Source organism: Oncorhynchus tshawytscha, linkage group LG23, assembly GCF_018296145.1.
Source record: "Oncorhynchus tshawytscha isolate Ot180627B linkage group LG23, Otsh_v2.0, whole genome shotgun sequence".
NCBI classification, from domain to species: domain Eukaryota; kingdom Metazoa; phylum Chordata; class Actinopteri; order Salmoniformes; family Salmonidae; genus Oncorhynchus; species Oncorhynchus tshawytscha.
In genome coordinates, this window is record NC_056451.1 from 13,492,946 (window position 1) to 13,779,037 (window position 286,092).

At 42.3% G+C, this 286,092-nt stretch overlaps 19 protein-coding genes and 2 non-coding genes across 35 annotated transcripts in view; 13 read left to right on the forward strand and 8 right to left on the reverse strand.

The window, feature by feature from the left end:
• The first annotated feature begins 6,273 nt into the window (after positions 1–6,273).
• On the forward strand, positions 6,274–28,800 carry bmper (BMP binding endothelial regulator). The gene is made up of 15 exons (XM_042304634.1): positions 6,274–7,476; positions 8,769–8,854; positions 15,097–15,196; positions 17,534–17,616; positions 19,391–19,481; positions 19,580–19,662; positions 20,322–20,421; positions 20,591–20,700; positions 20,818–20,952; positions 21,158–21,262; positions 25,907–25,952; positions 26,205–26,567; positions 26,671–27,007; positions 27,281–27,411; positions 27,567–28,800. Exons 1-15 carry the CDS (start codon positions 7,362–7,364, stop codon positions 27,746–27,748), a joined length of 2,067 nt encoding a protein of 688 aa, XP_042160568.1. The 5' UTR covers positions 6,274–7,361; the 3' UTR covers positions 27,749–28,800.
• On the reverse strand, positions 27,960–34,694 carry LOC112222913 (ELL associated factor 1). Of its 3 annotated transcripts, none has more exons than XM_024385780.2 (6): positions 34,452–34,694; positions 33,792–33,892; positions 33,519–33,655; positions 33,221–33,399; positions 32,878–33,123; positions 27,960–28,075 (listed from the first exon to the last, which is right to left on the reverse strand). In XM_024385780.2, the coding sequence occupies exons 1-6, from the start codon at positions 34,552–34,554 to the stop codon at positions 28,059–28,061; spliced, it is 783 nt and encodes a 260-aa protein (XP_024241548.1). In that variant the 5' UTR covers positions 34,555–34,694; the 3' UTR covers positions 27,960–28,058. The 3 variants fall into 3 exon arrangements, with proteins under 3 accessions (XP_024241548.1, XP_024241547.1, XP_024241546.1); XM_024385779.2 differs by lacking the exon at positions 27,960–28,075 and adding an exon at positions 28,864–32,756 and having other exon boundaries at positions 33,798–33,892; XM_024385778.2 differs by lacking the exon at positions 27,960–28,075 and adding an exon at positions 28,864–32,756.
• A 212-nt stretch (positions 34,695–34,906) lies between these two features.
• On the forward strand, positions 34,907–37,248 carry LOC112222548 (tRNA N(3)-methylcytidine methyltransferase METTL6-like). The gene is made up of 5 exons (XM_042304635.1): positions 34,907–35,431; positions 35,503–35,637; positions 35,728–35,898; positions 35,992–36,133; positions 36,929–37,248. Exons 1-5 carry the CDS (start codon positions 35,201–35,203, stop codon positions 37,081–37,083), a joined length of 834 nt encoding a protein of 277 aa, XP_042160569.1. The 5' UTR covers positions 34,907–35,200; the 3' UTR covers positions 37,084–37,248.
• A 3,171-nt stretch (positions 37,249–40,419) lies between these two features.
• On the forward strand, positions 40,420–78,041 carry LOC112222903 (SH3 domain-binding protein 5). Its single transcript, XM_042304636.1, has 10 exons — positions 40,420–40,608; positions 43,529–43,627; positions 44,246–44,308; positions 48,570–48,698; positions 71,541–71,705; positions 71,924–72,054; positions 73,042–73,084; positions 73,387–73,606; positions 75,207–75,491; positions 75,900–78,041. The coding sequence occupies exons 2-10, from the start codon at positions 43,550–43,552 to the stop codon at positions 76,115–76,117; spliced, it is 1,332 nt and encodes a 443-aa protein (XP_042160570.1). The 5' UTR covers positions 40,420–40,608; positions 43,529–43,549; the 3' UTR covers positions 76,118–78,041.
• A 920-nt stretch (positions 78,042–78,961) lies between these two features.
• Positions 78,962–97,580, reverse strand: LOC112222901 (calpain-7). Its single transcript, XM_024385766.2, has 19 exons — positions 97,158–97,580; positions 96,713–96,821; positions 95,479–95,636; positions 95,041–95,108; positions 91,485–91,712; positions 91,122–91,208; positions 90,820–90,946; positions 90,345–90,524; positions 90,021–90,167; positions 89,694–89,800; positions 89,228–89,348; positions 87,936–88,180; positions 86,301–86,436; positions 86,118–86,193; positions 85,899–86,044; positions 83,346–83,408; positions 83,113–83,243; positions 82,337–82,429; positions 78,962–80,206 (listed from the first exon to the last, which is right to left on the reverse strand). Exons 1-19 carry the CDS (start codon positions 97,257–97,259, stop codon positions 80,062–80,064), a joined length of 2,469 nt encoding a protein of 822 aa, XP_024241534.2. The 5' UTR covers positions 97,260–97,580; the 3' UTR covers positions 78,962–80,061.
• A 27-nt stretch (positions 97,581–97,607) lies between these two features.
• On the forward strand, positions 97,608–99,647 carry pkdc (protein kinase-like domain containing). The gene is made up of 2 exons (XM_024385767.2): positions 97,608–97,724; positions 98,024–99,647. The coding sequence occupies exon 2, from the start codon at positions 98,032–98,034 to the stop codon at positions 98,989–98,991; it is 960 nt and encodes a 319-aa protein (XP_024241535.1). The 5' UTR covers positions 97,608–97,724; positions 98,024–98,031; the 3' UTR covers positions 98,992–99,647.
• Positions 99,648–101,512: 1,865 nt separating this feature from the next.
• LOC112222900 (ribosome biogenesis protein BMS1 homolog) lies at positions 101,513–136,705 on the reverse strand. Its single transcript, XM_024385764.2, is given in 24 exon segments — positions 101,513–103,718; positions 104,465–104,626; positions 105,826–106,001; positions 108,216–108,363; positions 110,257–110,379; positions 115,649–115,707; positions 116,108–116,285; positions 121,660–121,848; positions 125,102–125,364; positions 125,680–125,761; positions 126,104–126,237; positions 126,477–126,578; positions 127,097–127,346; positions 127,349–127,500; positions 127,554–127,738; positions 128,095–128,255; positions 128,580–128,773; positions 129,064–129,185; positions 129,553–129,695; positions 130,869–131,057; positions 131,421–131,500; positions 131,809–131,999; positions 132,441–132,632; positions 136,556–136,705. Coding segments are annotated over 23 exon segments (3,693 nt in total). The 5' UTR covers positions 132,623–132,632; positions 136,556–136,705; the 3' UTR covers positions 101,513–103,490.
• A 256-nt stretch (positions 136,706–136,961) lies between these two features.
• On the reverse strand, positions 136,962–140,507 carry mxtx2 (mix-type homeobox gene 2). 2 transcript variants are annotated; one of them, XM_024385762.2, is made up of 4 exons: positions 139,065–140,504; positions 138,424–138,546; positions 138,161–138,336; positions 136,962–138,080 (listed from the first exon to the last, which is right to left on the reverse strand). In XM_024385762.2, the coding sequence occupies exons 3-4, from the start codon at positions 138,299–138,301 to the stop codon at positions 137,391–137,393; spliced, it is 831 nt and encodes a 276-aa protein (XP_024241530.1). In that variant the 5' UTR covers positions 138,302–138,336; positions 138,424–138,546; positions 139,065–140,504; the 3' UTR covers positions 136,962–137,390. The 2 variants fall into 2 exon arrangements, with proteins under 2 accessions (XP_024241530.1, XP_024241529.1); XM_024385761.2 differs by lacking the exon at positions 138,424–138,546 and having other exon boundaries at positions 139,065–140,507.
• An 18,446-nt stretch (positions 140,508–158,953) lies between these two features.
• Positions 158,954–173,984, forward strand: herpud2 (HERPUD family member 2). Of its 3 annotated transcripts, none has more exons than XM_024385757.2 (9): positions 158,954–159,067; positions 159,829–160,214; positions 167,328–167,405; positions 167,818–167,934; positions 168,601–168,758; positions 168,918–169,043; positions 169,183–169,503; positions 172,981–173,095; positions 173,324–173,984. In XM_024385757.2, the coding sequence occupies exons 2-9, from the start codon at positions 160,068–160,070 to the stop codon at positions 173,501–173,503; spliced, it is 1,242 nt and encodes a 413-aa protein (XP_024241525.1). In that variant the 5' UTR covers positions 158,954–159,067; positions 159,829–160,067; the 3' UTR covers positions 173,504–173,984. The 3 variants fall into 3 exon arrangements, with proteins under 3 accessions (XP_024241525.1, XP_024241526.1, XP_024241527.1); XM_024385758.2 differs by having other exon boundaries at positions 173,008–173,095; XM_024385759.2 differs by lacking the exon at positions 167,818–167,934.
• A 5,304-nt stretch (positions 173,985–179,288) lies between these two features.
• LOC112222896 (atrial natriuretic peptide-converting enzyme) lies at positions 179,289–190,042 on the reverse strand. 3 transcript variants are annotated; one of them, XM_024385754.2, is made up of 11 exons: positions 189,503–190,041; positions 189,201–189,290; positions 188,925–189,098; positions 185,298–185,660; positions 185,027–185,044; positions 184,775–184,838; positions 184,636–184,679; positions 184,262–184,412; positions 181,934–182,047; positions 179,938–180,014; positions 179,289–179,769 (listed from the first exon to the last, which is right to left on the reverse strand). In XM_024385754.2, exons 1-11 carry the CDS (start codon positions 189,878–189,880, stop codon positions 179,746–179,748), a joined length of 1,497 nt encoding a protein of 498 aa, XP_024241522.1. In that variant the 5' UTR covers positions 189,881–190,041; the 3' UTR covers positions 179,289–179,745. The 3 variants fall into 3 exon arrangements, with proteins under 3 accessions (XP_024241522.1, XP_024241521.1, XP_024241523.1); XM_024385753.2 differs by having other exon boundaries at positions 188,925–189,290; XM_024385755.2 differs by lacking the exons at positions 184,262–184,412; positions 184,636–184,679 and having other exon boundaries at positions 188,925–189,290; positions 189,503–190,042.
• Positions 190,043–195,667: 5,625 nt separating this feature from the next.
• On the reverse strand, positions 195,668–198,503 carry sri (sorcin). Its single transcript, XM_024385752.2, has 8 exons — positions 198,348–198,503; positions 197,430–197,540; positions 197,219–197,288; positions 197,033–197,076; positions 196,564–196,711; positions 196,358–196,471; positions 196,205–196,263; positions 195,668–196,089 (listed from the first exon to the last, which is right to left on the reverse strand). The coding sequence occupies exons 1-8, from the start codon at positions 198,393–198,395 to the stop codon at positions 196,063–196,065; spliced, it is 621 nt and encodes a 206-aa protein (XP_024241520.1). The 5' UTR covers positions 198,396–198,503; the 3' UTR covers positions 195,668–196,062.
• A 312-nt stretch (positions 198,504–198,815) lies between these two features.
• LOC112222621 lies at positions 198,816–201,125 on the forward strand. Of its 5 annotated transcripts, none has more exons than XM_042304638.1 (6): positions 198,816–198,913; positions 199,108–199,577; positions 199,691–199,744; positions 200,238–200,570; positions 200,669–200,750; positions 200,857–201,125. In XM_042304638.1, the coding sequence occupies exons 2-6, from the start codon at positions 199,400–199,402 to the stop codon at positions 200,924–200,926; spliced, it is 717 nt and encodes a 238-aa protein (XP_042160572.1). In that variant the 5' UTR covers positions 198,816–198,913; positions 199,108–199,399; the 3' UTR covers positions 200,927–201,125. The 5 variants fall into 5 exon arrangements, with proteins under 5 accessions (XP_042160572.1, XP_042160575.1, XP_042160573.1 ...); XM_042304641.1 differs by having other exon boundaries at positions 200,862–201,125; XM_042304639.1 differs by having other exon boundaries at positions 200,238–200,564.
• Positions 201,126–201,726: 601 nt separating this feature from the next.
• LOC112222894 (U11/U12 small nuclear ribonucleoprotein 48 kDa protein) lies at positions 201,727–205,168 on the forward strand. The gene is made up of 9 exons (XM_024385750.2): positions 201,727–202,009; positions 202,333–202,446; positions 202,722–202,782; positions 202,915–202,995; positions 203,662–203,847; positions 203,964–204,085; positions 204,181–204,284; positions 204,409–204,588; positions 204,760–205,168. Exons 1-9 carry the CDS (start codon positions 201,866–201,868, stop codon positions 204,818–204,820), a joined length of 1,053 nt encoding a protein of 350 aa, XP_024241518.1. The 5' UTR covers positions 201,727–201,865; the 3' UTR covers positions 204,821–205,168.
• Positions 205,169–206,391: 1,223 nt separating this feature from the next.
• On the forward strand, positions 206,392–218,102 carry zgc:113232 (collagen alpha-1(I) chain). Its single transcript, XM_042304394.1, has 26 exons — positions 206,392–206,412; positions 208,895–208,979; positions 209,295–209,360; positions 209,465–209,598; positions 209,706–209,843; positions 210,068–210,121; positions 210,221–210,274; positions 210,514–210,567; positions 210,860–210,913; positions 211,647–211,700; positions 211,988–212,041; positions 212,322–212,375; positions 212,509–212,562; positions 212,704–212,748; positions 213,075–213,128; positions 213,229–213,282; positions 213,473–213,526; positions 213,951–214,022; positions 214,122–214,157; positions 214,382–214,426; positions 214,547–214,579; positions 215,440–215,586; positions 215,734–215,910; positions 216,000–216,090; positions 216,244–216,321; positions 216,528–218,102. The coding sequence occupies exons 1-26, from the start codon at positions 206,392–206,394 to the stop codon at positions 216,737–216,739; spliced, it is 1,974 nt and encodes a 657-aa protein (XP_042160328.1). The 3' UTR covers positions 216,740–218,102.
• Positions 218,103–222,931: 4,829 nt separating this feature from the next.
• On the forward strand, positions 222,932–225,609 carry LOC112222893 (CD83 antigen). The gene is made up of 5 exons (XM_024385748.2): positions 222,932–223,123; positions 223,214–223,350; positions 223,500–223,737; positions 223,903–224,003; positions 224,141–225,609. Exons 1-5 carry the CDS (start codon positions 223,096–223,098, stop codon positions 224,291–224,293), a joined length of 657 nt encoding a protein of 218 aa, XP_024241516.1. The 5' UTR covers positions 222,932–223,095; the 3' UTR covers positions 224,294–225,609.
• A 22,212-nt stretch (positions 225,610–247,821) lies between these two features.
• Positions 247,822–250,097, forward strand: LOC112222891 (CD83 antigen). Its single transcript, XM_024385747.2, has 5 exons — positions 247,822–247,955; positions 248,050–248,186; positions 248,336–248,573; positions 248,724–248,824; positions 248,961–250,097. Exons 1-5 carry the CDS (start codon positions 247,826–247,828, stop codon positions 249,111–249,113), a joined length of 759 nt encoding a protein of 252 aa, XP_024241515.1. The 5' UTR covers positions 247,822–247,825; the 3' UTR covers positions 249,114–250,097.
• Positions 250,098–256,435: 6,338 nt separating this feature from the next.
• On the reverse strand, positions 256,436–274,625 carry LOC112222890. Of its 2 annotated transcripts, none has more exons than XM_024385746.2 (7): positions 274,354–274,625; positions 263,936–264,066; positions 263,587–263,709; positions 263,449–263,485; positions 263,276–263,341; positions 261,441–261,518; positions 256,436–258,720 (listed from the first exon to the last, which is right to left on the reverse strand). In XM_024385746.2, exons 1-7 carry the CDS (start codon positions 274,400–274,402, stop codon positions 258,605–258,607), a joined length of 600 nt encoding a protein of 199 aa, XP_024241514.1. In that variant the 5' UTR covers positions 274,403–274,625; the 3' UTR covers positions 256,436–258,604. The 2 variants fall into 2 exon arrangements, with proteins under 2 accessions (XP_024241514.1, XP_024241513.1); XM_024385745.2 differs by having other exon boundaries at positions 263,936–264,081.
• A 3,775-nt stretch (positions 274,626–278,400) lies between these two features.
• On the forward strand, positions 278,401–278,482 carry trnas-aga. Its single transcript has one exon. It is a non-coding gene; the product is annotated as a tRNA-Ser (tRNA).
• Positions 278,453–283,257, forward strand: cfap418 (cilia and flagella associated protein 418). The gene is made up of 8 exons (XM_042304645.1): positions 278,453–278,825; positions 279,112–279,208; positions 279,513–279,562; positions 280,051–280,116; positions 280,569–280,664; positions 281,683–281,836; positions 282,879–282,953; positions 283,117–283,257. The coding sequence occupies exons 1-7, from the start codon at positions 278,638–278,640 to the stop codon at positions 282,897–282,899; spliced, it is 672 nt and encodes a 223-aa protein (XP_042160579.1). The 5' UTR covers positions 278,453–278,637; the 3' UTR covers positions 282,900–282,953; positions 283,117–283,257.
• trnas-aga lies at positions 279,662–279,743 on the forward strand. Its single transcript has one exon. It is a non-coding gene; the product is annotated as a tRNA-Ser (tRNA).
• LOC112222888 (T-cell differentiation antigen CD6) overlaps positions 283,092–286,092 on the reverse strand; it is an 11,832-nt gene continuing 8,831 nt past the window's right edge. For all 3 annotated transcript variants that reach the window (XM_042304643.1, XM_024385743.2, XM_024385742.2), the window contains 3 exons: positions 286,031–286,092; positions 285,728–285,829; positions 283,092–283,234 (listed from right to left, as the gene is read on the reverse strand). The exon at positions 286,031–286,092 is cut by the window's right edge and continues 67 nt beyond it. In XM_042304643.1, the coding sequence (XP_042160577.1) occupies positions 283,092–283,234; positions 285,728–285,829; positions 286,031–286,092 (307 nt within the window). The remainder of the gene's footprint in view (positions 283,235–285,727; positions 285,830–286,030) is intronic.

The window sequence follows — 286,092 nt, forward strand, 5'->3', positions numbered from 1 at the left end:
GTACGTTGTCTGTACCTGTATGTCCTGTATCCTGTATGTGTGTGTTGTCTGTACCTGTATGTCCTGTATGTGTGTGTTGTCTGTCTGTACGTCCTGTCTGTACCTGTATGTCCTGTATGTATGTGTGTGTTGTCTGTACCTGTACGTCCTGTATGTGTGTGTTGTCTGTACCTGTATGTCCTGTATGTGTGTGTTGTCTGTACGTTGTCTGTACCTGTACGTCCTGTATGTGTGTGTTGTCTGTACCTGTATGTCCTGTATGTGTGTGTTGTCTGTACCTGTATGTCCTGTATGTGTGTGTTGTCTGTACCTGTACGTCCTGTATGTGTGTGTTGTCTGTACCTGTACGTCCTGTATGTGTGTGTTGTCTGTACGTTGTCTGTACCTGTATGTCCTGTATGTGTGTGTTGTCTGTACCTGTACGTCCTGTATGTGTGTGTTGTCTGTACGTTGTCTGTACCTGTACGTCCTGTATGTGTGTGTGTGTCTGTACCTGTACGTCCTGTATGTGTGTTGTCTGTCTGTACCTGTACGTCCTGTATGTGTGTGTTGTCTGTACCTGTACGTCCTGTATGTGTGTGTTGTCTGTACCTGTATGTCCTGTATGTGTGTGTTGTCTGTACCTGTATGTCCTGTATGTGTGTGTCTGTCTGTACCTGTATGTCCTGTATGTGTGTGTTGTCTGTACCTGTATGTCCTGTATGTGTGTGTTGTCTGTACCTGTATGTCCTGTATGTGTGTGTTGTCTGTACCTGTATGTCCTGTATGTGTGTGTTGTCTGTACCTGTATGTCCTGTATGTGTGTGTTGTCTGTACCTGTATGTCCTGTATGTGTGTGTCTGTGTCTGTGTGTGTTGTCTGTACCTGTCGTCCTGTGTATGTGTGTGTTGTCTGTGTTGTCTGTACCTGTATGTCCTGTATGTGTGTGTTGTCTGTACCTGTACGTCCTGTATGTGTGTGTTGTCTGTACCTGTACCCTGTATGTGTGTATGTCTGTGTGTCTGTACCTGTATGTCCTGTTGTCTGTACCTGTACGTCCTGTATGTGTGTGTTGTCTGTACCTGTATGTCCTGTATGTGTGTGTTGTCTGTACCTGTCTGTCCTGTATGTGTGTGTTGTCTGTCTGTACCTGTACGTCCTGTATGTGTGTGTCTGTCTGTACCTGTATGTGTGTGTTGTCTGTACCTGTATGTGTGTGTGTCTGTGTTGTCTGTACCTGTACGTCCTGTATGTGTGTGTTGTCTGTACCTGTACGTCCTGTATGTGTGTGTTGTCTGTACCTGTACCTGTCGTCCTGTATGTGTGTGTTGTCTGTACCTGTACGTCCTGTATGTGTGTGTTGTCTGTGTTGTCTGTACCTGTACGTCCTGTATGTGTGTGTTGTCTGTACCTGTACGTCCTGTATGTGTGTTGTCTGTACCTGTACGTCCTGTATGTGTGTGTTGTCTGTACCTGTACGTCCTGTATGTGTGTGTTGTCTGTACCTGTATGTCCTGTATGTGTGTGTTGTCTGTACGTACCTGTATGTCCTGTATGTGTGTGTTGTCTGTACGTTGTCTGTACCTGTACGTCCTGTATGTGTGTGTTGTCTGTGCGTTGTCTGTACATTGTCTGTACCTGTATGTCCTGTATGTGTGTGTTGTCTGTACGTTGTCTGTACCTGTATGTCCTGTATGTGTGTCCTGTTGTCTGTACCTGTACGTCCTGTATGTGTGTGTTGTCTGTACGTCCTGTATGTGTGTGTTGTCTGTCCTGTATGTGTGTGTTGTCTGTACCTGTACGTCCTGTATGTGTGTGTTGTCTGTACCTGTATGTCCTGTATGTGTGTGTTGTCTGTCCTGTACCCTGTATGTGTGTGTTGTCTGTACCTGTCCCTGTATGTGTGTGTTGTCTGTACGTTGTCTGTACCTGTATGTCCTGTATGTGTGTGTTGTCTGTACCTGTACGTCCTGTATGTGTGTGTTGTCTGTACCTGTACGTCCTGTATGTGTGTGTTGTCTGTACGTTGTCTGTACCTGTACGTCCTGTATGTGTGTGTTGTCTGTACCTGTACGTCCTGTATGTGTGTGTTGTCTGTCCTGTACGTTGTCTGTACCTGTACGTCCTGTATGTGTGTGTTGTCTGTACCTGTACGTCCTGTATGTGTGTGTTGTCTGTACCTGTACGTCCTGTATGTGTGTGTTGTCTGTACCTGTATGTCCTGTATGTGTGTGTTGTCTGTACCTGTACGTCCTGTATGTGTGTGTTGTCTGTACGTTGTCTGTACCTGTATGTCCTGTATGTGTGTGTTGTCTGTACCTGTATGTGTGTGTTGTCTGTACCCTGTCCCTGTATGTGTGTGTTGTCTGTACCTGTACGTCCTGTATGTGTGTGTTGTCGTTGTCTGTACCTGTACGTCCTGTATGTGTGTGTTGTCTGTACCTGTATGTCCTGTATGTGTGTGTTGTCTGTACCTGTACGTCCTGTATGTGTGTGTTGTCTGTACCTGTACGTCCTGTATGTGTGTGTTGTCTGTACCTGTACGTCCTGTATGTGTGTGTTGTCTGTACCTGTACGTCCTGTATGTGTGTGTTGTCTGTACCTGTACGTCCTGTATGTGTGTGTTGTCTGTACCTGTACGTCCTGTATGTGTGTGTTGTCTGTACCTGTACGTCCTGTATGTGTGTGTTGTCTGTGCCTGTACGTCCTGTATGTGTGTGTTGTCTGTACCTGTACGTCCTGTATGTGTGTGTTGTCTGTACCTGTACGTCCTGTATGTGTGTGTTGTCTGTACGTTGTCTGTACCTGTACGTCCTGTATGTGTGTGTTGTCTGTGCGTTGTCTGTACATTGTCTGTACGTTGTCTGGAGGAATTTAGACGTGTACCGTTGCCTAACTCAGCTTAATGAACATATTACAGCAAAGGTTTAGTACCACAATCAGCTAGTCTGATGCAGGTCCCTGTTCGCCACCTGTTTTTATAGACAACGCAGGGTGATTCAAGTTAGTGCTATGAAACTATTGTTTAAATGTACTGTATCTCCTTAATCTCCCTCCGTATGTATGTCTTTCTCTCTCCCTTTAGGTCTGTCTCTTTTCACTCCTTGCTTACTGAGTATGAGGGACAGTGTGTATGTTAGAGTATATAGGAATAGTCACTGTTAAAATGACTTTGTCCTTGGCCAGTGGCTTTAGGTTTGTTTTTTCCCTTACTGTTGTGTAAACGGTCTGTGCAAATTTTCCTGAGCTCGGCACAAGGTCAATTTAAGATTGAGTAACTGTGAGACTCACTGTTTAATTTGGCACGGGTGGTTTGTAGATGTTGCGTTTAAGTCACGTTGTGGAAGAAGATGGGAATGGATTCTGGCGGACTCTCCTCTCAGGTCTGTGTTATGTTATGTCTGTTTGACATCAGTGGGTTCTCTTTTTTTGTATTATTCTCCTCAATAACTTGTGTCTTTGACTAAACACTTTGTGGCACTCTGTGTTTCACAACATGAATGTTGTACAGGACAGGTTCAAGTGCAGAAAAATGATTGACATAGGACCAAACATTGTTACAAGCCCCACTGTGAAAAATGAACAGTGCCACACAGGTTTGAGAAAATGTAATAAAAAGCCCTTTGCATTAGCCTTTTACAAACAAATGGGTTGGTGTCATTTTATTGGAGAAGCTGCTTTGTGAGAGGCGTAGGAGAGAATGTATACCTGATGTATGTGCATGCTCTTGTCCAGGACAGTATGTAACGCGAATGTGTATCTGAGAGGAGATTAACTGTTATCCCTACTTCCCTGTGAAAAGCTTGTAAAAAGATGGAAAGTATTGAGTGTGATAGGTCCCAGCCCCAGACTAAATCTACAGCTCTCACAATGCTCTTTGATAAATGCCTCTTTTTTTCCTCTCCCCTGTCTTAAAGAGACACAATCGCTTTCTCTATGGATGTTTTTGTGCATGATAGTGTTTTCTGTGTCTGCGGTTCTATTCGAGTGTTCTGGTGTGTTTGGAGATGATGTGTGTCATTGTGTGTGTGTTTCTGTGAGCGAGTGTGTCGTCTCTGATCCGGGCCCAAATGAAGTCGCCTGTGAGTCGCCCGCTCGCACAGCTAAAGCTCACGGGTACACGGCCTCTCACCCTGCAGGGGTCAGAGTTCAGGCTCGTTTTAAGTTTGGATTGGAGCGAAGGTATCCCTGGGTCCACCGTGGTGCTGCTGGATGATCCAGGCTGGCTTGGGTCTGAGCCGGACGGAGGTCGCGCTCCAGTCTTGACACGACAGCTGAGTCTAACCCCTTCCCCTCTGCACCCAGACCCACCGTCTGCCCGCAGTCTTAACCCTGGGCAGCTGACTCCCAGGGCTCTCTTAACGTCTGTGCAACGTCTACACAACATCTGCCCCATGTCAATGAGATGTAGTAGTAGATACAATGCTCAAAAATGTTCTTCATACTGATTCCATACATATTGACTCAAGCAGGGACAGTGACATAAAAGCACAACACTCTATAATATCTGACATAATAATATTTAGCAGATGCTTTTATCCAAATCGACTTAGTCATATTTACAGAACAGCACAACACTATAACAGGGATGGACAACTCTTCCCCCCTTCTGTAGGCTCACGGACCAATTTCATCCCAAAATAAATATTATTATGATATTTAAAAAATAATAATAATAGAGTACACAAGGTGCATCTTCGAAATGTGGTTGTGCATCAGCAGCCACTCAATTAGCCGTTGTCAGCGAAACATGAGTGGTAAACTAGTCTTGTGGGCAGCTATCTAAACATGTAGTAAGCATGGTTGATAATCAGTTATCATATTAAAAACTGCAAAAATTTGCCTCCAGCTATGGCAAAATGTGTAGAATTGCAGGAAATTAGCTGAAAAACTGCTTTTTTTTCTCTGCCCCATGGCAAAATTAATAGAATTGCATGAAATGGGTTATACAATTGCTAAATCTTCTTTGTTCCCCATGGCAAAATATGTAGAATTGCATGAAACTTGTTTTAAATCTGCAACATTTTCTCTACACCCCATGGCAGAATTGCAGGAAATGTACTTTAAAACAAAAATAAATATATTCACTGTCACGTGGGAGCCGCCTAAATGTTTTGATTGCAAGGTGGTGGTATGGGTGTGGGTATGCAGACCCACGAGCTACTGTTGCCCCTCTAATGAGTTCCGTTTTTTGTGTCCCCCGCCACCATCAAAGTTGCCCATCCTTCCATGCTCTATAATATAATAATACATACCATTTAGCAGACGCTTTTATCCAAAGCGGCTTACAGTCATGTGTGAATACAATTTACTTATGAGTCGTCCCGTGATTCAAACCCACTACCCTAGCATTACAAGCACCATGCGCTACCAACTACGCTACAAATAACCATACAACGGAATCTGAATTACGACAGTTTATTAGGGCTCTTTCGTTTTAGAGTGGAAGAGGGTCATTTATGTCACAGTTAAATAAATAACTGTTCAAACTCGGCATCTGTAATAATCTTGCGGCGAATTTGGGAATAGACACCTCTACTTCAAAAGGGTGCTCTTTGGCGCCATCAAGCGTTGAATATTAACACAATGTTCATCTGTACTGCTGAATGCACACACGCTGTCGACACAAAGAAAGTGACACACACTCCCTTTCTAACACACACACATTCACTAAATTTACTCGTCACTCGTGGCATGTTTACAATGCGAAGTAACAAGAGCAATACAATTAGATAAAATAAAACATTGTTCCTTGACAGTTAAATGTTGTAAATACAGGGTTTGGTCATAATTGGTTCTTTGAAGAAATGCTTTTCCTTCCCATTTGAGGTTCTTCAGAAGCACAATTTTAAGGGTGCCAAACTGTTTTAAAAGTTGTAGGTTTCTAAATCTGTCTCAAACAACAGTAACAGACACTTCATGTCATGCAAGCTGGTTAATGTAGCCTTAACTAGCTATGTGCCCTTATTATAGGCTATTGAAATGTCATAGATTATATATTCTGAATTGACATCATGCCTTTGAAGTGGGGTCAAGCAAAGAAAATGCCTAATTTCTGAAATAAGTGTTGCATTGAGGATATGACTGGAAAATGTAAAATAGATGATGATGAACAGACAGACATTGTGGTGCGCCCCATCAATGCAGGTGGAGGGGGAGAGATCAACAATTGTGGGATGACGCTTGTTCCCCCAGCAGCTCGAGGGGCGCAGAAAACCCACCTTGATACAAAGTGGCCTGAATTAGGGATTTTTGTTGTTGTTTCATCCTGTTTTGCAGCGTGACAGTGTTGAGAGAGCGCAGCAGAGATTATCAGTAAGGACAGGTGGTACGCATGTTGTGTTCCAGGCTTGTTTGTAGTGAAACGAGATCCAGCCTCGAGATCCGATAGCAGTAGGTGGGTCTCTCTCTGCGCGGTATTATACGGAGTGTTTCATTACCACAGCGGCAGCCAGCCGGGAGCAGCGGGCAAGATTGTACGTCAAATCACTCGGATTATTAAAACCCCCGGCAACTATTTAAATATTGAGGGGCCGTTCTCGTTTTGTTTGGAGGAGGTTCCTGCACCCTGCGGGGATGTTTAACTGGAGTAGTAGGGTTTCTATTACGCTGGCATCGCCGTGCGCTTCAGTAGGAGCAGTTTACTATAACTTTGGGCTGGAGGTGGTTCGCTTTTCGCGGAGCTCCGAGTGAGAGACCAGTGCCGGCTCGTGTAGCCTAACCTAAAACCCGCTACTAATCCTGAGACAGTTGGACAGCATCTCGGCGCAAAACGGACCTAAAATTCCGAACGCAACCGGTTTCTTTTAGCGCTTGACAACATCTGTATATTTTTGGTATTGCCAAACATGAGGATTTTTGAAGACATTTAATTACGAGTACATCTTTAAGCTAAAAAATAAATAAATATATATATATATATCTTTAAGCTATTTGTGGAATTTATTTCCCAATAGTTTTATTTGTCATTTTTACTATACGCATCTGTTTTATTTTAATCTCTTATGAACTTTGTTTTTCACTTTTTTGGAAACATTGTCTTATCCTTGCACTTGTTTTGGGAACACAAGAGCGGTCCTGGACGCGACATGAGGACTGTCGCCTGGTTGTCCGCACGGCATTGTCATTGTAATTTTCATGTGTCATGTCGATTGTCGGATGCCGGAGGACACGCGATGTCGTTTAGCATTTTGACAAACTGAAGGTTATGGGCTGGAACAAAACTAACTGAGGGGGGCAATTATGCTGGAGTCCCATATATTCTAGTTTTCAGTCGGACACCAACCCATGGGGATATAAATATATATATATATATATTCTAGCATATCATTTTCTTTTTTTTTCGTTTTCCTTCTTCTTTTTTTTACTGGACCAATTTTAGGATGATGTTGTATTGCTGCTCGAGCGCCTTGGTACTTACTAATAAGTTCACCTGCAGCTTTTTATTCGTGTTTTTACTGTTCCAAATGCCACAGTCCTCCTCGCCTTTAATTACAGGTAAGATACATTGACTTGGCCTATTTAGCTTCAAAACATGTCCAGCAATTGTCAAAAACAAGAATATAGCCCAAAAACTAGCCTATAGGCCTACAGGTAGGCTATTCACTTTTCCCGTTACTTGCCACTGGGCACAGACGTCAGCTCAATGTCTAGTTTTGATTTACATTTGGTTGAACATAAATAAACAACCATGGTCACCATGCCATTGGATTGATCTTAAAAGTTGGGTGAAAAAAAAAAATTCTGTCGGGTAACTGGTACCCCCGGGCTCGTTTGAAACCTCATGACAGGCGCATTGGATCGCCAGTATAATTTCCCCATCTACTGTTGTTTTGGAAACTCGAGTTGGGTCGTGCTGTCGAGGTCAGTATCCAAGTCACCTGGCGCGTTATCATTGTGCAAACATGATCATTTCTTTCAGGGGAAGACAAACCTGCGTATCGGTATCAGCTGAGTAGGCTACCATTATAGTATAATCCCACCGGATCAAATTCCCATGGAGTGTCGCTACCTGGTATTCGAAATATGCGGTATATCATCTGTCTATTGTTTTCCCTGCAGGGCCGGGAGTTGAACACACCGTTTTCGTGAGAGAGGAAAGTTGTCTGATTGTATAAAGACAAATGCGCCCTGTCACTGTGCTCGGCTGCAAGAGGTGGATGAAGAGTAAACAACATTTATAGGGCTATTCATTCATCTCTGCTTTATAAAAGAAGAAACGTCTCATTGGATTGAGGCTAAAGTGTTGGGTTTCCCCACAATCACTTAAAGCTGTGCTGGTTTAATTACACGCGAAGGTTGTAGGGTACGCTACGGTCGGGGTAATTGCCCTGCTCCTGTAATTCTCACAGAAACCACTTTGTCACCAAATCCCCACCCCCCCCAAAAAAACTTTTCCTGACTGCCACTGCTCTGCTCAACTAAAAATGTTATGTCTCATCTAAATTTAAATCACTCTGACAAAAATATTCTGATAAACTGATCTAATATTTCGTAATTTAGAAAAAGTTATAGGCTATAGCCTATATCAACAAAATAAATTAGAAATATAACCTTATCGATAAAACTCAAGACTATTAGGCCTGCTCATTTTAACGTCTACGAAATATACCTCACAGTTATGGCATAGCCGGTGCAATTCCTGGTAGGCCTTAAGAAAAAGCACAATTGGAATATGGCGAGTCTGTCCATGACGTAATTTATCTGAGGCGTGTTGTTTCGCTGTTTTATCACGTCAATGAAGATGAAAAGGCGCGAATTTATTGCCTCTCTCATCGCGCCCTTCACAGGTACAGAAGCCATCTGCGAGAACGAAGGAGAGGTGCTCCACATACCCAACATAACGGACAACCCGTGCATCACCTGCGTCTGTCTGGTGAGAACAAATCCCAATTCTTGCTATATAACTTTCATATGGTGTTAGGGCAGATAATTGTTAGTTGACATTGAGATTCCCTATTTGTTGTTGGCACGTACAGTGGGGAGAACATGTATTTGATACACTGCCGATTTTGCAGGTTTTTGTACTTACAAAGCATGTAGAGGTCTGTAATTTTTAATCGAAAACAAAAATCCAGAAAATCACATTGTAAGATTTTTAAGTAATTAATTAGCATTTTATTGCATGACATAAGTATTTGATCACCTACCAACCAGTAAGAATTCCGGCTCTCACAGACCTGTTAGTTTTTCTTTAAGAAACCCTCCTGTTCTCCACTCATTACCTGTTTGAACTCCTTACCTGTATAAAAGACACCTGTCCACACACTCAATCAAACAGACTCCAACCTCTCCACAATGGCCAAGACCAGAAGAGCTGTGTAAGGACATCAGGGATAAAATGTATGTCCTGCACAAGGCTGGGATGGGCTACAGGACAATAGGCAAGCAGAAGGCAACAATTGTTGGCGCAATTATTAGAAAATGGAAGAAGGTCAAGATGACGGTCAATCACCCTTGGTCTGGGGCTCCATGCAAGATCTCACCTCGTGGGGCATCAATGATCATGAGGAAGGTGAGGGATCAGCCCAGAACTACACGGCAGGACCTGGTCAATGACCTGAAGAGAGCTGGGACCACAGTCTCAAAGAAAACCATTAGTAACACACTACGCTGTCATGGATTAAAATCCTGCAGCGCACGCAAGGTCCCCCTGATCAAGCCAGCGCATGTCCAGGCCCGTCTGAAGTTGGCCAATGACCATCTGGGTGATCCAGAGGAGGAATGGGAGAAGGTCATGTGGTCTGATGAGACAAAAAATAGAGCTTTTGGTCTAAACTCCACTCGCCGTGTTTGGAGGAAGAAGAATGGTGAGTACAACCCCAAGAACACCATCCCAACCGTGAAGCGTGGAGGTGGAAACATCATTCTTTGGGGATGCTTTTCTGCAAAAGGGACAGGACGACTGCACCGTATTGAGGGGAGGATGGATGGGGCCATGTATCGCGAGATCTTGGCCAACAACCTCCTTCCCTCAGTAAGAGCATTGAAGATGGGTCGTGGCTGGGTCTTCCAGCATGACAATGAAGCAGGGCAACTCTCAAGGTCTCAAGGTCCTGGAGTGGTCTAGCCAGTCTCCAGACCTGAACCCAATAGAAATCTTTGGGGGGAGCTGAAAGTCCTTATTGCCCTGCGACAGCCCCGAAACCTGAAGGATCTGGAGAAGGTCTGTATGGAGGTGTGGGCCAAAATCCCTGCTGCAGTGTGTGCAAACCTGGTCAAGAACTACAGGAAACGTATGATCTCTGTAATTGCAAACAAATGTTTCTGTACCAAATATGAAGTTCTGCTTTTCTGATGTATCAAATACTTATGTCATGAAATAAAATGCTACTTCATTACTTAAAAATCATACAATGTGATTTTCTGGATTTTTGTTTTAGATTCCGTCTCTCACAGTTGAAGTGTACCTATGATAAAAATTACAGACCTCTACATGCTTTGTAAGTAGGAAAACCTGCAAAATCAGCAGTGTATCAAATACTTGTTCTCCCCACTGTAGGTTCCATAGAGGAGGAACAAAATGCAATTGTTGTGCGTAATTATTGCCTCTGCGCTTGACTGAATATTCTTAATATTCATATTTTGGCCTAAATATGTATAGTCTATAGCGAGTTGTAGGTCTAACTGGGCAAATAGGCCTGTACTGTAATTATCACAAAGAATTATGAATACTGTTGCTACCATTTCAATAAGAGCAGTAGGCTAGCTATGTAATTATTTCCCTTCTAAGCCCACACTGGCTTTTAAACAAAATGGCATTGTTTGTTTAAAGACACCATTGTCTTCCTGCTGCCCGACTGACTGCCTGTTAAATCCAGGCTACAAATGTGAAAGGAGGTGTCTTTCCTGGAACATTTGCTCTTTGACCTCTGTCTCTTGTTTTAGGGGTTGAGAATGCAAGTGAGAGGCTTTTCTGTCACCAGAAGCCAGATTCAATAATGCTCTCCTCGTCTGTCTTTTTAGTCCCTATTTAAAAGTATCATGTGGTGAGGAAGCATCTACAAATGTCTTGTTTGACTTGCAGGGTATTTGCCCTATGTGAAACAGAGAAACAGTGTGCGTGTGCAAGGTTATATATTTCTGTGTGCACTGTGCACACTACTGTGGCCATGCTGCCTCGGCTGTCTCTAGCGGCTCTGATAGTCTCTTTGATATGTCTCCCTCTGCTAACCACCTCCTTATCAGGCTTCCATCACTAGGAGCCCTGCTGAATGCTATCAGTCATCAGAGGGCCACAGCTAGCCTTTCATCTTGTCCCGTCCGTCATGTCACTGGCCCCAGAGTGCCTCGCAGGGGAGGGGGGCCAGCGATGCTGTCTTTTAGGGGGGGTTAGCAGATTTTAAAGGGTGGGGGGAAGCTGTCAGGGCTCTAGTGTCACTCACAGGCTCTCAGTTGCAGCGGAGTACCTGTTAATGGCCCTTCACTGGCGGAAACTGAGGGACACAGAGAAGCCATTCTTTTCGCCAGCCGTCTCACAAGACGCAGGAATCTGCCTCCCGCTCGCTAAACATAATATACAGACAGCCAGGAGGCAGCTCTCGTTAACCTACTATCTACTACTCTCCCTCTCTTTTTGCCCCCTCTCCTCTTTCTCGGTAGCAATGATTGATGAGCTCAGTAGGCTGACCAGTGATCTGCAAACATTTGGGAAGCCAAAGGTCCTTTCCTGTTCCAACCGCTCCACAAACATGGAGATCAATACTCACCGTGTACCTTTACAATCGTTACCTCTGCCACTGGCGTTGTCAGCAAACCACTAAACCATCCAGCATGTCTGTCCAGGTACAGAGATGTAATAACATTGGATTTATGTGTGGAATTGGCATATGAACGTCATTTTATGAAAAGGAGCAATAACTTGTACACCATTCTGTCTAAAGGGACAAGCAAACCCCAAAAAGGAAAAGCATAAATGCTAGGATGAAATGAGAAACTTGATATCTCTACACTCTTAGAAGAAAATATGCTATCTAGAACCTTAATGGGTTCTTCAGCTGTCCCCATAGGATAACTTTTGAAGAAACCTTTTTGGTTCCAGGTAGAACACTTTTTTTTACAGAGGATTCTACATGGAACCCAAAAGGGTTTTTACCTGGAACCAGAAAGGGTTCTCCTATGGAGACAGCAGAAGAACCATTTTGGAACCCTTTTTTCTAAGAGTGTAGTCTAGAAGACTTAAAGAAGACAAAATCCTCCTTTATTTTCTGCTCTCTTTCTCCATCCCCTCTTCCCCCCTTTCTGTCAGTGCACTGTGAGGCTAGTGGTACAGTTCTCCCAGTGGTCTATAGAGCAAAGATGGTGTTAGAGAACCTTCAGGGCAGCATTGCTATTGGACCTCCCAGGATACTTCTCATGGAGGGGTAGAAACAAATATATATATATATATATATGGCCTCCCGAGTGGCGCAGCGGTCTAAGGCACTGTATCTCAGTGCTAGAGGTGTCACTACAGACCCTGGTTCGATCCCGGGCTGTATCGTAACCAGCTGTGATTGGGAGTCCCTTCGGGAGGCACACAATTGGCCCAACGTTGTCCGGGTTAGGGGAGGGTTTGGCCGGGGTAGGCCGTCATTGTAAAATAAGAATTTGATCTTAACTGACTTGCCTAGTTAAATAAAATAAATATACAGTACCAGTCAAAAGTTTGGACACACCTGTTAATTGAAATGCATTCCAGGTGACCTCCTCATGAAGCTGGATGAGAGAATGTCAACAGTGTGCAAAGCTGTCATCAAGGCAAAGGGTGGCTACTTTGAAGAATCTAAAATATTTTTAGATTTGTCTAACACTTTTTTTGGTTACTACATGATTCCATTTGTGTTATTTCATAGTTTTTACGTCGTCACTATTATTCTACAATGTAGAAAATTGTAAAAAATAAAGAAAAACCCTGTATAAGTAGGTGTGTCCAAACTTTTGACTGGTACTGTATATATGTTTTATTGTCACACACCAGATAGGTGCAGTGAAATGTGTTGTTTTACAGGGACAGCCATAGTAGTACAGCACAGGAGGTTGGTGGTACCTTAATTGGGGAGGACGGGCTCATGTTAATGTCTGGAGCGGAATCAGTGGAATGGTATCAAATACATCAAACACATGGTTTCTGTCCTCCCCTCAGCAGCCTCCACTGTAGTACAGAGCCCCTGGATTAAATTAGGGTTAAGTGCCTTGCTCAAGGGCACATCGACAGATTTTCACCTTATCGGATCATGTATTCCAACCGCTAGGCTACCTGCCAGGACATAAAGAAGGATAGGACAACAACCATCTTAATTCAGAGAAAAGTCATGGTCTACCTACACATCGGAGCCAAAAGTTACATTCAGTTCATTCAACACCATTCACTTTCTACTACTGGTGCAGGAATAGGCCTACTTCTTGGATAGGCTTGTGACTTCTCAGTGAAATGTAGATATTGTTGCCCTTTTTCATCCAGTTTTAAGCCACAACTGCTGCTCCTGTGAGGTAGCGACATGTTTGCTTTGGAGGGAGGTTAAGGGTCATGAGGGCAAGGAGTCCAGGTTTAAATAGGCCTTTGATTTGAGTGCTCCTCTGAAGAGCCTTTTAGTGATCTCTCCATCCTTCCATGAAAGACTGGCGGCACGGCGGCTGGCGGGTCTGTCAGCTTGTTTTGGCATGCCCTCTGGGGTCAGGCTGAGAGATAGATGGAGGAGAGAGAGTGATAGTGGAAAAGTTTGGGAGAGAGATTAGGAGGGAGGGAGGGAGAGAGAAATTATTCATAGACCATGGTTTGACTGAACACATTTTGATTCTCTGAATTTGGCAAATGGAGATGGTGAAACTGACTGTGCTGTCGCCATCTAGTGGTCATCTTTCCACAGCACATGTGGTCATCTTTCCACAGCACATGACCATCATGTCAGGGATCAATACATCTTACATACTCATTAACCTATCAACATGTTATTACCCTTCAGGTCAAATGTTTCTCTAGTTATTACACCAGAGACTAGCAGTAGTCCAATAACAATCCCCAGACCACCCGTTGGCCTATTAGAAGCCACGACATACCACCAGAAGACTAGTAAGAAGCCTCAGAAAGTGCACAGTATGTTGAGTGTTAATGAGGCATGGTGACCTGATTTGACCCCTGACCTTTGCTGAGAGAGGTCAAACCTCTTCACACCACTTATTGTTAATGGCTGCCGAGTGGAATGGCTCCAAAGCCCAACTAGGAAAGCACAGGTGTGGAGAGACATAAAGATTCAAGGACAAATACAGGACCTCTATGACACTACTGTAGATAACTGTGGTCGTCAGAAGACTAGACACACAACTTATCACCACTCTTTCTATTTCTCTCTCTCACCCTGTCATCCTCTTTGTGTCTACCTCTCTGTCTCTCTATCTCTCTCTCTCTCTCTCTCTCTCTCTCTCTCCACCTGTCAGACTTTCCAGTCATCATGTCTGATGGTATCTGTCTGCCCTTCTCTCATTCCCTCTATCTCTTTTTCTCTCACTTTCAATCCATCCCTTTATCTATCTGGCATCATATATCTCACTCTCAGACATATTTGTCTCAAACTGGCTGTTGAAAGTGCTCTGAAAATCTCTATGATTTAGGCCAGTGGTTTGGGGAGCGCTTTACAGAGACTATGTATGGATCCCATGTGCCTTCGCCTCTCGCCTTCACTGATGACATCACCCAAACCAGCCTGGTTAGGGAACCAGTGAAGGCTCTCCGTAAATAAAACCGCCCAGTTTTATTTTAGTTATGTGGGCCACAGTCCGGCTTTGAAGTTGACTCATTATACAGTCCAGTTAGGTTGCACTGAGTAAATGGGGACTATATATAAAGAGAGTGTATAAAGCTAGTGGCAAAGTGATAAGGTTAAGCTAGTATATAAAGTGAGGTTGTATATAAATTGAGAAGAGAGAAAGAGAATGTCTGCGTAAAGTACATGTGTAACTCGAGTTCATTTTAGCCTGTAAAAAGGGAGTGTCGACAAAGAATGTGTCAGAGACTTTATAGTGTGAATACACTGATGGCAGTCAAACAGCGTCTTCTCTTTCTCTCCGTCCATCTCTCCGTCTCCCTCTCCCCCTCTCTTTCTCTCTCCTCCCCCCTCTCTCTTTTGCTCTGTCTCTCAGGAGGGGAAGGCAGACTGTAAACAGGAGAGGTGTCCCCTGGTGTCTGAGGACTGTGCTCTGGTGGTCAAACAGACGGGAGCCTGCTGTGAGAGATGCAAAGGTGAGCAGCACACACTCTCTACTACTCTCATCACCATGAAAACATGAGGTCAAAGGTTAGCGGATGCATGTAATGTTCTGTAGTCTCAGCGAGACCAATAAACTTGGAATTTTGTCTCGTGGAGTGAGTTGGGTCTATCTCTGAATCTCTTTAGTGTTGATGTATAGACCTTGCTGCAGCATTGCAGTGATGTTGTTTGACGGTCATTGATGCTACCTGTAGGAGTGAGGGTGACGCGATAGCTTGAGTCCCACAGTAGAAGACAGTCAGTCCAGCTGCACTGGTCAACCTACTTATTTAACCACTACTGCCTCCTTGTGGGGGAATGATGAATCGTTTTTCTTCTAACAGCACAATAGTTACTGTGCGTGTGTATGTGTACTGTATCAGACCAATTGAAGATTCTGCTTGAGGGTAAATTGCTACATACACAAACACATATAGCTATTATTTTCCCGGCTTCCACTCACATACACCCACAAACATGTGACAGGCCTACAGCGGTTCGTATTTAAGTCTTAAGAACTATTCTTTCTCACACTGTTTGCCAGCATCTCTCTTTCTCTCTCTCACACACACACACACACACACACACACACACACACACACACACACACACACACACACACACACACACACACACACACACACACACACACACACACACACACACACACACACACACACACACACACACACACACACACACACACACAGCTGCAGTGGTGGACTTTTCCTCTCTGGGACGGGTTGGGACCCGTTGGCGTTTGGGTTCAGCGTTCGGTTTAAAGGGCACAGAAATAAACCTTGTTTACGAGCCACTGCGCCGCTCTGCCTCCCAGACTAGGACCGCTCGCATTCGCCTCCCGGCCGGAACACACAGGGTCAGGTAGTGTTGGGGTCACCATGGATACGGTCCACAGCATTGACCACCTCATGGTCAGGAACGTGGTCCTTTGTTTGCCGTCAAGATTATACGAGACTAGAGTTAATTCAAATGAGAAGAGGTGGAGCTCGCTTAAGTCGACCATGGAAAGCCCCATGTTGTCATGGTGAACGGTATTAGTGCCTATTGTTCCTCCATTGTGGTTGACTTTGGGTTTTATTCATGACCATGTCTACATTTAGAACAGGAACTTGCTCGTGTCAGCACGAAAACCTCCCACAACTACTTAATGCAGTGGTTTTATCATAGGAATGGTTTTGCTGTGTTTCCATAACCAGACAACCCTATATCTGTTGAAATTGAAGATCGTATTAATTTAGTCCCTTATTGACTGTGGGTGGTGTATCTGGAGCATTGTGATTACTCATAGTGGATCTCAGGCCCATTTTACATGGTGTTTTTATCATGCCCTTGGAATGGACCTGGACACTTCACAACAACATGTTCTGGTATCTTGATACATCTATATCATGGATTGGGTTTGTCAGAGAGTTTGTGCATGCCTGCCTGCCTGCCTGCCTGTCTGTCTGGCTGGCTGGCTGGCTGGCTGTCTGTCTGGCTGTCTCGAGTGTCTGAATTGCACATACACTATCGTTCAAAAGTTTAGAGTCACTTAGAAATGTCCTTGTTTTTGAAAGAAAAGCATATTTTTTTTTTGTCCATTAAAATAACATCAAATTGATCAGAATTACAGTGTAGACATTGTTAGTGTTGTAAATGGCTATTGTAGCTGGAAACGACAGATTTTTTATGGAATATCTACATAGGCCCATTATCAGCAACCATCACTCCTGTGTTCCAATGGCACGTTGTGTTAACTAATCCAAGTTTATCATTTTAAAAGGCTAATTGATCATTAGAAAACCCTTTCGCAATTATGTTAGCACAGCTGAAAACTGTTGTTCTGATTAAAGAAGCAATAAAAAATGCTTTTCTTTCAAAAACAAGGACATTTCTAAGTGACCCCAAACTTTTGAATGGTAGTGTATGTGGCAGTGTCGAGACTACTAAACTTTACCATCGCTATGCCAAATCAAGACAATCAAAGAAAGGCCTTCCCTAGCCATAGGGGACACTATAGCCAGCTGGATCTGACGGTGGTGGCACACAGACTCCCTCCAGGCATCGCTTACAATGGATTTGTAACCCTGTGTTCAATCTGTCTCAACACTTATGGTCTGGAGAGGCAAACAGCTCTATGTTCACACATGTAGTCCATTTAGTGCTCCCTGTAGACTTTTAGTTTCCACAAACTAGTAAACATTCACATCCAGGTTTGGAGTGCCAACTCTCTCTCTCGCTCTCCCTCTCTCTCTATGTCTCTCTCTCTACCCCACCCTCTCTCTCTATCCTCCCCTGTCTCTCTCTCATTCCCTCTCTCTCTCCTCTAGGTTGTCAGCTGGATGGAGAGTCCTATAATAGTTCTGTCTCCTGGACCAGCTCCATCAAGCCCTGCATCTCTCGCCGCTGTCAGGTGAGTGTCACACAGAGAAATGAAAGAGAGAAAGGGAGGGTAACAGAGAGAGAGAGAGATGATGATGAGAAAAGTAAGGAGAGGGAATGTAAAGTAAATGAAGGAGAGAAGGAGAGAGGGAGTACTAAGAGAGAGGCAGACAGGGAGAGGGAATGATAGTGGGGAGTGAGTGGAAAAGAGGCAAACCGACAGAGGAGTGAGTGAAAGAGAGATGGGTGGAGAGGGAGATTAATGAAGAAAGAGAGAGAGATAAATGAGGATCTAGGGAAAGATAGACATACTTTTAGAGTGGGAGGCTGAATGACGCAGACAGAGACTCAGAGTTGGGGAGGGAATGAGAGATGTGAGGGAGAGAAAGAATGAGACAGTGGACAGATAGCCAAGGGGTTGGAGGAAGAAGAGACATAAAGAGAAAGAAAAGCAGATGAAGTTGGAGGGATGAGAGAGAGAGATAGAAAGATGAAGAGGGAGGATATATGTCTCAATGTCTCTGAGAGGAGCAAGGTGAACTTGGCAGTACAGTCCACCCTTCTGGTTCCAAGCCTCCCCAACCCAGTGTCTACCTCACAAGACTAACCCCACACGTCTCCTCAAAACACATGTATATCCAACCTCACTTACTGTATACACACCACACACTCGCATACATGGTCCCACAATACTACTTAAAATACAAAACACATGCACAGATCTGAACACTATAAGTCATTGGCAGTGGACACAGCTGTGTGAGGGAGTGTCAGCTCCAGCGTTGGGGAGGTCCAGACAAACTAGTCTGTGTTAGTCTGCGTGTTGAAGGGTGGCGTGTGAAAAAAGCAGAGCTCTACACACCACTCATTTACTCCATCCCCAAGATACCCACGCAGCAGGAATGGGAGGGGGGGTCTGACTAGTATCCAGACCTCACACACAAACAACGTGTTGTGGTCCCTAGTTCTAGTTTTAAAACTCCTAGTTCTAACACTCCTAGTTCTAACACTCCTAGTTTTAACACTCCTAGTTCTAACACTCCTAGTTCTATCACTCCTAGTTCTAACACTCCTAGTTCTAACACTAATAGTTCTATCACTCCTAGTTCTAACACTAATAGTTATATCACTCCTAGTTCTAACACTAATAGTTCTATCACTCCTAGTTCTAACACTAATAGTTATATCACTCCTAGTTCTAACACTCCTAGTTCTAACACTAATAGTTCTATCACACCTAGTTCTAACACTCCTAGTTCTAACACTAATAGTTCTATCACTCCTAGTTCTAACACTCCTAGTTCTAACACTCCTAGTTCTAACACTAATAGTTCTATCACTCCTAGTTCTAACACTCCTAGTTCTAACACTAATAGTTCTATCACTCCTAGTTCTAACACTCCTAGTTCTAACACTCCTAGTTCTAACACTAGGGACCACATCTTTTTTTCAGGTACATTTTCTGTGAGTGATCAGGGGTGTCCCAGTATGTAGAATAGATGCATGCATGTGTGAGATGCAGAATGGAATGTTCCTATCTAATGGTATGTCCCTATCCAATGGTACGTCCCTATCTAATATTCTGCTTACGTAGTACATGCCTTACATAACTGAAACGGGATTCAAATTGCTAAGCAACCGAGAGACAAGTTTGTCTAATACAGGAATGAGAGGTATGCAGCAGAATATTCACTGATGTACGTAGCCTAGGACTGGACAGGGATGCTGCTGGGAATAAGTCGTAGGAAATTTGTTTGAACAATGATAAATAAATCACTGTTTTAATTGCTTCCTGGTTTTGACAGGAAGGGGTCGTAACTGAAGCGGAAGTACAATGTGTCATCCACTGCAGGAACCCCAAGATTCACCCTAAGAAGTGCTGTCCAACGTGCCCGAGTGAGTGATTGTGTGTGTGTGTGTGCGTGTGCGTGTGCGTGTGTGAAAGAAGGAATACATCGATAATAAAGCTAACCTGTGTGTCTCTTCTGTTCCAGGCTGTATCTTGGAGGGCCGTCTGTACAAAGAGAGGGAAGAGTTTCACCCTGAGGGAAAACCCTGCATTAAATGCACCTGCACTGTGAGTATACACTGTATAGACATGCATGTCTCCAGTCCCCACAGTACAGTGACTGGCCCTCTGTGGTCCAAATGAGTTTGTCTTGGCTCTCAGGGGACTCACAGTGGTAACACCCCCCTTCCCCTCCTCCTCCTCCCCTTAGTAAACAAGCAGGGGAGGTGAGTGAGTAAACACATTAATGTGAGTTGAGTCCGTTAACACGTTAATGCCTCAGAGGGACTAGTGTACACTGTGTCCTGTACCAGCCGTTAATGAGGGCACACTGCTACAAGGCCAGGGGGAACTGTGACAACCATCTGGCATCTAGAGTAGTTGTGTTTGTGAGCTGTTAAAGGTAGCAATCCGGGTTTCACAGGTGCAGACAAAGGTGCAAATGGTATTGTGTAATGGAAACAGTCATTAAGTGGAGATAAGTTGAGTAATGCATAAGAGAAGATGAATGCACAATTGTTCCAACGTCTATGTATATAGCTTCCTTATTCTTATTTTATTGTGGTATTTTGTTTAACTTTAGTTTATTTAGTAAATATTTTCTGAGCTCTATTTTCTTAAAACTGCATTCTTGGTTGATGGCTTGTAAAGTAAGCATTTCACCTGTTGTATTTGGTGCGTGTGAGAAATAACATTTGGATTTGATATGATATGCTGTGTTCTTTCAGGGAGGGCGGACGCTATGCGTCAGGGATGTGTGTCCTGTCCTCTCATGCCCCGCCCACCTGAGCCACACTCAGCCCGGACAGTGCTGTCCCAAGTGCCTCGGTAACACCCCACTCTCATCAAATACCTCATAGGACTCTCTGATAGAAGTCTGGAGAACATATTCATATTTCAGGAATTATTATTAAAACGTCACACATCATTAAAACATCATAACAGTCATAATAATTATCATCAAGCTGATCTCTTTCTTACTCTCTCCCTCCGTCAGGTCAGAGGAAAGTGTTTGACCTGTCGATGGGGAGTTGTCTGTTCCACAGTGAGGTCTATGAGAACGGCACCTCCTTCAAGCACGACAACTGCACCACCTGTACCTGCAAGGTAAGAACTGACCAGGGAACCAGACCCCAGAACTCTATTCAACTTACGTGCCAAATCACCAAGTTACCATCAATAACTGACCCCTTCTCCTTCCCTCGTATCCCTCCACCTTCCCAGAATTCCACTGTGGTGTGCAGGAAGCGCTGCTCTCGGCCAGGAAGTTGCCATGGTGACCAGTGCTGTGGGGAGTGTCTATCCTTCGTGGAGGTAGCAGAAGTGAAGTACTGCCGGGTCAGGAACAAGATCTACCGGGTGAGACAGTCTGGGACAAAAAGTCCTAATGCTGCATCCTTGATATCAACTGGGAAAATAGTACCTTACCATTCAACACTGATACTTATCCACCGCAGTTGTCCTTATTATTATATGCAGATTTATACAGACATTAATACTGGTTTGATAAGCTGATTGAAGTTGTGGTTGATTGGTTCTCTCTCTGCTTCTTCCTTTGCTCTAGGAGGGAGACATGTGGTCGTCTGTGAACTGCACCCTGTGTGCCTGTGTCAAGGGGGCCATCGAGTGCCAGCCAAAGCAGTGTGTGCCAATCACCAGCTGCCCCTCGGTGAGTGACAGGCTCAAGGCCTTGTGTTGCGCCTTTTCATTCCAGTAATCTTTCAATGAAGTGATGTGAATGACAACATCGATTAGAATAGGCTTTAAAAAGATGCTCACTCACTTTACCTTTCATCTTAAAGCTGGAATCTGTACTTGGTGAAACTGAAATCCGTTTGCAATGTTACAACAACAAAGAAGTTACTTCAAACCTTTTGTCTTCATTGGACCCGTGATAGAACAGCAGAATATATCCTGCAAATAATTTCTTACCACAATGCTGAATGCTCCTCTATTCCGTTTCATCAACAAAATAAAAACTAGAACAGATGCTCTGGGGCGGACAGTGGCGCTGTTTCACCATTTGCAGATTTCAGCTTTAAGCAATTTCCCATCTGCAACGTAAATGCACTTATGTTAGGAACACTGGCTATATCTATAGGACATAGCCCTGGGGTCCCTCTGTTCTCCCTGAATCATCAACATGAGACAGTCCCTTTCACACCTCACCACATCCCCATCCATCTGGTCCCACTCCCTCTGAGACAGACAGAGGCTGTCTACTGTCCAGAGTTACGGTCTGTGACTAACCGCCACATGTTAAATCCACAGCGGTGGAGGGGTAAGGAGGAGTCAAAAACGATTCACCTGGGCCAGAACAGTGTGAGTGGGCCAAGGCACAACCCTGGTATCTTACCACAGTAACCATACCTTCAGCTGTCAGGTTTTTTGGGGCTGAGTAACAGTCCCAGTTCACACGGTGGTCACCTGTCTTGGGGTGATGTAGTAGATTCTTTGCATTCCAGCGACCAAATGATCAGTTACTTATTCATGCTGCCAGTGACCAGTGTTCACAGGGTTACAATGGTTACCTAGCCGTCACCTGTTATGGTCACATAGCGGTTGCTTGTTGCGCGGTAATGTAGTGGTCATCTGTTCTTTCATACGTTCATATAGTCGACATTAAAGGCTCGTTGTCATTCTTTTTAAAGCATCCCACCACCATCACATATACTGCCTGTCTGGTTATGGAGCAGATCATGGTCACATAGTAGTATAATGAACTGTCATACGGTCATTAGTCAGACAGTACAATTACAGTCACATATGGCTGCCTTAGTCATGGATTCCTAGTTGTCACACAGCGGTCACCTGTTATACAGCCATGTAGTATATCCCCTATCCCCTTGGTCACTGAGTCATGGTCACCTGTTATACAGTCATGTAGTATATCCCCTATCCCCTTGGTCACTGAGTCATGGTCACCTGTTATACAGTCATGTAGTATATCCCCTATCCCCTTGGTCACTGAGTCATGGTCACCTGTTATACAGTCATGTAGTATATCCCCTATCCCCTTGGTCACTGAGTCATGGTCACCTGTTATACAGTCATGTAGTATATCCCCTATCCCCTTGGTCACTGAGTCATGGTCACCTGTTATACAGTCATGTAGTATATCCCCTATCCCCTTGGTCACTGAGTCATGGTCACCTGTTATACAGTCATGTAGTATATCCCCTATCCCCTTGGTCACTGAGTCATGGTCACCTGTTATACAGTCATGTAGTATATCCCCTATCCCCTTGGTCACTGAGTCATGGTCACCTGTTATACAGTCATGTAGTATATCCCCTATCCCCTTGGTCACTGAGTCATGGTCACCTGTTATACAGTCATGTAGTATATCCCCTATCCCCTTGGTCACTGAGTCATGGTCACCTGTTATACAGTCATGTAGTATATCCCCTATCCCCTTGGTCACTGAGTCATGGTCACCTGTTATACAGTCATGTAGTATATCCCCTATCCCCTTGGTCACTGAGTCATGGTCACCTGTTATACAGTCATGTAGTATATCCCCTATCCCCTTGGTCACTGAGTCATGGTCACCTGTCGTAATAGTCACATAACAGCCAACTGAGACACGGTCACCTAGCGGTCAATTGCAATATAGATACGGTCACATAGCGGTCACCTGTCATACAGTATCACAACATCCACTCATCATACCTTCCTGGTGGTCATGTAGCGTTCACCTGTCACGCGGTCACAGTGCGGTCACCTGTCATACAGTATCACAACATCCACTCATCATACCTTCCTGGTGGTCATGTAGCGTTCACCTGTCACGCGGTCACAGTGCGGTCACCTGTCATACAGTATCACAACATCCACTCATCATACCTTCCTGGTGGTCATGTAGCGTTCACCTGTCACGCGGTCACAGTGCGGTCACCCATGTGTCTGCCCCTCCGTCCCATAGGAGACACACAGTCTACAGTCAGGTCTCTGTCTGGGTGATGTTTGAGTGACAGTAAAGAAGAGCTTCCCTATATTTAGACCCTGAAAGCCAATCTCTCCATCTCTCAAAGAGCTTCAAAGAGGGAGAGCCCTTTGTGCACTGTGATGGGGGTCAGATGGGGGTGTGTGTGTGTGTGTGTGTGTGTGTGTGTGTGTGTGTGTGTGTGTGTGTGTGTGTGTGTGTGTGTGTGTGTGTGTGTGTGTGTGTGTGTGTGTGTGTGTGTGTGAGAGAGAGAGAGAAAGAGAGATGCTGGCAAACAGTGTGAGAAAGAATAGTTCTTAAGACTTAAATACGAACCGCTGTAGGCCTGTCACATGTTTGTGGGTGTATGTGAGTGGAAGCCGGGAAAATAATAGCTATATGTGTTTGTGTATGTAGCAATTTACCCTCAAGCAGAATCTTCAATTGGTCTGATACAGTACACATATACATGCACAGTAACTATTGTGCTGTTAGAAGAAAAACTATTCATCATTCCCCCACAAGGAGGCAGTAGTGGTTAAATAAGTAGGTTGACCAGTGCAGCTGGACTGACTGTCTTCTACTGTGGGACTCAAGCTATCGCGTCACCCTCACTCCTACAGGTAGCATCAATGACCGTCAAACAACATCACTGCAATGCTGCAGCAAGGTCTATACATCAACACTAAAGAGATTCAGAGATAGACCCAACTCACTCCACGAGAGTGAGTGAGAGAGAGAGAGAGAGAGAGAGAGAGGGAGTGTGCCTAGAGCACACAAAAAACTATACATACCTTGGCCTAAACATCAGCACCACAGGTAACTTCCACCACAAAGCTGTTAATGATCTGAGAGACAAGGCAAGAAGGGCATTATATGCCATTAAACAGAACATAAATTCCACAAACCAATTATGATCTGGCTAAAAATACTTGAATCAGTTATAGAACCCATTGCCCTTTATAGTTGTGAGGTCTGGGGTCCGCTCACCAACCAAGAATTCACAAAATGGGACAAACACCAAATTGAGACTCTGCATGCAGAATTCTGCAAAAATATCCTCTGTGTACAACATAAAACACCAAATAATGCATGCAGAGCAGAATTAGGCCGATACCCGCTAGTTATCAAAATCCAGAAAAGAGCCGTTAAATTCTACAACCACCTAAAGAAAGCGATTCCCAAACCTTCCATAACAAAGCCATCACCTACAGAGAGATGAACCTGGAGAAGAGTCCCCTAAGCAAGCTGGTCCTGGGGCTCTGTTCACAAACACATACAGACCCCACAGAGCCCCAGGTCAGCAACACAATTAGACCCAACCAAATCATGAGAAAATAAAAAGATAGTTTCTTGACACATTGGAAAGAATTAACAAAAACAAGTGTGCAAACTAGAATGCTATTTGGCCCTAAACAGAGAGTACACCGTAGCAGAATACCTGACCACTGTGACTGACCCAAACTTAAGGAAAGCTTTGACTATGTACAGACTCAGTGAGCATAGTCTAGCTATTGAGAAAGGCTGCCGCAGACAGCCCTGGCTCTCAAGAGAAGACAGGCTATGTGCACACCTCCCACAAAATGAGATGGAAACTAAGCAGCACTTCCTAACCTCCTGCCAAATGTATGACCATATTAGAGACACATATTTCCCTCAGATTACACAGAATTTGAAAACAAACCCGATTTTGATAAACTCCCATATCTACTGGGTGAAATACCACAGTGTGCCATCACAGCAGCAAGATTTGTGACCTGTTGCTACAAGAAAAGGGCAACCAGTGAAGAACAAACACCATTGTAAATACATTTATTTATTTTCCCTTTTGTACTTTAACTATTTGCACATCGTTACAACACTGTATGTATACATAATATGACATTTGTAATGTCTTTATTCTTTTGGAACTTCTGTGAGTGTAATGTTTACTGTTCATTTGTATTGTTTATTTCACTTCTGTATATTATCTACTTCACTTGCTTTGGCCATGTTAACATATGTTTCCCATGCCAATAAAGCCCCTTGAATTGAAAGGAATTGAAATTGAGAGAGAGAGTAAGGGGTGAGTGCCCTGGGGCAAAGGTAAGTGGGGGTTGAGAGGGATTGAGTTCTCAAATGTGCACCTCTGAAGGAAGTTGAAACGTACCCCCCCCCACCCTCTCTCTAGCAAACACACACATACACCAGGCAGAGAGTAACAGTTGTCTGTATCAATGTCTGGCTGTCCATGTTTGGCTGGTTGTATCTGTCTTTGTCTGTGTGTGTGGGTATTAATGTGTAATGTGTCCAACTGTCCAGTTTACTGTCTGTCTCTTGCACTCTGACTGGCTGCCTGCTGATCTCTCTCTATGTCTGTGTATCTAACGGTCTGTCTGTCTCTTCTAGAATAAGATCCTGAACAGGACAGGCTGCTGCCCGGTTTGCACTGAAAGTGAGTAAGTTACTCCCCTCTTCCTCAACTGGGTCCTCACACACCTTTGTGGGTTGCATTTTCCAGTTTTGTGGCGGTTGTTTCGTTCTTGGTCTTCTCTCAAATAGACATTTAGTCATGTTGTATTAAGCACAGATTTCTCATGCAAAATACAGGGGGAAAAAATTGATCAAATTGATGCCCATAATTAAACACACTCCCTCTTTCTCCTCCTTCCCTGCCTCTCTCTCTCTCTCCCATCACTCCTTCAAGAGCCAGGTGTGTGCACCGTATTCGGCGACCCTCACTACAACACCTTTGACGGGCGCACGTTTAACTTCCAAGGAACCTGCCAATATGTTCTGACTCGAGACTGTGGTGGCGCCCTCTCTAGCGGGGGTGGAAACAGCGCTGGCTCTGACTCTGGCTTCACGGTTGTGGTGAGGAACGATGCGAGGCGAACCCGCTCCTACTCCTGGACCCAGTCAGTGGAGCTGAGGATAGGAGGGCTGAGTCTCAGCCTGCACCAGCACCTGACGGTGAGGAGGAACGGCACTCGCATCGCCCTGCCCTACCATGGCCCTGGGGTCCACATCGACCTGGATGGATACCTGCTCAAACTCACCACCATCGCAGGTTAGACTGGCTTCATGTTAACTTAATTGGAACCTAAAGAACACTGCTAAAGTGCATTTTAGCTCCTTTTTGAAGCATAACTCTCTGTCTCTTTCTCCCTCAGGTCTGGAGATCACGTGGGACGGGGACAGCTTCGTGGAGGTGGTGGCTGCTCCTCACCTGCGCGGTCGTCTCTGTGGCCTCTGTGGGAACTACAACGGACACAAGCGGGATGACACCATGGGCAGCGACGGCCTCTTCAAGTTCGTGGTCGATGAGTTTGCAGAGTCGTGGCGCGTGGAGGGGAACGAGGTTTGTGCCCAGCCCCTCAGGAGGCCCACCTCGTACCTCTGTCCCGGGAGTGTAAAGGTCAAGTTCCGCGCTCACAGAGAGTGTCAGAAGCTCAAGTCCTGGGAGTTCCAGAAGTGTCACCGGGTGGTGGACTTTGCCTCCTTCTATAGGTCAGTGGTTCTTGGGGTGTCTCCGGAACTTTGGGGACCTTCATTTGTAATGAGATTTGTCCTAGAATCTACAACATTTGCAACACTCTTGTGATATTTTTTTCATATATCAAATGTGATATTTGATTGTCTCCGATGTGCATAGAATGTCCAATGTTGTTTTGGATATGGAACCCACTTAGTATGGAGATACATTCAATCCAGTCCATTCAATTTAATTCAACATTTATTTGTCATATATCTCTCTCTCTTTCTCCATCTGTCTCTCTTAAGGTCCTGTGTAACAGACATGTGCGAGTGTCCGGTGCATAAGAACTGTTACTGTGAGTCCTTCATCGCCTACAGCCGGGCCTGTGAGAGGGAGGGAGCCCCCGTCTACTGGAAGCCAGAGGCTGCCTGCATGGGTGAGTGACAGCACACACAGCCTATCACTAAACTTCATGGAACAGGGGACTCCCCCCCTACATTTAATTTGCTCAACAGAATTGATCAACGTATCTCTGAAACCCATTCATGTTAGGCGATTTGCAGTTCTGCCTAACCAACCCAATCTTCTCAGCAACCCAGTGTAAACACGGAGCGGTGTACGACACCTGTGGCCCGGGCTGCACCAAGACCTGTGACAACTGGAATGAGATCGGGCCCTGCCACAAGCCCTGCATTGCCGGCTGCCACTGCCCAGCCAACCTGGTGCTGTTCCAGGGCCGCTGCATCAAGCCCATAGCCTGCCCTGGCCGGTGACCCTAGTGCCCCAGGGGAAGGGGACTGAGAGAGGGCCAAACAACCAACACTGCCTAGCACTCAGGGTCCATACCTGGGGGAGTGAGGAGTGGGGGGGACATGGGGGTGAGTGTGGGGGGATGAATAGCTGTGCAGACAGGCAACGATGGACTGAAGGGGTTCTCAGAAGACAGGTAGGTCAGGTAGAGGCCTCGTCCACTCTGAGGGAGATACCGGCCATCACAGACTGGGGTTTGGAACTCCGCTGTCGGTTGATCTTACTCGTCCAGCACTACCTTGTGTTTCCACAGGATGGCGCCCATGTTGTCATTCAAATGGGATAGGAATCTGGAGGGAAACATCACCCTTATAGTTAAAAGAGGAAGAGACCCCTTGGGAAAGCCTTTGTGGCTATGCTTCTTTAGTTACTGGACACTCAAGGGACATTCATCCAGACTGTCATGGACCTTCAGGAAAAGGGTGGGGCTGGCTCTGTGTTGAGCCAATATGGCCTCAGTGTTTCACTCTGTTGCAGCACACAGACATTCAAAACCAGGAAACCAACCAATGCATCTTGAACAAGCATGTTCACCCTGCCAGCATAAGGGATAAACTGTACAATGAACATATTGAACCCCCAGGTCTCACTTGCATAGGATTATTTTATACTGTAAACTAACAAGATTTGTATAAAAACAGATAGCTTTTTGTATTATTATTATTGTTATGTTTGTTGTTGATATTGTTAATTTATATATCGATCAATTGATATGTTGTAACAAGAGCCAGAATCACAAATCTAATTTCGTTATAAATGATTTAAAGGGAAAAAAAAGCTATTTATGTATTTGTTGTTTAGTTTGTGTAATTGTGTCTTGTGTGAAGAGAAATGCCCGTATGTGACTCGGTTGTTGCATCATCGCAGGGAAGAAACGTACTGTATTTTTAAATGCTCAGTGTACAGGTTGCTGTGTGTTGATTCTCAAACTGAAGGTGTTCCTCGAGACGTACATTTCACTTGACCTTGTAAGTTATTATTTAAGACCAGCAATATATAATTTCCATGAAACTAATCTCTGACTGTTTTCTTCATTAATTTTGGTTGACTGATGTGAGGTGAACACATAAAAAGTTAATTCAATTTAAATACATGTGCACACTTTAATACACCTCAAAGCACAAAACCTAGAGATAAACGCAATAAGTCAAACACCTCGATAAATGTGGCAAGAGAGGTTGTACTGGGACAGTAACAGTATGGGTCAGAAATAACACTGGATGCCAGATTGACACACATTGGAAATAGCATCCAACTACATGGATCCAAACTGCTGTGAAAACAAAACATTATATTACATTTGTACACACATCGCTTGCTTGCTTTCCCAGACACACAACAGCACCAGTTAAATACCATGTAAGCACCTTATGAACACACATCCCACTGGGCATAAACTGGTTGAATCAACGTTGGTTCAACGTAAATTTGTCAATGTTTTGTGACATGGAATCTATGTGGAAAATATATTGGATTTTAAAAAAGTGATCAATGTCAACTTATTTTGAGGGTGGAATTTCAACCACGGGATTATGTCATTGTTGTAACCAATTTTCAACATAGACAAACCTTGTATAAAATATGTTGAATTTGTACCTTTGAAACATCAGATCTTCAACGACATATCCACTATCAGAAAAATAACAATAGGTTCAGCAGCACCTTCTGTTGGAGAGTTGATCTATATACAGCTATTCATTTGGTTTCCCATCCAGGGTTTTAACCAAGCCCAGCCCTACTTAGCTTTGATATTTGTCACTGACCAGACTAGGACTAAGTGAATGAATAGAACTACATCAAAGTTTATGTAAAGTGCATTTAAAGTTTGACTAGATTTAGTCCTATTCTTTAACTTAGATTTTTGGTTGAGATGGAGACGCAAATCCAACATATCAATTATTAATTTGTAGATAAACTGGATATTGAATAGTATTTGGTTGTCAACACAACCAAATATCAACATTTGAAGGAGATTTATCTTCTGATTGGATAGTTCCATCTGTGCCACTGACTTAGTCTGGCTTTAATTCCAGTTTATCTACAAATTAATTATTGATATGTGGGATTCATGTCTCCATCTCAACCAAAACTCTAAGTTAAAGAATAGGACTAAATCACATCTGACTTTAAATGCACTTAAACTTTGATTTGATTTAGTCACATCCTTTCATTTTGATTCTTGGTTGAGATGGAGACATTAATTCAACATATCAATTGTTAATTTGTAGACAAATTGGAATTAAAGCTATACTAAATCAGGGCAAAAAAGATACATCTCCTTCAAATGTTGATATTTGGTTGTGTTGACAACCAAACACAATTCAATATCACTTTTGCAATACAGTAAATAGCCTATTAACTTGACGACAAGTTAACAAATGATATGTTGGATTCACGTCTCCAATTTAACCAAAACTAAAAGTTAAAGAATAGGATTAAGAATAGGATGAAACCATCCAAGCATTAGATATCCTTTAAAATGTTGATATTTGACTTTTGGAATACAGTAAATAGCCTAAAGTTAAGGCTATCTTACAAACTAATGTAACAGTATTTATTCAATCTTAAAATGAGTAACACACATCCATGGTCACATTTTGAGGTTAGCCTACAGTAACTATATATGTCTTCTGTAATAATTGAAAGCGTGCATGTTCAAACACCGCAGGTCTGTGGAGATCTTCACAATTGCTATAATAATCTGCGCAGAATCTCAAACATTATTGATCACTTTGTACTATGTGATTTTAATGTAGTCTCAGCTGCAATCCAGGTCATTTGGTCGTGCTATTAAATTATACAGTGATAACACATAAAATTATTGTATAAATACAAATTATCTGACATTTTATTCCCATTTGAACCTTGTGGTTTAAAATGGTTGAAAGCGCAGTGATAACATTTAGATTATAACTAAACTAGAAATCACCGTTTTTCGAATTGGAATTTGGATGGTTGACTGCATAGTGATAACACACCGGAAATTCAACAAACTTCTGGCTGACTTTTTGAGTGGGTGAATAAAGGTTGAAATTTCATTGATCAACGTCTCAACCAAATATTACCCACATTTCCACGTTTAAATTACGTGGAGTGCCCACTGGGATACAATGACAGGGATACAGCCACAACGTCACATCAAGATATTTTGGATTGGGGATTGTTTTGTTACAGGGCACATGATATAGAGTATCAAATGATATTCACTGTCACAACAGTTGCTAAATTAAAATATGTGATCCAACGTGACTGCTATCACTCCAAATCAGTTGAATCTATGGAACTGATGAAAAAAACAAGTGGTCATTTTATATCAGCGTTTACATTTTATGAATAACTCAACATCTAGTGAAAATAGACGCATTTTTAAGTAAAAATAGAAGTTCGGTGTCTGTATTCTAAAAACGACTTGTTTTGCTTCTTTGGTCCTTCTGAAAATGTCTACACTGGTCTGAAACTAGGCCAGTGATATACGGTTGGGAATTTGGGACAGTGATATATGGTTGGGCCAGTAACCAGGTTTCCATCCAACCTTTTCATGCGAGTAAAGTACATGTCGGATAAAACAATGCCACGACAGGTCTGGTGGAAAAAGCCCATTTTGTCGGTAAACTTTCCAAATTTCGATAAAACAAAATACAGTAGACAGTGTGTCTGTAAAATTAATAATGCGAGAAATGGCAGTGGAAACGCCTTCATGTGCAAATATTGATATAACTATCATATCGAAATAAATTTGGAGTCATGTGATGATATTGTGTGGTCCTCCCACTACGACTACGGAAAGCATGCAGTTTATTAGGCTATATGAAATAAATGATGATAAACTTTACATGGTGGTGAAAGTGCACGGTGATGAGCCTTTCCAATAAATATCGAGGGTCTTATTCTGGTGACATGATGATCGATGCTAGGCTGCCGCTTGACAAATAAAAGATAATCACGCTTTATCCATAATAATCTCATCATGTAGACTAGCCTACCTGCGGGCTGTTGGCTAGAGCGCTCGTGCAAAGACCAGATTCGCAATATAACGCAACATTAGTAGTTTAAAATGCGATGGAAACCCATTAAACTTGTATTTATGTGCACTACGTCATCACACACTTACTGTTATCCGCAACACATCGATTTGATGGAAACATATCTGGTGGGAATATGCACATGTTGTTTTAATGCAGATTTTAGAATGTTCGCATGAAAATCTGTCACCAATTGGATGGCAATCTAGCTATTGAGTGAGACTGAATCAGAAAGTCAAATGATAGATGTGGAAATAGTAGAATATTAGCTATAAAGTGTATGATGAACTCGTAAGTACTGGTTGTTAGTTGCATTTAACTGTTAGGTCAGACAGGTGCTGTTAAAGCAATGCAAAATATTTTAGGTGGAAACTGCTGAAAGTTATGATATTACAATTAAACTAAAGTGCTTTGACAGGTAAAGGATTGACCCAGGCTCATTTACTACCATTTACCTGTTACTGATATTTACCTGTTCACCAGAACAGGTCAATATTCCAGCTAAACACTTTAGTAAGTGGTCAATTGAAACTGATTTTACATGAAAATTATGAGTATGTCCTTTAGTATCCTCTATAGCTTAAGATTGATGTGAGCTGCATCCTGGCCTCTTGAAAGACTGATTTTTGAAAGTGTCATGATTCTGATAAAAACATGGAATGGGTGAAATGCTTTCAGTGCCTTCTTTTGATTTCCAGATAAATAGGGAAGATGGGGGTGATATAGAAATACACTATTAAATCTCAAGGTTGGCCAGTTTCTCAAGAGATATAAAAAAATACAATAAAACCAGACTTTACAGTTGGGTCGGTTGCCACAGCAGCAAAACAACGGAACCAGGCAAAGAGAAGAAAGAGGAGAGCAAGATGGTGTGATAATGAGAGGTAGATGGGGGCAGTTCAGTCGTCGTCACTGTCGCTGCCTGACTCACTCAACTGGAGGTCGTTCCCTGTGGAAACACCAACACACACATTGCAACCACCACCTACAGACTTCAATCGAGAGATCAATTATTAGTAGTCCCCCCCAACGTAGAGTGCTACACTGGCCCTACCAGCCCTGGTACTCACTGAGCGTGTTCATCAGCTGGTTGCTGCCCTGTTGCCTGTCTGCTCCTCCGTTGGCCATGGGATTACGGTTGGGGGAGGGCTGGATGTGGGGGAGAGGGAGTGGGACAGGTTGGGGGTGAGGGGCGTCATGCTCCCCATCACTGCTGGAGCTGTCATCCCCACTACCAGAACCACTGGCAGAGTCAGATGAGCTGCTGCCGCTACTGCTGCTCATTTGTTCAATAACCTCCACCTCCGCTCGCAGCTCTGTGCCAGGACAGGACGGGATGACAGAGGCAACAGTCAATAGAGAAACAAGAAGGATCACTTGGTAAAAGTGGTGGCAACACATGAAGAGGCTCACCTCTCTTGATGTCATCTAGTTGGGGCTCAGGGGAGGGGTTGTCCTTGGAAGGGGAGGGGGAGGTCTTGGCCCCTGCACCAGGCTTAGTGGGGGCACGGAACTGCGCTGGAGGCTGGGTGGCAGTGGCACGCACCGACTGTTGCTCAATCCTGGCCTGGATCTTACTGCTGCCCTCCGCTCTGAAAAACAAAGTCAACAGCTGCACATCTACTGTCACAAATGATCTGCAAAACACATTTATCCTAAAGGTTCATTGTTACTATGCATTTTTGAGACAGTGTTTTGGTTAACCCCTCACCTGGTTTTCTTGACCTGGATACTGCTGCTCAACTTCTCCAGCATGTACTCCCCAGTGTCATGATTGATGATAAGAACACAGTCTTTCTGATATGGCCGCTTATTCCCTTTGAATACTGTCATGGGTGGTGTAGAGCCCTACGAACAACACAATAACAAGTATCATGATCAAGTACACTGTTTGCTTTCATCTTTCTGCAGTGGAGTTATCAGAAAAAACTTTTGTCATTGTACAGTACAGGCAAAAGACCACAGTTGACTAAAAAACACCCACTCTTACTGGAATGTGAGGTAATGTGATGGTGACTTCCTCTCCTTTACCGACTTGCAACTCTCCTTCGCAGCTTGTGTCAATTGAAGCTGGTTTGAAATCATCTACAAGTGTGAAAGAGTGGGAAAGATAATTATAAGGTCAGAAATACTAGTTACCTGTCCAAAATTGTAATCAGTAACATAACTTTAAAATTTCCCAAACTCAATAACGTAATCTGATTACTTTCCCCTTAAGAGGCATTAGAAGAAGTAAAAATAATACAAAAGGGCCCATCAAACAAATTTGGTGTGTCATCATAATAGTGGTATCTGACTCAGACTAGTTCAGGTGGAACAACCTTAAACTTGCACCTTTCTTCAGTACTGCATTGAATGTCATTGAGAAAACAGAAAGGTGTTAATGTATTTTTTTGCAAACATCCTTCCTGAATTTAAAAGTATTTGTAATCTGATTACAATATTTTTGCTGGTAACGTACCGTACCGGAGTACCGTTCGTTTTTTTGTACTCAAGCTAGCTAATAGTAACAAGCTACATTGTTAGGTAACGTTAACTAGCTGACCAACTTGTCAAAAGGCGTGACTAAAGTTGGGTATAGTAAAATAAACTTCACATATTTACACATTTATATTTAATCACTAAAAATAGTCTGGCTACTAACATCTGATGGTGTGAAATGACGATTTTGGCCTCTTCTCAAAGCTCTCTCCGAGCTTCAAAACATGTTCTTCTTTGTCCAAGAGCGGATTTGTACTCCCATTCATGACTCTGTTGGAAGTTTAATATTCACATTTATTTAAATTATGCTGCGTTAAAAAATGTAATGATGATTAGATACTTTAGCTAGCTGTGCAGCTAGCTAAGATTTTTAGCAAAACAATCCCTACGTCACATGACCACTCCTTTTCCTGTTTTGTTCCAGTGCTGAAATGTCACCGATAGGATCTGAACACCATAATTTGGTTGACCCCTAAATAAACACCCACAAATCAGCATATTTAGTACATTAGAGTTAGTAACAATGTATTATTATCTATTAGCATAATAATACGAATTTCCCTCATACGAATAAGTACAACGTTTTTACTGACTGATATAAACAAGCCGGAATCATCGTAACCAAACACTGTTCCCACACGGACAAAGAAAACTACATGCCACACGAGAAATCTTAGAACATTTCTGGACATAAACAATGTATGTGGAAATATTCCCTGCATTTTCATTAAGTCTATCACTATAATGTGTTAGTACCATCCATTAACATTAGCTGGATAATTAAATATGGATTGGTGAAATAATAGATTTGAGGATGTCAAGGACGTGCTGCTATAAGCTACTATCGTAAACTACAGTAGTGCAAGTTATGGCACTATCAAAGCAAGACGACACCTCCAATGTTGGGTTGCCATGTCTTATCCACCTGTCCAAAGAAAAACATGTACTGGCAGGAATTTGAATGAGAAAGAGATGGAGAAACTGACAGGTGACCAGACTTTGGTGTCTGACTTCAAGCAGATGAAGTTGGAAAAGGAGGCACAGAAAAACTGGGACTTGTTTTACAAAAGGAACACAACAAACTTTTTCAAGGATAGGCATTGGACCACCAGAGAGTTTGAAGAACTGAAAGTGTGCCTTGAGGTAAGAAGATGGCGTAGGAAGTTGTTAGGTTCCCTACTAGGGGTGCATCCCAATACATTTCTTTCTCTCAGTTTGAAGTCCAGAAGCTGGTCCTGCTTGAAGCTGGCTGTGGGGTTGGGAACTTCATCTTCCCACTACTGGAGGAAGACCTCAACATCTTTGTCTATGCCTGTGACTTCTCACCACGAGCTGTGGAGTTTGTGAAGGTAAGAAGATGTACCACTGATGATCCAGAGCCAGTGGGACTTTTAACAAAACAACACTGATATCCAGTGTCATTTTCATTTTGTCCTCAGGAACACTCCCTGTACTGCACTGAGCGCTGCAGTGTGTTTCAGTGTGACCTGACAAAGGATGACCTGAGGGGTAATGTCCCAGTGGGCAGTGTGGATGTGGCCACGCTCATATTTGTCCTCTCAGCTATCCACCCAAACAAGATGCAGCAGGCTCTGGACAACATTTACAGGGTGAGACAGGGCCGAGGAAAAGGATGAAACTGCAGTAAACACTTTAAACACCCTCAAAATAACTTATGACTGAATTGACGTTCTCTGTGTCAGGTTCTGAAGCCAGGGGGCATCCTACTGTTCAGGGACTATGGCCTGTATGACCACGCCATGATGAGGTTTAAGGCGGGAAACAAACTGGGAGAGAACTTCTACGTCAGACAGGATGGCACCAGGTCTTATTTCTTTTCCAAAGGTCAGTCCATTCCTCTTTCTCTTTCCTCTCCTACATTTTCCCTCATAGTAGTTATTTGATGTTTTTTGTCTTTCTTTATTGTCTTTTCGAATTACGCACAAGCAGTCTCTTCTATGGGACTTTCTCTGTTTATACATTTTTAATCTTGATTATTGTCTAATCTTGATTATTGTCCAGTGCTGCAAGGAAAGACCTAGTTAATCAGCAGCTGGCCAAGAACAGAGAGGTACATCTTGCTCTTCAGTTTAATCAGAGGGCTGATATAAATGCTATACATGCCAGTCTCTCTTGGCTAAGAGTTGAGGAGAGACTGACTGCATCACTTCTTCTTTTTATAAGAAATATTAATGTATTGAAAATGCCAAACTATTTGCATAGTCAACTTACACACAGCTCTGACACAAACACATTTACCCCACCAGACATGCGACCAGGGTTCTTTTCACAGTCCCCAAATCCAGAACAAATTCAAGAAAGCGTACAGTATTATATAGAGCCATTATTGCATGGAACTCCGTTTCTTCTCATATTGCTCAAATAAACAGCAAACCTGGTTTAAAAAACCGATAATGCAACCTTTCCCCTATTTGACTGAGTTTGTGTGTATGCATTGATATGTAGGCTATGTGTGCCTTTATTTATTTTTAATGTAGTTCTGCCCTTGAGCTGTTCTTGTCTATTAATGTTCTGTATTATTTCATGTTTTGTGTGGAGCCCAGGAAGAGTAGCTGCTGCTTTTGCAACCGCTAATGGGGATCCTAATAAAATACCAAATCTGAACTGTCTGTGTTTCAGAGCTCCTGGCAGACCTGTTCAGAGGGGTGGGGTTCGAGAGTGTAACCAAAGAGTACGTGCTACGAGAAACGGTCAATAAGAAGGAGGGGCTTTGTGTGCCCAGGGTGTTCCTTCAAAGCAAGTTCCGAAGGCCAGACCAATTACAGGGCTCCTGAAGTCCCTTTCCTCAACAAATGCTTGAAACCTTTAAAGGCACAAATGGACTGAGACCTTCATATATGAATGGACATCATTGGACAAAAGCCTACACTGCCGTATTGCTGATTAAGTGCTGTTTGTTTGATTATGCTTTTTTATTAATAAAACCGGTGGGAAAAGTACCCAATTGTCGTACTTGAGTAAAAGTAAAGATACCTTAATAGAAAATGACTCAGGTAAAAGTCACCCACTAAATTACTACTTGAGTAAAAGTAAAAAATGGTGTGGTTTTAAATAGTAAATCAAAAGTAAATGTAATTGCTAAAATATACTTAAGTATCAAAAGTAAATGCTATTCATCATTTCAAATACCTTATATTAAGCAAACCAGAAAGCACAATTGATGTTTTATTTACTGATAGCCAGGGGCACACTCCAACACAGACATCATTTACAAACAAAGCATTTGTGTTTAGTGAAGCCCGCCAGATCAGAGGCAGTAGTGATGACTGTGTTCTCTTGATAAGTATGTAAATTTGAAAACGTTCCTATCATGCTAAGCATTTGAAATGTAACGAGTACTTTTGTGTTTCAGGGACAATGTATAGGAGTAAAAAGTACACATTTTCTTTAGGGATGTAAAAGTTGTAAAAAAATTGAAGTTGGAAAGTACAAATACCCCAAAAAACTACTTAAGTATCAAATCAAATCATCAAATCAAATCAAATTTTATTTGTCACATACACATGGTTAGCAGATGTTAATGCGAGTGTAGCGAAATGCTTGTGCTTCTAGTTCCGACAATGCAGTAATAACGAGCAAGTAATCTAACTAACAATTCCAAAAAAACTACTGTCTTATACACAGTGTAAGGGGATAAAGAATATGTACATAAGGATATATGAATGAGTGATGGTACAAGCAGCATAGGCAAGATACAGTAGATGATATCTTACAGTATAAATATGAGATAAGTATGTAAACCAAGTGGCATAGTTAAAGTGGCTAGTGGTACATGTATTATATTTCCAGGATGCAGTCATGATATAGAGTACAGTACAACAATGCATATGAGATGAACAATGTAGGGTAAGTAACTTATAAAAGCATTGTTTAAAGTGGCTGTGATATATTTACATCATTTCCCATCAATTCCCTGATTAAAGATGGCTGGAGTAGAGTCAATGTCATTGACAGTGTGTTATGCAAGCCACTCAATGTTAGTGGTGGCTGTTTAACAGTCTGATGGCCTTGAGATAGAAGCTGTTTTTCAGTCTCTCGGTCCCAGCTTTGATGCACCACTACTGACCTCGCCTTTGGATGACTTTAGGCACTGAACAGGCAGTGGCTTAGATTTTTGATGTCCTTGATTTTCTTTATGGCCTTCCTGTAAATCGGGTGGTGTAGTGTCCTGGAGGGCAGGTAGTTTGCCCCGGTGATGCGTTGTGCAGACCTCACTGACCCTCTGTAGGTTGAGGGCAGTTGCCATACTGATTTTTAAGCCCGCCAGGATGCGGGCTGATTGTCCTGTCTGTAGAAGTTTGTGAGTGCTTTTGGTGACAAGCCGAATTTCTTCAGCCTCCTGAGGTTGAAGAGGCGCTGCTGCGCCTTCTTCACAACGCTGTCTGTGTGGGTGGACCAATTCAGTTTGTCTGTGATGTGTATGCCGAGGAACTTAAAACTTGCTACCCTCTCCACTACTGTTCCATCGATGTGGATGGGGGGGTGTTCAAAGTATTCAAAGTACTTCAAAGTATTTGTACTTAGTTACTTTACACCAGTGATACAACTATATGTGCATATGATGGAGAATTTCTTAGAGAGAATGGTTTGGTTGTGTAGTTTCAGAGTAGTTAAAGTTCCAATACTATTCTTTGCTGCCAACTTTTCCAATCATGTAACACATTTTTTTTACCACAAGGGGGCAACAAAACCTGTAAAAAAAATATGTGTAACATCAAATGCTCCTTGGTTAGTCGAAATAAATAATGTCTCATTTTTTATCCTCCTCAATTTGTTTTATATTTCCAGGTGATCATGTTTACCTAGCATTCATACACAATGTGCATAGTTGGCAAAACCATGTTGACTTGTAAAAATGTAAAAGTGATGTTTTAATGTAGATCTCTTGCACCTAACAATCTCTGATGGACAGATGCATGTAACATATCTGACACAATTATGCAAGATTTGAGTTATTGGTGTCTGAGATTAACCTAATGATTCTGAGTGGGCAGGATTTGTTTTAGTGCAACAGTAACAGATCCTGAGATGTTTAAGTTACCACTACGAGAATACCTCTGCTTTTATGTCTTTAGGCACTGAACAACGAGCATCTGGATTAGATTTTGAGACCACCTCTTTTTTTCTGTCCCCCCTCCAAATCCACCCTTCTGTGACACCACAAAGTAACCCCTGACCCTGTAGTAGGATGAGTCAGCAGCAAGCAACTGAATTTTTAATCACATGTAACCTTTTCAAAAACCTCTACAGGTGCTTATCCTGTCTGTGCGTGTGTGTGTGCGTATGTGCAGGTTTTTTGTGTGTATTTTTTCATGTGGAACTGACCCCACCATGCGTTTGCCCTTTCCAGCAGTGGACTGGGTCAGTGTGGGTTTGTGCCATGTCACCTTTGGGAGATGAGACAAGGGAACACCTTTCACTCCTCTCACATCATCAGGAACGTGAGGGAAGCTGGATCCACAGTACATGAGGAGTCTGACATTCAGTGAAATGCCACAACCCCACCAGACACTGTCTGCTGACACTTGGGGCTCAAAGGCTCCCTTCTGGCTTTTTATAGCCTGTTCTGGGTTTCCTGATTCAGTAGATGATGGCAAAGCACTGCCGTTTTAAAAGGGTTCTTTATATCACCAGGTAGGTTCCAATCACAGCCTGGAATCAAACCAGGGACTGTAGTGACAACCTTTAGCACTGAGGTGCAGTGCCATAGACTGCTGCGCCACTCGGGAGCCCATGTTAATATCTGTCCACAAGAGATTAGTCTGAGAAAGGCTTTGCACAGTTTCACTGACATTCATCTCTGACAGAGATCTATCATTTGTATAGAAATGGGGTTGATTTATAGATCAGATAATCAGTGCAGTGCCCAGGTCAGACCGACCCTACCCACTGGGTACAGAACTCAATGCAACGTCTATTCCACGTTCAATGAATATAGCACATATCTATCAGCGTTGTCCGTTCTACACAATCCATCTCCCTCCTCAATGTTCTGAACGTTCCGCACTACTAAACAGGACCAAGATCCGCCTCTCTTATATCGCTGTGTCTTTTCCTTTATAGAGAGGGCACTTCCTGTAGAAAAGACTCTCGCACAGGCACAGGCTCTGGCTGAGGTCAGCTCTGCTCCACAAGAGCTCATAGCCTTCTAGTACTCTATATCTGGAGGGGTTTGACATATCCTGTTATTCAGACTAATTCCATTGGGTGGACAACATGCTGACTGCTGTAGATGACCTTGTGCTTTTGATAGTAGTTACAGTGTTGTAATGTGGGAAGCTATAGGCTTGTGAGATAAGGTTAGTACACCGTTTCCTCTATAATTACCTAGGAAGGGATCTTAATGATATTGACTTATATTGATTTCAGTAAAATAAATAAATACATGTGTTCACAGTCTTAGATGTGACTTTTTGGGGATTATGGTTTTAAAAAAGTATTGGAGAAACACTGTTGTCTATGTAGTTATGAATGCCTATTGAAATACTAATCCTGATTTCACATTGGTTCTTGATATACTGCATATTCCCACTCCCCGCCTGATCACTGCCATCCTACTGGGCTGTATACAATATATGTGATCCTCCTAAATGAGGCATGTTATTCTCTGTCGGTGAATGGGTAGCAGATGTATTCCAAGACGGTTTTCCAAACGGGACACGACCCAATCAGATTGGAGCGCTGTGGGAAAAGTCATTGAGGTTTTCCTGACTGGTTGATCTGCTTCCTCCTGTCGTCGTGTCTCGTTATTAACACTGTCAGTGAACTGGAGTTCTAACAGGCCCGCTCTAGCTGGTCTGTTCGCTGGTTTTAAGGTGAGCAGCCAGACAGTCTGAGTTACATAACTGTCAAAACAATCACCCCCCTCAATCTGCCTGTCTGCTTGCCAGCCATCCTCTGCTTCTCTCTTTACCCCTCTAATGGGCATGGGGAATGAAAACAAGGGTGTCTGGATGTGGGTATGAGAGAGGGAGAGAAAGAGAGAGCGATAGAAGGAGTAAGTAGGCACCTGTGTTTGTGTTGACTGTACCTGTGTGTATACAGGTCCAAGAGGTGTGTGTTTGTGTTGACTGTACCTGTGTGTATACAGGTCCAAGAGGTGTGTGTTTGTGTTGACTGTACCTGTGTGAATACAGGTCCAAGTGGTGTGTGTTTGTGTTGACTGTACCTGTGTGAATACAGGTCCAAGAGGTGTGTGTTTGTGTTGACTGTACCTGTGGTGAATACAGGTCCAAGAGGTGTGTGTTTGTGTTGACTGTACCTGTGTGAATACAGGTCCAAGAGGTGTATGTTTGTGTTGACTGTATCTGTGTGAATACAGGTCCAAGAGGTGTATGTTTGTGTTGACTGTATCTGTGTGAATACAGGTCCAAGTGGTGTGTGTTTGTGTTGACTGTATCTGTGTGAATACAGGTCCAAGTGGTGTGTGTTTGTGTGTGTGGGAGAAAAATAGGGTGTAATCCCTGGATGTAGTCCCACACTGCAGAGATGCTATCCTCCTGTCCTAGCTATGGGAACAGCCCTGAAGGCAGCGCCATGTCTGAGTACCCTGTACTTACGTACTGTAGCTCACCTTACTATCAACGGCTGTCTAATCACGCACTGCAGCACCGATAAGGACCTCTTATATTCTGAGGTTAACAAACAAAATGGGCTGTTGAACAGAACTGTGTCTGAGGATAAGGGTCCTTCACTGATGATGTGAATGGGTGCTATTTGCCTATCTAATCATATTTACTATATCTGGGTCACATGGTGTCTGAATCAGGATGGGACAAACACAGCTAACAAGAAGTGAACCTGATTAGATTGTATGGGCTCAATAGCTTTGATTAGGTCTGTCTTGTCATCATAGTGCACTGCAGTAAAATAACTGGAAATCAAGCATTCTAATGGTAGTTGAATGATAACCGAGCCTTATGTTCTAATGTCAAGCAATAGCACTGATATGTGTCATTCAAAGCCTCTGTCGCTTCACAAGCTCTTTATAACATTACCACCTACACATTACATTTACATATCGGGCATTCCATTACCTTAGATTGAGAGAAAGTGAGATTTAAAAAGATTTAGATAAAAAAATGTCCATGAAAAAAGGGGACAGTTCCATTCAGATGTAAAACAATCCCAAATGAGTCCTGTCTAACATGATTGGTGTGGGTTTTTACACAACAGCATCTCAACTTCTGAAACACAGATCATGTTGCTTTATATAATGCATTTTAATATGATTTTAGAACATAAATGTGCCTTATTATGGGTATAATTTCAACGTGAGGGAATTGTTATAAAAAGCTGGAAGCTATAAATCAATATAACATAAGGTTTTGATTATATAGGCCATTTCCCATTCTGATATTACTTGGGGTGAGTATTTATCTACAACTGACGTGCATGATACCATATGAATATAATTCTAGATCTATGAATGATACCTCATCAGATTGTTCTTGAACTCTATTTCTTTGAATCCAGACCTAACAGACCAACATCGCATGTTTAATCTATAAGACATCCCCCCCATTCATTTACTGTATCATGCATTGCTTACGGTGTTACGCTGCTCAGCACTGGGCTACTTATGTTATGAGTACACAGTATATGGTATCTGAGAATTGGAAAAAGTGAGTCTAGAATAGAGAGTATCTGGTATTTTGGAGTTGACTAATACAAAGAGGGTATCTAGTTGGGTTTGGCTAACTGGCATTTGTGGAATGCAGGGGAACTGAATATCTGAGGGTATTCATTAAATACCAATACCATTCATTATTATCTGAAATCTGGAACATTTTATTGTGGGAATAAATATATATTAATGACATTTATAAAAAAGGTATTGAGCTTCCCAAATTGTATATTCAGCGTGTTATAACTGTTTTACCACACATTAAGTAGTCTCTGGTGGTACATACATCTATAAATGCATCGGTTTGGGACAGCAGAAGGGGCGTAACGTTACGCTGTAGATACTCGTACACAAGTCATTTCATCATCACTTGCTCAGTGTATTGGACGCAGACAGAGCGCTGCTCAGTCAATTGTCATACATGACGATTATCACTCTTTTGTCTTTCAATTACCTGTATATCGCCTTGATTATACATATTTCAAAAATCGTTTTTATCATTGCCAACGTTGCAGTGTGATTGAGAGTGTTCTGGAAATTCCTGTGTCGCTGTTAGAGCGTCTCTTGGAAATTGGCTTTGTTCGCTCCGACAGCACACAGCTTTATCATCCAGAATGGACCATTTGGAGAAGGAAAATAGGTCTGACGAAGATTCGGAATACGAAGAAGAGGAGGTGGACCCTAGAATTCAGGTACGTTATAATAACAATTGCTCTTTGTTTCAATTGAGACTAACTAATCAATTCATTTAACTGCATTTGATACGTTCACTATCCAATGGACATTTTAAGAGTATGTATTATCACTGGCAGAAAGTCTGCCTGATTTGGGGTCAAATTGTTTAAAAAAAAAATATTTTTTATTGATTTATCAAGAGTGTCTGTCTACCTTGAACAAAATGTCTGTATTGTACCTGACTTAGTTGCGATGTAGGCCTACTGGTTATGTTTATGATGGGCTATGTTTTAGCCAACCTTGTTTTTGATTTAGTGGAATGCATGGGAGTAAAGGCCTGACACTCAAATAGCATGTTCATCTGAATGTACCTTCTGCTGTGTATTAGGCTATTCATTGGTTGAAAAATAACACTGTTTAACCTTAAAAGCTATGTGCATTTAATATATCCATAAATCAAGATAGTAGCTGATTCTTGTGTTTGTTCAAACCATCACTCTGGCTAACTTCTATTGTTCAGTCTAGTATTTCACAGAAGTGTAACACATTCCAGATGTTGCAGACTTCCCAGATACTGTACTACATTCCTTTCTCTTGGTGTTGCTCAATATTGTCCTTTGCTCTCTTTCTTACAGGGAGAACTGGAGAAACTCAACCAGTCTACAGACGACATCAACAGATGTGAGACACAACTGGAGGTAAAACAGTACACACACACACACACACACACACACACACACTTTCAAGTTTGACATACATTTTCCCTCCAAAGTGCACCACATGACTGACACTGATCGACAATTACAAGGTGACCCACTATCAAAGAATTCCTTTCAACCATTAGACATTGACCTCTGCATATGAAAGATGATCTGTTCAGGTCATTGAGGTGGTTGATGTTGCAGAATGTTGATCTTTGGATGCTGTTAAATGTCAGTAAAGTGGTAGCACACGGCGCTGTCAGTCACATACCTTTTTGGAACTGTATTAAGGTAAAAGTGTCGTTAGGAAATCCGTTTGGGTGAAAGGAGCCATTCAGTCTATAAAATACCTGTCATTTCTAATGTTTACTGGATCCTCACCGCCTTGAGCAGCATAAAGTGTCAATAACTTCAAGTACAATGTTTCCATTGATCTTGAGGTTCAATGAGTGCTTGTGGAATATTTACTTGTTTTTCGAGTTCCGATTATACCCCCTCTGTGTTGTTGTTGAGTCAGAGGATCATGGTCGAATCTGTTTATTTGTAGACCCAGTTTGATGTTGGATTCAACGGTGCGCCAATCAGGGAAGCGTGTCTATTTGACATGGACGTGAGTCCTTACCGGTGGCTCCACCAATCTGTAAACAAAATGAATGTCTCAAAATATCAGATAAAGGCCTCTGTGAGAACCCTTTGCATCAGACACACAAACAAAATATTATCCAGGATGGTTTGTTTCTGAGAGCACGGATTGATGTCCAACCTTTTTTTAATGCATTTGACTTTAAAGGGGATAAACACACAGATGTACTGATTCACCATTTCTTAAACCACCTCTCAAGTACATACCCGAGGGAAGTAGGGGTACTGAGGGTGCTGCAGCACCCCCTAAAAAAATCAGAGTTAAATGTTAAAGGAAGAAATCTTAACTACTGCTCCGTGCAGATTTGGCAGAGCTTCTGGTGTTGGTGGAGTCAGGTGGATCGCCAGCAGCAGAGCCCAGTGGAGATAGGCCTGTCATCATGCCCTGGTAATGGACCATTGGCTGTAGGGTTTATTGATCAGGTCAAGCAGCACGTGTGACTGCTTTTGTGACAAGGGGAAAAGCAGAACAATGGCTGTAGTTCCATAACATCTGTGAGCATTTTTTTTATTGCATTCCGAGGCCTTTCATTAATATCAATATCAACATCCAAGTGGAATAAGCTGTAGCTGGGTAAAGGGCAATACAGTTACACAAATGGATTGGATTGAATTTGAGTATTTTTAGGTTTACCACTGTGTGTTTTAGATGGTGTTCAGTGTATGAGGAGGCTGTGACAGAGGAGATGAAATGCGTCACAAAAGCAACGCTCTGCTCAACCCTGATGTGTGAGGGACGGAGAGACTGCACTGTACTGTAACCTCTGAGGTGTGAGGGACGGAGAGACTGCACTGTACTGTAACCTCTGAGGTGTGAGGGACGGAGAGACTGCACTGTACTGTAACCTCTGAGGTGTGAGGGACAGAGAGACTGCACTGTACTGTAACCTCTGAGGTGTGAGGGACAGAGAGACTGCACTGTACTGTAACCTCTGAGGTGTGAGGGACAGAGAGACTGCACTGTACTGTAACCTCTGAGGTGTGAGGGACGGAGAGACTGCACTGTACTGTAACCTCTGAGGTGTGAGGGACGGAGAGACTGCACTGTACTGTAACCTCTGAGGTGTGAGGGACGGAGACACTGCACTGTACTGTAACCTCCGAGGTGTGAGAGACAGAGAGACTGCACTGTAACCTCTGATGTGTGAGGGACGGAGAGACTGCACTGTACTGTAACCTCTGAGGTGTGAGGGACAGAGAGACTGCACTGTACTGTAACCTCTGAGGTGTGAGGGACAGAGAGACTGCACTGTACTGTAACCTCTGAGGTGTGAGGGACAGAGACTGCACTGTACTGTAACCTCTGAGGTGTGAGGGACGGAGAGACTGCACTGTACTGTAACCTCTGAGGTGTGAGGGACGGAGAGACTGCACTGTACTGTAACCTCTGAGGTGTGAGGGACAGAGAGACTGCACTGTGCTGTAACCTCTGAGGTGTGAGGAACAGAGAGACTGTACTGTAACCTCTGAGGTGTGAGAGACAGAGAGACTGTACTGTAACCTCTGAGGTGTGAGGGACAGAGAGACTGCGCTGTACTGTAATCTCTGAGGTGTGAGGGACAGAGAGACTGTACTGTAACCTCTGAGGTGTGAGGGACAGAGAGACTGTACTGTAACCTCTGAGGTGTGAGGGACAGAGAGACTGCACTGTACTGTAACTTCTGAGGTGTGAGGGACAGAGAGACTGCACTGTACTGTAACCTCTGAGGTGTGAGGGACAGAGAGACTGCACTGTACTGTAACCTCTGAGGTTTAGGGACAGAGAGACTGTACTGTAACTTCTGAGGTGTGAGGGACAGAGAGACTGTACTGTAACCTCTGAGGTGTGAGGGACAGAGAGACTGCACTGTACTGTAACCTCTGAGGTGTGAGGGACAGAGAGACTGTACTGTAACCTCTGAGGTGTGAGGGACAGAGAGACTGCACTGTACTGTAACCTCTGAGGTGTGAGGGACAGAGAGACTGTACTGTAACCTCTGAGGTGTGAGGGACAGAGAGACTGCACTGTACTGTAACCTCTGAGGTGTGAGGGACAGAGAGACTGCACTGTAACCTCTGAGGTGTGAGGGACAGAGAGACTGCACTGTACTGTAACCTCTGCTGTATCAGCTATTGGAGAAAAAGAGGGAGATGGTGGAAATGAGAACAGAAAAAAAGGGGATGGAGTAGAGGGAGAGAGTGGGGGAGGAAATGCATTACGAGGAGAGATGGAGCATCCTCTGAATTTTCTCTATTGAGAAATAGATGGTTTACATGGCCTGTTCACACACATTGTACAGTTTTCATACCCAACAACTCCCCCTTGTTGTTCTGAGACTGAAATAATGCATGGTGCCTCCCCGGCAGTGGCCTCTTGCTATGCAGGAGGTTGGGTGGCTGTTTTTCTCTCAGGATGGCAGGTATCTGATAACCGCGGCAGAATTCCAGTCTGACAGAGTACAGTAAACAAACATGTTGGGCCAGCTGAACAGAAAGTACCAAGGTGTAGCAAATGGCAAACAGTGGTGGTGGAGCCATCACTGTATTTGGTTCCTTGATCTGCATACACACTGAATGGGAAGGAGCTAGGGTTCAGGGGCTAGGGTTCAGGGGCTAGGGTTCAGGGGCTAGGTTTCAGGGGCTTGGGGTTGTTTTCGGACATGGTGTTTGTCCTCAGATGCCAGCTTGTTGCAGGATGAGTGATGTCACAGGAAGTGTGTGTCCCTGCCCTGTTCTCACAATTGGCCTTCTATCCCTCAGATTTGAAATGGTAATAGGAAGGATATCTTAGTCCAGAACACTGGTGCAGATTCATATAAAGTCTCTTTACATATTTCAACTTTCAAAGAATTGAAAAAGGTCCAATAAACTTATTGCATAAGTGCAATATATTTTTTCCACACTGACATCTCCAGGAATCTGTTTTCATGCTTGTTTTTGTTTTCTGTCCACCATCATGTCTCCTTCTGGACGTCACACTTGAACCCACTTGTTTGTTCTCAGAAAAATCTCCTCTGCTTTATCTAAAACGGTTTCAAGGCGAGTTCATGTTTTGGACTAGATTAGATTAGGTTTGATATGATTGAATGGAGGCCTGTTATTGGCTTTATCAGCATGCTTTGCTGGGGGCTTTTACATCTGACCACCATGACAGATGAATAAACATTAACAGTAGCTGATGGTGTGTCGCATAAAAGGCTATTTCCTATGATCATTTCCATATGGCCATTTATTTGTTAATTACCTGTTTGCTTCTGTCTGAAGGTTACATTGACATCGCTGCCCCTGTTAACTTGATAACAGACTAATGCAATTTTAGGACACTGGCCTTTTCAATTCTTATAATCGAAGGAGGGGGAGCCCCGACTCGTACGTCAAAATGTATTTCATTACCTTAAGAGTCTGACTGAATACTCTGGTTTTGTGAAATCCTGTTGCGTCTAACTTAATATTTGCTGTCAATTGTTAACTGCGGTTGGTTAAACGGTTAAGAACAATGACGTAAGGATGTCATCGCCTAAACATCGAGATGAGTGTTGAGTCTTCTATGACCTTTGTGAACATTCATAGCAAACAAAGTGTTGGACGTTCACTAGAGTCCTAGTTAACCCTTTCTCCCTGTCTCCCTTCTCTCCAGGATGCCAGGCAGAAGTTCCGCACAGTGCTGGTTGAGGCCACGGTGAAGCTGGATGAGCTGGTCAAGAAGATTGGGAAGGCGGTGGAGGAGTCCAAACCCTACTGGGAGGCCCGGAGAGTGGCCAGACAGGTGAGATACCACTGGGTGGATAGGGGGACTACGGGCTGGGGGTCTCTGCTCATATTGTTCTAAGAAACAGTCCAAAATCTTTTATTTATTGGAAACGCTTTATTTGCCTAGTTCACATTCTATTTGCCTAGTTCACATTCTATTTGCCTAGTTCACATTCTATTTGCCTAGTTCACATTCTATTTGCCTAGTTCACATTCTATTTGCCTAGTTTAATTGAGATTCATTACAACCAGCACCATTGCATACTCTTTGATACCAGGTTGACTACCACATCATTTCTAAATACTGTGGGGAGGGGGGAGTGGCTCTGTGTGAAGCTGTGATCTTGGTTCTCTTTTCTGCAAAGCCGTAGTTATTGTTAGAGGAGAGCTGCTTCCACCTGCTCATCTAGATAAGAGCCCTGCAGCTGTAAACAGTCAGAGAGGAATCGCTGGGACCAAACCAGACGTGAAAAGGTTTTTAAAGGCCAACCGTTCTTCACTTCTTCTTTTACTTTGTTCCCTGTGGTGTTCTTGCCTCTGCTTTGTTCCTCTCATTCAGGCAACCTCTATATGGCTTCTTAATGAGAATGCAGCTTTGGGAGGTTGTGATTTACAGTGGGGCAAAAAAGTATTTAGTCAGCCACCAATTGTGCAAGTTCTCCCACTTAAAAAGGTGAGAGAGGCCTGTAATTTTCATCATAGATAAATTCATTAAAAATCCTACAATGTGATATTCTGGATTTTTTTTCTCATTTTGCCTGTCATTGTTGAAGTGTACCTATGATGAAAATTACAGGCCTCTCTCATCTTTTTAAGTGGGAGAACTTGCACAATTGGTGGCTGACTAAATACTTTTTTGCCGCACTGTATGTTAATGCCCCTGACGACACAAATTAAGTTCCCTTATGGAAAAAGGAAGTTATTCTAAGTTTGAGGATATTGGATTGTATGAGTTCCTCTGTCTACCTTTCGCACATCTACTCAGCGGCGCAACTTTCACTGGGGACGGGGGGGACATAACACCCCACACACACATTGAAATATTAAAAAAACACAGAAGGGGACATATTTGCATATGTTAGGATCTTGTGAAGGCTGGCTGAATTCTGGCAAAGAGTATGTTCTTTTATCTCAGCATGTCTACAGATTCTCCCTTCTCCCTGTTTCTGTTTGCTTGGAAATGTTGATACTGGAGACTGTTATCAGAAGAAACTGTAACCTAGCATTTGGCTAAGAAATGCATTGCTATTAATTGAAAGTAGGGTTGCAAAGGGTCGGAATCTTTCCATGGGAAGTTAAGCCGGGGAATTTTGCTTAAATTAATCAAAAAAGTTAGCTTATAACAGTGAACTTTTTTTGTGGGATACACATAAGGCAATTCTAGGTATTGTGACATATTTTGGTTAAACTATCCCCAATTAAATAGAATTGCAACCCCCTGCATGCACAGTGCATTCTTCCATCACATGTGCAGTGCACTCTTCCATCACATGTACAACTGATTCTCAAGATCTTGCACATTAATGAGATGCTATTGAGCCCACGCTACTGCACTGTCTGAGCCAAGGACTACATGCTTTCTGGTAAGTTTTGATTACAATACTGGGTGGGGTGAATATATTTTATATGACATACATTATTTTTTGTTAACTAGTAAGTAGTAGCCTACAGCAAAGTGTGTTTAAATCATTTCGAACTTGTTAACAATTTCTGCTAGTTAGTTTTTGCTACCATGTGGGTTTTAGCTTGCTTGAGCCTGCTAACTGAAGAGTGTTAATTCACCTGTTTCCATACATGTTTCATTTTAAAACGTTTATCTTACAAAGGAGTTGTTTAATCTAACTGCTTAACTATTTATCTGTACATGGAATTGTATTTGTTTTTTTAACCATTTTTATCTAATCTTTTCAAGATAATGTCACAGGCACTATCTGACGTGTGGAGACATTTCACTGCAGCTAATGTAGAAGGAAAAGCTGTGTACATTTGCAAATATTGCGGCAAATCATATGTGAAGAATGCAAAAAAGATACAGAATCATCTGGCCACGTGCATAAAGTTCCATCAGCACTCACAACAAGCAACCTCTGACAAAAGTCCCTCTACTTCTATTTGAGGTGAAAATGATGAATCAGACACCTTATCGATAGCAACACCTCATAGTCCTCCTCAAATGAGAAGTTTTTTTTTGACTCAATGGAGGAATGTAGTCAGAGAAATGCTGATGAATGTCTTGTTCAAGCTGGGTATGCAACTGGTTCACCTCTGATTCTCACAGGCAATGTGTATTGGAAGAGATTTCTGAATGTTCTTCACCCAGCATTCACCCCTCCTCCCAGACGTGCTTTATCTACTAATTTGCTGGATGCAGAGTTCAACAGAGTTCAATTGAAGGTCAAGCAAATCATAGAGAAAGCAGACTGAATTGCAATCATCTCTGATAGGTGGTCGGATTTGCGTGGGCAAGGAATAATTAACTACATCATCTCCACCCCACACCCAGTATTCTACAAGAGCACTGACACAAGGGACAACAGACACACCAGTCTCTACATTGCAGATGAGCTGAAGGCAGTCATCAATGACCTTGCACCACAGAAGGTATTTGCACTGGTGACAGACAATGCTGCGAACATGAAGGCTGCTTGGTCTAAAGTGGAGGAGTCCTACCCTCACATCACACCCATCCTGTCTGATGTTCAGACTCTGCTTGCAGAAGTAAGAGAAGAAATCCGTACTGCCCTGCCTACTTCAGTGTTGCTCCAAGCAGAGGAAACTGCAGTTCTGAAATACATCAAAAAGCGTGAAGACTTCTGCTTGAAGCTCATACATGCCGCAGCGTACATGTTGGACCCCAAGTATGCTGGCAAGAGCATCCTGTCTGGTGCAGAGATCAAAAAGGCCTATGGTGTCATCACTACCGTGTCTCGCCACCTTGGCCTGGATGAGGGCAATGTTCTTGGCAGTCTGGCGAAGTACACTTCCAAGGAAAATTTGAGGTTTTTTGAGCCTGACAACGAGCCATCCTCGACAAGGTTGGAAAGTGACAGTGAAGATGAGGCCTCAGAGTCATATGTTCAAGAGGTGGTCCAGGGAGAAGCCTGAGAGGAAGACAACCAAAGCTTTAGATTCTAGACTATCATTTTACAGATGTATGTTGAAAATGTTTTTGGGAGATGCAATGGATCATTGGGGATCATTCAATATTCCCTTTTGTTGTTCAGTGAAATCATCCCATGTGAAGAGTCAGCTCATTTAATTAAAGTTCAATTCGTAACTAAATTGTTTTTTATTTCTATTGGAAGGATTTAATAATTTGCAATTGTGTGTCACGGCCGTCGTCAGGGCGTGACAGTATCCCTGAACCTATAGGGGAGGGTCTGGGTGGGCATCTATCCACGGTGGCGGCTCTGGTGCGGGACGTAGACCCCGCTCCACTCTGGCTCACCCCAATTTGGTGGCACCACTGGTGCGGGGACCCCCGTTGCCGACCCCGGACTGGGGACCCTCATTGTGGGCCCCTGAATGGGAACCCTCGTTGCGGGCCCCGGACTGGGGATCCTCGTTGCGGGCCCCGGACTGGGAACCCTCGTTGCGGATCCCGGACTGTGGATCATCACTGATGGGAGGAGACGTATAGGCAGCCTGGTTCTGGGAGCAGGCACAGGATGAACCGGGCTGTGGGGGAGCACTGGAGATCTGGTGCTTATCCCTGGCACCAGTCTTTCAGGCTGAATGCCCACTTTAGCCCGGCACCTCCCGAGCGCAGGCACAGGTGAACCGGGCTGTGGGGGAGCACTGGAGATCTGGTGCTTAACACGTGCACCTCTCCTTTTGGCTGAATGCCCACTTTAGCCCGGCACGGGCAGAGCGCAGGCATAGGACGCACTGAGCAGTCGCAGCGCACCGGAGACACAGTGCGCAGAGCCGGCGCAGGATACACTGGGCCGAAACGGCGCACCGGAGACCAAGAGCGCTGAGCTGGCACAATCCGCCCTGGATGGATGCCCATTCTTGCAGGGCACTTGCGGAGAGCTGGCTCCGAGTGCACCAGGCTGTGCATGCGCACTGGAGACACCGTGCGCTTTCCTGCGTAACAAGGTGCCTGCCCTGTCACTCGCTCCCCACGGTAAGCACGGAGAGTTGGCTCAGGTCTATAACCCGACTACCAATCTCCCAGTGTGCCCCTCCCAAAAAAATTTGGGGGCTGCCTCTCGTGCCTGCTTCGATGGTTTGCCTCCTCATATCGCCACCGCTCCTCCTTCGCTGCCTTTACTTCCTCCTTTGGACGGCGATACTCCCCAGCCTGCCTCCAGGATCCCTTACCCTCCAGGATCTCCTCTTATGTCCAGGAGTCCCTTTCTCCACGCTGCTTGGTCCTTTGTTGGTGGGACGTTCTGTCACGGCCGTCGTTAAAGGAAGACCAACGCGCAGCGTGGTGAGCGTTCATTTCTTTTTATTTAAGATAAATGTCGCCAACAAAACAACAAATAACAAAAACGACCATGATGCTTAACAGGGATATAGTGCCCCGAACAAAGTCAACTTCCCACAAACACAAAAGGGAAAAAGGCTGCCTAAGTATGATTCCCAATCAGAGACAACGATAGACAGCTGTCCCTGATTGAGAACCATACCCGGCCAAAACAAAGAAATACAAAAACATAGAAAATAGAACATAGAATGCCCACCCAAATCACACACTGACCAAACCAAAATAGAGACATGAAAGCTTTCTAATGTCAGGGCTTGACACTATGTCTACTTATGATAATGTTAAAGGTTTATGTTTCTGTCTCCATATGATATGGTAAATATATCCAATGCAAAAAAATATATACATTTAAATGGTATTAATATTTATTTGCATATATTCCCGTAAATTCCCATATATTACCGTTAATTCCCACGGAAAGTTTCCACCCCTGAATATTCCCCAAAATGTGCAACCCTAATTCGAAGGTTGGTTATCCTCCCAGAATGTCACAATGGATGGCAGAAATGTCAAGTTATGCATCACTAGATTTGATTTATTACAAGATTAAGGGTATACTGTGCAAATTTCATAAGGTTTGGGTGCCTTATATGGAATACTTTATGACAAAATGGTTCTGTATTGAAAACCCAAGATATTTTTTAGTTGAGCAGTTGCAAATAGACTATGCTTTTCATTGGCACACGAGACACCGGTCTGATTTACGCCGGTCTTAGTGGAATAATCCATTGAGGAGGCCGCTGGGATGGCACGGTCCAAGAATATGGGGATTGTGGCTCAGATGCACAAGGCACGTCACTTTCCAGAATGCTCTCTCTCCAGCCATTTCATGGGTATTCATTGTTTCAGAACTTCATTGTATGCATTGTTTGCTGTGTCTGTCAATTCCCCATTACATATATTGCCAGTAGTAGTCTACATTTACCGTTAATTCATATAATTTCTAATCTGCAATTTTTGTTTGCAGTAATTTCTGTTAATGCATTGAATATATTTTAATTACAGTCATTTATTGTTCTGATTTTCGGAGTGAATGTGTGAACTCACAAACTATGCTACACTAGTGAGAAACAAGTTTTTATTTAATTCCATTTACGAGTTTTGTCAATGTATTAATCGTCTTTTGTTTGAAACGCTCCTGTCAACTAAGGATGCACACCTGATTACGCATATTGATAGAAGTAGGACTAATCTAATCCTGGTCGGCACACAAATATAGGCTCATAACTGTTCCTATAATGAGCTGTCAGTAATGTCAGTAATCTCCCAGTAATTATTCTTCACCTCAAACAGCAAGTAAACAGTCTATTTTTAGAATCAATTGAGAATGACAAAAGTTCCTCAAAGTATTTGAACAATATTTCCAGCTCTTTCCCTTTCGATAAACACTTGACATGAAAGTGAAAAATGTAAAGCTCTGATCCAGTGGAAATGTCATAAAATACTTGATTACTTCATATCACTTGCACAAAGGACCTACATCTGTGTCTGTCCTGAGCTCACTGGTGCGGGAAACTCTGCAGGCCCAGAATATTTTATACAATGTTTCAAGTTTGCTAGCATGAGTTTCTGGGTGACCCAGTTGATAGTTGATACAATGTTTCAAGTTTGTTGCAGACAGGGCATGAGTAGCCAATGTGATTTATAGGATATTTTTTTTTATCAGGATATTTTCTACCTGCAGGCTGCAATGTTTTTATGTGTTGGCTTTATGTATGCTATTTTTACATAGTTGGCAATGGCAATAAAAGTAACTTTTAGATTTTTATCATTTTCATTTAGATTTAGATAGAATGTAGATTAACCACAGACAATGATTTTGAGATTCAAAGACTTATAAATGAAATTAAACTGTTCCATGAAAATGTGCATATGAAAATCATGACTAGCACGCAGATTAGTAGAAAGGGTAAGATAAATTGGCCCTCCAAATGGAAAAGGTTGCAGAGTGCTGGTGTAGCCTATTACCGGTAACTTCAGGAGCTTCTGCGAAGCGGGCGCAGCAAGGAAAATAAATTGTCTCGTTTTTTTTTGGCTAGGCAATCTTGATCTCTGGCTCTCTCTTGAGTCATTTGTGTGTCTTAATTATTTAATCAAACAGTCTGCTTAAAGCATCAAACAAGTTCAGTACATATACAGTTGAAGTCAGAAGTTTACATACACGTAGTTGGAGTCATTAAAACTCGCTTTTCAACCACTCCACAAATTTCTTGTTAACAAACTATAGTTTTGGCATGTCAGTTAGTACATCTACTTTGTGGATGACACAAGTAATTTTTCCAACAATTGTTTACAGAAAGATTATTTCACTTATAATTCACTGTATCACAATTCCAGTGGGTCAGAAGTTTACATACACTAAGTTGACTGTGCCTTTAAACAGCTTGGAAAATTCCAGAAAATTATGTCATGGCTTTAGAAGCTTATGTTAGGCTAATTGACATCATTTGAGTCAATTGGAGGTGTACCTGTGGATGTATTTCAAGGCCTATCTTCAAACTCAGTGCCTCTTTGCTTGACCATCATGGGGAAACCTAATGAAATCAGCCAAGACCTTAGAAAAAAAATTGTAGACCTCCACAAGTCTGGTTCATCCTTGGGAGCAATTTCCAAATGCCTGAAGGTACCACTTTCATCTGTACATACAATAGTACGCAAGTATAAACACCATGGGACCACGCAGCCGTCATACCGCTCAGGAAGGAGACGCGTTGTGTTGCCTAGAGATGAATGTACTTTGGTGCGAAAAGTGCAAATAAATCTCAGAACAACAGCAAAGGACCTTGTGAAGATGCTGGAGGAAACAGGTACAAAAGTATCTGTATCCACAATAAAACAAGTCCTATATCGACATAACCTGAAAGGCCGCTCAGCAAGGACATACTCACTGCTCCAAAACTGCCATAAAAAAAGCCAGACTACGGTTTGCAACTGCACATGGTGACAAAGATCGTACTTTTTGGAGAAATGTCCTCTGGTCTGATGAAACAAAAATAGAACTGTTTGGCCATAATGACCATCGTTATGTTAGGAAGAAAAAGGGGGAAGCTTGCAAGCTGAAGAACACCATCCCAACCGTGAAGCACAGGGGTGGCAGCATCATCAGGGTTGCATTGCTGCAGGAGGGACTGGTGCACTTCACAGAATAGATGGCAGCATGTGGAAGGAAACGTATGTGTATATATTGAAGCAACATCTCAAGAAATCAGTCAGGAAGTTAAAGCTTGGTCGCAAATGGGTCTTCCAAATGGACAATGACCCCAAGCATACTTCCAAAGTTGTGACAATATAGCTTAAGGACAACTAAGTCAAAGTATTGGAGTGGCCATCACAATGCCCTGACCTCAATCCCATAGAGAATTTGTGGACAGAACTGAAAAAGCGTGTGCGAGCAAGAAGGCCTACAAACCTGACTCAGTTACACCAGCTCTGTCAGGAGCAATGGGCCAAATTTCACCCAACTTATTGTGGGAAGCTTGTGAAAGGCTACTCAAAACTTTTGACCCAAATTACACAATTTAAAGGCAATGCTACCAATACTAATTGAGTGTATGTAAACATCTGACCCACTGGGAATGTGATGAAAGAAATAAAAGCTGAAATAAATCATTCTCTCTATTATTATTCTGACATTTCACATTGCTAAAATAAAGTGGTAATCCTAACTGACCTATGACAGGGAATTTTTACTAGGATTAAATGTCAGGAATTGTGAAAAACTGAGTTTAAATGTATTTGGCTAAGGTGTATGTAAACTTAAGACTTCAACTGTAGTTGATTTTATTAAAACACATAGGGTGTGTGTATATATAGAACAATGCACGTTTTAACATTTCATCCAATCAATTGGTTGAAAGAAAAGACTAATCTTCGTTGACCAAGATTTTTTGTTGGTGACAGCCCTAGTAGAAATGCATAAAACTAGCTTTAGATGCCCAGGTTATGTCCCCCTCACTTCTAAAACCAAAGTTGCGCCCCTGCATCTACTGGCCCAGTTATTTCACTGAAAGCAATGGTATGAAGCCATGATGTGTTCAGGGGTTCAATAAGAGTTTGGCACATACTTGAGGGATTGAGACTTAACTCTGTGGCTCTTATTTCCAGACTAGGTTGGCAGGTATCTTAATTATGAACAACTGCAGGGCTCACTTGTCTGTTATACTATGCTGAGCTCTGCAACAAGAAGTCAGTGGGACCTGACTGCATAGGGCGATTCTAGGGCACTGGTCTCACATACGAACACACACACACACACACACACACACACACACACACACACACACACACACACACACACACACACACACACACACACACACACACACACACACACACACACACACACACACACACACACACACACACACACACACACACACACACATACCACACACACACATCACAGGTCTCATCGATCTATGGTGTGGTTGGGAGCATTACAAAGCGGTTGAGGTTGAAATTGGTTAGTGGTGCGGTAAATGGCTGCCTCTCTAACACGGTTGAGTTAATCAACCTCACAGTGGTGACTGGAGCAGAGCCCTTCTTAACACAGCAGTACTGAATCAATTATGCAACATAAACACTCTTCCTCTCTTTCCCTATCTTCCGATTCCTCTATACTCTATCTTCCTCTGTCTTCCTCTTCTATTGAAATGTATCTCCACCTCCGTCTCTCCATTCTCCTTCAGTGGGGGAGCATGTACACAATGTGGAACTTGAATCATTGTTTGCCCAGAGGGGTGGAAATTCTCTATCTCTCTGTTTTGTTGAAGTAGCCTACATGAACAATACATTATCATTTTGCTTTAGAAGGTTAATGATAAGGTACACAGGGAGTGGCAGCACTGTGGAAAAATGCTCTTGACCATATCTGTTTTGCATAACAAAACAATAGATGGTCACATACCTTAGATGTTGAGAAGACTTGCTAGTATATCCTGAGGTAGTAGGTGTCACAAGTAAAGGTTGACCGATTAATCGGAATATCCGATTAATTGGGGCCGATTTCAAGTTTTCATAACAATCGGAAATCTGTATTTTTGGACAAAGATTTGGCCGTTTTTTTTACACCTTTATTTAACTAGGCAAGTCAGTTAATTAAGAACACATTCTTACTTCCAATGACGGCCTAGGAACGGTGGGATAACTGCCTCGTTCAGGGGCAGAACGACAGATTTTTACCTTGTCAGCTTGGGGGATTCAATCTTGCAACCTTACAGTTATTGACTAGTCCAACGCACTAACCACCTGATTACATTGCACTCCACGAGGAGACTGCCTGTTACGCGAATGCAGTAAGCCAAGGTAAGTTGCTAGCTAGCATTGAACTTATCTTATAAAAAACAAACAATCAATCAATCATAATCACTGGTTAACTACACATGGTTGACGATATTACTAGTTTATCTAGCGTGTCCTGCGTTGCATATAATCGATGCGGTGTGTATCGTTGCTCCAATGTGTACCTAACCATAAACATCAATGCCTTCCTTAAAATCAATACACAGAAGTATATATTTTTAAACCTGCATATTTAGCTAAAAGAAATCCAGGTTAGCAGTCAATATTAACCAGGTGAAATTGTGTCACTCAGTGTATATGCAACAGTTTGGGCTGCCTAATTTGCCAGAATGTTACGTAATTATGACAAAACATTGAAGGTTGTGCAATGTAACAGGAATATTTAGACTGATGGATGCCACCCGTTAGATAAAATACGGAATGGTTCCGTATTTCACTGAAAAAATAAATGTCTTATTTTCGAGATGATAGTTTCCGGATTCGACCATATTAATGACCTAAGGCTCATATTTCTGTGCGTTATCATGTTATAACTAAGTCTATGATTTGATAGAGCAGTCTGACTGAGCGATGGTAGGTACCAGCAGGCTCGTAAGCATTCATTCAAACAGCACTTTTGTGCGTTTGCCAGTAGCTCTTTATGACTTCAAGCCTATCAACTCCCGAGATTAGGCTGGTGTAACCGATGTGAAATGGCTAGCTAATTAGCGGGGGGTGCGTGCTAATAGCGTTTCAAACATCACTCGCTCTGAGACTTGGATTGGTTGTTCCTGTTGCTCTGCATGGGTAATGCTGCTTCGAGGGTGGCTGTTGTCATTGTGTTCCTGGTTCGAGCCCAGGTAGGAGCGAGGAGAGGGACGGAAGCTATACTCTTACACTGGCAATACTAAAGTGCCTATAAGAACATCCAATAGTCAAAGTTTAATGAAATACAAATGGTATAGAGAGAAATAGTCATATAATTCATAAAATAACTACAACCGAAAACTTCTTAACTGGGAATATTGAAGTCTCATGTTAAAAGGAACCACCAGCTTTCATATGTTCTCATGTCCTGAGCAAGGAACTGAAAAGTTAGCTTTCTTACATGGCACATATTGCACTTTTACTTTCTTCTCCAACACTTTGTTTTTGCATTATTTAAACCAAATTGAACATGTTTCATTATTTATTTGAGGCTAAATTGATTTTATTGATGTATTATATTAAGTTAAAAAAGTGTTCATTCAGTATTGTTGTAATTGTCATTATAAAAATAAAAAATAAAAATGGCCGATTAATCGGTAGCGGATTTTATTGGTCCTCCAATAATCGGTATCGGCGTTGAAAAATCATAATCGGTCAAACTCTAGTCACAAGTTAATGGTTGACTGCGCTTGTAAGTGGATCAGAGACAGCTTGACTCGGCCAGAAAGCTTGGGTACCCTGCACTTTCTTTGACAGCTCCCATTTTTAAAGTGCCGAATCAGAGTGCCTCGATTGCTGCAGTCACCGGTAGGTGTAAAATGATGAAAAGTGCTTTTCTTATACCTCATGAAATATGTATCGTTTCCTTCTTGTTAACTTCAGCTTTTAAGAGTGTGAATTGACAAAAAGTAGACCAGTCTAAATTTAGAATTGGGATTGGAATTTGTTTTACTTTCTGATCTAACTGGAATTGAAACGGAATTGACCCCAACCCTGGTTAGCATTAAACATTGAAGTCCTATTGCCCTTCCCCCTCGGCTGCCCCATTTTGTCTAGAGAGTAGGTGCAGCTAGTGGGAGGAAAGGTGGAACAATAGAGAGAAGGAGAATGGTGATGGTGATGTGTTGTGGCTGGTGCAAGGTTTGGGCACAGTCTTACCTCCCCCCTCTATCTCACCCCCCTCCCTCTCTCTCGCTCCTGCATGGCCCGTTACCAACAGTGATTATTACCACATAGTGCACAGTCGAGATCGTCTCAGCCACTGGCTGCCTCTGTTATCTAACCGCAGTGTGTCTACAGTTGGGAAGAACGAAGGTGAGACGGATAATGAGGGAGAGGAGGGGAGATGCCTGAGGTCCAGAACAGAGGAGACAGACTGTGGAATGTCTGTGAGATTAGTTATGAACTGACCTCCGTGATGGCCGTAGATTGAACAGATGTGGGGCTTAGTGGTGTCTGGCTGGGGGAGGAAAGCAATGAAAATCCTTCAGGCCTGGAGGAGATCATCCAGTAGATTGGTTGGATTTGAAACAGCTGGAATAGATTCAGACTGGGGGAGAGAGCTGTCTCTAGCTGATGTATGGGATTGTTCTCTGGCTCTGAATCAAGGGCAGATGGATCACAGCTACAAATGAGACTCTATAGGTCCCTGCACATCTTTGTCAGAGGCTGGGGGCTCTAATAGATCAACCTGTCACCGTAGTGTCTGGGATAAAGAAAAAGGACTGGGAGAGAGTTTGCAGGAATTGATATGGTCTTGAGTTTTTGTCATACTGTAATCATTGCATTTTATTACAATCCCAACATGCATTCTTGCAGTGCAAGAAGAATGTTGTCATGTCTTGCCCTGGAAAGATACTGGCTCTGGTAGAATAGAGAACCTTGTCCCAGACAGTCTCCTTCACCACCACAGTAACTCAGTTTCATGTATTACAGAACAGCTAGTATATCCCTGAGGGTATGGAGATTGGGTTAAGACTGTTAGTGTCATTTTGTAATCCTGAAAAGTCAAGAGACCATCTGTGGCCTGTCTCTTTCTCTGTCTTTTTCTCTCCTGTGGAGAGAGGTTTTGGCAGGCTTATAGCACAGAGCGGATGAGGGTCATGGGTAGAGGTCGACAAATTATGATTTTTCAACGCCGATACCGATACAGATTATGGGAGGACCATAAAAAGCCGATACCGATTAATCGGCCGATTTTTATATACACTGCTCAAAAAAATAAAGGGAACACTAAAATAACACATCCTAGATCTGAATGAATGAAATATTCGTATTAAATACTTTTTTCTTTACATAGTTGAATGTGCTGACAACAAAATCAGACAAAAATTATCAATGGAAATCAAATTTATCAACCCATGGAGGTCTGGATTTGGAGTCACAATCAAAATTAAAGTGGAAAACCACACTACAGGCTGATCCAACTTTGATGTAATGTCCTTAAAACAAGTCAAAATGAGGCTCAGTAGTGTGTGTGGCCTCCACGTGCCTTTATGACCTCCCTACAACGCCTGGGCATGCTCCTGATGAGGTGGCGGATGGTCTCCTGAGGGATCTCCTCCCAGACCTGGACTAAAGCATCCGCCAACTCCTGGACAGTCTGTGGTGCAACGTGGCATTGGTGGATGGAGCGAGACATGATGTCCCAGATGTGCTCAATTGGATTCAGGTCTGGGGAACGGGCGAACCAGTCCATAGCATCAATGCCTTCCTCTTGCAGGAACTGCTGACACACTCCAGCCACATGAGGTCTAGCATTGTCTTGCATTAGGAGGAACCCAGGGCCAACCGCACCAGCATATGGTCTCACAAGGGGTCTGATGATCTCCTCTCGGTACCTAATGGCGAGCACATGGAGGGCTGTGCGGCACCCCAAAGAAATGCCACCCCACACCATGACTGACCCACCGCCAAACCAGTCATGCTGGAGGATGTTGCAGGCAGCAGAACGTTCTCCACGGTGTCTCCAGACTGTCACGTCTGTCACATGTGCTCAGTGTGAACCTGCTTCCATCTGTGAAGAGCACAGGGCGCCAGTGGCGAATTTGCCAATCTTGGTGTTCTCTGGCAAATGCCAAACGTCCTGCACGGTTGGGCTGTAAGCACAACCCCCACCTTTGGACGTGGGCCCTCATACCACCCTAATGGAGTCTGTTTCTGACCGTTTGAGCAGACACATGCACATTTGTGGCCTGCTGGAGGTCATTTTTCAGGGCTCTGGCAGTGCTCCTCCTGCTCCTCCTTGCACAACGGCGGAGGTAGCGGTCCTGCTGCTGGGTTGTTGCCCTCCTACGGCCTCCTCCACGTCTCCTGATGTACTGGCCTGTCTCCTGGTAGCGCCTCCATGCTCTGGACACTACGGTGACAGACACAGCAAACCTTCTTGCCACAGCTCGCATTGATGTTCCATCCTGGAAGAGCTGCACTACCTGAGCCACTCTGTCGGTTGTAGACTCCGTCTCATGCTACCACTAGAGTGAAAGCACCGCCAGCATTCAAAAGTGACCAAAACATCAGCCAGGAAGCATAGGAACTGAGAAGTGGTCTGTGGTCACCACCTGCAGAACCACTCCTTTATTGGGGGTGTCTTGCTAATTGCCTATAATTCCCACCTGTTGTCTATTCCATTTGCACAACAGCATGTGAAATTTATTGTCAATCAGTGTTGCTTCCTAAGTGGACAGTTTGATTTCACAGAAGTGTGATTGACTTGGAGTTACATTGTGTTGTTTAATTGTTCCCTTTATTTTTTTGAGCAGTGTATATATTTGTAATAATCACAATTACAACAATACTGAATGAACACTTTTGTTTTAACTTAATATAATACATAAATACAAATCAATTTAGTCTCAAATAATTAATGAAACCTGTTCAATTTGGTTTAAATAACGCAAAAACACAGTGTGGGAGAAAAAAGTAAAATATGTGCTGTGTAAAAAAGCTAACTTTCAGTTCCTTGCTCAGAACATGAAAACATATGAAAGCTGGTGGTTCCTGTCTTCAATATTCCCAGGTAAAACGTTTTAGGTTGTAGTTATTATAGGAATTATAGGATTATTTCTCTCTATACCATTTGTATTTCATATACCTTTGACTATTGGATGTTCTTATAGGCACTATGGTATTGCCAGCATCATCTCGGGAGTTGATAGGCTTGAAGTCATAAACAGGGCTGTGCTTCAAGCATTGGGAAGAGCTGCTGGCAAACGCAGGAAAGTGCTGTTTGAATGAATGCTTACGAACCTGCTGCTGCCTTCCACCGCTCAGTCAGACTGCTCTATCAAATATCAAATCATAGACTTAATTCTAATATAATAAAACACACAGAAATACAAGCCTTAGGTCATTAATGTGGTCAAATCCGGAAACCATCATTTCGAAAACAAAACGTTTATTCTTTCAGTGAAATACGGGACCATTCCTTATTTTATTGAACGGGTGGTATCCCAAGTCTAAATATTGCTGTTAAATTTTACAACATTCAATGTTATGTCATAATTATGTACAATTCTGGCAAATTAATTACGGTTTTTGTTAGGAAGAAATGGTCTTCACACAGTTCGCCCAAACTGCTGCATATACCCTGACTCTGTTGCACAGAACGCAAGAGAAGTGACACCCATTGGCTCCAGGTCATCTACAAGTCTGTGCTAGGTAAAGCCCCGCCTTATCTCAGCTCACTGGTCACCATAGCAGCACCCACCCGTAGCACACGCTCCAGCAGGTATATCTCACTGGTCACCCCCAAAGCCAACACCTACTTTGGCTGCCTTTCCTTCCAGTTCTCTGCTGCCAATGACTGGAACAAACTGCAAAAATCACTGAAGCTGGAGACAGAGCAGCTCACAGATCACTGCACCTGTACATAGCCCATCTGTAAACAGCCCATCCAACTACCTCATCCCCATACTGTATTTATTTATTTATCTTGCTCCTTTGCACCCCAGTATCTCTACTTGCACATTCATCTTCTGCACATCTACCATTCCAGTGTTTAATTTTTATATTGTAATTACTTCGCCACCTGGCCTATTTATTGCCTTTACCTCCCTTATCTTACCTCATTTGCACTGACTGTATATAGACGTTTCTTTGTTCTACTGTATTATTGACTGTATGTTTGTTTATTCCATGTGTAACTCTGTGTTGTTGTGTCGAACTGCTGTGCTTTAGCTTGGCCAGGTCGCAGTTGTAAATGAGAACTTGTTCTCAACTAGCCTACCTGGTTAAATAAAGGTGAAATAAAATAAAAATAATCGTTCGACCTCTAGACATGGGGATGGAGGGAAGGATGACGAGGGGGAGCAGAGACAAGGTTGTGGCCATGTGCTGGAGCCATGCTCTGTCCTCCTGGGAAGTGTGCGGCCAGCCTGTCCTGTGGTGTCCAGCCTGTGGTGCATGTTGATGCTGGTCAGCCCTGGTTAGATTACTGCTTCAGTAAGCAGGACTAGAGTTGCTTTAATAATGGCATCTCAGCTTGACAATGACTCAATACAGCTGTGTGTGCGTGTGTGTGTGCGTGCGTGCGTGCGTGCTCGTGCACGTGCGTGTGTCTCTCTCAGAAGGGGCAGACTGGAACCTGAAATTGGCCCATTTATTTTCTCAAGGCCCCCACACCAGCCCATTTCTTTCCCCATTATTAGCCAGATAATTATCATATTGCGCTAAAAACCCAAGTTAGACAGGCTCACTGTGCTAAAAATGGACCAGTCCATCTGGCATTTCAGGCAGCGGTCCTGGGTGTCAACGCTTGCTGTCCATGCCTGCAGCCATGGAACATCGTATGAGTGTGCTGAGGAATCCAAGAGGCAGCTGTTCATTACAAGTGGTGCTTCAGCACATTAGACGTGGACTGGAACACTGAAGTTAAGCAATGGTTAGGCAACCACTTGGAACAAGTGGCTTGCATCTCCATGTCTGTGTCTGAACACTGTTGCTCCTTCACTTTGCCTCAGAGGTAACATTCAGACTGGCCTGATCGATGTACAGCTTCTAGGTTGTTGTAGCATCAGACCGTGAAGCATGATGAAGACGAGCTCTCCCTGAGTCATGTGCGGTCTAACGACTTCTCCAGGATTAACTCTGTGGGTCTCTGACATATCTAGGCCAGTCACAATTTGTTTGTGTCTCACAGCAAAATGAACAGTCTCAATTGGGACACAATTAAGGCCAAGGCTAGCGAAGCGTGACTGACTGCAGAGATGCATGTTTACTATCTGACTGTAAATCATTGACCTCCAATTGAAAAGGCCCTTTTCACTCAATTTCACTCCTTTTACACCACGATGAATTGCCCTGCTTAACTGAGGAGATCGATTAAATCCGTTACTTCTCGTGGAACAGCTGTGGCTGTGTTCTCTTTGACGGCTGATACTTTTGTTGATAGTCTGCTGAGAAATGTTTAGCTGAAACTCTCTGGTCTTTGAAGTCTTGGCACGTCTTGTCAAATGTATGCCATGAAGATTATAGGAATGCTTTATATTTCAAAGCTTCTCTTAAATGCGTGCAGCCATGGAGGCAAGTGTGAATATGTAGCAAAGAGATGTTTATCTGAACATGTGCCGGTTAACCAAATGAATACTCTGTTAGGGCTCCGAAGAGCGCCAGCTCTGAATAATTTAAAGGCTGTGTAGAGCGGGATCCAATTTTCTTATGCACAAAGAGAAAGTGTGGTCTTATTATGAAGTTCTACTTTACTTACAGTTGAGTGTGCACGTGTTGGTGCTTGTTTAATTTAAAATACGCGTAGGGCTGTAATGGGAAATTATTTGATGAATTATTTTGGGGTATTTGAGTTACTGTGGATATGGATTGATATGTAATAACATGATTGTATGTGGAGGATGAGGGCTGCAGTAGATTGTATGTGGAGGATGAGGGCTGCAGTAGATTGTATCTGTGGGGAGATGCAGACAGAAGCATTCCCTTGGGGAAGGGAAAAAGGAGTTTACCATGAATGTTTAAGTACCATATTTAATGAAGCCGTTTGGCGCCTGTTACTCTATCATTATCTGATGTAACTATGTACTGATGATCTTACCTTTGACCTGTATCAAATGTCTGCCAAGTGTTGAATGTTGTGTAAAGTCCAGACAGGATTCGAGCACACACTGATAATGGATCTGTGACACTGTGTGATTCTGTAGCATCCGATGTTGTGACTTCCTACAAGCCCCCTGGTGTTTACAGAACATTGGGTGCTGTGTGATTCATATAGTTAGACATTTTCTCTGCTCCTATTCCGGAGGCGTCTCCCTAATGCAACTTGTAATAAACCGGATTGATTTGTAATTGATTTGATCAATGTCCGCTCTCCTTTTTGATCACCTGGAAATCCCTGTTACAAGGGCCTATGAAGTATCTGTGTGATGGAGAGAAGTAGTAGACCTTATGATCTATTTATATAGACAGAAACTGGAGTGGAAATGCAGAGCTGATGTGGTATTACCATCCTTATAGAGGCCAAATATACCCCGGTGGAAAGTTTGAAACCACAGTCCTTTACAGTCCTTGGAGAGGACAGTGAATAACAACACAACAATTCAATGGAATGTGCTGAATAAATAGACTAATGCCTCCTCTCCCCTCCACCTCTCATCCTCCCTAATAATCTGTCTATCTCTCCCTCTTCCCTCCGGTTATGAGTTTCCTGAGAGCCCAGCTTTGAAAGGTGTCTGAGAAATTATGCCCTAGTCTTGATGTTGGCTGGACAGTTTTTTAAATTTTTTATTTTTTATTTTTTACACCATCACTGGGCAGCTGAACATGAAGGGTAAAGATGGGATGAGTAAACTGAAAAGAATAGAATGATGGATCACGGTGGCAGCAGGACTGAACTGGTGATGGGGGAGAGGAGTAGGCAGAGGAGAGATGGATTAAGGAGAAGGGATGGGTTGCCAATCATTTATAGTGGAGCAGGTGTACAGCAGTAGGCCTGCTGTGAGAAGTCTCTCTGTTGGAATTCTGTTCATCTGCAGTCTACAGTAGGAACAGAACACTATTAAATACTAATACATGTACTTATATATTTATTGTCATGCCGTGTGTGTAGGTGGCAGGGAAGTCAGGCGCAGGAGAATCAAACTTGGTATAATGGAGTAGTTTAATAACGTAAAACAAAAACTCCAAAACCAAAGTACATAATAAAAATAAATGTGGGTATAAGAACCCGTCGCGCACCAATCCATAAACCACGAGCCTAACAATAAACAATCTCTGACAAGGGGAAACAGAGGGTTAAATACACAACAAGACAAAACCAATGGAAAATGAAACGTGGATCAATGATGGCTGGAAGACCGGTGAAGTCGACTGCCGAGCACCGCCCGAACAAGGAGAGGCATTGACTTCGGCAGAAGTCGTGACATTTATAGAGTGCATTTGAAAAGTATTCAGATCCCTTGACTTTTTCCACATTTTGTTACGTTACAGCCTTATTCTAATACACAATACCCATCCATCTATACACAATACCCGATAATGACAAAGCAAAAACAGATTTTTTGGAACATTGTGCAAATGTATTGAAAATAAAAAACTGATATCACATTTACATAAGTATTCAGACCCTTTACTCAGTACTTAGTTGAAGCACTTTGGGGATATATTTGGGGAGTTTCTCCCATTCTTCTCTGCAGATCCTCTCAAGCTCTGTCAGGTTGGATGGGGAGCGTTGCTGCACAGCCCTTTTCAGGTCTTTCCAGATATGTTCGATCAGGTTCATGTCCGGGCTCTGGCTGGGTCACTCAAGGACATTCAGAGACTTGTTCCGAAACCACTCCTGTGTTGTCTTGGCTGTGTGCTTAGGTTCATTGTCCTGTTGGAAGGTGAACCTTCGCCCCAGTCTGAGGTCCTGAGCACTCTGGAGCAGGTTTTCATCAAGGATCTCTCTGTACTTTGCTCCATTCGTCTTTCCCTCGATCCTGACTGGTCTTCCAGTCCCTGTCGCTGAAAAACAACCCCACAGCATAATGCTGCCACCACCATGCTTCACCGTAAGGAACCAGAACAAGGTACCATAAAGGCCTTGGTGGAGTGCTGCTGAGATGGTTGTCCTTCTGGAAGGTTCTCCAATCTCCACAGAGGAACTCTAGAGCTCTGTCAGAGTGACCATCAAGTTCTTGGTCACCTCCTTGACCAAGGCCCTTCTCCCCCGAATGCTCAGTTTGGCCGTGCAGCCACTCTAAGAAGAGTTTTGGTGGTTTCAAACATCTTCCATTTAAGAATGATGGAGGCCACTGTGTTCTTGGGGACCTTCAATGCTGCATACATGTTTTGGTACCCTTCCCCAGATCAGTGCCTCAACACAATCCTGTCTCGGAGCTCTACGGACAATTCCTTCGACCTCATGGGTTGGTTTTTGCTCTGACATGCACTGTCAACTGTGGGACCTTATATAGACAGGTGTGTGCCTTTCCAAATCAATTGAATTTACCACAGGTGGACTCCAATCAAGTTGTAGAAACATCTCAAGGATGATCAATGGAAACAGGATGCACCTGAGCTCAATTTCAAGTCTCATAGCAAAGGGTCTGAATACTTATGCAAATAAGGTATTTCTGTTTTTATTTTAAATACATTTGCAAACATCTCTAAAAAAACTTTTTTTGCTTTAACATGGGGTATTGTGTGTAGATTGATGAGGGAAAAATGTATTTAATCCATTTTAGAATAAGGCTGTAACGTAACATTTTTTAAATTCTTTACGAATGCACTGTTAGTGTGCCACTAAATAGCCTCTGTATCTGCCAGTCTGCAGACTAGTCCTGTTGCCTTCCTTATGAATAGCCTGCTATCTCGGAGTGATTCCTGCTGAAGTCAATTAAAGACAGCGATAGATGCACAAAGAACATTGTGCTGTACAGTATTATGCTTCACTGCAGTATTATTTCTATGAACTGAGTCAGCCATTGGACGGTATCGTCTGGTGAAAAGTCCTTTCTCCAGAGGTGATTCCTTCTGCATCAGACTAAGTGGACAACACTGGGAGTTCCTGGGAGTGGGGCATGTTTTCTCAGCATGGAGTCTGCTTGTTGGGGCTAGTGGGGAAACAATGATGCAGAGTGATTTTAAAGTAGATCACTGAATGTGCTTACAGAGCGAAAAGAGAGAGAGTTGTCTGAATGAGAGCATGCGTAGGTTGTAAGTCTTGTGAACAACATGCCAAACCATTTTGTGAAAGAGAGGCCCTGGTTTAATTCCTAGGCATTCAAACTCATGACTCGTCCATACAGTGAAGTGATAGACATAGGTTAACATGTGGTTGGACCCAACACTCTATGTGCACGACCTGCCCATCCATGTCATGAGAAGGTCTGTGAATGGGTTGTGTGATCACAAGGCAGAGGTTGTTTATTTTGTGCTGAGTTGGCATTTGGAAGGCTAATCAAATTACCATAGAAGGTAATGAGATGTTGTTGTCTAAAAAAATGGAATATCTTGGCTTGCAGATCCTTGTGTAGTAGGGTCTTGAGGTATACCACATACTGCTCCATAGGTCATGATCACTTCATTAAAGTTTGTTTCTTTGGGTTGACTCAATGTGTTCCTCACTTAAATTAGGTCAGAGGAATCTCTAGTCACATGAGATCCTGTTGGAATTCTTCTCTGCTGTGACTTATTCATAAGTTGCTTGCAGCCAAGGAGTCAGTGTATATCTACCTTCACTTCCTCCCAAACTAGTCAGACTACTTTAACTGAACAATAGTTCAGTTGGGATTTCGTTTTTGGCAGATCAGTAATGTTTTATCTTCCTTACTGTAAAACGTTGGAATGATATTTAACCTCTACAGGAAATGCACACACGTGCACACACACTCATGCACACACACACTCGTGCACACACACTCGTGCACACACACGTGCACACACACTCGTGCACACATACACACGTGCACACACACTCGTGCACACACACACTCGTGCACACACACACTCGTGCACACACACACACGTGCACACACACGCACGTGCACACACACACACATGCACACACACTCATGCACACACACACTCATGCACACACACACACACGTGCACACACACACGTGCACACACACACACACACACACACTCGTGCACACACACTCGTGCACACACACTCGTGCACACACAGATACAGTAAATCACCTTCCCTAGACACGCTATTGGTGGGTTTGGGGCAAAGTCTTGAGTTGATGCTTTACTAATACCCACAGAGCAGAGAGGGGCTTAGGGTATTAGCGCTAGCTACAGGGGGTTTCTGTCAATTGCTATGACTGACAGATTAGAGAGGAAAAGTGGATAAATAAGAAAAGGATTAGCTTTGCAGCTATGGCAACACAAACAAGAAGTCTAAGCTTCTGATTTGTACTGTACCTTATCGTAACAGAGGCCGGATGAGGGAACTGTTTTGGAGTTTATCTGTTACTAAGTGACCCGTTTGGGCTAAAATATGCACAGAGAGTAAAGGGGTAATACTTGTATGTTCTCTCTGGCAGCAGTCTACAATGTTTTGGTTGACCTCAGAACAGAACATTCAGAGTGGGTAGGGAGGGATGTTTTAAAACAAAGCTGGATGTTACTGAGAGAACCAATAGATACCAATAGGAAAACAAGAGGTGCAGCCTTGTTACCCACCCACACACAGACAGACCCACACACACAGACAGACCCACACACACAGACAGACCCACACACACACAGACACAACCATACGTCATGACCTTTCTGTGTTTTTGCCGAAATTAGTCCTTTTGATGTTAGGAACATCTTATCCACAAGACAGTTTGGCGAGTTTCCATCGTCAGTCACAAGGACCTTTGGTGGCCTTGTTTGTTATTACGCCTAGTTGCTATTTTCCATGCTGACTCAACAGCTGATTTGGTTTATTCCTGTCAATGTTTGAGCTGAAGGTTTTGTGTGTCTCTTGTTTTTAAAAACAGCATTTTATGAGAAGTGCTTACATTGTAGTTATATAGAGACACTGGATATAGTCATTTCTTGACTGAAGAGCCCATCGTTAATTTCCTGCAAGAGGAAAGAGTTCTCTTGAGGTGTACAGATCAAGGATTTGGCCTAGTATGGGCATTGGCCAGCTGCCAGTAGGGGCAGGGGTTCAACCCCTATGGCCAGACATGGCCCGCATAATATTTCATGGTGACAGATAACTTGGCTGGCGGCAGAGTGTCATGGCCTCTTCAGGTGCCCGTCTGGCAGGCTGTCACGCTACCCGTTGCCCAGGCCCAGCTAGAGACCCAGTCATGAAGTATGTCTGGTAGGGTCTCATCCCATCTGTTGTGCAGATGATTCTGGAGGAGACCCAGTGAAGGTCTGGTTCTGTGGCTGATCTCAGTGCATATCTGACATGTTGTCTCTCTACCCATTGCCCAGGCTCAGCTGGAGGCCCAGAGAGCCACTCAGGACTTCCAGAGGGCCACGGAGGTGCTGCGCGCGGCCAAAGAGACCATCGCCCTGGCAGAGCAGAGGCTCCTGGAGGAGGACACCAGGCAGTTTGACTCAGCCTGGCAGGAGATGCTCAACCATGCCACCCAGAGAGTGAGTACCGTACTGCATGGAGGGGGAGGAGGGAATGGGGTGCTGCGAATTGCATTAGTGCAACATGACTGTCTGTCAAACCTACATTTGACACCTGAATGTTACTATTCAAAGGTTAAAGGCATAATGTGGATGGAAATTGATGCTTCGCAAGTTAGGAAGTCACGTTGTCACATTTCTGTGTAGCTGCCAGACTGAGTTCTGATTGGCTGTTGCAGGTGATGGAGGCGGAGCATACAAAGACGCGGAGTGAGCTGGTGCACAAGGAGACAGCAGCCAAGTACACGGCAGCCATGGGCCGCATGAAACAGCTGGAGAAGAAACTAAAACGCACCATCAACAAGTCCAAGTGAGTCCCATATGACTGTGTTGCGACCCAAACTGAACCGCACCAGAGTTAAAAGACTGAGAAGTCAAAGTGAACCTGATACGACCACTGCGTCAATTACCAAATGGTCTGCGACTCACACATTCACACACCCATGTTAATTTGTCAACAGTGACCTTTTCCAAGACATTGATCTTTAATGACGTAAATTTTTCAGTAGCTTGAAAAAGGTCAATGAACAAAACAAATGAATATAAATCTGCAAAAGGTAAATGTGCGTGCAACAGTGGAGGCTGCTGAGGGGAGGACGGCTCATAATAATGTCTGGAGAGAAACTAATGGAATGGCACCATGCTTTTAATGTATTTTATACCATTCCACTGATTCTGCTCCAGACATTAACACGAGCCTGTCCTCCCCAATTAAGGTGCCACCAAACTCCTGTGGGTTGAGGGAGTCATTTTCGACCTTTGATGATGAAGTAGTGGCTGTTTTTATTCCGAGCACCACAAAGAGAGACAATGTGGCGGTGTGCTGGTTAGTATATGCTATCAGGTTTTTACAAAACTCTATAGACTGGAGGCCTGTTTTGGGGAGGGAGTGTAAGGTGTAGAGTAAGGGGGCTCTAATGTTTCCCCGCCTTAACTTGAGAGACTGAGGCTGTTGTGAATCCATACAGCCTTAAAAAGCTCCCTCGTCTCCTTTCCGTCATGACCACAGATCATGTACTTGATATGTGTAATCAGTATGGTTGAAACCTAGCCAGTCCTCTTACTTATTAAGTGTCATGAAGATGAGATGAGAAAATAGTCTGTTTTAGAGTGTTGGGACTGAGCCTATCAGTGTTGCCTCAGCTCTGTCTAATCCTTTCTCCACAGTCAGCTCATCTAATGTGATAGCTCTATATCACACCCCGTTGCCTTGGTGATATGCACAGAGGTATTCCGAGTTGTTGTCATTGCCTCTAATCTTTCTCCTTCCCTCTTTTTCCCCTCCTTCCTCCCACAGACCTTACTTTGAGTTGAAGGCAAAGTACTACCTACAGCTTGAGGTATGTGTGCACTACACTACACTGTAATTTGCCTGCCTTTATCAGCCTTTTTAAAGGTATTTTAGATTTAAGGAGTCTTACTGTCTTATTATTGTGGACTCTGCTCTGTGGTTAGATCTTTACTAATGTGACCTAGGTCAATAAACTTTGACCTTGAACATATTGCCATGTCATCTCAGGTCTGAACCATTTATGGCAATGATGGTTTCATCTTCTGCCTTTGTGTGTGTGTGTGTGTGTGTGTACTTAACTGTGTATACCAAGCTACTGCTAACAATGACTCCCTTTCTGTCTGTCTGTAGCACCTAAAGAAGAACGTGGATGAGTTGCAGGCCAAGCTGAGCCAGGCCAAAGAAGGGTACAAGACAGCTCTGAGAAACCTGGAGATGATCTCAGACGAGATCCACGAACGCCGACGCAACTCAGCCATGGGCCCCCGGGGGCGGGGCGTGGGCGCCGATGGCGACAGTGTCGCCGTGGATGACATTGCCAGCTTCAAGATAGAGTCGGATGGCATCTCCAGTGAGTACACTTACAGTGCATGATGTTCTGGTCATTTCATTTCTGCGCTTGAAAACTGCAGAAACTGTTCTTGGATCAGCTGTCCTAGATAGTGAGGCTAAACAGCCAGCCGCGCCTACTTTTCACTAGTAGTTGGGTATGGCACATAAACACCCTGTTGAGTCTCCTTCTGACTTGTTCTTCAAAACCTTCGTAGGAATTCCTAGAAAACGCTGTTATTGGCATTGTGCAGGGAGGTCTTGATGTTTTCTAAGAAAAGTCATGGAGATGGTGTCCGGCTCCTGAGAGGGTTGCCTGTTTTCTTGGAATGTTTTCCTATACTTTTTTCCTAGACTTGGAACCTTAAAGGCACAGACTGTATGGAGTTGACTTTATTGCCCTGCGGTGGTGTCTAAATACTGTACAATACATGCTAAATGTGTTCTTTGAAAGAAGTCTGTTCATTCAATTTTCTTTAATAAGAAATTCCAGATTTTTAAAATGCCTGTATTGACTTTGCAGAAGATCCCATGATATGACAACTTAACAACGGTCATTGGACACACAGTGCTTAATTTGCTTCATCCCGAATCAGTTAAGTGCTGAAGATACACACTGTGATGAGATTGAGGCTCAACTGTAGTCAGATGAAAAGAGTAGATGTTCAGAGCAGTGCGTGTCACTCACTGATCCACTTTCTAGTGTCCTGCATTATGGGCTGCGATGGGATGTTTCCATGGCAACCCCAGAGCCCTACTGCTGTCTGACCCACTCTGCCGCCATTTGCTAAGGTTATTGCTGTTGCGCGTTAACCCACATAAACAGCAATATGCTACAGTTGATGATTTGTCTTTTAGTAGATGTATTGTTTTATTTCACCTTTATTTAACCAGGTAGTCCAGTTGAGAACAAGTTCTCATTTACAACTGCGACCTGGCCAAGATAAAGCAAAGCAGTGTGACACAGACAACAACACAGAGTTACACATGGAGTAAACAATAAACAAGCCAATAACACAATAAACAAATCAATGACACAGTAGAAAAAAAGAGTCTATATACAGTGTGTGCAAAAGGCATGAGGAGGTAGGCAATAAATAGGCCATAGGAGCGAATAGTTACAATTTAGCAGATTAACACTAGAGTGACAAATGAGCAGTGTGTCTGTACTACCTACATATAAAGTGTGTCTGTACTACCTACATATAAAGTGTGTCTGTACTACCTACATATAAAGTGTGTCTATTTCAAACTGTCCGATGGCAGTAAACAAAGTTCAAGGTCATTAAAACATTCCTTCATTCGCCATCCATGTTGGAATTTGAGGACTTTGACCCCAACACAGAAAATGGATCTCATATTAGTCTTGAAGTACTGTGTCTTTACACTCTCTCTTTCAGTGTAAAGTATGGCTGCAGTATTTCAAGAAGTCTCTCTCCCCTTTCTGCCCACCGTCTGTCTCCCTCGTTTGCTTTTTCTTCCTACTCCCTTTGTCTCTCTATCTCTCGCGGTGTGTATTTTTTTATTTAGTGGATGCCACATTGATGCTCTGCATGTGCACTCCTCAGTTGTACAGTAAAGGCTTGTTACATCTCAACCACTCTTCCCCTCGGTCTCTGCAGTGACGTCCGAGTCGTTTGAGGATGAGACCTGCAGCAGTGCCATGTCAGAGGAGGACTCAGAGACCCACTCCACCTGCAGCCTGGTCTCCTCCTCCCACTCCCCAAACAGCCCCCAGGACCTGCCCTCGCCCTGCCCCTCCTCTTCCCCTGCTCCCTCCTCACGCCCCTGCAGTCTGGACCTTCCCAGCCCAGTCTCGCTGTCTGACTTTGGCCTTATCTCGCCTGTCCTGGGACCACGCAGCGAGTGTAGCGGGGCATCATCACCTGAGTGTGACCTGGAGAGAGGTGTGTGTGTGCGTGGCCAAAAAAGTAAAAAAGGAGAGCTGGGTTTAGAGTGTGTGTGCATACTGTATGAGGTAGTGTGTACATATGCAGACAAGTGAAAAAGAAGAGAGATTGATGGTGTGTGTTTATTTTCAGTAAGACATATCGTCTTCTGCTTCCTGTCTGACTTGCACCTGAGCCAGAGGAGAGACCTATTAGTCATAGTGACAGCTTGCCTAGTGCTTAGACCAGAGCAGGTGCAGAGGCACAGGTTAGCAGTACTGCTGGGGGATAAATCCTAATCTCCACTGGGTCCCTAAGAGCCTGCGGAAAGTTTTGGACCAGTGAGAAAGGGTAACAGAGTGGGGTGTGGGGGGCTCCCAATATAGATCACCAGGCTCACACAGCATACCTCTCTGTGTGTTTCAGGTGACCGAGCAGAGGGAGCGGAGGGTGAGCTGGACAATACTGTAAACAACAACAGCACCACCGTACCAAACACCAACAAGACCACGGGCTTGGAGGTCCGCCTCAGCTTCCTGTCTCTTCGATGCTCGCGCAACGTCAACTCCAAGAACACCAAGCGCGAACGTCAAAGCCGTTCCCAGACCACCACCCAAACTGTGGTCCTGATCAACGGGGTGTGAAGAGCTAATCCACAAGCTAACCCCATCACCGGCTTTGTGTGCCAACATGCTGTATTACCAGTAACACCACACACACACATTCCATTCTACCCCATTAACTAATTAACTAATGCTGGCTAAGTGAATAAAAAGTGGCTCAGTATGAGACACTATGAACTAAATGGTCAGTGTATATACAGTTCCTATGGATCATGATGATGAAGAGACTTAAGACCCAACCCAGGGTTGGTGATGTCATGAAACCACCACTTCCTATAGAAAGGACCTTTCAACTTTTGACATCCCACCCATAGCTTCCTCAGTCAGATTGGCTTCCCATAATTCCCTATTGAACTCCACACACATTAAGGACCGTGCTGGCTAATGCCCTATGGGTGGGGGCCCATGGTATATGAGGGGAAATGGGATAAACAGTGTTGTTGTTTTTACTGTGATATTCTCCCTGAGAGGGAGCTGCACTTCCAGACAAGATATGATTCTGTTGTTCGTAAATGAAAGAATGCACTCCTAGCTTCGACTATTAGAAATGGGGATTATTTATAAAAACTTGATGCCACCTGTTTTACCAATACAGAAAATAGTCAAATACACAACATTGACAGCAATCTGTGTTATGCTTTTGTAAACGAAGAGCATGCATGAGGCCAGGATTTAAAGTCAGGATTTATAAAAAGGAAAGAATGCAAGTATATTTACGGAGTTCAAGTTTTGTGAATAACCCTCATGACTTGTAATATTACTCTGCAATATCCTCTCACAGATAGTTGATTTTTGAATACTCTCACCATTATGTAATCCTGTGTACGGCATATAGAGACTATGGCAACTGCTTCATGTTACCATGGAGACCAAACACACACTACCAGCCCCTGGCTGGCATCTCTTCAGACAGCCTGTGCATTTGTCCAATAGGGGTCTTCAGAATTGGACTTAAAAGAACTGTATTCTATTGCTCAACTCACTTCCCAGTGATCTGTGAATCCATCTCGCCGACAGTACACATAAAGCTGGACTTGGAATCGATTCCAAGAGTAGAATAATTGTGTGGGGTGAGGCTACAGTAGATATAACCTCCCCTCCTCTCTTCCTCCTGGCTCCCTCCATCCTGTGGTTCATCGGCACCACACTGATGTGGTGCCAGGGAAATGGGCCCCCAGACACTGTCAACCATCTAGTTCTCTTTCCATCCATCTCCCTTTCATGGCATCCCCAATGGCCCCGTACTGAGGGACAACGTCCACCCACAGACAGTAACACTAAAGAACTGAGCAATAGCGCAAGGACAGAACTTTAGATAACATCTGCCCATGGACACTATCACATAGAGTTCCCTGTAACGGAATGAAAATGGCCAGCCAGGTAATTCTCAGAATCTGAGGATGGTTTTTGTCTTGGACCAATATTGAGGAAAAAGTGAAACTGGATGACAATGAAACTGATGATGGTGAAGAATGACGAGGTCTTTTGTGGAAACTGACAGGATAGTTGATAGTGTTGGTTTCTGATGGACAGTATCAGCTCCTGCTAAAGTGGCACACAGTAGACTGTCAGATGTTTGAGGTCTCGTCATCTGTCTCAAATAGTGTTCAATTGGCTTCCTCTCCTGGTCTCCTTATGCTCCATGGCCACATGGGGAAAGGTATTTGGTCACTGAGTTATGAGAAAAGCAAGCTATTGCACAAGCGTATGCAGTCTATTTGTTATTGTGAACGCTCCAGTCTATGTATGTACTGTACGTGTACAAATGTAATGTTGTATCGATGTTTATCTGTCACCCTCCGCTGTGGAATATAAGGATATGACCATGAACAGTCCCTGTCATAGCAGTTTTCTTCCATTATGTTAGAGTAACTTTCCATTGTGTCTTCACAGTTTAATGTGCCTGTTTTCTGAAAATAATCCATTAAAAGTGATGTTCACTGCAGTAAGCCTTTGTTCATTTCTTAAGATCTAACTGCAATGTAGATCAACTAAGGTTGTGTCTTCCCCCCCCCCCTCACTCTCACTAACCTGAAATTCTTTGGTCAACCAAACTCAAGATCTTATTTGGTAAATGACCCAAATCCCAGGCAGAGATTTAAAAAAGTTATTCTATAAAAACATGTCAAATAATTGTAGATGTCTGTCAGAACCCTATACAGTAATTGACTAGCCTGTAGCCATTCTGACTCACTGGGTTATACTGGTATTTTTCTTGGTCTAATCGCTGCAGAGGTCTATTGCAACAACAACAATCAGATCATTGCTTTCTTGCGGGTTGTTTACGTCACCCTGGCTCCTCATTGGCAAACCTTAACATGCTTAACCACATTAGAAAAGTACCACTCATCTGTGCTGGGATTCCCCATTGACGTATAAGCCATGTGCTGCAGATTGTAGGGCGACAGGATTCAGAATGTTAGCAGGTTTGACATTAGCCACGGCTAAGCCAAGTGAAGATCTTTGGTGGCAAGGCAGCACAGAAATAGATTATAGGATCTTGTTCACAATAACAAAAGTTGAACTGGTTTTCAGATTTCCCGTCATATTTGCTTTCCTCTTGTTTGTCAGACACTTGACTTAGCAGTATTTGTCAGTTGTCAAATCTGCCTCTGGGGTTAAATTCCTGCCTTTCACCTAAACAATTGTTTTGTTCTCTCCCTCTCTTTACTGCACTTCTCTGTTTCTCCTATACCTCTCCAGATCCCTCCCTCAGGCCTGGTAGTTTGTCTCTCTGCCCTGTGATTCTTCTTAGAGGTTGTGACCAGCTACTGCAAATGCAACACGCTCTGTTTTCAAATGCTCTCAGACAAGAGGCAGGCCAGATCTTCACCAACAGACAAAACATTTTCTGATTTCCATCAATGCTATGTTTGAATACATCATTCCACATTTAGTGCAAGTTGAGCAAAATCAAACCAGACTATTGCATTTGACATAAGTGGAAACAGCAGCAATAGTTGCCCTTTAACAGTCACTGGAAGGGGAAGAAAACATAAATGTAATTCTATGTAAAGAAGAATGAAACGACAGAGCAGCCATTTTGCTAATGCAAAATAAGTCTACATGGTACGGTGACTCCGCTCTTTCAGTAAGTCCACACTTTCCTTAGTAAAAATATGTTTGAGGAGTGGGTCTTGTCCACAAGACTGTATAGCATTGACAAACTGTTAACAGAGAAGGAGAAACCGCTGTGAAGCGGTCAAGTCCTTGCTGAAGCGTAAACAAGAGACTGAAGATTACAGATACGTTTCAAATGTTGTTTTCCACGTGAGTACCCACACACACACAGTTGCAAAATTCCAGGAACTTAAATAAATTCCTTGGTTTTCCCTAAATCCTGGTCGGAGGATTCCAGGAATCTGGAAAACCAGGGAATTTATTGAAAGCTCCTAGAATTTTGCAACCACACAGACACAGGTCCTGCATGCCTGTCACACATCCTTATAAATGCCAGAGATTAGTCTTCATTCCTGTGCAACAGAGAAATCCCTGTAGTGGTGCGGTCTCCTGAGAAAGACAGTTGCAGTTGAGAACGCCACCCTTCGTTCTTGGTAAATACCAGCACTGCCTCTTGAGTACCTAGACTGGCGGTCAACAAGTGGCAAGTAATTGAACATTGAAAATCATAAGGGCCATAGTTGTTGTGACATCATTTACTGTATCTGTCATTATGGCAAAGGAGGAAGAAAGCACCTTCAACATTAGCTCTGATAGTTACTACTCAGTCAGTTAACATTTTTTTGGTACATGTTCTTGCACACCTCAGCACATAGAGGGCTATGTTCCATACCAAAAACATGTCCCTTTCCAAATGCCCTTGATAATAATCAATAAAGTAATCAGTCTCTTTTGGGGCCTCCTGCAGTCGTAACAAGTTCCACCCAGAGTCTAGGGAACAGTGAGTGTGTCCATGTTGTGAGCAAGTTATTCCTGGTGTCACTCCTGAATCCTCCCCCCTCTCCTTACTGGAGCTGGGAGACCTTTAAGGGCGTTGCGCTGCTGAAGTCCAGGAAGAAGGGTCCTTCCTGTTTGGGCAGGAAGGTGGTGGGGATGACATTGTAGATGCCAGCAGGGACATGGTCTGCCTCCATGTAGCAGAAACCACACCTACAGAGAGGGGGGTCACTATGGCTGTGTCTCAATAGTCTCAAATAGCACCCTTTCTAATCTCCATTCCTTCATAACATGTTACAATGCAGTCCACCACCATTTCTGGACATTTTCTGTTTCATAACCCACTAAAAATGCATGCAATGTGTTCAATAGCAGAGCAGATTATCTGAATCATTTATAGAGATTATCTGATATTAAATACAAATTTAACCTGCTTTAACCTCATCCAGAGGATAATCTAAAATCATGGTCTAAATGTGAGGAAAATGTTATGAATATCTTTACTTACAATTATTCCTGAAAAAGAATTTCAGACGCACACAGCTGTTGTCATAAGATCTAACTCAAAAGGCATTCCTTTACGCAAACGTGCAGTAGGGCTAATTTCAGTACACCCTCAATCTTTGAACCAGGCTAACTCAATCAGCATAGACATCCCAGAGGTCAGATACGAGGTTCTCAGATGTGACCTGTGGGGAATGTATAGAATGTTCCCTCAGTGTTGTGACTGTAGCCACCACATTTAGGCAGCATGTCATCAGCTTTGGAGAATCATGTGTCCCCAATATATGTTCCAACACTGAACTTTAACCTGTGCATAACATTTTATGATGGATGCATTCAAGTGGTCACCCCGCCTGTTTAAGTAAAAAGCTGAGGGACGGGCCTGGAGAAATGTAACCACTTTCAAATTCATAGACGGAAAGGGGATACCTAGTCAGTTGAGCCATTAATGCAAGGACTGACCATAGATATCAAAATGATTGTTTCAACCGTGTTGAGGCTATATAGTGTTTGTTTACATTTATGTTTACCAACATTGGAGTTAAACAAGCTCAGAGTTTCACAGTAGGAAAATTACACTCATACCCGGGTTGAAAATGGCCGATTTGGATACTGATAAGCGCCTACATTGGAACGCAGTAGCTGTACAGTAACATGCTATACATGAGGTCAGAGCTCAGGGTCTCCGCTTCACAGCTCTGTATGGGTTTTGACTGAGCCGTTTGGAACTTGAGCCCCCGCGCGCAACAAGATATTTGCCCCCATTCTATCCGCTAATTGGGCAAAACATATTGTTGTCGGAGTGAGGAAAATGCTGTAAATTAAGAGGACTTGATGTATTTTGAAAGATTAAATGTTGATTATAATAAATACCGCTGATTTCATACAAGCCAAACACCCGTGAGCCCAAATGTGCCCTTCTCATTACCATACGAAACACATGTAATATACAGTGTCAACGTTTATGATCACTATGTTTAATGTACAAGATGACATGGCGTTACACCTTGGGATGTCCTGAACAGAATGAGCCTGTTTGTTGTATTGGGATTTTTTGGGGCGGGCTGAATTGGCTTGTGAAAGCCTATTGTAAAAATCATATTTTATCATTTAATAATGCCCACCTGACCCAGATTGGGATTTATAATGGATCGTTTTTGGATTGCGTAAACAACAGTTATTTTGTGATGGCGGGGATGCAGGGCTGTGTTTCAAACAAAACACCTACCAGTGCGCTTGCTCAGCACAGCTAGGAGAGCTCAAAAAAAAGCACCTTGTAGTTGAAGACTCGTCTTTTAGTCATAAAAGTGTATTGAAGTTACTTAGGAGAGGTGCGTAGACACTTGGAGACACCAGTTTGACCTCTCACTCAAACCCTTCATTTTTTTGTCTTATGTTGGACCTACCCCAAATCCATTAATATTGTTATGTTAATGAATGAGTATTTTCAGATTTCATTATCAACAAATGCGGTAAAATTACAGTAAATGTAAAATGCACATCAAATCAACAGTATAATGTTTGAATTCAGTCGTGCCAGGTGAACTGTTAGATCCTCACCTTTAGTCCAATAATTTCCCCATAATCTCCAAACTGTTCCCTTTTAATTGCTACCATTGCTATGCATATGCTTTCCATATCTCTTCTGTAATAAATATTTCTATTTAGCCTTATCTATATAGGCCAATTCCCACGAGTGTAAAGGGTTAATATTAGGATTGATTCTGAACTCATCTGGAACTCAACACTATGTACTGTCCCTGAACACCTCTATGAACTGATAGTGTGTTTGTCGATCTCCTATGTTGCGTTTAACTCCTGTGAATCCTGGGTGAGTACCTGTAGTCTCCACTGTTCTTCTTCGGGTGGCCTGCAGGTCCTGGCTCTACTACAGTGGACACGGTCACCATCTCAAAGCCCACACTGTACTGCCTAGAGGGTGAGACCGAGACATGATAACAATAACACAAGCAACCAGAACCTGCGCTGCACTGCCTACGGAGGGAGAGAGGCAGAACCACATAACAACTACGCAGCACGTCAGATTCTTGGTAGGCCAGTACAATACAGCACCAACGCATTAAAAGAGAGAGAGAGAGAAGAGAAAGAGAGAGAGTATTTAGTAGCAGTGCTAATGACTGCAGACTGGAGGGAGAGAGCGAGTCATCTCGTTTTAATTAGGAACACCAGATGAACTATTAAAGATGACCCCTACAGGATGACGTAAGGGAGTGTATTAACACTGGAAACTGACTGTTACTCTGTCTGGTCAGATTTACACCTGGCAATCGTATTCTGTGACGGCTCAAATTTTCTGGACGTGTCATGACAAAGTCTCATTGGAGTCAGACTGTCAGACACAATGCAGACCATGCATATTATTTACATTTTGCATTGTAGTCATTTTGCAGTCATTCTGTAGTCACCTCGGATTAGAGAAGGTTTGACGTACAGGATGAACACTCAAGTATTAAAAGTGCTGTGTTACAAGAAGACATTCATTTCAATGGAACCCATTTTATATCCATCAATTGTGATTGGGCCGTAAAGTGTCCCCACTGGGTGTAGTGCCCCCAGTGGTGTGGAGGGCCCCTGCAGGCCTCAGTGAGTCTTACCTGGAGCCTCGTAGCTCTATGAGCATGGGTCCTGGGCGCTCCAGGTTAAACTGGTAGATGGGGTTGTGCTTGTACGAGTCCTTGTAGTTCCCACAGCCCCCCGCACTCGGCCCCTTCCACTGGCCATTGATCTGCACAGGGAGAGAGAGGGGGCTTTCGCAATGTAAGATGGTGATTTTGTTATCATGCCAATAGAGAATGTGAACAAAGAGACAAGTGGAAGTAAATGTTACCCGTTTGGTATGAGTGAAGGGCGTTGGGATCTTGGAGAAGGAGAACTTGCATCCAGAGTAGACCTGTTGGAGGGAAACGTCTATTACTCTGTTGGAACTGAATGAGCAGGGATGTGATCAGCACAACATAGAAACATCAGGAAGAAACTCCAGGAAGAATACTGGCCAGCTCTTATTCAGACGGAAGAAATCATGTTCAATCCATACCTCACGAGAACTCTTCTGAGTATGAGACTGAACGTCAATTCACTAATTCTCCAGATGATTTTTAAGGGAGTGAGTGCGCAGTAATTGATTCACAGCCAGTTTGCTGCTTGCTAAGTCAAGGCTAGAGATATTCCTCTGGCGATTGGCTTTTCTCTTTCATTCTCAGAAAGACACACATGCAACAACTCTCAGGGTTTCTTCTCTTCTACAGAGGCCAAACATGTTGTTTTTGTGAGACTTCAGATAACAGCTCCTCAAAGACTTCAGCTCAGTTGGTAAGGGGAGTTTATGAAATATAAATGACCAAAAAAAGGTTTGGGTCACATACTCACACACAAAGCCTTTTATTCATTCATTTACAAACCAACGAAGTCTCACTCTCGCCAACTCTCTTTCACACACAGCAATTCATTGCAGAAAACTCACAAGCTCTCTTTCAACTGATTTCCCAGTTCTGCAAGTGGGTTCTGATACAGAACTGTTTCTAATGAAATAATTAGCACACCTCATTTAAGACTCAATCTGCATGGATATGAACACACACTCAGACTGCAGGACAAAGCAGGCTGCTTCATGTATAATTCTACATTCTGAAACAACTCAGATCTAGTTTAATATTCCTTGTGTGTACAGTATATGTACACTACCGTTCAGAAGTTTGGGGTCACTTAGAAATGTCCTTGTTTTTGAAAGAAAAGCAAAAAAAGAATTGTCCATTAAAATAACATCAAATTGATCAGAAATACAGTGTAGACACTGTTAATGTTGTAAATGATTATTGTAGCTGGAAACGGCAGATTTTTTATGGAATATCTACATAGGTGTACAGAGGCCCATTATCAGCAACCATCACTCCTGTGTTCCAGTGGCACGTTGTGTTAACTAATCCAAGTTTATCATTTTAAAAAGCTAATTGATCATTAGAAAACCCTTTCGCAATTATGTTAGCACAGCTGAAAACTGTTGTGCTCATTAAAGAAGCAAATAACTTCTTCTGAAACACATCAGTCTATTCTTGTTCTGAGAAATGAAGGCTATTCCATGCCAGAAATTGCCAAGAAACTGAAGATCTCGTGTCATGGAAATTTCCTGTATTACTAAGTGAAAGGAGAGTTTACAAACCACACCAGTCAGAGTTATACATAAACTTAATATTTTAATTAAATAGGCTTCACCATAACCCTGTGACTCTCAGATGAATTCAGTGTCTATAAATTAATTCTGAGTGTGTCAACATAATGGCAACTGAGATCTTTTATAGCAAAGATCCACCCCTCTCAACTCACAATGATGAACCACAGATAATAGGAACTTCACAAAGGGCCTTTTACTTGAAATAGGAGTATCCCATAGCCAGATAGCATTAGCTATACATTATTGTTCAGATTGTAATCTTGTTCCTGGTACTTCTAAGTACCAAAACATTACCTCATCCAATGGCATAAATCAATTGTCAATTCTAGATACCCCCATCTCAAATACACGCCCTCCTGGATAAACTCACAGAGGGGAGTGGCTGGCACACAGACATTGTGGAGCCCTTCACATGGTTTAACAGATACATTGGAAGTCACTGTTCAATTCTGACTTCTCCCTTTCTGATATTCTGCATATTACCAGACAGATAAAAGACAAGCCTGACCTCTCCCCTCTCTGGGCCCCAAGTGACTTTTCCCTGGAGAAGAACGAGGAAAATGCAACTGCCAACATTATTATCCAAAAGAAGACATTCTAATGACAAATATCTCACATTATTATATAAATAAAACATCTTATTTATCAATGTTACCTAACTAATTCTGATTCTGCTACGACACTTGTACAATGCTGTGTACTACTCCCTTCACAGAACAGCACAAACTGGCTCTAACCAGAATAGAAAGAGGAGTGGGAGGCCCCGGTGCACAACTGAGCAAGAGAACAAGTAAATTAGAGTGTCTAGCTTGGGAAACAGACACCTCACAAGTCCTCAACTGGCAGCTTCATTAAATAATACCCGCAAAACACCAGTCTCAATGTCAACAGTGAGGAGACGACTCCGGGATGCTGGCCTTTTGAACTGTAGTGTATGTATACTTGACACTCATTAAGTGGAACAAGACTCTTCTCTCTCTTCTCCTCTATCCTTCATCTCATGTGCCCTCACTCCATCTTCCCCCACTCCCTCTTGTTCTTCACCCCCACCATCCCACTCTCTTTTCTCACGCTCTATTGTGAGATGCTTGAGGCATGCTATATGGTCACTTCTGCACCGCAGTACAACAGGATCGCAGTGTTTACCTGACAGCGACAGATCTGACACTCAGGAGATGTATCTGACACAATATATGTGTGTGTGTGTCTCACCCTCAGGGTGTAGTTGATGGTGTTCTGCTTCTCGTACTGTGACACCACCAGTGTGAATGTGTGTGTTCCAGTGCTGGTTAGTCTCATCTTGGTCAGGTAGTGGGGGCTGTTGATCCTGATCCCATCTATGTAGGGGGGAGGGTCCGCTGAGGAGGAACATACGAGACAGTCAGAGGAAACGCACACACATAGATACACACACTTCCATGAGAAACTCACAAGGGTAGTAAACTTTCTTTCCCTCCGTCTTGTAAACCACCAAGGTGATGAACTCCTTGTTTTGTGCAAAGTCGTCCTGAACATCAAAAGGACAAAAACAGAGCGATTATTGTTTCTATGGGAAAAAAATGAGACATTGTCTGATACCGTGTGGTGGTGAACAGCCAGACAGACGGTGTGCACCTTGTCAGTGATGTGTCTGGTCAGCAGCACCCAGACAGCAGTGCCCCCTGCAGGACAGGTCACCTCCAGCCGGTACTGAGGGTTGTTGGCCAGGCTGTAGGCATCCTTCACCGGGCCCTGCTTCCCATCCCAGCTACTGCAGGGACACACACAACCAGAAATATACTTCACATATCAAAACACATGTGTATTTTTTTATACACACACAGTGCAATTGGAAAGAATTCAGACCCCTTGACTTTTTTCACATTTTGTTACGTTATTATTATTCTAAAATGTAATAAATAAATAAAAATCCTCAATCTACACACAATAGCCCATAATGACAAAGCAAAAACAGGTTTTTGGAACGCTTGGCAAAAAAAAATGAAATACCTTATTTACATAAGTGTTTAGACCCTTTGCTGTGAGACTCGAAATTGAGCTCTGGTATATCCTGTTTCCATTGATCATCCTTGAGATGTTTCTACAACTTGACTGGAGTCCACCTGTGGTAAATTCAATTGATAGGACATGATTTGGAAAGGCCCACAACCTTCTAATATAAGGTCCCACAGTTGACAGTGCATGTCAGAGCAAAAACCAAGCCATGAGGTCAAAGGAATTGTCCGTAGAGCTCCGAGACAGGATTGTGTTGAGGCACAGATCTGGGGAAGGCTAGCAAAAATATTCTGCTGCATTGAAGTTCCCCAAGAACACAGTGGCCTCCATCACTCTTAAATGGAAGGAATTTGGAAACACCAAGACTCTTCCTAGGACCCGCCGCCTGATCAAACAGAGCAATCGGGGGAGAAGGGCCTTGGTCAGGGAGGTGACCAAGAAGCTCCAGAGTTCCTTCTGTGGAGATGGGAGAACCTTCCAGAAGGACAACCATCTCTGCAGCACTCCACCAATCAGGCCTTTATGGTACAGTGGCCAGACGGAAGCCACTTCTCAGTAACAGACATTGACATCCCGCTTGGAGTTTGCCAAAAGGCACCTAAAGTATTCTCAGACCATGAGAAACAAGATTCTCTGGTCTGATGAAACCAAGACAGAACTCTTTGGCCTGAATGCCAAGCGTCACGCCTAGAGGAAACCTGACACCATCCTTACGGTGAAGCATGGTGGCTTCGGGACTGGTCTATGAATGTCCTTGAGTGGCCCAGCCAGAGCCCGAACCTGATCGAACAGCTCTGAAGAGATCTGAAAATAGCTGTGCAGCAACACTCCCCATCCAACCTGACGGAGCTTGAGAGGATCTGCAGAGAAGAATGGGAGAAACTCCCCAAATACAGGTGTGCCAACCTTGTAGCGTCAAACCCAAGAAGACTCGAGGCTGTGATTGCTGCCAAAGGTGCTTTAACAAAGTACTGAGTAAAGGGTCTGAATTACTTAATGCAAATGTGATTTCTGGTTTTTATTTGTATTCAATTTGTAAAAAATTCTAAAAACCTGTTTATGCTTTGTCTTTTTTGGGGTATTGTGTGTAGATTGATGAGGGGGGGGGGAAAATGATTTAATCACGTAACAAAATGTAACAAAATGTGGAAAAAGTTAAGTTTGTTTGAATACTTTCCGAACGCACTGTATCGTACTTGGTTATAGGTATAGCAGACCCTTGTGGGAGATATAAGAGGGCTGTTGTTGACTGACCTGTGGATACAGGAAGACTCTCTAAACAAGGCGGGGCTCCAGCTCAGGTAGATGACATCATAGTACTGGCACAGGTCTTCAAATGTGATCCAGAACACGCCGTTATCAAACTTCTGTGCGGTCTTGGGGTCAAAGTTGAGGTATTTGAGAAGTTCTGGGGTCCAATTTTTCTCATCCCGTTCACTGAAGCGGCCTTTCCACCTCAGGTGGCTCCACGGGTTCTTCAGCTGTAGGAACCGCTTCCCCTGAGAGCCAGATCAAATGGCACAGAAGCTTAGCATGCAGGCAGAACACCATTAACGATGCGCAAAGTTACAAAGTTATAGTTTTGTCTTATCTTGATTATTGTCCAGTCGTGTGGTCGAGTGATGCAAGGAAAGACCGAGTTAAACTGTAGCTGGCCCAGAACAGAGCAGTCTAGCTCTTCCTTATATTCAGAGGGCTGATATAAATACTATGCATGCCAGTCTCTCACGGCACAAAGCCTCTCCCCTATTTGACCTAGATAGTTTGTGTGTATGTTTCGATATGTAGGCTACGTGTGCCTTTAAAAAAATATATGTAGTTCTGTCTTTGAGCTGATCTTGTCTATTAATGTTCTGTATTATGTTGTTTCATGTTTTGTGTGTAACCCAGGAAGAGTAGCTGCTGCTTTTGCAACAGCTAATGGGGATCCTAATAAAATACCAAAGACATAAATGGAATTGACCAGATACAAATAAAACACAGCATGTTATACTATGAGTGGTTATGCTAACCGAGCTACTGAAACAACTGAGTGGTTATGCTAACCGAGCTACTGAAACAACTGAGTGGTTATGCTAACCAAGCTACTGAAACAACTGAGTGGTTATGCTAACCAAGCTACTGTAACAACTGTGAGTGGTTATGCTAACAAGCTACTTTAACAACTATGAGTGGTTATGCTAACAAGCTACTGTAACAACTATGAGTGGTTATGCTAACAAGCTACTGTAACAACTATGAGTGGTTATGCTAACAAGCTACTGTAACAACTATGAGTGGTTATGCTAACAAGCTACTGTAACAACTATGAGTGGTTATGCTAACAAGCTACTGTAACAATCATGAGTGGTTATGCTAACAAGCTACTGTAACAACTATGAGTGGTTATGCTAACAAGCTACTGTAACAACTATGAGTGGTTATGCTAACAAGCTACTGTAACAACTATGAGTGGTTATGCTAACAAGCTACTGTAACAACTATGAGTGGTTATGCTAACAAGCTACTGTAACAACCATGAGTGGTTATACAACACCAACACTTACTTTGTGCTCCCGGATATCCAGAACAGCATAGGCATGCGTTGGCACAAGGCCCCACCTCTCGCCTTCCTCCTCTGTCATCACCCCTGTTGCCGTGGTGATTAGGACGTCACCCCGGTGAAACCTGTCATCAGAGGGGGATGTGAGAGTAGTAGGTCAGCTATCTTGGCTAGGAGACAAAACTTTGTGGTATTGATAACCATGTCTATTACCATCTGACAGCAAAGGTAATCATGAAAAATCCATACCTGACTGGAGGATGGAATAGTGGCATTACTCGGTGTGTGTGTGTATGTATCTTTTTGCAAATGTAATATGACTTGTGGATTCAAATAAAGTATTTAAACTGTGTAAGACTCTTAGTTCTATAGCTCTTAGTGTGAATTCTACAGAGCAGATGGACTATGTAGGCCCTTAAGTGTGTGCATGGGTGAATTAATGAGTGTGTGTTTGTGTCTGCGTGTCTCACCTCTGGTAGAGCATGCGGAAGGTGTCGTCCTTGATGAATGACTGATTGTCTGAATGCATGGCGATACGCTCTGGGATCCAGCCAGTGAGTGCGTGCAGATCGATGTTCTACAATACAATAAGACAGAAAGAATAGAGATCACACTTTAGAGAACAGCAATAACAAGGTGGGGAACAGAACCAACTGTCCAATCACGTACGGTGGATGAAATATGGAATTTAGCACACGGTGTGAATGAGGGAACTCATTAGCTCTGAAACATTCGCTATTGGACAGAGCAAAGTACAGGGGATAGTACTAGTACTTTCACAGGGGGAACTCCCTCACCGAGTTGGAGCCGGGGAAGTCGTAACCTCCCATGACCTTCATGTAGGCCTTCTCTATGAGGGAGACCCACAGCTCGTTCCTGTTGCTGGAGTAGGAACACAGCAGCTCTCCATTCTGACCACATGGCAGGAAGTCGTCTATAATGACCTGCAGGGAACAGGAAGGGAAACACTTACAACAATTACAACCCATTGGTAGACACTGTCAGCGACATGGCAGCTTTACAGTGACAGTCTAGTCATTTAGAGAGTAAGGTTTTCTAGCTTATCTCACAATGACATTGAGCACCAGCGGACCCAGTTCCCAGGTTTTGCAGTGTGTTACCTTCCTGGGCACACCGTTGATGTGAAGCTTCACCATGTACTTCCCACAGGGGTTATACTCTGGCTCCCCGCGCCGGTTCTGGGGGTAGATGATGCTGGTGATGAGCTTCTTGTTGTAGCGTCGCTCATAGGCAGCGCTGATGGCTAACGACGCCACGAACGAGCAGTCAGACACCACCGTCTAATGGGAGAGAGTAGGTGATCAACAATAAGAGTATGAGACTGACATCCGACCACCAGGATGGGAAGTAAATCTGTCAGTTTTATCCGTCACATTGAGAGGTTTTCAGTTTAGAGCAGATTGTCCATAAAGTAGGTAGGTTTTATCAGTCAAAACATTCGTACAAGTGGCGCCATCTGATGATGAGTCAATTCCAATACACCTTAAATAATTCTGTATTTTACAGGGTACATTTGGGAACATTTTGGTCTTGACTATTGATAGTGAATATTGACGGCTGTGTGTGTGGCCGGACCTGTTTGATGCTGAAGCTGGATACAGATAAGATCATGGTGGGGTTATTGCAGATCTCGTCAGGGCGAACCCAGCGGGAGAAGATGGTTTTCTGCTTGGGAGACAGGGCCAGCTTGCCTAGTTTGTCCCTGGTAAGCATCCACAGAGAATAAAGAGTCTGATGTTTATCACAAATTAAAAATGAATGCAATCAAGTGGCACTCCAGATAGTATCTGCTTTCTGGTTGCTGGTAGAAATGTATTACGTGTGTATTCTACAATCTGCACACCCACTTACTAAGGAACAAGAATATCCTGACTTACGAGAATGGAACAGGAAAGGCAAATCTCTCCTTCAGGTCCACACTCATGAAGGGGACGAAGGGTATGCCGTTGATCTTGGACGTGCTCCTATGTAGAAAAGCGGAGAGGAGAATCAGGAGAAATGTAACGTGTGTACCTTACCCAGCAGATGAAAATGTAGATGCGAGTCAAACCTGAACCTTTACCAAACAAAGGTGTGTTACTGCCTAACCTTTAGAAAAACAAGTCACACACTGGCATTATGCTCCTAGAGAAATGGGGATTATTATGGAACCACAGATCATTGCTTCTTGGGAGCCTAAACTCAATGTGTTGACCATGTTCTATGATTCTATGAGTCCAGATATATCCCAGTCTGCTCACCTGAGCACCTCGATCTCTTCTGAGGTGTAGCGCTGACCCTGAGGCTCGCTGGACTGGACAGGCCTGACTGGCTGGGGGCGGTCATGGAGAGAGAAGTCAGGCCCCAGGGGGAAGAACTGTCTGACGGGAAAAGGCCCCCCACTGGGTTTGGCCCCTGAGGGCCCCGGCCTGTCCTGTGGCGACTGGGCTAAGGGACTGGCGGACTGGGACTCCTTCAGCCCCTCCGCCCTGGAGAGAAACAAAGGGGTTGTCACGCCCTGGTCGAAGTATATTGTGTTTGTCTTTATTTATTTGGTCAGGCCGGGGTGTGACATGGGTTCATTGTGGTGTGTTTTGTCTTGGGGTTTTGTTAGGTATTGGGTGTGTGGCTTAGTGGGGGTATCTATGGCTGTCTGGAGTGGTTCTCAATCAGAGGCAGGTGTTTTTCGTTGTCTCTGATTGGGAACCATATTTAGGCAGCCATATTCTTTGAGTATTTCGTGGGTGATTGTTCCTGTCTTTGTGTTTGCACCAGATAGGGCTGTTTTGAGTTCTCACGTTTATTGTTTTCGTTAGTTTATTCATGCATAGTTTTTTCTTCATTAAACAAACATGAATCATCATCACGCCGTAGTTTGGTCCGCCTCTCCTTCGACGAAAGAGAACCGTAACAGAATCATCCACCACAACAGGACCAAGAGGCGTGACAACAGGCAACAGCAACAGCGGCGCAATGAGGATTGGACATGGGACGATATATTGGATGGCAAGGGTTGCTACACATGGGAGGAGATCCTGGCGGGAAGGGATTGCCTTCCATGGGAACAGGTGGAGGCAGCGAGGAGAGCAGAGGCAGCCGGAGAGAGGAGCCGGCGATATGAGGGAACACGGTTGGCAAGGAAGCCCGGGAGTCAGCCCCAAAAATTTCTTGGGGGGGGGCTCACAGGGAGTATGGTTACGCCAGGTAGGAGACCTGTGCAAACTCCCTGTGCTTACCGAAGGGCTAGTGAGACCGGGCAGGCACCGTGTTATGCTTTGGAGCGCACGGTGTCCCCAGTGCGGGTGCATAGCCCGGTGCGGTACATTCCAGCTCCGCGTATCGGCCGGGCTAGAGTGAGCGTCGAGCCAAGTGCCATGAAGCCGGCACTACGCATCTGGTCCCCAGTGCGTCTCCTTGGGCCGGCTTACATGGCACCAGCCTTGCGCACGGTGTCTCCGGTTCGCCTGCATAGCCCAGTGCGGGCTATTCCACCTCGCCGCACTGGCAGGGCGACCGGGACCATTCAACCGGGTAAGGTTGGGCAGGCTCGGTGCTCAAGAGCTCCAGTGCGCCTGCACGGTCCGGTCTATCCAGTACCACCTCCACACCCCATCCCTCCGGTAGCAGCTCCCCGCACCAGGCTTCCTGTGCGTGTCCTCGGCCCAGTACCACCAGTGCCAGCACCACGCATCAGGCCTACAGTGCGCCTCGCCTGTTCAGCGCTGCCAGAGCCTTCCTCCTCTCCAGCGCTGTCGGAGTCTCCCGCCTATCTAGCGCTGCCAGAGCCTTCCTCCTCTCCAGCGCTGTCGGAGTCTCCCGCCTATCTAGCGCTGCCAGAGCCTTCCTCCTCTCCAGCGCTGCCGGAGTCTCCCGCCTATCTAGCGCTGCCAGAGCCTTCCTCCTCTCCAGCACTGTCGGAGTCTCCCGCCTGTTTAGCGCTGCCAGAGCCTTCCGCCTCCAGCCTTGCACACGGTGTCTCCGGGTTGCCTGCATAGCCCAGTGCGGGCTATTCCACCTCGCCGCACTGGCAGGGCCGCACTGGCATATTGATTGGGAACCATATTTAGGCAGCCATATTCTTTGAGTATTTCGTGGGTGATTGTTCCTGTCTTTGTGTTTGCACCAGATAGGGCTGTTTTGAGTTCTCACGTTTATTGTTTTCGTTAGTTTATCCATGTATAGTTTTTTCTTCATTAAACAAACATGAATCATCATCACGCCGCATTTTGGTCCGCCTCTCCTTCGACGAAAGAGAACCGTAACAGGGGTTGGTTGGTTGGTCGGTCGGGTTGGTGTTCCTTGATCAACAGTGCATTCGGAAAGTATACAGTATACAGTATACAGACCCCTTGACTTTTTCCAGATTTTGTTAAGTTACAGCCTTAATCTCAGAATTAAAAAATAAATAAATCCTTATCTACTCACAATACCCCATAATGACAAAGCAAAAACAGGTTCAGAAATTTTGCACAAAAAAAGAAGAAACTGAAATATCACATTTACATAAGTATTCAGACCCTTTACTCAGTACTTTGTTAAAGCACCTTTGGCAGCGATCACAGCATCGAGTCTTTTTGGGTATGACGCTACAAGCTTGGCACATCTGTATTTGGGGAGTTTCTCCCATTCTTCTCTGCAGATCCTCTCAAGCTCTGTCAGGTTGGATGGGGGGTGTCCCTGCACAGCTATGTTCAGGTCTCTCCAGAGATGTTCGATCAAGGTTCAAGTCCAGGCTCTGGCTGGGCCAGTCAAGGACATTCAAAGATTTGTCCAGATGCCACTCCTGTGTTGTCTTGGCTGTGTGCTTAGGGTCGTTGTCTTGTTGGAAGGTGAACCGTTGCCCCAGTCTGAAGTCATGAACGCTCTGGAGCAGGTTTTCATCAAGGATCTCTCTGTACTTTGATCTGTTAAACTTTCCCTCAATCCTGACTTGTCTCCCAGTCCCTGCCACTGAAAAACATCCCCACGGCATGATGCTACCACCACCATGCTTCCCCGTAGGTGCCTTTTAGCAAATTCCAAGCTGGCTGTCATGTGCCATTTACTGAGTAGTGGCTTCCGTCTGGCCATTCTACCATAAAGGCATGGTTGGTGGAGTGCTACAGAGATGGATGTTCTTCTGGAAGGTTCTTCCATCTGTCAGAGTGACCATCGGGTTCTCGTTCACCTCCCTGACCAAGGCCCTTCTCCCCCGATTTCTCAGTTTGGCCAGGCGGCGAGCTCTAGGAAGAGTCTTGGGGGTTCCAAACATCTTCCATTTAAGAATGATGGAGGCCACTGTGTTCTTGGGGACCTTTAACGCTGCAGAATTTTTTTGTTACTCTTCCCCAGATCTGTGCCTCGACACAATCCTGTCTCGGAGCTCTACGGACAATTCCTTCGACCTCATGGCTTAGTTTTTCCTCTGACATGCACTTGCAACTGCGGGACCTTATATAGACAGGTGTGTGCCTTTCCAAATCATGTCCAATCAATTGAATTTACCACAGGTGGACTCCAATCAAGTTGTAGAAACATCTCAAGGATGCACCTGAGTTCAATTTCAAGTCTCACAGCAAAGGGTCTGAATAGTTATGTAAATAAGATATTTCTGGTTTTTATTTATAATACATTTGGGAAAATCGCTTTGTCATTATGGGGTATTGTGTGTAGATTGATGAGAATTTGTATTTATTTAATCTGTTTAAAAATAAGGCTGTAACGTAACAAAATGTGGAAAAAGTAAAGGGGTCTGAATACTTTCTGAATGCACTGTATACAACACTAGAAATGTAGAAATATTACACTATAGAGAGGAGGGGAGAGTGACCTCCTTACCTATCGAGGGCCTGACGAGCCAGCTGCTTCAATTTACCCTGCAGCCCCTGGTCTGTCGTATCATGAGACTGTGAGAAAAGAAAGTGGGAGAAAAGGAGTGAGGGGAGAGTTACACTTGACACCTGCCACACATTATGTACCCTACAGTCTAGGTCAAGAGGGATGTCAGTACATACAATGAAGACTGGTGGGTTCATGGCCTAATCCAAATAAACTGTTCTTATACTCATTCCTGACTATACCTCCATTGGACCTGGTGATGACCCAGGAATTAACATCCTGTATAATGTTTGATACAGTGGTCTGAATAGCTGAGTACAGCTCATTTTGTTGTTGTTGTTGATTTTGCTCAATACAAGAGCATCGGTGGTGAAAGTTGCCCCTGTAGTCACACAGCAGGCCTAAAAGAAGCCTGGGCCTTTCCAGAGCAGTCCCTACCGTCTGGATGCAGAGTTCCACGGCCTGTGTGTAGAGTTCGATGGCCTCGTCCCCATTGCCCTTCTCATCCTCCTCAAAGGCCTGGGTGACCAGGAAGTGGGCCCGCTCCAGATCCACCTGCTGCTTGCTCTTCAGAGGGTCGCTACTTTGAGCTTGAACTGCATGGGGTAGGACACAATGGAACACTAAAAATAAATATTTTCAAATACACTGGATAGGTGCAGTGAAATGTTGTTTTACAGCCATGGTAGTACTGTGCCCCTGGAACAAATAAGGGTTAAGTGCATTGTTCAAGGGCACCGACCAATTTTTCACCTTGCCAGCTCAGGTACCTTTCGGTTGCTGGACATTTACATAAGTATTCAGACCCTTTACTCGGTACATTGTCTTAGCACCTTTGGCAGCGATTACAGCCTCAGGTCTTCTTGAGACACCTGTATTTGGGGAGTTTCTCCCATTCTTCTCTGCAGATCCTCTCAAGCTCTGTCAGGTTGGATGGGAAGCATCGCTGCACAGCTATTTTCAGGTCTCTCCAGAGATGGCTCCACCTGGGCCACTCAAGGACATTCAGAGACTTGCCCCCGAGCCACTCCTGCGTCCAGCTCTAGGAAGAGTCTTGGTGGCTACAAACTTCTTCCATTTAAGAATGATGGAGGCCACTGTGTTCTTGGGGACCTTCAATGCTGCAGAAATGTTTTAGTACCCTTCCCCAGATCTGTGCTTTGACACAATCCTGTCTGGTTTTTGCTCTGACATGCACTGTCAACTGTGGGACCTTATACAGTTGCCTTTCCAAATCATGTCCAATCAATGTAATTTACCACAGGTGGACTCCAAGCTGTAGAAACATCTCAAGGATACACCTGAGCTCAATTTCAAGTCTCATTGCAAAGGGACTGAATACTTAGCTTATTTACCTATTTCTGTTGTTTTTTCAAATAAATTTGCAAACATTTCTAAAAACCTGTTTTTGCTTTGTCACTATGGGGTAGTGTGTGTAGATTGCTGAGGAACATTTTTAATGTAATTAATTTTAGAATAAGGCTGTACCGTAACAAAATGTGGGAAAAGACAAGGGGTCTGAATACTTTCCGAATGCACTGTAGGCTACTCACTGCTATGCTTTATGAATATGGGTCCACTCATTCTGGATGGAGTATGAGAGTGAATGAAGTTGGATCAGAAGTGGTTATTGAGGATCACCACTTTCCCGACACTGTTGAGGTGGACTCACCAGCATTGTGCAGGGCCTGAACCCGGTCCAGGTACTCATTGACTTTATCCTGGATGCCCTCCAGTTTAGACCCTGCCATGCCGGCGTAGATCAGGGCTTGTGCCGCCTCCTAATATCACATACAACACCAACATTATTGCTTTCAAAATGACAAATGTATTTTTATGTAGCAAAATACAAGCGTGTCTTAACCATGGGTCAAGTACCTCTAAGATAGTAACTAACCCTATATTATTTGAGTTTCTGGATATCCTTTAAAGGCTGAATACATACCGTGTGTTACACAGGTGTAAACACTGGAATGCCACTTCTAAAGCCTAAAAGTGCATCAGTGATCAAGTCGTCTATTCCACAAAGGTGACCATAAGATGCAGGTGAAAGTAAAAGCCAATGTGGAGTGCGGCAAATCATTCCACAACCTCCATTTCAGAGTCCTTAACGTTACCTTATAATAGAAGACCGCTTCGTTGTATTTTCCATTCTGGTCGCAGATGACAGCAGTTTTAGCAAATTTAACTGCATCGTGCTCCAGTGCCGTGCAATCCATGTTGTTCTAACGTTTTTTCATACGCCTTCATACAGCCTGGAAAATATGACTGTCCCTGTCATTTGTAACTAACTTTAACTAGCTAGCGGCGTTAGCTAGCAAGCCGAACTTGACAGAACGTTAGACAGCTAAATCAAAGCAATGAGTTACAGTTCCAAAATTTGTGTTTTTAAAATAAGATTATCAAATGAATGAAATAGAAACAACCGCCTTGACAATATCCGTAAAACATTATGATATACAGCTAGCAAGTAGACGAGCTACTTTCTGCTCGATAACAACAACATAAGTCATTTCCATGATTTTAGCTTCCGGGTGGCTCCAACGATGACGAGAGCTTTTACCCTCCAATCCAGTTGGTGGCAGTATTGCGCCATTGATTGATGTAAATCTCCAGTCCACATTGAAGAGTATTCATGATCGAAACATAACACTGTACAACTCGACGTGCAACATTTGTTCATCGTGAGTTTTACGCACATTGGCGTTGTTAACTAATGTTTTGACTGTGTCCCTCGTGAGATGGCGGTGTGTGGATTTGAAATATGACACTTAATTAAATAGTTTCAGTCGAAGTTCAATTTCCTCCATGTGTGTGAAACGCATAGACTTGCATTTCCTACTCAATCAAACTGTGCATATGCTTACTTTGTTGTTCCTTCAGTCAACACTTTAATGCCCTAATGTATCAGTCTTTTGTGAAAAGATGTCGTTTTGACAGATTTTGACACAACCTAATCTGTTATTTTTCGGTCTGGTGAAAGACTTCAGGATGAAACAAGAATATCAGGACCTTATTCTGCAGGAGTGTGGTGCAAAGGCTCTGCGTGTTGGTGACAAAATCCAGACACTGTGGAGCGGCTATGGCCAGATTGTGAGGGTCCATTTAGATGGCTGTGACCGCCCCTCTGTCGTTGTCAAACATGTCATGTTCCCAAAGGAGGCCGAGCACCCTGGAGGCTGGAACACAGACCTGTCTCACATGCGCAAGGTGAAGTCCTACCAAGTGGAGACGCACTGGTACCAGAACTACTCCACCAATGATGGCTGTCGAATGCCAGCCTGCCTGGCTGCTTGTTCATACGGGGACGAAAAGCTGATCGTTCTGGAGGACCTGGATGTGGTGGGCTTCGACCAGAGAAGAACCAGCGTTAGGGATGCAGAGATGAGGGCCTGCCTCAGCTGGCTGGCCCACTTCCATGGCCTCTTCCTGGGGGTGGTGCCAGAGGGGCTGTGGCCCGTAGGTACCTATTGGCACCTGGAAACACGCCCTGACGAGCTGAATACCATGGACGACACCCAGCTCAAAGCAGCTGCCGGGGAGATTGACAGGATCCTCAATGAATGCAGCTTCAAGACAATCGTTCACGGAGATGCCAAACTAGCAAACTTCTGCTTCTCTGGAAGTGGGCAGGGTGTGGCGGCAGTGGACTTTCAGTACGTGGGCGGAGGCTGTGGGATGAAGGATGTTGTCTACCTCCTGGAGGAAATAGAGGAGAAACAGCTTGAAAAGAGGGTTCCTGGCCTGCTGGACTACTACTTCACAGAACTGAGGGCATCAGTGACCAAGCAGGTGGACTTTGCTGCGCTGGAGAAAGAGTGGCGGGAGATGTTTGCCTTTGCCTGGACAGACTTCCATCGCTTTCTCCTGGGATGGATGCCAGGACACCGGAAGATCAACAGATACACTAAGCAGCTGACTAAAGAGGTGCTGAGGAAACTGAAACGGTGACTTAAGCCTCTGCCATTTAGGCTCATCAATCACCTGCTGATTGGACTGGATTGTATTGAGGGATGTAGATCAGAACAACTGATTTGCTGTGTGTTGTTGGGAGGAGAGCAGAAGATTGATTCATTAGGCAGACTTTGAGCCCAATTATTGGTATACAATCAAACAATGCCCTGAAAAAAGTTTCTTGCAAGCTAGAATGTTTTAAATTACATTTAAACTTACTTTAGCAGTTGTCTGTGCGGCTGGTTCTTCAGCTGCTCGAAATTTGAGACAATATTCACTGAAAGTTTTTACCCGACTATTTAGAGCACAGGTACTGAAGTATACATTTCTATCTCCCATATGCACAAAACCATGTAAACCGTTAGTTTTACACAGACCGTTAGTATGCATCACGTGTACTTTAATCGGTTTAATAATACTTTACTGTGGATATGTACAATAACAAGAAATGGCCAGTTGACGGACCAACACTACGGACAATCGGCAGTTCAAATATAATTTTATTCAACATTTGACAGACAAGGGACGTTTAGTTTTTTTTCTATGTATGTGTGTATGGCATTGCCTACACAGTTTAAGGAATTGCCACGTTTCGTGACTAAGCTGCGATTTGTTATCTGCAGATAAACTTAATAAAGCACTTTTAATTCCCACCTTGCAGTGTTTTGGTTCTGCATAGCTTGTAAGAATTTGAGAACTTTTAACCATTTCCATTGTATCCATATTATTTACCACAAAGAATGACACATTCCCTATGCTTTCTCTATGGGGACAAGTTAACGAAAACAGAACCAAAATGTAGTACCACAGTGCATCAAGTGTGAAGTGTATTTCTCTTTCCTTTATCTGCACGGATGTAAAATAGGTGCTGGATAGTTGAAGGCATCTCCCTGATAGCAACCCACAATAGTACTTTCACCTATTTGGAATTTTCATATCAGTGCAGATGAGATGGAGTCAGATCCAGCCAAAATAACTGTAGTTAGCGACATATTGTAATCAGCTGTTGCACACGAGATCCCCTAAAAACACCCCACTTCGATACAGCTATGACCAAAAGTGATTTCCCAAACCCTTTTCCTAACCTTAACCTAATTCTCCTAACCTAGTAATTTTAGGAAAAGGGTTAGGATTTGTGAAAATATCGAAGTGGCGTGTTTTTAGAGAGTTCCCAAATGTATCCCACTGCAGAAGAGTTTTGACATATGCCACACACCCTTTGGATCAGCTGTTGTATAGAGCATAATAGTAATGGCGTCTTTTTATAGGCACTAACTCCGGCATGGCTCGTTGGCCAAAGCCTATGGGGAAATTAGATATACACTGCTCAAAAAAATAAAGGGAACACTTAAACAGGATGGCACATCAATGCAAGCTGTGGCAAGAAGGTTTGCGGTGTCTGTCAGCGTAGTGTCCAGAGCATGTAGGCGCTACCAGGAGACAGGCCAGTATATCAGGAGACATGGAGGAGGCCGTAGGAGGGCAACAACCCAGCAGCAGGACCGCTACCTCCGCCTTTGTGCAAGGAGGAGCACTGCCAGAGCCCTGCAAAATGACCTCCAGCAGGCCACAAATGTGCATGTGTCTGTTCAAACGGTCAGAAACAGACTCCATGAGGGTGGTATGAGGGCCCGACTTCCACAGGTGGGGGTTGTGCTTACAGCCCAACACCGTGCAGGACGTTTGGCATTTGCCGGTGAACACCAAGATTGGCAAATTCGCCACTGGCGCCCTGTGCTCTTCACAGATGAAAGCAGGTTCACACTGAGCACATGTGACAGAAGTGACAGAGTCTGGAGACGCCGTAGAGAACATTCTGCTGCTTGCAACATCCTCCAGCATGACTGGTTTGGCGGTGGGTCAGTCATGGTGTGGGGTGGCATTTCTTTGGGGGGCCGCACAGCCCTCCATGTGCTCGCCAGAGGTAGCCTGACTGCCATTAGGTACCGAGATGAGATCCTCAGACCCCTTGTGAGACCATATGCTGGTGTGCTTGGCCCTGGGTTCCTCCTAATGCAAGACAATACTAGACCTCATGTGGCTGGAGTGTGTCAGCAGTTCCTGCAAGAGGAAGGCATTGATGCTATGGACTGGCCCGCCCGTTCCCCAGACCTGAATCCAATTGAGCACATCTGGGACATCATGTCTCGCTCCATCCACCAACGCCACGTTGCACCACAGACTGTCCAGGAGTTGGCGGATGCTTTAGTCCAGGTCTGGGAGGAGATCCCTCAGGAGACCATCCGCCACCTCATCAGGAGCATGCCCAGGCGTTGTAGGGAGGTCATACAGGCACGTGGAGGCCACACACTACTGAGCCTCATTTTGACTTGTTTTAAGGACATGACATCAAAGTTGGATCAGCCTGTAGTGTGGTTTTCCACTTTAATTTTGAGTGTGACTCCAAATCCAGACCTCCATGGGTTGATAAATTTGATTTCCATTGATAATTTGTGTGATTTTGTTGTCAGCACATTCAACTATGTAAAGAAAAAAAGTATTTAATAAGAATATTTCATTCATTCAGATCTAGGATGTGTTATTTTAGTGTTCCCTTTTATTTTTTTGAGCAGTGTATATATATTTTTTTAGACAAACAGTGAAAAAGTCTACCGTAAACACAGGCTTCGATTTTACACATTTTATTCTATGAGATCATGTTAATGTCACTTTTTGAACTTTGAAGCATTCATGTAATCACAACAAGCACAAAAGGCATTCATTAAGGTCATGTTAACTGACTATCTCAGAACAAAAACGTGTAAGATCTCCTTAGCCTGTGTTAATCTATATTCGAGTGACCACTAACAATGAAAATACATGTTCTCAAAGATGGAAGGCAGGAGGAGAGATCAGGTGGGACCATTCTAGCCAATGAGAGGGCAGATGTATGACAACAGGCCATAGAGACAGAGGACTCTTTTGTATCTGACTTTAAAGTACCCCAGGTTGAGTCCTCATACCCATAAAACCTAGCGGTCAAACAAGGAAATGGTTCCAATCGCTTTTCGATCATTCATTTTCCCCCATAGGGGTTTTAGAAAATAATAACGGCCGTGTTTCATGTAGGTTTATCCTGGAGTGATATTTTGATAACCATGTAAATCTCTCAAGTCTAGGACAAGGTGGCTTTTATCAATATATTAGAATTTAAACACTAATGTGGCCATCATAAAGAACTAAATGCCACGATGATCTGAACGAGACTGCCGAACAGTGGCAAAAGTAAGAATCTCTGGATTAACTAATGTTAGCTACATTTAGTAATGAATAAATGTCCTCACAATTGACACTTCTGTGAGCTGTCTTGTACAAGTTTTAAATTGACACAATACCTGTTAGCAAAGATGTCAGCTAGAGATGACGTGCAGGATCTTGCAGGGATTTTTAGTCTTGCATGAGGTCTAATTAGCATTTTAGAATCAGAGTAAATAGAGCCGAATATATTGATAAATCACCTTGCATGATATCAAAACGTCCGACCAGGGTGAGCCTACACGAAACACAGCCCTTATTTTAAGTGTTTCTAAAATTCCTTATGGGAAAAATGAATGGTGGAAAAACGATTACCATTACCGTTAGACCACTAGGGTATTGTGACACCTCCGCTGTGGGGCTCTATAGCGTCTGACTGCATGGGCTGCGCCATTGTGACCATCTCCATTTTAAAGTAGTACATTTTTATTAATTTGTGGATGAATCCCACCCAGTTGACTACTTTAAAATGGTGGTAGTCCTCAATGGCAATGTCCATGCTAAAATGGGTTATATCCATGATGAGTTCGCTCTGACAGGCACAACTTCAAAGTTGCTGAAATGCCATGTGCTTCCACTTATCAGTGCATTTGAAACAACCTAGCCCTTATGAAACTTCTACTCGATCAAAATATATTATAGAATTACACTTACTTTACTTCTATGCTCTTTTAGAGTTAAGGTACTCACAGTTTTGTAATATCTTTGTTATTTTGATTAAAACACCACACAAGATTGAAGCTAGACGAGTGGTAGTGATATGACTAATATACAGTTCTTTCTGGTTCCTCTATGGAACCACTCTTAATGAGGTGTCAATAACTGGGGTTGAAAAACCACATTACACAACCAGGCTACAGAAGTTGAAGGATGTTCATCCATTCCTTGCATTTACACTCCTACCCCAGTACTGAAGACGCTCTGTGTGAAGACTTGCCTAGGTACAGATCTAGGATCAGCTTCCCCTCCCCCAATCCTTCCTTCATACTGTATGCAGAGACATAGAAATGGTATCCATGAATGAGTTTCTCTGACTAGGGAAGTAAACAGTATGCTTAATTGCCAAAATATCACTAACCATTAGCGGGGAAAATGCTAAACTGACCCAAGATCAGCATCTAGGGGCAATTTCCCCCTACTCCACTGCAGCCCAACAGATTATGCTTAAACAGGGTTATTCCAATCCATTGGTAGGCCGAAAAGTTATTACACTGGTCTTTAAGAGTCATATTGATTTAAAATCAGTCATCCTGTGGCGCCCCTTTCAGACTGGACCTCTGACTCTTCTTCTCCTTCTGGCCCATCATACGGTAAAGCTTCTTCTTTGCCTCCTTCTGCCTCTTGAGCTTGTCCTCCTCCGCCTTGCTCCGCTGCCGCAGGAAGTCCTTGTGCTTAGCGTGCTGCACTGTGTGCGCTTTCTTGCTCTTGTAGTTGTGCACTAAGATCAGCGCGTTGAGCAGTGCCGCCACCTGGTGGACAAGAGAGGGCACATGGTCAGATTTCAAATACAGTGTCATTCCTGTGTGTGTGTGTGTGTGTGTGTGTGTGTGTGTGCCAGGGGCAGTCATTGAAGCCACAAATGTTCGAGGCTGATAGCGGTACTTCAGGCATTGCTGGCAGAAAAAAAATGGTAGTCTTCATGGTCCATCTTACTGTAAAAAAAAAAATTCTAAAATTCTAATCATGGTACCAATAATTACTTTAATACACCAGTTGTATGTCCTTGAAACTATTTTAAAATCTCACACAGAAGAAATTAGTTGCTAATGGCAGCCAGCAGTACCTGGGTCATCCTTCAACTGGAGTTACTCAATGAGGGAGCAGCACTGTAACCTAACCGACTTAAATTTGGCTTCAATGTGCTATGGAGTCTTCACATAGGAATGAATGGCATCCCGTGATCAATGGCTTTGTCCATTCATATATACCATTATTGGTGGGGTGGCGACAGTGTGTAGGTTTTTGTTACAGCCCAGCTTTTACACAGATTTAGATCATCTAGACCACCATTTGTTGAATCAAATGTGTTGGTGCTGGGCTAGAACAAAAGTCTGCACCTCGGCCATTCCGGTTTCTGATAAAATAAGGTGGTGATTTATGTTTTTCGCTTTCACAGAATATTAGTACATCAGTGATGAAAAGAATGAGTAAATCTGACAAACATCCCAGAATCCAATGGGATTTTTCATTATTGTTTCCTTAAGGAGACCCTTACCTTCCTCTCGTGGGGCTCCCGTATGACAGCAGGCCTCTGGAGGTCCTTGGGCGTCTTGCCCTTGGGCTGGTCCTGTTTGGGCTTGCTCTTGAAGGGCAATGCCTTCTGCAGCTCCCGGGGAATGTGCAGCTTGTTGAAGTGGTGCTGCACTCGCACAACTGGCTGCCAAGGGGGGAGAAAGGGTCAAGGGTTAGGTCAGAGGTTCAGAATCCAACCAGGCCAATAGTCTGGCTTCAGCAGATACCTTTTCATACTACAGACGCTGTGAGACATTGGAGCTGAGGACGGATATCAAATGGTGCCAGAGAAGATGGAGCGTAAACGCCACCAACAGCACAGGTGGTGAAATTAGATTTAGACAAACTTTACTGTCCACGCAGTGTGGAAAGTTGCCTTCGGTTTCACATATGTCAAACAGACATTAAATCCTGGGCACTAGTTAAAGAGATATGTTTATTCTAATGGGCGAGCGAGAAATAAACTTGTAATATTGGTCACCATGGATGTCACAGTGACATGCCTTGGGATGCACGACAACAAGCCTGTACCGAATGACCAGTGCACCGGTGTTGTATCGAGGTGCCTCCCACTGGGCAGCTGTATCACAGTGTTGCTGATGTTAGCTAACGTAGCCAAATGTTTTGCTACAAGTTTTTTAAATTCCAAGTAGGATAGCAGCCTTTATGAGAAATAACTATATTGGTAACTTCCTGGATGTCACCGTGTGATAGTCTAGTGGGGAGAGCACGCATGGCAAGCAGGTGTTTCACAACACCGGGACAGTGTCCTTCGCCCCCGCCTGCCGAGCACAGCTTTCCCACAGATCCTTTAACCCTACGGCGAGGGAAGTAGTCAACTAGCTAGCGTAGCCAATATATCAAGGTGGAAGCTAAAGCAACAGTGGTTGTACATTTTCGGTGAAAATGACTTTTGAGATTTGCAGACCCGGCGCCTTCAGTGCCCAGCTGGATGCTTCTCGGATTGGCAGGAAGTAGGAAATGTACCCATTAATGAATTTGTGTGGTGTTATGTTTTGCTATGCGCCATTTTTACTTACCAAATGTCTTACGTTATTCACCCCAAATACCTAATAAAAACGCCCCTTTTGTGAACAAACGGTTGATAGTCTACCTGCCTCCATATTTAATAAATTGAGCTCCATCAAAAGATCAGGTTACACTATTTGGATAGTCCCCTATCGTTCATCTACAGATGGTCAAACTATCTGTTGATATGCAACTGTTGGCTAGGGTTACGGTTAGGTTTAGAATTAGGGTCATGTTTGGGAGCAGCAAAACAGTGAGCGGACATTCCTTTTTTCTCTATGTATTCTGGCTGCCACCACGTCGGTCTGGCCTTACCTTGTACAGTGAGTCTGTGTTGGGCTTGTTGCGGACCCCCAGGTCGTGTTTCAGCTGGCCCACCGTCCTCATGCCCGACCAATTGTCCTTCTGGCCCGCTGGCATCAGCAGGGAGGTCACGGGGTTGTAGAGCTGAGGGACTGACACCGGGTACCAGGAGCGCAGGAACACAATGTCTACACACATGAACAAGAGTAACTATTAACATTATGGCTGACCCCAATTATTCAACCGGTCGATTGTTTGGCCGACAGGCGGTTGATCAACAGATTTGTTTTAGTCGAACAGTAGCAAATATAGATATAATTCTCAGTGAACTAAGCCATTGCGGAGGCCGAGACTAATCATTGTCAGAGTGAACACTGTTTGCAGAGTGCACAACCTTTGCTACACTTGAGAAACAAGTTTTGGTTTATTTCATTCCATTTATGAGTTTTGTCAATTTAGTCATTGTCTTTTGTTTGGAGCGCTCCTGTCAATGTTGATTAAGGATGCGTACCTGATTACACATAGATGTAGGCGTATTGGCTTGTTGACATAAATGTACCCATTTGGGGATCTGTTAGTATTTCTGATTGGCTTAACGCACCACCACTAATGAGCTGTGGAGCGTCTCAAAGTAATGTTTTATTCACCTCAAACAAAGTCTGTTTTTACATCCATTGAGAATGACAATTCCTGTGCTGAGCTCACTGGCGCGGGAAACTCTGGTCGTGTCTACATTTGACACGTACATTTGACACGTACATTTGACTTCTGCTATCAGAATACAAAAGACCACATTGAAAAGACTGGTCTAGATGCACAAAAGTTGCTTTTTGGTCCGATTGTGTTTAGATCAAACTGACCACTTCAGAAGGTGGTCAGGCTGCATTGTGTGCAGATTTCTCCTCAGTCTGCATGCAATCAGGCTACTGAAAGCTCATACAGTGGGTACAAGAATACTTCTGTTCTGGGACCGAGGCACCTTTTCATCATAACGTTGGAGTAAATACGTTCCTAGTGTGTGAGTAACGCGTTTGCTGGCCTCAAATACTAGCCAGCTGGCTACAATAGTTATCTACTGCCATCAGTTGTTGTGCTACCATATTTGCCGATTTCACCGTTTTTAGAATGCATACTGGCATTTGAATATAGCTCGGGAATAGGGAATCCGGACACGTTTAAATGTAGGCTAGATGCATGCGTACAGAATTCCGTGAACAGAACTCTATGATCAGAATACTAAAGCTGCATGAACTGTCAAGCCTAGACATGGCCTCTGTGCCCAGAATATTTTATACAAAATTGCAAGGCGCTTCAGGCCGGACCTAAGTTAATACAATGTTTCAAGTTCGTTGCAGAAAGGCCACGCGTGATTTATAGGATATTTATTTTTATCAGGATTATTTTCTACCTGCAGGCAGCAAGGTATTAATTTGTTGGCTTTATAGGCTATTTTTACATAATTGTCAATGGCAGAAGTTAGTTTTTAGGTTAATCATTTTCATTTGGATAGAATTTTGATTAACCACATGACAATGATTTAGAGATATGAAGACATTATTATAAATAAAATGAAACTGTTCCACGAAAATGTACATATGAAAACCATAGCTGGCATGCAGATCAGTAGAAATGGGAAGATACATTTGTATTCCACATGAGAAAGTTTGCTAACTCCTTGTACAGCCCATTACCGGCAACTTCAGGAGAATAATGGCAGAATCTGTAAAAGCCAGTAGGAGCGGGAGGAGGATGGTCTGGTCAGGTTAAGGTTCTTTCTTCTGGTTATCTTGATCTCTGGCTCCCTCGAGTCATGTGTCTTACTTCTTATTTCATCAAACAGTGAGTTTAAAGCATCAGACAAGCTCAATGCATATATAGTTGATTTTATTAAAAGCATATAGGGTGTGTCTATATATGGAAAATTACACCGTTTCAAATTTTGACCAATCGATTGGTGAAAAGAACAGACGACTTTCGGTCTACCAATATTTTTTTTAGTCGGGGACAGCACTAAATAACATATACTAGGAGCACAGGTAACCAATATCTACAAACATCTACACACAAGAGTAATGAACAACACGAAACAGGATCACAGGGACGCAATGTGTAAACACACCCAGAAGTACTAGCTAGGAATATAAAGGCAGTATTCCGTGCAAATTACTGTAACGTCCATAGAAGTTTCCTTTAAATGTGCAACCAAAACAGTAGGAGCAATCTGCTGCAGGCAATTCATACATTTGTCAAATTGAGTAAATCCTACTACTACTGGAATTTTCACCATATTACTTTCACCTATCCAAGCCTTCAGATCTCCACAAGCGCATAGAGGATAGGGTGAGGGGGCTACGGGTTGTTTTTGGGACTATGAAATGCTCTAGACTGCGCCAGTTGCTCACCACTCATCAGCAGCCTGTCTTCGAACGTGGCTCTGTAGGCTCCCGCCGGCGTTGACAGGGCCTTCTTAATTTGACCTCTGACCCCACTGACAGTTCGGATGGAAGCCCCTTCGAATTTCACCACCTCCAGCACGGTGTTGAACATCCCCTGGGAACAAAACAGTGTAAAGCTCACGTTTTTCTGAATTTTTTGGGGTAAACCTTAGTCTCATTCATACTCAGAGTAGTAGGGCTGAACTGACTTTATATTCACACAACTTATAAGGACATAAACACAAGGTTCACATACCAAATTTCATAGCCCCATGTTCATCGGTTCCGTTCTTATCACACCAGGGCTATAAGGGCCATGTAGTGTGGTCGACTTTGAGTGCAGCAACTAATCATTCTCAAATTCATTAGATGGGTTAGCTGACAAAGTCACAAACTATGTGCACACATCAATGGGGCAGAAGCTTGAGTTGTGATTCTGGATGGCCAGATAGCAGTTTCTTGACATTGTTGGTAGCTATGTGGGGAATCGTAAGTGACTCGTTTCAGCTAGTTTAATCTTGTTCTTGATACCATGTATTGTTGTGAGGTGTTTAGACTGACTTCAAGTCAACACTAAAATGGCTCAAATTGACTAGCTAGCTAACCAACAACTGTAACAATGTTTTTGAGAGACTAAACATTGGAGAAGAAATATAGTTTACATGTTGTCGACAATCTAAGCCAGCCCTGTCTGTTTTGCCCCATAGCAGCGCATGTGTCAGTTTTGTTGCTAAACAACAAAACACATCTATATACCAAATCTGGAGTCAATCTGATTTCTGGTTCATAAGAAGATTTGTATTTTTAGCATATGTGCTAACGTGCGTCTATTGGTACAGTACAGCCATATGAATGCAGCAACAGCAACAAAAATCCTAACCCATTGAAGACTGATGTAATGAGTCAAAATACAAAATCTGGAGTGAATCTGATGGTTCATGAGGAGAAGATGATTGCAGAGGATGAAGTATTAGCGTTACATATGCAAATAATAAGTCAATAGTTTCCTTGTTTTTTGAGATATCAATACCAAATACAGTGCGTTTCATCTTAGGGAAGTCCGTGATAGCGATTACAAGTTTCAAATTGATAGGCCACTGCGGAGTGGATTTACAGTGGCTAAAATGGACACGTAAAATCTGGTTCATGACATTTTAAAAAATAAGTTTTTTTAGCATATTAGTGCTATTATGCATCTACTGGTGTAGTGTGGCTATCTTTGAATGCATCAACGTTATTTTCTCATTCTTTAGGGACTATTGTGATCGGTCCAAAGACCACATTTGGAGTGAATCTGACTTAGTCCATTAACTTTTTTAACTATGCTTAATCATAAAAAAATCTTAATTGTTAAATGAGATCTTGGAAACTAAATTCCAAATTGAACATGGTTCATCATGGTAATGACCATAAAAAGTTTAAAGTATTTCCTAATTGATCAATAATCCAGCCATTTCTTAACCAATCCCTTAGCTTTTCTCAAACTAAGTTAAGAGATACCATGGGCATACATACATCATTTGGTGTTATTTGGATTTATGGTTATTGAGAATACATTTTTCCAAAATGTCCAAGATGGAGGGATATCTATCCCAACAGACCGTATGGGTCCTTGAGGCAAATTTGTTCAACATGAGGAAAGACAACAACCGTTTCAAGTCTCTAGGTCAAACAGTGTGATGGAGGTCAATCGTGCCATTCTTTTTGACCAAGTTACTCATGGCCTCTAGTTTCTGTGTGCCAAATTAGATTTTAAAAAATCTAGTTATTTGACCATGTCAAGGAAAAATATATTAAGAATCCATAGAACAATAGGTTTCACAGCTTTGCTGTGAACCGATAATTAGATATTAATACATTCACAAACCATTACTTACACACAGTTGGTCCATAGTGTTAGATTATTTCTGTTATCCTGTTCTACAACAGAATAACAAATGTCTACCACAAAGTAAATATATTGTAGCTGAACTATGGTATGTCAGTAGTGCTATGAGGTGCATCCTACCTTGATGAAGGATGTGTTCTTGTAGATCTTGTATGGGTAGCCAATCAGCTTGAGCTTTTTAACTATGGTCACAGATTTGTCCAAGTCAAGGACAACTCCTGTAGCTGCGATGCGGAAACTGGTCTGTAAGAGAACAGAAAACTTAAAAGATCCTACTAGAAGTAACCCATACTGTGTACGGTAGGTTACTCTGGACAAATGCAAATGAGCCATCTTTCGTGTAATGACAAATAAATGAATATGGAAAACAGACTCAACAAGGTTTTCTTGTAGGATTTTGCCTGTGCTCTATTAAGTTAATCGTTTTATCCGGAAATACTCCAGTCCTTAACAATGACAGGCATACAACACAGCATGATTCTGTCACCACCATACTTTTAAATGTGATGAATTGCTTTGCCACATTTTTTGCAGTATTACTTAAGTGCCTAGTTGCAAACAGGATGCATGTTTTGGAGAAAAAAAATATCTTCTGTATAGGCTTCCTCTATTTTCACTCTGTCATTTAGTGTGGAGTAACTACAATGTTGTTGATCCAGCCTCAGTTCTCATATCCCAACCATTACTCTGTTTCAAAATCACCATTGGGCTCATGATGAAATCCCTGAGCAGTTTCCTTCCTCTCCTGCAACTGAGTTAGGAGGACACCTGTATATTTGTAGTGACTGGGTGTATTGATACACCATCCAAATGATAATTAATAACTTCACCAGGCTCAAAGGGATATTTAGCATCTGCTTATTTTTTATACACACATCTACCAAATCGCCATCCTTCATTCCGAGGCATTGAAAAACCTCCGTTCTTTGTGGTTCAATCTGTGCTTGAAATTCACTACTTGATTAAGGTACTTTAAAGATAATTGTATGTGTGGGGTATAGAGACTGGGTAGTCATTCAAAAATCATGTTAACCCATGCAATTTATGAGATTTGTTGTTACGCACGTTTTTAACTCCTGAACTTATTTAGGCTTGTCATAAAAGGATTTGAATACTTATTGACTCAAAACATTGCAGCTACAAAGATTCCACTTTGACATTATGTGGTATTGTGTGTAGATCAATGACAAATCTAAATTTGATCAATTTTAAATTCAGGCTGTAACAACAAAATGTGGAAAAAGTAAAAGTGTGAATACTTTGAAGGCACTGTACATGTAAACAGGGCTGAAAAGTGACCGGTAGCAAGAATATATAAATACTTATGGTAATATATATGTACACAAGAGTAATAGTAACCGGTAGCAGGATAAAATAGATAGATAAAAGGTAGTGGCAATCAATGAACAGCAGGGTGAAGCAGTTTAGCCATTTAACAGTCTTATGGCCAAGATATAGAAGCTGTTTAAGAAGTCTGTTGGTCTGAGCCTTGATTCACCGATACTGTCTGCCGGATGTGAGCACAGAGAACAGTCCATGTCTCGGGTGATTGGAGTCTTTGGCAATTTTTCAGGCCTTTCTCAGACACTGCCAGGCATACATGTTTTCCTTGTGATGCGCTGGGCCTTTCGCACCACCCACTGTAGGGCCTTCCGGTCAAGGGCGGTGCAATTGCTATAACAGAGTCATACAACCAGTCAGGATGTTCTCCATGGAGCAGCTGTAAAAGTTAAGAATCTCAGGGGCCCTGCAAAATAATTTCAGCCTCCTGAGGGAGAAGAGGCAATGCCGTTCATTCTCTATGACTGTGCTGGTGTGAGAGGACAAAGTTAAGTCCTCAGTGATGTGAATACCGAGCTCTTCACCCTTTACTTGTCAATGTGGATCTGCACTCACCCCTCCTTCCTGAAGTCCACGATCAGATCCTTGGTCTTGCTGACGTTGACGGAGAGGTTTATGTCCTGGTCTCACACGGACAAGTCTCTGACCACCTCCCTGTAGGCTGTCTCATCACCTCGTTGCAGAGGGGGGTGTTCAGTTCCAAGGTCCTGAGCTTGGAGGGCACTATGGTGTTGAACGCTGAGCTGTAGTCAAAGAACAATGTCCTCACATAGTGTGCATTCCTTTTTTCTAGGTGGGAAAGAGCAAAATGGAGTGCAATTAACATTGCGTTGTCAGTGGATCTGTTGGGGCACTATGCAAATTGTAATGGGTCCAGGGTGTCTGGGATGATTGAGTTAATGTGTACCATGACCAGCATTTCAAAGTACCTCATTATTACAGATGTGAGTGCTACAGGGCGGTAGTCATTGCGGCAGGATGCCTTAGAGTTTTTGGGAACAGGGATGTTGGCAGTTGGTTTGAAACATGTGAGGGTTACTGACTGGGACAAAGAGAGAATGAAAATGTCAGTGAAGATGCCTGCCAGCTGATCTGTGCATGCCCTGAGGACATGCCCCGGAATACCGTCTGGCCCAAAAATACCATCTGGCCCAAAAACCTTACATCAGCCCCTGAGAGAGAGATCACCCAGTCCTCTGGATTAGTGGGGGCCCTCGAGAAGGGCTCTGTGTTGTTGAAGCCTGTATAAAATGCATTGAGTTTGTCTTGTAGAGAGGCATCGTTGGGCAGATCACGGCTAGGGATTCCTTTGTGGTCCGTAATGCACTGATGTCATACAAGCCAATCACACTCCACATTCCCATATTATAAAACTCATGTAATTTACATTACCAACGTTAATGATCACCATGTTTGATGTACAGTTACAAGAATGACAAGGCATCAATACCATGAGTTGTTTGGAACAGAATGAGCCTGTTTGTCGTATTGCAAAGAATATTTACAGCAGAACACGCAACCAACTCCATTATACTCACCAAAATGACTGTTTCTTGTGAAAGTCTAACACTGAGATTGTATCTTAGCTAGTCATTTTGACAATAGAAAAGCTTTCAAATGATGCCCAGCAGACTCAGAATGGGATTTATAATGGACCGTTTTTGGATTGCGTAAACAGTAAGTGTGTGATGGTTAGGATGCAAGGCTGTGTTCCAAACAAAAAATTACAAGTATGCTTAATTCACGTCCTCAACAGCACAGCTAGGAGAGCTCAAAAAAGCACCTAATAGCTTAAGGCTCTTTCCTTGAGTAATGAAAGTGCATTGAAATTACGTAGGAACTGTGCACACTTTGGAGAGGTGTGTAGACACTTGGAGACACCAGTTACACCTCGTCATTGTTTTTGACTAACAGTGTATTCAGACCCATTGACTTTTTCCACATTGTGACATTATAGCCTCATTCTAAAATGGATTAATTAAAAACATTTCTCAATCTACACACTAACCCATAATGACAAAGTGAACAGGTTATCAGAAATGTTTGCAAATGTATAAAAAAATAAAACAATACCTTATTTACACAAGTATTCAGACCGTTTGCTATGAGACTCGAAATTGAGTTCAGGTGCATCCTGTTTCCATTGATCATCCTTGAGATGTTTCTCCAACTAGATTGGAGTCAACCTGTGGTAAATTCAATTGATTGGACATGATTTGGAAAGGCACACACCTGTCTATATAAGGTCCCACAGTTGACAGTGCATGTCAGAGCAAAAACCAAGCCATTAGGTCGACGGAATGGCCCAGAGACAGGATTGTGTCCAGGCACAGATCTGGAGAAGAGTACCAAAAAATATAGAGGCCTCCATCATTCTTAAACGGAAGAAGTTTGGAACCACCAAGACTCTTCCTAGAGCTGGCCGCCTGGCCAAACTGATCAATCGGGGGAGAAGGGCTTTGGTCAGGGAGATGACGGGACCGGTGAACCTGATGGTTACTCTAACAGAGCTCCAGAGTTCCTCAGTGGTGATGGGAGAACCTTCCAGAAGGACAACCATCTCTGCAGCACTCCACCAATCAGGCCACTCCTTAGTAAAAGGCACATGATAGCCGCTTGGACTCTGACCATGAGAAATAAGATTCTCTGGTCTGATGAAACCAACTCTTTGGCCTGAATGTCAAGAGTCACGTCTGGAGGAAACCTGGCACCATCCCCAAAGTGAAGCATGGTGGTGGCAGCATCATGCTGTGGGGATGTTATTCAGTGGCAGGGACTGGAAGACTAGTCAGGAATGAGGAAAAGATTAATGGAGCAAAGTACAGAGAGATTCTTGATGAAGTCCTGAGCGCTCTGGAGCAGGTTGTCAGACTGGGGTGAAGGTTCACTTTCCAACGGGACAACGTCCCTAAGCACGCAGCAAAGACAATGCAGGAGTGGTTTTGGTACAAGTCTCTGAATATCCTTGAGTGGCCCAGCCAGAGCCCAGACTTAAACCCGATCGAACATCTATGGAGAAACCTGAAAATAGCTGTGCAGCAACGCTCCACATCCAACCTGACAGTGCTTGAGAGGATCTGCAGAGAAGGGAGAAACTCCCCAAATACAGGTGTGCCAAGCTTGTAGCGTCATACCGAAGAAGACTTGAGGCTGTAATCGCTGCTAAAGGCGCTTTAACAAAGTACTGAGTAAAGGGGTCTGAATACTTAAGTAAATGTGTCATTTCATGTATTTTTTTTTATGTCTAAAAAAGCTTTTTCTTTTGTCATTATGGGGTATTGTGTGTAGATTGATGGGCATTTTACATAGTAATATGTGGAAAAAGTCAAAGGGTCTGAATACTTTTCGAATGCACTGTATGTGGCTGATAAGAATATTCATGGTAAATTTGGGTTATTATGTGACTGAATGTATGCAGTATTTTCAGATTTCATTATCAACAAATGCTGCAAAAAGTACAGTACATGTAAAATGCAGATAGTATTGATGGGTTCTGACTCCTAAACTTGAAAATATGAAATATCCTTATACCGTATCACAAGGAGAGAGGCGAATGTAGAACGTTTACATTCTGTCAGGATATGTTATTGTTAGTCATCAGGGATCCTACTGGAGGAGAAGAACCACGGTCTGGTACGAGTCAACATGTTAGCCGTGAGTTGGGGAGGAGTGAGGAATTTGGGCGGAGGTCAGGTTAGATGAAGTGAGGAAGAACCTATCACCAATCTTCTGGTTAGCAACAGAGGTGTATTGGTTGTTCATATGTGTAAGGAGGGGCTCAGCATAGCAGAAAGGGTTATATACCAGTGAGATGTGAATGTTATTTGTCTTATGCAGCTGTATGACCCAGTGGGTGAATAAACTAGGTTTGAGCTTTACTAAGTGTCCGTTAATTTTTTTACTCTGTTTATTTAGAACCTAACAGTATCAACAATGTAATGTTGGGAGTCAGTCTTGTGTCAGGTAACTGTTGTCCTCACCTTTGGTCTAACAAATGCCACAATCTCCAACCTGTTCCCTTTCAATTTCTACCATGGTTATGCAATATGCATATTATATTTCTGCTGTAAGAAACATTTCAATTTAAACCTATACATATAGCCCAATTCCCACAAGTGTAAAAGGATTACATGTAATGATTTCCTTTGTGGCCTGCCTCTGTGATTCTTACCTTAGTTCCTGCGACTGACTGCACAGCCAGGAAGCCAGTGCCCTGAGGTGTGATGGGACCTGGGAACACAGCAGAGAAGGACAGGGTTCACATTTTATTCATTATTTGACCTATATTCTAACAGGTAAGTTCATTTAGGATCCATGTAATTCTGACCAGGGGGGCATGTCATTTAGTAAGTTTACTGAAATAACTTAATATTTCTGACTTCATAGAGATATGTAGTTCTATAGGCATGGTATAACCAGATTGACACCGTCAACATTTTACAACTTGTCTTCTTTAAGGAACCAGATAATCAAGAGCTATATTTGAATGTGCATCAAATTTAGCTGGTTAATGTAGTGATCCTGCTATGTGATACAGCCCTCTGATGAATAGTTGCAATGGAGGAAAAAGGTGCCACCTGAATCAAATAACTAACATATACTAAAACTACAGCCGCATTACTGCTCTCACCCCAGATGGTGGCACCACAGTGCATGTGCTGCGTGTACTTGAGCAGGCGGTGGCGCCCGCAGTGGTCCTCGATGTGGTACAGGGGGATGGTCTGGAAGCGACGCCAGCCCAGGGACAGGATGAGAGGGTCGCGTGTTTTCAGGATACGGTTGTGCCACCGATGTTTCTATAACCGCATCTGGGACAAGAGAAAGATCACCTTGAGGCACTTGGAAAAGTTCTATACAAATTACTCATTATCAATTAGTCTCAATATCACTTTCGGTGTTTTGAGGAATTGTTTAATGCCATTTGTTTTGATCTTAATTTATATCGGACAGATGCAAATATATCAATCATATAAAGCAACAATGGGATGGATGTGTTGCATCATATTGCTTTCTGACAAATTATGAACATAGGCAAGTTCAGTATGCATGACGAAGCATGGTTCTTGGCCCATTACTTAGGCCTAGTCTGTTAAGCAGTTTAGCTGACCCCCAAAAATATGAGGGGATTTACATTACTATTCAACAAACCTTTTAGGTTTACTTTTAGTGCTCTCAAAAGGACTGTATCACCTATTGCAGGGTTGGGGTCAATTCCATTTAAATTCAGAAGATAAAATAAAAAATAAAAGAGTTGGAAACAAGGGATGCGCCCGAAATGCACCCTATTCTAGGAATGAGAATTGTGTTTTTTTTTTATATCTTGATTCGAATATCATGACATTTCTTCAGATATCCGAATGGTCAAAATACATGTACACTTAAAAAATTTAAATTAAACATTTTTTCAACTTGGGAACTGGCTTGCTGCACGACTTAAGTGCCGCTTGATTGCAGCAGTATGATGGGCAGGGGCCGGTGAGTTTTACATGGGAGGGAGAGAGTGGCTATACAGACTGGCGCTAGTTAGATAATCTCCTCCTCATGGACTGCACCAGATTTGCCAGTTCTTGCTGTGAGATGATACCCTACTCTTCCACCAAGGCACCTGCAAGTTCCCGGACATTTCTTGGGGGAATGGCCCTAGCCCTCTGATCCAACAGGTCCCAGACATGGTCAATGGGATTGAGATCCGGGCTCTTTACTGGCCATGGCAGAACATTGACATTCCTGTCTTGCAGGAAATCACGCACTGAACGAGCAGTATGGCTGGTGGCATTGTCATGTTAGGATGAGCCTGCAGGAAGGGTACCTCATGAGGGAGGAGGATGTCTTCCCTGTAACACACAGCGTTGAGATTGCTGGCAATAACAACAAGCTCAGTCCGATGATGCTGTGACACACCGCCCCAGACCATGACGGACCCTCCACCTCCAAATCGATCCCGCTCCAGAGTACAGGCCTCGGTGTAATGCTCTTTCCTTTGACGATAAACGCGAATCCGATCATCACCCCTGGTGAGACAAAACCACGACTTGTCAGCGAAGACCACTTTTTGCCAGTCCTGTCTGGTCCAGCAATGGTGGGTTTGTGCCCATAGGCGACGTTGTTGCCGGTGATGTCTGGTGAGGACATGCCTTACAACAGGCTTACAAGCCCTCAGTCCAGCCTCTCTCAGCCTATTGCGAACAGTCTGAGCACTGATGGAGTGATTGTGCGTTCCTGGTGTAACTCGGGTAGTTGTTGTTGCCATCCTGTACCTATCCCGCAGGTGTGATGTTCGGATATACCGATCCTGTGCAGGTGTTGTTACACGTGGTCTGCCACTGCGAGGACGATCAGCTGTCCGTCCTGTCTCCCTGTAGCGCTGTCTTCGGGGTCTCACCGTATGGACATTGCAATTTATTGCCCTGGCCACATCTGCATCTGCAGTCCTCATTCCTCCTTCCAGCATTCACACAGATGAGCATGGACCCTGGGCATCTTTCTTTTGGTGTTTTTCAGAGTCAGTAGAAAGGCCTCTTTAGTGGCCTAAGTTTTCATAACTGTGACCTTAATTGCCTACCGTCTGTACGTGGTCAGTGTCTTAACGACCGTTCCACAGGTGCATGTTTATTAATTGTTTATGGTTCATTGAACAAGCATGGGAAACAGTGTTTAAACCCTTTACATTGAAGATCTGTGAAGTTGTTTGGATTTTTACAAATTATCTTTGAAATACAAGTGTCCTGAAAATGGGACGTTTCTTTTTTTTGCTGAGTTTAGAATTGTGATGAGGCATATACAGTGCCCACGGAAAGTATTCAGACCCTTTATTTATTCTAAATTCTAAAAGGCAGTCGCACATCTGAGCAATCTTTTTTGCAGGTGCACGGTAACAGTTGAACAAGATGAAGGAAAAAGGAAACCGCACACTGCTCTTGATAGTATCACTGATCTTTAATAAGCTTACGTATCGGCCTCACAGCCTTCGTCAGAGCTTTTGTGAATTTCTTAAAATGAGCACCCTTATGTAGACCTAGCCCCTCCCACATCCGTTTCACGCATGGAAAGGGGTTGGAGGCGAAGGAAAAACAAATAAGGCCTACCAAATATAACAATATGCATTTCATAAATATTCAAATAAAGTGTGTAAATAAGACGTATTAAACACGTCTGTAGAACCACAATTAGGAAATAGCAAGTTTTCATTAATCATTGGGTACATCATACGAAAAACAGAGTAATTCAGAGTAATTCACAACATAACATACATAGGCATTTCATCATTAAGTCCTTTAGGAAATAATGTCTGGAGGGTGAAAATCTAAAAACATTATCTTTTGCTCAGAGTATTATTAATATCACCTCCCCTGTCTGATATCTTAACTTTCTCTATGCCACAAAATCTAAAAAAAGGTAGAAATGTAATGCTTTAGGTCATTAAAATGTACTGCGACTGGATAATCTCTGCCGTTTCTCCTGATTGAACTTTTATGTTCACTAATTCTCTGTTTGAGAGGGCGGGAGGTTTTACCTACATAGCAGAACCCACATGGACATTTAATAATGTAAATAACATGGGTGGTAGAACACGTAATGATGTCATTTATTTGGAACCGTTTTCCTGTATGTGGGTGGCAGAAATATTCACACTTCATCATATTGTTGCACTGTGCGCGTCCTCTGCATTTATAGCTACCATTTGGAAGAGGGCGTAAAAGCTCTTTAAGTAACAATGTGGTAAAAAGTACAGGGGTCTGAATGCTTTCCGAAGGCACTATATCTGGAGAAGCGTATAAAACTTACATGTGTTTAATGTTTCCAGGAGCACAGCGGCCTCCATCATTGGGAAATTGAAAAAGATATGGAAATACGCTGCTTAGAGCTGGCAGTTAAACCAAACTGAACAACCAGGCAAGAAAGACCTTTGTCAGGGTGGTGACCAAGAACCTAATATAAAACTAGAATTATTACAATTTATTTTTCATTTTAGTCGACAAAAATGTGATGAGACGAGAATTCCATGCGAGACTAAAGGACATTTAATTTGACGTGAAGCTCCTTTTCATCTTTTTTGTCCAATCAGAAGGATGCTTGCAGAATATTTTATGCCATCTTCTCATCAGCAGAATTTACATATTTCAGTTGCACAATCTGACTGAACTGATCTGTGCGGCTCTCCCACACAGCTCGTAGGTGGTCTCTTCAGCCACTCGTCAATCTTTTGAACTGATGCGAAGCCAGGACACTTCATTTGTCACTAACCTCAACTAGAAACAATTATGTTTAATCTCCCTCTTACTTCCATGTAGCTAGCTAGCTTCTTTACATCAGTGTGATGCAGTAAAGAGGCACTATCAGAAGGGATAACAAATTTAGAAGGGGAGATCTAAAGATGCAACAACTATCAGGGGTTGCTAATATGACTAGGATAATGCTTTTGGCTGCTAAACAATGAAAGAAAGTTGATTTTAAAACCAATACCACAGGAGAGCGAAGTCTTTAAAATAATTACCTCCACATTTCTATAGTGGGTTTGGGGCTCCGGAGTGACGCAGTGGATTAAGGCACTGCATCTCAGTGCTAGAGGCATTACTACAGACACCCTGGTTCGAATCCAGGCTGTATCACAACCGGCCGTGATTGGTAGTCCCATGGGGCGGCGCACAATTGGCCCTGCTTGTCCGGGTTTGGCTGTTGTAGGCCATCATTGTAAATAAGAATTTGTTCTTAACTGACTTGCCTAGTTAATTAAAGGATAGATATTTTTTATCAATGTTTTGGCTATACGCGACTTTGAAGCAAAGTACTTAATAAAACAAGGTTTCAAACAATTAAGGAACAGAAAACATTTGGTGACGCTAATGATGGGCCTAACCATCTTCTGGTAGATGGAAAGGTTTTCCCAAAAACCTTCAATTAAATGTTAACTAGCTACAAAGTAGCCTATGCCTACCCGGCAGAATGATATCAATCCAGTGGCCATTTGTTTTGTAAACTCCATCTCATGTGCAATACAGAAACACAGCTAACCGAACAGTGCTAGATGCCTGCAGTTGAATTAAAGGGTAACTACACTCAAAATGTAACATTTCTTAGATTTTTCCCCAGACCGCAAAAGTGGTCTCCTGATATGGTATAAGCATTGTTGTGGACTTAAAACATTCTGTTTAAAAGAAAGTGTGAGAGCGAGTTTAGGCCTATGTACCCACTTCTCCAGGCACCACTACATCACTGATTTACAGCCAATACTATTCCCACTGTACATAAACGATATTGGTTCCTTGGTCAAAAACTGTAAGCTACACTTATGCTGGTGACATTGTGCTGTACTCTGCCTTCTCTTTGAACCAGGCTATAGCTGATCTGCAGACTGCTTTAAAATGTCATACAAAAGGCACTTGTTGATCACGAACTGGTACTGAATGCAGATAAAACAAAGTATGTTCTGTTCTCCGGAGCTCAGACATATCTGCACACTGAATGGAGCACGTCCACTCATAAATACCTTGGCATTTGGATCGATGACAAGTAGTCATTTAAAACATGTAGATGAGCTAACGAAGAAACAGAATTAAGATGGGCTTCTTCTACAGAAACAGATTGTGTATTTCGCGTGATAGAATGAATAGTTCAGTTGACTTTCCGTCACTGTGATCTGTATCAGGAAGTAGACTGGCCATCATTGGCAACGCAGAGAACATGGCCTTCTCTTAATTTATAAAGCACTCGTGCAGAAACTACCATACTACATCGCTCCTGACCTACAGAAGTACAAATACCTTACTCGCTCACAGTAATTCTTGAAATCCCTGTTCTCATTACTGATTTTGGTAAAACATCCTTTTGTTTTTACATGCCACATACATGGAACACATTTCAGAATACACTACAATTGGACGCACCATTGCCTTTCAGACATTTCAGGGTATTGGTAAATGACCTTTTTACAGAGGAATGCATGCGTTTTTCAAAATAGATTTTTGTATGTTTCATGCTCCCGTCTTGGATTGTTATAATTGTGTCAGGCATTCGTGTGACTCAGGGCTCCCTTGCAAAAGAAACATCGGCCTCAATGGGACATCCCTGTATTTAGGGTGATATTTCAGACACAGTCAAGGAGTTTGTTCTTGAACTGGAAGTCCAATTCACTCTATTTCAATTTAAATTAAATAGAGCCTGACTCGTTAACCCTTCACTTACCTGCAGGTAGCCTACATTCCCCTCGCTGGCACCTAGAGCCCCGAGGATGATGGGATAGTGGGGGTCAAATTTGGTGACAAACTCGCAGGGCAGGGAGGGGATCTCCAGACGGACATACATGCCAGGCCGGAAGCCCTCGTACTGGACCCGTGTCTCATCATCCACTTCCTCAAACTCAGCCCGGTTCAGCTAGGAAGAGGAAAGGTTTAGAGATTGTGGTGAAATGAAAGGCTCAGTGGGTTAGAACATGGTGCTGTCAACATCAGGGTTGTTGGTTTGAATCCCACATGGGCCACATACTGAATATACTTTGTGTGAGTGCCAAGGTTGTGGATTTTTTTTTTAAGAAAAAAAAAAGCATGCACAATTTTGTTTTGCGTTTTAAGACCGATTTTCCCCCATTGTGCCTGATGAACATGACCCAATGTCTGATCGGAATACCACAGACAACTTTGGTTTCCTTTTGGGCATAATAAGATGTTACCTTGACCCCGCTTCAATAATTTCCAAATGTATCCTTCCTTGTTTCTTAGATGTAAGCACAGATCTGGTGGTTGGGTAGGTGCAAGTAAGTTTAACACCCTGTTCACTCCCCAATCCAATCAATTCAGATCTGTGATTACGCACAGTGGTAACACTCCAGCCATGCCACATATGCGAAGCTCCCCACTGGAAGCTCCCCACATGTTCCCTCTAAGCTGTGTGTAGAAGAAATATGAGAGCGCGCACAGAAGCTTGAGGTTGAACGTCACTCAACTTTCTACAGTTTTCCCCTTTAATTAACACTACAACGTTTCGCTCTACTGTGGTAATTGTGAACGCAATACTAGCCACTTTCAATGTAATGTACCGAAAACAGAACTAACTGCAAGATTCCGTATGCAAAACTAAATATGCAAGAGATTTTCTTGGAGTGGGATTCTATTGCATTGTCAGGCATGACTCCGCAGTATTCTACACGGACCGGTGCGCCATAACCAATCAGAGCTGCAGTAGGCCTATATGCAAATAGCCATTTCCATATGGATCTGTGTCATTCACTTTCAACTGTACTGTGTTTAGGCTACTGTATGAGCGGTCTTGAGTAGATGCGCTTGTTTTGAAATCAAAGTGAGAGCTGCATGTTGCCACGTGTTCACAGTTGTTCATATTCTTGGCTACTTAGTGAGTTATTAGCCCTGGTTTAGCTCATTTATAGTCAACAATGGGGGAGTGGTTGCTTCCAACAAGAGCACAAAATGTGTACATTTCTAGCCATCTTTGAAAAGCAAGTCAGGTACTGAGCTTTTTAATCTCTTAAAGGGGAAGTGTTGGATTTTGAGACGGTCTTGAATAGGTAGCCAATAAGCATAGTGTAGCATAATTTGTCTGATTCTCTGTAATAATGGTATGGGAATAATAATGAATTTGTGGTTTCTTGCATAAAATAAAAAGTTTCAGTCACCTCCTTGGAGAAACAGGTTAACTTCAAGCCTGCATGTAAAAAAATATATATATACAGTTGAAGTCGGAAGTTTACATAGACTTAGGTTGGAGTCATTAAAACTTGTTTTTCAACCACTCCACACATTTATTGTTAACAAACTATAGTTTTGGCAAGTCGGTTAGGACATCTACTTTGTGCATGACACAAGTCATTTTTCCGACAATTGTTTACAGACAGATTATTTCACTTATAATTCACTGTATCACAATTCCAGTGGGTCAGAAGTTTACATACACTAAGTTGACTGTGCCTTTAAACAGCTTGGAAAATTCCAGAAAATTATGTCATGGCTTTAGAAGCTTCCGATAGGCTAATTGGCATCATTTGAGTCAATTGGTGGTGGGACCACGCAGCCATCATACTGCTCAGGAAGGAGACGTGTTCTGTCTCCTAGAGATTAATGTACTTTGGTGCGAAAAGTGCAAATCAATCCCAGAACAACAGCAAAGAACCTCGTGAAGATGCTGGAGGAAACCGGTACAAAAGTATCAATATCCACAGTAAAACAAGGCCTATATCGACAAGGAAGCAAGGAAGTGGCCACTGCTCCAAAACCACCATAAAAAAAGCCAGACTACGGTCTGCAACGCACATGGGGAAAAACAATCGTACTTTTTAAGAAGAGAAGTGTCCTCTGGTCTGATGAAACAAAAATATAACTTTTTGGCCATAATGACCATCGTTATGTTTGGAGGAAAAAGGGGGAGGCTTGCAAGCCAAAGAAAACCATCCCAACCGTGAAGCACGGGGGTTGCAGCATCATATTGTGGGGGTGCTGTGCTGCAGGAGGGACTGGTGCACTTCACAAAATAGATGGCATCATGAGGAAAGACAATTATGTGGATATATTGAAGCAACATCTCAAGACATCAGTTAAAGCTTGGTCGCAAATGGGTCTTCCAAATGGACAATGACCCCAAGCATACTTCCAGTTGTGACAAAATGGCTTAAGGACAAGAAAGTCAAGGTATTGGAGTGGACATCACAAAGCCCTGACCTCAATACTATAGAACATTTGTGGGCAGCACTGAAAAAACGTGTGCGAACAAGGAGGTCTACAACCTGACTCAGTTACACCAGCTCAGCTCAGTAACTCAGTTACACCAGCAGAGGAATAGGCCAAAATTCACCCAACTTATTGTGGGAAGCTTGTGGAAGGCTACTCAAAACATTTGACCCAAGTTAAACAATTTTAAGGCAATGCTACCAAATACTCATTGAGTGTATGTAAACTTCTGACCCACTGGGAATGTGATGAAAAAGTACAAGCTGAAATAAATAATTCTCTACTATTATTCTGACATTTCACATTCTTAAAATAAAGTGGTGATCCTAACTGACCTAAGACAGTGAATTTTTACTAGTACTAAATGTCAGGAATTGTGAAAAACTGAGTTTAAATGTATTTGGCTAAGGTGTACGTAAACTTCAACTGTATTTGATTTTTTAAAGTCTAATGGAATGTAGGCATTGAACACCACATATTGGCTGCTACTGTAGGCTGAATGATAGAACTGCTATTTCCATGTTAAAATGTTCTCCATTGTTTTTGTATGACCTACATTACAGCCTACATTATGATCAAATAGCCACAGTAGGCTACTTGGCCACTGTTAAAACAAACTTAAAGCGGGTACAGCCTCAGGGTGCACAGTAAACGTGCACCGGAAGTTCAAGTTCAAAGTTCAGCAGACCTGAAATTTGCTCAGTGACTACATTTTTTAGGGAACATTGCCTGCATCCACCCTTCCCACTGTTTCTTCCACCTGACTGTAACCTCCACTCATTTCATAACTGTCGAAATGAAGTGTCAAAATGCCTATACAAAACATTTATTTTTTTAAATCTGTGTTTGCATCAAGGACAAAGGAGGCATTTCTGAAGTACTCAAACAGGGCAAGAGACTTCTGCCTCCTGTCATATCAAACATTTACCTATGACCCCATAACCCCTCACCTCTGCCTGTTTTTGCATCTCCTCCTTGAGGTCGTCAAAGTAGGTGGCGTCTCCGTCGTCGTACTCCGTGTCGAAACACTCCTTCAGCCGCCGTTTCTTCTCCAGACGCTTGTTCTTCTGGGTCTCGTCGTCCACCATCAGCTTCTCCTCCTCTTCGTCATCATCATCATCACTTTCTTCCTCAGCTTGGTCCTTCTGCTTGCCAGCTTTCCCCTTGTGCACTGCCCCTGTCTCCAAGTCCTCAAAGTCGCCATACAGCTCCTCTAGAAGAGAAAAGAAGAGCGAGTTAGCAAGGGGGTGATAATGAACAGTGGACTTCTGCTATACAGTACATAGCCCTGATGGATTGGGACTACCCTGTTGGGAATATGAGCCCATATCCGGAGCACATGAAAATAATTTGAATTGGGGAAAATGAATTTCAACTGCTCTCTGCTTACCCTATTTGATGTGAACACAGGAGTCGACCTTTACAGATTGCATTTAAAATGGGACAGATTGCAGTTATAACACACTTAAGGATAAGACCAAGAAAGTCATGAAAACAATCCCAACATTATTGAGCAGCAACTCCTTACCATCCTCTTTCTGCAATGTAGCAGCATCTTGATCGTCTTCCCATTTCCCCGTCACAAAACAGTCCCGTATCGAGTCCAGCATCTGAGGAAACAATATTTATGTCAATTACAAAAAAATATTCTCAATAAATTTCATTCATCTCTTGAATTGATGGAAACTAAATTATATTGACCCCAACCCAGGTAAGAATATGAAATGTATGGATGCCTCCATCCATAGCTCCTAACGTCTTACTTAATGCCTTTCTTCCAACTGTTGGTCTTTCCACACTTTAAAATGTCCAGTGCCAAGTAAGGTGTGCTAGTGCTGGGTTAAAACAAAAATGTGCAACCCTTGGGGTCCCAGATGAAGATAAACCCTGTAGTAAAAGAGATGGGACAAGGGAAAGGGGCGCTACAATATGGTTTTGTAGATTTCTTTTACCTCTTCCAGGTCCCAATTGCGAGCGGCATCGGGGTCAAAACGGGAGCAGTCCACGCCGTCCGCACGATGCTTCTTGTCCTTCTCGGGGCGGCTGACTCAAAACAGCCCTCCCAGCTCCTCTTCATCCTCTGCCACTGAAGGAGACAAGCGTAGTCAGTCAGAAATCAAGGCTAGGCACAAACAGAAGCAAATGGGGCAAAATAGTCCAATAACAAATGCTCATTTTCATTGCTAAACGTTTTGCTATAGTGTGCATTAATGAATAGACTAGTGCCCAACAAACAAGACCGCCATGACATTAGGATGAAAGGGAAAATGGCAGTAAAATTAACAGCAAAAAAGTATAATATTCTTACTGAAACCGAGACGTTACCTGTGCCGTACACCAGTTTACGCAGGTTGGGGGCGGCGCGCTGTTGCCGTAGAAACGCCTCCGACGCTTTCTGTTGCAGACCCTCCTTCCACCGCAGTGCCCCTGAGAAACATGAGGTGGGTTAGGGTCAAAGGTCAAATTAATTATTGATTCCAACTTAAGTTCTTGTTCCATTTGGCCACTTCCCCTCCCCCATCAGTATTCACAAGGCGAAAGCAATATGGCAGACCGAAGCACGCATTCTGAATGTTAAATCGACCCTTAGCTCCTAGGCACTCCTGTAAATTTAATACGATTGGATAGGTCATTAGATTATCCTATCACAAGGCAAGAATTCTATCCAGTCCTGTCAGATCTACAGGAGTGCCTAGAGAGTAAGGGCTAGGTTGGTTTTGAATTCAACAGACAACTGTTGGAGTAAGGTGCATCCATCACAGTATTGCTTACACCAGTATGTGCAGGTTTTTGTTCCAGCCTGCCACTAACACACCTGATTCAAGTACTCAACTTGGTATTAAATTCAGAGCAGCATTATTGAACAAAGTCTGTGGACCCGAAGAGGTAGTATAGACAAGGGGGAGGGGTCACAATGGAAATACGCTGAATAGACCGAATATTACCTGCACTTTCATAGCACAGCTCTCCTCCCTCCATCTCCTCATCTTCCTCTTCCATTTTGGAGGTGGCATTTGACTTCTTGCTTTCTTTGCCCGAGACATTGGTTTCACAGTCATCTTCTATTGAATCACTCACATCCTCCTCTGAGCAATGACCCGAGTCTATTGGTTTGAGATCACACTTTTCCACTGCACCGTCTTCTTCATCTTCTTCCCCCTCCGAATCACTTTCCTCTCCATCACTCTCCCTTCCCCCCCTTCTCCTTCCTCCTCCTCACTCATTTCCAGCTCATCGTCACTGTCTGCAAAGGCAGGTACCTCCACCACTGGCTCTTTCTCCACTTTCCTTTCCTCCATCTTCTGTCTCTTCACCGGAGGGATGGTCTTTATTCCTTGCTTCTCTTTTGGTTCAATTCTGTCCTTTGCCACTTTCTTCAAAACAGTTTCTTCTTCTTCCCCTTTGTTTCCCCCTCATCCTCTTCTTCAGACTCTCCTTCCTCATCTTCCTTTGTTTCCCCCCTCATCCACCCCTCTTCGTCACTGCTACCCTCGCTGTCATCATCGTCATCATCTTCCTCTTCAGTGAAGACAGCCTTCCTCCTCTCTCTCTGTGTCTCAGGGTCCCAGATCGGCTCTCCTGGGGTCCTGACGTCAGCCTGTAAGACAAGATGAAGACCAACACAAGTCAGAGGAAAAAATGTATATCATTTTCTTTATTCCTTTATTTAAGGGTCCACTTTTTATTTCATAAAAGAACAAAACGGCAGCCACTTGGTTTGCTATAAAGCTGAGGATTAGGACTAGAGAAATGTAGCGACTCTCAAAATTGCAAGGACTGACAGATTTTAGGGCTGCGACTCTTGACAATTAGTCTAACCAATTTTAACAATGAGTCTGTGTCTCAAATGATTCCAGTGGCTTTCAAAAGTAGCGCACAATCAATATATGGAATAGGGTATCATTTGAGATTTCAAAGATGTTGTTGCGCGAGCGTCACTCACCCGTTCTCCTCCTCCTCCTCCTCCTCCTCCTCCACTTCCCCGGGGGTCAGGGCAGCCGCCCCTGTGAATAGTGACACTTTGCCGGCGGCCATCTTGGCATCCAGGGTGGTGTGTGTACCGATGAGGGATTGGACCAACTCTGTGGTGGGACAGACCTCCTCCTAGTGGACACGGGACAGAAATGACTGATTAAAGGAGCGTGTTACCAAAATTACATTACAAAAATCCTCTGGACATTATCTAGGTTCAGGGGAGAGGGAATTTTCAATGGCCCATGACACTTTTGGTTTAGTACACTCATTACAACAGTCTCAAGCCATTGTATATAACAAGTCAATTATATTCAGGAGGACTTCCATATCACATCTATCAATTATCTGACTTTGACCAATAAAAATACATTGTTTTTTTATTTTTTGTTAAATGTTTCAAAGTATTTTCCTTTTTTGAGTCTTACTGAACATGGCCCAGGGGTTGGAACTGACCTGTTCTTGATTGACGTGGCCGCCGGGCAGGTCTATGTACACTGCGTCCTTATCGTACACGACCCCCCCGACCCCCGCCATGGGAGCGTAGAGCAGCCGCTCCTTCTCGTTCAGCGCCCTCTTCTTCTGCGCTTCAGGCAGAGTGCAGGGGTCTGGCATGAAACTGATGTCTGCCACCGCAAAATCACCCACGCCTGCAGAGGGTGCCATCATGTGTTAGGTTTCAAACCAAATTGCCCAATGTTAAGACAATATAGCTTTCAGAATCGATGTTTTCAAAACCCCACTTTTGTACAACTGTGTAGGAGTGAAACATTTCCCAAACACACCACCACAGTAACCACATGCTGTGAATAGTGCATCTCAATATGTACTAGGTTTGAGAGTATTGATGCAGTATTTAATTAAATCGCTCCTCTACAAGTTAGTGTTCCTCAAAAGGGCTCAGATTCTTATTTGCTCTTAACCCAATGAGCATACATACCAGGGATATGGACCTGGCCTTTATTCTTCAAGTATGTCCCTCTCAGGTAGCCATAGAGAGATACAGTACGATCACACTTGGGGTCCACCCTCACCATCTCAGGGTCCGTCAAATCCTCCATGCTGTGTAGATGGCGAGTGTGATCGAGGAACAGTGAAGGGGTACAGTTCAACAAGAACATTTGAAAACGGAAGCAGGGTGCTAGGATCCATCGCTCACAGGCACGCAAGTGTGCACAACACACACACAAACCATAAACATTACTTCTATTAGAAAACAGCTCTGTTACACACAACCATACATGGCACCATTCAACAGCAGCATAGCATTTACAAAACAATAACATACAGTACACACCACTTGCCCACGTTCGGGTACTGCTTCCCCCTGGTAGTTAATTGATTTGATCCATGTCACTTTCCCTACTCTGAATCAGTTCTGGCTACGTTCCATTACAAGCACATTGCTCTAAAAGGTCTGGACACTCACCGGTCGGCCACGACGTAGGGATGAGATTGCTGCCACACCAGCGGGCGGAACTTCATGACGGAGATGAAGCGGCCCAGGTTCTTGACCTCCTGGGTCTGGTACTCCCCGTACACCATACCGGACAGGTAGAAGAGTTTGGCACCCTGTGGAATCAAAGAGGGGACGTGGAACACTGTTCAGGAAAGGGACTTGTGTTGAATTAGGTTCAGAGAAAGACTGCATGTCATGTTTATGAGATTGTTAGCCTTTAAAACTATAACACATTTACAAGCTCTGACAGATAGTGTACACTTTTTTTAAACGTCTTATCAAGACAAGCCTAAGAAAATCACAAGTCAACTTGTCACTTCGATAGCACAAGAGAAAAAAGCTGAGTTGCAGGATATGAAGGGGACGTGCAGGGTTGGCACAGACTGGCCAACTCCGCTAATTTACCTCCAAGGTTTATCTAGCACATCAGAAATATCTCAGCTCTTACAAAGAAATTAAATATGAAATGTACTAGCTATAGATTGTGTATATATAGATTGTATATATTTAGTTACAGTATGGTGTTCAGTTGTTGTTGCTTTTGGTATTATCCATGCTCAGTACCATTTGAATATATTTGTGAAAAACAAGTAAAATACTTCACAAAAAAACCTGTCAACCAACTCCATCATCAAGTTTGCTGACGACACGACGGTGATAGGGCTGATCACCGACAATGACGAGAAAGGTGGTTAGAGCCCTGGCAGAGTTGTGCCAGGACAATAACCTCTCTCTCAACCTCAGAAAAACCAAGGAGGTGATCGTAGACTACAGGACGGCTGAAGAGGTTTGGCTTGGCCCCTCAGATCCTCAGGGACCTTTACAGGTGCACCATTGAGAGCATTCTGTCTGGCTGCATCACCGCCTGGTACGGCAACTACCTGGCCTGAACCACAAGGCTCTACAGAGGGTGGTGAAGACCGCCCAGTCATGCAGGCAGCAAGACATCTACACCAGGCGGTCTCTGAGGAAGTTCGGAAGATCGCCAAGGATTCCAGCCACGGACTGCTCTCCACTACCTTCCAGCAGGCGGTACCTGAGCATCAGGTCTCGGACAAACAGGTTCCGAGACAGCTTCTACCTCCAGTCCATAAGACTGTTGAGCAGCTAACCCTAAGCTGTCTACCTGCAGAGACCCATCTACCTGTACAAACCAGTCCACCTGTACTCACCTGCATTTTAAGAGACTATTTGCATGGACTCACTCACTCTTACACACAATTGCTAATACGATTTATGGTGTGGAACCAAAGATAAAAAGTTTCTCATTCTAATTCGGTGCTGACCTGGTAGACCTCAGTCCAGAAGCGATGCTTGAGCCGCTTCTTGGTCTTGCGAAGGGCCTTGTTATTGCGGAACGAGTCCAGGTGGGTGAGCACGCCCATGATGCGCGGGAAGCCGTGCACCTGGCAGATGTTGAGGAACTCAAAGGTCTCCATCTCAAAGACGAAGCTGGCGTCAATGAACATCAGCACCTGGTGGACCACAGGGATGTCAGTTTTTAACTCACTGATAGCCCCACGTCAAATCTATTTTTTAATGTCTGGTAAGGAAGACTGGGTTCAATTCAATTGTCTCATAGTTCCATCTCAAATGGCAACCTACTTGCTATATAATGCACTACTTTTGACCAGAGCCATATAGGTCCTGGTCAAAAGTAGTGCAACATGGGTCCTGGTCAAAAGTAGTGTACTATATAGTGAATAGGATGTAATTTGGGACTCACAAATAGTCACTGTACGTACTCCAATATCATAAGAAGTACAATTCGATCTAGTTATCGATCCCTTTGAAATTCTGACATTTTGGCTTCAACTACCATACACAAATTAACTTACCAGGTCAGCAACCTTTGCCAAGTCAATCATTGTATTGATGTCATTGCTACACTCGATGAAGGTAAGACGCCTCTTCTTTCCTGAAAGGAAAATTAAGATGGTAGTGCGGCGGCATTAGCACACAAGGTAAACACAACACATTAAATGACAGCTCTGTGGTCACACAAGGTAAACACAACACATTAAATGACAGCTCTGTGGTCACACAAGGTTGTATTCACCAGGAACTAAACGGAAGTAAATGTGACAAACCGGGGAGGGACTACCTTAACTTTTTCAAGAAGTGCTTGTTTCCATTTTCGGTTGCAAATTGCATTGCTATGGTGTGCACTAATGAATATGACCTAACTGATCTCAATACAGTAAGAAACATCCAAGCTCAGCTCACCAGAGACGATGGTCACAGGCCCGCAGATGTCCCCTAGTTTCTGCCGTGTGAAGTTTTTGATCAGGCAGCGGATGAGGGTGCTCTTGCCCACCTTGGGGGGTCCTACCACCACCACCACTATCGGGGGAGGCTCTAAAGGGGTGCGGTCCACCAGGGGTATGTGATGCTTCTTGGCCTTTAGGTCCTGGGCTCTGGGAGAGGGGGAAAGAACAGTGTTTTTCCTACAATGTTGAACTGTGTCTGTCTGCACTTTTTGTGCTGCCTCCTCTACAATGCTTTCCTAAATCTCAATGTCTGTCCTTCTGTCTTTTATTTTTATTTTTTATTTCACCTTTATTTAACCAGGTAGGCTAGTTGAGAACAAGTTCTCATTTGCAACTGCGACCTGAACCACTCAAGATACACTCAAGAACCACTCAAGATACATGTTAACAGCATTCACTCCTATGGTTATTTCTATGAACTTGTAAACCACAGATTAGTGTCACAGCAACTAAAATGACAACAATATACTATGTAAACCTTGTGAAACAAAACAAAATAAATGCTAAAAACATAAACATGAAAGCTGATGGTGGGATGATTTTTCATGTAGTGTAGTATAGTGGGGCATGTATACGAATGCTGCTGACCTGTGGAAGGTTTTGGCCATGCGCACTGCTGACTGGACCGCAAACGCTTTGGGGTTCCTCTTGCGCTCGTCATCTCCGGCAGGAGTTCCCAGCTGCTTCCTGATCTTCTTCCTCTCCGCCTTGGGCCCACTGTGCTTCTGCTGGTGCCGCTTCTGTTCCTTCTTTGGCTCCTTCCCCTCCATCTTCTCCTTTCTGAGAATCACACACAGGTCAGAAACTGAAGCTTGGAGAACCAATCATTTAGATAGTTCCAACTACCTCCCTGTATGTGAGTGAATTACCTACAGTATGGCAAGAAACTTGCCCATAATGGTTGTAGTGCATTTGCTAGTAACAACAGGGTCACTCAACTCATGGAAATCTGAAATAAGTATCAGTAAGAGGTGATGGCTTTGTCTGACAATATAAAAGTAACTGCAGCAACTTGGTCTATGCTACACATTGTACAAGCATTTTACACAGCTCACAACATAGCTAGTAGGACAGGGACGATACCAATATAGCGATGCTCAGTATCATAGCAAGGAAACAAAAGGCAGATTTAACATATTTCGGAAAACAGTCCTAATGTTGGAAACAAACATGTTGTCATCCAGAGTCATATTTATGTATTTTCCAAGCTATAGCACACTATTTTACATACAGCAGTTTTTTAAAGGAACAAAGAGTTACCAGCTTCATGTTTTCATTTTTGCCTGGGAAAAAAGATTGAGATACTGGTATTGTCCCGGCCCCAATAGCTAGTGGGTGTTTTGGGAGCACCACAACCTACAATCAACTACATGTAACAACATTATCATAAATTGTTTGCCTCATTTAACGACCATTAAGTCAGTCGTCTTCGTATTACGACATTTACTCAAGTGTTGAGTCTCTTTTTGTACTTCCTAAAGATAACCTGACGGTTAATACACTAACTGCATGTCCAGCTAGCTACCATGCAAACAGATTTAGGTTGGAACTCATTTCAACCTAAGCTACAGTTTGCACGCCAGATAACGTGATATAACTTAACAATGCATTTCCATTACTGGGCATAACATGCTGACCAACCGTGCATCCGTCATCCATTGCGGGCAAGTTGATTTTGTTCACCCACGCCAGACGCAATCAGGACACACAGGTTGAAATATCAAACCACATTGAACCAATTATATTATATAATTTGGGGACAGATCAAAAATCATTAAACAATTATGGCAATTTAGCTAGCTAGCTTACTGTTGCAAGCTACTTTGTCTTGGGATATCAACATTGGGTTGTTATTTTAACTGAAATGAACAAGGTCCTCTTCTCCGACAATCAATCCACAGATAAAACGGTGAGCCAAATGAGTTTCTCGTCATCTCTCCTCCTTCCTTCAGGATTATTTTTCTTCTTTGGACTTTGGAGGTTGGCAAACAACTTTACAGAGCATTACCACAAAGATGAACTGAGTGTGGACCACCGTTCATCTTTCAATCAGCCATGTGGGTATATGCTCCTAAAAAACAATGAAGAGACGGGAGAGGCAAGACTTGGAGAGCGTTAAGCATCACAAATAGAACCAAGTTCAATTTTAGCGCCTTGCCACGCAGACACCCGAGCAGTGTGGGTGCAATGATTGAATAACATTTATGTTATTTATGTACATTTATTTTGCAACGCACGGGAAGGGTGGTCAGAATGTTACTCCAGACAAAACATTGCCATAGATTTTTCAACTTACTTGTCCTTGACAATACTTTCTTTGTTCTCGTTTCAGTGAAAAAAGTATCTTAAAAATGTCTGTGTCTGGTTACAGATGGTTCTCCAAAAAAAACAGAATATTCAGAAAGATATTACATCCATGTTTTATATCAAGTGAGAAATGCATCTTGCATGTGTGTACATCTTTGTTTTGGCTGCAATGTGTGATGCGCTGCCAACTACCTCTACAAGTGGCCAAGGCGAATAGAAATGACTAGCTCCTGCAAAGATGTTGAGAAATGCAAGATGTCTGGCAGCTAAAATGGCAAAGGAACACCTCACTCGGTGCAAAATGTGGATATAATATATTTCTGAATAATCTCTGTTTTTTGGAGAACCACCTGCAACTGGACAAAATAAGAATTTCTTTGTTCTTGATTCGGTGAAAAAGTAGCGTTAAGAAAAATCTCACTATGGCAATGTTTTGTATAAGCTAAACTCTAACGCCCAGTAATGGAAACAAATGATTAAGATATGACATCTGGCATACAAATTGTAGCCAAGTACCTCAACTCCTCCATAGTTGAGAGCAGACTATAGTTTTTTAAATGAACCTATGTGCATCCTCTGTTGTTGCGTGCCTTTGCTTGCTGAAATCCATACATTTTAATAAAACGTTAATCAAATACAACCACTGACTGTGAAATACTAAGAAAGGCACGCAATTTAGGTACACAGGATTAAGAATGTACATTTTTTAAGTATTGACGCATAGTGACTCAAAGGAGTTGGAGGTTCATTTCAAAAACTCCTGCCTGCTGTCAACTCTAGCCCAACTGGCTGGCAGATGGCGCTATATTGTTCCTTTTACGTTGTTTTTGTCAACTGCATCCAACTGGAATCTATGCAACTGGCTTAGCCAGCAGATTTCGACTATTACACTGGTTTACACTGAGTTGCACTGGAGTCGGAAACCCATCATGGTTAGATTTAGACACTGCAGAGCCGGCGAGAGATGGGTTGGAAAACATACCTCAAAGGGATGGGAAATGCAACTACCCAGGCTTCCATCCAACCTTTTATGCATGTAAAGGACTTTTTTTTTTAAAGTCACAATATGCCTGATGGAAACAGCAAATTTGTCGGTAAACTTTCCAAATGTCAACAAAACACTCTACACTTTTCCAAATCAGGAAGTAGCATTAATGACTAGCATGGTGGTGGATTTTTTAATTTTTTAAACAGTACGCCAATTTTACCTCTTTCTTTACAGCTCGCCATTAAAGCTACGTTAAAAGGAAATCGACTCCCTTGCAGCCTGAATGGAGGATGTTTTATGTACGAGTCGGTCACCGGGGGGACATGACAAGTGTATAGCCGACTGCATAGATTACAGTTGGATGCAATTGAAAAACAACCTACCGTAAAAGGAATATTAGCGCCATCTGCCGACAGGTGGGCTACTCTCCACTCTGAAGGAGTTGAGGCAAAGCTCGTGAATAAATGATGTTTTACTCAGGTAGTTCACCATTGAAAAAAAATGGGCACAGTTCCAGTCTACTTAAGGGATGGCTCACCCATGGATACCGATCTTATCATGGAAAACATCAGCAATGTTTCAACTACTTACTACTTTTTAGCTACTTTGCAACCATTTAGCATGTTAACTTAACTCCTAACCTTTACCCCCTTTACCCCCAGCCTAGAAGGTTGTAATTCGTAATATATCATACGAAATGGATGTACATTCACAAATTAAATGTAACACATACACAGAATAAAAATATAAATGCTGTGGCCAATAAAAGACCACTCTTAAAATGTGCAGTTGTGTCACATAACACAATGCCACAGAAGTCTCAAGTTTTAGGGGAGCATGCAATTGGCATGCTGACTGCAGCAATGTGCACCAGAGCTGTTGCCAGGTAATTGAGAATGTTCATTTCTCTACCATAAGTCGCCTCCAATGTCATTTTTGAGAATTTGGCAGTAAGCCCAACCGGCCTCAGAACCGTAGAACACGTGTGACCACGCCAGCCCTGGACCTCCACCTGCGGCATCTGAGACCAGCCACCCGGACAGCTGATGAAACAGAAGTATTTCTGTCTGTAACAAAGCCCTTTGTGGGGTTAAAACTCATTCTGATTGGCTGAGCCTGGCCTCCAAGTGGGTGGGCCTATGCTATTCCAAGCACACCCGAGGCTGCGCCCCTGCCCAGTGTGTGAAACCATTGATTAGGGTCTAATTAAATTAAAATTAACTGATTTCCTTATATGAACTGTAACTCAAATTCGTTGAAATAGTTGCATGTTGAGTTTATATTTTTGTTCAGTATACATGGAGTGTGTCGGATTTAAATACAGAATACGAAATATTCTTAGACCAGTTCTGTACTTGTCAAAGCTAATTGCAATTTATGAAGGCACGGAGAAATAAAGCCACATTACCTGCGAGATAGCTACTTCAAACGACTTGATTTCCAGTCAGTTAATGAAGTGCATTTGTTTACTTCATCTGGACAAACACAATAGTTGCAAAACAAACGCGTTTCCAACTGTCTCACATGCGTACAGAGAATCCGGAAGTGATGGCCATTTGTATTTCCAGGCGTCTAGGAAACATCACACCAATTTAAAAGTTCCGCCTCCTAACACGTTCCACCATTTGGTTGTAGTCTAATATCTGCAAAAATAAATCTATCAATGACAAAGGAAGAGTGATTTAAAAGCCTTCTCCTAAATTAGATGGGAGTCACGTGCTACTGACCGGACACATGACTCAAATTACTGCGGGTATGGTAGTCCTATTTCATTGTCAATTCTGAGAGAATAAAATATCAAAACAGCAGTTCAAAGTAGGTGTTTATTTGGAATAAATTGTGATACATTATGTTAAATAAATTGTCAATGTATTATTCTACTCATATTATACACCCTTTATAGCCAGTAAATATGTGTTTTTCTTAACTGACTCACCTGGTAAAATACATGTTTTAAAAATAAATAGATGAACACTATATTATAGTAGTAACGTACCTCCCTACATAACGCAACAGCTATGTTCATTCATGCAGTCCTATTGTACATGGCTAATACAGTCAGGCATGCCTTAATGTTGCCGAATTCATTCTGGGATTGATTAGAAGTCCATCGACATAATTAAAATGTTCATTATTTGTTTCATTGAGACCATCCCGGAACAGCACTACTTCTCACAAGAGCTAGACCTATTCAAACCTGGAGTGTTGGCAACCCTTGAAGATCTAGAATATGGTAGGGGTGTTTACTGGTCCTGCCACTGGGAAGACAGTTCATGTAGTGGGGCTTCTTGCATAGCATCAAAGTGCCCAGAAGGATTTGAGTACTCATCGGAGACTTCCCTGTAGAGCAAACCCTGGTCTATGGGATAGGGGTTCTCAAGTCCTATGTCCCAGTAGGCTGAGTCCGGTGTGGCAGGGCAACTGGAGAACGGGTCGAAGGTGCTGCTGGCACGAATGGACTGGAGTCCGCCGTGGGCGTACTGGGGATGAAGAAGTCCAGATGGAGGTGAGTAGCGGAAGTCCTGGCCCTCCCCCTGGGAGCAGAACGGGAACTCTTGGGCAACGTTGCACCATTGAGCTTCTGGCAAAGCACCTGGAGAGATAGTGTCCAGGAACCTGTCATGTCTCACTCCCACACTGAATGAGGGACTGCTGTATCCGGCATCCCCTGGAGAGAGCGGGAAGGTGGGGGGACAAGATGAGGGACCGTAGAAGCAGTCCTCCTCATGCATCTGACTGTGGCTCAGCGGCTGGTCATAAGAGACTTCCTCTATGTCGACCTGGTGGGTCACATCTTTGATCCCATGGAGGAGTTTGGAGAAAGACTGTGTAGGTAGAAAAGGACTGGGGATAGGGTGAGCTGACTCTGGCTGAGGGGAGACTTTGTGGTCCCTGTGCTTCATTGTTCTGGCTCTCCTGTTCTGAAACCACACCTGCAACAGATAGGGATAGCTAGATGAAAATGTGCTTTTTACAACGTAATTGAATGGGAAAGGTGTGTGCAACCACTTACCTGAATGCGGGATTCTGTTAGGCCAGTGGCTTGGGATAGGCGCTCCCTCACGGCAATGCTTGGGTAGGGATCAACATCAAAATCCACCCGCAGAAGCTTCAGGTGCTCTTTGGTGAAGATAGTTCTCTTCCTGCGCCCCATGGTCCTAGCACCCGTCTGTGCGGCATTGTCTTGACCTGCAGAACAGTACCAATGTTACTGACATTGATTTAGATATTGTATTTTGAATAATAGAACAAAACAGCCACTACAGCTCTAAATACCTCTGGCATCCCAATGATTACATCAAGACGGGAGCCAATGGAAATGGGACAAAGGGAAGTGTATCAGGGAGGGAAATATCCTCTTCCTCACTGCCCAATCTCCTACTGGTATAGACACACACACTTCAAACAGTACAAAGAGATAAACAAACACAGACAAAAAGGTAAAGGATGAATGAATCACAAGTATAAGACAAACAGTGGTAAGTATCAAACATTGAAAAACATGTCAAGACAGTTAATACAGTAAATACATACAATTCACTGAGGACAGTTCACATGTTAAGTATGTAATACTACGAATAGACAGAAACACAAACACTTGGAGAGTCTGAATACTATGTCATACTATCAACAAATTATCTGTTGATAAGCAACTGCTTGCTAAGGTTACGATTAATTTAGGGTAAGGGTTAAGGTTAGTGCTAGAGTTAGTAGAAATGTTACTGATAGGCTGTAGATGGATTGTAGAGCATCTACAGATGGACTAGTCTATCCAAGGACATAAATGCACTCAACAAGGCAAACCTGATTGTAACTAGACTATCAAAAATATATTAAAGTAAAAACAGCACAACTGTGATCTTAAAAGTAAAGGGGCTAAATCCAGAAGCCCAAAATACATAGATTTTTATCCTCACCAAAGCTGCAGTCCATCGAAATGTCTCTGTTGTTTAGATCTGTGTCAGTTGCTCTCTAGTCTTGGTCTAGTCCTCAGTCTCTGTGACTGAATAACTTGTAGATCTAAGATATGTTTCTTGCTATAGATCTCTGACACTGGAGATCAGCAGTGCCGTTTTTATACCAAACTCTAAAGAGAAAGTTAGAATAGTGGGGTGTGGTGTTCCCTTGGAAGACAAGACATTTTCCTCTCAAGGAGGTCATTTGCAACACACTTCCCCCCTCCCCTGGCCTAATCACCTTAACCATGTGACACACATACAAAATTAACACTTACCCTACCCTCTCCTCAACACAATCATTGCATCATTAATGTTTGTTTTTTATTTCAGGTACTGTCCATACGTTTACAGCTCATTTACTTTATGAAAGAGACAACAGGTGTGAATGGTGCCTTCTTGTTTCAAGGCAATGTAATCTTGATTTGATCATTTTGTGTGTAGCGCATGTACAGTATGCAAAGTATGGTTTGAAATATATTTGATTGAAAACAAATGAAAATAAGTTGTGTAAAATAAAATAACCTCACCCACCGGGTGAAACAGTCATCAACGCCCAATCATGTCTGATATCGCTCTATCACCACCTCCTGGTGAGGACGAACACCCTTGGCTGTATCTACAATAAATGTTTTATTTTCTCGGAATAAAGGATTCATCCTACCGGATAAAATGTCTGTTATGTTTAACAAAAGTTCAGGAAATACTAGCGTTCAAGAACTCGCCGTCGAACCTAAAAAACACATTGAGGTAAGTCTTTTGTTAGCTTGCTAGCTATCTAGAATAACGTTAGCATGCTAATTAGCATGATAGCTAACCCACATTTGCTAATACAACAAGCAGTGTTAGTTGATGCTAACTAATCCTATACCTAAATAGATCACTAGCTAGATCACTAACTACCTACTTTAGCTGGCTAAAATGTTACCAGATTCGAAAGCTTTCTAGCTAAAGCAATCTAACTAAACTGACGAGCTAACGTGTTAGCAAGCTAGTTAACTGTTACGGAGTCTAGTTGATAGGTATTCGACTAGCCGGACTGTTCCCCGGACTCCACGTGTAGGGATTTGTACAATGCACAAACAAGGCTATTGAACTTGACATTTGTGTCCGTCTTTATTCCTTTATCTAACATATCATACTGAAACATGGTTTCAGAAGTGGCTCGGAAAACACACGTTTGTTATTTTTGTAACTAAGTACAGTATAGGCGCAGTTACGTTCCATTTGCGAACACACGCCGTTTCCTACTTACAACACTGATCAACTCGTTAGCTGGCTTGCTAGCATCACTACCTACCTCGATGACTGAAGGGAAAGTTTGAGGTTCAGTGTTATACACTATAGCCCTTACCATATCATAATGTGATGGAATATTATTTGCTGTTGGCTTGTGTGGGTATATGTGTTATGCAACATAGCTGACTTGAGACACTGGGGCGGCAGGGTAGCCTAGTGGTTAGAGCATTGGACTAGTAACCGGAAGGTTGCAAGTTCAAATCCCCGAGCTGACAAGGTGTTCCTAGGCCGTCATTGAAAATAAGAATTTGTTCTTAACTGACTAAACTGCCTAGTTAAATAAATAAAAAATGGTTAAACTTTTCAGGGCCACGGGCCTTTCTCGTGATGGAAAAATACAGAATAACATGAAGACTGTGCAATGAGTTGTGGGGGCACATTCAGAACGTAGTGTTGCGAGAACAAACGGTCTTTTGTTAGATAACAGGAGTCAGGTGTGAGATAACTGTATTGAGTGAGCGCATAGATATTCTACACAACTGCAATGACTGCGCGGGGGCTGGGACCAGCTCTTGCACCAACAATCAACGATAGGCTGGATGAGTTTAAACCACGCCCAGTCTCTACTCTGACAGGCCGGCTCGGAAGCAGGAACTACTTCTGTCATCAGAGTATATTATAATATCTTTGTCAGGAACAAGTCAGTTCTCTGTTTGCCCTGCGAGGTGTGATGGAGAGCCCGTATATACGAAAATTGCATTTACCACTTATTGCCTAGCTAATAAAAAGTACATAGTATACAATCAGTGACTCATTGTCATATTTATCCTGATACCAGATTCGATTGACGCAACCCTTAAAAGAAATCTCCTATTCCATTGCTATGGCAGCGAACATTCCGCCACCAAATCCCATGGTTCTCACAGGGGACTGAAATACTTATTGGAACAACTTCAGGGATGAATTCGAGGACTATGCGCTGGCGACCAGTCTACATGAGAAACCCAACGAGGTACAAGCTGCAACTCTAACGAGTTTAATGGGCAGCGAATGCAGGCATATCTACCGGCACAATCTCACCCTCACAGCACGACAACAGTGTGATGCAAATGCTATATTGGATGCATTGAAGAATTACTTCAACGCCGCCAGAAACGTCATTTACGAGCGGTTCGTTTTCAGAAGCTGCAAACAGGAAGAGGGTGAGAGGGTCAGTACACAACTTTGTAATCCGTTTGAGAGAAAAATCCGCCACTTGTGAATACGGGAGATTGATGAATTGATTTGTGATAAAATAGTACTGGGAATTGCAAATGAGGATACGTGCCGGCGTCTACTGAGAGAGAGAGGCTTAACATTAGTAACTGCCATCGAAATGTGCCGCACTGCTGAAGTCACTGACATGAGAATGAGAGCAATGGAAATCGAAACCCCACGCTCGACGTTGATACTGTTCATGCTGTTGCTAGGCAGACATTCATACAAAACAAATCGAGGCAGAGTAATTCACCACGAACGGTGAACACAGAGAGCACCATAGCATGTAAATACTGTGGGAATACACACACACGTGGCAAAGAGCACTGCCCTGCCTACGGAAAACCATGCAGAGCTTGTGGAACTAGAAGGGTGAGCGAGGGCAAGATTCTTTGTGTTGACGATGTCAATCAATGTTCAGAGCTGAACAGTGAATGTGACATTTACATGCATGAATCCATTGGGGCTGTACACTCAAGAGGGAAGAAATGGTTTGTGACACTACGATTACACAACAAGCAACAACAATGTCAACTGGATTCCGGGGCTACATGCAACGTAATGAGCTAAAAAGACAAAATCAATCTGGCACCTGACACACATCTATTGCCCAGCGATACGAGACTAAAGCTGTACTCTATGGGCACCTTTGAGACCGAATGTGTTATTCGGGGACGCAAACACAAGCTGGAGTTTGAGATTGTGAAAACCAGTCAACATCCTCTCAGGCTCTGCAGGGCGAACGCCTGGAACTGATGCAGTTCACTGTACCAAATGACCTGCACATTGTGGATCATGTCCAGCATGGACCCCTGTCCAAAGAACAACTACTCAGGAGATATGACGATGTATTCAACATGCCCGTTGAATCAGTGCCTGGGGAGGTACACTTTGAAGTGGATGAGAGCATCACTCCAGTCCAGTGTGCTCCGCGCAATGTGCCCATTGCAATGAAAGTGCCTGTGAAGGCCCAGCTGGACAATTATGAGGCCGATGGCCACATGACATCTGTGACTGAACCAACTGACTGGATCAGCAATATGGTCAAAGTGAAAAAAACAGAGAAGCTGAGTGTCTGCATCGACCCAAAGCACCTGAACCAAGCACTGAAACGATCCAACTACATCTTGCCGACACTAGAGGATGTCCTCTATAAGCTTCCCAAGGCCAGGATTTTCACCTTGGTGGATGCCCGAGATGCATTCCTTCAATGCAAGCTGGATGAAGAAAGCAGCTTCATGACTACCTTCTGGACCCCCTGGGGTCGGAAACGCTGGCTCAAGCTCCCGTTTGGTGTCTCAGTGGTGCCGGAGGTATACCAACACAAGCAGCACGAGTTACTGGCTGGGTTCAAGGGCATTGAACCCATCGCCCTATGATGTCCTGATCGTAGGCTGTGTTGACACAGACGAAGAAGCAGAACGCGACCATGATGTGAAGCTCCTGGCACTGATGGAGCGCTGCCGATCAGTGAAACTGCGCCTTGGCCAGAAGAAGCTGCAGTTCAAGGTGAAAGACGTCCACTTCCATGGCCACATTCTCTCGGCCAAAGGCCTGAAGCCGGACCCAGACAAGGTCAGAGCGATCCTCGACATGCCAAACCCGTCTGATGCAAAAGGAGTACAGCGTCTCATCGGTTTTGCAAACTATCTTGCAAAGTTCATGCCACACCTATCAGTAGTCTGTGAGGCTCTGTGCCGGTTGCTGGACAAAGATACACCATGGCACTGGCTACCCAAGCATGAGGCCGCAGTGCAGGAGATGAAATCTCTGGCTTCGTCCATGCCAGTGTTGCGCTACTACGACGTCACAAAGCCTGTCACAAACCAGAGCGACTCCAGCCAAAGGGGACTTGGATGCTGCCTTATGCAGGAAGGCCAGCCCGTTGCGTTTGCCTCGAGCGCTCAACCCCACCGAACAAAACTATGCACAAATTGAGAAAGAGTGCCTCAGCATCGTCTTCTCCTGCCAGCGATTCCATCACTATGGTCGAGAGCTGGTCACCACTGAAACTGGCCACAAACCACTCATTGCCATATTCAGGAAACCTCTCCTCAACACGCCCAAGAGGTTTCAAAGCATGCTCCTGACTCTGCAAAACTACAGCCTGAAGGTCATTTACAAGCCAGGACCAGAGATGTACATCAGCGACACACTAAGCAGGGCAACAGCACAATGTACAGGCAGAGGCACTTGTTGTTCCTGCTGTTCGCTACAGCAGGAACAACAAGATGTTCAACAGATTAATCAGGCAGACTACTTAAACATCACAGATCACTGCCTAGCCCAGATCAGGCAACACACTGACAAGGACAAACACCTACAGTTACTGAAGTCCATGGCTCTCGCAGGTTGGCCATACCTGAAAGAGGAGACACCTTTCACAGTGAGAGAATACTGGATCTTTCGAGATGAGATCAGCGTGCAAAATGGTGTCTTGTTCAGAGGTCAAAAGGTCATTATTCCCAAATCACTACGTCCAGAGATGCTTACCCGCATACATTCCAGTCACGTTGGAGGTGACGCATGCTACCGCCAGGCTCGTGAAACATTATACTGGCCGAACAAGCAAGCAGAAATGAAAGACTTTGTCAGCAACTGTACCACATGCAACCAGTTCGCTCATGAACAGCAATAGGAAACCATGATGTCACACGAACTGCCCAAAAGGGCCTGGCAAATTCTCAGCATGTACTTATTCAGCCACAGACAAAAGGACTATCTTCTCATCGTTGTTCACTACTCTGACTTTTTTGGGAAATTGAACAGCTCCCTGACTTGTCTGCAGAGACGGTCATAAAGCGCTGCAAGCCGCAGTTTGCAAGGCAAGGTCAGCCTGACAAGGTAATCACAGACAATGGCCCACAATTCACTGCACAGTTCAAGCGTTTTGCCTCAGAATGGGAGTTTGACCATGTGACCCCTCCAAGACACCCAAAAGCAAATGGCAAGGCAGAATCAGCTGTCAAGATTGCAAAAAACCTGTTAGGCAGGACCTTGCACGAGAGGTCAGCAACGACACATGGAAAGCGATCTTGCAGTGGAGGAACACGCCCACCGAAAACATGGACAGCAGCCCAGCACAACGCCTTCTGTCCAGACGTCTGAAGACTACCATCCCCATAGCTAACAAGCTACTTGAGCCCTGCGTCATGGTTGGCGTCATGGACAAACTGTGTCACAGAAAGCAGCTCGCTAAGTGCTTCTACGACCGGACTGCTCGAGACCTACCAGAGCTGGAGGTGGGTGAAACGATAAGGATAAAACCACTGCCGGGAGACCACACAGGACTTTGGAGGCTGGGCACATGCCTGCAGAGAGTTGCACCACGTTCTTACCTGGATCTGCGTGTAGCAGAGCAGACCAACCAGAACACGCCATACACTCACCTAGATGAGCTGGATCACAGTCTAGGCCTAAGGGTAAGGGGTGCAGAATTGAGACATGAGCCAACTGAAGGTGAGGCTTCTACCCCACCAAGCTCTCCAGCTCGTGGCCCTAATCCTACCCCTGTCAGAGCCAATACTTACTCACGGGTGGGTCGGCTGTGCAAGCCACCGGACAGGCTTACTCTGTAAGCAAGAGACTGCTAACTTGTCCTCTGTTAATTAAAAATAAAATAAAAGGAAGATGACAACTGAAGTAAAAAGAAAATGTCATGATTTTTCAATTGTCATGACCTGACTGTTAAGAATTTCATGTTATGCCTTTATGTTTGCACTTTCTACTGAAAAGGATGATGTTACGGAGTCTAATTGATAGGTATTCGACTAGCCGGACTGTTTCCCGGACTCCACGTTTAGGGAATTGTACAATGCACAAACAAGTCTATTGAACTTGACATTGGTGTCTGTCTTTATTCCTTTATCCAACATATCATACAGAAACATTAACTGGTAGTTTCCGAATCTGGGCACATTTTATCCAACTAACATTAGTCTAGCCAAATACATTTTCTCGAAACACCTGATCAAGTTAGCTAGCTAGCTAACTAATGTTAGCTTTTGAATTTTAGCTAACACCCAGTTAGCTGGCCATTTTATTCCTTGTGTTAGTTGATAAAGTTGTTCTTACCTTGCTAAATCAATTAACATTGTTTTTTCTCAATGCAATATGAAATGGTGGTCACAAACTCCCACTTAACTGTTTATAGCTTTAAAATTAGGCTCCTATGCCTTAAGTGTTCGGTGATGGTAGTTATCTAGCTAAGTAACTGTCTCTTATTTTTCTTCTAATTTCAGAGAAAGCATGTATACAATCTTAAGTATGGAGAACTGACTGCAAACACTCTGAAGAGAGAACATGCCCCTAAGACTCCTTCCACCATCAAGCAGAGCACATTACTGAAGACAGTGTCACAGGAATCCATCGACAAAGATGTGGTGAAGTATGTGGTCCAAGGGCTCCAACCATTCAACGTTGTAGAACAAGAACCATAAAGAGAGTTTGCCCATTATCTGCAGCTTAACTCAAATATCTTATCAAGGCCTCCACTGCGCTTCAGGATTGAAGCCTCCAAGGAAATGAAGAAGAAGGTGACTGAGGCCATGAGAGGAGTTGACCAAATCGCCACCACCGACTGCTGGTCTGCAAGAAGCCGGAGCTTCATTGGTGTTACAGCCCACAAGATAGACCCTGACAGTCTCAACACATGCTCTGCAGCCCTGGCCTGTAAATGGTTGAGAAGATTGCACACCTTTGATGTGTTGGCAGGCGCCCTAAATGACATCCATTTTGAGTTTGAAATCTGAGTTAAGATTGTGAGAACAACAACAGACAAGGGCTCTGACATCTTGAAAGCTTTCCCAGTTTTTGGAGAAGATGAAAACAACGATGCAGTGTGTGGTGAAGCAGCTCAGACAGGACAGGAAGATGGTGAAGAGGAACAAGAAGAGAGTGAAGAAGTGGAGTTTGTTGATGTGGCAACGATCCTGAATGAAGATGATAGTTTTGAGTACCAGCTGCCGAAGCACCAGCTCGGTGCTTGCCACCTACTCAACGTAGTGTCTACAGTTGATGCCCTGAAAGCAACATTCAGTGAGGCTTACAAAAAAGTGTCCCGTTCAACATTTGGCAAGTGCCAGCACTTTGGAACAAATGCGGAACATCCACACTTGCAGCCGAAAAGGTTGAAGATGCTAGCGCCCTCCAGCTGCTGTGCCTGAATGCTACAAGGTGGAACTCCTGGTTCATGACTGTAGAAAGACTCCTGAGGATCGTCAAAGACAAAGGAGAGGCAGTCGTCTGAGTTCTCTGCAAAGACTTCCGAGGTTCCAATGTAAGTAAGGATTATGTATTATTTTTGTCATAATTTAAGGTCTTGAATGTTGTCTAAATCTGTTGGTGTTTCCTGACACTTTGCTTGGGGACTAATAACTATTTCACATGTTGTAGCCATACACTATCATTGATCCATTTTGTCAACTACTCATCCAGCCATTGATTACTGTAGTTAAATCAGGTGAAATGGTTAGTGGTCCTGTTTGTATAGTGTTAGAAACACAGTTATTATATATATATTTTTCATAGGTTCAATGCATCTGAACTCGCCTTCCTCACAGAGTATGCTGCCACCATGAGCCCAGTCGCAAAGGCCATCAACATCCTGCAGGCTGAAACCAATGTCCAGATGGGGTGGCTACTTCCAACTATCAACCTGCTAATCACAAAACCGAATCAAGTTGTCCCTGAAGTACTGTAAGCCTCTGGTGGATGCACTACAACTGGGACTGAAGAAGCGCTTTGGCCAGAATGTTTCACGACCCTGAGCTGATACCAGCTGCAATCCTTCTCCCCAAATTCAAAACAACGTCAACAAAGTATGACGCCAGCATTAGAATGGGTAAGACAACATGTGGTTAATTAGCAGTATTTTATTATTCATGAACAACTGTGTATAGTGTACAATGACTCTTCATAGATTTGAGAACCACCCATTTAAACTAAATTCCTGACTTTGTGGTTCAGTCCAATGGGTAGCCTATTTAGCCCTGTTGCTTGGTTTATATAGATGGGGATTGATTCATGTAGGCTCATAACAGCATGATTTATATTGTCATCTTCCTTGTACTTTAGGAATGGACTACATCAAGGACCACCTGGAAGAACCCTTGCTGCAGCTGGGTTATGGCACCAGTTCATCAGATGAGGATGACTTCTCTGCCATGAAAACATCTCAAGCATAAGAAAGCTCCAAACAGCTGGACGAATACCTGGCCTGTTCAGCTGATCATATGGAGTTGCTCAAGCCCTTCCCGGCAGTCTGTAAGCTGTGTCTGAGGTTAAACGCATCCTTACCTGTATCAGCTGCCTGTGAAAGGCTGTTAAGCATTGCAGGACTTATTTTCAGCCCCAGGAGAGCAAGGCTGGATTCCAGAAACTTTGAAAACAATATTTTATTGAAGATGAACTGTAAATTCTTCAACTTCAAGTAATGACTGCTTAACACTAGCAAGCCCGAGGACACGGATGCCTTATGCATTTTGTTAAATTGTTTAAAATTCACAAGTTATAGGTGTCCTTGTTACAAAGGCATGACCTGACACACTGATTTCTAATACAGTTCCATCAGAGGTGATGTCCTCATATCCCCACAGTGAGGTTGTGTGTACTTTGGTTGAGCTAAACATTTTATTTTTATGTATAGGGTTCTATTATATGATGTTTTTTTCTAAAGCAAAGTGTCAGTGATTGTAAGTTCTTACGTGTACTGGCTATATTCCTTCATTATTAAGGCATAATTATATTTTGTCTGTAAGAGATGTATTTTGAAGTGTTTCCTATTTGAGAATCCACTTTTATTTATCTATCTGAGCTCTTCTTGCATCCGTAAGTAAGACTGTTACCTTTAGAAAAGCTCAAACTGAATAAAAGATCTGTCTTTTCTGCTTTTTGTGTTTACGGCTCTAACGTTTCATACTTTTGATACTTAAGTACATCCACTGCTTAATATAAGGAATTAATTGTATAACATTTTTACTTTTACAAAAGTATGATGACAGTACTTTTTACTCCATTTTACTTAAGTACATTTAATGTAGCAAAAATTATTTTTTACAACATTGGTTAAAAGTAGCGCTACAAAATGGTATATCATACACTATATTTGAGGAACAATGGGTAAGTGGTTCTGCTTTGAAAGTTGATCAAGTTGCAAACTCACTTTTGAGAAATTGGCCTTTTGAATGTTTTGGTATCTAGTGAAGAGCTCTTCTTTGTCTACACCCATTCAGCATCGTTCACACCCATCTAGTTTCGCCCTCGGAGCACACCCTTGACGCTCTGGCGATGATTTGTTTACCTATGGATAACATGAAAACAGCCTTACCGGCTCTGCTGGCAACAATTTCATTAAATTCTTTTGCAGACGTTTACTGACACCGGCCATATTCAAAGGGTGTTGTACACACGTCACATTAGCTGACGAGCCAGCCAGCGAACGTTAGCTAGTTAAACAACAATGAACACAGTGCCAACAACGCTACAGTGCCGGGCATTTAAAAATGTATTCTTATTGTGAATTCATTCAGATTCTGGAACACACAGATATTGATCCTCATTTTCGGTCGTAGAAAAACTATTTTTACTCAAGTATGACAATTGAGTAAACATATCTTAATAGAAAATGACACAAGTAAAAGTCACCAAGTAAAATACTACTTGAGTAAAAGTATCTAGTTTTAAGACCGATTCCAGGTGGTGAGTCACATAGGCACAATGGTAAATAAGTCAATGTCATAAACAACATAAAACACATTCAGGATCATTTTAACAATGTTTTACTGAATCTCACCCAAGTAGTGTTAGTGTTTATATATTGGAGAGTTGAGACCAAATCACGGACGCTGGACAGAGTGGATTTCAGTTGTAACAAAAGACAGTTTTAATGAGTCAAAGATATCTTGTCCCGCAGTTTTACGTGCACGGATCTAGTTCATATAACTCGGCAAGGAGTCAGGTGAAAAAGAGGCCTTATACAAAGGTTACATTCATTTTTATACATAGAATAAAGTAGGTGGAGTCTTGTCGTTTTGGTCTTCTGACTGGTCACAAAGGGTTGGAGGCGGGCCTTGCTCTAGCCAGAGCGGGCCCCATTGGTGCACAGCAGAGTCTTGTTCTGAGCACCCGACCAGTAGAGGGGGTGAGATGTGTGTTTATACAAGGAGACATTTGTGTGTCAGGAAATCTGACACAGGAGAGCAGAGGGGGTCAGTTTTATGGCTGGGTGTATGTGTTCTTGCGATGGAATGTCTTTGTTTCCTGGGGTTGGGAGACAACCAAGCTGAGGGGATAGTATTAGGGAGGTAGTTTTATTGCTGGCTGTGTGAGCTAGTTCCTGTTTTAGCAAGGGTACGTAAGATGACTTCAGTCAGGCGGTTTAGCTTAGCGCTGTATAATATATGAGCTATGTGTATGAATATTTATATAACAGTAGTACAATTGTTATTAATTCAAACTATAGTAATTGTGATAGAAAAAGAGGGAAAACTTGTTTTATGTGGCTATTTAGTTATTTATTGGAACAGAAAAATGACAGAAATGGACAATGCACAGATACACGTGCATATGTATACTTTATATTTACTGACCTCACTTGTATGTAGAATTCATTAGATTAAAGTTGAACAAGATTCCAAAATGATATTAACTTGTAAACCTTTTTGATATATTTCCAGTAGCCAGATGACATCAATTGAAGATAGTTACCACCTCACAAGAGTTGCAATGCGAGCTGGATCTCAACCATATTGATGAGAGACCCTATCAATCACATTTTAATGGCCGCTATTATCGATCACGTGTTGCATTGTGTGTGCCAGAAACGGGGGCCATTTGAGGTGTTATATAGCCTAGTAGTGTATTCTTTATGTTTTGGAAGTGCCCTTAATACTTAAACCATTAAACACACCTATAATATCACTAGGTATTACTAGGTACTTATTGCAGTGGTAGGCTCTTCCTTCTCCTGCTACAACAAAAGCGGTACCTACTGCGAATCGCCCCTGTAGCGACAAACCTACCAGATCTATCTACCAACAACTTGACTTTGAGCCAATCAGAGAGCAAACACAAAAAGTTTTTAAAAAGAGGGCATTTTCTACGTCAATGGATGAGCCAGTCACATCTCATATGCAATGTAGGCTGTGGGATGGTAGCTTTTTGCCAGTTGTGTAAAGTATTTAAGTAAAAATATTTGAAAATACTACTTAAGTATTTTTTTTGCTATGTGTACTTTACTATTTATATTTTTGACAACTTTTACTTCACTACATTCCTAAAGACAATAATGTACTTTCTACTCCATACATTTTCCCTGACATCCAAAAGTACTCCTTATATTTTAAATCCTTAACAGGACACCTGTCCTGAGAGAACATTCCTGACCTGCCCTCCAGGACACCTACACCACCAGATGTCACAGGAAGGCCTTAAAGATCATCAAGGACAACAACCACCCGAGCCACTGCCTGTTCACCCCGCTATCATCCAGAAGGCGAGGTCAGTACAGGTGCATCAAAGCTGGGACCGAGAGACTGAAAAACAGCTTCTATCTCAAGGCCATCAGACTGTTAAACAGCTACCACTAACATTGAGTGGCTGCTGCCAACACACTGACTCAACTCCAGCTACTTTAATAATGGGAATTGATGTAAAATATATCACTAGCCACTTTAAACAATGCTACTTAATATAATGTTTACATACCCTACATTATTTATCTCATATGTATACGTACTGTATATACTGTACTCTATATCATCTACTGCATCCTTATGTAATACATGTATCACTAGCCACTTTGAACTATGCCACTTTGTTTACATCCTCATCTCATATGTATATACTGTACTCGATACCATCTACTGCATCTTGCCTATGCCGCTCTGTACCATCACTCATTCATATATCTTTATGTACATATTCCTTATCCCTTTACACTTGTGTGTATAAGGAAGTAGTTTTGGAATTGTTAGCTAGATTACTTGTTGGTTATTACTGCATTGTCGGAACTAGAAGCACAAGCATTTCGCTACACTCGCATTAACATCTGCTAACCATGTGTATGTGACAAATAAAATTTGATTTGATTTGATCATCCCTACTGCCTCTAAATAGGTGGACTCACTCAACACATGCATTGTTTGTAAATTATGTCTGAGTGTTGGAGCTTGCCCCGTAGCGATCCATAAATGTAAACAAAAAAATAAATGGTGCTGTATGTTTTGCTGAATGTAAGGAATTTTAAATTATTTTTACTTTTGATACTTAATTATATTTTAGCAATCACATTTGCGTTTGATACTTAAGTATATTTAAAACCAAATACTTTTAGACATTTACTCAAGTAGTATTTTGCTGGGTGAATTTCACTTTTACTTGAGTCATTTTCTATTAAGGTATCTTTGCTTTTACTCAAGTATGACAATTGAGTACTTTTACCACCACTGCTTTTTGCCTCATGACCTTTACATTTTTCATGACCATAATTTTAACTTCTCTATCAAACATATTTTAACATTTTTAAATGTTGTTTATCTATACTTTAGCCAAGCATGGTGGAAATGTATGACTGGGACATACAAACAACATGAAACATGGACAAATAGATAAAACTGAGTGTTTGTATTTATTTAGCTTTGCACCATTGTTTTCACACCAAATAAATTATGACACTTCCTGAATGTGGTGTCATTTTTAGGAAGGGTTGTTTTCTTAAATGGAGAACAACAAGCTAACAGGGTGGGAAGTGATATCAGGGACACACAGAATCTTAAATCAAATAATAATAATAAATACAATAATCATGAAAAAACTTTATTGAATTTAATTAGGACTATAAAATAATGAAGATTGTAAATATTTCATAATTTTATGTATTATATTTCTTGTGGAAGTTGACACAGACACAATACACATAACACTCCCACTATGGACTCCACCCCAAATTACATTTATTCATTCACCACTGCCACAGTTGTTATGTATATAGTGTTATTTCTATTGCTGTTTTTTTATTACAATTTTCATTATTTTAGTCCACTTAGAGATCGAAACCTAAGATTGTCACTGTACCCTACAATCACACCTGCAACCATGTGACTATTAAACACTCTGAAACTGAATCTGAACTAAATACTTCCTCCAAGCTAGCAAACCACTATGGCTAGTATTGACATAATTACATCACTATTATTCAGCTAGTTTCCATGAAACAGCTGCCTGTGTTAGATGCCAAGTTAGTGGTGTCCTTGCCCCCGGACAGGGCCAAACAGGAAGGATATAACCCCACCCACTTTGCCAAAGCACAGCCCCCACACCACTAGAGGGATATCTTCAACCACCAACTTACCATCCTGAGACAAGGCTGAGTATAGCCCACAAAGATCTCCGCCACGGCACAACCCAAGGGGGGGGCGCCAACCCAGACAGGATGACCACAACAGTGAATCAACCCACTCAGGTGACGCACCCCCTCCAGGGACGGCATGATAGAGAGCCCCAGTAAGCCAGTGACCCAGCCCCTGTAATAGGGTTAGAGGCAGAGAATCCCAGTGGAAAGGGAACCGGCCAGGCAGAGACAGCAAGGGCGGTTCGTTGCTCCAGAGCCTTTCCGTTCACCTTCCCACTCCTGGGCCAGACTACACTCAATCATATGACCCACTGAAGAGATGAGTCTTCAGTAAAGACTTAAAGGTTGAGACCGAGTTTGCGTCTCTGACATGGGTAGGCAGACCGTTCCATAAAAATGGAGCTCTATAGGAGAAAGCCCTGCCTCCAGCTGTTTGCTTAGAAATTCTGGGGACAATTAGGAGGCCTGCGTCTTGTGACCGTAGCGTACGTGTAGGTATGTACGGCAGGACCAAATCAGAGAGATAGGTAGGAGCAAGCCCATGTAATGCTTTGTAGGTTAGCAGTAAAACCTTGAAATCAGCCCTTGCTTTGACAGGAAGCCAGTGTAGAGAGGCTAGCACTGGAGTAATATGATCAAATTTTTTGGTTCTAGTCAGGATTCTAGCAGCCGTATTTAGCACTAACTGAAGTTTATTTAGTGCTTTATCCGGGTAGCCGGAAAATAGAGCATTGCAGTAGTCTAACCTAGAAGTGACAAATGTATGGATTAATTTTTCTGCATCATTTTTGGACAGAAAGTTTCTGATTTTTGCAATGTTACGTAGATGGAAAAAAGATGTCCTTGAAATGGTCTTGATATGTTCTTCAAAAGAGAGATCAGGGTCCAGAGTAACGCCGAGGTCCTTCACAGTTTTATTTGAGACGACTGTACAACCATTAAGATTAATTGTCAGATTCAACAGAAGATCTCTTGTCCGGGGGTGACCTCGGATGGGGCCACAGTGTCTCCTGACCCCTCCTGTCTCAGCCTCCAGTATTTATGCTGCAGTAGTTTATGTGTCGGGGGGCTGGGGTCAGTTTGTTATATCTGGAGTACTTCTCCTGTCCTATTCGGTGTCCTGTGTGAATCTAAGTGTGCGTTCTCTAATTCTCTCCTTCTCTCTTTCTTTCTCTCTCTCGGAGGACCTGAGCCCTAGGACCTGAGCTCCAGGACTACCTGACATGATGACTCCTTGCTGTCCCCAGTCCACCTGGCCATGCTGCTGTTCCAGTTTCAACTGACCTGAGCCCTAGGACCATGCCCCAGGACTACCTGACATGATGACTCCTTGCTGTCCCCAGTCCACCTGGCCATGCTGCTGCTCTAGTTTCAACTTCCACCTGACTGTGCTGCTGCTCCAGTTTCAACTGTTCTGCCTTATTATTATTCGACCATGCTGGTCATTTATGAACATTTGAACATCTTGGCCATGTTCTGTTATAATCTCCACCCGGCACAGCCAGAAGAGGACTGGCCACCCCACATAGCCTGGTTCCTCTCTAGGTTTCTTCCTAGGTTTTGGCCTTTCTAGGGAGTTTTTCCTAGCCACCGTGCTTCTACACCTGCATTGCTTGCTGTTTGGGGTTTTAGGCTGGGTTTCTGTACAGCACTTTGAGATATCAGCTGATGTACGAAGGGCTATATAAATAAATTTGATTTGATTTATGTTGTGATAGCTAGCGAATATGCTAACGTTAGCTAGCTAGCTAGCTAAACATTCAGCTATGGACTGGCAGTATGGGATTATGGAGATTTAATTCAATTATTTCTTCATCATCTTGCTAGGTAGTTATCTAGCTGTGGCCATCTGGCTTGTATAAACAAGGCTTTCTACAAAATAACAACATTATCTCAATCTAAACCATAAGCAACACACACAGACATGCATTGCCATACAATGCTACTGCCACCTTCTGGTTTGGAGTATTTTAACAAGGTGGCTGATGAATTCAAGGTCTTTGCTGTGTGAACACAGAAGATATTGACTGCTGACACTGTTCAGAGGTGCTAAGAACTGTTGGCAGGCAAACGTTTGACAATCCTATCAGTGTGTCTGAGCTATAAGTGTCACATTATCACTGAGTCACGTGGACTATTTCACAAGCTTAGAAGATTAGTGCATTTAATTTAAGTGATGTTTTGTCAGTCATTCGCACGACATTAGCATGACAAGCAGGTTGATTCACCTCATCGGTAGGTCACAGGTCACATGACTTTTGTTTTTATTCATTTTGATCTTATTACAAAACTCGTTCAAGTTATAAACATGTTAAATTAAACCCCCAAAGAGGCATAATAGTGTTCACAAGATAAGACAAGATACCACACCGGTAAGGAATATGTAAAAGAGGGCCAAGATACATTACATAAGACATGGGTAAAAAGGAATAATTAAATACATAAACCTAATTTAGTTGAACTTAATTGGTTATTTGAAGAACATTTTTATTAAGTTGAGCCAACTCTTGAATTTTTTTATTTCTTTCAGAAAAAGGTGGAAAAGTTTGCATTAATATTATATAATATAAAATGTTACACTTACAGTAATAAATATTGACCAAGCAGTATAAACAACTTTGCAAGAAGACTTGTCAGTATCATAACTTAAATCTAAGCACAAGTGTTTTCATGACATTCAAAAAATTACTTTGAAAGCTTGTTTGCCAGGATACATCTGGGCTACTTTATTGATTAAATGCTTGTAACGTAGATGCAGGGAGTCAGAAAGCAAGTGCAGTTGGTGAGTTTAGTGACTAAGACCATGGCACAGTACAAAACAAGAGATGCATCTAACATGGAAAAATAAACAATATTGCCTGGTGGGTGATAACAATGGAGTACAAGATAAATAGGAAATAATCAAGAAGGTGATGAAGTCCAGGTGTGCCAAATGATGAGGCGCAGCTGTGCGTAATGAAGGTTGACAGGTGTGCATATAGATGGGTTACCAGGACCGGTGAAGACGTGACAATTCTAAACAAAATGAATGATGTCTTAATCAAAACAAATGGATTATCTCCTGTGATTGGTGTATGATGATTCCACATGGTTTTCCTTCTGCATTTATTACATCACAACAATGCAGCACAATATTGCCATTCACCTATGAACCAACATCTCCCAGCTTCCTCCCTCTGTCTTGGTTCGACGTCATTATGACATCATTTGAACCCGTTTTGCCCACTGGGTAAGGAGTCATGGGTCTATTCAGTGAGGTGAAATGTTTTGAACGTTTCAGGTAGAACGGTAATGGATAGAGCTAATATGATTCCCTATTCTACCTGAAAGATAATCATGTATCTCCACACAAAATATTTGAATCTGAATATTCTTTTTTTCTAACTTTTTTCTCTGAACATTCTGTAACATTGCTCTCTCCTGAACACACCCCTTAGTTCTCAACAATATTCCCGAGCCCTACTCTTCTGCCATCACTAGACATCAGACAAATTTATGTATGTGCATGTATGTCTGTATACGTTTTTGCATATGTGTAGTGTAGGCCTACTAGTTCTTAATTAGCCTATATAGGACCACTTTGAAAGGCACTGATACCCACCATTGACAGTACACTCCCAAGAAGATAAACATGGAAATTACTGTAATCTGGCCCTATAACTACAGATATAAGGTCATAGCTGGCTGTCTCTTTCTCTCTGTAGGCATCATCTCTTGCCAGGAGTCTGAGTCTTTGCTGATGAATGCTTTAGAGAGATGCTTCCTGGTTCAAACCAGGGAGCAGATCTGGGGTTACACCATAGAGCTAGATAGAAGACTCATCTTTGCATACCTGCTATTATAGTGTATGCAACAGCATGGGCAGCGCCATTGACATCTCAATTTTAAAGTAATCCATTTTCTTCTTATTTGTGTTTAAATAAAGTGTAAAGCTAATATTGCTGATTTAGTCCTGAAACCAAATATTGTGTGTCATTAATTTATTGTGGCCACTAGATAGTGGTTTTATAGTTTAAAGCCATTTACATACCATAGCACCCAATTTAAATTGGAAGTCATTGGCTGATTGCTCCCAACCCGAAGGAACCCCCAGCCAGTTGACTACTTTAAAATGGTGGACGCCCTCAATGGCAATGTCCATGCGAAAACAAGCTATAAGTGAGGGCTCCCAAGTGGTGCAGTGGTCTAAGGCACTGCATCTCAGTGCAAGAGGCATCACTACATTACTCCCTGGTTCAAATCCAGGCTGTATCACATCTGGCTGTGATTGGGAGTCCCATAGGGCACCACATAATTGTCCCAGTGTCATCCAGCTTTGGCTGTGGTAGGCTGTCATTGTAAATAATAATTTGTTCTTAATTGACTTGAGTCCTCTATCAATCTCTATGGGTTACACCCTGAGCAACTGCACCACCTGTGGCTTCAAACACTTCCTGGTGGATGTCTTTGGAGAAAGCTTGATCAGAAAAGGTTTTTTCACTCTGGCCAACCTCATTTAATTCCACAAGGTCTTTATTTTTAGTCCATCTTTCTTTTCTTGTCTGTCTTTGGTCTCTGTCTATCGGTCTGTCATGTCTGCCTGTCTGGGATTGATTTAGCTCTCACTTGTCTATGCGCATTTGCTGTGTCTGCGCTAAATTGATCTGTGTAAATCATATTTCTGTCTCAATATCCAATATCTATTCTTCACTGCTGTGTTATTTTCCCTAGGATGAGGTCATCACTACATCGGGAGGAGAGCTCCTGCAGGAGTCACGTTGACCAACAAACTTTTCCACTAACTACAGGGGTCTATTTCAGTAATATCCCCTCCACCCCTCCTGATAAACATACCTGTCCTCCATGACACCCAGTGAAAGCAAATTTAAATTCTAGTTCCAAAATGGAAAACTTTCTCATTGAAAAGGAATGACACTTTTCATTCTTACATTTCAATTTATCTCCTGACTTGATGGAATTGAAATTTAATTTCAGCCCCTGGAAAGAGAGCACTGTCACACAAAAACAATGGAGTGAATTTATGGCCCTATTCAGCTATTCAGTCAAAACATTGACATGGTAAAAAAAATCTGTAAATTACAAACAACATTGCTGTGTGGCCAGACTGTAGAATTCTATAAGATATTTCATTTATGCTGAGGATAATAGCGCCGAGAGAGGATTGTGTCAAGTCACAGATCTGGGGAAGATTACCCAACAAAATGTCTGCCACCATCTGTTCACCTTCCAACAGGACAACTACCCTAAACACACAGCTAAGACAACACAGGAGTGGCTTCAGGACAAGTCTCTGAATGTCCTTGAGTGGCCCAGACCGAGCCTGGACTTGAACCCAATCAAACATCTTTGGAGAGACCTGAAAATAGCTGTGCAGCAAAGCTCCCCATCCAACCTGACAGAGCTTGAGAGTATCTGCAGAGAAGAATAGGAGAAACTCCCCAAATACAGGTGTGCCAAGATTGTAGCGTCATACCCAAGAAGACTGAAGATTGCAATCACTTCCAAAGGTGCTTCAACAAAGTACTGAGTAAAGGGTCTGAATAATGTAAATGTATATTTCATTTCAAATAAATGTTTTTCGACATTTGCAAAAATTTCTAAAAACCTGTTTCTGCTTTGCCATTATGGGATATTGTGTGTAGGTTGATGAGGGGGTGAGGGGGGGGTGGGGGGGGACAATTTAATACATTTAAGAAGAATTAGTAAGAATTATAATGAAATTCATCACATACTTGACGTTAGTTGGGAATCTTGCACTATCAAAAATAAAAAGAACAGCACAAGCTTGCAGATGGATGTCCCTACCAAATCAGAAGATCCACCCAGAACATGTTTTATACACACATTGGAAAAACAAATGCTCAATTGATTATTTCCCAGATTGACAAAATTTACATTTCTCATCAATATTTCAAATATATTTACAAATACTTTCGTTGGACGACTAACACCCGTGAGTTATTATAGTGTCCTCTATCTATCTCTATGACTGGTACCCACTAGCTGTCAGTGGAATATTATGACGTAGTTTCCGGTATCACGCCCGACTCACCAAAAAAAAACTGTCGAACTGGAAAGGAGCAGTCAAAAGGGGTCGAAAATACTCAAATAATCTAAAGTAAGTTAACGTTGTGTATGAATAAATCTTCTGTCCCCGATACTGTCACGTCGTTCGTATTATCAAGAGAAGTAGCAAACCAGCATTTCACGATATGCTAACGTAATGTTAGCTTGGCTAATAGGTAGCTAGCTAACTAGCAACACTAATCTCTGGAGCTTTGATAGCACAGCACTCGTAAAACGAACGTCTATTTGTCAGATATGCTAAAGTACATACATACAATTACTTTCTACATAGACTAGTTTTGGTGGTTAGTGTAAACAATAAACAAGTAGGTCGCTAACTAGTCTCTGGCTGGATGGCTCGTTTTGACAGCTGTGTGACGCAACGCGACAGGTGTTCTGAAGACTGGAATGTCTCCCCCTGAATTGTTGCTAGCTAGGTCAGGGGTGTCAGAGATCCAGTGTCTGTGTTTATGTTTATCCGCGACTTGTCTGTTGAATATAGTTATGCTGACTACGCTCTTAAGCACTAATATTTTCTTCAACTGGCCATACATAGGATTAAATAGTAATCATCAGGACTGGCTGTGTCTCACTCATTAATTACATTATAAAAGCATTTAAAAGTATTAGCTAGCTAGCTAATATCCCTTTTTTTTAAATTATACATTAACATAAACAATTCCAGAGACTGTCAATCTGTGCATGTCAATACATTTGAGTAGCCTAGTTAGTACCACAAGTAAGGACATTCAAAACGTTCAGATTCATAACTGTTTGAGAAGCATTGTCTTAATCACTTTCTCTACTTGACAGAACCCCAAGAAACATAGCTGCTTCACTCTCCACCAGGATTACATCGTGATTGGACACAGAACCATCTCCCCGCCAATGACAGCTCTTTAGAGGGGAAAATACCCTGTCCACCACAGTCATTGGCTGAGCTGGACATGAGATCACAATGATGAAGAGGATCTGAGGGAGTCTTCCTCCTCAGGTGTAGGAGGCGAGCCCTGTCCTTTCCCATCCCCTTGACACACCCATTAATATGAACCATGGACCCAGGAGCAGTTGACAGTCCCGTCACCTTAGTCATCAAGGCCCCCAACCAGAAGTATGACGACCAGACAATAAACTGTTTTCTCAACTGGACGGTAGAGAAACTGAAGAGTCACATCTCGAATGTGTACCCAAGCAAGCCGGTGAGTTGGTACTGCCATTTTTTGGTTTCCTCATCCCCACCATTCCATTAACTAAGGGGAGTGGATAGGACGGGGGAACCGTCCGCCTGGAGAGCTACTGGGTGTGCAGGCTTTTACTCCAGCTCAGCTCAAGGTCTAACTCTCAAAGGAATAACCACAGTAAAAGTATCTGCAAAGAATACTGAACAAAACTATAAACGCAACAATTTCAAATATTTTACTGAGTTCCAGTTCATATAATCAGTCAATTGAAATAAATGAATTAGACCCTAATCTATGGATTTTACATGACTGTAATACAGATACCTTAAAAGAAAAGTAGGGGTGTGAATCAGAAAACTAGTCAGTATCTGGTGTTCCCACCATTTTCCTCATGCATTACGACACATCTCCTTTGCATAGAGTTGATCAGGCCGTTGATTATGGCCTGTGGAATGTTGTCCATCTCCTCTTCAATGGCTGTGCAAAGTTGCTGGATATTGGTGGGAACTGGAACATGCAATAATACATGTCGATCCAGTGCATCTCAAACACTATTACTGACTACAAAGGGAAACCCAGACGCGAGCTGCCCAGTGACGCGTGCCTACCAGACAAGCTAAATGCCTTTTATGTTCGCTTCGAGGCAAGCAACACTGAAGCATGCACGAGAGCACCAGCTGTTTTGGATGACTGTGTGATAACCCTCTCGGTAGCCGATGTGAACAAAACCTTTAAACAGGTCAACGGACCCACTGTCAAGTGTCTTCACTAGAGGTCGACCGATTATGATTTTTCAGCGCCGATACCGATTATTGGAGGCCCACACACACACAAAAAGCCGATTAATCGGCCGATTTTTAAGGAATATTTTTATTTTATTTGTAATAATGACAATTACAACAATACTGAATGAACACTTATTTTTAGTTAATATAATACATCAATAAAATCAATTTAGCCTCAAATAAATAATGAAACATGTTCAATTTGGTTTAAATAATGCAAAAATAAAGTGTTGGAGAAGAAAGTAAAAGTGCCATGTAAGAAAGCTAACGTTTCAGTTCCTTGCTCAGAACATGAGAACATATGAAAGCTGGTGGTTCCTTTTAACATGAGTCTTCAATATTCCCAGGTAATAAGTTTTAGGTTGTAGTTATTATAGGAATTATAGGACTATTTCCCTCTATACCATTTTTGTATTTCATTAACCTTTGACTATTGGATGTTCTTATAGGCACTTTAGTATTGCCAGTGTAACAGTATAGCTTCCGTCCCTCTCCTCGCCCCTACCTGGGCTCGAACCAGGAACACATCGACAACAGCCACCCTCGAAGCAGCGTTACGCATGCAGAGCAAGGGAAACGACCACAGGTTCAGAGCTTTTCATGGCTCACATCAACAGCATCCTCCCGGACACCCTAGACTCACTCCAATTGGCATACCGCCCCAACAGATCCACAGATGACGCAATCGCACTCCACACTGCCCTTTCTCACCTGGACAAAATGAACACCGATGTGAGAATGCTGTTCATCGACTACAAGTCAGCGTTCAACACCATAGTGCCCACGAAGCTCATCACTAAGCTAAGGATCCTGGGACTAAACACCTCCCTCTGCTACTGGTTCTTGGACTTCCTGACGGGCTGCCCCCAGGTGGTAAGAGTAGGCAACAACGCATCTGCCACGCTGATCCTTAACACTGGGGCCCCTCAGGAGTGTGGACTTAGTCCCGTCCTGTATTCTCTGTTCACCCATGACTGCGTGGCCAAACACGATCCAACACCACCATTAAGTTTGCTGATGACACAACAGTGGTAGGCCTGATCACCGACAACGATGAGACGGCCTATAGGGAGGAGGTCAGAGAACTGGCAGTGTGGTGCCAGGACAACAACCTCTCCCTCAACGTGAGCAAGACGAAGGAGCTGATCGTGGACTACAGGAACAGGCGGGCCAAACAGGCCCCCATTAGTGGAGCGGGTCGAGAGTTTCAAGTTCCTTGGTGTCCACATCACCAATGAACTATCATGGTCCAAACATACCAAGACAGTCGTGAAGAGGGCACAACAAAACCTTTTCCCCCTCAGGAGACTGAAAAGATTTGGCATGGGCCCCCAGATCCTCAAAAGGTTTGACAGCTGCACCATCGAGAGCATCCTGACTGGTTGCATCACTGCCTGGTATGGCAACTGCTCGGCATCTGACCGTGAGGAGTTACAGAGGGTTGTGCGAACGGCCCAGTACATCACTGGGGCTAAACTTCCTGCCATCCAGGACCTATAAATAGGCAGTGTCAGAGGTGTCATGGAAATTTCCTCTATTTACCAAATCATGAGAGCAAACCACACACAAGTCAGAGTTAGTTATCACAAAGTCCGTTTTTAATTATATGAGCTCTATCACAACCCTGTGACTCTCAGATCAATTCAGTGTCTATCAATGAATTATCTGAGAGATCCTTTAATAGCAAAGACACACATAGCCAGACAGGATAGGCATAATTTATCGTTCAGCTTTGTCTCCTAAACTATGTTATTTTCTCAAACTCAGAACCATAAACAAATCCTCCATATCAACAGCCATATATCAAATCCATTCTATCTTGACAAGATCACAGAGACACACTGACTGGCACACAGACATTGTGGAGCCAAGAGATACACGCTTGACCTCTCCCCTCTCTCCGGCCCAAGTAACTTAGTCTTGACATAGAACAGATACTTCAACCCGGCCACAGTATTATACAAAAATAACATTCTGATGAGAAGTAACTTACAAACATATGATGAATATAAAACATCTTCCCTATGTTACCAACTAATTCTGATTATTCCCCAACAGAGGAAAGCCCATAAAATTGTCAGACTCCAGTCACCCAAGTTGTAGACTGATTTCTCTGCTGCCGCACGGCAAGTGGTACCGGAGCGCCAAGTCTAGGAACAAAAGGCTCCTCAAAAGCTTCTACGCCCAAGCCATTAGACTGTTGAACAATTCATAAAAATCACCACCGGATCATTTACATTGACCCCCCCCCACCCCTTGTACACTGCTGCTACTCGCTGCTTGTTTGTTACCTATGCATAGTCACTATGCCCCCACCTACAGATGAAGTCGGAAGTTTACTTACACTTAGGTTGGAGTCATTAAAACTCATTTTTCAACCACTCCACAAATGTCTTGTTAACGAACTATAGTTTTGGCAAGTAGGTTAGGACATCTACTTTGTGTATGTCACGAGTACATTTTCCAACAATTGTTTACAGACAGATTATTTCACTTATAATGTACTGTATCACAATTACAGTGGGTCAGAAGTTTACATACACTAAATTGGCTGTGCCTTCAAAACAGCTTGGAAAATTCCAGAAAATTATGTCATGGCCTTAGAAGCTTCTGATAGGCGAATTGACATCATTTGAGTCAATTGAAGGTGTACCTGTGGATGTATTTCAAGGCCTCTTTGCTTGACATCATGGGAAAATCAAAAGAAATCAGCCAAGACGTCAGAGAATAAATTGTAGACCTCCACAAGTCTGGTTCATCCTTGGGAGCAATTTCCTAACGCCTAAAGGTACCACGTTCATATGTACAAACAACAGCACGCAAGTATAAACACCATGGGACCACGCAGCCGTCATACCACTCAGGAAAGAGACGCGTTCTGTCTCCTAGAGATAAATGTACTTGGGTGCGAAAAGTACAAATCAATCCCAGAACAACAGCAAAGGACCTTGTGAAGATGCTGGAGGAAACGGGTACAAAAGTATCTATATCCACAGTAAAACGAGTCCTATATCGACATAACCTGAAAGGCCACTCAGCAAGGAAGAAGCCAGTGCTCCAAAACCGCCATAAAAGAAGCCAGACTATGGTTTGCAACAGCACATGAGGACAAAGCTCGTACTTTTTAGAGAAATGTCCTCTGGTCTGATGAACCAAAAATTGAACTCTTTGGCCATAATGACCATTGTTATGCTTGGAGGGAAAAGGGGGAGGCTTGTAAGCCAAAGAACACCATCCCAACCGTGAAACACGGGGGAGGCAGCATCATGTTGTTTGGGTGCTTTGCTGCATGATAGATGGCATCATGATGTGGGTATATTGAAGCAACATCTCAAGACATCAGTCAGGAAGTTAAAGCTTGCACTGGTAACGGCTCAGGTGGACATTCCTGCAGCCAGCATTCCAATTTCAAGCTCCTTCATAACTTAAGACATCTGTGTCATTGTGTTGTGTGACAACTGCACATTTTAGAGTGGCCTTATGAAACATTTCTGCAACCTTTTATTTCAGCTCCTGAAACATGGGTCAAACACTTTACATGTTGCATTTTATATTTTTGTTCAATATAGTTTTGAAGTAGACTTCTCCAGAATTTGAGTAAGAAACAAGCCCTGGTTTTTCATGTTATACACTTGTGAGGTAATTGCGTTGTTCATCTTAGCATTTTTCTATAAACAGAGGAAGCTGTAGACAGTCTAATTGTTTCTTACCTGAGCTCCATAAACTGAAAGATGTGACAGCTGTTGAGTAAATCTCAAAACTGGACATCCACCTGGGAAAGCAGAACAGAACTGTGTAACCACAGCAGTCAACCAAGCATCCTAAATTAAGGGATTAGTTAAGGGATATTATCTTAATAGTTCATTTGTCAGGTTTTCCAAAATGAATGACACATTGGGTTATCTGCCACGTTGTTTATCTGTGAGCACTATCTTGCTGCGTCTTAACCACCAAAACAAAACCCAACTATTCCTTCTGAGCATAGACTACGTTTTGGGGATTTGAAATGCTTGCTTTTACATGTACGTAGGTCTACATTTACATATATAGTACCTGTCAAAAGTTTGGACACCTACTCATTCAAGGGTTTTTATTTATTTTAACTATTTTCTATATTGTAGAATAATAGTGAAGACATCAAAACTATGAAATAATACATATGGAATCATGTAGTAACCAAAAAGGTGTTAAGCAAATCAAAATATACTTGAGATTCTTCAAAGTAGCCACCTTTTGCCTTGATGGCAGCTTTTCATACTCTTGGCATTGTCTCAACCAGCTTCATGAGGTAGTCATCTGGAATGTATTTCAATTAACAGGTGTTCCGTGTTTTAAAGTGAATATGTGGAATGTCTTTCCTTAATGCATTTGAGCCAATTAGTTGTATTGACACAGTAGGGGTGGTATACAGAAGAGAGCCCTATTTGGTAGAAGGCCAAGTCCATATTATGGCGAGAACAGCTCAAATAAGCAAAGAGAAACAAGTCCATCATTCCTTTAAGACATGGATGCCAGTCAATACAGAAAATTTCAAGGACTTTTAAAGTTTCTTCAAGTGCAGTCGCAAAAACCATCAAGCGCTATGATGAAACTGGCTCTCATAAGAATCGCCAAGGAAAGGAAGACCCAGAGTTACCTCTGCTGCAGAGGATACATTCATTGGAGTTAACTGCACCTCAGATTGCAGCCCAAATAAATGCTTCACAGAGTTCAATTAACAGACACATCTCAACATCAACTGTTCAGAGGAGACTGCGTGAATCAGGCCTTCGTGGTCAAATTGCTGCAAAGAAACCACTACTAAAGGACCCCAATAAGAAGACTTGCTTGGGCCAAGAAACACGAGCAATGGACATTAGACCGGTCTAATGAGTCCAAATTTGAGATTTTTGCTTCCAACCGCTGTGTCTTTGTGAGATGCAGAGATAATCTCCGCATGTGTGGTTCCCACTGTGAAGCGAGGAGGAGGTGTGGGGGTGCTTTGCTGTTGACACTGTTGGTGATTTATTTAGAATTCAAGGCACACTAACCAGCATGGCTACCACAGCATTCTGCAGTGATTCGCCATCCCATCTGGTTTGCGCCTAGTCCCGCTATCATTTGTTTTTCAACAGGACAATGATCCAAAACACACCTCCAGGCTGTGTAAGGACTATTTGACCAAGAAGGAGAGTGATGCTGCTGCATCAGATGACCTGACCTCCACAATCACCAGACCTCAACCCAATTGTGGTGGTTTGGGATGAGTTGGACCGCAGAGTGAAGGAAAAGCAGCCAACAAGTGCTCGGCATATGTGGGAACTCCTTCAGATGTTACTAGTCACATGCGCCGAATACAACCAGTTTAGACCTTACAGTGAAATGCTTACTTACGAGCCCCTAACTGACAGTGCAGTTTCAAAAAAATATGGATAAGAATAAGAGATAAAAGTAACAAGTAATTAAAGAGGAACAGTAAAAAATAACAATATATACAGGGGGGTGCTGGTACAGAGTCAAGATGCAGGGGCACCGGTTAGTTGAGGTAGTATGTACATGTAGGTAGAGTTAATTAAAGTGACAATGCATAGATGTCAACAGAAAGTGTCAGTGGAGGGGAGGGGGGCAATGTGAATAGAATAGTCTGTAGAATTCCCAGGTGGATGTCCAATAGTATTCCTCATGAAGCTGGTTGAGAGAATGCCAAGAGTATGCAAAGCTGTCATCAAAGCAGAGGGTGGCTACTTTGAAGGATCTCAAATATAAAATGTATTTATTTTGATTTGTTTAACCCTTTTTTGGTTACTATATGATTCCATATGTCTACACTATTATTCTACAATGTAGAAAATAGTAAAAAATAAAAACCCTTGAATGAGTTGGTGTCCCAACTTTTGACTGGTACTGTACATCATGTGAAATCATTCTGTAAGGCGTTGTCTTGTGACGCTGCAGGTATGTGTTCAAGTGTGTAATCTACCCTAATCTAATCTGAAAATGCTTAGTCTCTCTGGAACACAAGCTAGGTTTCCATCCAATTGGTGCCAGATTTTCATGCAAATATTCTAAAATCTACATAAAAACAATGCACATGTTTTCCAACCAGAGATATTACTGATGTCATGTTCTGTCACTGTATCAGATCAATCAAACATTTAGGTCTATGGTTGCAATAGTACTTCTGTATTAATAAACGTAATATTGCCCTACCACCTTGTTGATATACTTTCAGCACCATTGTTCTTGCATGTAACATTTCCATAATTTTTGCATTTACGGCTTATCAACCCAAACTATGTGATTTTTAAATGATCTAGTTGCATATTCTGCAACAGGCTTTCTCAGAATGACAGTTGTGTTGTTTTAGTCATCCAAGGATCAGCGGCTGGTATACTCAGGCCATCTCCTCCAGGACCACCTGCAACTGAGGGATGTCCTCAGGAAGGTAAAGACCACTCTCAACCTTGTCTCTGTTTTTCTGCTGTGGCATATGGTGGAGAGGTTTGGAGTATGGTGGACTAACACTATATCTGAAATGTTAGAATTGGTATGCAATATCACAGAAACCTCACTCAACATAACAGACAACTGACTGCTAAGCTGTTATTGAATAGGGCCCACCCCCCTTGTGTGTCTGAGAGAGAGGGTGAACGTGAGGCAGAGACTGTGACGGTATAACAATAGCTGATCCGATGTAGTAAGCAACATTGTTGAGGTTGGCTTTGTCCCTGAATTCTAGCCTGTTCCCTGAAATTCCTCCCTCGCTCTCACGTCCTCTAATCACCAAAACAGAATCAAATGATTAATTATGCCCTTCTCCTTTTCCCCCACATCCAACCCTCTATTTCTGCCTACAGCAGGAGGGTTATCACATGATGCACCTGGTGTGTGCCTCCCGTAGCCCACCAACCTCGCCCACGCCCCACTGCTCCACCCCCAGCTCGGTGACCTCTGACCCCAGCTCCAGCTCTGGGGTACGTCTAATGGTGTGGAGTCATTCTGTGGAGCTCAACAATTCAAACAGATAGAAATTAAATGCCTAGAACACAACAGAATACTCTGTCATTTGGAATGGAGAGTGGGGTGCGGTCTATACGTTACATTTCTACTCGGTGACTTAGAAAGTATCCATTTGGTGTCTTTGCGGTAGGGCTGGGCGACATGACCCAAATATATCCTTTTAGTTATTTTAGTTTTTTAACATTACAAGTTCTAAATATGCTTTATTTGTAGTGCATGACCCTGGGGTGGCAACACATACGTTCTAAGGGTTTTTAATAGGGCTTTGGACATTCAAGAAACTTCAACCAAAAGTTTGAATATAGTGGGCACTATAAATCCAGTGATTGACACAATGAATGAAAAAGCGAGGGAGAGGTTATTGTGACAGGGTAGGAACCAACCGACATTACACACAGTGGCATAACACATTTAACAAACCATACATTGAAATACCGTTATACAAGGTAAAGTAAAAACCCAAGCTTGTCTGTGCATCAGTACCGGTGTGTGTATATAGTAAAATACTCTATACCACCCAGCCCTACTTTGCAGCTGTCCTTATTCCCATAGGTGCATTGTTTTTTTTAACCTATATATTCCTTTGCTGGTTTATGATTGGTGTATGTCTTGTCACTCAGAGTTCAGACAGTGCTGGCTCCACCCCCCAAGCCACAACACCAAATCAGGACAGTCAGTCCGCTGCCTCAGTAGCAGGAAGTTATGATGGACTAAGGCATCGTGGAGGCTTCCCCCAATTTAACCCTCAAAATCCTACCTCTACTGGTATAATGCAATGGTAAGCACTGTTCTCGTGTATTGGGATCAATTCTAGTTCAGTTTCTACCTAGTCAGGAAAATAATTGAAATTCAATTTTTAAAAATGGTGGGAATAAATGCAGAAAATATTGTGTGCGCATGATTTTTGATTGCATGTGTTACTGTTTTTCCTCCATAGGCCAGATGGGACACAGGTCCCAGTACAGGGGGGTATGGCTGCAGGTGTGCCCCCCCACCCCATGTACATGCCCATGCAGGTCCTCTGGTGGCAGCAAATGTATGCACGCCACTACTACATGCAATAGTAAGTCAGTCGTCTGCATTTAGAGCCCAATCCTAACAACCCATAAGGACCACAGACTTTTCTATGTTGGAATGAGTTATATTCACTGGCTTCTATCTGCTAATACTTATTTATGTCTTTCTTTCTCTCCCTCTTCCAGTCAAGCAGCAGTGGCAGCCTCACAGCCCCCCTCCACCTCTCCCTCCTCCCCCAGTCCCACCCACTCCCCCCAACCCGCACAGCCCAATGAAGCTCCACCTCCCCTGGGACCTAACCCCATTCAAGAGGACAGGCCGGCCAATCCCAATATCCAGATGAATGCCCAAGGCGGGGCCGTGCTAAATGAGGATGAACTGAACCGGGATTGGCTGGACTGGATGTACGCGGTCTCCCGCGCTGCCATCTTGCTCAGCATTGTGTATTTCTACTCCTCCTTTGGCCGCTTCGTCATGGTGATAGGCGCCATGCTGCTCGTCTTTTTGTGAGTTCTCGTCTGTACACTATCAGTTTGACATTAGAGTGGATACTTTTGAAGGACCCTGTTTACTTTGTACACTGGGCTCCAAAATGACTGGCAACCCTGACTGGCAATGCACAAACAATACTTGAAAAAGTATAAACAATATAATTATAGAGAAACTCAAAACACCAACATGTGAGAAATACTCTACTTTATTCATATTTCAATGGAACCCACCAAAGTAATTTATTGATTTAATAAATGAGGTAATGCAATATCCCTTAGTCATCCAACACTATGAAAAAAACAAAAGAACTGTCAGTTCAAAAGAGACAGATGGTCATAGACCTTCATAAAGCAAACCAATGTTTATTTGTCACGTGCACTGAATACAACCTTACAGTGAAATGCTTACTTACAGGCCCGAACCAACAGCACAATTTTTAAGTAAAAAAATAGGTATTAGGTGAACAATAGATAAGTAAAGAAATAAAAAAACACATTAAAAAGGTCAGTTGCTATATACAGTAGCGAGGCTATATACAGGCACCGGTTAGTCAGGCTAATTGAGGTAATACAGTGGGGCAAAAAAGTATTTAGTCAGCCACCAATTGTGCAAGTTCTCCCACTAAAAAAAATGAGAGAGGCCTGTAATTTTCATCATAGGTACACTTCAACTATGACAGACAAAATGAGGGAAAAAAATCCAGAAAATCACATTGTAGGATTTTTAATGAATTTATTTGCAAATTATGGTGGAAAATAAGTATTCGGTCAATAACAAAAGTTTATCTCAATACTTTGTTATATACCCTTTGTTGGCAATGACAGAGGTCAAACGTTTTCTGTAAGTCTTCACAAGGTTTTCACACACTGTTGCTGGTATTTTGAGCCATTCCTCCATGCAGATCTCCTCTAGAGCAGTGATGTTTTGGGGCTGTTGCTGGGCAACACGGACTTTCAACTCCTTCCAAAGAATTTCTATGGGGTTGAGATCTGGAGACTGGCTAGGCCACTCCGGGACCTTGAAATGCTTCTTACGAAGCCACTCCTTCGTTGCCCGGGCGGTGTTTTGGGATCATTGTCATGCTGAAAGACCCAGCCACGTTTCATCTTCAATGGCCTTGCTGATGGAAGGAGGTTTTCACTCAAAATCTCACGATACATGGCCCCATTCATTCTTTCCTTTACACGGATCAGTCGTGCCTTTGCAGAAAAACAGCCCCAAAGCATGATGTTTCCACCCCCATGCTTCACAGTAGGTATGGTGTTCTTTGGATGCAACTCAGCATTCTTTGTCCTCCAAACACGACAAGTTGAGTTTTTACCAAAAAGTTATATTTTGGTTTCATCTGACCATATGACATTCTCCCAATCTTCTTCTGGATCATCCAAATGCTCTCTAGCAAACTTCAGACGGGCCTGGACATGTCCCCCTGCTTAACCCAGTACACTTCTGGCACTGCAGGATTTGAGTCCCTGACGGCGTAGTGTGTTTCTGATTGTAGGCTTTGTTACTTTGGTCCCAGCTCTCTGCAGGTCATTCACTAGGTCCCCCCGTGTGGTTCTGGGATTTTTGCTCACCGTTCTTGTGATCATTTTGACCCCACGGGATGAGATCTTGCGTCTTTGTCAATTTTTAGGGCCTTCCTCTGACACCGCCTGTTGTAGAGGTCCTGGATGGCAGAAAGCTTGGCCCCAGTGATGTACTGGGCACTACACATTACCCTCTGTAGTGCCTTGCGGTCGTAGGCCGAGCAGTTGCCGTACCAGGCAGTGATGCAACCAGTCAGGATGCTCTCGATGAGGCACCTGTAGAACCTTTTGAGGATCTGAGGACCCATGACAAATCTTTTTAGTTTTCTGAGGGGGAATAGGCTTTGTCGTGCCCTCTTCACGACGGTCTTGGTCTGTTTGGACCATTCTAGTTTGTTGGTGATGTGGACACCAAGGAGCATGAAGCTCTCAACCTGCTCCACTACAGCCCCTTCAATGAGAATGGTGGCGTGCTCAATCCTCATTTTCTTGTAGTCCACAATCATCTCCTTTGTCTTGATTACGTTGAGGGATAGGTTGTTATTCTGGCACCACCCGGCCAGGTCTCCGACCTTCTCCCTATAGGCTGTCTTGTCGTTGTGTCGTCTGCAAAGTTATTGATGGTGTTGGAGTCATGCTTGGCCATGCAGTCGTGTGTGAACGGGGAGTACAGGAGGGGACTGAGCACGCACCCCTGAGGGGCCTCTGTGTTGAGGATCAACGTGGCGGATGTGTTGTTACCTACCCTTACCACCTGGGGGCGGCCCGTCAGGGAGTCCAGGATCCAGTTGCAGAGGAAGGTGATTAGTCCCAGGATCCTTAGCTTAGTGATGAGCTTTGAATATGTTAATGGCTACAAGAAGATCCACAAACAATTGAATATACCACTGAGCACTGTCAGGGCAATTATTAAACAATTCAAAAAGATATGGAACAGTTGAAAACCTCATGGGTAGAGGACGCAAATGCATTTTGCCCCCCAAGATAGGGAGGAGGATGGTGAGAGAAGCAACAAAATCCCCAAGAATTACTGTGAAAGAATTGCAGGCCTTGGTGGCATCTTGGGGTCACCAGGTTTCAAAAAGCACCATCAGACAACCACAACCACAGCCTCTTTGGAAGGGTTGCCATAATAAAGCCCTTTCTGACCCCAAGACACAAACGCAAGTGCTTGGAGCCAAACGTCATTTAAATTATGACTGGAAGAAGGTGCTCTGGTCAGATGAGACAACAAGGAGAGGCACCTTGTACGTTGAAATATGGTGGTGGGTCAGTGATGTTTTGGGGCTGTTTTTATTCCAGAGGTTAAGATTGATGGCATAATGAATTCCACCAAGAATCAGGCGATTTTGGCTGACATTCTGGTTGCCTCTGCCAGAAGGCTTGGACTTGGCCGTAGGTGGACTTTCCAACAAGACAATGACCCAAAACATACCTCAAGATCCACACAGAAATGCTTCTGTGACAGCAAAATCAATGTTCTGCCATGGCCATCTCAGTCGCCGGACCTCAATCCAATTGAAAACCTGTGGGCTTAGTGGAAGAGGGCAGTTGATAAGGGCAAACCCAAGAATGTGAAGGATCTTGAAAGGATCTGCATAGAGGAATGGTCCAAAATCCCTCCAAATGTGTTCCTTAACCTTGTCAAACATTACAGGAAAAGACCATGCTGTTATCCTTGCCAGAGGTGGATGCACTAAGTACTAAATGAGGAGTGCCAATAATTATGAAACCTTGATTTTGATTAAATGTATTTGTGTTAAATAATTGTATGATTTTGGTGGGTTCCATTAAAACATTAATAAAGTACAGTATTTCTCACATGATATTTTGAGTTTATCTCTATAATTATATTGTTTATATTTGTTCAAGTATTGTTTGTGCATTGTCAGTCAAGGGTGACAGTAATTTTGGAGCCCACTGTGTCTGTGTGTGAGATACTAATTTTGTGGTGTTAACTAGGCACAGGGCTGGTTGGTTCCCCTTTAGGCCAGAGCTGCAGAACCCCGGAGGAGGAGGAGGAGCGGGGTTAGCTCATCAGGACGAGGCAGAGAGACACCAGGACATCCAGGAGATGGTAGGTGCTCCTTGTTTAAGATGGACTCCATCTCTGTCTGTGTGGTTATGTTTTTCTGTCTGATCGATCTGTCTGTCTGTGTGGTTGTTTTTCTGTGTGGTTGTTTTTCTGTCTGTGTCCAAGCTGCTCCTTTGTCTCTGCCACATTCTCTCTCTGTCTCTGCTTTTTAAACCGATGGTCCTTCTCTTATTCTCTCTCATTTTCTCGTCCTGTTTCTCTCCATCTCAGGAGCGGATGATGGATGAAGGGCTGGAGGATGAGGAGGGCGACAGTGGAGAGGAAGGCCCAGAGGACCCGGCAGCTCCCGCTGCCCCCCGCCACCACGGCTTCCTGGCCTCCACCTGGTCCTTCATCAGCACCTTCTTCACCTCCCTCATCCCAGAGGGACCCCCCCACCCCGCCAACTAAATCAGGGAGGGAGACCCCCCCCCCAGTAACAACCTCCCATGCTGCCAACTACCAGACTGTAAAAAGTGCTGCAGTGTGGGGGAAGTCTTGAATAAATCAATGAGCATCGAACAAACTAACATGTTATGCCATGTTAAACAAGCTAACAATGCTTTATATTACAGAGGCTTCTCTGATTTCGTCATACAAACCGGTACACACACACACTTTATTACCTTTGATCATGTCTGCTCATTCAGATTTTGGTGGCATTGAAAGGCCTCGAAAGGTCATCCATTGTAAGCAGTGATACAGCCATTGCATTTATCATTTTGGTTTTGGAGAATAGATGAAAGGACATACACACCTAAATGTGTATGAATATTGCAATGACTCTAGCACATTGATTCTCCCTGTGTATATGAGCATTATCTATTTACATATAAATATATACATCTTAATTCCTGACAAAATGCATTTTTGAATAAAAGCCTTGTGGTTTCGTGTGTGTGAACTGTCTTCTATGATTGGTTCAATTGAAGGGCAAGTGAGATGTTCTCTATTTGACCTACTTTATTTGGGAGTCACTAAGTGGAAGTTCATGCTCTTTTTCATCTGGTGCAGTTGACGTAGTGGAATTGAATCATCTGTTCAAAGCCCTGTAACCATAGATATCTTATGAGTATTCTATGCATGATACAGCTTAGATAACTCAGGAATTCTACTTCATCCTCCAAGATGGCTGCTTGATGACTACTCAAATCAAGTTTATTGGTCGCGTACACAGGTTTGCAGATGTTATCGCAGGTGCAGAGAAATGCTTGTATTTCTTGCTCCAACAGTGCAGTAATACCTAGTAATAAACGTCATACCCAATGGGCACTATGATGTTAAAGTAGAGGAGCAGCAGCAGGAGGAACGTGAAAACCTATGGCATGATGGTGGTTACTTCAACCTAGAATCGCTAACAGATTCTGAGGCCTTTTTTGAGACCACCACCTGGGTCTCTGGAAGCTGAAGAAACCTCTAGCCACCTTATTAACCTCTATAACGGGTAGGCAACCCTGTTCCTGGAGTACTGCAGGATTTTGTTCCAACTAGGCACCACACCTGACCAACTGAGCTAATTGATCAGTTCAGAGATTAGGGGCTGGAAAAACATTTTTGCCCGCATTACAGAAGGCTATATTGGTCTGCTAATACAGGACTAGCAAAGGCCCAGTGCACTACTTTTGTGAATAGAAATTATTCAATTCTACTTTTTCAGGGGGTGCAGCAGCAGCACCCCTACTTCCCGTGACTATGCTTGTGAGATGTTTTCTAAATTCTGAGGGTGATAGTGGATCATCTTTCCAGACAACAAATGACCCTGTTTTTGGAGTTATTACATTTTGTGACAGGTAGGCTTTTTAAAGTTTTGATTGTGTTAGTGCATTTTGCAAGAGAAATGTGTTGTTTCTCTCTCAACTAATATGAGACGGATACATTTCCATAGGCAATGTTGGTAATCTCCAAATAAAACAACTCGGATCCACACTCCCGTCTGTAGCCATGAAGTGCTTTGAAAGGCTAGTCATGGCTCACATCAACACCGTCATCCCAGAAACCCTAGACCCACTCCAATTTGCATACCGCCCCAACAGATCCACAGATGATGCAGTCACTATTGCACTCCACACTTCCCTTTCCCACCTGGACAAAAGGAACACCTATGTGAGAATGCTGTTCATTGACTACAGCTCAGCTTTCAACACCATATTGCCCTCAAAGCTCATCAATAAGCTAAGGACCCTGGGACTAAACACCTCCCTCTGCAACTGGATCCTGGACTTCCTGACGGGCCGTCCCCAGGTGGTAAGGGTAGGTAACAACACATCCGCACGCTGATCCTCAACACAGAGGCCCCTCTGGGGTGCGTGCTCAGCCCCCTCCTGTACTCCCTGTTCACTCATGACTGCACGGCCAGGCGCGACTCTAACACCGTCATTAAATTTGCCGATGACACAACAGTGGTAGGCCTGATCACCGACAACAACGAGACAGCCTATAGGGAGGTCAGAGACCTGACCGTGTGGTGCAAGGACAACAACCTCTCCCTCAACGTGATCAAGACAAAGGAGATGATTGTGGACTACAGGAAAAGGAGGACCGAGCACGCCCCCATTCTCATCGAAGGGGCTGCAATGGAGCAGGTTGAGAGCTTCAAGTTCCTTGGTGTCCACATCACCAACAAACTAACATGGTCCAAGCACAACATGACAGTCGTGAAGCAGACACAAAAAGTATTCTCCCTCAGGAGACTGAAAATATTTGGCATGGGTCCTCAGATCCTCAAAAAGTTCTATAGCTGCACCATTGAGAGTATCCTGACTGGTTGCATTACTGCCTGGTATGGCAACTGCTCGGCCTCCGACTGCAAGGCACTACAGGGGTAGTGCGAACGGCCAAGTACATCACTGGAGCCAAGCTTCCTGCCATCCAGGACCTCTATGCCAGGCGGTGTCAGAGGATGGCCCTGAGAATTGTCGAAGACTCCAGCCTCCTTAGAATGTTCTCTCTTCTACCACACAACAAGCGGTATCGGAGCGCCAGGTCTAAGTCCAAGTGGCTTCTAAACAGCTTCTACACCCAAGCCATAAGACTCCTGAACATCTAGTCAAATGGCTACCCAGACTATTCACATGCCCCCCCCCCTCCACACCACTGCCACTCTCTGCTGTCATCTATGCATTGTCACTTTAATCAACACTACCTACATGTACATACTACCTCAACTAACCGGTGCCCCTGCACATTGACTCTGTAACAGCACCCCCCTGTATATATTGTTATTTTTTACTGCTCCTCTAATTACCTGTTACTTTTATCTCTTATTCTTATCCATATTTTTTGAAACTGCACTGTCAGTTAGGGGCTCGTAAGTAAGCATTTCACTGTAAGGTCTAAACTGGTTGTATTCGGCGCATGTGGCAAATAAAATTTGATTTGGTTCGATTTGATTTGATTGGTTCAATTGAATGACACTTGAGAGAGGTTCTCTAATTGGCCTGCAGGTGGTACAATTGTAAACAAAATATAAAAAGCTTGTGATTTTAGAACGGTACTGTTTAGCTGTCTGTGGGTGATCAGTGAATGCTGGGCTTTGTCGGTGTCTTCTGAGCCTGAGTGGTTGTCAGTAGACCTACAGGCTGGATCGGTGCTTTAAAAAAAGTTCAACAAGGCACACATGGCCTGTCAGACTCTTCCTATTTTTCATGCGGTCAATGTCATGTGCAGGAGAAATGTGACTCGTGGCACTGCTCAGTGGACAAACTCATACGTAGATTTTGGTAGTAACCGAGTGCATTCACTTCAGTGCTTTTTTTCATCTGGTGCAGGTACAAGCAACGTAGCACACGGGGTTAGCTATCCACCTTCAGAGAGGACTGTTGAGATCCATTGAGATATTTAGTATTTTATTTAACCAGGGAAGTCAGTTAAGAACAAATTCTTATCTACAATGACGGCCTACCCCGGCGGCGCTGGGCCAATTGTTCGCCACACTATGGGACTACTAATCACGGCCGGATGTGATACAGCCTGGATTTGAACCAGGGACTGTAGCGACACCTCTTGCATTGAGATGCAATGCATTAGACCGCTGCGCCACTCAGGAGCCCAATAGCCTACATTTGGTTTTGAATGCAGCAACCGTGTCCATCGATAATATGATCCCTCCGCGTTATAAACCTGGGCTTAGGTTGAACCGTCCTGGGGACTGTTATTTTGATGTACTCTATGTTGACAATTATATCATGGATATACTTAGGTGTAAACAATACAGAACTGTGGTTTTGTGGACTGTCATAATCTCAGTTAACCCAGAACCAAAATCTTATGTAATTTGGTCAGACTTTATGTTTACGTAGTCTGTCCACCAGGGATTATGACTGTCATGTGATTTTTTGTCTAATTTGTATTCCTCAAGTCTTAAGACAAATTATGATAATTGATGACAGCAGTGATGAGGAAGAGGAAGTCGTTATCAGGGTGGGGGGTATGATATTTGTGCATCTGTAACTTTCTCACTCATCATTATTCACAATTCATTCAGAATTATCTGTAACCATGGTACCAGCCACATTAATGTAGAAGTGTTTAGAAACATATTCTACTCTTATTTACAGTGGTGTAAAGTACTTAAGTAAAAATACTTCAAAGTACTACTTAAGTAGTTTTTTGGGGTATCTGTACTTTACTATTTATATTTTTGACTACTTTTACTTCACTACATTCCTAAAGAAAATGATGTACTTTTTACTCCATACATTTTCCCTGACACCCAAAAGTGTTCGTTACATGTTGAATGCTTAGCAGGACAGGAATATGGTCTAATTCCCACACTTATCAAGAGAATATCCCTGGTCATCACTACTGCCTCTGATCTGGCGGACTCACTAAACACATGCTTCGTTTGTAAATGATGTCTGAGTGTTGGAGTGTGCACCTGGCTATCTGTAAATAACTAGAAAATGTGTCTGTCTGCTTTGCTTAATATAAGGAATTTGAAATGATTCATACTTGTACTTTTATTTTTGATACTTAAGTATATTTAAAACCAAAAACTTTTAGACTTTTACTCAAGTAGTATTTTTCTGGGTGATTTTCACTTTTACTCAAGTAATTTCTATTAAGGTATCTTTACTTTCACTCAAGTATGACAATTGGTTACTTTTTCCACCACTGCTTATTTACAATAAGAGTGACAAAAAAATGACACAATACATTATTTGCAATTAATTTCTATTGGACACAAAATAATCTGAAACACAACCAAAACAAACAGCAAATGCATCCAACAAATTTGTAGAGTCTTCATGTAGACGTTGTGTGCTATGAATATGGGACCAAAGTGAATTTGTCCCAATACTTTTGCCACAATAAAATGGGGGGACTATGTACAAAAAGTGCCGTTATTTCTAAACGGTTAACCCGATATGGATCAAAATACCCTCAAATACAAGCTGACAGTCTGCACAACAAAACATGTGTCACTGTCCCAATACTTTTGGAGCTTACTGTACTTATCTACCATTGGTTATAGCACTTCACAATGTTGTGGCCCATTATCACCACAAATGTGTTGCGTTGTTATCAGAAGTCTTATGTCATGATCGTGTAGGCCATGAGAGATGTTGGTGCATGAGGAGTTTGAAAGAAAGTTGAAACACAGGGATGCACTTCCAGAGGGAGGATAATGCAATGAATTTGGTCCAAAAGTTGAACTTTCAATATTGTTGCCACATTATCACTACTCTCACTGTTATTCGAGAGGTGAGTCCTGTGCCTGTGACTTTCTTTCAAATTCCTCCCATGAAATGGAAAGTCCATTGGCTATCAGCCAGTCTGCTTTTAACAGATGACACCACTCGAATCCTCAAGAACACAACGCAGATTCCAATAGTACTAATCACTATCTAGCTTCTCGTTTACATTTAAATATATGGGTCTTTGAGTGAATTAATGGCTATTCATGAACATAATAAACATAATTACTTAAGAAAAGGGGATATTGTGAAGTCTATTGAGGGAGGTGGTCTGAATGATAAATAACATGCTACTCTATCAACAGGAAATCAACTGGATACATTATACTGGTGAAGTAGTATGATGGAGGATAGTAGCTACTGTTTACTGAAAAGATGAGAGGATAGGCTGGCAAAATCATCTTATAATTCAGAATTTTACACACACACACACACACACACACACACACACGTATGAATATTATAATTCAGAATTTTACACACACACACACACACACGTATGAATATCCGCCAGGGCATATATTTTATTAGTGAGGCTGTCTTGTACAACTCTGCAGCTAAAAGCTGAATGACAGTATATAGACAAAAGAAAGAAAAAGAAACATGAGATAAAAGTTTAAGAAAAAATGACGATATGGAGAAGAAAGTCTCTAGTCTTGTTGTATAACTGACAAGCACGATAGAATACTGAGTCCCCAAAAAATATGTGTGTAAATGTGTTATAAACAATGTAGCAAGAAAATGTACAGAAAGAGATTCAAACAGACCAGGAGGAAACAACCATCATATTCAGGTGGACATCAGTCACAAATTATACAGCACTATGACAATCATTTTTGACAGACATGTACTAAAAGGCAGTAGAATGTTGTTTTTTTGGTCCAAAACAGGTTACTGCATTGCTTTGCATTCCAGGTCAATTGAACTCCTGCTGGTGACTGGACAGCTGCCGCTGGCCTACATAATGGTAACTTGGATTAACTGGAACAGGGGGAGAAAAATTTGACATGAGTATCATCTTCCACAAAAAAAGCTTCTCAGTGGTGATTACTTATTCATATTCTGTTCTTCTTTAGGTAGAGATAGACGTAGTCACTGTGGCTAAAGACAAAGCTTCAAAGCTTGATAACTCTGCCAGAGCAAACTCACCTGACTGAAGGAGAAACTGGCTACCTCACAGTCTGTTGCAGCATCACAGGGTGAAATGAGTCGGGATTTAAAGCGAGCTGGAGCAGGAGAACAAAAAAGATATACAAATCTCACTGTGTTCTATTTGTTTATAGATCATTGCAACACTGATCATAATAATAATACATTGTATTCATAAAGCACTTGTTCTCAAGGCACTATGCAACATTGTAGATTGTAAAACATTGTAACATATACAGTGGGGAGAACAAGTATTTGATACACTGCCGATTTTGCAGGTTTTCCTACTTACAAAGCATGTAGAGGTCTGTAATTTTTATCATAGGTACACTTCAACTGTGAGAGACGGAATCTAAAACAAAAATCTAGAAAATCATTTTATATGATTTTTAAGTAATGAATTTGCATTTTATTGTATGACATAAGTATTTGATACATCAGAAAAGCAGAACTTAATATTTGGTATATAAACCTTTGTTTGCAATTACAGAGATCATACGTTTCCTGTAGTTCATGACCAGGTTTGCACACACTGCAGCAGGGATTTTGGCCCACTCCTCCATACAGACCTTCTCCAGATCCTTCAGGTTTTGGGGCTGTCGCTGGGCAATACAGACTTTCAGCTCCCTCCAAAGATTTTCTATTGGGTTCAGGTCTGGAGACTGGCTAGGCCACTCCAGGACCTTGAGATGCTTCTTACGGAGCCACTCCTTAGTTGCCCTGGCTGTGTGTTTCGGGTCGTTGTCATGCTGGAAGACCCAGCCACGACCCATCTTCAATGCTCTTACTGAGGAAAGGAGGTTGTTGGCCAAGATCTCGCGATACATGGCCCCATCCATCCTCCCCTCAATACGGTGCAGTCGTCCTGTCCCCTTTGCAGAAAAGTATCCCCAAAGAATGATGTTTCCACCTCCATGCTTCACGGTTGGGATGGTGTTCTTGGGGTTGTACTCATCCTTCTTCTTCCTCCAAACACGGCGAGTGGAGTTTAGACCAAAAAGCTCTATTTTTGTCTCATCAGACCACATGACCTTCTCCCGTTCCTCCTCTGGATCATCCAGATGGTCATTGGCAAACTTCAGACGGTCCTGGACATGCGCTGGCTTGAGCAGGGGGACCTTGCGTGCCCTGCAGGATTTTAATCCATGACGGCGTAGTGTGTTACTAATGGTTTTCTTTGAGACTGTGGTCCCAGCTCTCTTCAGGTCATTGACCAGGTCCTGCCGTGTAGTTCTGGGCTGATCCCTCACCTTCCTCATGATCATTGATGCCACACAAGGTGAGATCTTGCATGGAGCCCCAGACCGAGGGTGATTAACCGTCATCTTGAACTTCTTCCATTTTCTAATAATTGTGCCAACAGTTGTTGTGTTCTCACCAAGCTGCTTGCCTATTGTCCTGTAGCCCATCTCAGCCTTGTGCAGGTCTACAATTTAACCCAAATGACCTTACACAGCTCGCTGGTCTTGGCCATTGTGGAGAGGTTGGAGTCTGTTTGATTGAGTGTGTGGACAGGTGTCTTTTATACAGGTAAAGAGTTCAAACAGGTGCAGTTAATACAGTTAATGAGTGGAGAACAGGAGGGCTTCTTAAAGAAAAACTAACATGTCTGTGAGAGCCGGAATTCTTACTGGTTGGTAGGTGATCAAATATCATGCAATAAAATGCAAATTAATTACTTAAAAATCATACAATGTGATTTTCTGGATTATTTTTTTAGATTCCGTCTCTCACAGTTGAAGTGTACCTAAGATAAAAATTACAGACCTCTACATGCTTTGTAAGTAGGAAAACCTGCAAAATCGGCAGTGTATCAAATACTTGTTCTCCCCACTGTACATTGTAAACATTGTAAAACAACACATTTTAATGCACCTATTTGGTGTACAGTATGTGTACAGTATGTGACTATATATATATATATATATATATATATTTAGATGTAGTAGATTGATTGGAAAGTCAGGAATTTGTTATATAGTGAGTAAAGAGTTACCCTTCAGGATCTTGAGCCTGGTGAGAATGGCCATAAAGTCATCGTATTTGATCCCTCCACCAGAGCTGTACCGGTGCCATAGTGTGTTGAACGTTTCATCGTCCAAACTAAGATCTATATGACAGAGGATTTTTATCATTTACTTTTTTAAATCTGCAAATATACTCTACCGAGAGTTCAGTTTTACTATCAGGTCAGGATGTTCACAATCAAAACCAAATCATTGTGTGGTAAATTAAGAGAAAATCAACAAATCATACAGTGGCAAGAAAAAGTATGTGAACCCTTTGGAATTACCTGGATTTCTGCATAAATTGGTCGTCAAATTTGATCTGATCTTCGTCTAAGTCACAACAATAGACAAATATAGTGATCTTAAACTAATAACACACAAATTATTGGATTTTTCTTGTATTGAATACATAATTTAAACATTCACGGTGTAGGTTGGAAAAAGTATGTGAACCCCTAGGCTAATGACTTCTCCAAAACCTAATTGGAGTCAGGAGTCAGCTAACCTAGAGTCCAATCAATGAGACAAGATTGGAGATGTTGGTTAGGGCTACCTTGCAGCTATAAAAAAAAAAATCTATAAAAAAACTCTCACAAAATTTGAGTTTGCTATTCACAAGAAGCATTGCCTGATGTGAACCATGCCTCGAACAAAAGAGATCTCAGAAAACTTAAGATTAAGAATTGTTAACTTGCATTAAGCTGGAAAGGGCTACAAAATATTTCTAAAAGCCTTGATGTTCATCAGTCCACGGTAAGACAAATTGTCTATAAATGGAGAAATTTCAGCACTGTTGCTACTCTCCCTAGGAGTGGCCGTCCTGCAAAGATGACTGCAAGAGCACAGCGCAGAATGCTCAATGAGGTTAAGAAGTGTCAGGATTTGGCCAGGGTTGTTCCGGTTTTGGTCACTAGATGCTCCCATTGTGCTTTTTGACCCTTTTGTTTTTCCTTGTTCCCAGTTATTATTTGCACCTGTGCCTCGTTTCCCTTGATTGTATTTAAACCCTTAGTTTTCCTCAGTTCTTTGCTCCATGTTTGAATGTTAGCACCCAGCCCCAGTGATGCTGTGAACATTTGTTGCGTCAGTTGGACGCGCTTGTGGTACTTTGTTCTTGTTTATTTATTTTTGATTATCTTTTGAGGCTTTTTTTCACCTTGTGGATTTACCTTTTTGACTTGGAGGATTACCTTTGTTCTCTTGGAATTACTTTTGACGTTGTGGATTTATATTTTTGCCTGAACTTTCCTTCTACTTGATTAAAACACCGTCTCCAGTACTGCTGTGTCTGCCTCATCTTCTGGGTTCTGCAGACTATTCGTGGCTCAGTTTGCTAAGTGACTGTTTCTCACACCGGAGATCCGGGTTTGTAACCGGGTCCTGACAAAGAAGAATCCTAGAGTGTCAGCTAAAAATGTACAGAAATCTCTGGAACATGCTAACATCTCTGTTGACGAGTCTACAATATGTAAAACACTAAACAAGAATAGTGTTCATGGGAGGACACCACGGAAGAAGCCACTGCTGTCCAAAAAAACATTGCTGCACGTCTGAAGTTTGCAAAAGTGCACAGGGATGTCCCACAGCGCTACTGGCAGAATATTATGTGGACAGATGTAACTATAATTGAGTTGTTTGGAAGGAACACAACACTGGAGAGAACAAGGAACAGCACACCAACATCACAACTGTAAAGTATGGTGGAGGGAGCATCATGGTTTGGGGCTGCTTTGCTACCTTAGGGCCTGGACAACTTGCTATCATCAATGGAAAAATTAATTCCCAAGTTTATCAAGACATTTTACAGGAGAATGTTAGGCTATCTGTCCGCCAATTGAAGCTCAACAGAAGTTGGGTGATGCAACAGGTCAACCACCTAAATCAACAACAGAATGAGAGCGGTTCACACCAGACATCCCAAGAATATTGCTGAACTAAATCAGTTTTGTAAAGAGGAATGGTTCAAAATTCTTCCTGACCGTTGTGCAGGTCTGATCTGCAACTACAGAAAACGTTTGGTTGAGGTTATTTCTGCCAAAGGAGGGTCAACCAGTTATTAAATCCAAGGGATCACATACTTTTCCCACCCTGCACTGTGAATGTTTATATGGTGTGTTCAATAAAGACATGAAAACTTGTTGTTTGTGTTATTAGTTTAAGCAGACTGTGTTTGTCTATTGTTGTGACCTAGATGAAGATCAGATCAAATTTGATGACCAATTTATGCAGAAATCCAGGTATTTCCAAAGGGTTCACATACTTTTTCTTGCCACTGTAAATACATCCTTTGATCGTAACCGTGATACATGACTAACCACGGACATCAAGGGCATTCTTCATCTGGTATTCTGTGACGAACCCTGGGTTCTGCCACTCATAGGACTCTGAGTACTCTCTCTTGGTAACAGACACATAGTGCTTTAGGTTGTGGAATTCTTTCACATCCAGTTTGCCTGATTTGTCTTTCTGAAAGGAGCTGGTTAAGGAGAAAGGGTTGATGGCTGATACAGTATTGAAACCATTGTCAACCAGGGAGCCTACTGGGGCCTCAGTTGGTCTACAATTTTGCTCAGAAAGAAGTAAATAAATACAAGAATTGGCAGGAAACACAAAAAAATGGTTTTGGGGAAAAAATATTAATTAATAAACTCATAAAAGTGAACTAAAAACAGAAATAGGTGAAGGATACATCTTCTAGAACCAACAATATGTGGGCAGTTTGAAGACTTAGTGCTACAATTGAAGTATAAATTATAAATTAGTATAAATTATAAATTAAATACACACATACGTCATATATAATGCTTTAAATTCAAGAAACCACTAACATTGGTCCCGAACAGAATGACCAAGTTCTTTCAGCTTGACCAGGAGTTCCTCAGCCGTGAGTTGCTGTGGAGACCAAAACACACAAGCATTTGATAGGATGACGGTAATATTCTCCAATTTCCACTTGCCACCTATCCACCTACTCCCACTTCACTTCATACATTCCTCATTAAACACATTCTAGGTATCATTCACTTGCTACATATAAATATTCACTCTTCAGTTGTCGGAGAAAAATATTTTAAACACACCTCGGGATTACTGTCCCCCTGTGAAAAGAAGTAGACAATATCTTAGAGTAAATTGTTTTGTACACATCTCAAACAAAGGTGATGATACCGCTAGCATGCACCCTGTTGGGTCTGTAGTAAAATAATGAAAGCCAAATCATTGTTGCAGCCACTACTGGCCCATGTACTTATTGCAAGGTATTACTGAATTAAACAACTTGGAGAAACTACTGATTTATTAAAAGTGGTGACTTAATAAGGGTTAAAAAATGACTAGAGTATTGGTACCTACTCTCACGCATGACTCCTCTGGAAAGGATTCACAGCTCAGATCATCAGGCCAGGACATCCCAAACTTATTCAACACACTGTCACACCCCAGTTTGGCTCTCTCACAAAGGGATCTGCAAGGGCGCTGCACCTCCCCTTCCACACACTGGGGAGCGTAGACAGAACACAGAAAGAAGCGGATATCCACAGAACAAGTCAATTTCAAAACATACTCCATTTGAGCCATCTTAACGGCCGCCTCCGCCTGTTTTTTGTGCCCCAGCAGATTTGGCATGGCCGTCAGGTTGTAGGAGATGCCCTGGCACAGTGGCATGGTGATTGGCTGGCAGGGGCCCTCAGGGGACGGAGCACTGGTCACCCCACACTGAAGAGGAAACAACAAAATACCTCATATTCACCAATCAGCAATAATTATTATTGAAGGATGTTTACCTTTACTTCACCAGGCAAAACTGATTGAGGTTTCCTTTCCCTCCTTTCCTCGCCAAACATTTTGATATTGACAATTTATGTTTAAAGGGGCACTTTACCCTTTTTAAACATCTCATTTCTCATCTGGTGTGCATCATGTGACTTTGACCAACTATGAGCAGGCAAAGGAAACTGAAACTAATTTTCCTAACCTTTGCCTGCCCTGATCATAGTTGTTTAAATAACGATGCAGTGTAGTGGTGTGCTGGTTGGAGCCTGGTATTGAATCTGTAAGTTGATACACTATGTATACAAAAGTATGTGGACACCCCTTCAAATTAGTGGATTTAGCAATTTCAGATACACCCATTGCTGACAATAAAATTGAGCACACAGCCATGCCATCTCCATAGACAAACATTGGCAGTAGAATGGCCTTACTGAAGAGCTCAGTGACCTTCAACATGTCACCGTCATAGGACGCTATCTTTCCAACAAGTCAGTTCGTCAAATTTCTGCACTGCTAGAGCTGCCCCGGTCAACTGCAAGTGCTGTTATTGTGAAGTGGAAACTTCTAGAAGCAGCAACAAAGGCTCAGAACGGCACTCCAAGTGCTGAAGCTTGAAGCACGTAAAAATCATCTGTCCTCAAAGAACGGGACTCTGAGTGCTGAAGTGCAACGTCAGCACAAGAACTGTTCATCGGGAGCTTCATGAAATGGGTTTGCATGGCCGTACATAGGCCTAAGATCAGCATGCGCAATGCCAAGCGTCGGCTGGAGTGGTGAAAAGCTTGCTGCCATTGGACTCTGGAGCAGTGGAAACTTGTCTGTGGAGTGATGAATCACGCTTCACAATCTGGCAGTCCAACAGATGAATCTGGGTTTGGCGGATACCAGGAGAATGCTACCTGCTCCAATACATAGGGCCAACTCCTTATTTTGCAATCTGCTTTAAAAACTATATCTCTCTGTTCCAGTTCTCTTTCATGAGTTACAGACATTTGTTTTGAATCACCTCTTGTTTTGATGCTTTAAAAACGTTATTTTTTTTAAAACTCCACATCAGGAAGTGATTATGATTGTGTCTCCTTGGACATTGAGTGCCTGCTTTTTGGGGGTTTTGCAATATCTGGAGAAGAACTTGAATCAAGGAATCGAAACCACAAAAACACACAAACAGTAACAAATGGATCACTTGCAATGTACTATTAACATAAGGCCAGCAATCAATATGTGCATTACACTGTGAGAACTGTGTTTGTGTTATGGATTCCTGTGAAAGTGAAGTTAATCACTTCATGCAGCTCACTCTACCCATCCCCCAATCTGCGCCTCAAATCTCAGTGACCAGGCCACTGATAGGTTGCTAAGGGGCTTGACAACTGCCAGTCCTCATTATTTTGCAATCTGCTTTATAAACTATATCTCTCTGTTCCTGTTCTCTTTCATGAGTTACAGACATTTGTTTTGAATCATCTCTTGTTTTGTTGCTTTTTTTTTTATTGTTTAAAAAATATAATATCTTTATTCCATATTTCATATTGTTGATTACATGTTGCTAGTTGTTTCGGATCAAAAAGAGGTGATTAACAAACATACAATACATGACATCACATTTACAGTTCATAGTACAAAACGATAGAGAATGATTAAAAGGAATTGAAAAGTCAAGAATCCTCCATCCAGCCTATTTCATTTTCCAGTTCATATAAATTATATTTTTTCAAATGTAGCTGTATTTCTTTTACAATTCAGATTAAGATATATACTGAACAAAAGTATAAATGCACCATGTAAAGTGTTCGTCCCATGTTTCATGAGCTGAAATAAAATATCCCTGAAATGTTCCATACACACAAAAAGCTTTTCTCTCAAATGTTGTGCACAAATGTGTTTAAATCCCTGTTAGTGATCATTTCTCCTTTGCCGAGATAATCCATCCACCTGACAAGTGTAGCATATCAAGAAGCTGATTAAACTGCATGATCATTACAAAGGTGCAACTTGTGCTTGGGGCAATAAAAGGCCACTGTGCAGTTTTGTCACACAAAACAATACCCCAGATGTCTCAAGTTGAGGGAGCGTGCAATTGACATGCTGACCGCAGGAATGTCCACCAAAGCGGTTGCCAGAGAATTGGATGCTAATTTCTCTGCCATAAGCCGCCTCCAATGTCTTGTTAGAGAATTTGGCAGTACATCCAACGTGGCTCACAACCGCAGACCACGTGTATGGCGTTGTGTGGGTGAGCGTTTTGCTGATGTCAACGTTGTGAACAGAGTGCAGTGGGGTTATGGTATGGGCAGGTATAAGCAATGGACAACGAACACAATTGCATTTTATCAATGGCAATTTGAATGCACAGAGATACCGTGATGAGATTCTAAGGTCCATTGTCGTGCTATTCATCCACCACCATCACCTCATGTTTCAGCATAATGCACTACCCCCATGTTGCAAGGATTTGTACACAAGCTAAACACCTTCTTCGCCAGCTTTGAGGATAACACAGTGCCACCGACGTGGTCCGCTCCCAAGGACTGTGGGCTCTTGTTCTCCGTGGCCGATTTGAGTAAGACATTTAAGCATGTTGACCCTCACAAGGCTCAGGCGGTATCCTTAGCCACTTCTCAGAGCATGCGCAGACCATATGGCTGGAGTCATTACGGATATATTCAATCTCTCCCTATCCCAGTCTGCTGTCTCCACTTGCGTCAAGATGTCCACCATTGTTCCTGTACTCAAGAAAGCGAAGGTAACTGAACTAAATGACTATTGCCCCGTAGCACTCACTTCTGTCATCATGAAGTGCTTTGAGAGGCTAGTTAAGGATCATATCGCCTCCATCTTACCTGACGCCCTAGACCCACTGTAATTTGCATACTGACCCAATAGATCCACAGTCGATGCAATTGCCATTGCACTACACACTGCCCTATCCCATCTGGACAAGAGGAATACCTATGTAAGAATGCTGTTCATTGACTATAACTCAGCCTTCAACCTCACTAATGCTCTTGTGGCTGAATGGAAGCAAGTCCCTGTAACAATGTTCCAACATCTAGTGGAAAACCTTCCCAGAAGAGTGGAGGCTGTTCTAGCAGCAAAGGGGGGACCAACTCCATATTAATGCCCATGATTTTGGAATTAGATACTTAATGAGCAGGTGCCCACATACTTTTGGTCATGTAGTGTACATGCTGGAAAGTGACTTACATGTTCACAAGATTCCGTTGTGAAGGTGTCACACTCCAACTGACTGGGCCACTGAAAACCAAACTTGTTCATTAGCACCTCACAGTCCTTTCTGGCTAGCTCACACAGAGCTCTGTAGGGTGGGCGGGCTTTCCCTGAAACACACTCTGGAGTGTAGACGGAGCACAGGAAAGCCTGAAGGTGAGGAGAACACTGCATCTTTACCAGAGGGTAAAACTGATACAATTCTAAACCAGCGACCTCCTGTGTGGAGTGGTTTAATAGGTTGGGCATTACAGTGTCCTTGTAGGGCAGGTCCTTGCAGAGAGGGAGGATGATTGGCTCACAGGTTCCTGCAGGGTTTGGTGCAGGGATACTCTCTTGGCCCTGAAAGCAATGAACATCATTTTGTCATATGCTATATGCATTATGGCGAGGAATGACACAACATCTGGGAAGGTTTTCAGTTATACAACCAGAATTATACTTCAAAAATCCACTTCCTGCTACTCTATGCAGGACAGCCTACAGGCATACAGCAGTCCTGAATCAGATATGTCCCTACAATGACAAGATGAACACCTCCTAAGGCTACTTACGTTGGCACAGGATTGTTTGGGGTAAGCCTCACATCTAATCTTCTCTGGCCAGTTTAGACCCTTCTCTCTTAGAACAGGCTCACATTCATTCTTCACCCTCTCACAGAGCCATCTGCAGGGTGGAATCTTGTCATCCAACACACACTCAGGTGAGACAACGCCACATAGGAAAACTGTGACCTCTGGAGAGCAGCCAGTCTTCACGATCTGACGAAGCTGCCTCAGGTCGTAGTCCCTGGTTTGGTGGGTTGGATTGATGGTCGTGTTGTAACCAACATCTTGACAAAAGTCCACGGTCACCGGATGGCAGGACTGCTTGCTGTGTGCAGTCTGCACAAAGAGCAACAATCTGAAGACCAACAGGACCCAAGTCTCCATGACCCTGTGCTGTAATAACAACTACAGTAGTAGCTAACCTCAAAGTTTCCTAAATGCCGATCAAATGAATCCAAAATGGTTTGGAGAGCCGACCTAAGATGTATTTCTGGAGTGCACGGCTTTGCTGTAGAATATTCAAGTGGGTGTGTTTTCACTGTTTTGAGTCCAGACCTTTATTCATGTGAAACTCCACATCAGGAAGTGATTATGATTGTGTCTCCTTGGACATTGAGTGCCTGCTTTTTGGGGGTTTTGCAATATCTGGAGAAGAACTTGAATCAAGGAATCGAAACCACAAAAACACACAAACAGTAACAAATGGATCACTTGCAATGTACTATTAACATAAGGCCAGCAATCAATATGTGCATTACACTGTGAGAACTGTGTTTGTGTTATGGATTCCTGTGAAAGTGAAGTTAATCACTTCATGCAGCTCACTCTACCCATCCCCCAATCTGCGCCTCAAATCTCAGTGACCAGGCCACTGATAGGTTGCTAAGGGGCTTGACAACTGCCAGTCCTCCTTATTTTGCAATCTGCTTTATAAACTATATCTCTCTGTTTCTGTTCTCTTTCATGAGTTACAGACATTTGTTTTGAATCATCTCTTGTTTTGTTGCTTTTTTTTTACTGTTTAAAAAATATAATATCTTTATTCCATATTTCATATTGTTGATTACATGTTGCTAGTTGTTTAGGATCAAAAAGAGGTGATTAACAAACATACAATACATGACATCACATTTACAGTTCATAGTACAAAACGATAGAGAATGATTAAAAGGAATTGAAAAGTCAAGAATCCTCCATCCAGCCTATTTCATTTTCCAATTCATATAAATTATATTTTTTCAAATGTAGCTGTATTTCTTTTACAATTCAGATTAAGATATATACTGAACAAAAGTATAAATGCACCATGTAAAGTGTTCGTCCCATGTTTCATGAGCTGAAATAAAATATCCCTGAAATGTTCCATACACACAAAAAGCTTTTCTCTCAAATGTTGTGCACAAATGTGTTTAAATCCCTGTTAGTGATCATTTCTCCTTTGCCGAGATAATCCATCCACCTGACAAGTGTAGCATATCAAGAAGCTGATTATACGACATGATCATTGCACAGGTGCACCTTGTGCTTGGGGCAATAAAAGGCCACTGTGCAGTTTTGTCACACAAAACAATACCCCAGATGTCTCAAGTTGAGGGAGCGTGCAATTGACATGCTGACCGCAGGAATGTCCACCAAAGCGGTTGCCAGAGAATTGGATGCTAATTTCTCTGCCATAAGCCGCCTCCAATGTCTTGTTAGAGAATTTGGCAGTACATCCAACGTGGCTCACAACCGCAGACCACGTGTATGGCGTTGTGTGGGTGAGCGTTTTGCTGATGTCAACGTTGTGAACAGAGTGCAGTGGGGTTATGGTATGGGCAGGTATAAGCAATGGACAACGAACACAATTGCATTTTATCAATGGCAATTTGAATGCACAGAGATACCGTGATGAGATTCTAAGGTCCATTGCCGTGCCATTCATCCACCACCATCACCTCCTGTTTCAGCATAATGCACTACCACAATGTCGCAAGGAATTGTACACAAGCTAAACACCTTCTTCGCCAGCTTTGAGGATAACACAGTGCCACCGACGTGGTCCGCTCCCAAGGACTGTGGGCTCTCGTTCTCCGTGGCCGATTTGAGTAAGACATTTAAGCGTGTTGACCCTCGCAAGGCTACTGGCTCAGACTGTAACCTTTGCCACTTCTCAGAGCATGCGCAGACCATATGGCCGGAGTCGTTAGGACATATTCAATCTCTCCCTATCCCAGTCTGGTGTCTCCACTTGCTTCAAGATGTTCACCATAGTTCCTGTACTCAAGAAAGCGAAGGTAACTGAACTCAATGACTATCGCCCCGTAGCACTCACTTCTGTCATTATGAAGTGCTTTGAGAGGCTAGTTAAGGATCATATCACCTCCATCTTACCTGACAACCTAGACCCACTGTAATTTGCATACTGCCCCAATAGATCCACAGATGATGCAATTGCCATTGCCCTACACACTGCCTCAGGAGGCTGAAGAAATTCAGCTTGGCCCCTTAGACCCTCACAAACTTTTACAGATGTACAATTGAGAGCATCCTGTTGGATTGTATCACCGCCTTGTACGACAACTGCACTGCTGTAACCACAGGGCTCTCCAGGGGATGGTACGGTCTGCCCAGTGGCGATTTTAGCATATAAATCTTGGTGGGGCAAAAAAATGTATAAATAAATGTATGCATGCCAGCAAAGGAACTACACAACACAACACTAAACAATACATTCATTGTACTATAACGGTGACAAACGGTGCCCACAAACAGTTAGGACCTACATAAAGCTGTCCCAAAAGCAGTACCAACACCTTACCACAGCTACACCTGGCTATCAGCGGAGCCTTGTCTGGTAGCGAATCAGTTAATTCAGCCTCATTTACTGCCTTTTTAAAAAACATAGCTGATATGGCTGACCTGTTAAAAATGGTGGTTTCTACTGACAATTGAGAAGTATAGACTATGACATAAGGGAAGGACAATCCGTAATTTCAATTGGGACATTAATGAGCGAGCTAGGATGGATGTTGTCAATATAACTATTTGTTCAGCTCTTTTGAAATGTACAGTGATAGAATTCAGAACATGGGCTGTTCTTACCGTATTCTCCCTGTACACCAAGTCAGAACCGTAGGATAAATAACGGTGCCATATAAGCAGACAATGAAAGCTCTTACAATATTTGATGATTACATTTCTCTAAAACAGGCTATAGGCTACATGTGCACGTGCACCACCAAGTCAGAACAGTGGGGAAAAGAGGGGAAAGGGAACCAAATTATTAGCGCGAGGCACATGGGCTACTAACAGCTTACTACACAACATAGACAACATATACAACATTAGTATTACTTTCTTAGCTACAGTATGCATATCTCCCTGGCATATTACATAATTTATGCAGCAGCACACAATACATTTTTGGACTAATCTTGTTGTGCTCACTTCCTTCCAAACCACTCAATGTTGAATTTGCAATTTACATCTTGTTGTGTAATGTTTATATCCAATGGCCGATAAGCACCGATTCGTTTCATCTATAATTTCTCTTCATTATTTCTCTTCATATGACAAGGATTGAAAAGGATTTGCCAGTAGATTGTCGACTTGATTCATGATGATGACTTCTAGCTAAGATTTTGAAAGTATGATTTTGACATGATCAGTCCAATCAAAGCTACTATACAAATAACGAGATTTGACGTCATTTTATCTGTGGCCAATGACCTTGAGCCTTCTTGGATGGGCAATTCTAATGTATCTCTATGTCAATACCCAAAGGGCTAGAATTTTCGAGGTCTCCCCTTAGACTATGCGGTGACGTAGTTTCCTCATGAGTGACAGAACACTGAGCCAATCACGGCGCAAAGCTCCGTATTTTCTGCTGGCTTGCCCCACCATCACAGAAAGCACTGAGCTGGGCTGAAACACCTGTATTTTGGAGCTGCCTTACTCAAGAAAACAAAAAAGAGACCGTGTTTGTATGCGGCTTTATTAACTCAAAGATTTATATATATTTTAAATTGTTTGCAAACTGATATGTGACACATATTAATGCCAAAATAACATTTAAAACAGGCAAGCCCCAAAAAATCTAAATGACTGGTCGACGCTGGGTATGGCCAACGCATCACCGGGGACACTGCCTGCCCTGCAGGACACCTACAGCACGATGTAACAGGAAGACCAAAAATATCATCAAGGATATCAACCACTCGAGCCACTACTTGTTCACTTTAATGTTTACATACTGTTTAACTAATTTCATATACTGTATTCTACTGTATTTTAGTCAATGCCACTCAGACATTGCTCATCCTAATATTTATATATTTCTTAATTCCATTCTTTTACTTTTAGATTTGTGTGTATTATTGTGAATTGTTAGATACTACTGCACTGTTGGAGCTAGTAACATAAGCATTTCGCTACACCCGCAATAACGTCTGCTAAATATGTGTATGTGACCAACAAAATTTGATTTGATTATCCTTGGAAGCTGAAAATGTAAAAAAAAATGTCAGTGGTCTGCATACTCACCAGACATGTTACCCATTGAACATGTTTGGGATGTTCTGGATGTTCGGGACAACATTCCACAGAACACAATCAACAGACTGATCAAATGTATGCGAAGGAGATGTGCTGCGCTGCACAACAGAAACTGACAGGTTCTGGTCCCTGACCTACCTTTTTTTTTTAAGGTATCTGTGACCAACAGATGCATATCTGTATTCCCAGTCATGTGAAATCCATAGATTAGGGTCTAATGATTTCCTTACATGAACTATAACTCAGTAAAATCTTTTAAATTGTTGCGTTTATATTTTTGTTCCGTGTAATTTAAATATTTCCGTGTAGGCCTATCTAAATACTTACATTAGATTTTTTTTAAATCCTGTTATTCTGGACTTCATAATGTCCGACAAGTCAATGTCAGTTTAATAAAATTTTCAGTTCACATATTTCAAACTTCAATTCATTTATCATAACTTTGTTTTCTAGACATTTCACATTAAGGGCCATCATTGGGAGGTAGTGATGGAGGAGAAGAGGGGCACGGTATTCACTGGGTCGGTGTATTCGCTGCACTTTCATTGGTGTCGTCTTCATCTCTCTCATGTTCCCTTTTGGCCTCACGCTGACTGCTGTCACTTTCTTCTTCACCGTCGCTCGGGATGGAGTTGGAAGACTGGTGGGTGACGTCTACTTCAGCGCTCGGGTGGACGACCTTACTAGTTCCATTTCTTTCTTCTTATGCCGTCTCGACTCTCTCTCTCCCGGGCTCACTCTCTGTCACAGCTCCTGGAGAAGCAGCGGGTGATGGCACACAGTGCCACAGCGCGAGTTGTAGTCTTGCTGATGGTCTAGGGTGCTGGGTCTAATGCTGCGGGCTCACTTTCTCTTTATCCCGTTTCGTCAAGCCTTGGATTAGAGGCTGGACCTCTTCTTACCATGCCCGCGTAGGACACTGGAGGTGTGACCTTCACCTCCACATTGGCTGTACATCGCTTCTTCAGTAAAGTCTTTTGCTTTGTGGCCCAGTCCAGCGCATAATGTTTTATGACAATCTCTGACCTGATGGTTCCAGACTCTGACAGATGTAGCAGTGATGGGTCTGACCTTGATAACTGACTCTCCCAATGTAGGGACCCATTGAGGTTGAGTTAAGGATCTGTACTGGAAATCTGTTGATTTTCCACAAATGTACTTTGTACCTTCTGACCCCATACCAGATCCCAAACTTGTCTAGTTGCTTGTAGACAGGTTGTATAATTTCGCAGGTTTAGGAAAAGCTCTACATCTTGGTCCGCAATTTCTCCTGTAAAGAACTCAACAAAAATGGTCTTTACATCTAGCTCAATATGGGACCCAGTCTTTCCACTTTGGATGTGAGGAGTGGGCAGACTGGACCTGCAGGAAACGACAGAGTGGAAGTTCTGCCTCCTCAGTCTCTCTCCAAGTGGACAAGAGTGATGGTCAGAAGTGAGGGATGTTGACATTTTAGAAACCATAAAATCACTCGTAAGTTAAATCAATTATTTTCTGGATTCATACCTTGTTCTATTACTCTTATTTCCCCATGGAGAGTGCATGTGGACCTACAGTGTGAAATGCTGGTAATGCTCACTCGATTTAATTGAACTGTCACCAAGACCTAATAGGAAAACAGCAGATCATCAGAGGTGTATTCCACATATATGGTTGTGTTTATTACTCTCCTTCACATAGACACAATTACTCCCAGCTATATTTAGGGATATCTTGATTATCATGATGAATAGTAAAGACTTTCAAGTGACATAACATACAGAACACGCAGTGGTGACATGGGTTTATAGGCACACCTAGTGGTTAAAGTTGGCAAATATTCCAGTTTCCTAAGGTAATGTTACAATTTTATAGCAACTTCCTATTTCAAAACTTCCTATTTAGTCATGTTTGTATAAAAGCAATCAAAAAAAGCAAGTGATTTGTGAGTATCAAAAATACATGTCAGAATTAATTTAAAACACATGCTAAATTGTAAATATTATGGGAGTTAAGAGGTAGTCCCTCAGATTTTCTTCTGCTCTGTCTCTTCATGTGCTCATCGTGCACTGGATGAACTGAGAGAGAGAGAGATTATAATACTTTACATTTAAGAAGGGGCAATTTACAGTAAGTGCTTACAACAAGGAAGAGGATCTGAAAAAAAAAATGTAAGAGATTTGAAAGACTTACATCATCGTATGGAAATGTGGCCATTCCCTGTCCAGCTTGGTCCCGCTTTCGGAACAAATCTGTAGCAAACATACAGAGATAAACTATTACCAAACAACCACATATACAATAGTCATACTGATAATGGACAAGTGATCAAAACAGTCCACTCACCAGTCAGGGTTCTGAGTTTCACACAACAAGCTACGTAGTCATCAAAGGTGATCTTCCCCTGAGAACTGAATCTCTTGATGATGCAGTTCATGGCTTGTGGGCTCAGCCTGTAGCCTGTAACACACAAACAAACATGTCAAATGAACACATCATCACTTATTGTGTATACACATATAAACGAATACACCCTTTGTGCTTGTACGTACCCATGGAAGTGACTGCCTGGTGCATCTCCTGGGGGTCCACGGTCCCACTCTGGTCACGGTCAATGGACATGAAGTGCTGCTTCCAGCCATTGAGCACAGTCCACAGCTCCTTGAACTCGTTGAAGCCCATAGTACATGACATGTCTCTCTGAGGGGTCGCTTCAGTCAAGGAACAGGAACAGCAGTGACCTCACAACCTTACCTCAAACATGAATATAGACGGCTAAAGGTTTTCTGAATAATTTCAATATTTGGATTACGTTGTCCTGATATATCTAGTTGTTTTTTCGCATTCTAAGAAAAATCCATGGAACACAGTCATACAATGTGAGAGGACTTTCTGCAAATTCTGAATGCACAAAAAACTCACTTACGCATATTCCATCTCATATTATTGTCCTGGTAGCTAGTAGGGACCATAGTATTTTAAAAACCTGTGTGTCTGTACTGACTGGTTAGTCAAGGATACATCCAGCATGTTGATCATCAGTCTGCAGGTCTCCAGGTTAAAAGCTGTCAGAGATAAGATAACAGTTAATCAAACCACAGTCAGCTCTCCATACAGTGTAAAGAATAGAATAAAACAAAATACTGCATTGAAAAATGGCTGGGAGTTTGCGGTTCCCGTCGGTCTTGTACATGGTGTCACTCTTACGTTTGTAGCCACCAGAGAAGTTAGCCTGTGTGAGGCATTGCTGGAGCTCTTCCGCTGATATGTGCCCATCCTTCCAATGTCAAAAGATGGAGGGGAAAAAAATACTTACTGAGACCGAAACAATGCTATACATTTTTAGATGACAGTAAGCTGTTTTGACTGTGTTGAGACTAGCAGATAGCTCAATATGTCAATCTGTAAGTCTTATTACCTGGCCTGCAACAGCAGCAAAATATCCATAGAGAGGGTCTTGCTGCTGACCAGGGTATCCTCCAAAGCCAGGGCCACCAGGGGGGTGGCCACCAGCAGGGGCACCTCCATACTGCGAGTCAGACAGACAATGATTTATAGAGAAACAGACAGACAATGATTTAGAGAGAGAGAGAGAGAGACAGTAAACACCATACAGTTACTATGAAACAGTTAGTGACAACATAGGTCAAGTGCCATGAAAGTGACCAAAGTTGAACATCCCAATGACTCACTCTGAACCACCTAACCAATAGTCAAAAGACAACAGACAATTATGTCTCAAATCAGTGCAAGGTGCTGATAATTATTTCATATAGATTATTTATTCCAATCAGCAAGAGTGCTAAACTGCACTTCGGCCAGAAACGCCAGGACAGTGAGTCCCAGCTATTATGTGAACCTGACCACTCCCAGGGTTGGGTGAACTGAGTTAATTCAAAACCAGTACTTCTATAGACCTATACGCTACTGAACTTTTTATACAAAGTATAGGCCCTATAATCAATCATAGTAGAGCTAACATTTGCACTTCATGTAATCTTTTGATCAGCTCAGATTGTTACATTGTAAGAGTGTCTCTGTTGTATCCAACAAGCCTCTTCACTCCGGGAACAACAGGCCTCCCTGGAGGCTAAAGCGCATAAAATATCTGCTACGGCTTGCCAATGGTAGAGATACGTTGGCAGGCAGGCCTACAAATTGTATTAGATACAACAAATACTCTACTGTATTCGGAAAACACTGTGCAATATACGCTTGTTATATTATGTAGGATATTATGTCGATTTGCAGTTCTACTTCCGGACAACTAAACGGTCCTGCCGATACCCATTTATTTTCATATTTGTGTAGAAGACACCTGTCTGTAAGATCTTACCCCTCCTGGGTATCCGCCTGCGGGAGCACCATATCCAGGATAACTCATTTCTATGAATGAAAGTAATAAGACTGTGATACCAACTGGCAATAAAGTATCCACTTCCCTGACTTGCCCTTCTTGACACAAAAGGGGAGTGTCGGAAGTCCTGCTTTACAATAAGCAATGGGAGGGATGAATTTGAGTTCTAGGCTGTTGTCTTTGGGAACCTTTATTTGGAGTAAAAGAGTGGATGTAGTTGAACAGAAGTCAAAGTATAAACTTTTACCAGAGTATGTTTTGCTAAAATGAAATGAACACTCGAGGAAGTAAATGGTATATTCCAGGCACATTCCAGTATTTTATGTTTCATTCACGCCCATCACCTCAACGCACTAGTCCCTGATTGGCCTTGAATTAACATGTGACCAGCTGCCTGCCAATCATGTAACAATAATACTTGTCAACGAAGATAAATGCAACGCTGACTAATAAAGTAATACTATAGATAGTAGTTGTGCTTATAGTAATAGATTTGGATATAGATTTTTCAAAAAAATTTAAACAAGTGAATATGATGCCAAATTGTGAGTTGTCTCAATTGTTACTGTGTCTTACTATTGTGCTAAACATTATTTTCACCAGGCCAGCCATTACATTGGGTATTGTATTTTTTGTATATATTATGTGTGATTGTGCATGTTCCTAATGCTACTGCACAGCATTAACTGTCCCACAGGCTAATAATGTTGTATTGTATTTGTGTTGTATTGTAATACAGTAAGACCACCAAGAGTCATCATTACATCATTACACAAGATCAGAAACACTCTCGTCTCAGAACCATTAGGGTGTGCTTCCTTTCTGGACAGGAAACGCTGAATCGTGCCTCCACTGAAAAGCTATTCTGCGGCTGACAGGATCAGAGGGCACTGCTGCGGAGCCCATGCAGCGCCAGTCCATGGACAAATCTGGCTCATCTCTAGCCTATAGACCTGCCTTTATCGACTAGGGAATCAAACACGCAAAGTGATTCTTCTTTGCCTTGGTATACAGTAGAAGCCCTGACTGAGATGTATGGACAGAACCCTAACTGGTTGTGGTCGAACGGGGCGCCTCTACGCCACCAAGGGCACCTGGGCAGACTTGGCTCAGCAACCCCGAGGCAATGGGAGGATGAGGAAGAAGGAAAAGAGGAAGAACATGCCATTTGGACCAGGGAGCATCCAGCAATCTGTTGCTATACTACAAGTAAGAGTGAGGTGTATGAGGTAACTGTGAGAGAATATTGCAGGCTCATTGCAAAATAGTACAGGGGACTCTTTCATTGCTTGTCTGTTTCAACCCTGTTTTTCCTGTTTTAGGTTTGTTTTCAAGTGGCATGCCCTGTTGTCTTGGGGTAAACAGGGTTTATGCTGGTTTGTATCAATTAACATTATGTTTTCCCAATGGTGCTATTCTGGTTTTGCTTACCTACCACTCCCTCAGTGCTTGCCAGTGTGGCCAGATGACTTGTGACTAAGAGCCTTGCCCAAACTCAGCAGGCCCATTGGCAGGCCAAAGAGACAGCAGGACCAAACACGTGATACAACGACAGACTGCAACAGAACAGCATCCAACCTTCCATCATCCCTTCTCACCACACCTCACTGTTATCGCTCCTCCATCTCATCCCTTCCCCTCCTCTCTCAGCCTTCTATCTCTTTATCCACATTTCAGTCTTCATCTCCCCTATTCCCATTTTTTTGTATGCTCATTAAAGTGCCATCCAACATATAGACATAATGCCATTTGCTTGGTTTCTCCATTCACATGAATCCCTTTAGACATCATCAGTGGTATGAACAGAATAGCTTTTTGTCAAATGTTCTTAGGTTCTCTCCTTCTCTCCTCTGTCCCCTGTGTCTTCAGATGGCCATGGCCTCACCCAAGAGTGTGTTCAGAACCACTGGGGCTGGGCTGGTACCGAGAGTCCCTTTGGCCCTGTCCACACAGACCTAGTTAGCATCCAAAGCCAGAGTGACACAGGGCTAGATGCCCCTGAAATGTGGATGGATGTCCCCCCACACCAGCCTTCCTTGGGTGGGGCTGATGGAGAAGGATCATCCCAGCATTGTTTAGACAGTCAATGGGGGAGCCACAGGACAGAAGGCCATGGCTGTGCTTGTGTGCATGAACCAAGTGAACCAGGAAGATGTTGCCACAGTTGTGCTGGTTCCCCTCTCTTCCATTTCAGAAGTAAGAGTATGTGTCTGTTTATGTGAAAGAGGGTAATTATCTATGGTGATCCAGTATGGCTGCTATGTAGTATTTTTCTCTAATCAAATACTTCTGTTTCCCAGTGTGGAAGACAATAATGGTAGGAGTCGAGGTGGAAATAGTGGAGGAAGTAGCCTATGAGGACACAGAGACACTTGAAGTAATGTAAGTAGTCAAATAATTCAAGGTCATGGTTTATTTACACATTGCTGAAGCACATAAACAAAGTAGGGCTATGCAGTAGGTAATGTTTGTATGTCTTTGTTTTTAGATCAGGAGTCTATCCAAATTATTTGATGGAAACCATATTGCTGCACGATGACCAGCTTTTCCCCACCTAAACCTGCATTCCTTCAAAAGTTGTTTGCAAGGGAACTTTCTGTGTTTTTAAATGTTAGCCTTGTCGTTTTAATGTATTTTAAACATATTTAAATGTATTTTAAATACCGTTTAAAGGCCTTTTATATGTCAGTGTTATGTAAGTGACGTTACTTTAATAAAAAATAAAAAACATTTACCCAATAAAATAAGAACACCTTTGCTTGTTGTCTTGATTTGAACTTCTAATGAAGATATAGTGTATGTAACTTCCAAGACCTTCTGATAGTCTACACCTGCTTTGTCCGTCCAGTGCTCCAGTATAGCACCCAGGTCTCACAGCCCACCAACACAACCAACTTGAGAAGATCCAACGACATGCAACCAAAATCATCATGGGCACCACCTACACCTTCTGCATGCAATGACCTGGGCTTGCAGTCCTTGGAGTCCCACCGCACCCACCACTGCAGATCCTTTGTCCAGAAGCTCGCAAAATCCCAGCAACGAATAACGTTAGCTGCCTCAGACGATAGGAAATGTCAGTGTCAGATCTACCCATCTAGTCCTTCCCCCTATTCGGAAAAACAGATACTACAACAGCCCAATGCCTTACTTTGTGAAGTTGTTTAACTGTAATATTGTATACTACATCTCATATGTTTTATTTGATTTACTTACTTACGTAGTCCTACGTATGCTGCAATTAAGCTTTGAGCAGCAAATGTGTACAATTCAAAACTAACCCTTAAATGTATTTTTATTCTTCAATTACCACCAGTGCACCTCAGTTCGGCTTACGTCATATACATGCGCCACACAGCCTACGTTTTTAAAATGCGACAGTGGTGCTGAACAACGTTCGAAAATCTGCGTATCAAATATGGGTTGGACATTAACTAGTAAAACGTAAGGTATCCCCTTTTAATGTAAACACAATTGAGATTTTACCTGACTACGACATGTGCGACTCACCAGAAAATCACCAGGCTCATCTGCGAAGTTTGGAAGAGTTGACGGAGTTCACCGAGAACTGCCAGAGACAACTGAATGAGCTGTTAGAGACGCTGGGATGGAGACAGGACCAGGATAACGGCCCAGTTCAGGTAGGTCAGGAAGCTAGTTAGCTATATTCATTGAACTGCTCAGATACGATGGGTGGTTCTCCTAGCCCTGAAACTACGGCGTTCTTTATAGGACTAGTTCACCCCATAATCAATGTTTTCATAACGTTACCTGAGCTAATATCCATATATCCATATTACAAAATGTGCACCATCTGTTGTGTATGTGTAGCTAGCTAGATAGGAGACCTCCAAATAAATGGGAAAACCCTAGATGATGTGTGATTCATTAAGTCTCTGTATACATGACATGCATGCTACAACAAGTAGAGATGAGATTATATCTTGTAAATGACCTTCCACAGGAGCTGATGGAGATGTGCCCCTATGACCCGAGCCACAGAGTGCCAAGCAGGAGCATGGGGAGACACAAAGCCACCTGCCAACTCAGCCAGATTGGATACTCCCATGAGGAACAGGTTAAAGAGCTATACAGTATCACATACACATACACACACACATACTCAACTGAAATATCAACTGAGCCATCAACACTTTTTGGTGTAGCTTGTCATTAGGGTAAGGAGTTTTTCCTGACCATGGGGCCAGACCTAGAAAAACTGGACCCTATAACTAGAGCGGACCAAAGTGGTGAGGTCAAATGATCAGGAAAAACTCTCCACCCTAATTATTCAACAACCTTATCTGTTATGTTCTTTAAAAGCTTTTATAAAAAGTAAACTCCTTTTCCAAGGCTGAGATGTATGACCCCTCTCTGTGTTATGAGAATGCCAGCATTACCAGCTTCACAATGGGTGAGTGTCCACTATTCCACTGCAAAGTGAATCTCAACTTAATGTAGTAGTCAAAATTCCATGGACTGACCCTGGGTTGGGGAAGCCCACTGCTTGTCTCACATCTTTCTTTGTGTTTTGCCTCACCTCTAGACAAACACACACAGCAACAGGTGATTCTTCAAGCAAGAGCAAGTGCACCACCAATTAGGACAGAGGGACTGTACAGCCAAAGTAAGATCTTTACACCCTTACATTAGTGTTAGGTCACTGATAAAACCCTATGCTTGTATTCATGGCCATCAGCATTAGTTTGACTCTGTGGTAGACATGCCCCACAAAATATTTATGCTTTTATTCTGGAGAAGCAATTAACGGTCATTTCACCAAAGAGCAACCAATGTTTAGATTTTTTTTTTTACCAAGCTCGTAGGTCTTCAGTGCCTTGCCCATATCTAAAAAGGTCTCAATTAACATGCATTAATTCATTATAAACACTGCTGAATATGGTGGCTGTGTTTTTTGTTTGTTTTTGATATAGTTTCTTTGAATTTGTCATCTGTACATGTTCTGTGTTTTGTTTTCAGTGACAGGGGTGAGTAATTACAGGAGGTTCTTCCCTCGTTCAGGCTTACTGATTACGTGCAGTATCCTTTTAATGCCATATCCTTTCAAACATGCTGCCTCTGTTGGCGGTGCTTCACACACACATTTTCCCTGTAAGTGTTGGGGAAATGCCTCTTTTTTTAACCCTTTCATACTGAAGGTGTGAGTGATCATCTCAATGTAATCAATGTGTTCTGAAAAGCTTTTGAATGAATGACTTCTCATGACTCTCTACTCTGTGTGATACTGTTGTAGGATGTGAGTGTGTGTAAAGCCCTTTTCATTGTGCTGCAGGTGAATACTCCACAGACCCTACAGAAGTTCCTCAGAACCAGAAGCGAGCTATCTGTGACCTTACAGTGGCAGACCGATTGGCTCTTTTTGATCACGTGACAAGGGAGGGCATCAAACAGAAGAATCAAGCTGTTGCAACCAACAACGAGGACCTTTATGTTGATTTGGTGGCCAAGCTCAAAAAGGGTAGGCCTATAAACATGAACTATTGAGATCAGTAGTGTGGTTTAAGCCACTTTTCTTATGAATTGCTCCTCTAAATCCATTCCAGTGAGTCTGTTGTGTTCATTTCTGTTCTTTAGGTAACGATCAGAACGAGCACAAGTCTCACCTGGAGCTGATGGCTGAGATGAGGGACTACAAGAGACGGCGGCAGTCTTACAGAGCCAAGAACGTCCATAACACCAAGAAGTCCTACACTGAGGTGTGTGGGGGTGTGACTGTTTCAATAGAATGTTAATGGATGTACTTTACTTTGATGTGTGTTATATCTGGATATTTTTTTCATCAATCCTGCAGGTGATTCGGGATGTGATTAATGTCCACTCTGTTGAACTGTCCAGTCAGTGGAAAGAGGAGGAGAGGAAGGAAGAGGTTAGAGAGTCCAAACACGGCCCTCACAGGTAATCCAACCATTGTCTTCTTACCTACATGATAGCTCATACAAAATCCAGTTAGTACTGTAATACTTATTTAAGGAGCATGTAAAAAATAAAAACAGACTCCCCTGACCCGTTTATTTCTCAGGAGAAGTTCTGAGGACAGGCGGTCTGCCTCCATAGAGTCCCGCCAATCTCACGCCAGCTCCAGGGATGGACACGTCTCCCACCACAAACGCCACCGCAGTGAAGAGCGCAGAAAAGACCCCAGCCCAGAGCAGGGCCAGGGGCGCAGCCGAGAGAAGGAGCGCAAGAAGAAGAGAAAGAGGTGAATCAGAGAGTAGTGGATTGACTGAATATCAATTGTCTCATGCATTCAAATCTGACAGTGTTTAATTGTATGAAGTCACTATCAAGGCTGGTTGCAGACATTTAGTGGTTGATGAATGCTTTGGCTGTAAACATGTTTGATGAATTGAATGTGTGTGGACATTCACAGGGATTCCTGCTCGCCAGATGAGAGACCTCATGATCGAAAGAAGAAAAAGGAAGAGAAGTGATTTTCAAGTTTAGTACTTTGGCTTGGAAAACCAGAGATTAGGTCAAGGAGCCAACCAAAGCTACGATCCAATGATCATAATAGCGTACCACTTAGAATGTACGCCTTCATACTAAGTGCCCAATTCATGGCTTCATATTAAGTGGTATGCGTGTGTAGAAATTGTAGTTTGACTCACAGACAAATCTTTCTTTGATGTAATCTAATGATGATATTTTAAAGCACCAGTGTAGCTTTAAACAACTGTCTTAAACTAGAGAGGTTATTAAATGCCTGTTGTATTAGATTACAGAATGTAAATAAACTGTTACAACACGATTCTCAGAATTCTGTTGTACATTCATAATTACCCCTGTATTTGACTCACTTCCAAAAAAACGGTTTGATGTTTAAAGTGAAAACAGCATTGTGTTGGAACTTTGAATAGAAGCTTCATATGTGTACTTTAATGATCATGGTCATAATCTGTGTAAAAGCTTTTGTGTGATGGCCCTTATTTAGAAGTATTCAGATAAAAATCTTACTTCAGTAAGGTTACCTTTCATTCTCACAAAAATGACTTCTGTTGTAAAGCCACAATTACTTTAGAATTCATGGATTACTTCCTTTTTTAACAAGAACTCTGCATAAACAATTGTCTGTCTTTCCATGTTGCGACTAGAAATGGTCAGAAATATCTACACATTTCTATCAGATACGTATATTAATGTAATCATTTAGGTGTAAATGGCCCCTCCCAGGCCAACCCTATTGGTTGAGACCCCTCAGGGCAGTTTGTGCCTTTCTCAGTGTGTATTGTATTGAATGTTGGACAGGAGTGTCCATAGTTGGCACACTTTTGCCAGCAGGTCAAAAGGTCAGGCCTGGGGTCAATGTGCATCTGTAGCCTTTAATGATGGGATAAAAATACTTTTCAATATCTGTCACAACACTATTCAATTGGTACTGAGGTTGATCACCTGTTAAACCGTTACTTTAAATGGGTATTCAATTCATAATCAGAATGTCAATAGATTATTTTTGACTGAATGACTATAGAATTGACCTTAACCTTAACTGTACTACTTGAACAGCTCCAAATGTCAACTTTTGAATGTTTTTAGTTATTGGGGTATTCACGACCTGCACAACTGTGTCAGTATACTGAAATGGTCACAACAAAATGGACCCTGCACTAGGTCTCATCTGTTTTAAACCCTCCCTCTAATTCTGTATTTATCATTTTCTCCTTACTCTCTCATCACTCTCTTCTGTCTGGGTCTCTGCCCCTGTTTGTATTTGGGGTTAGGGTTAGACTCAGGTATTTCTCACCCTGTCGAGGAGAAGAGGGAGCCGAGCCCGTGGCTGCCTGAGAACCTTATGGATCCCTGAGAGAGGGAGAGCAAGGGAGAGAGAGAGAGGAAGGGGGACCAGTGCTGTGAGTGGGGAGCGAGAATGCTGTAAGGAGTACAGTTCAGGGAGGAAATAAACTGGACTTTTCTGTCTTTATTTAAAAAAAACCTGTGGACTATCTGATACGTTGAGTGAGGGTCTCAGTGGATTATACAGAACCAGACAGACAGAACCAGCACCATGGGAGCCCCCAGGGTGAAGGTAAGCAAGCAGAGCAGGCATGGTCTAACAAGGTTTCTGAGATGTTGCTACGCCAGATTCTGGATGTGAATGCTGTATTTGGTCCAATAGTGTGGTTCTTGGGCCTAGGTTCTCTGGTCCGCAGGTGGTGTACTCAGTGATGCTGGATTGAGGAACCTAATCTAACTATTGGTTGTGTAATGATGCGGTAATGAGGGTTTATTTTTGGTACTGTGTGAGAGTGTATTTGACATGGACTGATTTAGCTGGTGGGTTGTGAGCATAAAGAAACCTAAATATACATTGGCGTTTAAATACTATGTGACCTATTTTCAGGATGATTAGCCTAGTGGTTCACATGCAGCCCCTAACAGTGTTTGAGTTCCCTCTGAATTAAGGGTAATTACTTTATAGTCTGTACGTTTCTCAGGAATGTGCCGATTTGACTTTATCTTAGAGAGCACTCCACTACACACAACAGCAAGTCAACCGACAAGGCTTGAAACATTGCACTTTACAACTTTGAGAGGTGATTTTGTTGTTTGAAAATTTGGGTAAATGTATGTTTTTTCTTTGTTAACGGTAGCTAAATATAAATGAACAATATCAAATATGCATCAATCAAGAAGTCCAGGATCTCATTTTACACTCTGGGTACAGATGGAAGCAGTTACATTTCTTATTTCTTTGCAGCAATTCTTTGTGGATAGTGTATTACTATTCGATGAATAGCTTTTTCATGACTACTAACTGTTCAAATGGAAGGATTAGGGTTAGTGGAGGTGAGCAGTCTATATCCCACACTGCACCTCAGTGTCCCAGGGGGCCTGGAGGTCGGTGGGGATCACTGATTTACACCACCAGGCAGACGTATGGGGTCAACTCTACATTCTGGGTACTTGCCCAGGTAATGTATGGAATACTCCAAATCAATTGGTTTATTTCAACAGATATACTCAATTATCTGCGTTATCATTGAGCACCATTTGTCATGTATACACTGACATTAATTTATTGATCAGGTGCTCTTATTCCTAGTCTTTTAATAATTGATTTAAGTCCATTATAGACTACTGCACATGTGTTTTATTGATGTCCTCTGGAGTTTTGAATAAAAAGCTGGAAATGGCATGGATGAAAAGTGGTGGACTCATGGTGGACAGACGGCTGCTTGACATCACAGCAAACAGAGAAAAGGCCTTTTACCTTCTCAGAGGAGTGGGATGAAGAGCGCCTTTTAGTACAGAGAAAGTGCCCTGGAATGTGAGAAGGGCCTGAGAACTGCTGTGGCTCACCTTGTGGTTTTACCTTAACAAAGAGCGTTTTGAGCCTGTATTTCTCATCTCTATCTTGTTCAAGGCGCAGATGAGCTCTTGCCTAAATCTACAGAGCATAATACAACCCTATCACCTGGATGGCTGATACCTGCAGAATTTCCTCCCACATGTCTCATGTCATGTGACATCCAATAGGCTGCTGTTAATCCAAGGAAGTGACTTCAGTTTATTGGCCCATTTTCTTTCTGGAAAACAAGAAGAAGCGACTCTATTTTTGGACATGATTTAGCCATATGCCTCAATACCAGAAATGTTTGCTTCGTGACATGTCCAGCGTGTCTTTTAACAAATATTCCGGAAAACTACCCAACCACAGACCATCTTTGGTCATCTCCCCTAATAACATATAGCCTTTTCTAGTGATGGTCTAATATGCCACCTTGCAGCCCAATTTTTATTTCAACAACCCCAAGCAACAACTCCACAAATTGTTGCTTTTTGTGAATTCATTTTGAAGTAGGATATACACTCTTGCTGCTTGTCATACAGTATATACAGTTTTATGAAAATAAAGTTAGCATTTTTCTTATTTAGCAGATTAATCATAGGCCTTATTGGCAGGCCTAAATGTAGTCATTTAGCCTACTCCAACTGTAGCCTAGGCTTACTGCAGGCCTATATGATATATAACTACAGACCTATGATCTTGCAGATGTCATATTATGATTGATATGAAATCTGATGTTTGTCAAGGAATTAGTCAAATATAGACCATATAAATGTTGAATATTATTCATAGCCTACAAGTGTTACATAGCCTACAAGTGGGCAATTAATACATGTCTGGAATGCCAAGACAAGAAAACAGGCTTGCGTTTAATGAGTTGTTATAATGTGCGTAACCACCACCAGAGGGAGATATATCTGACATTTTAAAAGGGTTATTGGGTATAAAATGTTCTTAGTGATCCATTAGCCTTCATTTATTAGCCTAGACGTCTACAGTCACCTAATTTTTCGTCCTCAAAACAGTTATTTAAGGAGTTAAAAGTGTAACGAAATAAGAGCGCCTGTAGGCTATTCATTTTGAGCTGAGAGGTCTTCCATCTTCCAACAAAGGTAGGACTTCCAACCTTTACCTTCTGTTATCTTTATAGCGGCGAAGAAATAGGCTACAGCCTAAATGGTCGTTTTAACCTCGCTTTGTTTTCCCGCCTTTTCTACAGGTTTTGGTTATCTCTCCGCTGCTCGTGTTCCTATTGTGCATCCTCCCCTCCCACGCTCAGGACGAGTACTCTGGTTACCACTCAGGTGAGCTGCCTGACGTGCACTGTTAGCCATTAGCCTTGCATAGCTACTGTTTGATGTTAGCTAATTATCCACATTTCTAGAGGTAAGCTAAAACAGTAGGCTATATCTTGATTTTATTTCAGTTGACCTAGATTGCGGTTAAAAATGTTATAGACCTATATTCTCATGCCACCACAATGAAACATTTTTGATATTTGCTTACAAACATTACATTGGTTTATCTATCTAATAACAGGCTATTTTGTTTTGTAAACAGACTATCATTTTACTGGGAAGGTTTCAGGCTTGTTTAATTATTGTTTTGTGTCATATTAGGTGAGGAACACACCTATGAGGGCTCATTGGTCGACAACTATGAGCATTCAGGATACCCACAGCCAGGTAATAACTACAACATAGCAAAGTCCCTCCTTCTAGTCAAAAGCCAGAATGCAAATGTTTCCCTCACTTAAACCCCTCCACCGCTCCCCATTCCTCGCTGGCAGAGGAATACCCACCGGAGCCCACTCACAGCTATGAGGAGCAGCAACCCTCATCTGGATATGACCCCTATGCACCAGCCCCCACCAGTGTGAGCATGATCACAGAGGACTCCTACCCCTACACCACCACCACACAGGTGAGGGGAAGTCAAGGGGGAAAGTATGTTATGTGTAATGTTTAGTAATGGCATGTCATGTAACATTGTGTTCTGTCATGTAAGTTGATATCATGTTATAACTGCAGGTACCATACGAGCAGGAGCCCTACGAAGAGTCGCTCCAGGCCCCTGGTGGTGGGGAGGCTTCTCTGGGGGAGGAGGGGCCAACAGACTGTAACTGTGAGCCTGGAGAGCCAGGGTTCGCTGGATTTGCAGGGCCCAAGGTAGGACGAAGGTGCAAATGTAATGTTAGAACCTTATAAACAGCAAACATCCATTTACTTTGCTGATTAATACTGATTAAATGGCATTTATATAGCATTCACTGGGTCCTTAAGTGATTTGCGTTGTATGGGGGTAACTCACCCCATCCACCACCATCCTGTGGTATCCTTCTGTTTTCTGGACTAAACAAAATATCTGTCTGTCTATCTGTCTGTCCATCTAGGGAGCCAGAGGACTGCAAGGTAAAGATGGCTTCCCTGGGGCTCAGGGACGGGAGGTGAGTGTTAATCACTGTATAGTCACTAAATCAAATTCATAGTGCTCATATCCTTATTGGAGTAATGCTGTTGATATTGTTCTTGTGTGTTGTGTTCAGGGGTACAAAGGATTCAAAGGAGTTCTAGGAAGAGGAGGAGACACAGGGCCTGAGGTGAGGAAGTGAAAAAAGTCAAATAAAAGACCTCACCCAAATCAGCCTTAGACACTATAGCATCTCCCTAAGCGAGGCTTGAACCCAGGTTGCCCAACCCCACTGCAAACAGGCTTGCCACAACCTCAAAAGAGAAACAGTATCTCCCTGGGAAGAATGTTTGTAACTTAAAAAGTATGGCATCAACATTACCCTTGAACTTGACTCAACAGCTGTATTGACCTTTGCCTTCTCTACAGGGTGACTCCGGGCCTGATGGGGAGGGCGGTGCCTCTGGTTTCTCTGGAGCCCAGGTAATAATAGGCGTCCAAAGGATATCACAGATGTAATGTATCTCTCTTTCATGGTTTTGCTCTGGTCTAAATTCTGCAACATGGCACAAGCAATGTAACGTTTTTCTATATTGATTATGGCCAGTAGATGGCGATCTCTTTATTATTCAGAACTGGAGAGTGGCTATGTTGTGTCGTTGAGGTGAACGGCTGAGCTCCATCAACTAGGATAGCTCTTTCTCATTTTCTCTCTTGGTCTATATTTTATTCCATTCTTTTGCACCTTGTCTCTCATTCTTTCTCTCTCCTACAGGGCTTGCCTGGTCTTCCTGGAGATCCAGGTGAGACAGGGGTGCTAGGACTGAAGGTAAAGACCCTTCCTCTAAACCAGTCCGGCATCCTACAAAATATGTATCACATCAAACAAAATCACTCTTTACCTAAAAAGCCATTATAACCCCATATCAAAAACAGTGTGACCCTTTACAAAATCTTATTTGAATGTTCACTAATAACAGCCCAAGCCACCATAATGTTCGTCTAAAGTTTAAACCTACAAGAAACAGCATGACATCACATAAAACCCCTGCTGTACCACTGAGAACCAATATGACATCACATAGGACCAGTATGACATCACAGGGAACCAGTGTGACATTACAGAAAACCCATATTGCCACGGTCAAGACAACTCGGAACTCAGAAACTCTTAAAAAGGTATTGTAGAAAGATGGGGCCAGAGTTTTCCACTTGGAAATGATCAGAATTGACCAGCAGGAAGCTCTACGCAAAAAACGTAGGTACATTTTAACTCAGAGGTTCTGAGTTTCCGAGTTGTACTGAAAGACACCACAGATATGGTCAATGGAACGGTCTGCGTTTCATTGACTCCTTTACCGCATCTATAAAGGTAGACCCCAAAACCAGCAAAAAGGTATGACATTATCAACCCCCACTGTTCCACAGAGACATCACAGAGTACCAGCATGGCATCATAGAATACCATTATGCCATCACAAGTATTCGCTAATTACACCAAAAAAATCTTCATTGACAATTTGAAGCTGTCTATGCCTGAGTGTGTTCCTTATCCTCAACAGGGTGACATCGGTATGGAGGGGCCACGCGGAGGAGTGGGGGTAACGGGTGAGACTGTGAGTATTGACACAATGTAGCTGTTATGTTTTGTAGGTAACCATATTTGGTTTGATAGCAGGGATTTTATTTCAATTAATCTCACAGAAACAAAGAAACAATACATAGGTTATTATCATGTAATTACCAATTACTGTTGGATTTTCTAAGGAAATGCACTACCTGGTCATTTCTGTAGCGTAAAATAAAGTTATTCCTCAAATGAGTGTAAGGAAATGTGATGCTAAATCTCCAGCATGTTTCAGTCTGGCCCTACTCATGTGTTTAGTTCTTTGTCTTTTTCTAGGGTCCAATTGGTGAGGCAGGGCCTGGTGGGCCTGATGGAACTGGAGGTATCAAGGTAAACATGGTGGCTCCCACAGCTCAACACCGTCCACTCACAACAGTTGCCACCGCTCAGTGTTGCTACCACAACTCAGCACATTCTCAACATGCTCAAATCAATTCTTCACTCAGCTCCTTACACAGCTCTCACTAGAAGCAATACTAAGGCTTTGTGACGTGAAATGCTCAAACAGGCTATGTGATGCGATCATTTCCATTTAACATATAAACAGCATACAAATGATTGTAATTTGTTCTGGCCATGTTGAGACATATTTTTTTCCCGACCTTCTCAGGGATCAACTGGAGCAGAAGGGAAACAGGGTCCTGAGGGAACAGACGGGGAAAAGGTAATGCCTTTCAACCTGGCTTTGTGACTATGGTTAATTAAACCAGGGTTGAATAACTCATTATTTAAAACAAATCGTATAACTTCTATTTCCTGTCTAAAATGTCTTGCATCTCATCCGTTCTCTTCCACAGGGTCAGATTGGAGCACCTGGATTCTCAGGAGACCATGGGGAGATGGGCTATAATGTAAGATGGATGTCTGTCTATCCGTCACACCATTCATCTCTCCATTTGGATCTCTTGTTTCTCCTTATCTACTAAGACTATGCTATTCCCTACATGGAGAGAGACCAATCCTAACTTGCTTTTTCTTTCTGTGTTTTATAGGGGTATCCTGGAGAGCCGGGAGGCAGAGGAGAGACCGGTCACAAGGTATATTTAGGGGGACAGGAGTTATGTTGTTTTCACAGAAAGTACTCTAGTTGCTCTCAAAAGTCATTGGCCCTTCCTCTTCACAGAAACTACTCTGGTTCCCCCAAGATGTATGTGTGTTCATGGGTGTTTTCCCTAAACTGCATACTGTTATTTTCACTGAAGGTTTTGCTATTGTTGATTTTGTGAGTCATGTGGCTGTTAAACACTTTTGGCCATAACGATAGCACCTTCTCCACGTGGGAGATTAGATTGATACTGTAGTATGTTTCCCTTGCAATCTCTTCTCTTCTACTTTCTGTTTTCTCTGTATCTCTCTCTTTCAGGGTGACCAAGGCCCAGGGGGCATGCCAGGCAGTGATGGGGAGCCTGGAGAGGATGTGAGTATCAGTATGATAACCACTAAATTAGTAATAAATAGATAAGGAATCTGTTGATGGGATTTCTCCTAACAAACTACATTTACTGTTTATTTTCCAGGGTCCTCTTGGAGTTCCTGGGGTGATCGGCTTTCCTGGAGAGTTTGGACAAAAGGTAAAGTGGAGGATAATTGCATGCTGGGTATCAGGATGACATCATCACAATGGTCGTGAAATGCTTACTTACAAGCACTTAACGAACAATGCCGTTTTAAGAAAATATTTACTAAATAAACTAAAAGTGGATATGAACTTTTAATACTTAAATGAATAATTTGTGAATAATGGCCAGTCTTCCCTCCTAGGGCACGAGCGGGGATCGTGGTGTGAGGGGACCTCCTGGGAGAGTAGGAGCTGGGGTAAGACAGGCTTTATAACCACTATATGAGGTGCTCTAATCTCAATCACATGTGCACAGTAGACTACAGATCACAATACAGACACTGTCACTTCCACATTCCTCAGTAAAGTCCCCTCAGTGTTGTTAATCAGATGTAAATGCCATGTTGCTTAAGTGTTTTGTGTGGGTGGACAGACCCATGTGATATTGTTGACAGTCAAAAAAAGGAAGGTAAAGTCCCTGAAAAGGTTTCAGTGCCAGTTAAAAACACAGATGGTTTTAGTTATAAAAAAACACTGTCAGAGATGTTGTGGCAAGAGTACCGTGTCTCTTGCTATAAGTTGAGACAATTAAAAATTATCTGTCATTGGAATTTAACTAAATTCCTCTTTTTGAACAAGGGTTCTCATTCAGTTTACCTATGTGTGTGTTTCATATTACAGGGGCCTCAAGGAGCGAGAGGAGATGCAGGAATTCCAGGGAAACCAGGACCTAAAGGCCTGCAGGCCCAGCCTGTGTGTATATGTCATTACTCCAACATTGTCATTACCAATACAATTATCATCATTGACTTTTGTGTTTATACAATTGTTAATTTAATACGTTGTTTCTAGGGAGCCAAAGGGGAGACAGGACCTGATGGTGAGAAGGTAACCTTTTATTTACATTCCCCATCACACTGCTAAATTACCAGTCAATTTCTCACAGTTAATCAAGCACACACACACACACACACACACCAGTAAGTGAAAGTGGATGTGTATTGGTCATCTACTGTTTATGTTTGGGTCTTTCCTTTGTGACTGATAAGCTGTCCTATCATTGCCATGGCATCTTACTGACTTATCTCATGTGCTGATTGTTCCTTCCTCAGGGTGGGGTTGGAAGAACTGGTGTGAAGGGAGAGAAAGAGGACAAGGTAAATCATATGACAAGGCCGAGGCGACGTCACTCTCATCTATCTACTTCCTGTTTCCATTGATGTAGTGGGTCTGTTTTTCTTCTTACCAAAAATTTTTCCGTTCCTCTTTCCAAACAGGGAAGTTTTGGAGCACGTGGTGACAAAGGACAGGTTTGTATACTCCATTCTGTGAAAGTATGTGGTTTTTTTCACCCTAACCCATTCTATGTCACATAAAAACCATAGGTTGTTCCTAGATGACAGCAGACACAACAGCACATCAAATCAAATCAAATCAAATTTATTTATATAGCCCTTCGTACATCAGCTGATATCTCAAAGTGCTGTACAGAAACCCAGCCTAAAACCCCAAACAGCAAGCAATGCACGTGTAGAAGCACGGTGGCTAGGAAAAACTCCCTAGAAAGGCCAAAACCTAGGAAGAAACCTAGAGAGGAACCAGGCTATGTGGGGTGGCCAGTCCTCTTCTGGCTGTGCCGGGTGGAGATTATAACAGAACATGGCCAAGATGTTCAAATGTTCATAAATGACCAGCATGGTCGAATAATAATAAGGCAGAACAGTCAGGTGGAAGTTGAAACTGGAGCAGCAGCATGGCCAGGTGGACTGGGGACAGCAAGGAGTCATCATGTCAGGTAGTCCTGGGGCATGGTCCTAGGGCTCAGGTCAGTTGAAACTGGAACAGCAGCATGGCCAGGTGGACTGGGGACAGCAAGGAGTCATCATGTCAGGTAGTCCTGGAGCTCAGGTCCTAGGGCTCAGGTCCTCCGAGAGAGAGAAAGAAAGAGAGAAGGAGACATACTCCATACTGTAGAGAGTTGAGTTCCTGTTATGTCATAAAATCCTAAAGGAACTGTTTTAATTAGGTAAAAGTATTGAGAATTAAATTATTTGATTAGGGAGAAGTATTGAGATTGAGTTTAAATCGTGACTTTTTGTGTTCAGTGACTGAACAGTGTCCCCCCCTCTGTCTGTCTCTCTCCTTCCTTCCCCTCATCTCTGAATGGCAGCAAGGGGAGAGAGGTATCATCGGCCCTGATGGCATTGTTGGACGAAATGGACCCCCTGGCATCCCAGGCTCCAGAGGAGAGCCAGGTCCAGGCGGTGACCTGGGCGTCAAAGGTGGCTCTGGACCTAAAGGAGTGCCAGGTGCCCCTGTGCGTATCAGGAGCCAACTCCAGTCTGCCTGGAGGAAGGGTTTCCCCCTTATTTTACATTGACACATATTTAGCAAGAACATTTACTGAATGATTGATCGATTGATTACTTGCTTGGTTGATTGATTGCCAGCTTTTTGACCTCAGGGCCCTGGGCTGACAGATGAGCAGGTATTGCAGCTGTGTAAAGGAGTGGTGACAGCCCAGATCTCCCAGTATGCAGCTTCCATCCGGGTCAAGTGTTCCCAGGGCTGCCCCATCAACAACCGCACACTTATTGGGCCGCCCGGAACCAGGGGACCAACTGGAGAATCAGGCAAACCCGTGAGTCACACAGCCCCCAAACCAACCCCTATCTACTAAGGAAAGCCTTTATTCCAAACGATGATAAGTTCTGTTGACCTCTCTCTCAGGGTAAAGCGGGCAAAGCTGGAGTCAAAGGAGGCAGGGGCATCCAAGGGGACACAGGAGTAGATGGTCAGAAGGGGACAGTGGGTGAAAGAGGTATGTAATCCAAATGTCTTAGTTCAACCAAACTTGATTACAGGTAAACTAAACCCTGATCAGTAAGGCTCATTTCAAGTGAAAATTAGTGGAGCTCCTTTGTAGTGGCATAGCTTCAGAGTGCACCCCTAAGCTCTCTGTTCTACTCCACAGGAACAAAAGGCTCGAAAGGAAAGGGCGGTGAGCCTGGTAAAGGTCTGCCAGGACACGATGGGCATCAAGGCCTCAGAGGTAGGACACTGTTTCCACTGGTGTGAAACTCTCAGGTCTACCTCAAAATTGCTTGTCTTAGAATTGTTGTAAAGTATCTGTAACTCACATCCAGATTCACTGGAATAGGCATTGTGTGGTTTTATTCAACATTGATGTTAGCAGGAAGTCTTTTCAAGTGAACTTTTAAGACGCCACCTCCAATTGTTAAAAACATTTCCCCACAGGGCTGCCAGGCCACCCAGCAGAGCCAAAGAATGGTTTGGCAGGTCACAGAGGGCCCCGTGGTTTCACAGGTGCTTTGGGCCAGCCTGGCATGGCAGGCAACGCAGGAGTGCCCGGCTTCTGTGAGGCACGGGACTGCAGCATTCACGCGCCTGTGATGCGCAAGGAGCAGGGCCTAGTGAAGGGACCCCGCGATCTAAACCCCAAGATTTAACCCCAACAAGGAGCTTCAGGAAAAGGTGAAGGAATGGTCCACGACGAGGGGTCACTCTGGACGGTCGCTCCATGGCAACATTGAAGTTAATTCCATTCACATCTCAGCCAAACCAGGAATTGACATTGAGTTTTGAACTGGGAAATTACCAATGTGTACAGCATTGATCTTTTTGAATTTCATGCCTAATTCAATTCCTGTATTGACTGGTATTGAAATGTAATGAATCCGAGCACTGTTCAATGGGGCTCACCAGTGATGGAAGGGTTTGGTGGGACACGCTGGACTCTGCACAGAGATGAAACCAGCCTTGACGCATTTCATCTGAGCCAAGCAAGGCTCCAAATGAACTCTGTTTAGGCATAATTGATACTTTTTTTGTTAGGCCAAAATAGATTTTTTTTATGCAGAAACAAAAAATGAAAGTCTTCCTCCATGCAAACCATAAGTAAAGGGGCTTGAGAAACTGGCTAAAAGAAATTGGCAGAAAATTAAACTTGCAGGAGTCTCTGGCTACCAGTCAGGTTTTGTTTTTGATATGATCAACAATGATGGGTATACATTGAAAATAAAAAGTGATGTAAATAATTTTGTAAAGTATCGCAAGTACATGTACTGTGTGTTCTGAAATATCACTGTTTTAGATAAATTCTGTCTTACTTTTTCTTAAGATGAGTCCTCACTTTTTTAGTCGCCACAGTTTGAGCGTGTTTCTGAGAATGTGTGGTCTCTTTCAGTCATCTCATATTTGGGTTAATCTAAATAACTTATTCCCCCCCCCCCATTAACAGATGTTCACAGTCAAGATAACATCGATCAATATAAAATAACATACTATTTGATATTATTTCATATTAAAAATAAATTGAAATGTGTTATACAGTATATTGTATTTGGAATTTCTATAGTTAAATAATCTGGCTAATGATTTGTAGGACAGCACAAAATGTCTGTCGATTAAATATATTTACTATATTCATTGGATGGCGATTTTGATTTTTAAATAGATTTTCATGTACATGATTTATTTTGCATAAATAACTTTCACATGAACAGGATGTTAAACTCTATCACCTCTTAATTGATATTTTTGTCAATCTTCATTCAATTCTTTTTAATGCATCACCACATCACAGGACAGATTAGAAAATGAGCAGAGCATGAAAATGGGTGATTATCTCTCATCAAAAGCATGCTAAACATTATGGTATACAACTCTGCTACGAAAGTACACATGAATGAACACAAGAAAATAAACCTTGTTAAAATGTTTAATGCTGCTCGTGTTCAAAAGGGCTCCTCTTCGTGTGTAAAATGATGCTTGTCAGTTCATAGAAAAGTGTTTGGTTTTATGGACTGGAGGTAAGAAGAATTATTATTACCAAGTGTTTACACTATTGTACAGTACATCTCTGGTGAAATCAATCAAGTCACCCGTCTCTAAGCTTATTCTCTGATCTAGGGGTGAGTAGGAGTACTTATATAAGACTACTTTAAAATATATATTCTTAAAATGTGGCACTGGTTCCAAAGCATCTTGATGAAGTATAACCATTGTGTGCCTTAAATTGTCCAAGGGAGAGAAGGCAATGTTTTTCTAGCCAATTGTACATTCATACTTGCATTTTATATTCACTAGGTAATACATAGCTTAATAAATATCTCTGGCTACATGACCCTACATGATGATACAGTGCAGTTAATTGTAAGTGGTCAGCAGTGAGAAATGTTCTGTTGAATTTTCATTTAAAACACAACACGCTTTCTTCCTCTCTTAGGTAAAAAGATGTGAACTTCACCCATCATACTAGTTTACTTGGTTGAGTTTTACTATGTTCTGTACAGGTTTAAAATGGGTGGTCATAAGAAAGAAAGTAACGTTGCGTAGAAGACAGTAATGAGACAAAAACATACAACTAAAAGCTGTAGAAGTCATTTGTGTCCCTTAGATGAATTACATCATGCTTATAGTAGATTAACTTTGAAAAAGTGGGCCTAACTGTGCTTTATCAGCTGGATCGATGTCAAGGGGTGTCATCTGGGTGAGACCAACATCGTTGGAGTCCCGTTGCTTTAGCTTCCTTCAGAAGACATTTAAAGTACAATCAAAAAGATCAAAAGCATCATCAATGCCCAAAGTCCTACAATTTTAAAAAGAAGAAAATAGTTGTTAAATTAATTACTTGCATTATTTGAAAAATGCTGATTGTCTAACACTCATTTCAAAATCTCTCATTGTAATAAAATTAAAAGAACAAGAATTTCCCTGTGGCAACAAAACTTGTTCTGATAGTTATAGAAATTGATCATCTGCAGCTGTAAAGTATATTTTATTTTGATAATAGTACAATCCAAATGTAGTGCATGGTCTAAAAAAAGCATAATTTACCATAATGAGCTAGTTGAGCGTTTGCGGTGGCAGCGATAGCGTTTGTCCCCAAGTAGCAAAAAGAGTGATATGAGCAATGATGATGACAACAATGCTTAATATTTATATCAATGGTAGATATGTTGTGTAATACACCAATAACTTCAGGGGAAACCATACCTAAGAAGTGGATCCTGGTCTCTTTATGTAACCCATCCTGTTTCTAAAAAATGAAGGGGTGAATAAAAAGAAAGGTTTGTACTATGTTGGTACTTTGCAGACACTAACAGAGGAAAGGAAGGTGAATTGTAATTCAGAAAGTTGACCTACCTTGGTGCAACCAATAGTTAATGTGACATTGGCACATTTACTAAGGATGACTTTTCCAAGGAACACATCCTTGCATGGAGGAATGTATTCCTTTGTCCTTACTTTACCCCTGTCGTTTTTATAAATGGCAATGGGCTGCAGAAAGAAAAATATCTTATCACGTCATGTCTCAATTGAAATGGCCCCTGCCCCTCTGCATACTGTTGATGATACTATCAATGGTGAGATGTGAAAAAATTATAATGCTAATAGAAAATGCCTGACTTCACATTGTATCTACTTGTCATAAGCATATATGCAATAGTTTACCTCTTTGTCAATGGTCCAGCTCTCCTCACATTTGACAGCCAATTCTTTAAAACGGTGCTTCTAGTGTGACATTACCCTCCTGACATATGTAGGCAATTTGATTATCCTCTACAGGGGCTGCGGACAATGAAACTGAAAAGTGAACAAAGAAAAGGACGAGTGGGATTGGGAATCCACTTAACATCAAGAAAGGATGATTTCAACCTAAATCCACTGTATTATGCAGCATACTAAACTGACTAGTGTCAGTTTAATGGATGTGGTCACAATAGTGCGATGACCTTTCCTGAGACCTAAAAACTTGCGTTAGATCCCCAAAGCTAAGCTTTAAAATCCATTTTCCAGAATGGCTTAAATTATAAAAACAATGGTTTTGAAATTAGCTCTCACGAGCAAAAATAAGTTCCTGAAAAATGTGCACAACTTTAAAAAGGTATTACTCACATCGGCTACGGAGAGCGTGATCACAGTCGTCCGGAACAGCTGATGATCTCATGCATGTTTCATTCAGTGTTACTTGCCTCGAAGCGAGCATCGAAGTTATTAAACTTGACTGGTAGGCTCGGGTCACTGAGCAGCTCGCGGCTATGCTTCCCTTTGTAGTCTAATAGTTTGCAAGCCCTGCCACATCTGACGAGCGTCGGAGCCGGTGTAGTACAATTCCATCTTAGTCCTGTATTGACACTTTCCCTGTTTGACAGTTTGTCGGAGGGCATAGCGGGATTTCTTATAAGCTTCTGGGTTAGTCTTGCTCCTTGAAAGCAGTAGCTATACCCTTTAGCTCAGTGTGGATGTTGCCTGTAATCCATGGCTTCTAGTTGAGGTATGTACGTACAGTCACTGTGGGGACGACGTCGTCGGTGCACTTATTGATGAAGCCAGTGACTGATGTGGTGTACTCCTCAATGCCATCGGGAGATGGATTGTAGAACTGTTTATCTGTTTTCACTATTGTATATAAGCTATTTATTTTAACATACATTGGTTAAAGGAAAAAACAGAATAATGGAAGAAACAAGCCAAAAAAAACTATTGGTCAAAAAGTACATGATATCACCATGTACCAGGAGTGAACTGTACTACACGGCCGAAAGTATGGAGACACCCCTTCAAATTAGTGGATTTGGCTATTTCAGTCACACATGTTGCAAAAAGGTGTATAAAATCGAGCACATAGCCATGCAATCTCCATAGGAAAACACTGACAGTAGAATAGCCCGACTGAAGAGCTCAGTGACGTTCAATGTGGCACCGTCATAGGAGGCCACCATTCCAACAAGTCCGTTTGTCAAATTTCTGCCCTGCTAGAGCTGCCACGTTCAACTGTAAGTACTAGAAACGTCTAGGAGCAACAATGGCTCAGCCGCAAAGTGGTAGGCCACAAAACCTCACAGAATGGAACAGCCGAGTGCTGAAGCAGTAGTGCATAAAAATCATCTGTCCTCAGTTGCAACACTCACTACCGAGTTCCAAACTGCCTTTGGAAGCAAAGTCAGCACAATAACTTTTCGTCAGGCGCTTCATGAAATGGGTATCAATGGCAGAGCAGCCACACACAAGCCTAAGATCGCAATGCCAAGCGTCGGCTGGAGTGGTGTAAAGCTCGCCGTCATTGGACTCTGGAGCAGTGGAAACATGTTCTCGCGAGTGATGAATCACACTTCACCATCTGGCAGTCTAACGGAAGAATCTGGGTTTGGTGGATGCCAAAAGAATGCTACCTTCCCCAATGCATAGTGCCAACTGTAAAGTTTGGTGGAGGAGGAATAATGGTCTGGGGCTGTTTTTCATGGTTCGGGCATGGCTCCTTAGTTCCAGTGAAGGGAAATCTTACCACTACACAATACAATATCATTCTAGACAATTCTGGGCTTCCAAATTTGTGGCAACAGTTTGGGGAAGGCTCTTTCCTGTTTCAGCATGACAAGGCCCCTGTGCACAAAGCGAGGTCCATAAATAAATGGTTTGTTGAGATCGTTGTGGAAGAATTTTGCTGGCCTGCACAGAGCAGCTCAACCCCATCTAACACCTTAGGGATAAATTGGAACGCAGACTCCTAATCCCCAACATCAGTGCCTGACCTCACTAATGCTCTTGTGACTGAATGTAAGCATGTCCCCTCAGCAATGTTCCAACATCTTATCAGAAACAGGGGGACCAACTCCATATTAATGGCCATGATTTTGAAATGAGGTGTTCGATGAGCAGGTGCCCACATACTTGTCAATGAAGTGTGTATTTCCATGATTGTCTTTTAACTGAAATACCTAATACACTATAAGAGACGTTATTTAATTTGACACAGACAGCTATAATTACTCCAACGACCCACTCGACACGTTACGAATAAACCAAATCTAATTGAGGAAGTCTGATCGCGGAATTCACTGGGAATTCCCCCACCCCAAACATTCACTTTCAGGTAGCAAAAACCAGTCCAAAGGTTAATATAGTGTAGACCTATCTTAATATTTTTCCTATATTGTAATGTTGTATTTCTATCTATTTTAACACCTTCTTCAACAGAAAGAAAATCATAGGCACGACACTAACGTTACGGCCATACATTACAAGCACGTTAATTGACATCTACAAATCAGGATATGATGCAATGATATAGGCTACAACTAATAAACTGGTAAATAAAGTATTGAGTTAACGTTCTGAAATAACAACGACTCCCAGTAACTAAAATTCCGGTTTCTCTTAAATTTAACGCCAGATTCATTGGAAAAAACATACCCAAACACATCTGGAGAATGAGCCAACGCATCGCCATCATATCTCCACTGACTCATGATGACAGAGCCGGCGCGCTCGTACATCCATGTGCACGTGTTAATTTTGTCCGTCCACACCAGACTTGATCAGGACACTCACGTGGAAAACGCCTGAAACATGCCAATTTAGCTACCTAATTTACCCTGGGATATAAACATTGGGTTGTTAATATATCTGAAATGCATAAGATCCTCTACTCTGACAATTAATCTACAGATGAAACGGTAAACCTAGTACATTTCTAAGAATCTCTTATTTTTGGACTTTATATGGCGGTTGGCAACCACCTTTAAGGTGCATTACCACCACCACCTGGCGGTGTGGACCTCAACCCATCTATCAATCACCCATGTGGGTATATTGTGTGTACATTTATTTTGCAAAGAGCGGTGGTGAGCATGTCTCATGTCTGCAGATTCGCAATCGGTCATGTGGGTGGAGGGAGTGCACGCGCACTTCAGAATGTGACGCAGTTGGGGAAATCCCAGTTTAACTTCTCTCTCGGAAAGTATATAAACTGCTACCCTCCTGTTCTAAATCGTCATCTTCGTTGCTGTGTACTACAATTATGCTTTTTCAACTCGTCTGCATATTAGGTATGTTGTCATTTATTTTTAACAATGAATTTGATATTCCAATGAGGCAGGCTCACCTGAAATAATGATTTACCTTGTGTTTGTCTAAAGCTGCCTCTGTGCAAGGTGGCCTCACACAGGATAGGCCTACACAAGAGGTGAAGTCAGTTTGTGGAGAGGACTCAATTCTGAAATGTAAAGCAATATGTAAGCCTGGGGTCCAATACCAGGCGGTGAGGTGGTACAAGGTAAGCTTTCTATTATTGTGATAGCACAAACTGTGTTAGGAACCATCTGACCAAATTCTGTACAAGTGCAATATATGCCAAAAACATACAGCACTGGTCCCAGACCAGCTGTTAAGAGCATACAGTAACCTCAAACCCTCTTCTCCCAGCTGGGTGAGGAGCCCTCTAATAAGGAGTCTGGTCTATTGATGAAGAGGCTATCATCACCTAAAAGCACCACCCAATGGTACGCCGGTCTGGAGCGTGAAGTGGAACTTTTGGCTGATGATTCTTTTGATATCTTCCTGCGCAATGTAACGGCTGTTGATAGCGGGAGGTACAAGTGTCTCCTGGCAGCACCTGAAGGAGAGCAGAACCAGGAGGGGCAGGTTCACCTCAGAGTGACAGGTACGTGTGTTCTACTCTCATTGTGTGCTTATTTTGGTATGTAGACTTACTGTATAATGTATGTGAGTGTTTTAAATTGAACCCAGAGAGAGTTCATCTATGCTGCTAAATTCTTTAAAAATGTTTCCAGTGATGCTCAAGGATTTGTGGATACTTGTTTTGCAGGTTGCCTTGAGTCCACAGACCAATCAGAAGAAAGGGATACCATCCTAGTTCTTTCCATTGTGGGGATTGTGGCGGCATTACTGATATTCACCATCAGCTATGTGAGTTACAACACTGTCAGCTGTTCCTCTATTATTATTTTTAACAGATAACCATAAAATGTTTGTTTCTTTTTTCATGTATTTCATTTTCTTTGAAATGTTAGTTATTGACTCAATAATCCTCATTTTTACCATAGGTCATCCTAAGGAATATGTTATTGCAAAGGAGTAAGAAGTATCCACAAGAACCACTTCTAGATGCACCCCTTGAGAAGAAAGATTTAATGTTGATTTACACTCTGGGGCCAAACTGGTCTAGACAGGGTTCCATAAAACATGTCTGTGTGTGAGAGCCTGTTCTGCTAGTTTGGGCTCATTGTATACTTGAACATAAAGAGGAAATGCAGAGAAAGACTAGGGCACGTTTGAAGCTGAGCAACGAGTCTATCATGCTGACCACACCACTTGCGTTGTGAGCGTGGCAAAATAAATGTACACATCTGTTATTCAGCAATTTCATCCAAACTGCTCGCGCGCATCAACGAGCGCCTGCGTAGCCAGGCGCTAAAATAGACGCTTTATGCACTGCAAGTCCTGCTTCTCCCATCTCCTCATTGGTTTTTCAGAGCATATACCCACATGGGTGATTGAAAGATGAACTGCGATCCACACTCCAGCCCAGTTGGTGGTGGTAATGCACCTTAAAGTTGGTTGTCAAACGCCATATAAAGTCAGAAGACTGATGGAGGAGAGATTACTAGAAACAAACTAAGTTTACCCTTTTATCTCTGGATTAATTGTCAGAGTAGAGGACCTTGTGCATTTCAGGTAAACTAACAACCCAATACTTGTACTTTCCAGGAGAAGAGTTCACCTCTAGAGCAGATGGAGGCAGACAACACTCTGGCCGGGACTATAGAACCAATATGTGTAGGCTTTTCAAAGAAATGAAACTGTAGCCTATACCCTTTCACTCAGGCAGCCAAACAGCAGTACAAAATCAGGCTAGAACAGCAGTTCTCCAGCAATGATTGCTCGTCTGCAGCATCCACTCGCCTGTGATGCGCAAGCAGCAGGGCCTGCTGAAGGGACCCACGATCTAAGCCCCAAGATCTAACCTCAATAAGGAGCTTCAGGAAGGGGTGCAGGAATGGTCCACGATGAGGGGTCATTCTGGAGTGTTGCTCCATGGCAACGTGGGGGTTAATCCCATTTACATTTGAGTCAACCCAGGAATTGAAGTCGACATTGACTTTGAACTGGGAAATGACCAATGTGTAGTTTCCTCTAAGCAAAATGAAAGTGGGCTTTGGTGAAAAGTAATTGGCAGAAAATTAACTTGTATTGTTTTTTAAACATGATCAGCAATTCTGTGGCTACATCGACAATGAAGCCTTGTAAATAATTTTGTAACTAACTGTATCTGATGTATGCTGTCCGAGGTGCTAAATAGCTTTTAACAAATCTCTACCTATTTCACAAGACACATTCTGTCATGTTTTATTTTAGTTATATACTGTACCTTGACTTTACAACATTGACAGGTGACGTAAATGACTAATGTGCAAATTTTGAGCCCGGATGATCACAATTATTGGGATGATCACAATTATATTTTTTGGATAGCTGTTTTAATAGTTAAATAAATAAATACCTCTGCTAATAATCTTTTGAGTGACAAACAATTGTGTGAGGTCTCTGTCATCGTCAAACACATTACAAAGTAACATCACACAGCATAAAATGGAAGCCAGGTTAAGCCATATGATCTAAACATTGAACATGTGAATCCTTTACAAACATGAAATTCCATGTAGTTAAAAAACATTTAATACTATAGAATAACTAAAAAAAATGTATTGCGTCACCATATCACAGGACAGATTGGACATGAGGAGTGCATGGATATGGGTCATATACAATAACAGTGACCTTTTTCATGACAATTGTCTGATCATAGCACTCAATACATTATTGCACAATAAAAATAAGCTTGATATCAACATATTCATGTAATCACTTGTCTCAAAGCTTATCATCTGATCTAGGGCTAAGTGTAGCTTGTAACTTCAACAAGAAATGTATTTCTGTACCAATAACACATTACAGAGTAGATAGTGGACACTATAAAAATACTTTTTTTTTTTTTGCCTTGTTCATTTTGACACTGGTCCCACAGGTTAGGTGAGTACCTTCCTCATGGGCACAATATCATTAGGATTTCAGACCAGTAATTCTCCAATTGCCAGTTCATTTCATCACTTCCAAGCCCAAGATGAACTGATGAACCTTGAGCGCTTTCTGTTATTGCTCGACATCTCTAACATCTACTGTAGCTAACTGTTATATTAACATTTTTACCACAAATATGGAAGAGAGAAATGGCAATGTACAGTGTCATGACGTTGGCCTGGGGGTAGGTTTATGACAGTCATAAATACCTCTTCCCCCCTTTTTCCTCTCTCTACCCTACTGATGTTACATTTACAAAACCCTTGGTTAACGTAGAGATTTTGGGAACATCAGAAGGTGGGGGGAAATGAACTATATTCTCGTAATCCGAACAATTGAACATCTGCAGTGGTACTTAATGAATATGATGTCAGTTCAGTTGCCATCGGAGACATTCTCATCAATGATAAGATGACATAAACTCTACAGTGGAAAGTCTACACAGAGTTATCGGATTCACATGGAATTGTTGTTCAATTTAAATGTTTGAATATGAAATTATTTGTGATGGGATGAAATGTGATTTTATCTTCTAAAATGTGTGATTTGGGTTTTCATAATTGATTGGGCTCTGCTCAATCAGTGGCCCGCCCCTGTGAAGGGACATGGGCTACAAAACCTTTCAAACACGCCCTCCTCTCCCTTCCTATATAAGCCCTTGACGACAATATAACCTCCTGTTCCGAGGACGTGAGGATGACGGTCCGATATCAGAATGGTTCAGATAATAACTACAGAACGAAGCCAACATCTTCGTGAGCTTTGGTTGCGAATGGTATGAACTTTGAACTCTTATTCACTACAGAAGTGATACCTCCTAGCCATTGAGTTAGCAACAGCCGCTGCAAACAAGGGTTAGGAAGGAACAGACAGAGTATCCCGTCTACCACACAACGACGTTACTACAACGTATTCGATTTACCAGCAGAGACATTCTTCAAAGGACGAAGGACTCGGTTGGGCAACACGGCCTTCCATCTACCACCAACCTACCGAAGCGCAGCTCAGAGTAAATATTTATTGCATTTTCCTTTTCCAAATGGGCGGTAATTTAGAATGCATAAGATACTGTATTTACGATAGCACAGCTTCGCCCTTTGTTCCTCAGTCTTCCCGCTCTTTCACTCAAACCCAACCCCTTTTCTTTTGTGTAACAAGCTGTCATATCTGTTCCACCCGCTAGGGACGTTTTCCTTTATGACGTAATTTATAATCAAGTTATGATTTAATTATGTTTATGTGTAATTAGTTAGGTATGTAGTAAATAAATAATTAAACCCAATTTTGTATTGCTGATTCAACTTGTAAGCCAGGGTTCGTGCAGATAACTAAGAATTTACCACTTTCAGATGAGACTGAATTAAGATGATGATGATTAATATTGACTGCTATTGATATAAAATATTCTGAGGTCTTTAAAAGTTTATTCGGAAGATAACAGCTCTATAAATATTATTTTGTGGTGCCCGACTCTCTAGTTAATTACATTTACATGATTAGCTCAATCAAGTAATATTAAAGACAGAGAATTTATTTTATAGAATAGCATGTCATATCACTTAATCCGGCATAGCCAAAGACACGACAACAGTGTAACAATTACTAAACTGAAATGTTGGAAAAAAATACCTAAAAATACCGTACCTTTCTCATTTTACACTTATACATATGTCATATTCACATGAACTGAGCAATCAATATATTGGAAATACTTGTTACTACATTAATACTACAACACTAGCTATATGTCCCAGCATTGTGAGGCAGTGCAGTTTCAAATGTTAGCAGCAAGAACACATTTTCACAGAAAGATCTATGGCTTTTCTCCTTCCTGTCTTAGGTGAAAAGACTGCCAACGTCTCCTGCATCACTGGTAAACAAGTTTAGGGGGTTATTCGAGTATTGGAATTAAAAGAGAATGCAGGGAAGTGCATAACATTGAGTGCTTCACAGAACTACATCATTTTCATCGGTCTGCAAAGAAACTAAAAACCTACATGGTCTAAAAGCTGATTTCTTTCCCTTTTGAGAGGTAGAGCAGCAGTCCCGAAAGGATTACCTGTCAATAATCCTACTGGCTCAATTTTAAGATAATGCCTCATTCAGTGTTCTTCGTTGGCAGGATAGATGTCATCTAGGTCCTTTGGGGGGATTACAACACCATGGATGAAGCCTCCTCACCTTCATTTGAACGAGATCTGCAGTAACGGCTGATGATCACGCTGATCACAATAACCAGAGGTGACAGGACCAACAATATCATTCATCCTGAAATATAAACAGAGCATAACATTTGTCAATAAACGAATGGGAAATGTAACTGGAGATGCTTCAAGAGAGGAAGTTCACCTCCAAATAAGGTAACATTGCGCTTTGAGCATAGTGTATGAAAAGCACTTTTATTTATTTATTTAGTTTCACCTTTATTTAAACAGGTAGGCTAGTTGAGAACAAGTTCTCATTTGCAACTGCGACCTGGCCAAGATAAAGCATAGCAATTCGATACATACAACAACAGAGTTACACATGGAATAAACAAAACATAGTCAATAATACAGTAGAACAAAAGAAAACAAAAAGTCTATATACAGTGAGTGCAAATGAGGTAAGTTAAGGCAATAAATAGGCCATGGTGGCGAAGTAATTACAATATAGCAATTAAACACTGGAATGGTAGATGTGCAGAAGATGAATGTGCAGGTACAGATACTGGGGTGCAAAGGAGCAAGATAAATAAATAAATACAGTATGGGGATGAGGTAGGTAGATAGATAGATGGGCTGTTTACAGATGGGCTATGTACAGGTGCAGTGATCTGTGATCTGTTCTGACAGCTGCTGGTGCTTAAAGCTAGTGAGGGAGATATGAGTCTCCAGCTTCAGAGATTTTTGCAGTTTGTTCCAGTCATTGGCAGCAGAGAACTGGAAGGAAAGACGACCAAATGAGGAATTGGCTTTGCGGGTGACCAATGAGATATGCCTGCTGGAGCGCGTGCTATGAGTGGGTGCTACTATGGTGACCAGTGAGCTGAGATAAGGTGGGGCTTTACCTAGCAGAGACTGGTAGATAACCTGTAGCCAGTGGGTTTGGCGACGAGTATGAAGCGAGGGCCAACCAACGAAAGCATACAGGTCGCAATAGTGGGTAGTATATGGGGCTTTGGTGACAAAACGGATGGCACTGTGATAGACTGCATCCAGTTTGTTGAGTAGAGTGTTAGAGGCTATTTTATAGATGACATCACCGAAGTCAAGGATCGGTAGGATGGTCAGTTTTACGAGGGTATGTTTGGCAGCATGAGTGAAGGATGCTTTGTTGCGATATAGGAAGCCGATTCTAGATTTAATTTTGGATTGGAGATGCTTAATGTGAGTCTGGAAGGAGAGTTTACAGTCTAACTAGACACCCAGGTATTTGTAGTTGTCCACGTATTCTAAGATAGAGCCGTCCAGAGTAGTGATGCAGGCGAGCAGGTGCCGGCAGTGATCGATTGAATAGCATGCATTTAGTTTTACTTGCGTTTAAGAGCAGTTGGAGGCTGCGGAAGGAGAGTTGTATGGCATTGAAGCTCATCTGGAGGTTAGTTAACACAGTGTCCAAAGACTTAACAAATACAAGTTATTATTATTATAATGACAGTACAAACATTATTCCAAAAAGATTTCTTGTATGGTATTTTAAATGTCTCCTTTTAATACAACCATGTGAGGAACAAAGAATTTCTGAGATATTGGAGTGGAGCAGATTCATGATACACAATACAGTCAAAGAGAGTAGATGGTTTTAAAACTCTGTGATACAGTCACATCATTGTTGCATTCCACATACATTTACATAACAGTTCCACATGTTTGTGCTATGAATCTATCGCCAATGGTGTAAAACAGTGGTCTCCAACCTTTTTTAGCACGAGAGCAACCTAAATAAAATAAAACATGTGACCGACTCGTTTTTTTCAAGCTTTCAAATAGAAAAAAAAGAAAGTAGTGCACTATATTTTACGGTCAATATACCTGGTAAAATAATGGTTAGTTAACAACTTTAATAGTTATAACATTTGTGAATTTCTTCCCCCAAGTTCTGTTTTCTATTTTCCCAAAATCTGTTTTCTCAGTTTTATTTTTCCTGGTTTTAGAATGTATTAGCCTTTTCACTCTGAAAATTACAATTTCTCATAGAGAAACAGCGAAATTGTGTGTTCTGAGTACATGTCAATGCTTAAATTACATCAGAAGAGCATTTGTGTGTAATTCCCATTTAATTACGCATCTGGCCCTTTAATGCAGCAAGTGAGGAATGTACGATCTAATGTGCTAGTCTAGCAATGGTTCAGTCCTGCTGCTGCTCATTTCATGGTAAAGTTAGCAAATGATAAATAATAGATACAAATTATATACTTACTCATGATATAGGCTAATATGCCAGGTAAGCCTACTTTGCAGTTAAAATGTGATTGAGAATGTTTTGGGGAAAGTATTTCTGTATCACATCCTCTATCACAGTGTGATAGACAAACTCTCGCATCACAGGGGCTAAATTGCTGGAAGAAAATAGGCAGATATTGTATTAGGTTAAGTGGCGATTTTAGCATGTACAGTTGAAGTCGGAAGTTTACATACACCAAATACATTTAAACTCATTTTTTTTCCCTCACAATTCCTGACATTTAATTCTAGTAAAAAGTCCCTGTCTTAGGTCAGTTAGGATCACCACTTTATTTTGAGAATGTGAAATGTCAGAATAATAGTAGGGAGAATGATTTATTTCAGCTTTTATTTCTTTCATCACATTCCCACTGAGTCAGAAGTTTACATACACTCAATTAGTATTCGGTAGCATTGCCTTTAAATTGTTTAACTTGGGTCAAATGTTTTGGGTAGCCTTCCAAAAGCTTCCCACAATACGTTGGGTGAATTTTGGCCCATTCCTCCTGACAGAGCTGGTGTAACTGAGTCAGGTTTGTTGGCCTCCTTGCTCGCACACGCTTTTTCAGTTCTGCCAACAAATTTTCTATGGGATTGAGGTCAGGACGTTGTGATAGCCACTCCAATACCTTTACATTGTTGTCCTTTCAAGCCATTTTGCCACAACTTTGGAAGTATACTTGGGGTCATTGTCCATTTGGAAGACCCATCTGCGACCAAGCTTTAACTTCCTGCCTGATGTCATGAGATGTTGCTTCAATATATCCACATAATTTTCCTACTTCATGATGCCATCTATTTTGTGAAGTGCACCAGTCCCTCCTGCAGCAAAGCACCCCCACAACATGATGCTGCCACCCCCGTGCTTCACGGTTGGGATGGTGTTCTTTAGTCTCCCCCTTTCCCTCCAAACATAATGATGGTCATTATGGCCAAAAAGTTATATTTTTGTTTTATCAGACCAGAGGACATTTCTCCAAAAAGTTGGATCTGTCCCCATGTGCAGTTGCAAACCGTAGTCTTACTTTATGGTGGTTTTGGAGCAGTGGCTTCTTCCTTGCTGAGCGACCTTTCAGGTTATGTCGATATAGGACTTGTTTTACTGTGGATATATATACTTTTGTACCTGTTTCCTCCAGCATCTTCACAAGGGCCTTTGCTGTTGTTCTGGAATTGATTTGCACTTTTCGCACCAAAGCACATCTCTAGGAGACAGAACACATCTCTTTCTTGAGCGGTATGATGGCTGTGTGGTCCCATGGTGTTTATACATGCGTACTATTGTTTGTACAGATGAACGTGGTACCTTCAGGCGTTTGGAAATTGCTCCCAAGGATGAACCAGACTTTTTCCCCCATGATGTCAAGCAAAGAGGCAGAGTTTGAAGGTAGGCCTTGAAATACATCCACAGGTACACCTCCAATTGACTCAAATGATGTCAATTAGCCTATCAGAAGCTTCTAAAGCTGTTTAAAGGCACAGTCAACTTAGTGTATGTAAACTTCTGACCCACTGGAATTGTGATACAGTAAATTTTAAGTGACATAATCTGTCTGTAAACAATTGTTGGACAAATTACTTATCTACTTTGTCATGCACAAAGTAGATGTCCTAACCGACTTGACAAAACTATAGTTTGTTAACAAGAAATTTGTGGAGTGGTTGAAAAACGAGTTTTAATGACTCCAATCTAAACTAACCTTACTTCAACTGTAAATTAGTACTTTGTGAATAATGGCCAGTCTTCTGTCCTAGGGCGCGAGAGGGAATCGTGGTGTGGGAGAGGAGGAGCTTGTCACGTTGTACAATGATAGGAGACAAGCGAAGGAATATGAAATCGTTTTTTTATTTATTTCACTACCCAAAATAGAGTACGTCATGAACATTACGGGCACAAAGCCCAAAACAAACACGTATTATATAACACAGGGCTGTAACCCAAACCAAAGAACGAAATGTAAACCTCTAATAAATACACAGGATGAGATCCGTAATAACAAGTGCACACTTACACGTAAGCCGAGACAACAGAGCCCAGATACTCACAAGACCAACGGACATAGAACAATAATCAACAAGGACAATGGGGAACGGAGGGCACATATATACACTTACTAATCAGGGGGAATGGGAACCACGTGTGCGTAATGAGACAAGACAGTCTGGGGTTGGTGGTAATGTTGCTTGAGCGTTTCGTGTGGGTGGACAGACACCCATGTGACATTGTTGACATTTAAACAAGGGAGGTAACAGATATGTTAGTAAAGTCCCCAAAAAGGTTTCAGTGTCATGTAAAACCACAGATGGTCATGCTGGTTTTAGAATTCTTTTTTTTAAAGAGAAAAACTGTCAGAGATGTTATGGCATTCAATTGAAATTGAACTAAATTACTCTTTTTGAACAAAGATTCTCATTATAAAGTGTGTGTGTGTGTGTATTTGCAGCAGTTTACCTATGTGTGTGTTTCATATTACAGGGTCCTCAAGGAGCGAGAGGAGATGCAGGAATTCCAGGGAAACCAGGACCTAAAGGCCTGCCGGCCCAGCCTGTGTGTATATGTCATTACTCCAACATTGTCATTACCAATACAATTATCATCATTGACTTTTGTGATTATACAATTGTTGATTTAATACGTTGTTTCTAGGGAGCCAAAGGGGAGACAGGACCTGATGGTGAGAAGGTAACCTTTTATTTACATTCCCCATCACACTGCTAAATTACCAGTCAATTTCTCACAGTTAATCAAGCACACACACACACACACACACACACACACACACACACACACACACACACACACACACACACACACACACACACACACACACACACACACACACACACACACACCACCCCAGTAAGTGAAAGTGGATGTGTATTGGTCATCTACTGTTTATGTTTGGGTCTTTCCTTTGTGACTGATAAGCTGTAATAAGCAGTCCTATCATTGCCATGGCATCTTACTGACTTATCTCATGTGCTGATTGTTCCTTCCTCAGGGTGGGGTTGGAAGAACTGGTGTGAAGGGAGAGAAAGGAGACACGGTGATCATTTGACAATGCCGAGGCTACGTCACTCTCACATCTACTTCCTGTTTCCATTGATGTAGTGGGACTGTTTTTCTTCTTACCAAACATGTTTATGTTCCTCTTTCCAAACAGGGAAGTTTTGGAGCACGTGGTGACAAAGGACAGGTTTCTACAATCCATTTTGTAAAAGTATGAGTTTTTTCACCCCAACTCATTTTATGTCATGTAAAAACCACAATACTGACACTTTATGCTGTTCCTAGATGACAGCAGATACAACAGCACATACTGTAGTGTTGAGTTCCTGTTATATCATAATATCCTAAGAGAACTGTTTTGATCAAGTAGAAGTATTGATAATTAAATTATTTAATTAGGTAGAAGTATTGAGAATTAAATTATTTGATTAGGTACAAGTAGTGAGATTGAGTTTAAATCGTGACTTTTTGTGTTCAGTGACTGAACAATGTCCCCCCTTTGTCTGTCTCTCTCCTTCCCCTCATCTCTGAATGGCAGCAAGGGGAGAGAGATACCATCGGCCCTGATGGCATTGTTGGACTAAATGGACCCCCTGGCATCCCAGGCTCCAGAGGAGAGCCAGGTCCAGGCGGTGACCTGGGCTTCAAAGGTGGCTCTGGACCTAAAGGAGTGCCAGGTGCCCCTGTGCGTATCAGGAGCCAACTCCAGTCTGCCTGGAGGAAGGGTTTCCCCCTTATTTTACATTGACACATATCTAGCAAGAACATTTACTGAATGATTGATCGATTGATTACTTGCTTGGTTGATTGATTGCCAGCTTTTTGACCTCAGGGCCCTGGGCTGACAGATGAGCAGGTATTGCAGCTGTGTAAAGAAGTGGTGACAGCCCAGATCTCCCAGTATGCAGCTTCCATCCGGGTCAAGTGTTCCCAGGGCTGCCCCATCAACAACCGCACACTTATTGGGCCGCCCGGAACCAGGGGACCAACTGGAGAATCAGGCAAACCCGTGAGTCACACAGCCCCCAAACCAACCCCTTTCTACTAAGGAAAGCCTTTATTCCAAATGATAAGTTCTGTTGACCTCTCTCTCTCTCAGGGTAAAGCGGGCAAAGCTGGAGTCAAAGGAGGCAGGGGCATCCAAGGGGACACAGGAGTGGATGGTCAGAAGGGGACAGAGGGTGAAAGAGGTATGTAAATCCAACCAATAGACATAGTTCTTCCAAACTTGATTCCAGGTAAACTAACCCTGATCACGAAGGCTAATTCAAGTGAAAATGAGTGGAGCACCCTTTTAGTGGCATAGCTTCAGAGTTGAATTAGGCATGATCTCTGTTCTACTCCACAGGAATAAAAGGTCCAAAAGGAAAAGGAGGTGAGCCTGGTAAAAGACTGCCAGGACACGATGGGCATCCTCGGATGGGGCCACAGTGTCTCCTGACCCCTCCTGTCTCAGCCTCCAGTATTTATGCTGCAGTAGTTTATGTGTCGGGGGGCTGGGGTCAGTTTGTTATATCTGGAGTACTTCTCCTGTCCTATTCGGTGTCCTTTGTGAATCTAAGTGTGCGTTCTCTAATTCTCTCTTTCTTTCTCTCTCTCGGAGGACCTGAGCCCTAGGACCATGCCCCAGGACTACCTGACATGATGACTCCTTGCTGTCCCCAGTCCACGCTGCTGTTCCAGTTTCAACTGACCTGAGCCCTAGGACCATGCCCCAGGACTACCTGACATGATGACTCATTGCTGTCCCCAGTCCACCTGGCCATGCTGCTGCTCCAGTTTCAACTTCCACCTGACTGTGCTGCTGCTCCAGTTTCAACTGTTCTGCCTTATTATTATTCGACCATGCTGGTCATTTATGAACATTTGAACATCTTGGCCATGTTCTGTTATAATCTCCACCCGGCACAGCCAGAAGAGGACTGGCCACCCCACATAGCCTGGTTCCTCTCTAGGTTTCTTCCTAGGTTTTGGCCTTTCTAGGGAGTTTTTCCTAGCCACCGTGCTTCTACACCTGCATTGCTTGCTGTTTGGGGTTTTAGGCTGGGTTTCTGTACAGCACTTTGAGATATCAGCTGATGTACGAAGGGCTATATAAATAAATTTGATTTGATTTGATCAAGGCCTCAGAGGTAGGACACTGTTTCCACTGGTGTGAAACTCTCAGGTCTACCTCAAAATTGCTTGTCTTAGAATTGTTGGAAAGTATCTGTAAATCACTTCCAGATTCGCTTGACATTGCTCCATTCCCAGACCAAACCTCAATGTGTACAGCATTGATCTTTTTGAATTTCATTCCTAATTCAATTGCTGTATCGACTAGTATTGAAATGCAATTGATCCGAGCACTGTTCCACGGCGCTCACCAGTGTTGGAACTGTTTGGTGAAACATGCTGGACTCTGCACAGAGAGATGAAACCAACCTTGACTGCATTCCATCTGAGCAAGGCTCTCAATGAACTCTGTTTAGGCATAATTTATAACTTTTTTTTTGCTAGGCAAAAACAATACATTCTGATTTTTTTATGCAGAAACAAGAAAATAGTCTTCCTCCAAGCAAAACTATAAGGGGCTTGAGAAACTGGCAGGAGTCTCTGGCTACAAGTCAGGTTTTGTTTTTGATACAAAAGCGTCACAATGTTTGGAGACAATTCTTTTTAATGCATCACCACATCACAGGACAGATTAGAAAATGAGCAGAGCATGAAAATGGGTGATTATCTCTCATCAAAAGCATGCTAAACATTATGGTATACAACTCTGCTACGAAAGTACACATGAATGAACACAAGAAAATAAACCTTGTTAAAATGTTTAACGCTGCTCGTGTTCAAAAGGGCTCCTCTTCGTGTGTAAAATGATGCTTGTCAGTTCATAGAAAAGTGTTTGGTTTTATGGACTGGAGGTAAGAAGAATTATTATTACCAAGTGTTTACACTATTGTACAGTACATCTCTGGTGAAATCAATCGAGTCACTCGTCTCTAAGCTTATTCTCTGATCTAGGGGTGAGTAGGTGTAGCTATATTTGTACCAATACAAAATGGTCCAAGGTAAAGTATTATTCTTTTTTAAAAGGACACTACTTTCAAATATATATTCTTAAAATCTTGCAAAATATATTCCTTAATTTGATGGGACATAAAAACACATACAATTTGACATTGGTCCCAAGGCATAGTGAAGTACTGCCATTTTGTGACGACAAATGGACCATGGGAGAGATGATTGGCTTGTAACGGACAAGTTCACAGCTTGGTTTTCTAGCTAATTGTACATTCATACTCCGTCATTTGTGCTTTTTAGAATGAATAGGTAATAAATAGCTTCATAAATATATTTCATAAACAACACTGTCTACATGGCACAGCATGATGAGGCAGTGCAGATTACACTGTAGGTGGTCAGCAGCAACAAACATTTTCTGTTGAATTTTGTGTTCTGTCAACAAACAAAAAAACACTATGGCTTTCTTTCTTCCTTTCTTAGGTGAAATTACATGATGTAAACGTCACCCATCCTACAGGTACACTTGGTTTAGTTAGCAGAGTACTAAGACAAAAAGGTAGAAAAGTGCGTAGAAGGTAGCAATGAGACTAAAACATGCAATTAGAGTCTGGACATGGCGGAAGAAGTCATATTCTTCCTTTAAAAAGCAAGGTCCTGAGTAGATAGATGTCTAGAATACTATTTACTTAACTTTGATGTTAGATGGTGTAGTGTGTCCCACCAACTACAAATGCCCAACTTTTCTTCATTGGCAGGATAAAGGATATCATCTGGGTTCTTTGTTGGTTCTAGATTGTTGGTCCCCAATGCGAGAGCCCCCTCAGACCACATCTACAGTACAAATTGTATGATCATAGGGACCCTAAGGATCAGGAATGTCCAAAGTCCTAAAATATAAACAGAAGACGGTTAAGTAATAAGTTATTTTGTTTATTTAAAAATCTCTCATTGTAGTTAGAACATCAGGCATTTTCCTGTAACAGCAAAACTTGTTTTTGATAGTAATAGAGCTCTGATATATGTTATAATAAGTTAATGATTCTAAGCTTCAAAAGAAGTACATCGTCCTCCCACATGATATTGTCCACTTTATATTCCGCTGTGTTTTGTATTGTTGTTAAGTAGTTCCAAACAGAGTCTGGTCTCGAGACCACATACAGATGTAGGATCTTAATTTGAGCCAGTTTGCAACAGCAGTAAAATAATCCTGCAGCAACAGGAAATGTTAATTATGTGGATTATAATTAATGGACATTTTTTGTAAGGGTTGATAAATTCTTCATTAGGGCAATCAAATCTGGAAATAACTAACTTTAGAATACTTTTTAAACCTTGAATACACAAGTTTGCATGTCCTGCTGTGCAGGTACATGCTCAGCAACAAAGGAGTGATCAAATTAAGATCCTACATCTGTATTGAGAGTCTCGGTCTTGTCTCGGTGTCACATAAATTTTTACTTCGTCTTGATTCTGTCTCGGACAGTGAGGACTCATCATTTCTTGCTGAGACCAACCGAGACAGCAGAGTGAAAATGTATTGATAAATAATTATCAGCTCCCATTCGCCAGGCCAAATAACCACACTCCTTTCATGACACATTAATATCTTATTGCCTATTGAAACCTGGGCTTTCTACTTTACTCATACCACTAATGTCCTTTACATTCATAGAAATGTATCCTCAAATATTGTCGCGCTTGTCAGAAATTATTCGCTGGTAGGGAAGAGTATGGGACATTGTTTGAAAGTTGCATGATCACTATTAGTAAGGGGAAACTGAGGGAAGTTGTAACATATTTTGTCTTTTCATCTATTATAGACCTGTTTGGTTTGTGATCATTTGTAAAGTGGCTCTATTTGCCGTCAGCCCACATTTTTTCACCATTCTGAATGCCTAAAGAATACATATCAACACAGAAATACTGGACATTTTGAGCTTTTATTATGGTGGAGATTTGACACAATTAATGGTCTTGAATTGGACTCGCATTTTTCTGGTCTTGGTATCGGACCCCTAACCCCCCTCCTGGTCTTGATCTTGACTCAGATTCGATTTGTCTTGGTTTTGAATTGGTCTCGGTTTTGGTGGAATCAAACACAACACTGGTGTGGAATGGCTCAGTTACTATTGCATCGTGTCCACCTGGCCGTGCTGCTGCTCCAGTTTAAACTGTTCTGCCTGCGGCTATGGAATCCTGACCTGTTCACCGGACGTGCTACCTGTCCCAGACCTGCTGTTTTCAACTCTCTAGAGACAGCAGGAGTGGTAGAGATACTCTTAATGATCGGCTATGAAAAGCCAACTGACATTTACTCCCGAGGTGTTGACTTGCTGCACCCTCGACAACTACTGTGATTATTATTATTTTACCATGCTGGTCATTTATGAACATTTGACCATCTTGTCCATGTTCTGTTATAATCTCCACACGGCACACCTGGCCACCCCTCATAGCCTGGCTCCTCTCTAGATTTCTTCCTAGGTTTTGGCCTTTCTCTGGAGTTTTTCCTAGCCACTGTATTCTACACCTGCATTGCTTGCTGTTTTGGGTTTTAGGCTGGGTTTCTGTACAGCACTTTGAGATATCAGCTGATGTACGAAGGGCTATATAAATAAATTTGATTTGTCAATGCAATTATGACGTCATTTCACTGCCAAGGCAAAGCCTAGGCCTATAAAAGTGCAGGTCCAGCCACTCACTGGGTATAACAATAAGAGACAACTAAAGGGACACCCAAGAGAAGATGACAGTGATGAGGTGGTAAGTCGTAAGGTGCGTACTGCGCGCCAGGCTGCCACCACGGCCGTGTCCAAACAGAGTCTCACGCCTACGGACTGGACATTCCAAATTACCATGGCAATTATGCATCATAATACTAGTATTAATGCAACCAGCAATCTGCGGTATCCAAGGTACAGTATCCTATCAACTGCGCCGGAGCACTTATAGTCTATGGAAGGCCTGTGTGGAAAATCTTCAACAGCATATCTCATGACCCGTAGTCCTGTTTTTCCCAACTCTTAAACTAAGGCTCAAATCCTTTGAAATAATGGAGATCAAATAAAGCAAGGTACATCATTACGCATCACAAAATTAATTTTCTATTGTAGGCTACTGTTTAAACAGATATGGATAACATGGTTTAAGCCTGACGAAACGTGTGCCAGGGAATATCGCACATCTCGCTGACTTCTGTAACGGTCCAGAAAGCAAGTGCCTACAAAAACAGTAGCCTCCAACAAGTTGCTCCGGAGTTGAGAAGGTTGATAGGCTATTTGTTTTGCAGGAGGGGGGAATTGCATTAAATCAATATACTAATTTGCAATGATTTACCGCCCTTAAGTGCAGGGTCCCGCAAGTATGTATTTTTTGATAACAGTGCCACTTATTTGTGCAATCAAAATGTAATCCATTATATAAAATTTAAAAAACATACTTTACCATAATGTGCAATATGTTTGTTTGCAGTGTTAGTGGTTGTCATAGAGACAGCTGGTCTGCTTATCACTGATGGAGCAAAAAGAGTGACATGAGCAATATGATGACAACAATGCTTGATATGAACATCAAATGGTATGTTGTGTTATACACCAATAACATCAGGAGCAACCACACCTGAGAAGTGCAGCCTGGTCTCTTCATATACCCCATCCTGTGAAAGAGAAAGGTGGAAATATTTAGAAATGTTTACTAGGTTGGCATTTGGTAGGCAGTAACAGAGGAGAGGAAGGTGAATTGTATGAGTTGACCTACCTTGGTGGTGCAACCAGTAGTTAATATGACATCGGCACAGTCACTGAGGAGGACTTTGCCAGAGAACACGTCCTTACATGGAAAACTGCATTCACCTTTGCCATTTTTGTAGTAGGCAATGGGCTGTAGCGAAGAAAATTATATTTCACGTCATGTCTCAATTGAAATGGCCCCTGCCCCTCTGCATACTGTTGATGATACTATCAATGGTGAGATGTGAAAAATCCAATTAAAATAGTGCTAATAAAAATGTCTGACTTCACATTGTATCTACTTGTCATAACCACATTTACAGTACCAGTCAAAAGTTTGGACACACCTACTCATTCAAGGGTTTTTATTTCTACTATTTTCTACATTGTAGAATAATAGTGAAGACATTAAAACTATGAAATAACACATATGGAATCATGTAGTAACCAAAACAAAAAGTGTAAAAAACTTTATATTAAACACTTTATATTTGAGATTCTTCAAAGTGCCACCCTTTGCCTCGACAGCTTTACACAGTCGTGGCACTCTCAACAAGCTTCACGAGGTAGTCACCTGGAATGCATTTCAATTACCAGGTGTGGCTGGTTAAAAGTTAATTTGTGGAATTTCTTTCCTTCTTAATGCATTTAAGCCAATCAGCTGTGTTGTGACAAGGTAGGGGTGGTATACAGAAGATCGCCCTATTTGGTAAAATACCAAGTCCATATTATAGCAATCACAGCTTAAATAAGCAAAGAGAAACAACAGTTCATCATTACTTTAAGACATGCTGGTCAGTCAATACGGAAAATTTCAAGTTTCTTCATGTGCAGTCGCAAAAACCATTACTTATTTATCAAATAACTAATTAACTAGGAAGTCGGGGCACCAAGGGGGGGGAGGGGGAATCTCTCTCTCAGACTAGTAATTAATATCAAAAGACTTGTTCTTATTCTGTCGGTATCGATAGTCTTAAGAGTTACCCACGTGGGATGGTTAAAAGATTCAGCAGTCTGGTCTCAAACTTTGGCCCTCTCGTTATTGAGGTAAGCTGGTCTGCAACCTTTGTCCTCTCGTAATTGAGAGAAACATGGTCTGTTGAGAAATGCTCAAGGTGGGGGTTTTATTCAGAAGAGCATAAAAAGGCTGTCTCATGACACCAGGTCCTAACTGTGTTCATGGGGGCATGCCAGCGACTTAAGTGAAACTTTACACAGAAATACAATTCTCTCACATTACATCATTACATAGCATCCCATTATTTCACAAATAGTTCAATCTTTCCTGATTCATCCTGTACAACAATTAGATGTAAGCCTCATAGCTGAGGCTATTGTATAGACAGCGTTATGGTAATGTGGCTGTATTGTCTCCCATGAGTTTCACAAAATTGTACCAAACAGGCCAGTTCGTAGCTGGATTCTTCACTGATCTTTTATACCTTCTCCAGAACATAAATGTTGTTCGGACCTCAAGTTCTGTGATGTGGAAGAAATTCCTTTGTTCTCTCTATGAAACTTCACTCTCTCTATATACTGTGGCCATGAGGAGATAATCTCCTCCAGGAATTTACGACCTCTCTGACCACAGCAGCCTGGGTGTAGGAGACAGAGGGTAGGGGGATGGTGGATAGAAAAGGGCTGGTGCAGAGGGAGGGGGGTAGTGCTCGCTGTACCCAAAGAGGGCAACGTCATGACAGCTATGATGAAACTGGCTCTCATGAGGACTGCCACAGGAAAGGAAGACCCAGAGTTACCTCTGCTGCAGAGGATAAGTTCATTAGAGTTAACTGCACCTCAGATTGCAGCCCAAATAAATGCTTCAGAGTTCAAGTCACAGACATCTCAACATCAACTGTTCAGAGGAGACTGCATGAATCAGGCCTTCATGGGTGAATTGCTGCAAAGAAACCACTACTAAAGGACACCAATAAGAAGAAGAGACTTGCTTGGGCCAAGAAACACGAGCAATGGACATTAGACCGGTGGAAACTTGTCCTTTGGTCTGAGGAGTCCAAATTTGTTATTTTTGGTTCCAACCGCCGTGTCCTTGTGAGATGCAGAGTAGGTGAACGGATTATCTCTGCAGGTGTGGTTCCCACAGTGAAGCATGGGGGAGGTGGTGTGATGGTGCTTTGCTGCTGACCGTGATTTATTTAGAATTCATGGCACACTTAAGCAGCATGGCTACCACAGCATCCTGCAGTGATACACCATCACATCTGGTTTGCACTTAGTGGGACTATCATTTGTTTTTCAACAGGACAATGACCCAACACACCTTCAGGCTGTGTAAGGGTTATTTGACCAAGGAGGAGAGTGGTGGAGTGCTGAATCAGATGATCTGGCCTCCACGATCACCTGACCTCAACCTAATTGAGAATGCTTTGAATGAGTTGGACCCCAGAGTGAAGGAAAAGCAGCCAACAAGTGCTCAGCATATGTGGGAAGTCCTTCAATACTGTTGGAAAAGCATTCCAGGTGAAGCTGGTTGAGAGAATGCCAAGAGTGGGCAAAGCTGTCAAGGAAAAGGGTGGCTAATTGAAGAATCTAAAATGTATTTTGATTTGTTTAAAACTTTTTTTACTACATGATTGCATTTGTGTTATTACATAGCTTTTATGTCTTTACTATTATTCGACAATGTAGAAAATAGTCAAAATAAAACCCTTGTGAGTAGGTGTCCAAACTTTTGACTGGTGCTGTATAATAGATTACCTTTTTGACAATGGTCCAGCTCTGATCACATTGGGGATCCACTGCTCCAAATGATGCTTCAAGTGTGTTTGTACCCTCTTGACATGTGTAGGCAATTTTCTTCTCCACTACAGGGGCTGTGAACACGGCAACTGAAAAGTGAATAAATAAAGACATGAGTGAGATTGGGAATCCACTTTACGCCAAGAAAGGATGTCAACCTAGATCCACTGTATTATGCAGCATACTAGGCAAAGTGTCAGTTTAAATGGTCCAGTGCAGTGAAAAACATGATTCACCTGTGTTTTATATGTATTTCCATACTATGAGGTTGGAATAATACTGTGAAATTGTGAAAATTATGATAATACCCTTTTAATGTTTGAAAATACGGACTGAAATTGGTGAGATGGCATTTTGGCCTGGCTGGTGACATCTAGGCAGTAAATTAATGACTAGACCATTAAGAAAGAGAGTTCCAAACCTCTCTGCCAATAACAGCTAGTTTTCCACTCCCCACTCAGACCACTCCCAGAAATTGCTCTTTGCTAAGAAGCTATTTTTGTTTATTTTTGGCCCTTTTAAATGGAAAATAAATCACAGTACCCAGAAATGTTACCTAGAAATGATATTGAGTTAAAAACAGCTGTATTGGACATTCAGAGATGTCATCACACAATAGTGACCCTTTCCTGAGACCTTAAAACATGGCTTAGCTTGGGGGAGCAAACACATAAGTTTAGAGGGCTAACTTGTCATGTGAAAACAACCTAGGCTCAAATACCAGTTGCATATCAGCACACGGGTACACACGGCAAAGTGACGTTTTTCCAATGAAATTCACGCAAGTGGGGAAAAGTGGGGTATGGAAGCAATCTTTCCCCATTTAAAGCTGCCATGCCTGATTTCAAGCAATATAACTGGATAATAGCTCCCATCCAAATGTCGTGTATTATACATACTCCTTGGCCAGTTAATTAGGTACACCACCCGGTTCGCTTCTACAGACAGTGTGTCACGTGGCCGTGGCTTGCTGTATAAAGCAGGCAGACAGGCATTCAGTTACTGTTTGATTGAATGTTAAAATGGGCAAAACAATTGACCTAAGCGCTGAGGAGTTAAAAAATAAATAATGCATAATTGTTTTGTTTTTGCTCAATCTGATTTGGTGGGCCTGGCAGGGCCTGGCTCCTCAGTGGGTGGGCCTGTGTCCACCCAGGCCCACCCACGCCTGTACTGGTGTGGGGAATGATTTCCTGGCACACATTAGGTTCCTTGATACCAATTGAGAAACAATTGAACACCATGCCCTGAATAATTCAGGCTGTTCTGGAGGCAAAGAGGGGTCTGATCCAGTTCTAGATGGGTGTACTAATAAGCTGGTCACTGAGTGTACACAGTATTCATGTCATTGTCATCAGTCAACTCTACTACACTCAAATGTTACTTCCACCATTGAATTCTAGCAATGGCTAACTATCCTACCAGTCTGTCTTAAAGGTCAACTGCCCCTTAAAACCAACTTCTGTGGTTTTAAACAGCCTATGTGGCATTGATAGGACTCAGAAACATTAATTTGTGTCAAAGTTGAAAGTTGACAGAATTTGTGTCATTTAGTCTCGTCCAACAAAAGTTTTGTAAGTGAGTTTGTCACCACTTACTCAAGGGTTGGGTATAGATTATGGTCATGCCCACTTGCCCAGTGCACACGAGAGAAGCAGCTGTACTGATTGCACTCCATTAGCTGTGCACACTATCCAATCATAGCAGCCAGAACCTCCAGACAGTGAGGCAGACCTGCCCATTACACAGCACCTCAGACTTGTTTACATAAGACAACACATGGCCAATGTTATGCTGAAATAACTCTTTGCCCTAAGCCCTTTATGGAGTGGCGCTTGCTGATGTGTTTGATAGTATCAATCACTTGAGTCTGCCACTTTATTGGGCAAAGTTAGAATTGACACGTTCAGAGCGCACTTGTATCCCAAGTGCAACTTGTCAATATTCCAAAACCCATTTGCGAGCATCTTGTGTCCCCCCGAGACCTGTTTTGTAACATGATTTCCTATGAAACACTGCCAGACAGATAACAGTGAGAAATGTGTAAATAAAACAGCACCGAAGCACATACGTCACCACTAGCTAGTGACTTGATAAGCTTAATGTGTGCCTGCTAGCTACTACTTGCTAGCTTAATTGACAAACACAGAGTTGTAACTTAGCTAGCAAGTGATTTTGGGCACTGATAAGTGTGTAGCTTATGCTTTATTGATGATAGTTTGACAGTTTGCAGATTATGAAATTGTATACATTTTATTGTTCTCAAAATCAGTCCTGAGCATCAGTCCTGCATGCAGCCAGACTTTCCCTACCCAATAGACTGTATGCGCAGACTAGTTTTTCATGCAACATTTTTTACTTGAAAAATACTGCAAAAAACAGCTTAGCTAGATTCAAAATTGTGTGACTAAGACCTCTGCAAAAGCATCTAAATTAATTACAGATTTCTTGATTTATCTTAGATTAATTCTGACCGTTTTAAGGAAGTGACTATTTTGAGGAAGTCGCTGTGTTGATGCTACGGCGCCTTCGGAAGGACAAACAGTACCTACCAGGGTATACCCACATCAAACCACACCTCAAAGACTACTCTTGTATGGCTTTAGTCATGGCAGCTAGCATTTCATAATGAGCCATCTTTAAAATGAGGCCAATTCAGGTAGTACAGTCGCCATTTAATGAGTCTTGGAATGCTAATTGCATACCCTGCACATGAACATTTTAGTTTTTTTGAAGGGTTATGCAGTTGGTTGATAACGATATCACCAACATATGTTGTATTGGACATTTCAAACAACATTCATAGTTAATGAGAAAATAGTCATGGTGTTTAATTTAAAGATGCAATATGCAGAAATCGCTCCACCATTTCCTGGTTGCTAAAATTCTAATAGTTCACCTAATTTTTGTTAATGTGACAAAACAAGCAGCCATTGTGTAGAAAATATTTTTAACATCTAAACCGCTGTGAAATATCAAATCACGTTTCATTTGTCACATCTGCTGAATACAACTGCTGTAACCCCAAGGTAGACCTTACAGTGAAATGCTTACAAGCCCTTAAGCAACAATGCAGAGTAAAAAAATAAATAAAGGAAGAAAATGTTCTAAATCAAATAAAGGAAAACTAGTCTGTACCCCAGTAGGGGAATGGCCACTGTGAAATGCCATTCCGGAACCATACTCCAAATTTCAATAACTAGGCCTATCTCCATTTAACGTTGCCATTTTTTTAAAACGCATCACACGGAGAGGAAGTGGTTAATAGTTTATAACCCTATGTAAATGTTTTTGCTTAAACTGATATTTGTATAATTTGTATCAGTGAATATCTCTAAATGTAACCAAACATATCCAAAATGGGGACATGACACCCACTTTGCACTGCTTGACAAGACACATACCAACCATGTCTGTTGACATCTTGTAATTAAACAAATTTGAAATAAGACATTTTTTTGTACTTCCAAAAAAGGTCTAAATAAAAAGTTCGATGCAACCGAAAAAAATTCCTCTTCGGCACCTCATGTATTTTTCGGATGTTTATACCTTGTTATGGAGGTGCCGAATGGGCATTTTTTCTGTTGCTTGTGTTTTTGGATGTTTACATACCGGCCGTGTCTGCAGCCTTCTGTAGGCCTAAATGACAATAGTTGCTAATCGAAACTCCATATTTCGTGAGTAACGATTGTATTTTTACATTATTAAACTTGAAAGGCTGGTGAATGCCAAGTTGAATGGCTGCGGAATCAGGGGATTCCTGGCTCTGGCTTGGGGATTCCCTATAATATTTTATGATGCTCAATCAACCAGGGGAGTTTAGGGGATTTTCAGGCAATGGCCAACCGTGAATTTATCTTTCAGTTTGCAAAAATAAGTTATATCTTTATATGTAGGCTTTGTGTATTTTTTCTAATCAAATTTTAACGCCTTCTCTTCTACACTACAGATAAACCCGCTTAACGCCAGCAGGCAGACACATAATAAAAGCGTTACACAGGGAAGCTGGCCCATGCTGACTCAAATGCTTCCCACAGTTGTCAAAATGTCTGGATGTCCTTTGAGTGTGAAATTGTTGAGCGTGAAAAACTCAGCAGCGTTGCCGTTCTTGACAAAAACCGGTGCACCTTGCACCTACTACCATACGCCGTTCAGAGGCACTTAGTCTTGGCCATTAACCCTCTAAAAAGGCACACATACACAATTCAAGCCTCAATTGTCTCAAGGCTTAAAAAACGTATTTGAACAGTCACCTCCCCTTCATCTACACTGATTGAAGAGGATTTAACAAGTGGAATCATAGCTTTCTGGTCTGTCTGTCATGGAAAGAGCAGGTGTTCATAATGTTTGTTACACTCGGTGTACATTTTACGTTTGCTTAAATTGAACAATGTATGAGAATCATAGCCTACCCAAACACATCAGGAGAGTGCCGCGACGTATCAGCATGATGGTCAATATAACCAATTGCAGTCGAGCCTGTGAAGAGAGTACACGCGCAACTGAGAGGCTCGCCGCTTATTCCAAATGATATGCACACACGTACTGTGACCTAGCACCTTCAATTTAGCGAAATGTCGGGGATCCGTTGAGTACGAAAGAACGGCATGATTATGGTGAACCAGAGGGAGATTGTATGGTGCTACGAGTTTTGCGATTTCAAACGGTCACATCCAGGCCACACCCACTAAACGAACGGAACTCAAGGCGGCACTCGGTATGGGAAATCCCCAGCCTTATAGTTTCACTTTCATTTGGCTTTATATAAACTGCCACTCTTCTGTTCTCGATCATCATCTTCATTGCTGTAGTTCTACAAATATGTTTTTTCAACTCGTCTGGATTCTAGGTATGTTGTCATTTATTTTTTTTAAACGAGTTTGATATTAGTCCAGCTGGGCAGGCTCACTTGAAATTATTATTTATTTTGTGTTTTTCTATAGCTGCCTCCGTCCAATGTGAGCTCACACAGGATAGGCCTACCCATGAAGTGAAGTCAGTTTGTGGAGAGGATTCAATTCTGAAATGTAAAGCAATATGTAAGCCTGGGGTCCAATACCGGGCGGTGAGGTGGTACAAGGTAAGCTTTCAATTATTGTGATAGCACAAACTGTGTTATGAACCATCTGACCAAATTCTGTACAAGTGTAATATATGCCAAAAACATACAGCACTGGTCCCAGACCAGCTGTTAAGGGCATATAGTAACCTCAAACCCTCTTCTCCCAGCTGGGTGAGGAGCCCTCTAATAAAGAGTCCGGTCTATTGATAAAGAGGCTATCATCACCTAAAAGCACCACCCAATGGTACGCCGGTCTGGAGCGTGAAGTGGAACCTTTGGCTGATGATTCTTTTGATATCTTCCTGCGCAATGTAACGGCTGTTGATAGCGGGAGGTACAAGTGTCTCCTGGCAGCACCTGTAGGAGAGCAGAACCAGGAGGGGCAGGTTCACCTCAGAGTGACAGGTGAGTGTGTTCTATTCTCATTGTGTGCTTGTTTTGGGATGTAGACCTACTGTATAATGTATGTGAATGTTTTAAATTGGACAGAGAGAGAGTTAATCTTTTAAAACATTTCCAGTGATGCTCAAGGATTTGTGGATACTTGTTTTGCAGGTTGCCTTGAGTCCACAGACCAATCAGAAGAAAGGGATACCATTCTAGTTCTTTCCATTGTGGGGATTGTGGCGGCATTGCTGATATTCACCATCAGCTATGTGAGTTACAACACTGCCAGCTGTTCCTCTGACTTATTTGTTTTTTAAACAGATTAAAGAAACAAACATTTTATGGTGATGGTTTCCATGTATTTAATTTTCCTTATTTACTTAATAATCCTCATCTTTACCATAGGTCATCCTAAGGAATATGTTATTGCAAAGGAGTAAGAAGTATCCACAAGAACCACTTCTAGATGCACCCCTTGAGAAGAAAGATTTCATGTTGATTTACACTCTGGGGCCAAACTGGTCGAGACAGGGTTCCATAAAACATGTCTGTGTGTGAGAGCCTGTTCTGCTAGTTTGGGCTCATTGTATACTTGAACATAAAGAGGAAATGCAGAGAAAGACTAGGGCACGTTTGAAGCTGAGCAACGAGCCTAAGAGTTATGTCTACTTTCCAGGAGAATAATTCATCTTTAGAGCAGATGGAGGCAGACAACCCTCTGGCCGGTCTTGTAGAACTAAGATGTTTAGGCTTTTTAAAGAAATTAAGCAGAAACAGTAACCTACACCCTTTCACTCAGGCAGCCAAACAGCAGTACAGCCAGGCTAGAGCAGCAGTTCTCCAGCAACGAGTGCCTGTCTGCAGAATCCACGTGTCTGTGATGCGCAAAGAGCAGGGCCTTGTGAGGGGACCCCATGATCTAAGTCCCAAGATCTAACCCCATCAAGGAACTTCAGGAAAGGGAGAAGGAATAATTCATGATAAGGGGTCATTCTGCAGGGTCGCTCCATGGCAATGTTGGGGTTAATTCCATTTGCATTTCAGTCAATTGAAGTTGACATTGATGTTGAACTGGAAAATTACCAATGTGTACTACATGGCATTTCATGCCTAATTAAATTCCTGTATTGACTGGTAATGAAATGGAATTGATCTGAGCACTGTTTTATGGGGCTCCCGTGTTAGAAGGATTTGGTGGGACACGCTGGACTCTGCACAGAGAGATGAAACCAACCAATACGGCATTCCATATGAGCCAAGCAAATCTCTCAATGAACTCTAATGTTCAGGCATTATTGACAAGTTTTTGTTATTTTGTGAGGCCAAAACAGTATTTTATTAATCTTGTATGCAGAACCCAAAAATATTATTTTCCTCCAAGCATTATGAAAGTGGGCTTTGGTGAATATTTGTTTTTTGAACATGATCAGCAATTGTGTGGATACATTGAAAATAATGAAGTCGTAAATCATTTTGTAACGTACTGTTTCTGATGTACATGTGCTACGGTTCTTAGATAAATGTTCTTTAACTTTTTCTTAAGACGAGTCCTCACTTTTTTAGTCACCACAGTAGTGATGTTTCTCTTAGATAAGTTGATTGTTACTCAGAATAGTTAATGTTATTAAGATAAATTATTTACCCTACCATTTTACAGAGGCTTACAAACTAGATACATAACTATTTTTCTGCTTAGTATACTGTTTGAGGTGCTAAATGTCTGGCAAATAAATCTCTACCTATTTCACACAACACATTCTGTAATATTTTACACTAGTTTTTGATTTATTTTATTTCACCTTTATTTAACCAGGTAGGCTAGTTGAGAACAAGTTCTCATTTGCAATTGCGACCTGGCCAAGATAAAGCAAAGCAGTTCGACACAACAACACAAAGTTACACATGGTACATATACTGTACCTTGATATTAGTAACTTCCATCATCTGTCAATGTTGTAATGTGCACATTTTAAAAGGGATGATAACAATTATCCTCAAGGGTTAACACAAAGTGTTTTTTTGGATAGCTGTTATTGTTAAATACATACATATCACTAATCTTTTGAGTGACAACAATTCTGTGAAGTCTCTGTCATTGTGATCGACAATCACATTACCCCAAACACGTTACAAAGTAATAACATCACACAGCATCAAATGGAAGCCAGGTTACATTCGATCTAAACCAGTGGTGGAAAAAGTACCCAATTGTCATACTTGAGTAAAAGTATAGATACCATAATAGAAAATGATAAAATAATGTATATGTTGAAAGATATTGATAAAATAATTCCACTCTGAAACCTTCTAACTGTATGAAATTGATTAGAATCATAAAATTATAATATGATGATATGCGTAGTTTTAGTCAGAATTAGGTTAAACAATGTATCTGTATAGTGGAAAAACACAGGCTGTCGGAGCAAGGCGTAGTTTAGGGTTTGAACTTGTATGTGTGTGCCGAAGGGAAAAAAAATGAGAACAGTTAAACTGTGTTTGGACCGACCTGGCTAGGCCTCTGAGGGACCTATGATAGCATAGGGAGTACTTCTCAAGGTTTCCCTAATCTCGGGGGAATGGAACTGTTGGCTGGGCAGTGATACACAGTGGTGAGAACTATAGAGAAGGATAAAACTCACCTACTGTTTGTGTGGAAGTATGTGCGTAGGATACCTACAGTTTGTGTGGAAGTATGTGCCCAATAATAAAATGGATGTCTTTGTATAATGGACTTTAGAATGTTCTCTGAATAAACTGTACTATCTTTTTGCCAAAGCTGAGTCTTTGACTAATTATTATTAAACCCGTGGTTTTTACAGATCTCAGGGATTGGCCAGAGCTATTGATTATCAGTTATTATCATTTGGATTGAAAATTCTCCTGACAGAAAATTACTCAAGTAGAAGTGAAAGTCACCCAGTAAAATACTACTTTAGAAAAATTCTAAAAGTATTTGGTTTTAAATATACTTAAGTATCAAAAGTAAATGTAATTGCTAAAATATACTTATGTATCAAAAGTAGAAGTATAAATCATTTCAAATTCCTTATATTGAGCAAAGCAGACGGTACCATTTTCTTGTTTTTAAAATTCACGGATAGCCAGAGGCACACTCCAACACTCAGACATTATTTACAAAAGATACATTTGTGTTTAGTGAGTTTGCCAGACCATAGGTACTAGGGATGACCACGTGTTCTCTTGATAAGTGCGTGAATTTCATAATTTTCCTGTCCTGCTAAGCATTCAAAATGTAACGAGTACTTTGTGATCGGGGAAAATGTCAAATCAAATCAAATCAAATTGTATTTGTCACATACACATGGTTAGCAGATGTTAATACGAGTGTAGCGAAATGCTTGTGCTTCTGGTTCCGACAATGCAGTAATAACGAACAAGTAATCTAACTAACAATTCCAAAAAACTACTGTCTTATACACAGTGTAAGGGGATAAAGAATATGTACATAAGGATATATGAATGAGTGATGGTACAGAGCAGCATAGGCAAGATACAGTAGATGATATCGAGTACAGTATATACATATGAGATGAGTATGTAAACCAAGTGGCATAGTTAAAGTGGCTAGTGATACATGTATTACATAAGGATGCAGTCGATGATATAGAGTACAGTATCTACGTATGCATATGAGATGAATAATGTAGGGTAAGTAACATTATATAAGGTAGCATTGTTTAAAGTGGCTAGTGATATATTTACATCATTTCCCATCAATTCCCATTATTAAAGTGGCTGGAGTAGAGTCAGTGTCATTGACAGTGTGTTGGCAGTAGCCACTCAATGTTAGTGGTGGCTGTTTAACAGTCTGATGGCCTTGAGATAGAAGCTGTTTTTCAGTCTCTCGGTCCCAGCTTTGATGCACCTGTACTGACCTCGCCTTCTGGATGATAGCGGGGTGAACAGGCAGTGGCTCGGGTGGTTGATGTCCTTGATGATCTTTATGGCCTTCCTGTAGCATCTGGTGGTGTAGGTGTCCTGGAGGGCAGGTAGTTTGCCCCCGGTGATGCGTTGTGCAGACCTCACTACCCTCTGGAGAGCCTTACGGTTGAGGGCGGTGCAGTTGCCATACCAGGCAGTGATACAGCCCGCCAGGATGCTCTCGATTGTGCATCTGTAGAAGTTTGTGAGTGCTTTTGGTGACAAGCCGAATTTCTTCAGCCTCCTGAGGTTGAAGAGGCGCTGCTGCGCCTTCCTCACGATGCTGTCTGTGTGAGTGGACCAATTCAGTTTGTCTGTGATGTGTATGCCGAGGAACTTAAAACTTGCTACCCTCTCCACTACTGTTCCATCGATGTGGATGGGGGTGTTCCCTCTGCTGTTTCCTGAAGTCCACAATCATCTCCTTAGTTTTGTTGACGTTGAGTGTGAGGTTATTTTCCTGACACCACACTCCGAGGGCCCTCACCTCCTCCCTGTAGGCCGTCTCGTCGTTGTTGGTAATCAAGCCTACCACTGTTGTGTCGTCCGCAAACTTGATGATTGAGTTGGAGGCGTGCGTGGCCACGCAGTCGTGGGTGAACAGGGAGTACAGGAGAGGGCTCAGAACGCACCCTTGTGGGGCCCCAGTGTTGAGGATCAGCGGGGAGGAGATGTTGTTGCCTACCCTCACCACCTGGGGGCGGCCCGTCAGGAAGTCCAGTACCCAGTTGCACAGGGCGGGGTCGAGACCCAGGGTCTCGAGCTTGATGACGAGCTTGGAGGGTACTATGGTGTTGAATGCTGAGCTGTAGTCGATGAACAGCATTCTCACATAGGTATTCCTCTTGTCCAGATGGGTTAGGGCAGTGTGCAGTGTGGTTGAGATTGCATCGTCTGTGGACCTATTTGGGCGGTAAGCAAATTGGAGTGGGTCTAGGGTGTCAGGTAGGGTGGAGGTGATATGGTCCTTGACTAGTCTCTCAAAGCACTTCATGATGACGGATGTGAGTGCTACGGGGCGGTAGTCGTTTAGCTCAGTTACCTTAGCTTTCTTGGGAACAGGAACAATGGTGGCCCTCTTGAAGCATGTGGGAACAGCAGACTGGTATAGGGATTGATTGAATATGTCCGTAAACACACCGGCCAGCTGGTCTGCGCATGCTCTGAGGGCGCGGCTGGGGATGCCGTCTGGGCCTGCAGCCTTGCGAGGGTTAACACGTTTAAATGTCTTACTCACTTCGGCACACAGTGGTGAGAACTATAGGGAAAATGTATGGAGTAAAAAGCACAATACTTTCTTTAAAGTATTTTTACTCAAGGCCGACAACACAGGAAAAAATTGTGATTTTGCTTTCATCTGTACATTTTCAGATTTTTGGATATTTTGCAACTGTAACTTCCAACATGTACAAATATATACATACTTTATTTGTACCATTTTATCCCAACTCCGTCAACTACCATAAATGTCGTTCTTGATAGCATGTTTCATGAAGAACTTCAACCGCTATTTTTAAAACTTTCCATGTTGAATCATACAACGTTCAAAAGCTTATCGTTAGCTAGTCCATACATGGCTATATCATTTGTAGACGTAGTGCTTCGTGCTGAAAGATTAGTAATTTCCTGACATCCGATTGGTTACCGGCATTTAAAGGCCCTTTCCGGCAACCTGATTGGTTAAAACGTGCCCCACAGCACTTCCTTGTTTGAAAATATCTCCCGCGAAGAATCCACGTAAGTAGTGACAAAATGAGAAAATCTCGAAGAATATACCTACAGTATGTGAATACAAATAGGCGATATCAGTTAGCCAATGCGAGAAAAGTAGTGAATGAAAGAAAAAAATAGCCTGATCCGCCGATCGAGGCAGTGGCAGTACAGGAAAAGGAGGTAACAGGTGTGCCGAAAAGCTCCCCCCTGCCAGAATCCCCCAATCGCGTGAACGCGCTCGCACTCAATTCTTCATTGCTGCGACTTGCTTGCTAGTTGAGATTTCTGATCACGTTAGGCTGCATTTCATTTGATTGTTTATGTCGGTTTGATCGTGGGAGAGGCACTAGTAATGTCTGCAGTTTTCGGTTTGGCTATTTGTTTCAAGTGTATTAGTCTATAAATAAATATCTTTGCCAAAATTCGTCATCTCTCCCATGACTTATTCGACTAGTAGTTGTACTAGCAGCGATCAACCAGACAGCAGCCAGCCAACAGTGGCTTTTATTTTTATGTCACAAATAAACTAACTTGTACATTATTTAATTTGCACTAAGTGTCTAAACACTGGACTGAAAATCACCATAGACCCCACCAACCAGTGATTCTGTAATTATGTCATGATATAATGTGCATACGGTGAAGTTGATCGTGATGCATTTAGGAGTGTTTACACTTCCTCCAGGCTACAGGAGTGCTCCAGGGTAGAGGGGCATTTGATATGAGGATGGTTCTTCTAGCCCATGAACTTGGACTTGGTTATGCAGCTCTAAAGAAAATAAGCAAAGACCTAGGGATTCCTTTCTTGCATTCAGCTCATATCAGAGACATGACAGAATGACAGGTAAATAAAAAGGGAGAGTTGCCCAATATTGTCAGGTGACTTGCTGTGTATAAATAATATGTATTTCCTTGCTCCAGCAAATGTATTCAAAGTTAATAAAACAGAGTGTTAGGATAACTATATAATGAGACTGTAATATAGGCCTACAGTGTCATGGGGCTGTAGCCTGATGTGATTAGTGAGAAATTAGCTTTACATAAAGTAAATACATGCTGATACGCAAATATTTAAATAGGATAACATGCTGATATTTACATAGGATAACATGTTGATATTTACATAGGATAACATGTTGATATTTACATAGGATAACATGTTGATATTTACATAGGATAACATGCTGATATTTACATAGGATAACATGCTGATATTTACATAGGATAACATGCTGATATTTACATAGGATAACATGTTGATATTTACATAGGATAACATGCTGATATTTACATAGGATAACATGCTGATATTTACATAGGATAACATGCTGATATTTAGTCATGCAGTTATGACTGTAATGTTGACAGACATAATAAGTAATTTTCCCCCCACTTTAGTTTCAGAAATTCAGAGGGCTACAGTCAATGGAGAGTGCTGCAAAGATAATTAGAAGAGCATATGCAGATATAGACCCAGACATAGCAGAGTTGCAGAAGGAGGATGAGGATGCCATCATAGACATTCATGTATCCTTCGATGGCACTTGGCACAAGAGTGGATTCACTTCCAACCAAAGGGATAGGTGTGTGCATTGGTGCTGGTACCAGCGAGCCATAGAAAAAGGAGAAGATCCACCCTGTCACAAAAACCTTGGAGGGCATACATTTTTTAATAGAGGCTGCACAGAAAATGGTACCTGTATATCATAGCATGTCAAATGATAATGTCCTCAAAAGAATGTAGCATGGAGGAACCCAGAATTCAAATGAATGTCTGAACTCTGTAATATGGTTGCGATGCCCCAAAATTGTCTTTGTGGGCAAAAGTCACATTGACGGAGCAGCCAGTATTGCAGTAGCCACGTTCAATGAGGGAGCCACTGCTATATCAAATGTGATGAACAAATTGTTGCTTGACAGCACTTTGGTGACACTGGAAGCAATCAGCAAGGAGTTGTGAGAGCGGATGCTGCTTCAATGGGAGTGTGCCAAGCGTAGGCGCAGGTCACATGACAGTCAAGAAAGTAAAGCGGCACCAGCAACAACTCAAAGAGGGCCTTAGATATGGGGCAGGCATAGCTGATAAATGTTCTGCACATTTCAACAGCCATACAAAAGCCTTGTATGTGAGAAACTGAGCAAAGTGATATGAGAACTTGCCCAAAACTGCAGATTTGCCCAACAGACCAGTATTCAAAGGATATGCTCTATTGCTTGAAACATAAAAGGTATATTTTGTTTATTTTTAATTAATGTGACATACATGATTATATTTATGGAAAGTACATTTTAATTCCATTAGCCAGTCTGTATCGGCCATTTTCTCAAAATGACATGTTCCTGGTGCGCCAATTCATTTTTCTCAGTCTTCAAAGGACGTACATTCCCATTATTCCACACAGTCTGACCATTGAATGTCTTATCACAATAATACAAAAACACATTCTACCTTGAAGCAATGTGTAAAAAAAACAGATTCTTGTAATATGCCTCATTTGCATATTTTTATTTTAAAATAATTAGAACTTGTAATACAATAATATCTTGGATTTATGTATACTTTCAACTGGTAAAGTTTCAGTCTGATGAGACTAAAGACTTAAAAAAATGCCTATTCACCTGTGGTGCCTGGCCTAAAGTACTTTACACCACTGATCTAAGCATTGAAAATCCTTTACAAAATTCCATGTAGCTTTAAAAAAATGTAATACTATAGAACTAAATATTTGTTTTTTTATTGCATCACCATATCACAGGACAGGTTTGACATGAGGAGTGCATGGATATGGGTCATATACAATAACAGTGACATTTTTTTCATGACACCCGTGTGATCATAGCACACAACACATTAATTCACAATAATAATAATAATAATCTTAACAGAATTAAATCATATCAAATGTTATTGGTCACATACACATGGTTAGCAGTTGTTAATACAAATACATACAAAAGCAAAGCAACAGACCTAAAAAAGAAATAAAGCTTATTTGCAGCTCATGTAATACTAGTGTGTATCAAATTCAGTTTGTCAGTTAATATAAGAAGATTTAGAATAACAGATGTTTGGTAAGTGTCCATGAAATGTGATAACCGATAATAAAATGCTTTTAACATTTTTATCCTTGCTAATTTTGACACTGGTCCCACAGCACCTTTCTCATGCCACAACAGCATTAGGATTTCAGACCAGTAACTCTCCAATTGCCAGCTCATTTCATCACCTCCAAGCCCAAGATGAACGATTAACCTTGAGCACTTTCTGTTACCGCATCTCTAAAATCGATAGGTAAGAATACTTTAGGCACTGTCGACTTATTCCACATTTTGTTGTGACAGCCTGATTTTTTTCTCTCACCCATCTACACACAATAACCCACAGTGACAAATGTAAAACCTGTTTTTAGAATAAATAAATGAAATACAGATATCTAATTTACATAAGTATATGTTAGCTTCACCTCTGGCAGCGATTTCAGGGTAAGTCTCTTAAGAGCTTTGCACGCCTGGATTGTACAATATTTGCACATTATTCTTTTTAAAATTCTTCAAGCTCTGTCAAGTTGGTTGTTGATCATGGCTAGACAGCCATTTTCAAGTCTTGCCATAGAGACTGGTCCCACAGGTTGACTACCTTACTCAATAGCATTAGGATTTCGGACGAGTAAGTCGCCAATTGCTGGTTCATTTCATCACTTCCAAGCCCAAGGTGAACTGATTAACATTGAGTGCTTTCTGTTACTGCTTGGCATCGCTACCATCTACTGTAGCTAACTGTCATATTAACAGTTTTTTCACAAATATGTAAGAGAGAAACGGCAACGTAGTGTAACAATTACTGTACTGTTGGCAAAAATACCTAGAAATACCATACCTTCCTCATTTTACACTTATACATCTTTCAGCAATAAATAGATTGGAAATACTTGTTACTACATTAATACTACAACACTAGCTGTATGTCCCAGCATTGTGATGCAGAGCAGTTTCAAATGTTAGCAGCAAGAACACATTTTCACCAAAAAAGATCTATGGCTTTTCTCCTTCCTGTCTTAGGTGAAAATGAAGTTCTTGCTTTGGAAAAAGACTGCCAACGTCTCCTGCATCACTGGTAAACAAGTTTAGGGGGTTATTCGAGTATTGGAATTAAAAGAGAATGCAGGAAAGTGCACAACATTGAGTGCTTCACAGAACTACATCATTTTAATTTGTCTGCAATGAAACTAAAAACCTACATGGTCTAAAAGCTCATTTTCTTTCCCTTTTGAGAGGTAGAGCAGCAGTCCCGAAAGGATTACCTGTCAATAATCCTACTGGCTAAATTTTAAGATAATGCCTGATTCAGTATTCTTCATTGACAGGATAGATGTCATCTAGGTCCTTTGGGGGGATTACAACACCATGGATGAAGCCCCCTCACCTTCATTTGAACGAGATCTGCAGTAACGGCTGATGATCACGCTGATCACAATAACCAGAGGTGACAGGACCGAGAATATAATTAATCCTGAAATATAAACAGAGCATAACATTTGTCAATAAATAAATGGGATATGGAACTGGAGATGCTTCAAGAGAGGAAGTTCACCCGCAAATAAGGTAACATTGCGATTTGAGCATAGTGTATGAAAAGCACTTAAGTTATTATTATTATGACAGTACAACATTTTTCCAAAAAGGCTTCTTGTATGGTATTTAAAAACATCTAATTTTAATATATCCATGTGAAGAACATCAAGAATTTATGAGATATTGGAGTGGAGCTGATTCATGATACACAATACAGTAGATGGTTGTAAAACTGATATTCACTTTTGTTGCATTCCACTTATATTTATGTAACAGTTCCACATGTTTGTGCTATCAATCTATCCCCAAATGTAAAAAGCATGAGTTCTCCAAACTTTCTGGAAAATAAAACATGTCATGAGCTTCTCATTTTTTCTAGCTTTTAAAAATAGGCACATTCTTTTCCTCTACCCTGCAACTCTTCCCCAGGTCCTTAGTGTACAAGAGAAAGTAGTGCACTGTTTTTCTGTCAATATACATGGTAAAATAATGGTTAATAAACAACTCTAAGGGGGGCCCTACAAAATGTGTGATTTCTTCACCCTACCCCCTCCTGGTTTTAGATTTGTTTTGCTTTTTCACTCACAAAATTACAATTATTCATAGAGAAACAATACAATTGGATGTTCTGATTCCATGTCAATGATTACCTTACATCAGAAGATCATGATTTTTAAAGTTGGGTAGAAAACAAACTTTTTGTTGTTGAGTGTAATTCCCCATTTTATTGCACATCTGGCTCTTTAATTGTGCATCTAGCAAGTGAGGAATGTGCCATCTAATGTGCTGGTCAATCAATAGTTCAGTACTGCTGCTGCTCATTTAATGGTAAAGTTGGCAAATAACACAATAGATACAAATGATATACAGTGCATTCACAAGGTATTCAGACCCCTTTAGTTTTTCCACATTTTGTTACAGCCTTATTCTAAAATTGATTTCATATTTTTTTCCTCATCAATCTACACACAATACCCCATAATGACAAAGCAAAAACAGGTTTTTAGAAATGTTAACAAATGTATTAAAAATAAAAAACAGAAATATCACATTTACATGAGTATTCAGACCCTTTGCTCAGTCATTTGTTGAAGTACCTTTGGCAGCGATTACAGCATCAAGTCTTCTTGGGTATGACACTTCAAGCTTGGCACGTCTGTATTTGGGGAGTTTCTCCCATTCTTCTCTGCAGATTCTCTCAAGCTCTGTCAGGTTGGATGGGGAACAACGCTATTTTCAGGTCTCGCAAGAGATGTTCAAATCGGGACATTCAGAGACTTGTCTCGAAGTCACTCTTGCATTTGTCTTGGCTGTGTGCTTAGGGTTGTTGTCTTGTTGGATGGTGAACCTTTGCCCCAGTCTGAGGTCCTGAGCTCTCTGGAGCAGGTTTTCATCAAGGATCTCTCTGTACTTTGCTCCGTTCATCTCTCCCTCGATCCTGACTAGTCTCCCAGTCCTTGCTGCTGATGATGCAATCACCATGCTTCACCGTAGGGATGGTGCCAGGTTTCCTCCAGACGTGACGGTTGGCATTCAGGCCAAAGAGTTACATCTTGGTTTCATCAGACCAGAGAATCTTGATTCTCATGGTCTGAGAGTCTTTAGGTGTCTTTTGGCAAACTCCAAGGGGGAAGTCATATGCCTTCTACTGAGGAGTGGCTTCCGTCTAGCCACTCTACCATCAAAGGCCTGGTTGGTAGAGTGCTGCAGAGATGGTTGTCCTTCTGGAAGGCTCTCCAAACTTCTTCCATTTAAGAATGATGAAGGCCACTGTGTTCCTGGGGACCTTCAATGCTGCTGACATTTTTTGTTACCCTTCCCCAGATCTGTGCCTCGACAAAATCCTATCTCGGAGCTCTACGGACAATTCCTTTGACCTCATGGCTTGGTTTTTGCTCCAACATGCACTCTCAAATGTGGGACCATATATAGACAGGTGTGTTCCTTTCCAATTCATGTCCAATCAATTGAATTTACCACATGTGGACTCCAATAAATTTGTAGAAACATCTCAAGGATTATCAATGGAAACGGGTCTCATAGGAAAGGGATACTTACGTAAATAAGGTATCTGTTTTTTTTATTTTTTTTATAAATTAGCAAACATTTACAAAAACCTGTTTTCGCTTTGTCATTATGAGGTATTGTATGTAGATTGATGAGGGGAAAATAATATTGAATACATTTTAGAATAAAAAATAAATAATACTTTACAGCCTTAAAAGTCAAGGTATCTGAATACTTTCCGAATGCACTGTACTTACTCATGGTATAGACAAGTCTGCCAGGTAAGCCTACTTTGCAGTTAATTTAATTGAGAAGGTTTTGGGGAAAGTATTTCTGTATCACATCCACTGACTACACACGATAGACAGACTCGAGCACCAAATAGACAGACTGGGGCTGAGGTAATAGGCATATATTGTGTTAGGTTTGGCTTTTAAGACAATAGTGGATAACCAGGTGTTGGATAATGTCAATGTTGCATTTGTTAGATAGTAAGTAGCTGGGAGTTTGCAGTGTCTGATACTTGTGAGATTTGTTTATGACAGTTTGCCGTGGAACACGTGAAAATTGCATGTACTTTAAGAATTGTTTGGCGATCGACCTGTTCGGAGACCACTGGTGTAACGAATAAAATAAAACTCTATACTTAACCATAATGAGCATGTTGAACGTTTGTAGAGGCAGTGCTGGCAGTTTTCAGAGGCAAAGCTTGGTTGCTGACACTTATCCCTATAAAAGGAGAAAATAAATAATATGAGCAATATGATAAAATAATGGCTAATGGTATAAGACACTGAAATCGAAGGAAACCTTACCAGAGAAGTGGAGACAACTTTCTTGCTCTAGACAACCCTCAGGCATTATTGCTTAAATATGCTAATGATTCTGAACTGTGGGAGGGTCTCCTACAATTTGTCTTTATTTTAAACTCAAAAGAAGTGTGTCGTTCTCCCACCTGGTATTGTCCTCTTCATATCCCACTGTGTTTTGTATATTCGGTTTTTGTGTTTGGAACAGAACTTGAGTCTGGTCTGGACCTTAGGATCTTAAATTTGAGCCAGTTTGCTACAGCAGGGAATTTGAACTATGTGGATTATAAATGTGGATTATAATTAAATTGACATTTTCTGTAGGGGTTTATACATGTTTTGTTAGGGAAAATGAAGTTGACATTTTAAAAGTGGGAATTACAAGCTGTACATGCAAATCCTCTTCAAAGAAAAAAGTGATACAATTAAGATCCTACATCTGTATTGATTGTCTCGGTGTCGGATACATTTTTACTCAGTCTTGATTCTGTCTTGGACAATGAGGACTGCTAATCTGCCAAGACCAGCAGAGTGAAAAACTCTAATATCAGCTCCCATTCAGTCAGCCCATAAAACCGCTTCACCAGGCCAAATATCTACACTCCTTACATGACACAATATATTTTTGCCTATTGCAACCTGGGCTTCCTACTTTACTCATAAAGTAACTGTATTTTATTTTTATAGAAAAATATCCTAATTTTATCGTGCTCATCAGAATTTAGATGATTCGGTGTTGGGAAGAGTATGGGATATTGTTTGAAAGTTGTACGCTCACTATTAATAAGGGGAGACCGTGGGAAGTTGTAACACATTTTGTCTTTTAATCTATTATAGACCTGTTTGGGTTTGTTATCATTTGTAGAGTGACTCTTGTGAGAACGAAATTACAAGATTGTTATAAAACTGTTATTGCATCAAATGGTTGTTTTATGCAACAGAATATGGGTCTCTTAGAACTGTATTGCGTCTTGTTTTGGGGGCCAGACCCTGGTTTCTACACAATGAGAACAGTCTTTACAGCAGATACTAATAATTTACACGAATCCTAACCTTGTGACCCATTCCACACATCTGTTGTTTGTCATGTAGACTAAGGGGGTGTATCTTTGCAATAAAAAGTGTTTGTATTCTTTGTCTCATGGCTCTCAACGAATCATCTAAGTGTGGTTCTTCGACCAGCCATCGTTATTGTAGAGCACATACATCATTCACTTGTGTCTGTGGTGTGACATGCTCTCCTTATTTTTAATGTATTTTTTTCTCCCCAATTTCGTGGTATCCAATTGGTAGTAGTTACAGTCTTGTCTCATCGCTACAACTCCCGTACGGACTCGGGAGAGGCGAAGGTCAAGAGCCATGTGTCAAGAGCCATGTGTCCTCCAAAACACAACCCAACGTAGCCGCACTGCTTCTTGACACAATGCAGATCCAACCCGGAAGCCAACGTGTTGGAGGAAACACCGTACAACTGGCCAGTGTGCACTGCGCCCGGCCCACCACAGGAGACGCTAGTGCGCGATGAGACAAGGATATCCCTGCTGGCCAAACCCTCCCTAACCCGGACGATTGTGCATTGCCCCATGGGCCTCCCGGTCGCGGCCGAATGTGACAGAGCCTGGGCTCGAACCCAGAATACCACATAATTAATTATCTTAAAAAATATATATACTTTACCATAATGTGCGATATGATTGTTTGCAGTGTTAGTGGATGTCATAGAGACAGCTGGTCTGCTTATCGCTGATGGAGCAAAAAGAGTGACATGAGCAATATGATGACAACAACGCTTTATATGAACATCAATGGTATGTTGTGTTATACACCAATAACATCAGGAGCAACCACACCTGAGAAGTGCAGCCTGGTCTCTTCATATACCCCATCCTGTGAAAGAGAAAGGTGGAAATATTTAGAAATGTTTACTAGGTTGGCATTTGGTAGGCAGTAACAGAGAAGAGGAAGGTGAATTGTATGAGTTGACCTACCTTGGTGGTGCAACCAATAGTTAATGTGACATTGGGACATTCACGGAGGATGACTTTGCCAGAGATCACTTCTTCGCATGAAAAACTGCATTCACCTTTGCCATTTTCATAGTAGGCAATGGGCTGTAGTGAATAAATAATCTTTCACATGTCATGTCTCAATTGACATGGCCCCTGCCATAACATGCGTCATTTAGCAGACGCTGTTATCCAGAGTGAATTACAGTAGTGAGTGCAGCAATTTTCGTACTGTCAATGGTGATATGTGAAGAAAAAATGGCTCTAATAAAGATATCTTTATCACATTGTATCTACTTGTCATGACTACACGCTGTAGAAAATAGATTACCTTTTTGCCAGTGGTCCAGCTCTGATCACATTGGGGATCCACTGCTCCAAATGGTGCTTCAAGTGTGTTTGTACCCTCTTGACATGTGTAGGAAACCAGCTTCTCCCCTACTGAGGCTGCGCACACTGAGACTGAGAATACAGAGACTGAAAAGTGAATAAAGAAAAAGGACATGAGGGATGGGAATCCACCTCACCCCAAGAAAGGATCATGTCGACCTAAAGCCACTGTATTATGCAGCATACTAGGCAGTGTCAGCTTAACGGAGGTGGTCATTATAGTCTATTTGGATTTATTCTGGATCCACATTAGGGGCTGCTAAGGCAGCAGCTACTCTTCCTGGGGTCCAATCACAAATACATACAACACACTACTCTACCATAATACATCTACAATACAAAATCCATAATACAGCAAAATAACAATATTCTGATGTGTGTGTAGAGTGCCCGTGTTAGCATGTGTTTGTGAATGCTGTGTGTGTGCCTGTGTCTCTTCACAGCGCTGTTTCATAAAGTGTTGTTTTGTCGTTTTTTAAATTCTGATTTTACTGCTTGACTGAGTTATATGATGTGGAATAGAGGGAGTGACTTTACTGAGTAAAGTAGTTGTCATCATTGAATTTTTGCGAATCACAAACTGAAGGTTTGTCTAGATAGCAGGTTAGGATAACTAACGTGGCAGGTTAAGATAATTAACATAGCGGGTTAGGAGAATGGGGTTAAGGTTAGGAAAAGAGTTGGGGTTAGGCATAGTTAAAATGCTACAGTTGTCAACAACTGGTACTGGCCAGCAGCATACCACCCTGCATACCACTGCTGGCTTGCTTCTGAAGCTAAGCTGGGTTGGTCTTGGTCAGTTCCTGGATGGGAGACCAGATGCTGCTGGAAGTGGTGTTGGAGGGCCAGTAGAAGGCACTCTTTCCTCTGGTCTAAAAAAATATCCCAATGCCCCAGGGCAGTGATTGGGGACACTGCCCTGTGTTGGGTGCTGTCTTTTGGATGGGACGTTAAATGGGTGTCCTGACTCTCTGAGGTCATTAAAGATCCCATGGCACTTATCGTAAGAGTAGGGGTGTTAACCCTGGTGTCCTGGCTAAATTCCCAATCTGGCCCTCAAACCATCACGGTCACCTAATAATCCCCAGTTTACAATTGGCTCATTCATCCCCCTCCTCTCCCCTGTAACTATTCCCCAGGTCGTTGCTGCAAATGAGAACGTGTTCTCAGTCAACTTACCTGGTAAAATAACAGATAAATAAATAAAAAAGTAGCAACAACCATACAAACCATCAGTATCATTACACCTGGCAGGAACTTGTGGTGCGCACAAGACGTGTACATGGAGGGTTAGGGGGAAGGTGTTGTAGGAGATGATTGGTTGGTGGATTAAGCCAACTAAACCGATGCCTGTGTCAGGAGTCTCACAATATTTCTATATTGGCTAATGAAGGCCAAGCTTGACACGTTGGTCCACCGGACTCTTCGCGCATTTGGGCGGAAGTGTCTGAGAATGAGATTAGCTACATTACAATGCAAACGGCATGTCCTAAATTAGGTATGACTAGGCGGCTGTTGATATCCCCTTTTCAGCATGCGTGAACTATTTTCGGGATGTATTTTTTTATTAATTTGCCTACCAACGCATGCGTGAGATGTAACCTAATCTGACACAGCCCAATTACTCGAACTACCAAAGTCACACACTAAGAAACTGGGTGATGGTTCTGTGTGGAACCATAATGACAAATAACCCTTTGAGCCCTTCAATGGTTCTTTGCAGTTCACAAAAAGTGTTTTTGCTCTTTTAGTGATAACAGATATCTCTTAATAATGGCGAGACGCTCATGTTTCCACCCTAACAATGGGAGTCGTTGGGCATTGGGTTTATTTTGGACAGATTTTGGCGAGTGAAACCTCTCGCTTTGCCTCTTCCTCTCTGTAGGTGCGGCAGCTCATTCAAATATTTTGGGGTATGGTTTGCTCAGATCTCTTTTTGTGCAACCGCCGGCTTGGTTAGGTTGTGTTTCGGGTGACGCATGGCTCTCGACCTTCGCCTCTCCCGAATCCGTACGGGAGTTGCAGCGATGAGACAAGACTACTACCAATTAGATACCACGAAATTGGGAAGAAAATAAATAAATAAAAATATGGCCAGTGAAGGTGTCTTGTGACAGATGTAACGGATGTGAAACGGTTAGCTTAGTTAGCGGTGCGCGCTAAATAGCGTTTCAATCGGTGACGTCACTTGCTCATCGAGCACCAGCGACTCCTGTGGCGGGCTGGGCGCAGTGCGCGCTAATCAAGGTTGCCAGGTGCACGGTGTTTCCTCCGACACATTGGTGCGGCTGGCTTCTGGGTTGGATGCGCGCTGTGTTAAGAAGCAGTGCGGCTTGGTTGGGTTGTGTATCGGAGGATGCATGATTTTCAACCTTCGTCTCTCCCGAGCCCGTACAGGAGTTGTAGCGATGAGACAAGATAGTAGCTACTAAAAAAAATTGGATACCACGAAATTGGGGAGAAAATGGGGTAAAATCCCATCCTATGGCGTTCTGCATTAGCATTAAACAGCCCCCGTGATATGCAACTTTTCAGGGAAGCTAGAAACCAATATACACAGGCAGTTAGAAAAGCCAAGGCTAGCTTTTTCAAGAAGAAATTTGCTTCCTGCAACACAAACTCAAAAAAGTTCTGGGACACTGTAAAGTCCATGGAGAATAAGAACACTGTCACTACCGATAAATCCACTATAATTGAGAATTTCAATAAGCATTTTTCTACGGCTGGCCATGCTTTCCACCTGGCTACCCCTACCCCGGTCAACAGCACTGCACCCCCCACAGCAACTCACCCAAGCCTTCCCCATTTCTCCTTCTCCCAAATCCAGTCAGCTGATGTTCTGAAAGAGCTGCAAAACCGGACCCCTACCTCTGGACCCCTACAAATCAGCTGGGCTAGACAATCTGGACCTTTTCTTTCTAAAATTAGCTGCCGAAATTGTTGCAACCCCTATTACTAGCCTGTTCAACCTCTCTTTTGTGTCATCTGAGATTCCAAATATGGGAAAGCAGCTGCAGTCATCCCCCTCTTCAAAGGGGGGGGACACCCTTGACCCAAACTGCTACAGACCTATATCTATCCTACCCTGCCTTTCTAAGGTCTTCGAAAGCCAAGTCAACAAACAGATTACCGACCATTTCGAATCCCACCATACCTTCTCCGCTATGCAATCTGGTTTCAGAGCTGGTCATGGGTGCACCTCAGCCACGCTCAAGGTCCTAAACTATATCTTAACCGCCATCAATAAGAAACAATACTGTGCAGCCGTATTCATTGCCCTGGCCAAGGCTTTCGACTCTGTCAATCACCACATCCTCATCGGCAGACTCAATAGCCTTGGTTTCTCAAATGATTGCCTCGCCTAGTTCACCAACGACTTCTCTGATAGAGTTTGGTGTGTCAAATCGGAGGGCCTGTTGTCCGGGCCTCTGGCAGTCTCTATGGGGGTGCCACAGGGTTAAATTCTTGGACCAACTCTCTTCTCTGTATGCATCAATGATGTCGCTCTTGCTGCTGGTGAGTCTCGGATCCACCTCTACGCAGACGATACCATTCTGGATACTTCTGGCCCTTCTTTGGACACTGTGTTAACAACCCTCCAGACGGGCTTCAATGCCATTCAACTTTCCTTCCGTGGCCTCCAATTGCTCTTAAATACAAGTAAAACTAAATGCATGCTCTTCAACCGATTGCTACCTGCCTGCCCGTCCAACATCACGCCCGTCCATCATCATCTGAACGGTTCTGACATAGAATATGTGGACAACTACAAATACCTAGGTGTCTGGTTAGACTGTAAACTCTCCTTCCAGACTCACATCAAACATCTCCAATCCAAAGTTAAATCTAGAATTGGCTTCCTATTTGGCAACAAAGCATCCTTCACTCATGCTGCCAAACATACCCTTGTAAAACTGACCATCCTACCGATCCTCGACTTCGCCGATGTAATTTACAAAATAGCTTCCAATACCCAACTCAACAAATTGGATGCAGTCTATCACAGTGCCATCCGTTTTGTCACCAAAGCCCCATATACTACCCAACACTGCGACCTGTATGCTCTCGTTGGCTGGCCCTCGCTTCATACTCGTCGCCAAACCCACTGGCTTCAGGTCATCTACAAGACCCTGCTAGGTAAAGTCCCCCCTTATCTCAGCTCGCTGGTCACCATAGCAGCACCCACCTGTAGCACGCGCTCCAGCAGGTATATCTCTCTGGTCACCCCCAAAACCAAGTCTTCCTTTGGCTGCATCTCCTTCCAGTTCTCTGCTGCCAATGACTGGAACGAACTACAAAAATCTCTGAAACTTGAAACACTTATCTCCCTCACTAGCTTTAAGCACCAGCTGTCAGAGCAGCTCCCAGATTACTGCACCTGTACATAGCCCATCTATTATTTAGCCCAAACAACTTCCTCTCCCCCTACTGTATTTATTTATTTTGCTCCTTTGCACCCCATTATTTCTATCTCTACTTTGCACATTCTTCCACTGCAAATCTACCATTCCAGTGTTTTACTTGCTATATTGTATTTACTTCGCCACCATGGCCATTTTTTTACCTTTACCTCCCTTATCTCACCTCAATTGCTCACATTGTATATAGACTTATTTTTCTACTGTATTATTGACTGTATGTTTGTTTTACTCCGTGTGTAACTCTGTGTTGTTGTATGTGTCGAACTGCTTTGCTTTTATCTTGGCCAGGTCGCAATTGTAAATGAGAACTTGTTCTCAACTTGCCTACCTGGTTAAATAAAGGTGAAATAAAAAATAAAAAAATATCTGTCTTTCCCTCAACACCTCATGGAATGGTATGTTTTTTATCTCGCTGTATACAGATCTAAACTTTGTTAGCCAATCACAGACTGTGTTGTTACCAGTTCCAAACCAATAAGAGTTGTGTCCACAGCTTTCAGAGGAGTTCATAGTTGCTATTTTGTATCCTTGGGGTGTCCCTTCAGTCGAATAGAGCAGTTCATAGACTTTCCCAGAGGGTCCGTCTTATTCGGGCTCCTTGTGATGTTCCTACCTCTATTTTATTTATTTTTTAAATTTAACTCGGCAAGTCAGTTAAGAACAAATTGGGATTAACTGCCTTGTTCAGGTTGCAGAACGACAGATTTTTTTTAACCTTGTCAGCTCAGGGATTCAATCTAGCAACCTTTTGGTTACTGGCACAATGCTCTAACCACTAGGCTACGAGGCAAGAATAAATGTAAAATGGTTAAGTTCAATGTTAGTTTATGGTTTAGGGTAAGGACTTCCCAGTGAATCCAGATAGAGTGAGAGACGGGCACGGTATTTGAGAGCACAGCAGCGACACAGACATTAATTTATTTTCGAGTTTTCGAGTGTCTGCCCAAGATAGTTTCTTTAGAGATGATGAAAAGAATTACCAAGATGTCCTTGATCCAATTGAGGACTAAGTAGGCTATATTTAAGTTGTGATATCGTTAGGAAAAATTTACTACTACTGTGTTTATAAGTCCAAGTACTTTTTTGTTGATAACGAGTTGATAACGCATTGTCGAAAGCACGTAGGCAATATTATTTACGGTGTCGATAGTTGAGTAGGCAAGTGTACATTTGACTTGTAAAAGACACAAACACATAATCTAATCAAAGTAATCAAACTAACTTCTCGCACCTATTGAAATGTAATGTATTTTTAGTGTGTATTATGTTGCATTAAAAATGTCAGTTACCTATTAGATCAAATTCAGTGTGCGCACGCCTGATTTGACTTGATCCATGTTCAGATGAGGCCATTTCATGTATTTATTGCTTTGTATGAGAAGGCAGTTTGGTAGAAGGTGGACAGTTTGAGGATGCTACAGTCACTACAGGAGGAGGTTCTTGGGACACTGCTATTTAAGTCTGAGCAGAGGTTGACGAAAACGTTCAAAGGTGGTGGTGTTTATGTCGTTTTATTTTGAATACCAGGCAGATGTTGGAGTAGACATGAAATGGTGTAAACTGAACAGGTTGAACTTGTTGAGTACACTGGTTGAAAAAGCGGTTCCAAAGGGTTATACGGCAGTTACCATAGGAGCACCCTTTAAATAACCCTTTTTGGATCGAGTAACAACCCTTTTGGGTTCCATGTAGAACCATCTGTAGAATGGAACACAACGTGGTTCTACCTAGGCACCAAAGTGTTCTACCTGGAATCAAAAAGGGTTCTCCTATGGGGACAGCGGAATAATCATTTTAGGATCTAGATAGCACATTTATTGCCGTGGTTTTCTGTAAAAATAAATGCAACAGGCCCTGTGCGTCTCTGGAGGATCTAGCAAGATAGTGAATCATTGTATCACTGACTCAGTATGACTATAATGAACATTTCTAACTTACACCGTTATGCAATTATTAAGAGACTTGATACAAATAACTAATCCTGGCAACCAATGTTCTAGCATTAATGAATTGAGGCAAGCAGATCAGAGATGCCAAGGTGGTACCCAAGAGTATGCTACGGTATGTGTAAATAACAACTACCAATAGACCTTCTAAATTATAAGCATTTGGTCAATCAAATAATGACTCTGTAAAACGAGGAATGCAGTTACTCTATTTAACTAATAGGATGAAAGAATTGACACTCAGACAATTACAGTGTACATGAAATACATTATACATTACAGAATTACACAGAGTATATGACTATCACCAATAGGCTAAAACAACGTGGTAACACGTCTTCAGTTCAGAATAGTCTCTAAGAGAAAACACAATGTTTTTTTCTGATACACACGAGCTTGGTAGCAAGTTCTCAAAGTATGAACAAATTCACTGTCCTTTTAACCAAATTCAATCAGAAACTCACGCACAACCCGAATTAACATTTCTTTGCACTATGCTAGTTTTAACGAAAGACAGGAAATCACAGCCAGATTCGAATCTAATAAACTCAATGTAAATTATAGGAGCGCATTGTGTCGCTCCCTCGTTGAACTATCGGCTGCCCGACGAACAAAATAACACTCCGTGTAACAATAAATCCATAGCACTTATAGTACAATAAAATATATACAAATTCGTGACTCTTTGTGAACTCTTGAGAAATTCAAACATGACAATTTAATTTACACAGTCACATTAATTTCGTTGATCTGTCTTCACACCTCCCCTGGCGTCCAGTGACCCAAGGACTTCCATGAGAACGCCTCTTCTTAGAGATCGCCACAGATAAGGTATGTTTGAACCTTGTGATCGCCCTCAGGTGGTCTGCCATCCAGACAATTTAATAAATCATGATTGAGTCATCATGCTGGGCTTTGCACGCCAGCCAGTCACCAGTCGCGAGTATATCGTCTTCTCTCAATCTTCCACTATACAGTCATCATTCATGGAAAACAAATGAAAAATCAAAGGGCCTATGCGGAGCATCGAAACGTTTTTGTTGTTGTTTTTTCCGATGCCTGTTTATTCATAAAACAGCAGAAGATATTAAATATAATTAATCACAATGATTAACCTATGCAAAATAATAGGAAAACATTTCAAGCTTATTAATAGCATTACATTTAGAATAATTGGGTACACATAAGGCACATAAGGGAAGTCAAAGAAAGGAAAACACAACAAGATTCTAATCTAATCAGCTATATTTAAATGATAGGAGCGCACCCTTGTGTCGCTCACTATGAACAGTGCAATAAAATATATCAACATTCATAGCTCTCTACGAACTCTCGCTTCGTGGTGGGCGGCATCACCATTCTGTCAGCAGTACCAACACTGGCACAGGGGTTTCTCCAAATAGTCAATCTCAAGGTTAACCACTGGGTCACGTTAAGTAACCGCCACTTCCAGGTAGGTACTGTTAAGGTGTATGACTCCAGTGGTCATGACCCCGTGCTGGAGTTTCTCTCACAACTCATCTCTCTATCTTTTCCAGGGACCATCCCTTATAACCCCACTGACATCAAATATTAGACAGGTATCCTTTCTTTTCTGTCTGCCATTAACATTATTGCATGTCTAATCAAACATTTTAATTAAATCTTTCAATAACTGTATTTTTACATACCTGATAATCATTTAACCTGTGTGTTTGCTTATGTACCCTGTTCCCTTTACTCTGCTTCTGTTCTCCAGGACCTAGGGGTTCTGCCTAACACTCAGACATGGATCCACCTGATGTCCTCCATTACCAACCACCCTCTAACTTTTCATTACATCGTCTACAGCTACTGTTAATGTCATTATCTGCTAAGAAAGAGCAAGAACACTATCATACTGGGCACATAATGTGAGATACACAGATTAGCTAAAAACACTAGCACTGCAAACACTCAGAACAAAGAGGGCAGCAGCGCCTGGAATTTGCAGTTTCCCTATTCAAGTATTATATTTACCCTGATGCCTGTTCAGATGGTAAATAACATTAATCACAATGGATAGCCTATGCAAATTAATAGGAATACATTTAGCCTAATTGGAACAAATATGATGTGGGGGAAAGTCGGGATCCTAGTCAGGCTTTTGTTTGTCAATTCCAGATGAAATATAGGTCTTCATGTGTATGAAATCTGTAGGCAATTGTGGGCTAAATCATTGACAAACAGCATAAATGTTAAGGTTTCAACATGAACTGTGATCAAAACAGGCTGTGGTGTTTTCAGTTCCGTTTAGTCTAAGGATATGCGTAAGAACGCAACTGCACTGAAATGAATAGCCTGATTCAATGGGATTCTCCTGAATAATACATGTTTTTATCTTTTAAACTGTTTGGCCAATGCATAGACCCATACCGATTCTAACTTTTTTGTATTTTGCATTAGGCATAGCTCTACATTGCAGAGCATTTAATAAACCAAGCATATTTTCCTGTGATGTTTAGGCTGAGCAAGACCTTTGATATGCTAGTAGACTATGCGGAAATAAGCCTGGAGTTTATCATTGTTATAGCCTAGATCGCTTTATAAAATATGGACCGTTGCTTTTCCTATGGCTAAGCAAACAAGTGGTAGCATATGCTTTTTGCACATCTCCTTAACAAGGCCTATATCCTCACATACCCCCTCAATTCGAACCCTGCTTTTAATCATAAAACATCTCCACAGAAATGTATAAACGAAGGATTGCATGTTGACAGTGATTGTGTCTGTTAATCTGTTAAAAAGTGTGTGTGGGGGGGGGGACGAGGTCAAATCATGACATCAGTGATTTTCAGGTCAGAGAAAGATGCCAGAGATTCCGAGTTGGATGACTGTTCAAAACAAAACAAAAATCCCAGTCTGAGTTCCCAGTTGTCTTGAACGCACTGAAGTCGGAAGTCAGAGATTGCCGACTTCCGAGTTGTTTTGAATGCGCCACTAGAGAACTAGGCTACCTCCAACAAAGAAAAGGGGGATACCTACCAAAAAGCCTGTGTGTTTGTATTGATGCGAGAAATAGGCATATCTATACAGTAATGGTGGCTTCGATATCAACTAGCCTAATCATTTTTGTATTGAGGTGATAAGCCTATTTTAGCTAAATCAACAAGTGAAATTGATGGACTAAACAGACACTTAATTAAACTAACACGAAACGTGTACCACATGTAGACGTTTTTAAGGCGTTCATGGGAAGATCATTCATAATAAACTTACACGCGACATGAACACCATGTGAACACACGTCTACATGATGTGAAGTGGTGCCAAGATGGCGGCTTGAACATATGCTGTTTACCGAGCCCCGTACCAAACATCAGAAAGATTGTGAAAAAAACAAGTTTACAGTCATTACTATTACTGTTTTTAGTTGTTCAAGATATAAGACCTTTCCTGTGAGTTCCCTTCATTTTTCATTCTCCTTCCTCTCCAATCTGTATTAATAAATATCATACTATTAGATCAACTACTTTGGTTAACAGATTCCCATTGCTTGCCTCATTTCTGTATTTTATCTCAAAAACATTGTTTGGAATAATAAATTGGCAGGCTCTGTAACCATATCTTTACTTTTCCTCCTCTGTCTCTTTCACTCTTCTTCCTCCTCATCTTCCTCTCCACTGCTAATGTTATCCATGAACATTTCTAAATATATTTTCACACTACTTATTATAATGCCAAACCATTAAAATTGTAATCTACAAAAATATTCTCAGAATTAATTGTGCATTCATTTAATATAATCATATTTTCAAAATAGCCTGTCCACTGCATGTTTACATGTGAAAGTTTTTTAACCTAGCTACCATAACAGTAGCTAGCTAACTTAACTTAGCTAGTTAACTGAGTCTACATAGCTAGTGTTAGCTAGCATAACCTATTTAAAAACTTATAGAGCAGATCATCTATCTATATAATAAATTGTGACATTATAACAGCACTAGCTAGTATTTCAAACGATTGTAACTTACCTGACTTGAAAAGACGTTTGTGGTGATGTTGTGGATTCACTTGATACATGATAGCTTCTGGCTGAGTTTTCCACTGCAGTTTTCTCTAAAACTATCACGAGCAAGTAGTTAGTAGAAGAAGAGTGAATGAAGCCGCAAAGTTAAAAACGGGGACATTTCCGGGGACAGGCCACCGAAAATGGGGAAAGCAAAACGATTCAAGACCAATATTATCATCCTCTTCACTGCCGGATTCTACAGGGATGCTGTCTGGAAAGCTGCTGGGAAGAACGCCTTCCTTCAGAGCCATGGTATGCGTTTCGCCGAGCATCTCAGCCCGGAGGACATAGAAAGAAGGAACAAGTTGTGGCCAACGATCAAGATAGCACGAAATGAGGGAAAAGCTGCTTACTTCGTTGGAGGACGAGGCTTCATCAACGGTTCAGAAATCAATATTCCTCCCTAAAATCTCACCAGAAGGAACAGATTGATGGTTTCAGCCATGGTATTCTCATTTTCCTTATATTGTTAACCTAACAAGCATCAGGTAAGAATCAGCATTTTTCGGAAATACTCAGGTACTTCAATTTATTAGTTTGTTCTAGAGTTCGACCGATTAATCGGAATGGCCGATTAATTAGGGCCGATTTCAAGCTTTCATAACAATCCGAAATCGGTATTTTTGGGTGCTGATTTGCCGTTTTTTTTTTTATACCTTTATTTAACTAGGCAAGTCAGTTAAGAACACATTCTTATTTTCAATGATGGCCTAGGAACGGTGGGTTAACTGCCTCGTTAAGGGGCAGAACGACAGATTTTCACCTTGTCAGCTTGGGGGATCCAATCTTGCAACCTTACAGTTAACTAGTCCAACGCAATAACGACCTGCCTCTCTCTTGTTGCACTCCACAAGGAGACTGCCTGTTACGCGAATGCAGTAAGCCAACGTAAATTGCTAGCTAGCATTAAACTTATCTTATAAAAAACAATGGATCATAATCACTAGTTAACTACACATGGTTGATGATATTACTAGATATTATCTAGCATGTCCTGCGTTGCATATAATCTGACTGAGCATACAAGCATACAAGTATCTAAGTATCTGACTGAGCGGTGGTAGGCAGAAGCAGGCTCGTAAACATTCATTCAAACAGCACTTTTTTTGCGTTTTGCCAACAGCTCTTCGTTGTGCGTCAAGCATTGAGCTGCTTATGACTTCAAGCCTATGAACTCCTAATAGCGTTTCAAACGTCACTTGCTCTGAGCCTTCTAGTAGTTGTTCCCCTTGCTTTGCATGGGTAACGCTGCTTTGATGGTGGCTGTTGTCGTTGTGTTGCTGGTTCGAGCCCAGGGAGGAGCAAGGAGAGGGACGGAAGCTATACTGTTACAATAGTCAAAGGTTAATGAAATATAAATGGTATAGAGGGAAATAGTCCTATAATTCCTATATTAACTACAACCTAAAACTTCTTACCTGGGAATATTGAAGACTCATGTTAAAAGGAACCACCAGCTTTCATATGTTCTCATGTTCTGAGCAAGGAACAAAAACTTTAGCTTTCTTACATAGCACATATTGAACTTTTACTTTATTCTCCAATACTTTGTTTTTGTATTATTTAAACCAAATTGAACATGTTTCATTATTTACTTGAGGCTAAATTGATTTTATTGATGTATTATATTAAGTTAAAATAAGTGTTCATTCAGTATTGTTGTAATTGTCATTGTTACAAATAAAAAAATAGTCAGATGAATCGGTAGCTGCTTTTTTGGGCCTCCAATAATCGGCATCGGCATTGAAAAATCATAATCGGTCGACCTCTAGTTTGTTCTTGTATGACCAGAAGACCTATTTTGTTTACAAACTTACAAAGAAGACTGAAAACAGTATTTATTTTTCATGTATACAGTAACTAAGATACTGTTTTAAAGGGCATACATGTCTGCTCTGACTTTACACGGGTATTGTTCTATTTAGTTATTAATACTTATTTCCAAGTGAAAAAGGTCTTAGGAACATGTATATGTAAACCAGTTTTTTATTCATTTTTTTCTGATCAGTTTACATATGCACTTAAAATAGTAGGTACCCTTTTATTTAAATTATTATTTTGTATTTTATTTCTCAGAATATTTCTTGATTACACTAAAGAGGGTTTTTAGTCTCTCTTACTACAAGAACCCTTGGTTTGGTCTTGAACATAATTTTCAGTTGAGTTGAATTTCAAAACTGGAAAACGTCTAGCTCAAAGGTTATGGAATAAGTTCTTTTCACTTTAAATTGACTTAAATGGTGCAGATCTCGGTCCCTTATCGTTTACGTTCACTGCTCCGAAGTCTTTGACTAATCCTACTACAGTTAACTTTTATATAATCTTTGTTTTGTCTTTGTTTATAGTTTCTCTTAATGCTAGGGGGTTACGAAACAATGTGAAGCGCAAGACCTTATTTATATTTGCTAAACAATTTCGAACAGATTTTTGCTTTTTTCAAGTCACTCAATTTCGGCTGATGCCAACTTCTGCCAACTTCCTATTTCTTTAGACTTGAGAAATTTCACTCTAAAAATAACACTATCCATAAGTTAAACATTGATGGTGTTAATACAGATGACCAAACATTTATGGCTAAATACTGTAGCAATTTTACAAAAAATTGTATAGCTCTACGTACTGTCAGGAATCCACAGATATGTTGTTTTTTAACTCACTGAATAATGAGCTAATCAGTGATATAGAATCTAAACAGTGTGATGAACCCATCAAAGTTGAAGAGATTATAGTCTATCAAACATCTAAAGAACAATAATGGAATTGATGGAATTACATCAGAATTTTACAAATTATTTTCTAAGCCTTCCTATTTGAAGTCTTTATAGAGAGTATTAAAAACAATGTTCTCCCTCCTACAATTTTTATTTTACCTTTATTTAAGTAGTCAGTTAAGAACAAGTTCTTATTTTCAACAAAGGCCTAGAAACAGCACCACCCAATGGTACACAGGCCTGGAGTGTAAAAGTGGAACTTTTGGCTGATAATTCTTTTGATATCTTCCTGCCCAATGTAACGGCTGTTGATAGCAGGAGGTACAAGTGTCTCCTGGCAGCACCTGTAGGAGAGCAGAACCAGGAGGGGCAGGTTCACCTCAGAGTGACAGGTGAGTGTGTTCTATTCTCATTGTGTGCTTGTTTTGGTATGTAAACAAACTGTATACTGCATGTGGATGTTTTAAATTGGACCCCAGAGAGTTCCTCTGTGCTGATATATACTCTTTTAAAGTTTCCAGTGGTGCTCAAGGATTTGTGTATTATTTTTTCATTTGCAGGTTGCCTTTACAATAAGTCCACAGACCAATCAGAAAGCAATACCATCCTAGTTCTTTCCATTGTGGGCCGTCGACATGAGCTATACAACTGGTCACTGATGGTCTAGTGGTTAGGATTCGGTGCTCTCACCGCCGCGGCCCGTGTTCGATTCCCGGTCAGGGAACATACTGTTTTTCTTTGCTCTGAACAGATATTTCTGTACTAACAGTTTTCACCAATGTTCTCTTCATAATACTATGATAATGTTATATCAGTGTAGGCTGCTGAGGGGAGGACGGCTCATAGCCGAAAAACCAGATTGCATACCAGAGAGAATACTATAGACATCAAGAAAGCCAGTCAATTGATTATTGACAAGTTTTCCAACACTTTTGATGAACGAGAAAAAATAGAAATAGGCCTATAACAGTTAGGATCCGCTTGATCTCCCCCTTTGGCGATATACCACAATCCCCCGAGGTGCCTTATTGCTATTTTTATTTATTTATTATTTAACTAGGCAAATCAGTTAAGAACAAATTCGTATTTTCAATGAAGGCCTACACCTGCCAAACCCGGATGACGCAGGGCCAATTGTGCGCTGCCCTCTGGGCCTATCAATCACTGCCGGTTGTGATACAGCCTGGAAAAAATGGTTACCAACGTAATTTGAGTTTTGCTAAAACATAATATCAGTCAGTGTCTGATATATTTGTTTATTTGGCTATTACCGGTTTCAGTCTTCAATAGTATCAGCAGTTGTCGTGGCCGAGTGGTTAAGGCGATGGACTAGAAATCCATTGGGATCTTCCCGCGCAGGTTCGAATCCTGCCGACAACGTGATATTTTTCTCCTGTGATTGGTAAATCCCAGGCGTTTACATTGTATCATAGATAGCCAGTATCTGTTATTGTATCACTACACATAAATCGCTAGCTCCACGGTATCAATCTTTACCTACTTGAAATGAGGTTACGCCTGTCAATCAAACACTCATGTTCATGACAACAGTCAATAAGCAGCAGTACCCTGAAGCTATGGCGGACGATTTGGACGAATTGCTAGATGAGGTTGAAACAAAGTTCTGTCGCAATGTTTCATTGACGCCACAACTTCAAGCTCCCTCAGATTTATCGACGGCTGGGAAATGTTTAACGCAAACTGGGAAAGAAAGAAAACACTGGTGCGTAGTAAAATGCAAGTGTCAACCGGCTAACGTTAACGATAGCTAACGTTAGTACGGGGGAATGAACTAAAGTTAGCAAGCAAGGTTAGCAAATCAAGTTGTTGACCATGACTGACACAGTGGAAGCTTATGCAACGTAACTAACGACGATAGCTATGTAACGTAGTTGCAAACGCCAGCCTTCCTAAAATGCATTGTTATTTCATCAAGCATGTTAGCTAAATCACCTAGTTAGCTATGTAACGTTAGCTTGCTAAAACTGTTCCTCGCTTCACACCGTCAGCACCACTGACGATACACCCAGAAAAACGGACAGCGAAGATATAGATGCCCTTCTTGAGGACATACTTGACGATGATTTCGATTCCCTTGCGCTAAACGTGAGTAAATAGCCTTAGCTACATTGCCTTGCAATGTTGAATGCAGTTTTTTGTTGTTGTTGCTAACAGCATCTACTGTCCAGTAGTAGTAGCTAGCTAAAGTTAGCTGTCTGGATATCACACGGATGTATTAGCTAGCTATAATGAGATAAATATGAGGCTGTTTGATTGTTTTTAGCCTGTTTCCAATGGGAAGGTTGCTATCATTTTTGTCCTTCTGACTCCAATGCATCAGCTAACGTTACATTGCAAAAGGGCTGGCCCGTAGTTGGTCTCATATTTGCTTAACTCTACACATTTGCAGACTGGACAGCTTCCTAAAATGACGAAGACATTGCCACAGTCCACAAGAAAGTAAGTTTTCTTACAACCCTATAAAAAAAGATTAAAAAACATAACTTATTCATGCAAACATAGTTAGTTGACCTGGCTGAGTCGCCGAATAGGTAGGCAGTTGTCGTGGCCGAGTGGTTAAGGCGATAGACTAGAAATCTATTGGGATCTTCCCGCGCAGGTTCGAATCCTGCCGACAACGTGATATTTTGTGTTGCAGCCTGTTGAATCATAATATCTGGCTGTATCATCCTGTCAGTGGTATACTGCAAAAATTCAATGTTGTGTTCATATGACGTTATTATTGAAACTCAGTAAATGTTATCTAAGACATCTGTATATCTCTGTTGCATGCAATCAATGTAATTGTATGTTTTACCGTTGTCATTATTTTAGGCAGACCAAAATGGTAATTCACGGGGAGCCATAAAATCTAGTAGTGAGCCTTTGGTAAAGCATGTATTTGATAAAAGCTCTCTTTTGATCCCCATTTGTTCTTATGTGAGCAGGTGCTGCCCAGTTTTCCTTGGTGGAAGCTCCATTGCAAATGGTGTAGGAACAGCTGTTTCACAAAGGTAAAAGTGCTGTTTAATTGTAGTGCAGGGATCATCAACTGGATTCAGCTGAGGGCCATTCAGCTGAGGCCAGAACATAATTATGGATAATTAGTCAACTGCAATTTGATTGCAAGAACCCCAAACCGATATAATATTTAACTACAACAGACTAATTTCAAACCCTGCTTTCATTTGTGTATGATCACATACTGTATCTCTCTATATTATGCGTGGGAATCTTATGTCCAACAATAAAATGATAAAATGTATTTATTTATTTTGCTCAAAAAACGCAGGGGACCAAATAAAATCACCTAAGGGCCATCAGTTGGGGAACCCTGTTGTAATTGTGTGTGTGTGTGTGTGTGTGTGTGTGTGTGTGTGTGTGTGTGTGTGTGTGTGTGTGTGTGTGTGTGTGTAAAGCATGGATCACATTTTAATTTGACTCACTGTTTAACATGTGCTGACAGGTCGTGTGATCAGCTGAGATGTATCTCCTGTGACTTTCGGGTGGCCATGTTTGACGATCATGAATGGGACCCCTCTTGTGATTACCTCTTCTTCAGGTGAGCCTCCTCTCATTGGGCCCGATGTATCTTTATGGGGTAACAAACTATTTGCGGAATTTAAATATTGTTATTATCTTGAAACAAGTTGGAAGTTGATACAGAAAACAAAATCCCAAATGTATCAGATTTGAACAGAAGAGGGCAGTGTAAACCTTTTTATTTTGGGACTTCGTGAAAATAAACTGGAATAATCTTCATTTGATTCTTAATGTAAAATGGTTCAATATTGTGTTGTTTCACTGACAGAGAGCTTGCCCATGATAACAAAGACTGACACTTAAGCTTAGTTAAGGAAGTGAAGTGGAAGACCTCATAGCAGTAGCGGTGTGAGTATGCAGGCATGGGTATTTGGTGCTCTTAACACCAAGACAGTAATTAAATTCTTCTAGGCTACACGAATTTGATACAAATGGTGAGAGTTGACTTGAAATGCAAACTAAGAAAGACAACAGACAGAAGGGCTGTGCTCATATGGGAGAAAAACATTTTAAAATAGAAAAACAAAGGCTATCTCAACCACAATGTTGTTGGTGTTTTGGTGCACGTTCCAAGCATGTGGGTTTTGCTGTCGGTGTTATCACAGCAGTGAACTAATTATCTGTTCTGGTGGACACTTGGGTGGTTTCAGGCTTTGTGCTGAAGTATAGAGGTTACTAAGTGTCTGAGAGACCAGGGCTCCTCTACAAGTCATGGGGATTCATTTATCATTCAAATGTGCTTGTTAAATGCAACGTAATATATTGTGCAAATGATGCTTCCACTCAGATGAATTCCTTCAGCTGTAAATTGCAGGTTAACTCTTGAATATGTGTGATGTTTCCAATCATTCCACAATCTTTCAGGGGTTCTTGGAGGCTGGTTTTGTTCCATGCACATGACCAACTTAAATAATCAAGTACTTTGTGAATTTAGTACTACTTATCCTATCTATAACTCTACATACCAATACTGTGAGAGATTTTCACCTACTGCTCATTGCTTAGCTAACCAGCCTTGTCTCTTTGTATCTCTGCAGGAACAACATGCCAGACTGTCAGAAGCTGCGGGCTAAGCTGAGGAGAAGAAAAGGGGCGCGGGCGTACGCCTGCCAGTGTAGCTGGCACTCTGCTCGAGACCTCACCGACCTGAGAGAACAGCACCAGCTCAAGTGGGTCTGTGGGAAGCATGAAGTATGACAGCCTTCTCTCTATCACACACACACCATCACTTTGCAGTTACTTGAAAACCAATGTCCTCTTGTTATAGACATCCCAACACACATTTTTCTGCCTTGAGAATGATGTAGGTCTTTCTCTGCATTACATTTAGTGTGTTCTGGGTTTAAATGTAAATGAACAAGGTAGGTCTTCTGCTATCTTTAGAGATGTGATTTTAGCTAGCTCAGTTTTAAGAGCAGGTATATGCCAGACCATACTTGTGTGAAAACGGTACTTAGGAAAGATGAGGCTAAATTGAATAGTCTTTTATGTATAAAATAAAATAAAAATAGTAATGAAGACATTCCATTATCTGGTAGTATTTCATATACAATGCTGTTACATGCATTTCTGTAGCCTTTCCTTCTGTCTTAGTTTCTAATTCCCTTGTCCTTTTGTTTATTTCCTCTTCTGTCCCTTTGAGTGAAATGCATTCTCTGTTTTAAGGGATTTCTGATCTTACCATTCATGTATTGTGTATAGTATGAAGGTGAGGTTAGTGTGAAGGTAAATGACCCAAACCTTTCTTGTTGCATCTGTGCTAGACATTTAGAAGAAGAAAAAACATTAAACATAAAATAATCACTTCACTCTGACAGTCTAGTAGTTGATACTTTATAAATGAATCATAATCAAATGAAGTAGTCTGTGGATAGTTTATTAAATATCTACTAATTCATTCATTAGGGAAGCCCCCCCCCCCAAAAAGCTTAACTTCCAAAGACATTTGTTGTGATAGCCCAGTCAGAAGTAGATATTTTCGATTGCAAAACATGTGCTCATATTATGTACAAAGCATCTGCATATGCGTTTATACACTAGGCTATTCACATCAAGTCTTAGTTGAATAAATGTTGTATGCACTTCATTTTTGTTGCTTTTTCTCCTTGATAATATTAACACAATTGAATTTCAAGTTTAAAAAGTTTGACTGTGCGTTGTGTGGCTCAGGTCACCGTATGAATCAATATCAGTGACAGTGCTGTTTGTTCACAATGCTGGTCATTCTGTGCAGTGGAGAAGCGAAGGTGGTTAAGACCGTTGGGCCAGTAACCGAAAGGTCGCTGGTTTGAATCCACATGCTAACGAGGTGAGAGAAAAAAATATGTCTGTGCTCTTGAGCAAGGCAATTAAACAAAATTGCTCCTGTTTGTCTTTCTGGATAATAACAACTGCTAATATGTAAATGAATCTGTTTTATAGTTCTCATGCTATGTTTGATGAAATGCTAGTAATTTGTTATGTCATCGTAGTCACTGTCAGAAAGAGACTGGTCCGGGACTTCCTTCACGGTAACATCACCAATCCCCTCTTCATCTTGGACTTCAATGTTCTCATAAAGCTCAGAGGAAGATGAGCTGCTTGAATCTTCTGTATAAAGGACTCACATTACCATTTACATACATCCACAATAAGCTACATGTTTTCAGCAATTTGCATCTACAATACCTTCAGAAAGTATTTACACCCATTGACTTGTTCCATATTATGTGGTTACACAGCCTTAATTTAAAATGGATTCAATTTAGATTTTGTGTCACTGGCCTACACACAATAACCCATAATGTCAAAGTGGAATTATGTTTGTAGCAACACTATGTGCAATAATAGTGTTCAACATGATTTTTGAATGACTACCACACGCAATTATCTGTAAGGTCCCTCAGTAAAGCAGTGAACTTCAAACCGATTCAACTTCAAAGACATTCAAGGTTTTCCATTGCCTCGTAAAGAAGGGCACCTATTGGTAGATGGGTCAAAATAAAAAAGCACACATGGAATATCCCTTTGAGAATAGTGAAGTTTTTCATTACACTTTGGATGGTGTATCAATATACCCAGTCACTACAAACATACATCCTTCCTACTCAGTTGCCGAAGAGGAAGGAAACCGCTAAGGGATTTCACCATGAGGCCAATGGTAACTTTAAAACAGTTACAGAGTTTAATGACTGTGATGGGAGAAAACTGAGGATAGATTAACAACATACTCCACAATCCACAAGAATCTACTGCACAGTTGTGATCCATGTAGGGGAATACGTGTACCTGGTGCCGCCATTGAACATGACTTCATGTCAAGGACTAGGCTTAATCTTTCTCAAGGGAACCTACCCTTAATCGTAATACATCAATGTTTGAACATTTCAATCACCCCTTTGCATGAACGGCATAGCCACAGCAAATAGTGGTGCTGCAGCACCCCCTAATAAATTGAAATGACGTCATAAATAATACGTACATAAAAATCACAATTAGAGAACTAGGGCTTAATTACTCCTGTATGAGCAGAGAAAAGCACTCCTCTTTACTCACAGTCGCATAGCAGCCTAGACCTACTCCCAACCGAAAGCCTGTGACTTGTCAATGTGATTTTGTTTAACTGACTCTCCATCTGTATATTTGGTTAATTCTCTGTCTGGGCAAATAAGTAGAGGTGGTAACTCATCTATTTGTTTGCTAATCTATCACTGATTAGAAACATTTAGCATACAGTAATGTGCCTTAAATCAAGCGTAGGCCTATTGTTATGCTCAATAGCGTATAGGCAACTCCAAAAGCCTGCAGAGGTTGTGAAATATGAACAGGAGACTCATGCTTTTGAAAATATAGATTGCTATTATTCTCTATCAGTATCATGATGAAGATACTCTCAATGTAAGACCCTACGCCTGCTCCCTATCAAAGTGGAGGGAGGGTAGAAAAGAGATGAAACGTGGATCAAAAAAGCATGGGCTTGCCTTGGGCTCTGTTTCAAAATCACTTTTTTTATATGACAGCTGTTCTACACGTTGCTGTGATGCAACTTGTGTGGGAAAAATATGATGTCTTTTATTCTGTTATATTTCATTATATTCTCAGCCTACTAAAAAAATATATGTGTGTTGACTGTGATCAGTGTAGCCCAAGTGTCTTGTCTGTTTAAGGAACAAAATAACTTGATTTTATATGCATGGCATAGCCATGTAGCCTATCGGCTGCACAGACCAGTAAACATCATTAAACTCAAAATATGCCATTCTATTATTTTGAAAATAAATTGTATTGGTCCTATAATGTTTCTTAGGACCTGCCAAAAAACTCATTCATTATGGATTTCTTTGTGATGGTGTATATTTAATTGATTTATTAAAACAGACAACCACCCACATCTACTCCCACTCCTAATTATGCCGGCATGTGCATGGGAGATATAAAAGGCTTATCTCGGCAAGAATGTGGTAAAAATGGGACTGTGAATTGGGTCTGTAAAACATTGCCAGATAAATAAATAAAAATACAGGCAAAATACCTTAAAGTCTGTCTATAACGGATATTAGTGTCTGTAATCTAATTGACTCTGTCATTCTGAGGTGTAGCTCTCCATAGCTTAATGGCAGATTAGAGTGAAAAACAGAGCCAGGCAATGTCCTCCATCTGAATGAGGACCGTCTCTCTCTTCAACTCTCTCTCCCTCCCTCTGTTGGATTCAAGCATGTGCCTGCCAGAAATACTACCCTTTCCATTATTCACTGTGATAGTAAATGTGGCGAAAACTAAAGGAATTAAGTACAATTTAAATCCTCACAGATGTTTATGCAACATACCCAATGGCTCCATCTGTCAGACTACCTTAGCTCTTTGAATTGAGTTTTGACACAATTTGAAATCACATTGGCTTATAAACTTAGAGAAACCTTTGAATATGATTTGTTCTGTTTCTTTCAGAGATTACGTCAAATTAATTTGGCAGGTTTTGAAACACAATATGACACAAGAAAGGTGACTGAGAATTAGTCTCTGCAGGGAACATTACACAGTTCAATGGAAATTCTGTCCACCTTTGAAACACATGCACAGACTCATCAGAAATGTATCAGGTACCTTGATTTTGACTGCTCAGTAGGTGGCAGTTGCTGTTCACAGGCTGTTGCTGATCCTGGTGTGCACTGGCTGATTGCACAGGGGAATGTGTATAGGTGTTCTCTGAGGAGAAAATGAGAAAATGTGCTCCCAATGAAGTAATTACGAATCTACATACTTTCTCCCCAAAACTTTCAAGACAATTCTTTCATGTACTGTTCTGTAGTGCAAAAAGCCTTTGCTGTTGTGTCTACCCCATCCAGTGTTTAGACACAGCCAGATGAATTGTGTGTTGTTGTTCCTGTGTATTTGACTTGAACGGACCTGACTGTAGATGCTGTTCCACTGCCATCCCCACGTTGTAGTAGGATTCCCCTGATGATGTA

Excerpts from the sequence above, each read along its gene's own strand:
- LOC112222891 (XM_024385747.2), top strand. The coding sequence starts at position 247,826 with ATGGGAAATCCCCAGCCTTATAGTTTCACTTTCATTTGGCTTTATATA. Across the intron at positions 247,956-248,049 it reads TCAACTCGTCTGGATTCTAG|CTGCCTCCGTCCAATGTGAG; the intron begins GTATGTTGTCAT and ends GTTTTTCTATAG. Across the intron at positions 248,574-248,723 it reads GGTTCACCTCAGAGTGACAG|GTTGCCTTGAGTCCACAGAC; the intron begins GTGAGTGTGTTC and ends CTTGTTTTGCAG.
- LOC112222890 (XM_024385745.2), bottom strand. The coding sequence starts at position 274,402 with ATGTATCAAGTGAATCCACAACATCACCACAAACGTCTTTTCAAGTCA. Across the intron at positions 263,342-263,448 it reads GACCAGGCTGCACTTCTCAG|CGATAAGCAGACCAGCTGTC; the intron begins GTGTGGTTGCTC and ends TTGCTCCATCAG. Across the intron at positions 261,519-263,275 it reads CAATCATATCGCACATTATG|GGATAAGTGTCAGCAACCAA; the intron begins GTAAAGTATATA and ends CTCCTTTTATAG.
- pkdc (XM_024385767.2), top strand. The coding sequence starts at position 98,032 with ATGAAACAAGAATATCAGGACCTTATTCTGCAGGAGTGTGGTGCAAAG.
- LOC112222901 (XM_024385766.2), bottom strand. The coding sequence starts at position 97,259 with ATGGATTGCACGGCACTGGAGCACGATGCAGTTAAATTTGCTAAAACT. Across the intron at positions 91,713-95,040 it reads GCTCGTCAGGCCCTCGATAG|GGCGGAGGGGCTGAAGGAGT; the intron begins GTAAGGAGGTCA and ends GTTTCTCTCCAG. Across the intron at positions 88,181-89,227 it reads TGGATATCCGGGAGCACAAA|GGGAAGCGGTTCCTACAGCT; the intron begins GTAAGTGTTGGT and ends TCTGGCTCTCAG.
- LOC112222893 (XM_024385748.2), top strand. The coding sequence starts at position 223,096 with ATGCTTTTTCAACTCGTCTGCATATTAG. Across the intron at positions 223,351-223,499 it reads AGGCGGTGAGGTGGTACAAG|CTGGGTGAGGAGCCCTCTAA; the intron begins GTAAGCTTTCTA and ends CTCTTCTCCCAG. Across the intron at positions 224,004-224,140 it reads TGATATTCACCATCAGCTAT|GTCATCCTAAGGAATATGTT; the intron begins GTGAGTTACAAC and ends TTTTTACCATAG.
- bmper (XM_042304634.1), top strand. The coding sequence starts at position 7,362 with ATGATGTTGTATTGCTGCTCGAGCGCCTTGGTACTTACTAATAAGTTC. Across the intron at positions 8,855-15,096 it reads GCATCACCTGCGTCTGTCTG|GAGGGGAAGGCAGACTGTAA; the intron begins GTGAGAACAAAT and ends TCTGTCTCTCAG. Across the intron at positions 27,008-27,280 it reads GACTTTGCCTCCTTCTATAG|GTCCTGTGTAACAGACATGT; the intron begins GTCAGTGGTTCT and ends GTCTCTCTTAAG.
- herpud2 (XM_024385757.2), top strand. The coding sequence starts at position 160,068 with ATGGACCCAGGAGCAGTTGACAGTCCCGTCACCTTAGTCATCAAGGCC. Across the intron at positions 167,935-168,600 it reads ACCCCAGCTCCAGCTCTGGG|AGTTCAGACAGTGCTGGCTC; the intron begins GTACGTCTAATG and ends CTTGTCACTCAG. Across the intron at positions 173,096-173,323 it reads ACCAGGACATCCAGGAGATG|GAGCGGATGATGGATGAAGG; the intron begins GTAGGTGCTCCT and ends TCTCCATCTCAG.
- LOC112222896 (XM_024385753.2), bottom strand. The coding sequence starts at position 189,880 with ATGGAGACTTGGGTCCTGTTGGTCTTCAGATTGTTGCTCTTTGTGCAG. Across the intron at positions 182,048-184,261 it reads GAATGCCCTTGATGTCCGTG|ATCTTAGTTTGGACGATGAA; the intron begins GTTAGTCATGTA and ends TCTGTCATATAG. Across the intron at positions 180,015-181,933 it reads CAGGCTCAAGATCCTGAAGG|CTCGCTTTAAATCCCGACTC; the intron begins GTAACTCTTTAC and ends CTCCTGCTCCAG.
- LOC112222903 (XM_042304636.1), top strand. The coding sequence starts at position 43,550 with ATGGACCATTTGGAGAAGGAAAATAGGTCTGACGAAGATTCGGAATAC. Across the intron at positions 48,699-71,540 it reads CCCGGAGAGTGGCCAGACAG|GCTCAGCTGGAGGCCCAGAG; the intron begins GTGAGATACCAC and ends CCCATTGCCCAG. Across the intron at positions 73,607-75,206 it reads AGAGTCGGATGGCATCTCCA|TGACGTCCGAGTCGTTTGAG; the intron begins GTGAGTACACTT and ends CGGTCTCTGCAG.
- sri (XM_024385752.2), bottom strand. The coding sequence starts at position 198,395 with ATGAGTTATCCTGGATATGGTGCTCCCGCAGGCGGATACCCAGGAGGG. Across the intron at positions 197,289-197,429 it reads TTGCTGCTGTTGCAGGCCAG|GATGGGCACATATCAGCGGA; the intron begins GTAATAAGACTT and ends TGACATTGGAAG. Across the intron at positions 197,077-197,218 it reads CTTCTCTGGTGGCTACAAAC|CTTTTAACCTGGAGACCTGC; the intron begins GTAAGAGTGACA and ends TATCTCTGACAG.
- LOC112222913 (XM_024385778.2), bottom strand. The coding sequence starts at position 34,554 with ATGAATGGGAGTACAAATCCGCTCTTGGACAAAGAAGAACATGTTTTG. Across the intron at positions 33,893-34,451 it reads GTCATTTCACACCATCAGAT|ATGATTTCAAACCAGCTTCA; the intron begins GTTAGTAGCCAG and ends TCACACTTGTAG. Across the intron at positions 33,400-33,518 it reads ATCCAGGTCAAGAAAACCAG|AGCGGAGGGCAGCAGTAAGA; the intron begins GTGAGGGGTTAA and ends TTTGTTTTTCAG.
- cfap418 (XM_042304645.1), top strand. The coding sequence starts at position 278,638 with ATGTTCATGACAACAGTCAATAAGCAGCAGTACCCTGAAGCTATGGCG. Across the intron at positions 279,209-279,512 it reads TCGATTCCCTTGCGCTAAAC|ACTGGACAGCTTCCTAAAAT; the intron begins GTGAGTAAATAG and ends ACACATTTGCAG. Across the intron at positions 281,837-282,878 it reads GGGTCTGTGGGAAGCATGAA|TGGAGAAGCGAAGGTGGTTA; the intron begins GTATGACAGCCT and ends CATTCTGTGCAG.
- mxtx2 (XM_024385761.2), bottom strand. Across the intron at positions 138,081-138,160 it reads TAACAGAATCCCGCATTCAG|GTGTGGTTTCAGAACAGGAG; the intron begins GTAAGTGGTTGC and ends TATCTGTTGCAG.
- LOC112222548 (XM_042304635.1), top strand. The coding sequence starts at position 35,201 with ATGTCTTATCCACCTGTCCAAAGAAAAACATGTACTGGCAGGAATTTG. Across the intron at positions 35,638-35,727 it reads GAGCTGTGGAGTTTGTGAAG|GAACACTCCCTGTACTGCAC; the intron begins GTAAGAAGATGT and ends TTTTGTCCTCAG. Across the intron at positions 35,899-35,991 it reads CTCTGGACAACATTTACAGG|GTTCTGAAGCCAGGGGGCAT; the intron begins GTGAGACAGGGC and ends TCTCTGTGTCAG.
- zgc:113232 (XM_042304394.1), top strand. The coding sequence starts at position 206,392 with ATGGGAGCCCCCAGGGTGAAG. Across the intron at positions 214,427-214,546 it reads AGGGAGAGAAAGAGGACAAG|GGAAGTTTTGGAGCACGTGG; the intron begins GTAAATCATATG and ends CTTTCCAAACAG. Across the intron at positions 215,911-215,999 it reads CTGGAGAATCAGGCAAACCC|GGTAAAGCGGGCAAAGCTGG; the intron begins GTGAGTCACACA and ends CCTCTCTCTCAG.
- LOC112222894 (XM_024385750.2), top strand. The coding sequence starts at position 201,866 with ATGTGCGACTCACCAGAAAATCACCAGGCTCATCTGCGAAGTTTGGAA. Across the intron at positions 202,996-203,661 it reads AGAGGGACTGTACAGCCAAA|GTGAATACTCCACAGACCCT; the intron begins GTAAGATCTTTA and ends ATTGTGCTGCAG. Across the intron at positions 204,285-204,408 it reads TCCAAACACGGCCCTCACAG|GAGAAGTTCTGAGGACAGGC; the intron begins GTAATCCAACCA and ends TTTATTTCTCAG.
- LOC112222621 (XM_042304638.1), top strand. The coding sequence starts at position 199,400 with ATGTATGGACAGAACCCTAACTGGTTGTGGTCGAACGGGGCGCCTCTA. Across the intron at positions 200,571-200,668 it reads CTTCCATTTCAGAAGTAAGA|TGTGGAAGACAATAATGGTA; the intron begins GTATGTGTCTGT and ends TCTGTTTCCCAG. Across the intron at positions 200,751-200,856 it reads ACAGAGACACTTGAAGTAAT|ATCAGGAGTCTATCCAAATT; the intron begins GTAAGTAGTCAA and ends CTTTGTTTTTAG.